The following is a 288,358-nucleotide window of genomic DNA, read 5'->3' on the forward strand; positions in this document are numbered from 1 at the left end:
GGTAGGTACAAGAACGAGCATTAAGCACAGATGTCAGCTGTATTTTGATGCAACCAAGGCTCTGTTTCTCAGATTTACCCTCCTGTACATCAGCCTCACTTGCTTGAAGCTGAAAATATCTTGTAATTAGCCTAGACCTGCAGACTATTAAAATGTGTTTCCTCCTCCTTTTTCTCTGCCATTTGCTCAGTGTCTTTTCCTGATTTAGCTAGCTTTGTGCAGGTATTTACTTTATAAATATATACTTCATAAAGTATATATGTAAATATATACTTTATAAGTATATGTTCCAGAGAGATCTTACAGCAGCCTTCCAGTACTTGAAGGGGGCCTACAGGAAAGGTGGGGAGGGACTCTTTATCAGGGAGTGTAGTGATAGGAGGAGGGGTAATGATTTTAAACTGAGAGAGGGTAGATTTAGATTAGGTGTAAGGAAGAAATTCTTTACTGTGAGGATGGTGAGGCACTGGAACAGGTTTCCCAGAGAAGCTGTGGCTGCCCCCTCGCTGGAAGTGTTCAAGGCCAGGTTGGACGGGGCTTTGAGCAACCTGGTCTAGTGGAAGGTGTCCCTGCCCGTGGCAGGGGGGGTTGGAACTAGATGATCTTTAAAGTCCCTTCCAACACAAACCATTCTATGATTCTATACAACTGAAATTTCTATAAACTTGGGGAGTTTTAAACCTCCTTTTTTTTCCTTCCTCCTTGCCCAGTGCTTTTTGTGGACTCTCTGCCTTTGTTGCTTGTGTTTTTTCTGGCTGTCATTAATTTAGCTGTCCACACTTCCTCCAAATCCATGTCAGGATGTAAACCTGTCAAGTTTAAGCTCTTTGGATTGATCTCAGAATACTCTATATATGGATTTTAAGGAATTTTCTTTGACACATATACAAATATATACACTTTGGAGCTGACAAGGTGATCCTCTCACAGAATAGACTGAAACAGTGCTACTGGCTTGGAAAAGGAGATATCATCTTCCTAGATCTCATTACTTGGTTCAAAAAAAAAATAAATCCCACCAGAAACAATTTTGTCTTTGCTGTTTCTCTGTACTTTTTCTGGAACCACTGTTAGGAATATGTTTTAATTTTACTGGTTAGGAGTAGTGTTATAATAAATCCTGATTTATAATATAGCACATTTTTCCTTATCTTAAATTTAAATACAGTTAAAACCAAATGTTAGTGTCTGGTCCAAGTTAGAAGTTACAGTAAAGGGTGTTAACTAACATCTACTAAAGCATGGCCAGCCTCTCTGTGTGACTGCATGCACCACAGTGAAAAGGTTATGCTCTTGGAAAAAACAGGCTTTGAAATGAAAACTAAGAAAGGAGCATAGGCCTGAGCAACGTGGGAAAAGGCAATGAGCTCAGGAACTGTCTTTAAGAAGCTCTGTGCTCTGGGAAGCTCTTAAAATGGTCCAGCTGAGTGCTTTTAAACATAAAAACTGCAAAATTTACTTTTGGAAAAGGCACTTCTTAGAAAATATGTATGGACCTTGTCCTCACTACTCTCTCCCCTTCTATTTTTTGGCAAAAAAAGAAAAAGAAAACCCACACTTTTTTAAAATGTCAGTTTTGAAGTATCAGTCGTGAAGTTTTAAGCTGTACTCCCTATGGTCTCCTAAGGAATAGCTTTCGAGGTCATGAAATTAGTAAAAAGTCTCCACTTCTCATAATGAAGCTTTTATGCTTGCCTTTCAGATTTAGAAACTGCCCCTCCATGTGTCCGGGATTTGTGGGCTGAAGCTTGATAGCTGCTGTTCTAGACGACAAACAAAGCCTCTATTACAAAAAAACCCCGTGCAGAGTGTGGTCCTGCCTGTCAGTCACCTGTAATTTCTTTTGTTGGCAACCCAAAGAGATAAGAACAGAGCAGCCTTAGCCCAGCAACTGTTCCCAAGCAAAGGACCCTGCAAAAGATGGGTGATGGGAGAAGGTTTGTTGTGACTAATGCAAACTGATAGTCCTTGCAAGGGGATGGCAGCGCCCGAGGGCTGTTCGCCTCCTGTTGTTTCAAGGGAGCCTGTGGAAAGCAGCCGGGGTCAGGAAGAGCTGTTAATATTCCCTCTCTGGAAAAGCAAATGAGTGCTGGCGTTAATGAGCGTGGAAAAATTCTGTGATAGTGCCCCTGTGTATTTAAAAGGCGTAGATCAGGGTTGAAAGTAATCTTTGCTTTTTTAATCTTTTCTTTTTGAATTTAAGGCAGCTAAATAATAAATATGCAGAGATAAGAACTTTTGTATTAGGATGTACAGGGTGTTTTCAGTGACACTGCTTGCTAGAAGGGGCTGAAATAGGGGAAATTTCCCTTTTGGTGTATATTTTTTATATATTCATATTTTTTAAGACGGTTATTTATTTACCACCATCTCCTTTATTTCCCTAGCTTTTCCTGTGACTGGCCCTTGATGTTCCTTCTGACGCATTTTTTTGCTCTCTTTATATTGTTTCTCAAAAAGAACTTATAACGCTGTAAACGAACCATTACCAAACATATTACCTTCTTCTGAATTAAAAAACTCTTTATCAGATGCTGGCCACAGTTTTTGGGTCCTTTGTCCTGCATTGTTTTGAACGCTGTCTTGAGATTCCCAGTTGGGAAGAGAAGACAGAGCTTTTCCTTTGCTTTCTCCCCAGCCCGTTCCTTCTTCTCTGGCTGTCAAATGTCAGATGCGATTATGCTGTCCTAAAGAGAGAGATCTTTGCTCTGGCACCATAAGAAACCATGTAATTGACAGTCATGTGGGGGTAGTGGGAAGCAGGATTGGCCGGTCTTGGGCACGAGTGATAATCTAGCCTGGTTTTACACGCCCAGAGCCCTAGCCAGACTCACAGTTTAAACTGCAAATGATGGTAAGAGGATGATAATAATAATAAGGCATCAGCGTGGGTGATGCCACTCCTGCTGTGAATAGCCAGGAAGCCGGCGGCGCTCCTCGAGGGCCAGGGTGACCTCAGGTGCCCTTCAACGGCAAGATGCTTTGATGGCAAAGCGAAGCCAACTCTTCATGAGCCTGCTAGCACAATTTAGAGAATAGGAGGATGTGTGAGCTTGAGGAGGGAGGGGAGGAAGCTGCAGAGAACCTTTTAGGCTCCTTTTAATGAGGCTTTGCAGGAATAATTATGAATAAGGATGGCTAATAAAAACATGGTACGCAGCATGGGTTTTCAGCAGAGCGGGGAAACTATAGGGTACTGAAATATTTCTGCTGTATTTCGATAACAAACTGGTAATAAACCAAGAGAAAACCTTTATGGAGCCATAATAGGAAACCCACCTCCAATTAAAGTCTCAGCATGATGGATAGCAAGTCCTTGTGCAAAAAGGGGAATTGTGGTTCAAACACGTTTCCCATCATGCAGCAAAACAACTGGATGAAGAAAGGTAGGTGGGTACAGCAGGTTATTGCCAGGTTGGACCTCCTGGCCAGGCAGAAAATGGCCACAGCTGGGGTAGCTGGCACTGCCCGGGGCACAGTGACATTGAGGAGCAGCCTGTGAAAAGGAGCATTGGAGAAATGGGAGAGATGAGATCCAGTGCCCTGTGCCACTGTTCAGCAAGGGGACTTGTGTTGCTGCTGCTGCTTTGCACTTGCTACTGCTATTTCTGTTCAAGTACACAAGTACCTGTGAATGAAGTGGTCTGGGAGTTCAGGCAGTGGTGAAATGGCTGAAATGGCTCTTAAATGGAGGAGTTTGAATTTAGTCAGCCAAATGCATTTATTTAAATGCAAATAAGAAGCCAATATAAATTAAATCTGCAGCCAGAATGGTGGCTGTTGGGAAAATTTTATATAAAAATAATAAATTAACTCTGCAATAAATTTCATATCCTCAATTCCTTCAAAATATAGTCTAGTTTTTCAGAAATTTTTCTCATGAGTGTCGGTAAAATCAGTGGAAGAGGAAGGTACTCCATGCTTTTGGAAATAGATCTGTATGGATATAACAAAAAATAAGTTCAATGAATATTGGTGATTTACATCCTTTGTCATTTTCCTGACTACCTTTGCTGTTCAGAAGTCTTGATTGTTTTGCTTGAAGTGAACAACCCCAAGCCCCATGGGCCTTCATTGCTGCAAGAGAAGCTGACTTGATGATTTGAAAAGCCTGAAATGATGAAATAATAATATGTGGTTAGGAGATAACTAGTCTAGGAGGTACATGTACAGATGTAATAACCTAAGTTAGAATGAAATGTGTATGTAAAGAGATTATTTCTTTAGAGATCTTAGTAAAATAATTCATCAATTAAAATTAGTGGGCAGGGCTAGCTAATGCTTGGCTTTGTTTTAAATCAATTTACTAAATTAGTGAGCATACTGTTTGGAAGCAGGACTTTATGAATGACTGGAAAAAAGATTGCAGATTAAAGGATTTGGGCTAGACAAAGGTATGTAACTGATTACTTCAATGTATAAAACTCAGGAATAGCAACAGCTATTTTATATAAGTGTCTTTAAAAATCTTTCTTTGGTAAATGACTTCAGAGAGAAGCAGTGCTTTTCAGAAACGTGTATCTGAAATTGTCAGTGGAAAAGTTAGATTCTTAGGCAAAAAAAAAAAAGAAAAAAGAAAAAAAGAGAGAGAGCCTAAAATTTAGAGCTTCAGATAATGAGAAGATCTGGCAACGCTGCCATGACACTACCATTATGGCAGACCCATCATCTCTGTGATGAATCACCAGTTTCCTATATTTTCTTTCAAGAAAAGTTTTGCCACTTATTTTTGAATCACACCTACTGATTCTTTTTTTTTAAGATATATAGTTTGGTATTTTGATAAAGAAGTTATTTATCAAAAGTGTTTTGGTAAGACTGTATACATTACAAATGTTAAAAATAATTCAAGTTGATCAAATTATAGAATTATTGCTACCATACTGTAAATGTCACTGTGACAGAATAACAAATTTTAAAATACTGAGCCATAGACATCTGTTAGTTTCTGAACTGTTACCATTATTTTGCTGCAGTGAATATGATTCTCATTTTTCTGTACCATTTTTAGGTTGTTTTTGTGCCATATGGGCATTTTTTGATATTTGGGAAAAACTTAGAATAGAGTCACTTTGATGCACAAAACCTGAATTTGAATGAATTCTTTGTTCTCCCTTTATTCCTAATTTGCATGGAGTATGGTCCATGCATGCAGAGGGAGGACAGAAAGTAGGCAGTGCCTTTGTCTGTTCTATATAAGGCACTGGCTTCTGTTGCACCCTTGTGAAATATTTTTAAGATCTCCCTCCAAATTTCATTCATTTGCAACCTGTCAGTACTGCTGCCTTCAGACATGATAGAGATTGTATTTTGGTGCCAGGTCACAGTCCCTCCTGTAGACTGCCTACCGCTCCTTCAACAGAGGAGAAAAAAGAAATTCCACAAAATAATCAAGAATCTCTGTTGCCCTGGCAGTAGTGCAAAAAGGTCTTTCTCTGAGCTGTACTGCTACAAGGAGTGCTCCTCCTGCTATCGTCATCTCCAGTACCTAGCAGCACACCAGAACAGGTTTAAATAATGTCACTTCTCCTGGTGCCATGAAGTGATGACTAGAAAAAGCTCCTTCTTTCTTGACTGACAGAAAATGTTAGACAAGAAGCTCCCAGCCAGATCCTGGGCTGGTATTAGTCAGCACATATACATCAGCTGAAATATACACATCTTCCTTCTTGTCCTCAGCAATTAGCTCTTCTTATGGAAATACCTTATCATAAATACAAATAGTTGGTTCATTCTCACCTCTGCCATGAAAGAATCAGCAGAAGTTGTGTGTGTGGAGAAATAGAGAAGGATCTTGGACCCCGAGGCGTCTTCTGCAACAATCACTCACACTCGTGTCAGCCCATGTGAACAGGGGGCATCAAACGTTGGGGACTGGTGTCATGGGGATGACCACTGGTTGCCCAGCTCTTGTGAGGAGGTCAAGCCAATGGCCTGATGGTCATGTGTGCTGTGCATTGGTCTTGCCGGGGTTGGAGGGCAAGGGTAGGACTTGTGCACACAGTGCTGCCCAAAACAAGCTCTGGCCCCTCAGTACCATGTCTCAGTTTTTCTCCCCTGCTGTGTGCTTGTTGTGTGTGTCGCACAGGTCAGGCTTACAACTGGAGCGCCATGATCAGAGGTGCATAAGCCACATCATCTAATAGCTACTAAATTGCAGTGTTTACTTTCAAAAATAGTGGTAATGTTCAGGAGTGACTGAAAGGACAATTTGTTCTTCCAAAGACTCAGTGCAACTCTTTGGTTAAATCTAGTTTGTTTTTCTAGAATTTATAGTGTTAAATTCTCAGGAAGACATTTTCTCCTATATTTTAAGCCTAAGCAGAGAGCTCTGGCTTATTTTTTCACACAGAAATGTGCTTGCTAGAATGCTAATTTAATGCACTCAGTTCATCAATGATTTCCAGTTCTCTGATTCATATGATGGAATCAAATTCCACTGGAGTAAGTGAACTGCAAAGCGTAGCCTTCTTCCTACAACATGTATCTCCAGGCATTAGAAATGTACTGATACTGAAACAAAAATAAGTGTAAGCCCATTGTGAATGGGGAAGAAGCCAAGCATGTTTTTGTTCAACTGACAAGCTTGGGAAGTCAAGAGACAACTTAATTGAACAATTGGTTCATCGACTGGATGAAGTCTTAAGTTACATGAATGACAACACTATCAATTATTTTAAAAAAAGTACATGGTATTTCTTGCAGCAGAAACAGCATGTAGTAATTAGGGGTTGGGTTTTCTTGCTTTTACAGCTCAAGAGAAGGACTAGACTCCAATTCCAACTGACACAGCATAAATTAATTGTACTTTCTCATAATGTAGCTTTAGAAATTTTTTGCATTTCACGTGTCACTTTATATTTTTCATAGTTTATAAAGAACAGTTTCAAAAGAATAGCTGTCTTACACCTGACAGAAAAAATATCTCAGTCCTCCCCTCCATCCCCCCTTTCCTCCTTATCTTTCTTCTTTGCTTGGTTTTCTCTATGGCTGGTGGGCAGGTTGCTGGTGAACATATCAGGTAAATCCCGAGCAGAGCTAGCAGACAGCAGCTGAAGTCCAGCAATGGGTTGTTACAAGAGTGATGCTTTCTGAATTCCTATGTGCTGCCTTGAAAAACAAGACTCCCAGACTTTACAGAAAAACCCAGGAAAAGAAGGATTGGGAAGGTACTGAGAAGGAGACTGGAAGTGTGACATATGCTCTCAGCTCTGTCACCGACCTTCTGAGCTTCTGCAAGTTACTGTAGAGCTCCATCCCTCCCATGTGTTTATTTGTCCGTAGTGCTTCTGACAGTTCAAACACCGTAATCCCAGAGATGAGTTTTAAACCAAATGAGAACTTTTCTTTCATTCTGCAGGTTTCTCCTTATCTACCTAAACTTATCTCCTCTGTCTACTCAGTGCTACCACTAGCTATTTTTAAGGGTGAATAGAAATCCTAGCCCTTTATTCTGTCTTTTGATTTATGCTGTACAAGGGCCCTCAAATAGGCCTATTATATTTAGCTTTTTATCCCCTTGATATTTCCCAGTGTTGGGTCAGACTTCATAAAGTAAACACTACTGAAAATAATCCTTTCAGACCCCTTGGCAGCAGTCTTTGAGCTCCCAGGTGTTGGTGGACAGCAAGTTAAGAACCACCAACTATGTTCAGTGAGCTCTTGGTCTTGTTAATGCTATGAGCCCCATGGTAAAGGAAATTCCAACATTTTTCTCTTTAAATCTTGCCATAAATACAGGGAGACCTGTCTCTCATCTCTCGGCATGCTCTGTATTCTGGTGATAATATCTAAAGAAGAGCATTTGCAAGTTTGTGAACATAAATGAGACAGAGCAGAAAAGCATTTTTTTGTGAACAGGAAAAACCTTGAAATTTACAGCAACCTCCCATTTGCTTCCTAGTCTTATATTCTTCTCAGTTTCAAAACTTCACCAGTTGTGGTGGGTTGACCCTGGCGGGACGCCAGGTGCCCACCAAAGCTGCTCTATCACTCCCCTCCCCAGCTAGACAGGGGAGAGAAAATATAATGAAAGGCTCATGGGTTGGGATAAGGACAGGGAGATCACTCAGCAATTACTGTCATGGGCAAAACAGACTTGTCTTGGGGAATTTGGTTTAATTTATTGCCAATCAAATCAGAGTAGGATAATGAGAAATAACCAAAAAAACCCCCAAATCTTGAAACACCTTCCTCCCACCCCTCCCTTCTTCCCGGGATTAACTTCACTCCTGATTTTCTCTACCTCCTCCCCCTGAGAGGTGCAGGGGGATGGGGAATGGGGGGTTGCGGTCAGTTCATCACATATTGTCTCTGCCACTCTTTCCTCCTCAGGGAGAGAACTCCTCACACCCTTCCCCTGCTCCAGCATGGGGTCCCTCCCACAGGAGACAGTCCTCCACAAACTTCCTCCATCATGAGCCCTTCCCACAGGCTGCAGTTCTTCACAAACTGCTCCGGTGTGGTTTGCTTCCACAGGGCGCAGTCCTTCAGGAACAGACTGCTCCAGTGTGGGTCCCGCATGGGGTCACAAGTCCTGCCAGGAACCCGCGCCAGCATGGGCTTCCCATGGGATCACAGCCTCCTTCAAGCATCCACCTGCTCTGGCGTGGGGTCCTCGACAGGCTGCAGGTGGAGATCTGCTCCACCGTTAACCTCCCTGGGCTGCAGGGGCACAGCCTGCCTCACCATGGGCTGCACCATGGGCTGCACCACGGGCTGCAGGGGAATCTCTGCTCTGTCACCTGGAGCGCTGCCTTTCCCTCCTTCTTCACTGACCTTGGTGTCTGCAGAGTTGCTTCTCTCACATATTCTCACTCCTCTCTTCAGCTGCAAATGGTTAGGGCTTTTTTCCCCCTTCGTAAATGTGTTATCCCAGAGGCGTTACCACCATCGCTGGTCGGCCTTGGCCAGTGGAAGGTCCATCTAGAAGCCGGCTGGCATTGGCTCTGTCAGACATAGGGGAAATTTTTAGCAGCTTCTCACAGAAGCCACCCCTGTAGCCTCCCCGCTACCAAAATCTTGTATGCAAACCCAATACACCAGTTATCATGGATTTGGGGAACAGACAGACAGACCAAAGAGAGCACCACATCTTTATCAGTTTACTAGCAAGTAACTTCTGATTCTCTCTTTGGTGAAAAAAAAAAAATTAAATTTAGGATGCAGAGACTATGTAGACAACCACTTTATACAGTGAAGGCAGCTCACCGGTGGGACACCACTAGGACCTCAATATATTCTTAAATTTATGAGAAAATGGAGACAATAGCAGTGATAATGGTTGGAAAAGATACAAAACTATCCAGAATATTCTAAAAAATTTATTATGAAGAACCCCAGCAAGATCTCACAGCAAGAAGTCAGAAAAGGCAGATGAAATTCAGTGCTGACAAGAGCAAAATATGGACATGGGGAAAAGGAAGTTAAACTACATCCATACATCATATTTGCATAACCTACTAGAAAGAGATTTTTGGGGAAGCTGCTGTGATCTTGCAAAGTGTCAGCTCAGGCCTCAGCGGTGATGCAAAAGATAAGAGAGATTATCAGGAATCTTGAAAGTACTATTGAAAGACAGGCTTCTTTCATTATTATTAAGTTGCAGAACTCTGTTTTGTACTGCTGGAGATGCAAATAAAGTGCAGGACATTTGTGTATTCTGAAGCTCAGGAGCTCTGAAATAAGAAGACCAAAGTAAAGCAGTATCATTTTTGCTCTTTGAAATGTTAATAGAAATCTGATTTTGTTGACATACTGACTCTGAAATCTCCAGATAAAATATAATTTTATGTCAAAGTTCTGGGAAATTGTAATACAGAAAAAAAAATTTCTCTTTTTGGAATAAAGAGGTAGGGGCTTTTAGTATTTTAAGTGTTAAGTTCTCAAGAAAGACCGCAGTCCTCTAAAAAAAAGGAAAACGGGGGATTTAAACACTTGAGCTCAGCTGTGAAACCACTTTGTTTTTTTGCTGGTCTTATTGACATCTTTGGGAGTTCTACATCAGCCTTAAAAACAATAAGTCAGTGGAATTAAGAAATAAATACAGTATTTGACATTTTAATTACTGGTAGGAAGTTATGAGACATGAACATAATGTATTACGAAGTGAAAGCTGAATTCAGGATGCACTCCTTGTTTAGGTCAGAGTTGCACTGGTCTGACAGCAAAATATGAACAGAGACACTGTTTCCACATTTTTTAAAGAAACATATTAAGTGTTCTTTTTAGTTGATTAAATTGGTTTCTTTTCAGATGTACAGCCTGCGAGCTAGAAGTCTGTATTTACATTAGAGAATTGCCATCCCTAGACATTCAAAATGCGTGAATCAAAACATTAAAATGACATTTCGAAATACACTAAAATCCTGGATTTTTTTCTTTCCTGGATTTTGAGCTTAAAAATGCCATGTTTTCTGTCTGTTCTTTGTAACCACAAGAGACAAACAACTTTTCTTTTTTTTTTTTAGATGCAATTGAGTGGCTTCAGGAGTTGAATTCTCACTGTCTAGTGTCTAGTCCTAGCAGATATGAATAAAATAGCTGTGAATATGAAATATCCCAAGACCTGCAACAGGAAAATGCTAACTGACAGCTGGATGGTTGACGTATAGGTAGTGCAAAAAAGCTGGAGTCTAAAGCCTTATTCTCAGGGCTGTGCCTGTGAGGTTGATGTGGGGTTTGATGGCTGGATTTCTTCAGCCACCTCCAGGCAAGGTGCAGGGTACCAAGCTCCCAAAGACACAGTGCTGAGCGCTCCATTAGCAGCCATGACCTCAGCACGCTGCCCTAGCCGTTCTCCTACAAGCTTCTCCTAAAAGTTCATATTTAATTCCAGAAAATTGTGCCTACAATAGTAATCAAGGATGAGAATTTGTATTCTAAATGTTGGGTTTGTTTCAACCTCTGCAGTCAGGAGAAACACATGGTTTACATTTTGCTGTGGATGGATGCTTCCAGAGAGATTAACTGTGTTTAAGCACAAACTTATGGGAGAGACGCATCCAGAGTGTTTCACGCCATCCTGAGGAAGGTGGTTTGAATTCTTAGAATGAGTTGTCTGATGGAGAGTCCTCTCTTTTCTCCTTTGTGTCTACGGAAGGACCACTGACACCTCGCTCGGCCATGTTTGCTTGGGCTGTGGTGCCGTGGACAGCTGACCAGACCTGGAGAGGGGAGGAACTGCTTTCCCCCATAAATTCTGTTACTTTTCCTTGAGCCTAAAATAAAGCTGGTCCTGTTCTTCTCTAGTATTTGGGATTCAAAGATGAACACATTGCGCTATCATCAGGAGATTCTGCCTCTCGGAATTAGATTGAGAAAAATCTCCCCTTTCTGTTGAATTGTTCCTATTAGTTTCCAGAAAGCCAGTAATGTAAATACTTTTGTAGAAAGCTGGCAGTGTGCACCTAGAAATCAATCTGACATTAATTTACTTTGCCAAACAATATTCACTCTCTATTCTTTTTTGGTTGATGGGTGTTATTTTTGAGTTATTTCAAGAGAGTTATGAAAATCCTGCAACTCCCTACATATCAGCAAATGATCATGTCTCAGATCATTAAAGTGACCTGTAAATCTGATCACATTGCCATAAAGTGGGGGCATGCCTACATGCTGTCTCACTCAGAGAGTTAATTTGGTTCACCAATGCAATTTTCAAAGCGACTGTGGAAGGTGCTGTAGTAAAATGGGTTGTTTAATGGTTGTGTGCACACTGACAGGCCTGGGGTATGTATGCGTTTTCTCTAGAATGCCTGCTTAGTAGATGTGATTTTTGTAGAGGTTTCTATTCTAGATGTGGAGGTAAATTTCTATTTTAAAACATAGCATTTGTGAAGGAGACTAAAAATATATAGCTTTGAGGAACTGCTTTATTTTGTGGATACACTCTATCTTACTAAAAAAAATTGTACTACTGAAGATGGGCCTAGAAAAGTTTCAGTATAAATACTCAATACAAGTCTGCCAAAGAGGCTAGTTTGCTGATGCCAGTTAGCAACGCTGGCATTGAATTAATTTCTCTGGTACTGTTTTGAGCATGAAAGCATCAGCCTGGCAATACTGGGATTTTGATTCCTCTTGGTTCAGTGATCAACTACTTGTGCCCCCCGGTGTGCCGTTGAACGAGGACTACACATTTTCATCTGGATTGGTCGTAAAGTGACAATGTGCTGCACTTTGTGGGAAGAGCATGCCTGTGATTTGGGTGTACAGAAAGGTTTCACAGTGGGCATTCAGCACCGCCCAGTTATGAGACTGATTCATTCAGATTTCTGCCTTTATTTGTCTATCCCTTATGCCTATCACTTAAATACACCCACTTCCAGAAAGAAATGCATCAACAGATTGAAAGCTCACAGCATCCTACGTAACAGTCTCTGTCAGAAAGCAACAAATATCATATTAAGTCAAAACCACTGCTAGAATATCACTAATGTTACGTACAGAAAAATTTCAGCTAACATGTTTACACTCCATTTTGGGAGCAGCATCATGAGATCTATATTGATGACAACTGTCAGACGTCAGTTAGGAGTGATTGAGACTTTGTGTCTTCAGCATCTGTTCCCCTTTCTTCCTATGAAGTATTTTCATTTAAAATAAGACATGAAGCTCTGAAATATTTCATTAAGTAGTTCGCTTTTTGCATTCTATAGAATAACTCTATGAATATAGAAAGAAAATGTTAAGAAGTTGAAGTCCTTAGGGGAAAATAAATTTCTCAAAGTGCAGGTCCGGAATAAATCTGGATCAACATTTTGCGAAATTTCTCAGTCAGGGTTCTGTCACAAGGTACAGAATAGATAATACATGTGACCTTTCTCTAAGAACCTCCTGTTCACTGTACCATGCAACCTGCTGGCAATGCATCATCCTCAGACAGGCATTGTTTACCCATCTTTAGCACATGCCTGCTTATGAGAATGTATCTAAACCATCTTTCATCTTGGACTGGTCATGGATTTTCTGAAATTTACTCTGCTTTAGTGTTCGCTCCGGTGAATTTGAAGTAATCTCATCTGAAATGTGTGAACATCATGCATTTAGACATTACAAACAGTTTTTTTCCACATAGGACTTTCTGAGCAGGCTGCCTAATGAGGTAGGGGAATTTGCATCCCTGGAGAGGTTTGGGACCAGGCTGAGCAGACGGCCTGAGAGCAGCGTAGGCCCTGCTGGTGCCATGTAGCTGTAGCTGCCAGACAGGGGCATGAACCTCTTGAGCTTACCCCTTGAGATCCTTTGCAAACTGGTTTTCTGTAGGCACCTTGACGGCATGACTTGATGAGCTAAGAGATAGTAGCTTTCCGTTGAACCTGTCCTGGGTTCCTGGCAGAAATCTCCATGTTGCACAGGGTAAAGGCACCTGTGATGGCTGTAAGTCTAATTATGTTTCATGCTAGACTGATTTGAAACAGAGTTCAAACCACAAAACTCATAGTTCTTTAAGATAATAGCATCTACCATGGATGAACCATAACATCAGGAAGAGTTTATCTAGGACCTGGTCATTTCTGTAGCTACAATAAAAATCTGTTATTTAATTCATATAGCAGCACTTTTATTTGCTGCAGCTCAATACATACTACTTCTTAAATAATTAATGCATAGACAGATTGCATTTTTTGAGCTGAGACTGAAGAACACACTAAAATATGTTCAGATTGATTAGCTGACTCTCATTTAGGAGAAGATCACATAGATATTAACTTAGATGTGAATATATGTTTGATGAGATGGTCACTGTCAAAATGATAAGGGGTTTTACATTCATTCAGTCTTAGGATGTACGTGACAGTCAACAGTCAATCAATAGGGAAAGATTTGGTAGGTTTTGAAGGGATTGAAAATTTATGTAGCTGTTGCAGAGTAATTCTTTGCACTTTTTGCTTTCATGGCATAACTTGCTAAATATTATTTTAAAAATGGGCTGATCTCCATTCTCTCTTCTGCTAGCAATGTGAGCTGAGTTATGTGCTTTTTTTCTGCTGAATATATATCTGAAATGGTTTATGCATATCTCATTTTAAATTATGCTGATATGTTGGAAATATTCAGAGACACCAGAAAATAGCTTCTACTTTAATCACTTCTGTAGCCATTGCCAGGACGACTCAAACCTCTTCAGGTATATTTAAAAATCCGGGATGTAGAATATATAATGTGGTCTTTGAATGATAAACTTGGCCCTTTTTTGCATGATAAACTTAGCCCAGTACTTACAGTTCCTTTATGGGTTCAAAAGCTTTTATTGTTAATTTGCAAGTAGGTCTTTTCAGATCTCTTAGGATTCTCTTTTCACAGCTAGATGGAGATTTACTATGAAAAGAAGAGACCATGTCCAATCATATCAACCAGATCAGCTAACGATTCAATTTCTCATCTCAGTAATGGGGATGCAACTTCTCTGAAGTCTTTTGAGATGAAGAATTGGCTTAACAGACCTGCCTGTGGTTTGTTTTTTTTCCTGAACAGTGCTACGCTATGTCTGGCCCTCAGGATGGCTTGAAGTTAACAAGCAGTATCAATAAAGTAATGATAATTGTAATAGTTATTTAAATTCACTAATTATTCCCGGTTCTAGGTAATTATTTTGCTGAATCTATGTAAACCAGAATGTAATTGGACAACGCCAATTATTTTTTTCCTTCCTACTGTAGGCTGTATTGATACTAATGTAATTCCAAGCAACCATGACTCTGGCCAAGCAGAAACAATGGTCAGAACGTACAAGTTGCGAACATACAACTCTGGAATGGATATCCTCTCATCTTGTAGGGCCTAAGGTGGAAGATACTTTTCATGTTCCCACCATGCCTGCACAAGAATTGAATTCAATTCAATTCAAACAGGTCCTCAAATGGGACTAGAGTCTCTTTCTGAGCTGGATGATCACTGACCAGCACCCTCATGGGTGCACCAGGGAAGCTGTCAACAGGGGACCTGCCAGGGACACGTGTCTGCTCCCAGCTGGGAGCTCCTACAGGGTGTTTTGGATATGCTAAGTACATTTTTTCCGGACAGATAAATCTTATGACAAAAATCTCCTACAAGGTTCCATTATTTCTAAGATGGGAAGTTGTGCTTCCAGACCCCTCAGTGGGAACCCTGAGTGCAGAGATTTCAGAACACCAAAGAGCTCAGATGCTAATTGCAATCTGTAATCTTTCCGGTAGAAGAGCTTCTTGGGTTTGGAAACAATGGTGCCCATTTGCTTAGATCACCAGTTTTGCACTCTCCCCTCTCACTGTCTCACGGCTCCATCTGTTTCCCCAATTTCCTGCTTGCGTGCTCTTCTGGGCTGATCACTAGACCTGCCCCAACCATCCCCACTGGGGAGAGCGCCTTCGGATGTTTCTCTAGCTTGGCCTTGCTTTGCAGTAGTGTAGGTTTTGGAGCCATTTCCTGACAGCTTTGCATCCTTCTTGCTCTTGAGGAGTTTCTAAAAGTAGGGTAGACTGACAGTCTGCTAACAAAAACATGAATCCTTTGTTTCTCAACTGGAAAAGAATAAAGTAAAATTACACAGGAAAGAAAAAATTGCATCTCCAAACAGACTCTAAATGATGACAACAAAGAAGACAGTATTATTTACTTGTAAGTTCTATGAGTGAAATATACACTGTACAAAATAAAAGTATAAGTCAGTCCCACTTAGTCCCAGCCCAGGAGTTAAAGTACAAAACAATGTGAATTTCTATCTTTCAGTATTTGTCTTTCTCTTTTTAAAATTTATTTTAGAGCACAAGGGGAAAATTTACTGTTGTTTAGCTGGTTAGTAACAGCTGGTGATACTTTATTTTAGTTGTCCTATCATTATTAATATAGCAGATAGTCACTGTAATAACATTCATCAAAATAAATTCATGAAATGTTCCCATCTTATATGCTTTAACTGGAATTTCATTGTAATTTAGCACAACTGACATGTTCATTTGAGTCAAAGTACTGTTAATACCTGAGTTAAAATAATTCTCTTTACACCTGAACTCTGGGATTTTATTTGCACTGGTTGCTCTAAAGTTGCATGGTCCTGAACTAAATATCCCAAAATGTAGAAGAACTTCAAAGGATCATAATGCTCAAGTAATCCAACAAGTATTAACAGTCTCTCCTCCCTAAAAAGAGAATCATTATGTAACTAATTAATTTGCCATAGTAAATAATCTGCTGACATTTATAATAAGCATCCCTATTGGACGTTGAAATAAATATTAAGTTGCACATAAAACTATAAATAGTAAGAATTTTGATGCCAGGCAGTTTCAAAATACTATGGAAAATAGATGAGTGCTGGCTACGTGAAATAAATTTGTGGGTCTCAGCAACATGAGCATGCAGAGTGCAGCTATCTGTGAAAATAACCACAAACCAGCCCTGCCCAGCACTCTCCTGTCATGCCAGCGGGGGGCATTGGTCAGTATATCCTATGTCTGACTGAAGTGAAGTGTCCCAAGTTTGTTTTTAATAGCTTTAGCTTGTCTCAGCTGCAGGAAGTCTCCGCATGAAGTCTCCATTTAAAGGCTGAAGCACAGTGTGTGTGGGTCGGAGTCTCCCCCTGCACTGCCATGGATGGCATGGACAACCCCTTGGAGGACAGAGACAGAGATGAGTACTTGGGATAGTGTGAGACCTTCTAGGTAGGGGTGTTGTGCAATTTTGGTTGCTGTCACAGCTGCTGATCTTAGCTGGCCTGTGAGGTTGCTGGCCAAAGCTGCCCATCATGGCCCCTTACCTCAGTGGAGGTTACGAAACCCTTTGGCTGGTTCCATTGCACGGATGGCCTTGTTTTGTTAATGTGCTCTGGGTGCTGGAAGCAGCAGCCTCTTCGCTCAGCTGCAGGGGAGGTGGCAGGACTCACAAAGTGGTTGAAAGTGCCAAGTGTCAAAGCTGCAAGCAGAGAGTGTTTCTGAGCGTGGGGGGATGCCGTGCAAACTCCAGCGCTTTGAGGTGTTGAGTAGTATCGTGCCTTGATCACAAATTACTGTAGGCCCTGTGTAAGTCTGGCCAGCCTGTGTTGATGTGCCTCCTGACTTGTGTGTCTTGCACTTTCAAAACACAGCGAGTCCCAGATTTCTGGAGCACCGAGGATGAGCACCATTTCCTGTGTCACACAAGAAACCCTCTGATTGCTCTTTCACCTCGTCCTAATGCAGAATGACACTGTGTGCTGTCTCAATTTCCAGCTGCCACCATAAACCTATTTTTGTTTTGGGCAGAAGATGGGGACTAGGCAGGCCCAAGGCTTGACTTCCACATACCAGATCCTGAGCAGCACATGGACCTAGATGAAGGTCTGCAACAGGGATCCACCTTGACCAAATCTCAACTTGTCATCCTTTTCCTCACAAAAAAAAATAGCATTTTTGTAAGCCTTGTTGCATATTATTTTCTTATGGTTCATAATTATGCCTCATATATACAGATGTAAAGATAAGTGAGAGAGAGCATTATTATACTTATTTTTTTCACAGACTTTTGATGAACATTCCCTGTGATCCCTGTTCTTGGCAGAACGACCAAAGACCAAAATCAGGACATGTAACTGGACTCTGGTCCCACAGAGGTTTGAAAATGGAGCCCTGCAGTCCTGCAGCTCAGAATGGTTTAATCGACCCAGAACGGTTTAATTGACCCAGAATGGTGTCAATTAACAGACTAAAAGGGGAAAGGCAGGAATCAGAAGATGCAGCTAAATCAGCATGATGTAACTGGAGGAGGCTTTGGGGGTACGGGGAGCTAAGCAAGCTGTGTAGTGAGCAGCATGTGTGAAAGGAATGTTTTGGCTGAGAAATGAAAGCTGGAGGCTGACATTAGAATAAGTCAGATCCCTGGGAGGTGTAGCACAGGTCACAAAGGAGAAGGTTGTATCGCAACAGGAAGGGGATAGAGAATAGTTTTGAACATAGTGGTGTTTAATACTGGTCAGCAGTGATAATACTAAGTAAAAAAAGATACTGTAGCTTTGAATGGAAGTGGTACATGGAGTTCCTCTGGGAAGGACCATTTCTATAGGTACTTTGTTAATATACAGGATGATGAAGGATCCCAGGCAGAAGCAGACGCTGACATAGTGTTAGAAAATCAGGATACCGCTTTGAAGTTTCATGTTTGACTACACTGACATTGGCACAGACCCTGTTACTATGAAAAGGTGTAAAATCTGCAAAAGTACCTACTCAGGAATTGATATATCATCAGTATTACATATTTTTAAATGACACAAACATGTAAAAGCTCATGTTCCTCTCCCTTCAGTGAAATATAGGTCCCTTTGCAAATGCTATCCCAAATTTGTTAGCAGAAAGGCTTCTGTTTCTACTTCAAGGATGAGCATCGCAATGTTTACCACAGTGTCTGTCCAGAGTTGTGGATTCTGCAAAGCCCTACTTGAATTCTACTGAATGTTTAGGAGCAGATTTCTTAAGGATTTATTTTCCAAAGGTAGTGAAATAATAAAATTTGAGAGATTTAATTTAATTTCATTGTTTAATCTTGATTGAGATAATCTTTAAGCAAACAAGCTGAAAATGTCATGCATATGTCCCTTCCTCCCCAAAAGAGAGCATTCCTACATTTGGATGAATGTTTGTTTATTCATTTGTTGTGGTAACACTATGATTAAGCAGATGTTAATTACATCCTTAGTGCAATTGAATTAATGTAATAAATGATCATCTATCTTTTTATTAGATTCTAAGTGGTTATTTACACCCTCATCATACTCTGATTTTGTTTACATGGTATGAAAGCTTAAATTTCCTATTATTTCTGGTGAAAACTCTAAATTTGTCAGTGGGAGAAGGTAAGTCACCTAATGTTTTCATCTACATGAACTTTTCATGTGAATGGGTATTCATTTTGAAGTCATATGATCCTGACAAGAATAGTGTCTCTGAAGTCAAGGAGAAACAACGTCTAGCATCTCAGTGTCCTTAAACAAGCTGTACATTTCGGTAAATATGAGAGATTTATTGGTGAGCCAGAGGGAGATGAAGGAAAGGCTAAGGTTAAGACTACCATTTGTAACTTTCAAATCACTAATGAGCAGGATGAAAATTTAGCCCTTTGAAGTCTCCCAGGCTGAATGGTGTGAATGTTTACTATCAACCCCTTCTGCTGCTTCTCTTTGGAGCTGTGCCAGCGAAGCACAGTTTGCACCCATGTCCTAAGTGAAATTTGTCTCTCAGTAGTTAAAAGGAAAATGGGTGTAGAGTGGAACCTCTTGCATATTCAGTAATAAAATGTTACATTTTGCATTGCTGATTCACATTAATTTTAAAGACTAAAAGGTCAAATGTGTGAATCTCTGAAGAATATGGAAAAACTCAGGAAACTGAGGTGAGACAGATAGACCTTAACGTGTCAGGAGGAAATAGGTAGCTCGTGTTTCTGGTCTGGCTTTTCTACTTGTGCCATTCACCCAAAGTCACTAGTCAACATTCTTTCAAAATCAAATAATTTTTCCTTGTAGAAAGCAAATCAGCTTGTAAGAGCTCCTATGTAGCTATAGAGTAACTCTTGTTTACTGCAATTGCATCTTCTACAGTTTATAAAAGGAACTGGTTAATCACTGTTACCACTGAATTAGAATATTAACTTTCTCTCTTATGTGATTTGAATAATGCAACAGAGTTAGGTAAAAATGGGCTCTCTAATGCGGATGCACCATGAGCAGCACCTGTATCTCCCAGGAACAAAGTCTCTTCTTCAGGAAAGACTCAAGTGTCTTCCTTAAGAGACACAGATCACTAAGGATTTAAAGGTCATTCTGGAGCAATGTGTGCCAGACTGCTGCATTAGATCTGATCTTATGCTTGACTTCGATTACTTCTGCCATGGTGAGTATTAAGGTTAGACATACTGGAGTGGCATTTAAGAAAAGCAAGAAGGAACTGTTAAGGGTGGAGGAGAGCAGGGCTTATCCCATTCCTAGTTAAAGCAGCTCTCTAAACAACAGTGGTAGCTCAGGTTTGCAAAATTCATTCATGTTTCATAAATTCTGGAAATAACAGAGTTATATCAAATGGGTTCAAGGATTCCTGTTATGAAAAGTGAATAATACATTTTACTTGTTAGGCTCTGAGCACTGAGAGAAATGCAGGAGGATGCAATCATACAGCCACTATGGACAGCAGAATGACAGTTTTCACATTTTCTTACCCTAGCTTTTCTCAGCTTTTCCTAGTGTCTCCACAGTGTGTATTCCAGAAGTATTTCAGGTCTCCACTGCTGTTATTATTTGGGATAATACCCTATATGTAATTCTACTCATTAAATATGTTAATAAAATAAATATACTGTAAATACATCTGTAACTATCCCCCTTGGAATATTTGATGTGCTCTGAAACAAGCTTGTGTTTAGTCCCCTGATACAATGACAAGGTCTAGAAGAATAGGAAATAACAACACAGCCTGCAAACTCATGTCATGCCAGCTATTTTGTGCCAAATGTTGTTCTCAAGCACCTGGCAAGCACAATTCATTCATTTTCCAAATGTCAGTGGCCAGCCAGCTCCTCAGGACATTCCCTCCCAACACAGGGACACTCGACAGGCGCAATCGGGCAGCTTTTGGCTGCCAGCCTTGTTCTCGAGTCATGTGCGCAAACTGTAAGGACGGAAGCGCCTCTGTTTCTGTTTTTGTCTTGCAAGTGGCAACTTTTTCTGTTATCCTTCCTGCTTATTTTACTCCACCATCATATTCCACAGTATTTCAACAGGGCTTTGATAGACGCGTAGTTGGAATACTGAAAATACCCCATAGGTGCCTAGAGGAAACAACTGGTTTCTGCTGTAATATGCAAAATATTAATGGTATGCTCCAAGCACCTAGCTTTCGGGGGCCGGCACAGCTGTGGGAGTTGGGCACGTGTGGGGATCTGCTGTATGTGCCATTATTCATCACTGCCCTCTCCAGGATACAGCACTCCAGACCCAGCACTGGTGGGGCAAAAGTAGGTGTTAGGAAGCCTCTGCCCACCAGCGGCTGAGCCCAGGGCGCTGCTCCACTACCTCCTGCTTTCCAGCTATAGGTCACATTGCAAGTCCTCTACCCTAAAGCTCGTACCTACAGTCAGCTAGCAGATGTAATGTCATCTGAATAGCAAACTGAAAGCAGCCTTGTCACCACACAGAGGATGTCCTCAGTAGGGTATTCGTGTACAGCCTGACTAGCCAGCCTCTGAGACCCAGGCTTGACTTCAGTGCACACAATCGGACTGTGTACAAATGGTCTTTGAGGTTCTCTGACTCATAAATATAACCTAAAAGCACTTGTCATTTCCATCCAAAATAAATTCAAATACTGTTTCTTCCTATGCCTGAAAATACATTTTCTTCAATGTTTTCAATATCTCTCATTTTATTGTGAAGAATGTGAGATGGATGAACACAGGGTTTTGAAATGTCAACCAATTGGCTAGTAGTCATAAGGCGAATTGAAAATGTTTTTCCTTCTTTTTTTTTCTTCATAAAACAGCATCTCACATATCTAAACACATAGCAGTCCATATCTCTGGTAGCTGAAGCTATCCTTTTATTTTTTGCATCAATCACTACAGACTTGCAATTTAAAGAGCTATTAAAAACACTTTGATGCTTAAAGTAAAAAAATATTCGTAAAAGTGGCCAGAAGCATTAATGATAGACTTTACAGCTAGCTATATGCTCTACACATCCAGTATTTTTACCTATCTGGCAGCAATGGACTATAGAAGTGCTCAGTCTCCTGAGTAAAGGATGAAGCTCACATGTCCACGCTGAGTCTCTGAAATGTCTTTGCTGCCTTCAGGCTGCTCGATCAAGAGAAACGGCCACAGTTACTGGCAGGAAATAGTAAAACTGCTGTTTCTTGCTGTCTGAGAGGAAAGGACACTGTGTGCGTGTGTGTGTGTAAACAAAACCCCAAACCCCAACACTGCTTCCCTCCCTCACCTTCCATGAAGAGGTGGTGATTGGATGAAGCCCTAAATCCTCAAAGGCATGCAGGTGTCCACACAGCCTTTTGGGGACCTGGCATAAACGAATTAGCACTCAGGTAAATCAGAGGAGATTGAGTGAAGTCTTGTTTACTGGAAGGAGTCCCTGGCTAAAAGTTGTCCTCGATCCTGCTTTTGCTCACCTTTAGGGAAAAGCTCATCTTTCCTCTCAGCGTGGTCAGGAGGAGACGGGCTGAAAGGTACATGGTCAGAGAGGGAATGCTGATACTTTGGAGAACTGACATTTGTTTGGAAGGAGGGCTGTATTTATGATCGTGCCTTTTACTGGTCATGTTTTGTAGCCATTCACTCTGTTCATGTTAACATTTGCACTAGTATGTAGCGTGGAGTAGTACTCTGGATGCAATTAAAACCCCATGCAATAGACAGTTTTGATAAAGATGAGGGGGCAGCAGTACCTGACCACCAGCTCATATGGCCATTGGTGCCAATGGAGCATTATAGTTTACTCTCCAGCTGAGTCATCTCCCCCTGAGGAAGTTGCATGAAAATGACACTTAACAAGGGCGATAAAGACTGTAGAGATAAAAGAGTGAAGAATCTGTTAGCAACATTTCTGTAGCAAGCAGATGACTGAATGTATTTCCAAATGTTACGTAATTTCTTGCGTGACTCACAACAACAACCTATAGAGCATATGCAACATTTGGTACAGCAGCGAATCAGTGTAAATACCAACATTTTTGTAGTCTTAGGAGATGCTCACAGAGAAGTAAATCTGAAAATCTGCATTAATGTTCTTTCAAATGGGGAGCTTGTATGTTTATATAGTGGTTTATTTTTTCTTGTTTTATTACATCTTTATTAATAGCAGGAAAATCCCATTGTATAAAGTATTCTTCTTGTTTTATACAAAGTGTCAATAAAATGTACCGCTACCATGTCTGCATTATTGACTTCTTTCAGTGGAACTCAAGTCAGCCTGAGTAACAGCAAGCTGTTGTTTCCTGCAGGTTTTGGACACAGATGTTTTCCTGAACATTTAATAAAAGGAGGCCTCCTGATAACTTCAATTATTCCCACAATTTAAAAATTGTATGAAAATACACTGAATGTCTTCTGCTGAGAAAATGAAGGAGATGGACACCTGTGCTGTCATTTGAAAACCTGATGCTTCCTTGGTGTTGCTGCTTGGGCCTTCTTTGTGCTCCTAAGCCATCTTTGCTGTGCTTCAGTGTGGTGTTCTTGCAGGACTACCTGAAGCTTCCCTGACCACTCTTGCTTGTACTCCTTCCTGTATCACACACCCTCTTCAGTTTAGCATTTATAGATTGTGGCCAATTATCCCTTCCACTCATGTGTGCATTCAGTCAAAATCCTCACATTCTTCTTGATTCTCTATCACTCACGTTTTCTTCTTCCTACCATCTGTCTTGTCCTTACATCCTCCTACCTTATTTTTGCAGTACACCCTCCTTTTAAGTTTCTCTTCCCCCTGTATAATTTATGTGTTCCTGTAAAGAAGGGCTCATTCTCCAGTTCCCCAGCTCTTTCCCCTCACTACCTAACGCCCAGATTCCATCACAATTAGTACAGAATCACATAAAATAGACCACAAGGGACACTCAGCACTCCTTCAATCTGTAACCTTGTCCACAGTAAAAATATACCACATCTGAAATCCTACTGTTTCTGTAGTAATCTAATTCAGATACATCATTCTTTCTATCAGAACATTTTTCTTCATGCCTAACTTGGATCTCAATTTTCATGCAATTTAAGTCCATCTAGTTTTGTCTTAATCCTCATGGTCATGGAAAGCAGCTTTCTAGAGCAGCTGTTTGTGTACTGAGGATGGTCACTTCTCAGTCTTCTACCCTCTTCATATTGCTATTTAACAAACTGCAGTTTCTTCTGTGTTTTATATAATTCATTTTCTTCACATTTCTTCTCTCCATAAATAGCCCTTTTCCCTCTCTTTAACACATATGGATCACCCATGGCTTCTCCTTTCCCCTCACCTTCTTCCCTTTCCCCATACCTCCTACTCTCTTCTGCTTTCAACGTGTCTATACCTCCTTGCTCCTAAATATTAATTCCCAATCCTTCTGACAATGCCTGTTCTGCTGTATATCCTGGGTGCATGTGGAGGCTTGTTGCAATCTATGCCAGGAATGTGTTGCCTTGGTATGGCGGGAATGCATGGAAGCCATCCGCTGTGATGTAAATGTCTTTCAATTACCTTTCCTTTGCAAAATGTCTTTTCTAGTTCTAGCCCCTGTGAAATGCTGCTGGTGCTCTTCTGCCTTCACTGTTTCCATGGTAGCTGATCCTATCCTTTCCTGACTTTCTCATCAGTGGCCTAAACAAAATCTAGAACTGTCATAATTAAAATGGAACGCAGTTTACACCATTTCTGAAGACTGGGTGGTATTACATGATAAAAGTACTTTGCAGCTAAAAATGGGTACGTAATTAAGCACCATTATCTTATAATACTTTCAGAGGTATTCTGTGGAACATGTCGCAAATATAGTAAAATTGCAATGTTAAATACAGTTAATGACACTGTTCCAGAAGTACAGAACGTAATGGTTTAATTAACCCAGAGTTACTGCAGCCTGATTTTAACTAACTTTCCCCCTCCCCTTCCTTAAAAGCATTCCCAGTTCAAGCATTTCAGCTGTGTGCTCTCAGAATCAGACCTGGATTCGGATTCTGACTGAAATTCCTAAATTAGAGCCTGTAGCTGCAATAGCTGATCCAAAATCCAGATCTAAATGCTTTCAACCTTTGGCATATTTGTAGGCCAGATTCAACATTTTCACAGGCTGCAGTTTTCAGTGTAATACCTGATTTCTTCCTGCTTCCCCCCTTCCCCTCCCCGCAAATGTCTTTGAATAATAACTGTGAGGTATGCAGGAGCTGGAAAATTTTTAAATGTAGGTCATTAAGTGTAGAGTAAGAACTTTAAATATAGGCAGCCATTCTCAAAAACCTTGCTCGAGATCTGTCTTTTGTGGTCTAATAGTGTCTCTGCCAAGCTGCCATTCAGTGAACCACAATTTTGAAATTTGAGAAAGACGTCTCCTCTCTCAAATTCATGTATTGATCTCAAAGGAGTTCAGGTACTGTCATGGATTAACACACACATTATTATTGTGAAAGACAACACCTGGAATTCTACCCTTTGACTATATTCTGTATTTTCTTCTAACTTGGATAAATCAGCATTAAAAAAAGCAGAGTTCAAAACCTATGGCTTAAAGCTCAAAATTCACCTGTCATTTATTGCCCTCTACTTAATTCACATTGAAGCCACTTATGAAAGTAAAACCGAGTCCTTGTCTAAATGTGTTGCTCCAATTTCCAGAGAGCTGTCTGATTAATCAGTATAAGACATGGATGGAGACAAATGAAAGCTCAGGTAAGTGAGCAAAACCAAATTTTCAACAGAAGTTGTATTTTATTCCATCTAATAACCCACAGGTTTGTATATCAAGTCCAGAAATCATCCTACCACACTGTCCCAGTAAATCACAACCCTCAGTGGGACTCCTTGGTCTTCTGGGTTGAGAATCAACTTCAGCTGTATGGCCAGTCTTTTTCAGTCTTACTGTGGACATTTGTAGTGGAGTTCATAACCCAGTTGATACCAGATTTTCTTCTCAACGATGACAGCATTATGTTGGTTTCTATGAATTACGAAGAGCCATTAGAAATCTCTGTGTATAGTGTTTTCAGTCTTTTTCTTTTCTCTTCAATTCCCACATACCGTGTTTAAATCACTGTCCTGATACTGGAGACGCTGAGTGTAGATTTGAAATTAAAATACAGTTGCATAAACCAGCATCAATAGTATGCAGAAAACTGGACCAAATGAAAATTGTGACATGACACATGCGGTCTGGTGTAGGACCAACTGCAAGAGAGATGGCTTCCACAGCCATAGAGAGCTAAACTCGCTGCTTAAACAAGTGTGCCCAATAGAAAAAGGATGAGTTACTGGAGTAAGTGGCTGAAATGGGGGGGCAAAGGGCTGTGTGTGGGGAAAAGGAGAGTAAGTTGAATTTGCTAGAGTTGGGGGGTGGGTGGGCAGTGAAGGATAAAAGATCATTAAAAAAATAGTGGAAGCACAGAAAAAATACAACCAAACCCATTTCAAGCTTGATAAGGAAAATCCATTCCATCACTGAAAAAAAATCAAAACCTTCCTCTCAGAGAAATGGCACTCAATATACTGCCAGTTTGCACTTAAGGTCTCCTAGATAACCAGTCCCAAGTGATTGTGAAGAACATTAGCTGAAACAAACACATATTGACATGAAGAAATTTAGATTATCGGGTTAAAAAAAGTTGTTTGTTTCCTGATTTTTTCCCCACTCTTTCTAACAAACAAAAGGAAGAAACATAAGATATTTCAACAAATCCTGTTACCAGTTTCATTTTTGCTATTGGTTTTATGGGGGAGGAGGATTTGTTCAGCTGTTACAGTGATGGTCATAACATAAACTGTTTAGATAGATGAAGTTTTTACTTTTTCCTCCTAGTCTAAAAGCCATTGACATTATAGACAGTTTTGCTTAAAGATATTGTGTATGGAAATTATATTTACCTCCTACAATGGTAGGAGGTGTAATGTCTCTTATTTTGCAGTTTCTGCATCCAGCAGAAAAAAAAATTGGTGGATACTGTAGATGGCTCAGCTACAGCATGTTGGCATACGCAACTTCTTCCTTAGACTTAACATAATTTCTATTTTCTCCTGTTTCTGTGAATATTAAATGAGAGAATGAGAAGACTACTTCATTTGAAAGGCTTATTTAATTTCCCTTCTCTTCATTTGCCTTTATTTACTGAATTACATTTCCATAGGAAAACGGTATGTAGAACTGTCTCCCCTGACTAAACAGTTCAAATGAGCTATGAGTAAAATCATTTAGATAAAAGTCACAGCCACAATTTATTAAAAACAACTAAGAATGTCACTGTAGCTCAATATGTAGTGAATTTCTGCAGGCTCTTATCGTTGCATCCACAGTATCGTCAGAATCTTTTAATATTGTGTAACTGTATCTTAATAGAGCTTTTAATGTAACGTGTCATCAAAATTTATGTAAATAACTATTTCAAGACTTTTAATCAAATGCTCATAAAGAGGCATTTACTCCTTTTAAAGTCGGCACTCAGTTATATTAATGATTTATTTAACATACGTCTGTATCTGAAAGGCAAGTTGTAGTTGTATGTCATGAAATTTCTGCTTTCAAACCGAATCCCCCCTTTTGGAAAGCAAATGCAAAAGATTCCACACTCTTTGTGTTCCTTAGCTTTTCTGATAGTAAGGACTACATATACAAAGTAAAGAAAGGACTAGATACACTAAAAAGCAATTATAACAGATGACGTTTTTTCTTCAGCCTTTGGCACCTCAACATCATTCATTTGCTGTTTTTCTGTGTACACTATATATATTGTTTAATCAGACAAATGGAGTTGCCCAAGAAACCAGATCTCAAATTCAAAGGTGAGAGCTCACTGCCTATTGGCATCTGTGGGCAAACACACAACTGTGCCAGGAGAAACTACTTTGCCTGGGAAAAAATTTCCTTGCACTGAAGTGGGGTAAAATTTTCCATGCCAGAGCAAATCTTGGAGAATTAAGTTGCACTGTGTGTCCATGGGGATTTTTTTCCCTTAGGCATAGCAGATGGCTATTTGTAAACCCATGTGTAAGTTTACAACTGATATAAACAACTGGTAGAAACATCCCAGAGGAAAAATGTCCATCTGCTTTCAGATGCCACAGGAAAAATATTGTTGTATTTCTACATACACATTGACTTTTGAGAATTACGAACACTGATGGGCAGGGAAAGATGTCATATTTCTCAGCTGATTATGAAAACTTTTTTTTTTTTTTTATTTCTGGGCAAATCCCTTGCTTGTTGCTGTTAAGATTTATATATGCTTGACTATATTATCACATTCATAGAACTTAAGAAATATTTCATGTCAACTTTACTTTCATTATTGAAGATATTATACAATTAGATCACAAAATGTCAGAGAAGAGATGCCTCAGTGAACTCTACTTTTAAATTTTCTGGCATTATAGTTATTTCTGTTTATTTTTCTTGAGAATGTATTTTTCTGTGCTTGAAGAGCCCAAACTTTCTTTAGGAACTGGGTTATTGTGTAGAAAATACAAATTCTTAAAGTTATGCTGGTAGAATTATTTTAAAGAATAAGACAGTAACAATTACTTCCTAAAAATATGTTTCTATTGAATAGGAACTATTAAGAAAACCTGTTCTCCTTTTCAACTAAAAATTACAATTTCAGTACAGTTGGCTAGTAATCTGAACTGGAATCACAGAAAATAAAATTCTCAGCTGATTTACTAGTTCAGCAAATGTGGTGACTTTAAGACGGTTCTAATTGTGAATTTTCTCTGTGTAAAATATTAGCTCATAAACTTCATGTTAATTTTGAACCTATGAAGACCTCGAGAAGGAGGGAAGTCTAAAAAAGTTGTTGATTCACTTACAGCTGTTAATGGACCAGTCACTCACTGATTAAAACAAGGCTGATTAAACCATCGCTGTAGTGGGAATATAATTTAAGATACTAAATTTATCAAGATACAAAAATCTTCTATCAGAAGATAAAAGAAGACACATAAGGAAACTTGACTTTTTTTTTTTTTTAAACTTTTAATTGTTTCCCAGAATAATTTTGTTGAAAACTGTAACTCACAATGATTTCAAAGGGGCCAGGACTTCAACCATTTTCCTGCTTCACTCCTCGTTTATTGAATTTGTTAGAAAAATTGTTTCCGGAGAGTGAACAAAGTAATTCATAAACAGGAAAAACTAGTCTGAAACTATTAATAACCAACTTATTTTTATTAGAGCAAATACAGTTGTGAAAACTGTACATTGTACATTTTGGGTCAAGAATTATAAATAGAGAAACTCATAGATAAAGAGTTCATTCTTTGACAGCAAGAAACTTTAAATAGACAAAATGACATTATTAAGTACATTGGCAGGCTCTGTTGTGCTGTCCAAAATGTAGTGTACAGTATAACAACCAATTATAAATAGCCTTTCATGTAAAATACAGCTGTGCACATTTTAGAAAAATACCAACAATTTGTTTGAGCTTTGTTTTAAAAAAGCTTATAAATCATACATATTTATAAATGGTACTAACATGCTTACTTAAATTTATAAACATTTTCATAAGCTTTGTTACCCATTATTTCCAGAGCATAAAGTATTTTAAATAAACATTTAATAGGAATTAAATACGTCAGTTACAAAATTACCTCTCCATGTAAGGAGACAGGGGGTGATTTCACTGTTGGATGGAACGTTTTGTCCATTATGTCAAGGCTTACACAGTAACTTTTAAAATTTTATTCTTATTTAAAAATTACTTTCCTAAATTTAAAACACAATTTAAACTTTTTTAAAAAATAAATATACAAGTTTTATTTTCATTTGCTCTCTTTCTGCTTTCTTCTTTATCCATACTGGTCAATAAACAGGATTCTCAACATACTTCTGTAAAAAACACCACGGTGTTACTGCCCTACTCGGAGCTGCTTCGCTGTACAATATTCAGTCCATACCTACATTACTTTAATATGCTGCATCAAAAGATAGCTAATGTACTTTGTAAGAATGTTGCCCATTAAACCATGCAAACACTTAGAAAGTTTACAAACAGGTTCAAAAACTATACTGTATGAAAGATTTTCTAATAGAGATAAAATAAACCATAATACAAGCCCTTTGCTTTTTATAGCTTTAAATTAAAATATTTACTTGCCAAATGATCACACCACATATTTTCAGTAAATAAGCATGCTTTTGATTAATATAGGGTACAATAATTACAGTATAATGGCACATAAAAAGAAACATGATCACATCATTTGAACAAAGGGCTGTGAAACTACTTAAGACAAAATTTCCAAATGAAAAATTTTGAGGCTTTTTTAATGCTGAGGTAAAATTATAAATGGACTTTAAAGACACTGAAGGCATCAAATCGATAAACAATCACTTAACATCTCTAAATGCTCTACCTGAATGTATTCAACACAAATCTAGTATTTTAAAATTATGATAATTTATTATGAGCATTAGCTAGCTTAACTGTCATTGGTATTAATGTGCACTCAGACAAGACTTTATTTTAACCGCTGGCAAAATACCTCAGTGTTGAAACATAATAATTCAAATCACCAATTACCACAGCACCAGAATAAAAAAAAAAAAAAGGAAAAAAGTTAACATGCAAACCCTGTATCTCGTCTTTCTTGACTTATTCTGATATTCCACATCCTGTTTAGAATGTGCTGATATCAACTTAAGATTCTTAATCTTTTAGTATTAAAAATTTTGCTTGCTATTGGCATAAGCATTTGAGCACTTTTCGGAGTTGCTCAACATCTTTAAATTTTGCAGTCATGGTATGTTACTTACTAAACCTTAAAGCAAAACAGCTCTTCAGGTTTAGGGAAATGAATTTAAGAATTTTGTCTTCGGATCAGAAAAAGAGATTTCATTTTCTGCTTCTGCTGCTAGGCAGAACTGGTAGCTTTCTCCAGGTTGGACTAGACACTATGTTATGGCTATACATCAAATTTCATAAACAACGAATGAACAGAATCATGCACAGGCAAATGAAATTCGATCTCCCAGAACACTGCAGGAGATGTTAAAAGCAGCAGGTAATGGAATAAGACTGGTGACTGATGCTGCTAACTATTTCTTCTAATGAGATAGGAGTGAACGCTGGAATCACTTCCACAGCAACAGAATCCTCTGACCACATTCCTCTGGCAGTCGTTTTCCCATCTCCCCACTAAAAACATCAGACGTAAAATAGTAAGGCAGCTGTTAGCTTCCATCAACAAAAAGTGCAGCTCCGTACATTTCCAGTTTAGTCACACTCTGCTGGAACAGATGGAGAAGCCAACGCACTTCACTGGCGGGGCTGCTTCAGCAGATTATTTTGTTTGTTTTCCAACATGGCTGCTTGCTTCAGCTTTCAGAGGACCCCAAAGCCACGAGCCATCAGCAGAGAAACTGATCTGGGCCCCTGGCTGAATTTTCCAAGTTTCATCTCTCTTGCGTCCCATCCTAATTCCAAGCCTCCTTCCCTGTGTCTGAGTATGACAGGTGCCATTTAAAAGGCTGATGACACAACTGCAGAGAACTGTGGGCTAACACCACTAGTTGTCATGACTTCACTGAAGGGTCAAAACAGTTACATTATTAAATAACTATGTTGAATCACATTCAGGCATAGCTAAAATTAAGTAGGGAACATTAAAAGTATGCAAAGAAATTAAATCTTTATTGTTTGAGGTGGGGAGGATATGGTGATTTTATATGAAAACAAGACCTTTCTTACCTTTCCTAATTCCAATCAAGTTAGAAAATGGACAAAAAGAATGGCTAAACCAATATTCAACAGCATTACCAAGGCGATCATGACTGAGTTAGGGCCCTGAAAATAAAATAAAGATATCAGAATTAATGTAACCTTCCACATAGTGCACAGCAATGAACATGACCCGACTTTATAGTTTCTATTGTTTTTGACCTTGCTCTGAAGGATTACCTAAATATTAAAGATACAGATTCTGCTCCTGAAACGTAGCCATTACCCTTGGTATTCACATGAGCTAAATATCATCTGTGTGAAAATGAGCTGGATAAATACAGGTGAGAGCATATTATTACACTGTTCTCAATCACACTGAGATTAAACCATCTGAAAAATATGACTGCATAAACAATGAAAATAAACCCATCAACACAAAACCAATATCAGCTTAAAATAGAGCAAAACAAAGAACTTGAACTATTTTAGGAAAGCCGGAATGCTGCTCTTCATCCATACAGTAGGTTCCTTCTCTAATTCCAACCCATTTCAAAACAGACATGTTTTATGAAAAGAATAACATTTTTTTGATAACCAAAGGGAGAAAAAGTTACTTACCATTGCACTCACATACCTAGCAATGTTTCCATTACAAATTAAAAAACAATTTTACACCTGCAAAATTAAACTTGTTTTGATTTACATTGACGCTTATCTTACAGAGCGATGTATGGAATAAACGAAAAGTCAAAATACTCCTTCCCTTCCTAGCTAGAGCTTAACTTGGTTAGAAAACTTAATCATTACATAAAGTTAGGATTTCTGTGAACCCAGAGAACAAAGTTTTTAATTCTTTTCAGCTATTGTGGATAAATTTTTTTAAACATGGATGCTTTCTAATGAGCAACTTGAAATAAGGTCCTGATGGAAAGAATTTCCAGATGAAAATTCTCAGTTCTTCTGTTCTCCTCTTAACATATTTGGTTTACTACAACATGTTTTCACAAAAAATTGTATGCCTTATATTTTAAGGTTGCACATTTACTGTAAGTAGAAACAGAAAAACTCTTCACTGAGACAATACCTTACTAAATCACAAAAAACCTCACCAAAAAATCTCTGCAGAAAACTATCTTCTGAGCTACAGAAGGTTCACTGGCTTGCATGAGAAGGTGTATATTTCATTAAAAATGACATTTTTTTTTTTCACTTTTCACATGAGGCATGCCTTGCAGAGTTCATTATGCTTCATATGACAATGCTAACATTAGCTATATAATTTCTGGAATGCTAAGGTGTAAGAGCTTGCTATTATTAATTTGCTGCAGCAGTGTAACTGGGAAGCTATTGAACAATACTTGTGTCATTATATCACATGGTTTCATCCTGAAACAGTCTTATTAAACACTTTTTACCAGAACACACCTTTACACAGTAGTTAAGATGGCAGGCCATCAGTTAGATGTACTCCTTAAATCTCTGGGAAGTCTACTCCCAATCAGCACCTCTATCCATAACAGCCATAAAGTTTCTGTTGCACATATTCAGAGGTATCTGTTCACATGCTGAGGAACTAGGTGTCCAAGTTCAAACAATGACTGAGACTATCAGGATGCTAGTTAAATGTTGCCATAAGGGTAATGGTTATTGGCAGCAACATTAAGCTTTTGTTTGATGTCAGAATGTCTAAAATATTCACTAGGAAATCGAAGATTAGGTTTAAGGTCACCTTAGTTAAAGGTATTTTGAATAACAAGTTCCCACTTACCAGTGGTATGTTTTAACCATAGGGTCACAGAACAGAAGTGGAACCATGTTCCTTCCTTCTTACTGGAAGTGAGCCACTATGTGCCAAAGAATATGAGACACTTGGTGACAGAGAACAGGCATAAAAGGAAAGCATGACTCCAGATATGGTTACGTTTCTGACCACAGCACTGTAAGCAGCCTCGCTGTAGTAGCATGTAACTCAAGGTTAATTTCTTCTTTCTCTTTCTGGCATGGTCACAATTGTGCTAGCTTGGGTACTTCTATGCTTTTCTGCTGTGAAGTAAATCCAAGTTCCCATCAGGATTCCCACCAAACGCATTTGGCAATTGTGAGATTCATGCATGAAAGCCATACTGGAAGACTTTGAGCAATAAAACATATTTTACTGGAAACAACAGCTACTTTGAGAATCTCAGTTTTGTTGTCTTGGAATGTCAGTGACAACACCCTTAGAGTGAACCTTCCATGTAATGAGTTCTTTAGAAAAAAAAAATTCCCAGAATCTCATGGACAAACAAGAATAGTACATACGTACTAATGTTACATATCTCACTACAGGAAATGTGATTACACTATTAATCTCCACTAAGATTTGGATGTAGCATCCTTCTCTCTGGTGCAGAGACACTGGAACAGTTGCCCAGAGAAGTTGTGGATGCCTCATCATTGGAAGTGTTCAAAGTCAGGTTGCATGGGGCTTTGAGCAACCTGCTCTAGTGAAAGATGTCCCTGCCCATGGCAGGGGGAATGGACTAGATGATCTTTAAATGTCCCTTCCAACCCAAACTATTCCATGATTCTATGTTTATAACAGGGACTTCCTGTGTGATCAAAATGAGGTCAATAGTTCCTTTATAGTTTGGGATCCCACCTAAAGATTTTAGAGTTATGTTGCACCAGGAATTGCAAGGGACTGAAGGGATTGTTGGCTAATACCATTAAAATTCACCAGGATTTGTCCGTCTAATACTCTGCATATTTGAAAATAACATCCATGGAAATAAAGTTGATTTACTACTATTGAAGAAAAATTTGGACCTATGGGGACTTCACAGGAGCCAGGAACTCACTCATTACCTGAAATATATCCTGAAACGGCATCCTGATAGCCGCAAGACAGCTTTTGACTGAATGACAAGTTGGGACTGCAGCTCAAACAGCAACTCGGTATTGTCAGTGCATAGTCTTACAGAATTCAGCTTGGTGGAGGGGACTTCTCTATTGATGCATCAGTCAGTCAGGTTAGGTATAACAATCTCACCATCATAACATTAGATAAATTAGGCTAAAAAAAACTAAGGGCTATGGTTTGAATCAAGAAATCTCATCTACAAAGACAGAAGAAAGTGACACCTTAAGAACTGGGTTGTTGATTTTATATGAAGATCAAAGAAAAATGTGTTATCTATTTATGATAATAAGTCTATGCTTTATATAAAGAAGTAAATCTCATCTTCTTTGGTCTGCTGTATGTATTTTGTTTCCTCTTCTGATAACTACAACTTTCAGCCCAAAGAAGAATTTCCTGATATACTAAAAAATGATCGAACAATATTTGTGGAGCACATGGTTATTATGCAATATGCTACCTGTTTCGACTACACCTATGAAATAAGCATTTAATGCTTTAAGACAAATGCCATAAATAAGACTTTAGTGTCCTGCAAGGGCTTAAAATAGCAAAAGCCAAAATTAGCCTGCACAAGCCAAGAGTGACTAGAACAGGTGCACTAAAGAAGCTGTAGTAGAAAAACTCCAGTCCTGCTTAAAAACTGCCCTTTCAGCTTCTACCAAGTCAGAGACTTATGCAGTTAAAAATATAATTATACGATTAGTTTTCATTTGAGGAGGGAAGAAAGTTATTTTCCTAAAATGTAGTGCCAGGAAGTATTAATATTAAGACCAGTCTTGTAATCCCATTGCATCAGGAATGTCCATTAAATTTAGCATAAAGTTCTTGCTCAGAGGTTTTTTTAGGATCAGGCAAATACTGATCTATTTTTCTAACATCATGGTAGTTCTATCCCTTACTAACTGGGTGTTAAGTGAACAAAGAGATTAGAGTAGAAGCACACTGGGTAACATTCAGCAAAACGTAATGATTTTAGATACAGGTAAAAACCAGGCTAAACACTCTGTGTGGCTTAAAACCTACAAAACAAAAAAATTACAATAGAGTAGAACACTTGTGCCTGGGCTTGTACTTGACCTAGGACAACACATGGACACATATCAGGCAAATAAAATGTGTACTGATGAATGTACACTACAATAGTATTTTTTGCAATTCAACCCCACTTTTTACCCAAATCCAAACCAATCTCAAATTAGCTCATATTCAAGGTGGGATAGCAGCATACAAGCTGATATTGGGGCTAGAGGCTGCTAATGAGCAATTAGAAACAACAGTACCGGTTTGTGCTCAAGTGTCTCTGTGCACACTTCACACTTGTGGTAAATACAAGTTACTCTGAAGGTGCCTAATTCTCAGTTGAAAAAGGATGATGTACCTCTCATTTAGGGTAAACGCCTGGAAACAGACAGCTCCTTTGGAGCAGCTGACGAACAATGACTTTGTCATCGTGCTTTATTCATGTTTTCACCTTGATAAAACTGTGACTCTTTCTTATGAGCTCTGAAATGATTTTAAACTTTGATTTTTGAACACTGGAAAATAATTACATAGGGAAACAGATTCATACGTATGGCATAAGAAGTACGTGCTGATATTTTTCAAGTATAATGCCAGAATTGGGTATGTCTAGAGAATCAATACTGTTTCTATAACTAACTTATTGCAGAGATGATATTCAATGGCATTCTTAAGGAGGTGACAGATTCACAGAAAATAAGAAACATGAATTTGATTACTAAAACAGCTGCTGCAGACTCTTCTGTAAATAAAGTTGTTTAAAGTTCTTAATCCAAATTAAAGTTTGTGTTTCATTCAGATGTAAGAAATGGCTTTAATTTAGATACATGGAAGGAAGAACTTAAAATCTTACATTTTGTATCTATGTTCTTAATGCATTATCACTGGAACTTAGAAAAAGCACAGCCTAATTTTATATAGCCCTTTTGAATAATCTAATGAAAGTACTCAATAAATGTTATAGATTCGTTTTTGCATTCCACAACCATGTTTTTTCTTCTCTTTTCATGAGTGTTATTTTCTCTTTATATTCTTTAACAAATATATTTTTAAACTTTTATGAAGTATCTAAAGCAGATTTACTTTCAAATCCCAACAAAAGCATTTGTCAAGATGACTATAAAGCAATTCCAATTACTGACTAAAACAAAATAATTCCCCAATGCAGCCCTAAAATTCTGAAATCTCTCAACAGTGCACTCTTGGGTTAGCCACTGTGTAACTCCAGCACATGACTGAGCTCAGTCCAGGAACACTGCAGAACAGGTTACTGTTTTTCTGAAGTTGAAAGGTGATAGAAAAAATTAAAAAGAAAAGTCTCCGGGCAATGTTAGCAGTCACTCCGTACTAAGTCTCTCCCTCAGTCTGGCAGGCCAGCAGGCTACTCCTTTCTGCTTAAATTTTTTAAGAATTTTTACTCATTTCAGCATTTTAAAGAAATAAGCATGTAGGAATTCTATTTTATAAGGGAAAATTTATAGATATATATGGAAGACATCTTTGAAAAAACACATCTACATATGTATTAAATGCTGTTACATTAAAAATGAGTTCCTAAACTCTACCCTCCTTCCTTATTAAAATGCTGATAATAAGAATAATGCAATTGGATTGCTCCAAATGAAGCAGAGGGACAGTTCCCAGATGACCTGTAATATCAGTAAACAAACAGTAGCTAATGTACAATATCTGATACAATTTGCTGATAACAAGCTATAGGTTCATGGTCCTTATCCTGATTATTCTAGACGGTCAATAAACTGCTGTTTAGGTGCCCTACTTGGTTTCTTAAGGTGAAGACTCCCTCAGCTCCAAACCATTATTTGGTTTGGATGGAATGTAGGAAAAATAAGGACTATTTCTAGCCACTTATTTTCCCCAGAGCTAAACAAAAAAGTCCAATTCAGGCTAAAATTCTGTGCCTGCTCACTCAACATTTACAAGCCTGACAGCTTTGTGCTACCCTACATAGGAGTCATATCTGTGAGATTTGAAAGGTTAAAGGGTTGATATCAGCTGTAATACAGATTTTCAGATTACAAAACCACTGTGAACATCTACTTTGATCCGCACAAAATAGAATATAAACTCCCTGCTGAACTAGAGGATATCATCTTGGCAAAATGCTCATTATTGAACTATCCAGTGACAGCTCCAAAAACTCAGCATCTGAAAACTGATGTTACATTTAATTAATACCATTAAAAGCAACTTAAAACAAGACTTTTATCTAAATCTGTCCATCTGTTGGATCTTCTTACACATTTGCCTGTTAGCTTGGGGAACTATTTTATAAAGTGTACTTACAGTGTACTTACTTAAGTGACTTATTGTGTCAGATTTTTTTGCCTTGAAACTTTGATTGTAAGATATGTTTTAATCATTCTTGCAGCTCTTTGTGCGACTTTCCCTTAAGGTTTTTTTCATTTTAAATCCCTGATTTATGGACGCTGTATTTTATTTCAGAAGTGGTTGCACCAGTGCCAAAAAAAGATAAAACAGACTCCCATGTACTCTTGCTTAATCTTTCCTGTTGATAAATCTAAGGATTACATTAACTTCTCTGAACAACAGCAGGAGACTGGGAGCTTCATGCTCAGTTGCCTCTCTTGCTCCTGATCCACCAACCTTTTCCAGTTCCATTCCTGCATGACCAGGCTCTATTAACTGTTGTTCAATATACAATCTTATATTTTGCTGCTGCACATGGATAATTATACTTGCAAAGTACAAGAAAGATCCTAGCAGGTGATTTGGATCAGCTTGTATTGCTGATCCGTTGTCTTCATTATCAGTTTCCTGATCACTGTGTCTTCTGTAAATTTCATGGGTAATACTTTTATGTCCTCTTCCATGTCATTAATAAGAATGTTAATAAAATAGGGCAGCAGAATTAATCCAAGAATGACCTCACCAGAATAGTACTAAATTACCAATGTTTTTCTAATTACTTTTTGAGAACCAGCAGTCAGTTTTTTAAAAATTATTTTGATGTGACATTTAGCCTTTGCATTACTCTGGCTTCCTTGTCAGAATACATAACTGTGTAAAAGCAAATCAAATGACCTTCTTGATTGAGGATATGATTCCTCTGTCACACCTGAAGATGTCAAACTTGTTTGACAAGATCTTTTACAATGCATGTTAGTTGTAAATTCTTACACCTCTTTATTTTTAAATTCTTTATTAACAAAGTCTGGTTCAATTATTCAACTGTTTTGCCTGAGATCAGTGCTAGGCTATCTGGATCTCATTAAATGGGTCATTCTGTTTATCCCATCAATAATGACACACTGTTTTTTTTCAACTGGAGTATCAGAAACAATTCAAAGAAACAATGCTTATAAAAAAGAAATATTATGACAATTATCTAGATCTCTTCATTCGCTAAAGGTTAACTTTAGGATCTACAACTAACATTTTCCTGAGTTTCTCTTGGCCCAGATATAATTTTATCATCATCATAGATTCTGAATTTGATAACCTGGCTGCTTCTTCTAACATGAAATAGAAATGCTATTAGTCATCTCTCCTTTTCTGCATAACTATTGATAGTTCTATTATTTCTAAATAATAATGAGATACAGATTCACACTGATCTGAATGTATAGTTTTAAAACTCCTTCTCCATTTCCTGACAAAAAAGAAAGTACAAATTTTCACATCACTGTAAAACACAAGCATTGCTAGAAGTATTAATTTTAAAACAGTTAATATTTTTAAGCAAATTGCCTGTTTTTAGAGCCTACCATCAACACAGAGAAGAAAATGAAAATAGGAGGTGGTCTGGACTGGGTCAGACCACAGGCCAGCATCCTGCCTCCAACAGCAGTCAAAAGTAGACCTTGGGGGAAGAGCTAGAGTGTAAGTCCCAGTACTGCCCAATTAGCCACTGAAGTACAACAAACATTGCTTTTTGGAGGGGGGGAATATATATATATGTATATCTGCAAACATGTATCTAAACGCACGTATATATACACATACATACACTAATACACTTTTGTGTTTATGGATGCAATAGCGATTCATGTTTCAGAAGTCTGTCAGTAGCTGGCTATCAACTATCCCTTCCTAGTTTTCAAAAAGGATAATATAAAGGACTGGAATATTTGTTCCTCGCTCCAGTCTGGTGTACTGAGTTCTAGCTAGCAGATTGTATCCAGATGAAGATTTGACAGAAGTGAGCTTTGCGTGTCTTTAGGTTGCAAAACTCAGTACCAGGAGGCAAAAGGGCAGTGAAAGTGAAAAGGTTTCTTGCAGTACTCACCGAGCTGTTTTCTACTTCTTTTTCCACAGCTGAATGTGACTCATTATTAGCTGGGTTCTTTGGTGCAGCAAATTCTGATTTCTTAATTTTTGTGTCAGGTTTGTTTTCTTTGGCATCTGGCTTACCCCCAGATCTAGCAGGACTTGGCTTCTGTGAGGGTGGTATCCGTGCAAGTGTTGACGGTGACGGGTTGACATATTCATCTTCTTCCCTGAGCTCCTGTGGAAGCACTGTTGGATTCATTTTTACATAATAGCCATGGTAGTGACCATGAAGCTCCCCATTCTCTGTGCTGATGGGATTGTGATGGGCTGAAAACTTTGTCTGGTGTTTCACAGCTACTTCCTCCTTCATTGGTGCTTTTGAATATAAAGGCTTGTTAATTGTGGGTGTTATATTCTCACTGGCTAAAAGCTTTTTTTCTTGACTGAGTCTTGCCCCAGAAGTGGAGTTTTGCTTTTTCAGTTGTTTTGAAGGAGAAGGCTCAGAAGAAAGAGGAGGACTATGCCTTGGACTTGCTTCTGGGGTTCGAGGGGGTGTAGTACCTTTTCGATAAAAGTGAGGTGACTCTTTTGGGGTAGTTGGCTTTTCCTGAACTTTTTCTTCAGATTTTTCTTTCACCTCCATTCCTTCTTGAAATTTTTGTTTGATATAATCAGGGCCTGAAAAATAGTGTAATAGAAATATTATGATTAAAACAAAAATAAAACTTCACAGTAAAACTATTGCATTGGGATGCCAGACTGGACTGCCTTGCTAAAATGATGGCAGGGGCTGGTGTTACCAAAAATTCACTGACATCCACAGTGAGTTACTCTAAATCGCTCAGTAGCTGAAGTTACTGTACTTTCTGGTAACTGTTGGGACTACTTACTAATTTGGTTCACTTTATGTCTTCAGCTTTGCAAAGGGTCATAGGACATAAATTGTCTCTGAGTGAAGTCCGAGGGACTGAAGACGGACTTAACTTACATAACCATCATTCTTTCTTTTTCTGAGGCATGTTTTGAGGTATGTTTTGCTTAATTACCCAAATCTGTTTAACTTCAACCCTCATCATCATAGTATCTGTTTGACATGGAAGTAATTAACCATCATAATGAAACGTCTCTTCTGCCCTTATAACCTACAGTAAATAGGGCTTGAATCACTTTTTTTCCCTTTGTGCATGTTAGCTTGTTTTATATACATATATATGTGCCTTGAACTCTCACACACTGGCTTTGTCTTCCTAATCCGATCACTTACCATATGAAGAACCATCTTAACCACTCTAGCCGGTAACACAATTCCTGTTTAGAAGCTAGGGAGACAAATTCACATTCACTAGGGAAATACAGAGCAGCCAGTATGAAGAATATCCTCCCCCCAAATCCTAGCTAAACACCCATGAGCACATTCACCACTAAGACTCACTTATCAAGGCGCATTTCTACGCAGCTGTTTACATAAAGACAAGCCGGCTGAGATGCTTTGCTCCGGGTTTTGGTTGTCTGATTTAACAAATCAATGCTAAGACTTGAGGAAACACTCTGTTGAAGAAACAAAATTGCTGTAAATCTGTATTGTGGGCAGCGTTTTCTATTTTTCTTCCTAAAGGCCACATCCCAGATTCCAGGATCAGGTCCCGTAAGAAGTCAGAAGCTGGGGAGCTCTGTGAACAAAGAACTGTAACGACCTTTCTGTATGTTTAATAATGGCTTCTGCCAAACACATAGCAACTGTTTCTCCACTTCTATCTTTGCTAGCACCACTACTTTCCTTTGATTTTTTAATCTTCTGTAAGTGAGGTTTATCTGCGTTTTATGTCATAGAGAATTTCTGTGCCCAGAGAAGCATGTCTGCACACATTTTTCTGCCTTTGAGTTTAAAGGAGGCTCTAGCTGTGTTAGGCAGATACAGTGTTTTTACAGATGCCAGAAGCATATGCATCACTACACAGCGCTAAGATGAGAGGAAGGAAGAGCAGCATGAAGTTTTTGGAAGTTACTGAGTCATCTGGTAAGTAAGCATTGCTGAGAAGAAGAATTACTGGGCATGCAACATCTTTTGAGCAGGAAAATCACAACATTTTTGGCACATCTGAAAACCAGGGGTGGAAATAGGGAGCTGTTGAGAAAGAAGGCTGGACGCAGACAAGTCAGGATTTGTTCTCAAATGACATTTGAGGAGGAAGCTTTGAGGAGTTAAGCCTGCACAGAAGGAGAGGACTAGAGGCTTGGTTCTTATGGCTTTTTATAATCTTCCTGGTAAAAGGGAAAGGCAGCACAACACAAATTAAAAGTTGCCATATATAAAGTTACAATGATGATCACCATTCACAAAATTGTCTGTCATGTAGGGGATTTCCTTCCATCTTTGCTGAGATGCATAAGGTCATGCTGAGGGTTTTAACATGCATAAACTTCAGTTTTCTTCTCTTTTCACATGGGATACAACTAGGGGTGTAAAAAGAAAAGGATAGCTAAAAGAGCTCTTCCTAACCTTTAAGCCCAAGCCATGGAGCTGTCAAATTGCAGTGACTGTTTATTATGGACACATCCACATTCACATTAGCTTGCTCCTTATGACTGCTGTGGTGAAAGCATCCTGACTGGAATACTATCTCTTCAGCCTTACAATGCTGCTCAAATGGTACCTGACTTGTTCCTCACCTATCTAGAAAATTCACATCCTGTGACAGCTCTCCATTGCCCAATATCTGTAAAGATAATGACTTTTACTACTATCTGATGGCGCTTGACGGACTGAAGGGACTTTCATAAGGAACACATCTGGGCCTCAGAAATGTCACCCTTCTCCACTGTTTCCTGTGATCAACTAAAAGCCTCCCAAGGCTGGCCAGAGGGACTCTCTCTCCTCCCGAGACCTCCAACTGTGTTGGAATTTCTGAAACAAGAGAGAAGCCAGGTCTTGGCTGCCAATGTCTCCATGAGAGACTGGTAGAGTGAAAAACAAAAAACTTAAACCAAAACAAAAGTCTCATCTTTAACTGAAGCTTCCCAAAGAAGTTAAGTGTCAACAGGCTAACAATGCTGTATTTTTATTGGGCATCTGGCAATACTGGATGCTGAGTGACACTGAGACCCACCAGAGAAAGCTGTAGCCATCTGCGTCCAAGTAACATCTGAGAGTGTCTGACCAGACATTCAGCAATTGCCTTTACGTAACACAGCAGCCCTCTGTCCCACCCCCCAGTACATCACATATGGCTATCAGAGATATATCCCTTGCCTCCCATCTTGCCAGGCAGGTCTTTCCAACACTCAAATTCTTGGCTCTACACTGAAATTAGCTTTGGAGATTGTCCAAGGACTTTTTTTACATCTGTTCACTGTATTCAGTACAATCAGATTATGCACCTGTCTGAACCACTGACACCAAGCAGCCAGAACACAGTTCCCACTCCCTTCTGAGGACTAAGAATACTTGTCAGGACTTACCTGTCCCCTTTCTTAAAAGGCATTAACTATCACTACAGACATGGGCAACAGCATCCTTTTTCTTCAACGTAAGAGCACTCTACAGCACAACTTTAAAGGAACCAGGACCACAGGAATTTGGAAAGGGAGTCACTAACATCTGATCCTACAAGATTTCTCAGCTGCCTGATCTTAATGAGGAAGAGAACAGGATTTGAGGGTGGAAAGAAGGTAAAGTGGGACTATCTGTCTAGGAAATAAACACAGAGTCTGTTCTTCAGTTTGTGGTTCAAGCAACCAGTAGATATATTCCTAGACATGATATGTCTGAGTGCTGAAGGAGAACCTGCTCTAGAAAGCAGAACCAAGAAATGTTTTCTAACCAAGTAAAGATAAGTTTTCTTTGAGGATAAACCTGTGTGTTTTCTTATGGTGACATACTGGCCCTGCTACTGTTGGTTCAGAATTGATGTACCTTTGCTGGCTGAAGGTCAGCCATGGGGCGGTTTTGGCTCACACAGCTGTTTTGATGCTAGCAGCTGGATGGCACCATTAAAGTGTGAGTTAGACAGTATCTGGGGGGAATAGCCTCTGAAAGCCAAAGGACTGTGTGGATGTGTGTGATGTCTCATACTGTCTGCTGGTCAGCTTGAACAGCATTTCATTGATGGCTGTGGGGTGAAGGAAGCTTTGGTTTGGTTGCAGACACATTCATAGTTGGTCTAAATCTAGAATTTCTTGTGGAGTTCTTGTGCAACATGTTCTTCCTCCTGGAAGGGCTCCAGTAAGTGACGTGACAGCATGGCCAGTGCTATAAATGAGAAGAGAAGGGTGCCCTGGTTCTGCCACAGCATTTTTAGAGAGGTGACGGCTGCATGCTTTCTCCCATGGCCTAGTGAGGTATACATATTGGCAGCATGGGGCTGTTTCAGGATGGTGACTCAAGCAGTATCTGAAAATGTCATCTTGCAGAACACTGTAAATGCAGCCAGTGTTTCCCAAGAAGGCTAAGAAGAGACCTTGTACCTCATTAACTAAGGATGAAATCTGAAGCTTGAGAAGTATTGCAGAATGCATCTAGGATAGTGAGGAAAAAGGTGGAGATATGTATTTATATACACAATCTTCAGGTCATACTCCTGCCTATTCAATCTAGCCAGTTTCAGGTATTATGGACTCGTTGTGAAAGAGAAAAGATGAGGATATGGGAAAAGGGTGGGACTGAATGAGGATGAGCTCAGGAAGTGCCAAAGGCACTGAGATTCCTTACAGGAGGGCTGGTGATTCTTCGAGGAGCAATTCTGAATTCCACAGTTAATACGCATAACTGAGTAACCTGCAATAAATCTCATTTCCATAATTTAATAAGCTTTTTCCTCATTTTAGTATAACGATTTCTATATTCCCAAAATTATTAAGTTAATACTTCTTTTAACTGGAAAAAAGGACTTCTGTAGTAACACTGATGTTTTGTGGCAGGACTGCAGGAAAATGCATTTTCAAGTAATACAAGAACAATTCTGTAGTATTCTAATATTATTAAGTAACAGTAATTAGTAATTTACACAATTAAAATATACTAGAATATTTAATTAAAAATAGTACTATGTAAACTAAAATATATTCTAGTACATTTTAGTTCTGTATGGCACTATTTTCTTTAAGAGTTAATTCACTGCATCCTACTCTTTTTGCAACTTTCCATGTACTCTTGCATAACCTTGGACATCTTACTTGTTATAACATTATAACTTGTTAAAACTTGTTATAACACGTAAAAAGAAAGTATTCAGTGGACACTCATGTTTAAAAGCTTTTCCCTGAACCAAAATTGTTTAAAACAGGGAATTCTGTTGATATCAACAAACAGTTCCCACAGGGAACATTTTCACAGTGCCAGACACATTCCTTTGTAGAAGGAATGTTGTAAGAAAATCCACTAGGACTCTGCTAGAAACTCCACTCTCTGGGAGCAGCAAAAAAGTTTTGGGAAGGTAGGTTTCTCTGACCTAAGCTTGAGACACAAAGTATTACAGATGAGGGCCTCTCACCATACATGACAGAAAACGCCTATTCTGCAGCCCTGGACTCATATGTGACTGAAGTAGGTTCCTGTAAGACCCTATAGGTAAGCACAGGTTATAGGAATGTAGCAGCCTTGTCACCTGCGTGACTGCGGTTCCCATGATGGATTGGTACGCCCAGTTGTAAACTGGTTGGCTGATGCACAAGAAGTGAGGATCCTCCTTCCCCTTCCCCCCTTCCAATTTGTGAAGGCCCACCCACAACCTTTAAATCAGTTAAAAGTGATTTGGATGGAAGGTGCTGTACATATATACCCTGTGCATAAATGCTAATTTGGGAATTATGTTGCATTACCAATGAGACTGTGCTTAATTAGGTCATCATAACTTGCAAAACTGTATTTAAAACCTAGAAGTTGATGTGTTCTTTACTGTAGAGACCAATTTTGATCTTCAGACATGTCCTCTCTATTTGCTTTTCAGAGGAAGATGAAAAACACAGCAAAACCACCTTCTTAATATATGGAAATGGCATTTAGACTCTTACTCTGTTCAATTTTACAGTAACAAAGAAAAAAAAAAGAAAAAAAAGACAGCTTCTCCTGAAGAAAAAAACCCCAACTTATCAATACTTTTATAAAGATCTTACAATTTCTTCATGATACTTCTTCCACTCTTTTGTCCCCACAGCCTTACCATTCTTACAATTCAGGAAAAAACAAGCACTTCATATTACAATTTTATAGTCTTCTGAAAGCAAATAAAAGATTGCAATGCCACTAATGCAGGCTCTAGAATATAATATTTACAGAACATAATATTTAAAGTACTGTTGATGCTGAAATGATGGGATTCAATTTCAAGGTATATTAGAAGTCATTATTAGGTAATCTTGGGCTTATTTCTGCTTTTAAACTAGAGTACACACTATGTGACGTAACCTATCTATCTTTAGTGCTACATAAAGAGTATATAGTGCTATATAAAGAGTAATCCAGGGAACAAATGACATTATAATTTCATGATTACAAGAAAATTTATGTTGTACTTAATAGACAAATTCCACCCATGAAGCAGATACTTCACTCCCTAGTTTTGTTTACACATATGAATCGTTAGCGGAAAGACTCTCAATCTTCACTGCAAGGTTTGCTGATTGTCTGTGGGGTAATGGTGACACGATCAAAGCTATTTGCTCAGTCAGGACACTGCAGTCTATATGCAAAGCTTCCAAGAACAGAGGCCCCCTTTTCACTAAACTACTGAACTCTTCCATAAAAGAGAGAATTCCTGCTCTGAAAAGTTCACAAGCTCTAAGTACAATACAGAAGACAGCAAAAAGGTTATACCAATAGCCCATTTTACAGATGGGGGAGCTAAACCAAAGGGAAATCATGACCCAAAGCACATGCTTCATCTAAATAATCTCTCTGAATTCAGTAGTCTGTTGTCAATAAAGCACTGTCACGGCCAAAGCTTTGCTAAATCTTTGGTAAAGCGATAGCCTAAAGCTGCACAGGAAGCCTTTGTCAAAACTAGGAATGGAGTACAAGTCTTCTGAGTAATCAAAAGCCAACACAACATTCTAGCCACAAGTTTGTCACATATCTTCATAAATGTCACCTTCCTGGAGAAGCTGAGAACTGTCCATTGAATCAGAATTCAAAAATCGGGAGAAGGAAATAGTAAATAATGAGTAAGTTTCTTACTGCACATTATATCCTAGTACAAATACAGAGCATGATATTGTTGAAGCAAAAGCTGAAGTCTTTTGTGTTTAAATGCACCGTACTAAAAAAAGAAAATAGATAGTTTGGTGTTGGTACTACAGGTTGCTATATACTGTTCGAGAAATGAGCCAGTGAAAACCATCTGGTTTGTTAACTTCTGATGTAATCAATGGCTTTCTGTATCACCGTTGGCAACAATATCTATGCTTTCATAATAAGATTTATTATCAACATTAATAAAACTTGGAAAGCCTGGTGACCCGTTAGAGGATCAATTAATATAGGATCTTTTTTCCTGCAAGCATCAAAACTGCTCTTATGTTAGGATTTCTCAGGATAGGACATCTATTTTATAATAATTCCTCAGCATTCAGGATGGTAACTGTAGGTGAAGGAAATAAAAATAATAATTTATCAGTCTGCTAAAAGAAGTGATTCAATGAGTCATTACGAATGTGCAAATAACTATACTCAGTAAATTTTAGAAAGATAGGGTTTATTATTATTGCTTCATTGTGAAGTTGTGTAGGGGGGGAAGAACTGTAATTAATGTCATTAGTACTTCCTCTGTTTTATTCTTATTTTTCTGAAGGTTACACTGGTAACAGGGAAAAAAGGCTTTTAACTGCTATGCTGCTGGCTTGAATTCAGCCCAAATGAATGGAGGGCTGTGCTATGTCATGTGTAGAATGTGTTGGTGAACTCAGCAGAGCAGAGATATGGGTATGGTTTTAGTAATGTTTGGCAGTCCTGTCTGCCATCTTGGCAGACTGAACTGGGACTGAATAGGGCTGGAAATTAAGGGGTGAGGATTACAGCCATAGAGAAATTGACAGATATAAGGCAAGGTGCTTAAAGAGGCATAGGGCTCTGAGAGATCACTTCTGCGAATAGAATAGAATAGAATAGAATAGAATAGAATAGAATAGAATAGAATAGAATAGAATAGAATAGAATAGAATAGAATATTTCAGTTGGAAGGGACCTACAATGATCATCTTGTCCAACTGTCTGACCGCTTCAGGGCTGACCAAAAGTTAAATCATCTCATCAAGGGCATTGTCCAAATGCCATTTAAGCACTGACAGGCTTGGGCATTGACCACTTTCTAGGAAGCCTGTTCCAGGGTTTCACCACCCTCTTGGTAAAGAAATGCTTCCTAATGGTAGTTTAAGAGGTTATCACCCCAGGTGTCTGAAGTACCCTTCTGATGGATACAGTGCCCCAGCAATAGGGCATGGAACGGTGCAGTTGTTTCATGCCTGGGTCAATGTGCAGCAAGGTATGTAAGATTTCTAACCCCCAGACAGTAAGATGGCACTTCACTTGATCACCAAAGATGGGATTTCCCTAGAAAGAAATGCCCTACTCCTAGTGATGGATATATATGTTATTTAATAATTCCTTAATTCAAAATGAGATATGTAGGCCCTGTTGCCCTGTTTCGGCTGCATTTAAAGTTGGTTACGCCAGCTGGAATAATGGCTCTCCTTAACTGTACTTGAGAATGCTTTAGAGAAAAAAAATCACACATTTACTAAAGTTTAAAAATAAAGTGTGTCACAAAAGAGAGAGAAGAACTGAAATGGAAAGGATTGTTGACACTATCTGGCGAGATGTAAAAGAAACCCAAGTCTGGATGCCTGCTTTAACTTTTAGCCTCTGATGGCAACTGCATTTTGGTGAGGTATGATCAACACATTAAATGCTAGTAATCATCTTCCCTAGCAAGGAGCAAATAAAAAATTTTGTCTGAATTAATCTTTAAATTCCATTTGGCTGCCTTAAAATACTTTCTTTTTTTCTGGACTTAATACTACTAGCATGAAAGTACCATGGCTGCCTAGGAAAGCAAACTATAAGGTAAATAAGAGGGAGAAGAGTGCATATTTTGCATAATTCAAAAATACTCTAAAATGTAATATTTACTACTTGGAATGCTTTGTAATCTTTCTTAATTCACTTTTACTCCCAAATGCTCATTTCCTCCTCTTCCTCTCTTGAAAATACCTTCCCTTTGCTGAAATTTTCTCCAGCTTACACTTCTAGGACTTCTCAATCTGTTGTTAGCATTGCTGCTTCCTTGAGCAGTACTCCTGGTAGTCTTTCTTCTCCTACTGCACCGGAGCTAACACTGAAACTAGCATGTGTCAACAGTTACTCACTCAATAGATCCATGAACATCATGGAGCATGATGCCTACATGTATTTATTTTATGGAACTGTTGTGATCTGATCTGGCAGCCTGCTGTCCTTCAAACCATGTACTACCGACATGACCTAAAAATATTACACAAGGATAGCACATAACGTGATATTATACTATTGCCACAACCTGACAAAGGAACATCATCATTCATCATTCAGTGATGTAAAAGTTAGAATACACAAACCTTCCACCTAGGACTAACTTTAAAAAGTAGCACCCCTGAATACAAGCAGGTTTTAATGCAGCCTTAAACGCAACATTCCCTTCTTGCTAAGTAAAGATAAGCACCTACAATAGGTAATCACTGGTAGAAATGGCTTATTGTTTTGTGGTACTGTCTTCTACAGCCTCTCAACTACTTTCTCTATCTCTGCTCAGGAAGCAGTTTTGTGCAGTATCAGAAACAACTTCCAAGCAGTTTTGCTAGAATACTTACGTACTATCTTTAAAATATCTGCCAGTACTTTATTTTCCTGGTTTTGACGGCGCCTTCTCAAAACCCACATCAAATGCTTCCTGTCATGAACTAGACAAAGATCAAGAGTGCTGAGTTACTTATTTACTAGCCACACATACAGAGACACGCATACACTTTGGTCAAACCCAAGGCTAGTCCTTGTGCCTCTGTGTTTACTCTGCTCTGATGTTTACACAGCACAAGAGAGCTATTGGTGTGGCCTGCAAACTGACTACTTTGCTGCTAGTCTCTCTGCATTTCACACAGGTATTTGTTGAGAAGTATATGGCACTATGTTATCTTACAATGCTTCTTGAAAATATCAAAACATCTACTCAAGCACACAGACTTGAGTTGCTATCAACAGCAATGGCAACAAGAAAGGAAATGGACTTTTACCAGACGATCCAAACCATATGCAACATCACAAACTTGTGAGCTAGCAGTAGGATGACAAAACAGAGGTGTTAATGCAATTCCAATCTGTATGAAACTCAGACTGCCTCTTCTTTCCTTTTTTATTAATTCCTCCAAATCTGAAATTAATTGAGTCATCCTACCATTAACATACCTGAATATAATACATAAACAGTATTTTTGTATTTTGCATTTTTGTATCTCCAATAAATAACTAAAAAATAATTAAGGATAGAAGACTACCTAAAAGTAAGCTTTTCTTCCTCAAAAAGGTTCTAAATGTATCATTACAGAGTAGACATATACACATTGAAAGATCTGAAGGCAGGGAAGAATAGACTAATGAATCTCAAAAACTGCCTGCAGCCAGCACCACGTAAGAACAATGTATTTATTGTTACTGTAAATCCAACTTCTGCTCCATTTCTGTGGCTGATTTAGTAGGTGACTGAAGTAGCTGTGACATTTGCAAAACAGGGCACAAAATTCATAATTGTATTTGCATAGTAGATTACAGTGTGTAGGCCCTTATACTTCTGGATTCAGTACTATCAGACAAATGTAACAGATTTATCCCACCTGACAGCATTATTAGTGCTGTGCAGCTCTCTCTTAACACCTCACTGGGACATCAGCTTATAAACACAGAAATTGCTCATGACCAGCGATCTTAATTATGGCTTCATTTACTTACCCTAACTCTCTGTTGATGAGTACTGACAGAATTTCAAAAAATATTTGACAAGATTGTCAAATATTTTGATATGGTGTTGTATATGGCTCCTGTATATAGGGCAGGCTTAATTTTTCCAGGCTAGCTAATATACAGACATTGTATTTAATGTGAATGCTCCTGGCTAAATAACACATGTACTATAATCCACTTGAATGCTTCTGAGCCTGCAGGCTGCTAATATGAGATAACTGAGAAGGTAAGTTTTCAGCTTTTTCACAGAACATCTAGAGCCTACTTTACTTCAGCTGAGCTGCACTGGGGCATGAGGCAGATGAAGCCTAGCGTCAGCGTATGTTTTACTGCTATTATTAAGAATAGGTAGTGGTTTAACATGAGCCTCTGATCATAGGAACATTGTTCTGAAAACTAGAAAAAAATCCACTAGAAAATTTAGCAGATGTTAACTGCAGCAGTAGTGTTCTTTAGGCTCCTTTATATCTATCATAAAGGATAGGCAGAAGTGAAAGGCTGTAATTCTGTTCTCATCACAACTGCATATCCTCTGAAAAGATTCAATTTATATATATAAAGAGCCTGTTAATGGGGCATAATAGCTGCCTTTACCCAGAAGAATCCACACTTCTTTACATTTCTCCCAGCATGTCCACATCTTTCTGATATGACAATGCCCAAAGTTATACACAGTATTTCAGATTCAGTGTGACTGGGATCATGGAGAGAAAGGACCATTACCCTTCTTCTCCATGACGTGCTTCTTCTGTATATACAGCCTGGAAGAGTATTAGCTGCTTCTCCTGCTGTATCACATTTCAAGTGCATGGCTATCATCCTGCTCCATGGGACTTTGGCAACTGACCTCAACAGGAGCAGGTTCACATGTCATCTCCAAATGGCTGAGTCAGCCCTTAAGGGCTTCTCATAGCACTTTTGAGGAGCATGTCACTGTCTTCAGTTAAATACTAGGTCTGACAATTCTACGAACTAGCTTGATGGGTGATCGCTGCTGTAAATAGTAGCATTCAGTTTCAGCTATATGTGGAATGTTACTGAGAACTTTGTTTTTCATAGAATCACAGAATCATTTAGGTTGGAAAAGACCTTTAAGATCACTGAGTCCAACCATAAACCTAACACTGCCAAGTCGTTCACTAAACCAAGTCCCTAAGCACCACATCTACACATCTATGCATCTACCACATCTACATTTAGTCTTTTAAACACCTCCAGGGATGGTGACTCAACCACTTCCCTGGGGAGCCTGCTTCAGTGCTCGACAACCCTTTCAGTGAATAAATTTTTCCTAATAGCCAAACTAAACCTCCCCTGGTGCAACTTGAGGTCATCTCCTCTCGTCCTATCACTTGTTACAGTTTTTCTGTGCTCCGGCTTCTGTTTGCAACATACCACTTCACTGTTACCTGCTGATTTAAATAATATGCTGTTCATCATATTATACAACTACGCAACATATCACCCAGTTATTAGCGAAGATTCCGGTGCGATGATTACCAATTTCCTTGTCACTTTATCAGGCTTCTCTCTCCCTGCCATTTTTCACTTCCACTTATTATTTATTTTCTCATCAACAACCTCCAGTATTCCTATTGCAATTGGACAGGAAAACTATCTAAATACATTTGATCCTCCTTTTGGAAACATTACAGATTAGTAACTGTCATGTCTTGTCTTTTAGCTAAACAGGAAAATACACTGTATTTGATGAAGTTCAGGATCAAAACTGAAACTAATTTGGCAGCTATGCTTTACATTAAAAACAAAATACTTATGGCTCTTAATACTTATTGTTCTCTTAGTATATTCTCTCCTCTTGCAAAGCAGTCTTGTGTTTACCTTTCTATTCCACATCAAAACTTTCTACATAAGCATCCCAGTTCCCAGGGAGACTCCATTAATAGACTGTAAAGTTGAATTAGATACATTGCCTCTTGGGTCACATGCGATGGCGAAGGAAGCAGTAGGTTTTTCTTCCTTGCATTTGATTGTCTTTGCAGAATTTGATATTCTATACCAAGAACAATTTTAAACAAATTTTCTTACATATATCAACCCTCAAGCTCCTGATCCATCTGTCCATACATGCAAGTTTGTTACACAGATATTAGAAATTACTGAAATTCTAGTAGCTGCTCTGCTGATATGGATCAATCAACTTCAGGTTAAAACTGTGACTACTGCCACAGAGTAAATGTAACAACTGAGTGAAATTTTTGCCCAAACCTCTTCTAACTCTGGGGTCTTTTAAAACCCTTGACAAAGAAACAGTGTCTGCACTGTTTTTCTCTGAACGCCCTTCCACTAAAGAAAAAAGCAGAGCCTAGGATAAGCACCCAGGGCTTGGGTTCTAGATGTCAGCTCTTCTTGTGTCAGTGGAGTATGTGCCAGTAAGGCTCAATACTGGGAAGACATGAAATATATGTATGTCACCAAACAACTGAAATTACATTTGAATGGTTTAGATGGGCAAAGTAACGTGGAAATAACCAGACAGTTTTATACTCCACTGATTCTAATCACAGATTTAGATATGCATTACTGCCTTTACTTAAACTCTAGATAATTCAAAAGGATTCATCATTATATGATAATGCTAGACTTCATTTTTTTAGAAGTTTCTTTTATCCCCTTGTGTTTATAGAAAAAGCACTTGAAATTATGAACCTGAAGGATGCAAAAGCAGGAGTAAAATAAAGAGAACCAAAATTTACTGCTTTTAGAATATATGGCTTTATGAATTTTCTTGGAGGGTAGAGTGTTAATACAGTGCTTTTCAATATTCAGAAACAGTATTCGTTAAGCTGTGTCACATTTCTAGCAAAATTAATTTCTTGTATCTAGCAATGGAATCAATTAAGAAGCTTAAGAGTCTTGAAGTGGGCTAACAGAACTGAGTGCTGCACTGCAAATGTCAGAACTACAGAAATACAACAATCATTTTAATTCTGATGAATCTAGGGCATGTGATCTGCTTAGTCTTCCATCCTATTCTGTCTTCTTTCCCAACATATTCTTGATTTTTTGTATTTTAAGAGAATCCCCAGTCATTCTGCCACCCACCATGCTGACCTCACATGGTGTCATTTCTCCCCCTTCACCTCAGCACTCTAAGCTTTCATTTCCAAATTCTAAGTTTGCAATATCCATTTACTGCTCCTTTTCTCCAAATCTATCTCATACTCTTCACAGTTTGGCAATTCTCCCTGACAAAATACCTTCTGCTCTTCATCTGATACTTTTTGAGGAGCCTCTGCTGATTTCTTAGTCATATCTCAGTATCAGTAGTCTATTCTCATCCTCTTTTGACACAGCTGGCCATTCTCCTCTTTGGAACAATTTTCCTCTGTTAATGCACACGATTCATCCTTTTATTTCCCGCTCATTTTTCTTCCCCTTTTTAACTATACTTTCAAGGAAGATACTCTCAGATTACTCCGTTCTTGGTCACTCTACATGCTCTTTTTACAATGTTCATCCTGTTTAATCTCACCATACCAAAAAAATCAACTACCAATTCCATGCTGGTTGTGTTTCAGTTCCAGGTTTGACTCCTGTTCAGATTATGATCTGAGTGAATAACTGTTAAAGACTAATAGGTAGAAATCTTCATCTCCTCCAAATTCTCAGCATGATCTTCTACATCATACTGAACAATACTATCTTACTTTATGTCACTCAGGTCTATAAGCTGAATAATATCTTTCTTTTTCAGATCTCTCTCTACTTCTACGTAAGTCTTAAGTTCTGCAGACTTTCTTGGAATAAAATGCCATGTATATTAGCCATCTATTTCTCTGGCCTTGACAAACATAGAATGCAGCTGTGATGATTATTTTTCTCTAATGTTCTACCCTTTCCTCTGGTATACATCTCTTGTTCCCCATTTCCTATAAAAACAACAGCAAAAAAGCCCACAGCAAGTGTTAACTGCTTATGGTCAAATAGTACATGGCACTGTAAGCAGCATAATTGTAGAGATGTGCTAATGTAACCCATATTACATGTTAAAAAAACCATGAGAAACCTAACCTTTTCCAACATAAGTTAAGCCTTCACTAGTATAATAAAATCCTTTCAAAATAAATCACCGTACTCTAGTGAAAATTAGCACTGAAAGGAAAGTTCTCACAGTAAAGACCTTGTTAGCTGAACTTCAACGTGGAACAAATAGTTATGACGCAGTTATAAATAGGATTTATAATGGAAATGTTGACACTGTGATAATACTCCCATGTGATAGACCCTACTTCATCTTGTCCTTGGCTGATGGACACTGCGACAGACCAATATAGAAATTTGCTGGAGCAGGCCAACAGTGAGCAGGTTCTGTGTCCTGGAAGGAATGGTTCTTTTTTGGAGCCAATGAATAATTTTGAACAGGCGAAAGGAGGCAATTAAAACTCTAAGGAAACACTGACCTCTTTCTCTCAGATTATACCCGTAATTAACACTCCCATTGTGGCACCTCTGACAGGTATACCTAAACTAGAATTCAAGAAGCTACTTCAAGATAGCAATATAGCAGGGACAACACTGAAGCTAGTCCAGGCTAGCTGCCTGACTACCTAGTTAGCTTCATAGTCAGATCCTGCAGCATTTACTAGGCAACCACAAGTTGTATCTAGATGCAAATTATCTAGCTCAGTACTTAATGGAAGCCTGTGAAAATTACAGTGGTTGTAACAGCTTTATCTCTCTACAGGAAACTGGTTCTCTGTTATTAGTTTTAAAAGTTAATTTGCTCAAAACTAATTATGCTCATTTTTTTCTAAGCAAATCATTTGATTATGTGACTCAAAAGTATCTTAGAGAGATTGAGAAAGCATCCTGAAGAATTAAGGCTACTCCTTTGTAACCTCTCATTCTTTTGCCTTCTTCCAAGCATCCTCTCTTGTCCCAGATGAATGCAGGAACAGTGCAGAGTGGGTTGAGCCAGCATACGTGTATGGCAGTGGGGCAGAACGGGTGCAGACTACCAGCAAGCTGGATGGGCCTCACACTGGGCAAGAGGAAACATGTGGAAGGGTGGAGGCATCTGTACCTAGGGCTTGGTGAGACTGGCGATAAAATTGTCAGTGAAGACTGGTATGACAAGAGTTATAAAAAGAAAGGGGAGAACAAGAATAAAGCTTGAAACTGACACCTTTTCTTTTAATGCACCTTCTTTCTTTGATTACTAGATACAACAGAAGTGTCTTAGGATACTTCTAGAGGCTTTGGCTTCTCCAGAGTTGTCTAGAAAGAGGAAGGAAGCAACAAATTGTAGAGAAAAGATGCCATAGAAAGAATCCCGACAACAGTTGTGTGAGGATGATGAAGCCGTATGTTGAATAATTTCAGAAAACATGCTCTTGTATGACTAAGAATAACTAGTGAGCTTCCATACGCTTTAAGGCACAAACTGATGGCATGGCTGGTAATTCTAATCAGGCAAAATGCTCATTGTAATTGGCTTTTTAAATAAAAATATCTGGTCTGGTCCACATGCATTTAACCAGTACATTCCAGTTAATTAGCATCAGGCAGAAATCTCCCTTTCCTGTCCATATGGAGTTTGTATTTTGTGAACTGGAGGATGTGGAGATGGCAGAGATGAGGAAGATGGGAGGGATGTGTTTTCTTCTGAGGCTACAGACATCCACCACTGGTCAGAAGAGGATGTAAAACACAGTTGCTCTTCAAGGCATTAGAGGCCATTAGAAATTGCCTTACCATAAGCTTAAAATGCTTATATCTGAAACTAGTGATGTTCAGCATGTTAATACTGATGCTGTAACAGCAACCAAACATTACAGGAAAAAATACTGGTAAAACCTGACAAGTTCTTATTCTCTTCATTAGAAACCCTTTGTTCTCCACTCATGTATTTCACCTAAAGAAATTTTGTCCATCTCTTCAGAGAGTATTAATTGATAAATTGTTCCTTGATTTCTCTCATGCCTTGTTTAGGAGGTCAAAGGCTGGATGAATTGTTCTGGTGAGCCACATATGTTCATCCGGCAGCTGGATGGCCTGATAAATAATCTGCCATAAAACAATCCAGATTGGCATTTCCAGACCCTAAAGTGCCCCAACTGCTCTTACTCTGCAGCAAAGTAGTTTTACTCCTCTTTCATTTAATCAAATATTATTCATTCAAACTGAATGAAAGAGCAGTATCCATTTGCTGCAGGATATATATGCACACAGACAATTAAGGCTTAGCTGTCCAGACTGTGCAAGTTCCTACTTTAGTTTACCTCCTGATAGTGTGTTTACAAGACTGTATCCTAGAGACAGCCTGTGGAATTTAGAATGAATGGGTAAGTCAAAGCACCCATTAACCTTGTGCAAGACTAGAACAATATTCCCCCTTTTTACTGGGTGTCAAAAGCCTTTCCTTTCTATTACACCTTTGATACAGCACTCCCATTTTGCCCTTTTCTAGGTTTTAACAATTTGCGCTTCTCTAAGTTTTAACAAGAGGCACAAAACAGCATTTATTGTTTTTCCCTAAGCAAAGACAATCTCAAACTGTCCCTGGATGACTCCCTTGAATGAGGATGTGACTCAGGTTTCATTTGTTTCCTGTCCTGGTATGCTCTCTTTTGACACATCTGCAAGTTCCGTGATTCCTGGAGGAAACAAACAGGTTAGAGCTTGGATTTTCCAAAATTAGTTTTATTTGGTGATAAAAAGACCTGCAAAGGCCTCTATAAAGACTGCAACATTTGTTAAATCTACAAAACGTACAGCCTTGTGGGTAGGGCTCTGCAAAGATATACCACCCTCATAGCTATTAATCACTAGCCAAATCTCTGCTACAGCAAAAGTAGAAGCAGGGTCTTGCCTGAGACTACCGTGAACAAGCTTAGGGAAAACAGCTCCCTGTAACCTTGTAAGTTCTTACACCATGGCACTGACCTTTCCAATCATACTTGCATTCCATATACGCAAATACTAAGGTAATCAATTACTGGGAAAGCTAAATCTCAAGATTTCTATGGTACTTCAATATTCCTGATTCAGACTGACATTATTATTCTTACCTGCTGGATGCTACTTTGCTTCCTACCGCTTTATTCTCCTTTCAATCTCCTTTTAAACTACAGTACAAAGCTAGAACCTCTTGCCAGCTTCTGATGAATGTCTTAATGAACATAAAATTGAAACGTGAGAGAAAGTAATTGGGAAGTAAGAACTGTCACGGTACGATGAGTGATGAATATTCACTGTAATTATAAATTGTGTGTAATACTAGGCTATACGGCCCAGAAGGTTACTTTTTAAGAATTTGAAATTTAAGACTTTTATCAAAAGATTTCAAATATTTAAACGGACTCAGGACACAGGTAATTCACAGATCACTCATTAAGACAGAAAAAATGCTTAACTGTTGTTTACAGAGAGGTATTTGTATTTCACTTATTTCGTCTCTCTTTCAAGAGACTTGTTGATATACTACGCACATTTATTCATTGCTGACAGCATGCTTGCCTACTGTACTAAGCAGTTCAAGTAATGAGAGAAAAATTACACTTTCCCACAATAACTTAGTTTCAAGACAATTTAGCACAATGGAAAGCTTTCTCTTAACTATAGTTTCAGAGACTGAAACACAATACTTATCATTACCTTTTAGTAGCACTAACAGAAACTTACGAAGGTATTGTAAAAATACAAAGCTCAAGCAACAGAAGAAAACGGAGAAGTTGATATCAGAAAGCAATAATGGTTACCTTGTTTTCATTCAAACATTAAAAATGCAATTTAAAAAGCAGATATTTACTGCTGTTTGCGTGAATGAATGTAAATACTTAAAAATACTTTATCTATTTTATTACTATAAATGACAAAAGCTAATGATAACATTGTCCAGTAACTCACAGCATGATACTTAGGAAATACTTAAAGAAGCAAATATGTGTACAGGTAAGTCTCAGGGTTAACTGGTACCACTCAGAAAGAATGTATCTGAAAAAGGCATCATGACCACTTAGGATGAATCTTTGACGTGATAGTATTTGAAAGGATCACAATGATGTAAGAATCTGGTGTTTTGCTGCAGCTTATTTGGAGTAACTGAAATTAAGCTAAGATCTTGGCATCTTGAAGTTACTTAAGCAATAGGAATAGCAATTTTTTTAAAATGTGTACAAATATGCTCTATTTGGCCATCTTGAAAATAATGAAGAAATTTAAAATTTAGACTCCAAAAGAGATATTTGTCTTTTGATAGGTAGCTAGCTAACTGATAGACATTTCCAGACAAAGAATAGAGTAAGTAGACTTTGAGAAATGTTTTGTTACATCACTGTACACATATGCAGCTGCATTTGGGGAAGAGATACAAACTCATCTCTTCTGTAATGGAATAAAAGTTTTAAAGGAGAAGAAAATAAGAATCCCACACCTTCTCTTCCCAAATCTCAGCCAATTTGTTAGCAATGCTACTTCACATCCTGTGGCAGGAAGTAAAAAAAGACACCTAACAAATTCTTGATCTGGGGGATTTCTTGGTGTCAAATTTCACACCATCAGATGTTTGCATTTTCTCTTGAGTACTCTAGCCATTTCTTTATTTCAAGGGTTTGGCAGCTTTGAGATACTTTCATTCCAAATGCTTTAATTCCCTCTTACTTCTATTCTCTATCAAGCTTTCCTTTGACAGGGTCACTGTTATTAGTTCTTTGCATGGCTAAGCTTATGACCTCTTAACTTATGACTGATAAAATGAACTGCTGCTATAAATTGAGAGAGTTCATCAGTTGATGGAAAAATGAAATAATGAAAAAAGAAAATGAGTTGGGTATCATAGGAGTAAGTATGGGCCACTAATATAAGTCCACAGGAGAGGTTGTATTGAGGTCATTTGCAACAGTGAAAGGTACTTACTGATTTTAAAGCTAGTAAAGTTTTACTACTGGAAATAGTTCTGTTGTGCTTTGCCTACAGCTCTGGACTGCCACGTTCAAGAAAGATGAATTTATATCAGGATGTGTACAAAGAAAGTTTGCAAGACTGATAAGGGAAATGGAGATTCTAACCTGCACAAGGTGACCAGCCCTTGACTTATGCACTAAACAAATAAACAAGAGCACCCTAAACCTTCCAACCCCAAAACACACAGATGGCTCTCTACAATCAAATACTTAGGAATAAAGAAAAAAACAAGTATTCTTTAAGCTAACTGACAGTAACAATTTAGTAATGTTATATATAGTGGTCACTTTTACTAAAAATTGAAGAAAGTAAGCAGATTGTTAGAAAATGTTGAAGAATGTTGTTGTTCTTTGATTTTGCGGGTCATGATATTAGCCTGCATTCACCACATCGGTACATTTAAGAATAAACGGGTTTATATCTGAAACGAGGACGTGCAGAAGACAACAGTGAGCGAAAATGAATCTCAGAGCTATAATCTATATTAATGCAAGCAAGTCCTTGAAAATTAATAACAAGATATGACTCGACTCATTTGACAGGTGAAAGAAAGGACAGACTTATGAAAAGACATTAAATTGTCAAATGGAGTTCCATTTTATCTATCTAGTCTTAAGCTAAAGAGCAGTACATAAAAATACTAACCTCATGGAAAGACATCAGAAAAATAAAGCAAAACCCACTTTGCTTCTTTCTATAGCAACTTTCCACACCATGTGACAGGTGAAAATGGGTTGCAATGTTGATATAGGTGACACAGACAACTCTATGGTATCTTGAATATGGGACTAATGTTCCACAGAGCACCACAGGCATAACAGAGGAAGATTCCCTCACAGGTTACATATGTGTAATGGTAAAGCATTCTCCAGAATTCAGGCCTTAGCTAATCAAGACCGTCATGAATTCCCTTGGATAGTAAAAAAGCTAAGGATCTTTCCCCTAATAAACACATTATAGAAATAACCCACATTTCTGTTGATTTATGTTCTCTGAAGTCTGTCTTTGACACTGTCCTGAAGAAGCTATTAATTTGAGGCAGAGTTGTATGCTTGATACTGACTTTCTGACACTCCACTGTTTTTATACAAAGCAATAGTCACCAAATGATTAAAAAATGAAACCAAAATCTCCTTGAGCAATGTACACTCTTCATGATTTACACATTACGGTTGTTTCTGTATAAATGGCAACATTCAAAATGAAATCAACTTTTAAACTTAACACAGAACCTTTTCATTGCAATAAAAAAAAGCCCTAACCACAAAAAAACCCCAATCTATAATTACCTGGTTGGTAGAAATTTGGTGAAAGTTCTCTGGCAACTGCTCTTGCAATATCACATTCCTGGCGAGCAGCCTGAGCAGCCTGATCCGCAGCATCAGCTTTAGCTCTTGCATGTGCAGTTCTGTACAGAGTAGAAAACAGTTTATATGCAGAGGAATCTTTCCTGAGTTGCATCAATAATATGAGAGCAAAAGACTACTGCTCCCAGCTATCACACACTGTACTGTATAGTGCACTCTTATGCTCACTGCAAATCAAAGTATTTCAGAATCAGCACATTATTCCTCTCAGTTCTTCAGTCCTGCTCATCCTTGTATCACATTTCCTTGTAGGTACTAAATTTACAGCCCTATCTCATAATTAAAATTTCCAAATAGAAAAAAAATAGTATCTGACTGAAAGCTGGGATTATGATTTTAATACATGTTACCAGAATCTGTACAGACTGAGCTATCACACTGACCCTTAAACAGGGGTCTGTGAGACCAGGACACACGGTGTTCAAGGGGACTGTGGAATGCTATTACCTTTACAACATTTCAAAGTTAATGCTCAATGTTAGGTGCCATGTAAAATTTTTTGAAGGGCAAAATTGAGGTACGTTGGCCCAAAAAACTGAGAAATGTTTTCCACAATCAGACCCTGCTGAAAAGGAGAGGGATGGAAAATGTGTTTGATGCTTCAGTTTGTATAAATGGGGATCTAACAGTTTTAAATTCTTGTAACTCACTGAACTTCAAATCCAAAACAATCTGAAAAGGCAACTTTTCTGAAGTCAAGACAACAGTCTGGGATACTTTCATAAAGTAATCTGCCCTCTGCTTCCACTTTTTTCCTTCTGCTATTTCTTAAAAGAACAGCTTGTGCAAGTGCCTCTGATTCCAGACTGTGCAAACTGATAGTTGTGTTACTGCAGGATTGCATCACTGTTTGTCCCATCTTCCCTCCCCACTTCATTTTTTAAACAGTCATCTGTTTAAAAATTCCTGATGGCAGTGATCTCTGTGCCTCTACAGCATTAGTACATAGCCTAGAGCTATGAAATGGTTCATTAGAATGGAGGGGAAGCTAAACATGGAAAACTGGCAGAGTTTTTTGAGCCTCCAGAGATTAATAACATTGATATATTAAATTTCATAATCTCAGAAATTTTCTTGTAACATTCTAGTAGAAAAATGACACTTAAGTAGGAAAAAAATTAGTTAAGAGGGCAACAGCAGCAACAACTTTTATCCCATGTGTCTGGTGATACTAATCAACAGCAACCAACTAAATGAAAGCTTTTAACAATTTCACTGTAAAAATTCAGTTTTATTTTCAAGGCATAAAGAAGAGTTCTATGTGTTTTAGACAAACCAAGAATTAAATGTTAGCATTAACCAGAATGAGCACCAAGAGATTAACAGTATGGCAGACTTTGCATTTCTAAAAGGATGTTTAATCCCGTAGGGTACTAGTATAAACACAGACATAAAAAAACACGTAGACAGTTTCATCTGTGGTGCCTGGAGAAGATTTATTTAAGTTACATCCTCCCTAAAATGTGTGCGGGGATAAATGTTGAATGTTATTTCAAAGCTTAGCTTGTCATAATTTATTGGATAAATATCAGCCCATGCTGCCTTCTCGCAGGTCCCTCTAGGTCTCTGAGAAAAAAGATAATGAGCAAATATACAGTAACACCTTCGACTTGTACTCAGGATGGGGGAAAGAAACTGTTAATCAAAACAAATACACTGTATAATCCCATATGTGTGTTCCATGCAGTTCATGAATGGTTGTACGGTATGTGCTTGCTTAGTAACAGTAATCAAACTCGTTCTTTCTCTATAATCATTACTTTCAATTAGATGAGCTATTCTTAGCTCCTGCATAATTATGTCTATGTAGCATAAACTTAATGAAGCAATCCTATCACTGGGACTTTGTTTTGCGAGATAATAATGTAGTCTGCACATAGATAAACTAGACACTGATCATCCTTTTGTGATGAGAGAACAACCAGACTATTCCCATATAAAAATAGTCTAATACTATTGCCACTGTTACAACAGGCATTTTAAAAGCTAATATACTAAATGACCAGCATCAGGAAAACACTGCCAGGATAGTAGTTACTTATTGATGCCCTGTGAATTTTCTATATTGTTATATCCATGAAGCAACTCACATATCCTGTCCTAACATACAGTATCAATTAGTTAAGGAATTAAATGGTGACATGAGTAATAAGCTGGTGAAACTTTGTCACATGAAGCTGGGCAAAGCAAGTCACAGCAGGAAGAAGCCAATGGAACAGAAGGTAAATGAGCACTGCTTTCCTTGGCTGCCTTATCTCACACCTTTTTTTTTTCAGTTCGCACTTCCTGCTATTCTGCCCCTTTTGTACTCACAGTCAGGAGTTCCAGCAGACCAGAACAGGAGCGACTGTTCAGACACAAATGCTGCCAAGGCATGTCTCAGTGACACACTTGAGCAGAGCCTCAGTGCTGTACTGTCACTGAGAGACGACGCAGCAAGAGGAACTAAATAGGCACAGGAGTGTAAGGCACAAGAACAGTGTTTATGCTCCTGAGCAGGCCTTCGACCAGCCAAACATAAGTGTGTGCACATGGCTGTGCTGAGACACTTCCCCAACAGCCTCTTCAGAAGGCATTGTTGATGACATATGGCAAATGTGAAAAGAACAGGAGAAACCAGCAGAGCCAGTGCTTCACCTGTGAACACAGGCTCTTCATTATTTGCATTATTTGTTATTTATCACCTTGACATTTGGATGCTTTACTGGCTAACTTCAGCAATGTGTACTTTATTATCTCAATTTGCAACTGTATATTCAGACATTTCTTTCACTTCCTGCACACTTATTTGCAAGTGTCAGACTCAAATAATTTTTCTGTTGCTGTTTAACTTCGTGGGTTTTTTTATTCTGACTTCCACACTTGATTTGTCTGTATGTTTTCCAAATTACCTGCTTACAGTTACTGCTGCTTGGCACTATATTTTTTTTGTACTTGTTTTATTTTGTCTTACACTGACCCCACACTATCAGAGTGTTATTATCAGAAACTATGGAGAAATATGTTAGTTTTGAATGACAACATTTATAAGGGAGAGTTATCAAAGCAGGGTATCTCCACTGAAATACAATCCATTTGTTCCATTTATGCTTTACAGAGTTTGGGAAAGCCTTCTTTACCTTTTGTTCCTGGAGTAATTTTGCCACTGTAAAGTCTTGAAGTTTTGTTTATTACTCACAGAAATTTAAGTCTATTATATACCAAGCCAAATGACCCACATTTGAATGACCACCATCTACTTGAGAATTGCTTTTTTCCCCAGAGTGCTCTACATCTTTTGCCACAACAAGAAACCTTTATGAGAACTTCTGAAAGAGAAAACTCAAAAAAGTCTCCTTTCGCCTCCCCCAGTCAAGAAGACGGCTGCAGTAGGCTTTGCATGCTGTTCCACACATTCCCCAGGAAGGGTCAATCTTAAGTTTCAGCAGCAAAATAGAAACTATGCATGGAAGTAGGCAGCAATCCACAGACTGCAAAACAGTATGGGAAAATAATGAGTGATCTGCTTTGCAATGCTGCATTCAGGTTTTAAGCCACAGCAAAGGACCTAAAATCGTTAGATTTTTCTTTTAGGTGATCAGGCAGTCCTTTCATTCTCAGCAACTGTACACAATACACATTACTAACTTTTGAACTGCCATGTGTTTTTACATGTCTATCTACTTGAAAGTATCATCCTACCTTTAATATTCCACATGATGTCTCAAACACTGCTTGAAAGCTTTCAAACCAATATAAAAGTATTTAAAACAAAACCAATTCATATTTAGGACAGTCTATCACTTAGCTAATGAGTCCACAGTGGTGGTAAAGGCAATCAAGACAGGGACAAAATTAAATTCTATCTGTAGCAGGAATCAAACTGTACTTACATTAAAAAGGAACTCACAGCTGTAGCTCATGCATAGTGTTGGTACCAGGTGACAGTCTCTGTTGTCAGTGAGTAAGGGCTGGAGGACCGATGGTTAACTGAAAAACTTTGCTATTGTTAGAAATTTTTTTTTGACTCATATCAGGGTCTGATTTGGAAGGAAGTCTAAGCTTTCTAGACTGTGGGACAACTGGTATTCCTACTGACAACTTTCTTTCCTATATTTGCTTGGGTAGGTAAACTTATACACATCATTTTAGCTACACTCAAGAGATTATAAGCAGAGAGTCAGGGGTTTCTCACAAGCGGTCTCCCCTTCCAGCGATACTGCAATCGGATTTCTATCCTCTTATGTCTGAAAATTAACTTGAAGGAGAAGTACTGTGGGCTGAAGACATTAAACAACATTATCTAGCATTCTGCAGCAACAATGCTTACATATAATGCCATGTGTCTGGAATGCATTATGTAATGTTTATCTAAATTTAAACCCATTTAGAACTGTCCATTACCCTCCAGATTATTTTGTATTTCCATGGTATCCTTCAACGCACTTGTAATGCTGCCTCACTCTGAGTCAACTAAAACTGTAAGCAACATATGCTTACTTTGTTTCACTTTTCAGCCTTTATTAAACACAGTGATCGCAGCATAAAGCTTTCCAGGAGCTTGCTTTGTGTATCTCAAAATGATACAAATAATTTTCTGTTTTCTATTTGCCAAATACATGAAACACAATTACGTTCCTATCAAATTATACTAAATTAATAATCTTAACAATGTTATTAACAGATTTCCATATTGTAAAAAAAAAAAAAAAATCAGTAAAGCCTAAACCTAATGAAGTTCTGAGAGATGTATTTAATTATGACAACTACCAGGTTCATCTCAGTAAGATTTCATACTGTGGGTTACTACCCATTTCATTCTTTTTGAAACTGGAATTCTCTAAAAAATAATCCCACCTTCCTAAATTCTAAAATTCAGTGATTTTTCTAGAAAGCAAGAATATTCTGTTGGGTTTTTTTCCAGGTATGAAACTTTCCAACTTTTTCACATTTCTTTCTATCTACTGGAGGCTCAATTCTGCAAAACCAAGCTCTGACAAAATTGCTTCAGAGATCAAGAGCACTTCCAGGAAAAGAGGGGCTGGAGAGGAAGAGGAAAGCTTTAAGGAATTATTCTTTAGTAATTTAATTTTCTTCTTGTCTCCATTTTATTTCCACATTCTTCTGATATTATATATCATTAATGAATGCTAGATAATTATCTAGCATCTATGCATTTTTTAACACCACAAGTGAGAGACTGGCATTTATGAAGTGTGCTAGTCATCCTCCTCAGCTCCTTTCAGTGATAACACTGAGTGAAAAACAATATTCTGCTATGGTAGGATTAAAAATACATATGTGCAGAACTATGTAGAGCTACCTAAAAACTCTTGGCTTCATCTCTCAGCAACTCATTGCTGTAATATACCTCAGAAGTGAGGGTAGGTCACTGAATACCAGCAAGAAATGGGAGTCTCAGAGCAAAATAGACAGAGGAAAAAGACAGACTTACAGATACCGCAATACGAGAGCTTCATGTCAGTGAGAAACTTGGAAGTATTTAATTGACCAAATGAGATATATGTCCTCAATCAAGAATTCTAAACTTAAAAACTCTTCAAGGTGCTTTACTTCATCAATCTGCTTTGTGCTTTGCTAGATTTTAGTTTCAACCATCTGCTCCTTCTTCATGAACTGACTTGACTCAGGAACTGGACTACCTTGCTACTACCTGTAAACTCTCATGTAGTGAAGCATAAGCAGATCTATTACATACACACTGCTGGCACATTGATCTGTATCATCTTACCTAATGGATTTTGTTTCTGAAAACTCCTCCTTCCCAGTCTAAATATATTTCTCAGGCTTTTTTCAGTCCTAACTCATATTAGAACTTCAAAAATACTAACCTTTAGTTAACAACTCCTGAAAAACTGAGGAAATTCCTTGCAATTGGTAAATGGCCAAACTGATTTTGCAAAAAATAACCTGGGGGTAATGACTGGTTAGCCAGATGTCAGTTTTGGGCATAAATAGCAGCATAAATAAACTGGGTCTACATCCATAAAGATTTACAGGCTAATAGTATACTGTGCCAGACATAATGCTTTAACAAAGAGTATTTTGCCAAAGACTTCATACACATGTAAAGATTATGGGTCCTATACCTTATCTAGATTGCCTTGATTTAACATACTTGGATTGTTTTCAAGGTTTCTGATTTTGTACCCTATGGCAACATAATTAAACAGCAGCATAAATTACATGGAATTAATAAGGCACATCAAAATGGATTAAACGCTAACTCTCTGACATATCTCAAAGCTTAATGCAGAAGACATCAAAGAAAAGAGTTGATATGTACATTTTACCTTAGGAATTGTTTTTTGCTCCAGAGTTGTTTAATATTTTACTTTTATAATGTCTCAATACCAGCTAAAACATACTATGGTAGAGTTGGCAGATTACACAACTTCTGGATTCCAAAAAATCCCAAGAGGACAATTTACTGAAACCTACTGTAACCTGAAGTTTACTGTAACTTACAGTTCAATGATAATAATTTCAAAACTCATTACATTTAACTGTACTGAAACAGAACACTGGAAAACAAAAACTCTAGCCAATATGGGAGACCATCATGGAAAGCAGCACAGAAGGAGTATGAGATTACACTGGCTAGTCCCACACACTGCAGCAAAAGGAAGTCTTAATGTAGTCTTCATACATGTAGAGATGAAAATCAAGTATAAATAGGAATTTGTTCTTGCTGTACTACATAATCCAGAATCCATAAAACCCCTAACGGAGCGATGCCCAGTTCATCTGCGTATCAAGAAGGAAAAAGAAATGTCAGGACCACGAAGAAACGAGGTTCTAAAAAGACTAGCTTTTTAACTTAAACTTCTTGAGCCTCATATCTACTCATTGAAGAAACACTGAGAAGCTACTTATCATGGTGTGCAAATGGATATCCGAAAGTAGAAAATGGGGAAGACAAAATGGGGAAGACAAGGGCTTCAGATAAAGACATAACCGATCCAACAATGAGAAGCTGAATTTGGGCATAGTCAACCTTGAAATGTTTTGGGTGTATTTCATAGAGAAAAAGATGGATCTTTCTAAGTCTTCAAAATTATATTAGGCAGTGTACTAAAAGTCCTCTTTAATCCATTTTCTGAGAAAGAAATGACATGGTCTCTTGTTTACAGGAAGTGAGATTAGATGATTTAGGGACTGTTTACATTAGGTATTTCAAACATCTGACATAAGGGCTCCAATCATCTCACTGGAGGCACCCCTCTTACTCCATTAAAAATAAGAAACTTGAACTATTTACAGTTTGGTTCTCTGAACTGCGTGGATGTTAGACTCCTGCAGTGGTCAGCATGAACATGCTCTGCTGTGCCAATGAATATATGAATAGTCTTACAGCAAACACCAATCTGTGTACTTGAGGAATCAGCTGTCTTCTTATGCCAAGATTCAGAAACTGTTTGCATTCGCCTTTAGACCTCTATGGTCCACATCAATAAATTCAGAACTACTCAGCAACTCAGGGGTGCACATTTCTGTAACTTACACTAGTCACATGTGTACTCAGCAGTTCAGAAAGATTTTAGGTGAATAAAGGCTAGCATCCCAAAAAAAGGAGGCATTTCTGAAAATTCACTTTTAACAATTGAGATAAATTAGTTCAATTTCCCTAGTCTGTCTTTCAGGCCCTCACTGTTGCTCATCTGTTTGGAAAAAGACTCACATGCAGATGTCTGAATTTAAAAAGTGGTTTTAAATTGCTGTTAAGCATCACTAGAGAAGTTGCATTTAAACGGTACTTTCCCTAACCTTAGGTGTCCCACTAGCCTGGCATTACTTATGTGCATGACAGATAATCTGCCCCCGGATAATGGAGCTGGCTCTTCATGTGATGTATTTGATTTTATCCATCATTTTGTCAGGAGCTTGAATGAATGAAGTTTTTCTTTCTTATTGATTGTACTTGACCCTAGCACTGGCACAGAAATCTTGAAGATGGCACAATGTCAGCAAGATAAGCAGCATCATTTCAAGCAGAAAGCAAGTTTTCTTGTGGGGAAATTTACACTTTGGGCAAAATATACTTCTGTACATTATGCTCATAGGGGTTTTCCTCCATTTTTGCCAATGGTGATTCACTGCCAATATCTTTTCATGTCACTAAGTGCTAAGTATATCTAGAGAAAAGTATAAATCTTGATGTGCATTTCTCTATCCTACTTTAGAGGATAGGCTATATCCTACCCTACTTTATAGGACAGACTATATCCTATCCCATTTATCACCAACTCTCCTTAGTAAGCAATATTTTCTTCCAGTTCCCTGGCCCCATAATGTTAATTCCTGCAGACAGAAGGTTTTTTTGGAAAGGGGTAAAGGAATATCTGCAAACAATTTGTTGTTTCCGGTCACCAAAGCCAAAATTATATTGGTTGACTGAAGAGAACTTCTGAATCTAGCTGGAAGCATAAAAAAATAGATGCACACTTGAGCTTCAGCTGCTCTTTATGACATAGTTAAGTGAAGAAAAAAAAAAAGAGATAAATGTTTCTCTTGCCTTCATCATAAAATATGAGCTTCAAGGAGAAAGAACCCCACATAATAAGGATTCTGCACAGAGAAGGTGACCCTGCTCAAGGAAATGGGAACACATGGACTGTTGTGATCATCTGCTTAGAGAATTTCTAAGGTACATTTAGTGCATTGCACTTCCCCCCGCCACACTTTTTTTTTTTTTTTTAAACTGTTCTCTACCTGGGACAAATGAAATAAATAGTAAGTATGATGACTGCTATCATCAACACCAATATCTGTCAGCTATTCTAGACTCCGCGTGTAAGAAAGCAACAACAAATCATTATCCCAGGGATACAGCTAGATGAAAAATAAGAACAGCTTACAGGAAGAGACTAGGAATTATTTTTGTATCAAAATGGTCTGGTTTTTTCAATCTAAAACATTATCCTAATATTTTTCAGTGTTCTACTGATTTTTACCACTTTGAGTTACTTGTAAAAATAAAAAAAACCTCCAGAAGATATGAAGCCAAATGTCAATTTTTAGAAAACAACAGATTTTTAATTATTTTTTGTTGGAATAATTGTAGTTAGAAAACTTTTGGAAGCTCTATTTATCAGTAAACTTATTCAGGAAAACCATGTCAAATGTCATCCTTCACAATGTCTTCATTTCTTAATCTCTTCTCTATACAGAGTTGATGCATTGTTTTAAGGATAAGATTTTTTAAATTTTAGGCCAAAGAATTCTAGTCTTAGTAAAGAATACTGAAGCATTAGTAAAGCAAAACACATAATAGAAAAACAGTATCTGATCTCTCTTTGCATCATAATGTATATAACTTGCAACACACTGGTTGCATGAAAATTACATTACAGGAAACTACAGGAAAAATGTGAAAATTTAAAATTCTGTGGGTTTTGCTGGCTTCAAAAAATGAAAATACTTCTAGGAGAGGAGTATGCTTCATGCTTTTCCAAAGAGACTTTGGCAGTCTGTAACTCATTAGATTATAGTCCTAGTAGCTGAATCCAACGACTTCATTACCATGCTTGATGGAGGAAAACATACCAAGAAAAAAGTCACAACTACAGGCTTAGTGGCTTGGTGCTTATTTGTCTTTCTCTCTTCCAAAATCTGTAGCACACACATTTATTTCTGCCATTTTCTCAAAATAATAATAACATGGAATTGAAATCTTCATAACAAATGAGAACAGAAAGGATACACTGACCATGGAATAAAGTTTTAATCTAAAACAGTTTTGGGGAGGCTTAAAAAAGTATCTAGACCATAATGGCAAACAAAATTATTCTTCATGAGATATAATAGTGCAAGTTATGTATTTATAACTAAAAAAAGAATGTGGTGCAATTAAGCATTTTAAATAACAAACATTGACATGAATTCAAATAATCTGTGGCAGCATTAATGTTTTTTTAACATTAGTTTTAATGTCTTTGGACATTAAAATCTAGTGGGGAAACAAAACTGCAGTATTTTCATCCTTTTAAAGGCATTAACTGCATGTGTTTAAATTTAATCTTTGTGTCCTTAGCAGTCTGACAGCCAAAACTGAATTGGGCTTATCTCTCTTTGCATGGTTCATTTCTGTTCCCCTATCAGGTGTCAGATGTCTAGAAAAATAGTATTGATAGAAAAACGTCTAGCAAACCATTCTGGGATTAGTTCTTCCATTTTCAGTTGTTACAAATTCTCTGACACGTTTAAACATAGCTGTTAAAAAAAAATCACAGAAATACTTGAATAGCAGAAAACACAGATAGGTTATATCTGAAGAGCTTAATTAGCGAAAGGCCTAAGCTCTCCACGGAAGACAAGTGCTCAAGCGTATGTGATTTGACTTTTCTCCAGGCTGGCAGATATGAATCAAGCTGCTCGTATTATACATTAAACATAAAGAGACTGAACAGTATAAACAAGCAAAGGAAAGACTTTGATGATGCTTCCATCTGTAAACATGCAATTCCTCTTAACTGAAGAGCACTGCAGATTGATAATAATGTCAGATCATTTCAGACATAGAGCAGGTGACAGCTATTTCACAGGTTTTATCATCTCCAGCATGAAGGAACGCAAAACCTGGGTTTATGACGAACGCAGCTGACAGCTTTTAAATAATCCTCTCTTATATACATACCCCCCCAAAATAAACATATATGTATATATTTACCCTCTGTAGCTACCTACAACACTACCATTAACACACAATTTGAATAAACAACCAGCATGTCCTATCAGCTACCAGAAAAACTGAAAAACCAGGAACGTTCCTCCCTGCTGGTTCCCACAGGGCTGATGATCTTGCCTAGAGGCCCAAAAGGCTTTTGTGGCATCCAGAGACTCCTGAAAGAATGTTCACAGCAGCCTATTTATTCCTGCTTAGAAAGGTCCTTGACTGCTTTGTTCAGCTGAAGTCATGCAGATCTTTACGGTAAGGTTGAGGATTCATCGTTGTATTCTTATATATTTAGCAGTAACCACTTGTGAGAGTAACAATTATTGCAGACTCATGAAGTCTACTGTTTTGAGACCCTCTGAACAGAGCTAGTCATGGTCTATTTGCTCCTTTATTTTCCTTACTACAGTCCTTGTCTGGGAGCCCTGACATTCTCCTCCAGCCTCTTCTAGAAAGCAAGCATTCTCTTTTCTGAGTCACTAATAGCAGAATTTTAGTGTAAATACTACTGCATGCCATGAAGGAGGGAGTAAGTCCCAAAATAATCAGTCCTAATGTCTTGTTGTCCTCGCTTCACACAAACACAGATTTATTAGACTTTCCAGTTCTATCTAAAGGTTGATGGGTTTTACTGACCATCATGACTGTGACACTGAAGAAGCTCTTAAGACAAGAATCTCCTATTAAGCAATATCATGCACATCCCTCTCCCACCAAAAAGCTGTTCCTACTAAGGCCCAATCTTGCAACCTGGTGCCCTGATAGGCAGGCAATTCATGAGCCTCAAAAATTACTCTCCTAATAAAGCATCTTAAATAAGTTACCTTCCTAAACTGCAGATCTCTCAGCTTTTACAAGTATCAGAGAAGAGTCACATGCTGAATACTCTCACTTTTGCATAGCAGGGCTACCATAGCTTGCCCAAAGCACTGGATCTGCTCTGACTGCACTGAATGATGCTGCTGCACACACATGAAGTATTTTCCAGATGTGCTGGACATTACTACATACATACCTGACCAAGTTCTGCACTCTTCATGTCCTCAATAACATGACAGGAGTAACTGCTACTACAGCAGCAATTTATGTTGCTGGCAGCCAGTGGTAACTGCATGGGTCTGAACACCTGCAAGTGACAGGAAAATATTTTTGCCTGCTATTTTTCCTGAGGATGTTAAAGGACCCTCACCATGTAAAGGGCATGTACCATGGCAGGGAAAGTGATCATAAATCCTGGGAGAGGCAGTGTCCTGGAACAAGCCTGTGGGCTGGACAAATTATTTTAGAATCATAGAATGGTTTGGTTTGGAAGGGACCTTAAAGATCATCTAGTTCCAACCCCCCTGCTATGAACAGGGACATCTTTCACATCTTTGATCAGGTTGCTTAAAGCCCCGTCCAACCTGGCCTTGAACACTTCCAGAGAGGGGTCATCCAAAACTTCTCTGGGTCACCTGTTCCAGCAACTCACCACTCTCACAGTAAAGAATTTCTTCCTAATATCTACTGTAAATCTACTCTCTCTGTTTAAAACCATTACCCCTCATCCTATCACTACACTGATAAAGAGTCCCTTGCCATCTCTCCTGTAGGCCTCCTAAAGTACTGGAAGGTTGCTGTAAGGTCTACCTAGAGCCTTCTCTTTTCTGGGCTAAACAACCCCAACAACAACTTATTTTTTCAGGTTGCATATCAAGATAAGATGATCTTTCCTAGAGTCCATACAGATCCATCTTCACCTGAATATGTACCTTATTTTATGAATCCTGTGAGGAAACATGAAAGTCAGCAACAGAGAAGGCCTCAGTCTTGCCTCAGTTCTTCTGCTGAAGCCTACATTGCTGGGGGCTTAAAGGAGGAATGGAGGATATTCTTGAAGAACCACTGGAAGAGCAGGGAAAGTAAACACATGCTTCCTTGAAGAATTTGATAATTCAAGACAATCAGTGCAAGGTAATTCAAATATTATCCCATTTTACTTAATTAGCAAAATAATAACAATAATAAAAATCTCTCCCCCAACAAATGATAGTCAGAATTTCAGCTATATCTATCAATGAACTGTATGTCTACTGAACATGGAATCTGACCTCACATTATGCTTAGCTGACAATATTTAATAAAATGTGAGGGTTTGTTCCATGTAGCAGTCTTGCTGCTTCAAGACGAGCATGCTCTGGCAGCAAGTGGATATATATGGAATATGATGTCTCACTGGAAAGGAGAAGTCACTTGATAACAAGTAGAGACTTACTCTGTAATCCTATTAAATAAATAACATTTTTCACTCTCTGTGAGACAGATGTGCAGTGAAAGGCCTACTGAGACAAAGTTTTGCTACAAAGTACAGTGCTGAAAAGACGGTAATGGGTTAGTTTGCAAGGAATTCTGTGGAGGGCCTTCAACATAAGTTGAAATGTGTTTTTCATAGTTTCTTTTTCCAACTCTTGTACAAGTGAGTCCAGCTTATAAAGTCTTGTAATTCACTCTTTTTCTTGAATGGCTAACCTGTCTAGTAGCAAAGTACTGTTTTGAGTATTCAAATTGTTGTTGAGAAAATAGGATACAAAAGGACCTCTTTTTGAAGGATCAACACGGAAACTAGATATTTCTACCTGACAATCAAGGTGAAATTCCACAGAATGGGCAAAAATACAAAGAAAGCTTTTAGGAGTTCTTAGGTCTAGGATTTTCATGTACTTTAATCAGAGTTCATACGTGCAGAAATTCAACCTCTCTGTAAGTTTGTTAAAAGAGCCATCACTGGGGAGAAGGATGATACCCTTTTCTCATGTTTAATGGGTTTGAATAGCAATTGAAACTGCATGGGTGTTCAGTTCTGTAATACCTGGACAGAAAACATACAGGTCACAACACGAATCACTGCACTACAGTTTTTTCTCATCACCTGGCTGTCCAGGTAATAACAGAAGTGAGTTCCTTATTTTAAACACAACATATATTTATACAGAGTGAGACCATCACAGAAAAGTTCAAGATGCAGCAGTCTTTATTGATAATTTCAGGTACATCATGCATTAGTTCCATAGAAATGCCAGAAACAATGAATCAATCTTATACTTTAAACACGATATGATAAAATCAAGTATTACCAGGCTACAAGTGAGATAGCATGGGGACAATTTTCGATTTTTTTTAGGATGGGAAATAAATGGCCTTTCTTATCTACCTTGAGAAAATACAGTTTCCAGTGCCAAGAAAGCAGGAACCTCATCTATAGAACGTACATGAAGCAAAAAGGTCAATTTTGTTTGAAAAAGGCTTCACAGAGAAAAAAATCTTTGGAGAAGGAAAGGAAATAAAAGCTGTCTGGCATGGAGGATTGAAACTGAATGGGCTGGTCAGGAAAAATTGTATTTAAGGACCCAGCCATCTGAGATCCTAACAATTAGTCTTGAGGGAACAGGGCAAGATAGAATCTGAAGGGTTGTACTTTCTAACATGGGTTAAAAAGAGATCTCTGCTTTCCTGTTAAATCTATGGCGTTATCTCAGAAGCAAGAATACTGTCAAAGAAAAAGGAAGGCTGATTCCCACGGCAGTATCTCAGAAACATTTGGCATAAGACTCTGTGATGCTGGGACAATTTGTTTGGCAATTGCACAGTCTGTGTTAAGAGAGCAGATGTGTCAGTCCCCCACTGCACTGCGTAAGAGGTTCGAGTTCTTTTGGTGAGTATATGCCACCAAATCTACATGCTGAAGACCATAAATAAACTTCTAAAAAGGTTCCACTTTGTCCAGAGCACCTGAAGTTACACAGCTACACACTCCAGGCCATAAATGGTCAGGATATCCAATATGTCCCATTTTTTCCTTAAAAGCTGCTTGGCTAACAGTGGACCCTTTTGTTTCACTAAAATTGAGCTCTCTGTTCTCATGAGAACAAGGTGTCACCCCACCCTATATAAAAAGATGATTCCTTGCCAGCAAGACCTGGCAGTCAGCTAAACACCTGTAGCAAAGCTGAGGTATAGTTTCCTCATGGAAAGGTCAAGTCATTTGGGGTCTTTGTCCTTAGGTGTGCTTTTGCTTGACAGAATACCTCTGTACAACTAATACCACTTATGAGACTCAATTGGAGTCACTGTAAAAATATTCAAGCTCTTGCACTTGCCTCTCTCTATAAATTAGTCACATCTTTCTTTGTCTGGTGTCCACTACAGTGTTTTCATTGAATTTAGCAGTCACTCATTAATGTGGAAGATGACCCTGCATGAATAACAGTCAGTGTTAGGTTAGGTTAATGGTTGGACTAGATTATCTTCAAGGTCTTTTCCAACCTAGGTGATTCTGTGATTAAGAAGCTGACATGACATAACTTCAGATGTTAACATGTGCCTCAGTCTTTTGAATCTCCAGACACACTAACAATGTGCCATGAGACCCAATGCTTCCACATACACACTCCTCAATGGTAAGGCCTCAGATCATGACAGGAAAAAGATTCTCATCTCTCGTTAGTGCAGACCAATATCTAAAAGACAGTGCCTGAAAAAAGTGAGATAGCAGTTGACTGAAAGGCAGTTGAATTGGCCACTCTAAGGCAATTCTGTGTATCACTCACAAGATGCTCCCATAAGATGCCAAATAGACTGGAGTCGGGTAGAACACTGAGCCCAGGGAAACGGCCCCCAGTTCAGTGAGGAGGGGAGAACCAAACCTCTTCCAGGAATGTCGTATAGATATAAAGTGCACTTGATGCTGCAATTTGTATTTAGGCTAAGTGCTATCTCAAAACCAGTGATGGACCTGGTTAAGCGCCTCTATCTCATTATCTGTAACTGGGATCAAAATTGAGACCCATACTGGAGTAACTATGGCTCTGATGTCCATGTTGGGAGAATCAGTGGTGCTGTCATTCTAAAATTTTTATCTTCGCAGGGTGTAAGAGCATCAGTATGTTGCTAACTCTTTATTATTCTGTGACATTTTGCTATGGCAGTTGGGCATTAGTCTGCTCAGTGGTGTACTGAATGGACGCTAATTGCTTACAATAGAAATGCTGGAGCTTACTTTAAGGTTTGATGAAGCCATGAGCTGCTGCAGAAAATAAAGTTTCAGTCATGAATCTCATATATTGTGCATTCTAGCAGATAAGGGTGGGCATATGAAATATGTGAACATACAGTCTCCCTTGCAAAAGAATCATTGACTTTATCTTGTGCACGTAAATTGCAAGGTGGACTAAATTTGAAGCATACAGATTCTTATCTGCTCAGTTTAGGAATCTCTGGGCAGGGGCATCTGAACCAGAGAATACTAGATCAGGACAGAGACAGAATTCTGGATATTCTAGAAGGTTTTGGCAATGTTTGAGCTGAAAGCAAATATTTTCCATACCCACCACATTCTCTCACTGACAGTGAGAGAGAAATAAGGCAGTTCCTTCTATGCTATCCTTCTACATGGAAGCCTTATACATCTTACACCATGCTATCCTCCATGAAAGCGTGAAAAGGCTAAACTAAGTGTAGGTCCAGAAAGTATCCTGCTATTAAAAACAGACAAAACAACCCCCTAGTCTAACCTGCCCGAAGTGTATACACATCTGAAGAAGAAATGCCATCTGGTGAGACTGGAGCATAATGTACTGCAGTGCTGCAACTGAATGTTGCTTCTGTGTGAATGAGATTTTTGCCAGTGTATGTCAGAGCTGAATTTAGCCCTGCTGGAGATGGGATAATTAAGCAAAGAAGAGTCCACCTCCAGCTAATTACTTTTCCTCCTACAATATCTCTGCATTAAAGTGTATGAATTATATCTAACACAAGCTTTAAAAACTTTGACTATGTGAAGTTTGGAATTCAGAAACTTAAATACCCTTATCTTTTAGGGTTTTTTTGTTTATTTGGTATCCGTCTGTCCTCAAAGTAAACTAAAGAAAAAACGGTGTGTTATTTGGGTCAATTAACATGGCATAATATCTAATAATAAATGCAAACGTCACTACTTTTCTCTTAGTACTGACAATGTCACAACTAAAATTACTCAAAAGATTTCTTTGCGGGTTACACCTACTTTCTCTTAAAGTCCTTTCAAGTAAATCAACATATTATCTCTAAACATTTCTACAGTCCAGTGCTCTTCATGGTAACTACAGTACTGATGCTATCGATCTAGCCTCTTCAGTGTTCTCTTTTCCTACACAGGAAAACAATTCCAGAATAAGATTTGTTTTACATGTAAAATCTAAAAGTTAGTTTGGAGTGAACCCACGAAGCCAAACAGCTTCTGCATCAAGCACTTTCAAATCACACTAGGAAAAGGCACTGTTATGCTGAAAGTGCACGAGAGAATTTTCAATAGTTAGCCCAGAATATTTTATATATAGAAAATTTTACACAACTAAAAAGTAATTTAGCTAAGGAGAACAATCTCTACATTGGTGTTGTCTGTTGATTACTACAATCAGATTTTTTTTTTTAAATTAAAACACTTTTTTTTCTCTTATTATAATGCTTTTTAGATGGAGCAAATCATGTTTCTCATAATTTGCTGGGATGAAAGGCTGTGGGACACAGAAGCAGTGTCACTAATCTCAAATGAAAATATTTATGAAAGGTCTGACAGTTTTCCCCTCTATTATCCTTCAGATGGCATTTTTTCAGAGTGCTTAAGAGGAACAAAGCACATGTTGTTTAAGTAAGTTCCCTGAACAATGGTATTGCCTCTTAACAGTGTCAGGCTTATGCCAGAGAACAGAAATGTTAAAAGGCAAGAAGCCAAACAGGTTAATAAGAAAATAAAATATGCTCAGCAGCAATTAAGCTGTGAAAGCAGCTAGCTGCTACACAGTAGAAAGAGAGAAAAATTAAAGAATTTGAGAGTATCTGTAGAGAAACTGAGTCATGGTGAAGAAAATAAAATTACAAACAGGAAAAATGTATCTTCAGATAAATTTAAAAATAAATCTAAAAACCAAACAATACAACTTATAAAATTCCTTGGTACCCATATGATCTTTTATATGGGCCATTTTTGTCTTTTTCCTTGTGAATGATGAGGTCAAGAAAAGCATTAAGGATAGTCTCTGAATTCAGGGATGGAACTACATTCACTCAGACAAAACATTACACCCTTGTCACTTATGGTACAAGACAGAATTTCAGTTCTTGACCAGGTCCAGAGGAACCCAGAGAGAAAGAGGTTTTTTGTTTGGTTTTTTTTGTTTGTTTGTTTTGTTTGTTTGTTTGTTTTGATTTGGTTTTGTTTTTAAAGCAGTATTTATTATTTCTAGCTTAAATTGTTTTTTACGCTATATGTTTCAATCTATAGCAACACATATTCTCTGTCAGCTTCTTTGTCTATCTTTCCTTATATGAGTGGTAATGAGGGAACACTGTCTCCTTCCCAGCACATTCATACTTCAGATGATTGAAACTGTAAATTATTTTTTAATTTGTATTTTTGCACAAATAATAAATTAAAATATGGAACCTGTTCATCATTGTAGCTGTATTTTCTAATCTGCTTCAACACCACAAATAACAGAATTATTATTTTTTACATATCATAGCCACAAAGTCTGTTTACCACTACATGCAGAAGAAGTTAGACTAGTTAGTCAAATTAATGGATGGTAAACAGAATACTGGCTACAGAAAACAAGTAGAATTTAGCAAGATTAAACAGGGCAACCTGTGCACACTTTCACATGTTCAGGTGGAATGAAGAACAGTTATCTTACAGACTTTTATGTGGGAAATGTGACTTTGGTTTTATTTTAGGTTTGTGTTTTATTGAACTATTTTTGTATTATATAAATGGCCTCAGAAACAATAGCAACTGAAGCATTAAAAAAACCCCAACAATTACTATAAAGGGAAATAATACATAAAGAAATAGCAGATCCCATGTGCACAGTCCTACTGTTCAGAGGATTCTCTTCTCTGGCTGGCATTTAGCCTGAATACATTTTTTCCAGGTCATCAAATTCCCGATTAACCTCATACAATAAAGGAACACACTAGATCCCTTCAAGGGGCTGTGGGACAAAAAATCCAGGTAAAGCAAGGCTATGTTTAAATCTGAGGAAGAGCACAGTTGAAAGGAACCATCTCCTCTTCCCTCAGTCTCTGCCAGTCAGTCCTGCACTCAGATCAGTCCTTGTCACATGTTTGCAGCTGATTCCTGGTACTGGTTTATTGGTACTGCAGGCTCAAAAACCGTATTTGAAACTACAGGCTTCAGGAAAGACGTAAGGAAGTGAGAAGGTTGAGTAAATAAAGAGCTCAGTATAAAGACTACTCAACTATTTTTTTGGCACTGGGGATTACTGAGCCTTGGGTCACTCTGCTCTTGTTCAGAGGAATTATTTCTGGTTTTGTAGGAAATGTTACTCAGGAAAATGTGACAATAAAACATGGAGCAGCTGCTTCTCTTTCACAAACAGTTTTTGCTCCAAATGCTGGAATTGTTTGTAGCCCTCTGCCAACAAAAAAGGATCAGTATGTGATAACAAAGTCTTTCTGTGGTCTATTCTCGTGATTGTGAAACGCGTGCAAGGACTTTGTGCCTTGCATGGTTTGGTATATTCTTTTGCAGGTGCTCAATTCATACTATCATACAGATTCGGTGAGGGGCAATTATGCAATGTCTCATTAGCTCATGAAACTAAGATGAGCAGATTTGCAAACTAAAATACCATACCTGAAGAAGTTAGGCAAAGCAAACAGATACTACAAGAACACTGTAATGGTTGCTTTAGCTCAGGCAACATTACAATACGCTTTCTCAGCAATTTACTTCTCACCCTCTGCAGCTAGAAGGAACTATGGCATTCCTCACTTTCATGGAGTACTTTCTGTCAGGCTACCCAGTGAACTGTGTTTTGGCCAAAAGGATTAATCCTTTGGTAGTCATGCAGTAACTACTTCCAAAAGATCTAAGCAATTCAGTAATTCAAGATGACTTCCTCTATACTTAAAAAGTGCAATGATATCCTTCTTACCTGAAATATCAATCCAATTCTTAGTTTGCCTCCAGAGGTAATGCACTTATGTTTGTACTATAACTCTCACCATATCCTTTAAGAGACTGCTCTACTGAGAGATGATCTTTGACATTATTTAGCAAAACATCCCTCACTGAAAATACAGGTCAGGAACGTCTAATGGGAAATCTGCCTATGGCAGCACAATATTTTGAGACATGAAAAATACTGTTTCATATACAGAACCCGAAAAGACTACTAACAAAGAAATCAAGATTCTTATTTACATTTTCATATATGATAATTAGGATGCTTTTATATGAAATGGTAGACTTGAGTGCAGTCTTTGAGAACATTTCTCTATTGTGCAGGTCCTCTTGTGGACCATAAAACAGCTAATAAATAGAAAACTTAATTTGAGACAGCTATGATCTTGCTCCTTTATTAATCATGACACACAATTTAAAACAGGCACAAGTAATGCAGATAAAATGTAGGGGAAAAAGTTCCCTACCAAAAAAAATATTTTTAAATATACTGGAACATGACTAAAATCAGAAACAGAGAGTTGCTCATATGCTGTCTACTAATGCAGGACACAACTTAATATGGCTACATTTTTAAATGCTTCAAACCTTACATGAAAAGGAAAAACTGATTGTAATGAACAATACATAAATGAGTTTAGACAAATACTATATTTTAAAAGCATCAATTTAAGTTAAAAGAGGTTATTTAAAAATTCATGTTTATTGTGCTATACCACAGTGTCCCACCTATGGCTCCAAGGCTTGCCATAACATCTGGCCCATTTCCTGAGAAACCCTGTGGTGGTGCTGAGAGAGGGTATCTCTAGCTACAGGGCAGTATTTTGATGCCCACATGCTCATTTTGCCATTTTTCTTGACACAAATCTGTTGTGTATATGCATAGGACCACATCCAGACCATATTCATCTGTTTTGCCCTTTGGTGACCCTACAACAGGTCACCTAGCTTACTCTCACCACAGTGCAGGCACCTCTCTGCATCTGAACCATGCATACCAATTTACACTGCAAGAAAATAAAGCTGTCCTGTGAAATTTTACTACAACTATCCTGTTTTCATCACGTTAGCTAACAAACAACAAATTGCTTAACAGAGACCTTATTCAGAGATTTACCAAGTTTTTGACATATTTACTACAAGAGCTTATAGTCTTTCAAACAATGAAAAAAAATATCAACTCTACACACTAAAAATAAGATTCCTTTAAGAAATCCACTTAAAGTTCTTGGCAGCTACATGATGATTGTTTTAATGAGTGCACAGATTTACGTACTACAAAATTAGAACTATCTTGCTTACATTCACTGCATCTTGATGCTGACATTAAGTCCCAAGACAATAACTATGTAGCAAAGCAATATTAACGAATATAAAAAAAATTAATAAAGATCATGCTTTGCTTGCAGCTATTCACTTGATGTGGAAAACCAGGTTATAGCTGATGAGATGGAAAGAACGATCACCATAGCAACAATTTACCACTTAACAATGAAGGGGGAAGGGTGCATCATCTCTTCCTACTTGCACATGTAAACAGTATTAGTGCAAAATTCTCAAGTTCAGCTACGTATTCTGTTCTTTCAGCAAGATATGCGGTGAAAAAATAGTATTAGCACTACAGCATTAGATTCAGCATCATATGTTAGTCCTATTGGCAATGACAAGAAATTCAGGACCAGTAAAAGAAAATAATGGTATTTTAAATTAAAAATCCTCCTTAGTAGCATAACCCATCGTGGAAAAACTTCTCTTGCTGAGAAATAAAATATCCCAGTGACATGGTAATGAATCAAAAATATAAATTTCTTGTTTTTAGCAACATAATTCATGTACTAAAACCTAAATGGTATTATCAAGTTACTTTAAAATAAATCTTTTGGTTAAAAGAAATAAAGATTAGGTATGCATCAACACAACATTATCTATTACTTCTCTGGCTAATTTAAAAATATGATTAAGTGTGCTTTCCTAATCTTTTTTGGAATTGTCATGTGTCATAGAAAGGATGTGTATAATAAAAATACACTTTAACTGTTTTTCCTGTGTCTGCTTCCCCCTCCTCCTCCTCCCTGTGCACACAAGAACACCTCAACATCCGTAACTTGCATCACTTTGAAGTTTACTTCAACCATCTTCAGTATTGTCCATACTGTTCAGAAACATCAAGATGAAGAGAGCTCAGGGAACTAACTGTTCAGCAGCCACTGAAGTAAACTGAATGACAGTGGAGTCTTCATTAGCTGTTTTGGGTACTCAGCCTTTGAGGCAGGCACTAAGCTCATCGACCCACACATTATTTTACAGGGATACTTTTACCCCATCTCTGCAGCACGTACACTTTATCCTCAAAGTGCCTTGGTAAAATAGGGAAATTTAAATTGCTCACATTTTACATTACATGGGGATCAGGAGCAAAGCATTATGAAGCTCAGCAATGCTGTGTTTAGGTATGAGGAGTGAAAATCCTAATGCTTAGAAATAATGCTTAGATCATCTCATAGTGAATGGGAGAGAATCTGATGTACACATTAGGTACTGGACAGCACGTTAAACACCAGGAAGCTTAAACTTGCCTAAAGGAAATGCTCAGAGACATATTCAAAATACATTCTCTCATCTGCACTTAAGTGACTCTGTAATAATGAGTTTCAGGTCATAAAAATTTTCAAGAATGTAAGCTCTAAATTCATGCATTTAAATACGGATGAGTGGCTTATGGTCAGTATTCAGAAAACATTGCCAAAGGCAGAATGTGCAGTACTGCACATCCTTTGTGACTCTGTTGGTAATTAGGACACTGAATTGGGAAGTGTGAAACCTGAATGGAGGGTGCCTGTTCCCAGTCTGAATCTGTACTACCTACATACCAGGAGACCGACTTAAGCTGCCAAACTGTCAACTACCTTTTTGGTTGAAGGTGGGCCACTCTGCTGCCAGGACTGTAAAAACAGTTGGTCCAAAAAGAAAGGAAGAAAGAAGGGAATGTGACTTGACTTTACATTAATGTACATAACTTGGGAGAAAAACAGACAAACGAAACAAGTAAAAAAAAAAAAAAAAAACAACCCAATGCTGCAACAGAAATACGCAGCATCTACACAAAGCAACACTGTGGGGCACTAACAACTATATGAGATCACTTACGCTTTTTTTCCCCAGCAAATTTTTACTGCACCACATACTATATCTAGGACATGTGACTAAACTGAGCAGTGAAAGAAACATTCCCAACACTGTGCTTAAAATATTGTGCTGCAACAGAATGAATGGTTTTAGGTAAATCACCAGCATAAGAGAGATTTCAGAGGAAGTGTGCAGAACAGTAGAGCTTTTGACAGAAAGTTATTCATGATAGTTATACCTAAAAATGATTCAAAACCAGTAAAAAAGTCTTTTAACATTACGTATGATACACAGGGAGTACAACTTGAAATTCAGTTACAAGAGAATATAAATCTGCGTAGAGCTGGTTAATTACTCCGGAGACAGCTCAAAAGAGTCAGAAATGATGCACCCAAGTACAGCAAAAATGGTAAAGGAATTCTTAAAGCAATTTCCCTACAAGAAGGAGGTGCCAGACTAGTCCTGCTGATCAAAGGCCTTAAGAAGAGGGGAAAAAAAAAAAGCTAGCTAGCAGTACTATGACAGGAACATAAAGAGGATTTTCATGTACAGAGGATTTAATCACTTTCAGAAGCTAAACAAAACACTACAGAAAAGAGACAACATAAAGCACTCATGAGTGTCCCTAGCATGGCTGCATGAAAGTGCCCCAGGGGAAAAGAGATCAATGGTGCCCATGTTGCCACACGAAAACTGCATGCGAATAAGTCATTATCTGTCACAGCACTCATATCCAGAACACCACAGATATGGCTACAGCGTAACAGGGGAGATCTTCCAGAATAAGCACAGTCACATTAGCTATGCTGGAAGCCCATTCTTCCTTTCAGGCAGATCTGCCCAGCTGCAGGAAGGCACAGCACTGCACCTGGCCAAAGGACACAGCAGGGCCTCCTCTACCTATGCAGACGTGGTTCCTTCGGGCCTGGCAACAACCTGCTGCCCATCACTTGATATTCAGGAAGACGGGGAATGGAAAGGCGGAGGAAAATGCTTCTCCTACAGCTGCTAAGTGACCGTCTCTGCCATAGAGTAATGGTGTCTAAATGCTCCGTCGTGGCAGGGCAGGGATCATGTCACCAAGGCACCTGGCAGTAGTGGCCCCTCACTTCACTAGTCCACTGGATACACAGAGGTAGACAGTGCACAACACACACGCTCATCCCGTCTGATGTTTCCCGTCTGCATTATTTCCATCCAGTAAATCCCTACCCACTCTCAGCTGTGTTTGAGAATCCTCAGGAGTCAGGAGTGGGCTGCTGTCAGCAAGACAATCCATCCAGCCTACTCCCAAGCCCTCCTGTTCAAGGACACTGAGGAGCCAGCTGCAGACGGGCTGAATGGTCACCCCCACTCCCAAGTATGTTCTTAACAACTTCTAGGTTTTGCATCGCCAAGACTTCAGCACATGATCTTACAGTGACAAAGGTAAAAACTTGAAAGTGAAATACAACCCCGAAAGAGAAATTCCTGTGGCAGATCTTCTTTCCCTCACCCCTTCTCACCCTTCGTTTTCATGAAAGGACAAGATGCAAAAGAGGAGAAAGATTTAGAGGAACAGGTGCACATCACAGTACCAATCCTACTCAGGGTCTACAAATAAGCTAACAGAAATAGTGACAGAAACAGAATGACAATGCAACAAATCATTCAAAATGAACAAATTTAGGACAGTGTAAGCAAGCATCTCCCCAGTTCCCTTGGTTATTTAAAACCTCTACAGTAGAGACAACTTGCAAAATAGCCAGCTGCCACCCACCAAGGCTGGACAGGACTACAGCAGACAGGTGAGGAAGTATGGCTCCATAAAGGAAATGTCACTCTCAAAAATATTACCTTATAGAAAAAGCACTGGATTAAACATGGAAAAGAAATAATTAGAAACTGTTGCATGTGTGTGAAATGCCAGGACAGAGCAGCAAAAAACCCTGCAATAGTTTGTCATACACTTAGCAAAGCCCAGCAGCAACTAACACAGCCACAAGCATAATTACTAGATGGTGCTGCAGCTGTTTAAGTGCTAAAAAATTGCTCAGAGACACAGGGAAAGAAACAGAGCCGAGGAGCAGATTATGAATCTAATGCTCCTACTCAGCAGAAACATCAGTACCTTTAATTGTGGCTTATTCGTTGGGGATGGGAGCAAAGAGGGAATGTACTGTGTTGGTATACAATGAGGCAATGGTGAGAGGAGCAGGAAGCAACTAAGCTTCCTAATAACCCAGGATGTGTCAAGTGCAGTTGCTGACATTGCACGGCCTCTGAAATAAATATTTGCTTAGTATATTGTAACTTGAGCATAGGAGAGAAAAAGTATCCCTCTGTATTAGCACACTATAGACAACCATCACAAACGTCACGTACTTTTCATGGCACAAGAGAGAAGAATATTGGTCTTTCTCTTAGGAGGAATAGGTTCTCCATAGCGAATACCTCTCCTGTATACATTTAAAAGAACTACCCAAGTTTCTTAAAAATTTTCCCTCACAGTCCCTACAAAAAATACCAGGAGGTTCACCTCACAACAAGAACTACTCCAAGGAAGCCAGTATTTACATAAGTTTATGGTTTTTATCACAAAAGCAATGAAATTCCTTCCAGTAAATTCAGCATTACCAGAAACAGAGGATATATTTCAAATTAAGACAGTTTATATGAGAAAATGAGGACAAATCACCATAGAACTGGAGTAATTTCATCTTCAGAAAAGTACAGATTTGCACAAAGAAAACAGTCCTTGGCCTTTTTATTACACAGGCTATACACTCAGGACCTGTCCCTCTCATTTACAAGAAGATGTAGTTTGCAATATATGCAGCAAAATATTCCACTTCCAGGTCTTAGGCCTAGTTACACAAAGTAGCAGTTGGGTATCTATAAGAAATGCTTTGGTGCCCAAAAGCAGAATTTATATTTACAACCTGAAAACTGCATTCACCAAGCTTGAAAGTTTCATCAGAGACAATAAGGTACTTGAGCAGGTGGTAAAACGTGTTGAAAGAGATTCTTTTCCATCAAATTTATTTTAGTTGTTCTATGCAAAAGATAAAAGAACATGAACTACAGTTTTGGAAGTAAAAATCTATTTTTAAAATAGATTTTAGTATGAAAGCTTTCAAATTGTTTGATTTTAAGAAGATGAAGTCACATCTGCATATCACATATTCTCTGCTTCTGGAGTTGCAGAATGAGCAGTAAACATTGGAGCCTGATGAAGCAAATTCTGAACGGATGAACTACCACACATATGGGATGTCACTTCATTACATATAATATGATCCAAAAGATAAATCATAGCTAATGAACAGTAATGTTAAAATCACCTAAGAAAAGTTTGAATTTAGAAGTGATTATAAGCATGAACTGCATAAAAGTACAGAATAAATTTAATGAGGTGCTGAAAACACAGTCTCGTCATAGCAAAGTTAGGTTTTTCATCTCAGCATAAAAACGTCTTCCCACGATTAACAACTGCCATTGTTTCTTATTATGGGTATCATACTCTGCCAATAACTTTCAAATTCTAATCGTCCCAGCAGAGGGACTGAAAGTTGGGGTTTTTTTGAAAATTAAATCATTCTTGGATATTTCCAAATATACTTTGGCTTTTTAGCCAAAGCATTTATATTTAATTCTGAAGTGATTATTAAAAAGAAAATAAAATAGTGTGGGTGGGGTCAGGTAGATCATCTTAGATGACTAAACCTCCTTCTCAGAAGCATTTATTTTTTAGTTACTGTTCAATACAAAATGAGTGAATACATCTCTAAACCACATTAAAGTTAAGCTCTTTTTTTATCAGTCCTTGATGTATGCTAAACACATCTGCCACAAAATGCACTGAAAGTTGACACAGGATGAAAATTTGTAACTAAGTACAGCTTCTAACCCAAGAAAATGTTTTTCTTAAACTTCAGCATAGACATGATTAACCAAACTTCTACAAAAACTAATCATGTTGTCTCATTTAGCAATTAAAAAGACAGCTATTGAATGGGCTATTCTTTAAAGTTCAAGTATTATTGATTAAGGTTTAGTTTCTATGATAAATTAATAGTATATAATATAATAATATAGCTTGCCAAACTCTTGCTGTTATATATGAACAGCTGTTCAGGTGCTACAAGGCATGTTTTGCAGAGCCCTGAACTGCTTCAAACTTTTGCTTTTTTTTGTTTGTTTGTTTTTTGAAGTGAGACAGCCTTCAGTACAGAGTCAGTAAATTTTTGCAGTGTGAAAACAACATGATAAAATATTTATAAAGACTACAATATCTTTAAAATAACCAGAAAATCTGAAATTATAAGTCTACATAATTAATATGGTTACAACAATTAAAGTATTAAAAAACTTATTTTCAGAAATTAAAAAGATAAAATTCATTCATAAAATTCCTTGAAATAAAGCATCCCTGAATGACTAAAGAATTTTAATGGCTTTACCGTTCTTTCCAGCATAGTCACTGCACTTAAAATTCAGGGCTATACAGTTTCTGTATCTCTATGGACATATCACACTGCTTTCCGTGCAGATCGCGCAGGTGTACGATATTGCATCCAGCTCAATACTGGGGGTTTGCATACACAGTCTAGAACAGAGTTAGTTATCTGCTGGCCTGACAAGTAGTCACAAGAGGTATGCTGCCTTCCAGGAGCTAAGGTCCAAGATGCTGCCGAGAGGGTGCCACAACTTGTCAAGAGCACAGACTACTATCCATTGATACTCTTTCTTTTACTGGAGGAAGGTTAATGTCACCCCCACTACAAGGGCTTAAAGGAGGATCCAGGAAATTATAGGCCCATCAGTCATACTTCAGTCCCTGGGAAAATTATGGAACAAATCCTCCTGGGGGCTATCACAAGTCAAATGAAGCACCTGATTGGGAAAAGCCAGCATGGATTCACTAAGGGCAAATTGTGCTTAACAGACCTGTAGAAAACCTTCTACAACAAAGTAACCTGCTCAGTTGATGTGGGGCAAGCAGTGGATGTTGTCTACCTGGATTCCTCTAAGGCTTTTGATACAGATTCCCACAGACTCCTCCTAAAGAAACTGATGCATTACTGTCTAGACAAGTGGTCTGTGCTGTGGGTGGGGAACTGGCTGACAGGCTGCACCCAGAGGATGGTGCTAAATAGCTCCTTTTCAAACTGGCAGCCTGTCACAAGTGGGGTCCCCCAGGGATCGATATTGGGCCCAGTGCTGTTTAATATCTTCACAGGTGATCTGGTTGATGGGATCAAGTGTACCCTGATGAAGTTTGCCAATGATACCAAATTGAGTGGGGAAGTGGACGCTTCTGAAGGGAGAGACACCCTGCAGCCACCTGGATAGGCTGGAAGAGTGGGCTAACAAGAACATTATGAAGTTCAACAAGGACAAGTACAACATCTTGTACCTGGGAAAACATAATCCAGGAGTGCAGCACAGGCTGGGATCTACCCAGCTGGGGAGTAGCTCTGTGGAAAGGGACCTGGGGGTCCTGGTGAACAACAAGCTCAATATGAGTGAACAGTGTGCTGCAGTGGCAAAGAAAGCCAACAGGATGCTGGGTTGCATCAACAAGGGCATCACCAGCAGAGATAAAGAAGTCATTATCCCACTCTACTCAGTGCTTGTCAGGCCATGCCTGGAATACTGTGTTCAGTTTTGGTCCCCATTATACAAAAAAGATGCGAACAGGCTGGAGAAGGTCCAGAGAAGGGCCACAAAGATGATCACGGGACTGGGAAGCCTCCCATATGAGGAAAGGCTGAGGGAACTGGGTTTGTTCAGCCTTGAGAAGAGGCTTAGGGGAGAGACCTTATCACCATGTCCCAGTATTTAAAGGGTGGCTACAAAGAAGATTGGAGATTCCCTTTTTACAAGGAGTAACATGGAAAAGATGAGGGGTAATGGGTATCTCCTGGGGAGATTCTGATTGGACACAAGGAAAATTTTTCACAATGAGAACAATCAGCCATTGGAATAATCTCCCCAGGGAAGTGGTGGATTCCTCAACTTTGGACATATTTAAGATTCAGCTGGACAGGGTGCTTTTGCCAAGAAAGGTTGGACCAGATGATCCTTGAGGTCCCTTCCAACCTCGTATTCTATGACTCTATTTTGGGCACAACAGAAGAGTGTCAAAACGGCAGCATGAATGTGTCCTTAGACTGTGCATCTACCACACATGCTCTAACGGCAAGTTGATTGAGAATCAACTGCTTATTCTTTCAGTACCATTATCAGAGATGGATTCAGAGGACAGAAAGACATCTCTGTTAAATATATTGCATACAACAATGCTACTGAATTGTGAATTCACATTAGGACATTTAAGACAGGCTACTGAATTGAAGAAGATGGATCTCTTAAGTAAAATTGCAGGGTTTGTTTTTTTTAAGCACTGCATTGGGTATGATGAAAAGTCACTTTGAAAACAACCAACTTTGGAAAAAGCAAATAGCGCTTGCAGGGCTAATATGCATCACTCCCAATCAGGAATTGGTGTATTTTATTCTTTTGTGACATTAAGTGGTGCATGAGAAACTAACACCTCCACCAAATACCCAGTTAGAGTGTACACAGGTAAGCATTCTTTCCACCACAGAGATTCAAGTCCGTTCTTTGTCCTGACAGGAAAGTAATTTTTGAAGGAAAGAAACCTGACTCTTCTTTCTAAACTTAGGGAAGAAAAAGGAAAAAAACAAATCAAAAGAAAAAGCCTCACTGTGGTTTTTTTCAGATTTATCTGTTCTGCTTCCCTAGGACTATGACTGATCCAAATCAGAAGACTCTTCCCTAATAGAAGTTCTAGTCTTTCTCTGTACCATTTTGCATACAGTATAATGAACAACTTCTACAAAATGTGAGGTTCACATATAACAATCTTTGAACTTTCTGAATGCTCTCAGAAGGATGCCAAGCACTCTCCATTCCTCAGCTACCTTCCAGTACAGAAGAGGACAAGGGGCAGGGGTGAACACTGACAAATGCTGTTGTGAGAACAGGAAGACAGTAATGATGGAATATGGAAGACTAAATAAGCAAGATACTGACTTGCCAGAGTACTGGGTGGCAGAAAGTATATACAATGTATGGTGAAAAGGCAGAAGTACACTGAATTATATGGAGAAGTTGATAATGTCTACTTTGCATTTACAGAATAACTGTAAATTTATCAAGACTACTTCTAGCTGCATGTGTAAAAAATCAATTTGGGGTACACATCTGAGCTCAAGACAGATGTAAAAGGATTAATATGAAAAGACTAAAGTCAGGGCAACAAATTAAAAAAGGAAAAAGGTACATCATCCATCCATTTATCTGTCCATCCCTGCCTTCCTCCCTCCCTGACTTGAGAAGATAGTAGAGAAAGACAGTCAAGAGGAACAAGAAATGAAAGGCATGCTATAGAGGAGTGAAGGGCATTTTTTGCTATTGTCTTAAATTCCCACTCAGTGTAAAAGGTATTTATCACTTTGGGTAACAGAAACTTTTGCCAATAATTCAACATCCTTGGCCTTGCAGTTTAATAACTTGAACTCACAAGAAAAGGAGGGATTCCAAAATCATGATTTGTCTTCATAAGAAGGAATAATAAGAATTTAATGTCTGATATTTTTCAGAAATCCCTTAAAAAAGGCCATATATGCACAGACATTTACATTCATTCCCAGTATCAAAAAATCTTTGCAGGTCACCAGTTTGACTGTTTTGGGACATTCTGTAGCAGGCCAGGTGCTGCTGCATCAGATCTTAAAGATTATTTATTGACCTAATAACTTTATTCATAAAAATCTTCAAAAATCTGACAATGAAACTCAGTTTAACAGGAAAACCGATACTGTAACAATGCTAAGGGTATTTTACTCTCGATTTTTTTAAAAGCACCTACAAACATGCAAAGTGTAACACTATTCCCAGAAAGGTCACTGGGAGCTTTGCCACTCATTTGAGGTGTATCTGACCCTCAGAGTAAGGAAGGCAAAAACACTCAGGACTTGCTTTCATAATGTTATGGACACTTTTTACAAGCATTTTTTAGTGCACAGCAGTACCATAAGGGCACGCATATGCATGAGGTTTCCTGGTTTTTTTTTATTATCAAACAATATTCACTCACTCTAGACTACTTGGTGGGAGAAGAAACAGAAGGGACAGTACACTTCTCTAAACTTTGGAAGCTGATGACTCCACATACATTTTTACATAAATACAAATATAAATAAATTTGGCTTTCTGAGGGTTTCAGCTCACTTGTATAACTTCTGGCATAAACTAACTGAAAAGGTGAAAGACTAAGTTTTGAGCATAATCAGCAACTGAGCAGACAATAAACATACATCTCTGTGCAGCGTAGAGAGCCGATGATAGCACAGAAAAGATGGGCTACTGTATCAGCTGTTAGCAGACTATATTCCTGTCAAACGCTGATAAGCTCTACTCATGCATTGCCTTATTTAGTCAGACTTCTCTGCTGACACACCAATGCACAGTAAGAAGTGCGTATGATGTTTCCAATACACAAAGGCTTCAGCTCCTTCTTTTACTAAAAGCATAACAAATATTAAATGGCTCAGTGTCATTTTCTAAGGCGTACTGAAAAAGTCTGATTTGCTCATTTAAGAACACACTGCCAGTAATGAAACTGCATTCTTAATAGTACTTACTGTTGAAACACAATGTAGCCCAAAAAAACCTGGTCATAAAAAAATTGTAGACTTTTTAATAATGGAGATATTTACTATCTATTTTGAAGACTAAGGAATTTACTGGAACATATGAGAAGATGTTCAATGAGCCTGTAGTTTGGGCATCACTGTTTCAAGAATGAGCATAAGTTAGCAGTTTGGTGCTCTAGAAGTAATTCAACCTAAAGATAAAACTTTTCATACACTTTTCACCTACATATATACCTGCATACTACTACTGTGCTAGTCAGGATAACTTTTTCCGAAGAACCTTTAGCTACATTTATTCTATGAAAAGACACATATGAGAAAAGAACATTCTTACTAATGCTAAAAAACATCTGTTACCTTCAGAACCACTTCACTGGTCTCACACTCTCATAACTAGTAGATTCACCCTGTTTCCTTGAAGATATTTAATAATAGGCTGCTGTACTGCAGTGTCATTTCAAGAAATCATCATTGCTTTCATTAATGATACTACTCTCCATTAACTCATATATTGCAAATATATTTACAGCTAAACTGCTACTATCTAACTGTTACAGTGTGCTTCTCTGAAGTTTTGTCATCATGTTTCACTTACTCGCTAAGTTGTAAAATCAAGTAATCAGTGATGGGTCTCAAGTCATTAGCATGAATTAACAAGATTCTGCTGTATATTATTTCATAGCTTCTGCCAAAAGGTCAGCTCTTGAATACAGGAGGTCCAATGAATGTCACACACTTAGTTTCCTTTGGAACTATGATAATATATTCTATTAAAGCTCACTCTGTATTGCACAATGCCATTAATCATGTTAGCTTAAGCACCCCGTTCATATCCTACTTTTTTTAGTAGAGGCTATATAGACTTCACTGATGCAGATGTATACCAGTATTCATCAGATTTTATCCTTAGTCCAGACCAGCTAGATTAGGCAGTACTTTTCTTTGTACACATGGAGATTCTGCTCACAAGCTTGACTGAAGAATATATACAACATACAATGAAACGCTGAACAGGTCTGCTCCAGAGCTGGAAGTGGTACAGTTGTATCAGCAGAGTACTGGGCCTGAGCTAGCTACCTCGGCTGCTAAGAGCTGGGAGAAGTAAGGATGGTTTTCTACAATACAGTGAAAGTGCGACAGGGTCACAGCCTTGGACAGAACCTGAGCTTCTATGCTCGCTGTCTATCCCTGTTCTCAGAGAGACCTAACAGAGTACTCGTTGCCAGGTCACATATCTCTAGCATGGTGCCTCACCATAACTAATTTGCTGAAAGGTCACACTGAAGGCATGCCTGGAAAGTAAACTCACATAATCAAGTTCTGCTGTGCACCAGATCCATTGGACAAATGTCCAGCCTGTGGCCTCAGAGAATACGCAGCTCACTAGGCCAATTCACCAAACCCTGGGCTGGCTCTTGGCTGGACAAATACCTGGGGAAGAGCAGCACACAGGCAGATTGCTGACTGAATTATTCTGGAAGTAATAGCAGCCCTCTCCTGATCACTGCCTTTCCCAGAGCTGCTGCCTCTATCACAAGGCTGTCTGGCTGCCACTACCAGAATTTCACAGCACATTCCATGCCCGCTCCTAAAGATCCTTTGGGAAAAAGCACAGACGGGAGCCAGCTGTCTGAATGGCTCCAGCACCCTCTTTTCCTTGGAAGCCTCTGTCGTATCGCACATGCAATAAGCCACCTAGCATTCCCTGCCACTAGGTAAGTGGCACATGCACCTAGCCAGGGAAGTTTGGCACCATGATCTAGATGACCTTCCAGAAACATGTGCCAAACAAGCAAAGCTGAGGAAAAAAAATCATGCTTGAGAAAATGCTTTTATCTGGTTAACTAGTACACTGAGGACCTTTGCAATACAAATGCAGCTGCACTGCAAGATGAAGTAAGAAGCAGCAACCTGTATAATCAGCTATTTCCACTGCAAACCCATGTAATCTGTTAATAATTTTTCTCACATATGTGTAAATCCAGAAACCAGATTCTCTACTAAAGCAATAAAACACACCAGATTCTTACTAAAGTAATAAAACACAAAACTGCATCTTCAGTTAAGCTTTTCAAAGCACACCCCCCCCCCCGCCCCCCCCCCCCCCCCCCCGATTTCCAGAAATATGGATATCCTCAGCAACAGAGCTGACCTATCTTTCTAGAATAAATTCTGTCTGTCACTCTTACTCATATTGAGATCTGTACCATATTCAAATCTCGGAGTTTTTTGGGACACTGTGTAGAATGGCACAGCTTTCAGCATGAGCAACAGCAGACAGAAAGTGACATATGGATTCATTACAGAAGCTTCATTGTTTGCAAAGGGAAAGAACTAAATCTCAGAAAGTTCTATTCGTTCCTTCGCAATAAGACCAGAATGTTAGTTTTTCTGGGAATTATGAAGAATGGACACCTAACAGCATATTGAGAACCTGAAGGTTTCCTTCAGTGGTAACTGGACTGTCTCTGTACTTGATTATCCCTTATGGTCCGGCTGGGAACTTCTAGTATCTTGGCTTTGGCCTTTTAACTGCCTGTGACTCCCACAAAACACGCAACTCACAAAGAACACTGTTCCATCACTGGTATCCTGCTATCACTGGAACCAGTGGGAGTTTTGCTGTTGCTGTCAGCATGGCCAACATTTAATAATTCACCAATGGATTGTGTGAAGAATAAATTAAAAACCTCCCACGTTCAGCTCACACTTTTATCCTCCAAAGCTACAGGGTAAATGGACTATAAGCCATTTATCTGTTCTTTGATTAAAACTTTGTCTGCTCCTAAAGAGAGTAACAGGAAGTATGAGAGTAACATCAGAGGAAGTATTTTAATAATAAGATGATTTTTTTTAAAAACTCTTGACCAACTTTTTTCCCCTTCATCTGCTGAGCAGCAAGCTGTATGCTCCTCTCCAGCTTCCCTTCACCTCAGAATTAGCCAAGTAACAGCAATGATGAGTTGCTGATCAGAGTATGTAAAGTCAGCTCATTCCTTCAGCATGAAAGGTACAATAAAAAGCAGCAAAACAAGCACCTTACATTACTACCATAGCCTCATTATAATTTTTTGCATAATTGACATCTAGGATTAATAAAGTACATTTTAAGGTGTCCTTCAGGGTCATGAAAGGGCAGGTTATTTCAAATTATAATATGGAAGCATTTGAGTCTTTTCATATTAAAATTCCACAAAATTGTCTCTATTCTGATTGTAATGTTTAGATAAATTTAATAAGAAAAGAATTTTCTCATATTAATAATATTAATGCACTTCTATGCATGACAAGGATCCCCCCCATTGAAACTCCCCTGCTTTCACTTAAAAATACCGAAATCTGAATCACACCAATCTTTCCTTGTTCTTGCTATTGAAGAATGTAGGCCTTCCATTTTAAAATGCTTGTGATTGAACTCACTGCTTTATTCACTAAGTTCAACATAATGGTCTTATCTATTTATTTTTTTTTTAATTATAAAAATACGTGACTATTTTCTTTGGCATAAAAATTAAGCCATATTTCAGCAGTAGAAAGGCAGAATAGAAAGCCATAATGCCTTGATACTATTCTCTCTAGTGGCTAACAACAATTGCATGCACCCCAACATCCACAGGCAGAGATTAATTATTTCCTTTTGAGAAGAAACTAGAAACTTGAAGACTAGAAGTCTGTGATTTCTTTCCTGGTAAGTCACAGGGAAAAGAGTGAGTGAAAAAAACTTGTTTATTCTTACCAGCACAGTGCTTTTGGAGATGATATTCTTGGATTTAAACATAACAACAGAGTTCTAAAAAACCCCCACAGGAAATCATCTTCTCATTGCTCCTGTTGTTATTAGTGCATATATTTGTTAACGCTTGCATAATGACAAGTAGACTAGGTTCTACTATTTCAGTCATTTAAAACATATATAATGAACAGGCCCCAGAGTCCGTACAACTTAAATGATGAGATGAAACATGTGGAGACAAATATTCCAGACAGAATGGAGTGAGAGCGAATAGAAGAGCAATAGTAAGTTGTTCAATCAGAAACAAATAGTAGCAACTTCAGCTCTCTACTCGTACTCTACAAGACACATGACTGCAGAGATGAACTCTGAGAAGGGTCTGAAAAAAGCATAGGCTTCTCCCACTCACTTGTAAAGAACATCATGGGTGAAAGCACAAAAAAGCTTGCTGAGGAAAGTTTAAACTCTTTGTGTACATACTCCTCCAGAAGTAGTACATAAACAACAGTAGCTTTAAAGATGATGCAGTATACTACAATAACTGCATTTTTTGGCACTGAGTAAAGGGAGAAACGCCTAGTATTGTGCCTCTGTCTATAGGCATTGTTTCTGAGCAACAGTGAACAAGTTAATGGGATGTATCAGAGCATTTCTACAAAAGGTGCCCAATTACCTTTCAGGATGTTCTCATGCCCTTTAGTCAGCTGATTATACGTAGAGTCTTTTCCCTTACATGCAAAGTGATTGCTCAGATGGCATCGTTTCCTTTTTTCATGCATTCAGTTTTTTCTTTTTCATTACAGCTACACAATAGAAAAACAAACAGCAGGAAAGTATTTAACTGCAGACTAAGGTGACACTTGGTTGACCTTAGGATACAAGCAGACTTGTCTTGTCACATTTGCAAAAACCAAAATCTTGCAGCCCTATCGCAGGGAACCCAACCACAGGCAAGAGTTCCGTTGGAATACAACATGATCTTTTTGCCATAAAGAAATTAAAAAAAGGCATCAGTCTACAGAGTTATCTCATCACAAACATTTTTGATGAGCATGTCAGTCTTCATCTACATGCTTAAATTGAGCCTCTTTCTTCTTCATTCACCAATGCAAAGAGAATTTGAGTTATAGCATCAATTTACTACTAGGTCTGTTTATACAGTCAAGTACTGGAATAGTGTACTGAGAGATAAAGCACTCTAGAACTTTAAGATAGAGAAATATCTTGAAATTACAAAGATTTAATTAATCGAAGGGAAGATTAACAATTTTCCTCTTGCTCTCTCCTTACAGAGGTCTCTGGAATAGATTAACAAGAAAATCCTTTATTTCAAATGATACAGAGAGTGTAGAAAAAAAGATGACGCTTAGCTCCTCAACTGGTCATTGTGACCAAATCTGCTCTTGCATATATAAAGAGCTTTTCAGAAAAATTACTTATCTTATTTCAAAGTACCATGGCCCTCAGCAGTGGATCAGATCCAAATTAGTATTCATTAAAAAATACCTCCCTACCAAAACAAACAACAAACCCAAAGACAAACCCAAAGAAAACATCAGACATACTGCCCCAGAGTGAGGAAAAAAGGAATATATTGTATAAAAGCAGCAGCATTTTCAAATTTTGAAGGTGACAATAGTTATCAGAAGCTTTCAGTAAATCCTACTTTTAACCTTTTGAATGAAAAATGATAAAAAAATAAAAGATATATTTGAAACTCTGAAAGAAGATCTGATGTAAACCAAAAACTTTTTTCAACTGATGTGCTGTAAAATGCAGATTTCTAAAATGCACCACAGCATGTGACCAGCAGCCAACAGAAATCGGATGGTTATATAATTTGATGGTTAAGCAAAGATATTTTTAGTGCTTTGCTAATCCATCTAATGCATTTCTTTCGAAGAGAAGAAAATGCATTACGCTGATAGCAATAACAGGGTCAAACATGGGGATACTGACAAGGAATTTACATTTTCTAGAAAATAAAAAAGTATCTGAAATTATTCTTAACAGTGTCCATTCCTAAGCAAGGCTTATCAGTGATAGGGAATAAATGACAATACATAAAGAACTGAACCGAAGAGCTAAAACAAAGAAGGAAAACTTTCACAAAAACGCTTCAAACAGCAATCCCATAACGCAAAACAAGCTGATGACACCTCAAGATAACCACACAAATAGAAAATTAAATGTGTATGCAATTTTTCAGTGGCATATGAAGTTTATACTACATGGGAATCCTGAAGCAATTTCTACTGTTTCGAAAAAAATTCAGTACTTTTTGGAAAATGGACAGTAAAGCAACCATAAAGAGATACTAATATAATTTTATAATACCTTTAAAATTCAAGACTTCCATTTTTTCTTTCAGCTCCTTTTTACTACAGTGTTGCTGCATTAATGTTAAATGCTTATTATGTTAAGTAATAAATTCTTGATACCATATTTAAAATATTTCACAGAAAAATATGACTATGAAAACTAAGAAAAAGTGGGTTTACAATGCTTTCTATTGGGGATATTAACAGAACCTTTCTATTAATTTCCCCTTATATTCTACTTCATATTAACCTTGGAAGGAACAAAACATATTTAAACTGAAATCATGGGAATATGAGGGGCAAACCACACCAGAAGTATTTTTTAAACTGGTCCAAAATGTCCTATATCGAAAGGATTTCAGTCTGGCTTTATCCTTGGTGGAAAACAGCAAAAATCTAGGTGTACAACAAAGTGTCAGAGATTTCTGACAGCCTACATATTTGTACTGTATTCCAAGTTTCTTGAAAGAGACATCAGCTCTTTCATACTGTCCACTCACCACTAAGGTCCACAGCCAAAGTTCATCATGTTATGCAGGGACTATATCCGTCAGCAGTTCACTCACAATTTAACTATTATACAGACCTCAAGACCACTTCTACAGCTTTTTAATCATCATAAGTGCAAGGAGCAGATGAATTTAAATCTCAAGTATCCATTGTATCTTGAAGTTGGAACTTACGAGTGAACTGTTAAAAGCCATTTAGAGCATATTCTGATCAACTAAAATTTGATGAAAATATCAAATCATATTTAGCACAAACTCCTTGGTGAACTTATTCAGAACCATAATTGTGACTAATTGCTCTCTGCATTCATTGTCCACAGACCCAGCAAAGCTAAAAGCTAAGTGTTACTCACTTTTCTAATCCTTCTGCTAATAAATGTTCATCCCAGGAGATTAAATAAGCAGTTTCTCCATCAGAAATGCATTGCATCTGTGCATATCACAGTTACAGACTTTGATGTGAAAATGCTCTGTGTCTTTTCTTCATAACAAGTAGTAGTACAGAAAATTGTAATTTTTATAAAGTTCAGTTATGAACAAGTAATATGACTAGATTCTTTTGCAGGTGATGTAAATTTTGAGCATATAAAATATAAACTAATTTTTATTTGTCCTATTTCGGTCTTTAAACAAAACCTATTTCTGAAACGGGCATAAACTCTACATTAGAAAAACCCCAGACTCTTCACTGATATGGCATACCCTAACAAACATCGCTTGGGATTGTAAAACATCCAGTATGATTTTTTTCTGATAATTCATTATCAATTGCGAATATAACCCAATCAATATTCCTACTTGTATACTGCACCATTAAGAAACTCTGAATGCCTGGCAACATTAGATCTGCCAACATGAATTAGTTTTGGAGAAGGAATCTAGCCACCATAAGAAAGGCAAATCCCCTTCACCAGAAACTATCAACTATTTCTTCAACAGATCCATACAAGTCAAACATTTTTGAATATCAGAAAAGGTCACCAGCTGATCTATTCTGTTGATATTTATAGAACTGATAAATGCCATTCCTATCTTTGTTGCTTATCTGTAATTTCCAGAAACATACTGTTCTCTGAAGCACAAAACAATGCTATGAGTGGTGATACATTTACAAATGTTCCAGAATGCCCATAACTACCAGATTTTTAGTAAAACCAAAATTAAGCCCTTGGTCAAGATATGTTAAGGTAAAAGCAGGACTCCAGGTAGCAAATTTAAGAAAAAGACACCTAAATGCTTCAGGTGGTTCACCACTGCATCTGCACAAAGCATTCTGACAACTGGCATCTGCTGACTCACACTCTTAACTTTTGGTTCCCTTATTATTCCTGAAATACATTTTGTATCTTACTGCTTGGCAATATGTTGTCCTCAAGGTATTCCTAAAATGCTTATACAATTGACATCATAAATTCCTATAAGTGATGGAGCTTAAAAAGTGAACTTGGGCTGAATACACACACAGAGCCAGTTCCTATGAAGTCACTTTAGCTTAGTCATAACTAAGATTTCTTGGTGTTAGTTCTTTTCCCTATGGAAATCGAGTTTCTAACCATGATGTATGTCCGCATCAGCCAAAAGACCACCTCTACAATGGAAATCTTTGAGTCTTGCTTGTTTCCACATTTGGATTTTAAGTCCTTCTGAGTAGCTGTAATATTGACATAATCCAACAGATTTATTTATGAAGTGGTCTGAAAATTCAGAAAAGAAAGATCTTTGAAATTACTCACCCCAAAACCCGAAACCAAAGTAAAAGCAGCAATAAAATGACCTCTCCAACATCTTATATATGCCAGTAAACTCAGGCAAGCACAAAGTGGAGGTGATGCATTATAGCAGTAAGGTAACTAAATAGGACTTAGTAGCCGCCTACCAGATTCAGAGTGGTAAGAGAAAAGAGAAATATATGCCTTTCTTCTTAAACTCCCAGAACAAAAGAGCTGAGAACTTGCATTTAACTGATTTCATATTGGCCAGATGCTAATAAGGAAATTTCTGGCTTTCAAGTCGAAAACAGTAATACCATATTTTCCCATCAATCCCTGCTTTTAATGTAGTAGGACCAAAGTGTAGCATTCGTCACCAGAAACTCTTTGGAAACTAAGTGGAGAAAATTAAGATAAAAAAGAGAAGAAATGCTTAAAGTGAATAAAAAATTAGTTCAGAAACAGAATATAATGGGATAGATTATTTTTTTTCCCAACTGAGAAGGTTCACTGCTGGATATCCACAAGGCTCACAGCTGAGAACCCATGACACTCATAAAGGTTGGAGAAAAGGTGTGAACAGTTAAGTGGCAGAACTTGTGAATGTCAGTGTTACAGAAGTCTGAGGGACAACTGCAAAGAAGTGCTGCATAAAACTCACTGATCACTCTTAAACGGAAAATGAAGTTCAATTTAAGTGTAAGAGTGATGTGCAACCCTAACTTCATAAATAAAGTAAGTGGCTTTCAGGTGACCTCAGAAATAAGTTCTTCGTTGTTTCATCTGATTGTTGTTTCAGATGTTAAACGCTCACATGGGCTTGAGGGGAGAGAAGCTTATAAGAAGAAACTGGATACTAGCCACAAAGAGACTGTGCCGCTGCCTCCCTAGACAATGAGAGCAGAGAATTGTGGAAGAATAAAGTAATAAAAGAGGAAAAGCATAGTGAGGTAGGCAAAAGCAAGCAAGTCAGTGTATGTAAATATGTACCAACGTCTATTAGATGTATAAAACAGAAAAATGTATTAATCACCAGAAAAATGAACTGAAATTCTATGTATCACTGATCAATCAGTATTCAAACAAACAGCATCACTCATTGAACTACACCAGTTTTCAGAAAACTAATCAATTATTATTTGGAAAATACACAATTAGATCAACATAGGAGGAATTAACTAAATCATTTAAATGACTATGTTTCTGCTGTAGCTGTTCACTGGAAAACATCCTACATCCTAAATGTAGAATACTCATCATCAATGTTACAGTTAGATGACAGCACATTTCCTTATTTCTTTGAAGAAAGAAACTGGGAAGATTCTGTATTAATTGGTTAAATCTTTGAGCAAAACACCAAGTAAATTATTCAGGCCCTGAGTAGTGCTACTAGCCATATGTATGTAGTTGTACTAAATACAGTGGAAATATAAAATTTTTTGGTTTTTGAGAATATTTTTATAACAATCAATAAGTCCAATAGTTTTACACTAAGGTTCATATGTGACTAACCAGTACAAACAATCCAGATCGTTTTTGAAATGGAGATTTATTTCCATCTCAGAAACTCTCCTGAAAGTCAGCAGAGACAGATGTTGTTTGTGGCTTAGCTTTTGAACAATTGTTGTAATACAGATCAAAAAGGAGATATTGTGTAAAAACTAAGGCAAGAATCTGCATAACAGCTCATCTTCTTTGACTACAAAAAAAAATATTAGTCTTTTGCTGGTGTATCTTAGTATCATCCAAAAAAAGCATTAGCGTTTTCACATACATCTGCTGGGCTGCCACTGTAAAGATTCAGCTCCTAAAAACTGGGCAAAAAATCCTTACTCATCTGAACATTTCAAAAAGGTTTGCATATTAAAAAAAGGCTTTCTTAGATAGTTATTTAAAAAGCAGTGGTACAGTGTTGGTTCATTTATGTTTTGAAAGCAGAGAATATTTTCGATCTTATATTAGCTATCTCCAACAAGTTAGAAAAGCAACTCTGGGATAACAATTCTATGTCTAATACAAACGCAAAGTAAGATTGGCTATACTCCAGAACTACCTTTTTTTAAAAAAAAAAAAAAATATCCCTGTTCAGACTTACAGCTGTAGGTAGGTGTATCTGGATATAGGTAATTTGATGAAAAAGTTAAATATTTGAGGCTTTCTTAATTTCCAGCTGAGGGATAGTACAGGAGTAATTTTGCATATTTTCAGCCACGTAATCTTACTGCATTAAATACTAAGAAATCAAATCTGTGTAGCAATGTTTATAGTATTTGTATATTTCAAACAGATGTACTATTCATTCCCCAGAAAATAACAGAGGAAGAGTCCAAGACTATATTCTTTTACCAAGAAGTTGTTTGTGAAATCTGAGTGAAAATGTGCCCCACTGAAGTTGGTGGTATAACTCCCACAGCATTCAAGGAACATATGGTTTCCTCTAAAGAATGCAAAATTAACATTAAAATTACTATCCATAGTAGCTGAAGACTTATTTTAAGTTTTACCACAGCATTTTATTTGTTATCTTCAAATAGACTATGTAGTAAAATGATTAAAACGGCTTTTGTTTTGAACCTAAGGCAGCAGTTTGTATTAAAGCAAGCAGTCTTATATAAATACCTTTGGTATTTGTTGGATCCTATTCCTAAACACAATGTTCATATTTCAGCTATAATAAGTAAAGCATCTCAAAGACGTGTGAAGCACTAGTCTTGCAAGTGTCCAGTTTAGTTTCTTGAGTGAAGCGAGATTGGTAGAGTCAGCTAAATCCATCATGGAAAGCTGTATGTGGTGCACAGAATTTAGTGCCATTTGGAATGATTGACAGCTGCCATCTAGTGTGGACACAAACTATACTACCACATGGATATAATTCCAGCTCTCCCTAGAAATCACAGTTTGCTCAGGTCAAGCTGAGAGCACTGGTCACAGAAGGCAATGAACGCAACTAAGCAACTGGCTACTAAACCATTCAGTACTCCTTCCTGACCATGCCACACACTCCACGTAAACCCACCAAATGCAGCACAGCACAGTGAAATTCACTCTGAATTAAGGTTATGAAAAAATATAAGCACTGGTTTCTTATCTATACGCTGTACTGTGAACACTCATGCCCTGGGGCGGACACTGGAACTGTGCTGCTCAGAAGCAGGTGCTGCCCAGTGACTTGAAGCCAACGCTAAGCACCCAGGCCCAGACTGGGGCAGCGCCAGGCCCGTCCTCAGGGTAAATCAGAGCACTCTAAATCATCCTCAGTGTCGAACATTACACAAGCCAGCTACTGGTTCCAGGAGGCCACTATGACAGTGAGGGAGAGCAGGGACCCAAGAAAGTCCAGGGTGTGGTAGCGGACTCCCAAATGAAATCAAAATTGTTATACTGGGTCACCGCTACCAAGTCAATCCTCCTGCACTTTCCTCCTGCGGCCCCTTCACAAACTCGAGGCTCCTTCGCAACTGTGCAGAACAAAGCAGGCTGCTCATGACACAGGATCACAACCAGAGTTTCGGTAGTTTCTACTAAAAAAAAAAAAAAGGCTGAAGCTAAGCCATAGCGTCTGTGGACTTGGACACAAATGTTTAATATAAAATTGAGCTGTCTAAAAAAGCTACTCTGAAAAGGAAACGGCTGCAGAAAAGACACCAGTTAATCTCCCTTCAGCGCTCCCCTTAAAAGGTCTTCCTGACTAGAAGCTTGCGAGTCACTGTTATCTCAGCACAGACAGCTAATTAACAAGAAGGAACTGCTTTATGTTATTAGTTGCAAGATATTAATTTTACTGTTATCTTGATCTTGGGTCCTTTCAATCTGTTGCCAGTTTCTTTCCATTTGTTGGGTACTGCCATTTTCCCAGGCTGCAAGGTCTCTAGACAGGGTAATTTGTTTGTGCAGTGCCTAACACAAAGGCACCATTATCCTTCACCAAACCTCAGGTGCTCATGTAATGAAAACTCATTGTTTTTAAGGTGGTCAAAAATTCTCACAGCATATTATGACAGTATACCTTTCTTAAAACTCACTCACAACTTCGGAGTAATGAAAATTATTTAGCTTCTGTGGAAAAGAGAATAAAAAAAGAAGATACAATTCTTTAACTTGCTTGTTTTATGACCTGAAAGATCAGTGGAGTATAAGGAGAATATCAACAAGGAAATATTTTTTCTTTTGATTACTTGTTCCCTTTTCCTCCACACACTATCTTCTGATAATATTTCTTACTCTTACTATACTTTTATCTTGTCCCTCTGTGTCCTTACAAAGTTTTTTTCCTCAGTCAAGACTTAAAGGAGAATTTCTAGTTGAGCATTAGCTAGAAAAAATCTGAAGGGAGAAAAACAAAAAAGGCCTAGCTCCAAGAGCTCAATTCTGAACCCATAATATTGACTTTTCTACAAAGAACCTGGTATATGCAGCTTTGTAGCTAAACAAACATCACTCCTTCTGCTTCCATTGCTACATATTTACTTACAGGACTGATACATTTAAAAACACCCAGTGATACTGAGTATTAGAAGCTAAGTTTATGTTCAAACTCTGAATATTCATTCCAAAAATGTTACAGTTTATACCATAGTAAGTATTGATGGAGGCAAAGTTAATATAATAAACAGATCCTCTAATAAGAGCTTAAGTGATTTTCATACTAGGAAAGAAGTGCTCTAATTCCAGTTCATATTGAACTGCAGAGGGATACCTCCTTTGAGTAAGACATGACAGCGATGAAGAGAGGTTCAAAATCCCTACAGTGACAATTATTTGATATCCTCAAAACAAGCTTCTATTTGACTCTTGGTTGAATAGACATTTGAGGCTTTTTAACATCTTCCAAAAGGCTCTTCCAAATGTACATCTTCTAGCATTTGCGGCATTGCATATGTGCTTGAAGTAACATAGAAAAGAACTGATTACAAATTTCTGGAAGGCAGCTTTTCCTTTTAGACACCAAGACCCAAAAAAGGCATATAGAGTAAACCTGACTGCTTTTAGCACAAATGGGTTAAAGACTAATTTGACCTAATTACTGCCTAAAATAATGATTAAAAAAAACTCCCAACCTTTTAATATTTTAAAAAGGAAAAACATTGAACATTTTTCTCAAATTCCTCAAGTTCTGTGATTTTTATATTTATGCCTTAATATTTTGTCTTAAATACAGCTAGTAAAACTACAATACACAATCAAGACTGTTAAGCTGTGCTATCATTTTAAGAGCATTTTTATTCACTGTTGATTTATAATCTGTTTTGGATATATATCTGTGTAGCAGAGGCCGGTAACTATTTCCCTGATACAGCAACTTTCATATACATCACATGGTTTTGTGATCTGACATATTTTGAGAAATGCTATCTAAAACACCTCAATACAAACGCCTCAAAAACCCAAAGGCTGAGTCAGGTGAGACAATGTAAATTCAGGTTCAGAGAAGCACTATTAACCCCAGCTTTTAGATTTTTCTTTGTACATCAAACTGTCATTTTAGATAAAGGAAGACTACACAGATTATTAAGGCGGGCTTTTAGACATAAAAAGACATCGGGAATATAAAGTAAAACAGTGGTTGGTCTTGCTGATGACTGTGTGGACATCTGTCACAGGTCAAACCATCAGCCAAACCTGTCATGACCAGCAGGGAGCTATGAAGAGGAGTATGGTCTGGTTTCATTTGGCTGAGCAAACGTTTTGGGAATAAGCAATACAGGAAGAACAGCATACAACTCAAAGCTGTGTTGAAAAGGAAGGTATCTGGCTGAGAGTCACGGTTTGTAGCTCTCTGGAATGGAAACCTAGATATTTGATGCTTTTTGGGGTAAGAAAAGGTCTATCTAGAGAATTCTTCCATTAATGGAATGGAAATCTACAGTAAGCCCACACTGTTGTTGACATCTACCAGGTCTGAAACACAGACGGTTTTACGGGCCACTGTGCGGTGAGGTTATGCCACATGGGCAGAACCATCTTTGTATTGCACACTAGAGAAATGGCAAAAGGCACTCCTTCGGGACTTTTTTGTGTAGTAGTGATTGTTAGGAAATGGACAAGACCACCATCCTCACATTCATCTAAGACACTGCAGGAATGCCATTGTCTGAAGGATTAATATATTATTAATATATCAGTTTGGCAAAAAAGTAGTCACAAACCAGTACTGGTCCTCAAGTTTCAGTGGGACAGAAGCAAGTTCTTTCGTCCTGAAACCGTACCAATCTGGTCAGCCTAGAATTTAGCAGCTGTTTGAAGTGGAAGTTTCTTCCTCGACGCTCTTCTAGATGATCTGGCTCTTACAGAGTCAGCACTACTGACTCTGTCAGTATGACAGTCCCTTAGTTCACATAATGCCATGGCCTTGCTCCTACTGGTTGAGACTAAAGGCAGTTCTGAAAACTTGAGAGATAGGAAGGGTCGTGTCATCCTTACTAGGTGAGTCCAACACGCACTCACAAGTGAAGTCAATGTAATCTTTATGTCTGATGTTGCCTGACTAGGTGTCAGGTCTCATTGCCTTTGACTCAGTGCCAGTACAGTTAGTGCCCAGGCTACTAAAAGAAAGGAAACATGAATTTGAAGTGTTGCTATCCATACTGGTAGTCATGGGACTGTTTCAGAGAGATTCTCAGCTGAAAAACCAAAGGAATGGCCCACAGTCACAGCCACACTGCAACTGATGCCTTCTGTTGTTGCACTTTCAAAAACATTTTTTCAAGAAATAAACATTGTTTTCATGGACTGTTCCAAAAGAAGCAATTTGAACTCTGTCCTTCACCTAAAATTGAAGGGAAGGAACAGCAAACAAAACACTTCAGAGAGATATTCCTTCTTAAAGAGGAAGTGTGTACACTCTGCCTTGTAACCTAATGGTCTCTGACTACAGATTTTAATAGCTTTATACGGACTCAAAATGGTGACTCCTATCCACACATCCCATCACCTCAATTTTTTCCGAACTAGGGTGTATTATGTACTGACAGAACATGAAAGGGATCCAGTAATTTCTTAAAGCTAGCTATTACTGATCTGCTTTGCTAATATGGTATGCTGTCATATAATGCCTTACATATATTTATAGAATTGAGTATATGCTAACCTCTAGTTACTTAGGTGACCAGTGCTCAGAAACATTCTTTAACAGTATGCTAAATTCTTTATGTTTGTGTCTCAACTACTTTTCAGTATGAGCCATCCACGTATTCGAGCTTTCCCACTTACGCAGTTTTCGGTCTTTTCTGTATTCTTTATGACTGCCAGAAAAAGGATAGTCACTGAGCACACACTAGTGACCACACTAAATCAGGAATCAGTTGTTCAGCTCTAAGTGTAATGTGACATCCTCTTTCTAAAATAGCATGAAGATTTTCTTTCATGCACATTTCTGGGCTCTTTTCTGGTCCACAGCGTATTTCAAGAAAAGCCTGCCTGAGGAAACAAACTAAAAGCAACAACAGAGAAACTGCCACAGAAACTTATTGGAAGGCATTAAAAATTAAATAGCTTTTTAAAGAGCTCTCAGACTTAATAGTAAAACCTATTAAAATTGTCTATACTGATTTAATTTGTAAAATTCCATTTCAAACAACTCTGCTTTGTTGGTGGTTAGGAATTCAAAATGAAAATGACATTTTTTCCCTGCTACTAATACCCATACACTTCTCGCCCATCTTGAACACATGGTGGGGGGGGGGGGAGGGGAGGGGGGAGAGGACAACCACCACAATTTGAAGTGGTAATCATAAGATCCAGATGAATTCACACTGCAGAAGTATGCTCCAAAACGAAGGAGTCCTCCTACAGAACTCTTTTCGCAGATATTGTTCTGGCTACCGAATCAACAGCCTCTAAGCACAAGAGCCTTGACCATTATTCTTATGCTGTTCATATCACAGTCTCTCAGATAAACAGATGAATCTTAAGATGCTCAGTGTCAAACTGGCAACTTCAGTGTGCCTCAGATGCTGCCCCAAAAATCAACACGTTAAGCGTAACTAGAGCATGCTTATGGGAAGACATTCAATCCTCACCTCGCATCCCCCAAACCAGTCTCTACATTTCCTTGCTCGTTTTATATTTCAAACAGTTTTAAAGGCATAATGTAGCAGCTCGAGTGAAAATAGAAATGTATGAGGATGGAAGTTTACTGTCACAGTATATTATGGAACATAATATGAACATCTTTACTCAAATGAGCAGAAGTTCTAAGTTTCCTATGTGTAATGCCACTAAGGTCAGTGGAGTTACAGATGTGAAACTGAAAGGTAAGTACTCACTAAAGACAACATTTACACCCTTGCACTTTCTGAGTCTTTAGTCAACAATAAGAGCTCACACACAGTGTAACACACTTTTGTTTCTGAAAACTCAGTGATGAACAAATATATTTTGCAATAACGTACCTTGAAGTTGCAATTTCCACTTTGGTTCTTGCCATGGCAGCTGCTCGCTGTGCACCCTCTATTGCTCTATCCACCTTTTCTCTAGTTTTTGTGTTTCGTATTGGTATAAGTTGCTTTCTTATTCCACGGACCAAAACGTTATTTTTATATTTTCCCTCTTCTTTGGTGCCATCTGGAAACATGGTACATCCATATCCATGCCTCCTGTTATTTAGCCATTCTCCTTCATATTTCATACCATTTGAACGCTCACTAATACCAAACCCACTGCGCTTGTCATTCTTCCATTCACCCATATATGTTTCTGTAGTGGTGGCATCAACATGGTCTTCCATAGGGCAATAATCACAGTCACCGTCTCCAAAACTAATTGTAGAGTTGGCATCGCTAGAACTAATTCTGCTCATAGCAGCATCACTCCTGACGGAGCTCCGTTTGCTAGATATCGATGACCTAGATTCAGATTTTCTAAGTTTTATACTACCAAGAAGGGATCCTCTTCTGAACAAGCCTCCTTTTTTCTTAATGCCCATGGCTTCTGGATCACTGTGAAAATTGAGCACAAAACCTCCTCTTGTTCCAGCTGGACTGTCTGAAGTGACGTCATGCAGAACAGTGCCGTTGCTCTGCTCACTTCGAAGAGAAGCTAGAGACGTTCGGAGGGGTGAACGGATCACGGTTGCCATGCCATAGGGTACACTCTGACGTACACCATATCCATGTCGCATCCCTCCTGTCCATTGCCCCTGGTATGTACCTTTTAAAGTAATAAGGAGAAATTAAATTTAGGAAGCTGTAGAAGACCTAGCACTCTTCATTCAGTATGCTACAGGCAACACTATGTTGTCAGCTCTGTCTGGTAAACAGAAATGAAGAAAAAAAAAAAAAAAATCACAGTCCATGACACAGTAGACAACTACTTCTGTTACTTGTTTTTCTTATAAATTATTTTTCTGCTTAACAAATCCTTCACTTTCCCAGCCGAAATAATTTATTTTCGCAACTAAATCACAGTAGCTATAATTGCAAGCATTTTTTTAATGGATCTGTCCAGAGAAAAAATTTCAAGAGAAATTTCTAAAGCAGGACTCTGTCAACATTTTTTTTAAGGTGGAGAGGTCAGCAGAAGCAGAGCCCCATTATATGTAGTAAGCTGAGGAGGGAGACAGGGATGGAGAGGAGAGAGGGAACAGGACACTCACGGCTCTTGCCTCCAGCTGCTCATAGAAAGAGCATGTAGGAGCAGTATATGTCCCATTATCCTGGGTTTAAGGTGACTACAGATCTCTCCTTGTCATGACATATTTGACAATCCACTAAATTGTCTTATCTTCAGATGGGCCTTGGATCCACTGTTATAAACCTCTATTGTAAAATTAAATATTTTAAAGTTTTTGCATGCACTTGAATGGAAGAACGAAACCTCGGTGTATCTTAGTCTTTATGAACTCTTGATATCAACACTTTTTGGTATCCCCAGTATTGTAAACATGGCACTGCATTCTGCATTACGTTGTGACAGAAACACCAGAAACATGAATCCTTTAGCACTTTTTTTGCCTTTCGTTTGTTCTACAGTATGTGAGAAAGACAAGGCAGTAATAAACAGAATATTGCACACCATTCTATCATAAACACATTACATTGTTGCAATCATAACTATTTTTGCTTTTTTTTTTTTTTTAAACAGCAATCTAAGGAAGAGCAACATGGTATTTAATATGAGAAGTCATGGACATCTATGCAAAGCTGTATCTAAGCCACAAATCAGCAGTATCAGATTATTACCGCAGATAGTTTTTTTCACGTATTCTTGAAAGGCATTTGCTTTTTGACCAGATACGTACTGCAGCGTCTGGTCTCCGAGAGCCATTTGTACCAGATATTCCAAAGGAAGGTGCCAGGAACCCCACAACTGGCAAATATAAGATAATCTGCTTTTTAAGTTCATTTCACTCTAATTCCCATTGAACTGCTTTAAGCTCCTCAAAATTAAGTTTCTCGCCCACCTAGCGCTGCTTCTTTTTTTTAAAAAAAGCTATTTTGAGTCTGAATATTCTTACAGAGGGATGAATAAGCAATCTTTAAAATACCTTTCTTTGATTTTGATCTGCTTTAATTGGAGCACCTATTAAAAACTATTCTTCAGAGAACTAAATATCAAATGTCAAATTCAGTGACTGACTAAATTTCTGTGAAAATATTTGTGAAACACCTGCAGTTTCAGATGTAGCTTACAGCTTCATTTGCTTTGAGATTTGATCTCCTTTGTATAAGCATACTATTTTGGTCACATACGTGTCAATTATCTATCAATTACTGCTTTACTGTATTACCTCTTCTGCTAAGTTATATTTCAATGTTTACATGCAATTAAATTTGCCAAGTGTGCTTTCTTTATTATATAATACTAGATAGGTTCCATAACATAACTATTCTGTATTGGTAGAAAATTCTACCAAGTGGAAGGTTTTTCTTTTAACAGATGGCTGCTGACACAAACAAACAACTTTCTTAGTTTCTTTCTCATTCTCTGTATCCTGGATACCTACCGCTGCACTGGTTGTAAGGGTGCTGAATCTAGAAACATGATTATTTTAAAAAACTCAGCATATGGAGAAGAACAAATAGAAACATGAGCACAAAGCACTGGTACGACGTATTCCATAAATACTGCAAAAATACAACCACATTGTAATTTTTCTCTTTATTAAACAGACATTTCCCAGAAATATATTAATATTTTATGAGCTTAAATAACTACATTTTGTCCATAGTTATATCTGGGATCCCCCTAGTATCGTAATGATATGCTAGAGCTAAGAATCTGGCTACGTATACTTACTGCTACATACAACAATCTGTCTAACATTCTGAACCAGTTAATCTCATTTAAAAATAATAAATCTAATTCTGATTATACCACAATATTATATTAGAGCAGCAACTCATAATTATGCTATTTGAGTGGCAGACTCAAAGCAGAATCAACTTATTTCAGTATGGAATATTATAAAAGTACACAAGGTCAGCCTCTTTTCTTACCAATATTTTGTTTTAATTAATAAACATGGAAAGCTCAAAAATACTTAACTCATTTAGGACTTGTGTTTTTCACTGCTCTCTAGAAAGAATTGGAAGTGGTCACTGTTGCCCATACAGGCACTAAAACAAGGACAACTGATGTGCTGCCTACTCACTTGTCTGATTTTTCTTTCTACTGGGGAAATACAACCAATGCCAGCTTCTTCTAAAGAGAAAACAGTCAATGAGAAAATGGAAGATTCATACTGAATTGGTCCTTAGAAAGTATCAAAGATGTTTAGTTGGAATTTTGTGCAGTCTTGCTGGTAACAACTATCTCTTCTGTCATTACAAATCCATTAAGGGAAGGGCTTCTGATATAAGTGCTAGAAAGCTGACTCATTTTCTTTGATTTTTCAACTTACATTTTAAAGGAAAAATATTTTAATGGCATATGGAGGGAGGTGTCCAGAATGCAGATACAAGAGACTTGTACAGTAATTTGACTGATGATATCAGTCTTAACTGTATCATCTTCTTCAACAAAAGAAATTTTAGAAAACTTTAAATGAGCAAGATAAGGTATGTTAATATTGCAATATAATTAAATACTACAGCATAAGACATGATAAAAAAGCTTTTCCCATATAGGAAGATACAAATGTATGCAGTATTTACCTATCTCTCTATATAGATATAAATATGAATGATATATCAATAAGCACACCTTGTCCTGCCTCACGTTATACTATAGGTGACTGTTCAAAGCAGTTCCTGCAAGGGTCAGCTGTTAAAATTTTAATTAAGACTGTAATTACCAAGCTAATTTAAAACTGTATTTGGCCATAAACCAATAACATTGTTCAGCATTAATTTTCCAAAAGCTAGGGTTGGTATCTTTTGTAACTGAAGAAGCATTCAGCCACAACTTCTACTGACCGTCCATCTGGTGTTTAATTGGTTTCCTTGAAAAGGCGTCCATATTTTGAACTGAGAGCTATTAGAAAGTATATTTTTCCCTTTTGATTTTGTTGGCAACTTGCTGTAAGGTATACTTTCATAACCTGTCTCCTTAGAGTTACATTGTGCTATCCCTCCCAAAAAACCCTCAGTATATCTTACAGCTCTAAATGTCATTGCCTACTTGTGGCTAAAATATTAAACTATGCTGGGTGAAAAAACGGAGAGGCCAAGGACCTATTTAACTACTCCACTTGCTCTTATCCTTTACTCACACCTTCTGTGGCTTAACAAATTAGTTGTTACATCACGATTTTTGCATGCTTTTCAGACTCAAGTGTGAGATAAGCACACACCTAGAAAGAAGACTACTTAGAAATCAACAAACATATGTACTAGAGATGACCTTTGCTTAGGATGCATTTGCCACTGACCTCTGTGGAATAACAATGCACAACCTTACAGCACGATGCCTGTTATTGCTATTGTTGGCAGGACTGTAAGGTGCTAACTAATTTACACATACTGAAGTTTCAAATCTGGCCTTAGTACCTCCATAAAAAATGCTCTGGTAGGCTTGCAGATTCACACAGATTCAACAAAATCTAGGGAGTTTAAAGGAGGCACCAAAGTCCAGATTGTTGTAGGGAACAATCTGACAGGCAACTTGAAGGCCCAGCATAAGCACGTGCAATGAATGGAGGATCGTGGTTTATAATTCACGATGTTTTCCTCAGAGATTTGACTGAGTGACAATTTCAAGCATTTAAACACAGCATGACATATTACTCATGTCGTGCAAAGTGTTGTTTGCAGAAACCCCGAGGAACACTGTCAAGGCTTATGTTCCTTTTCCCTCTCTCAACTACATCTCCTAATACCACCGATACATTTTAAAACAACATATTGGGGAAAGAAAAAAAAGAAGAAAAAAAATAGCAGCAAAGAGGCCTGGTGTTTAGCGAGTTTGAAAACAAACTGGCAGTTGGCATAGTCTAAACAGTTATTTCCCTATGCTGGTATTCTCAGGTCATAATAAAGGAAGAGCTTTCCTTCAAATATTTCACAGTATGTTAAAGACACATATGTAAATCTGGTTTCCTTGTAAAAACATTTCAGACATTCTTCTGGTGTACAAATACGGCTATTGTTCCCAGGGCACGAAAACAAAAACACATCTGCAAACATCTATGACGTACTGCTTTGCTTCATTCATGAGTACTTTCATGAAAATCAATGGGACTTCACACCCTCTGTTCATATGAACTGCAACACGTAGAAGACTGGGGCCATGGTAACAGATCTCAGTTACTAGGGCTAAAAATCTTGCAGCGTGAACTGCGCACTTCATATGCTGTTTTGGACAAAGGATTTCCTGTGGGGTCTAAGTCTCAAAATTTAGAGAATTTACCTCCAAGTATCAATATTATATTGAGATTTTTTAAATTCCACAAGAACCCTAAAGAAAAAAGATAAAAGGAACTTCAGTCTGAGAAAATCACTTCTAGAAAATCTATTGGAATGGCAATTAGGAAGGAAGGAAGGAAGGAAGGAAGGAAGGAAGGAAGGAAGGAAGGAAGGAAGGAAGGAAGGCACTACAAATTCAGCTATTCTTCAGCTTCTAATTTACTAGCCAAAACAAATATAATAAAAATTGAAAAGTCTATTGTGTGGTGAAACTAAAATTCTGATCTCTTTCACATTTTGTTTTTTCATTTTTTAAATACCCAAACACATACTTTGGCTGACTTTGAGCATCAGAACTTTCCACACCAGGAACCAATTTTCAGTCAGCTACAAATATGTATAAACAAGGGGATTAAAAGAGTTCAAGGTACAAAAACCACAGTACATTTCATTTTCTGAAGGAAATTAATCTTCCCCAACTCACTACATTCTGTATTTCAGATGGGGAAAAAAAAGGACCCCAACTGTAAAGGTGTCTTCTGCTTAATACAAAAATACCTATTCTCTGACATGATTCTTAAAAGTTTGACCACAAATCTCTTACTAAAATTCCTTGAAGAAACCAGCAACAGCATCAATCAAGATATCTGATATATGGGTTAGTCCTTTAGTCGCATCATGTGAACACTACCTCTGATTTTGGTATATTCTATTTCTTGCATGTTACCTAAGCATGTTGCTCATAGCTGAAGCAAGCGGCATTTCTGTAAAAAAACCCCAGCAACTCTCTAGCCCTAAAAGTGAGACCAGTTTTTCCCATTACAATGGAGCAAACCAGGCTGAAGAGCAACTCTGCAGAAGTTGCAGGTGGCACAACCATCACTTCCACTAATGCCAATGACATTACAGCAGCAAAGAATGAATTAAAGAAGTATCAGGCTTATTTGTCATGCAGAGCACGAAATGACAGAGATATAATAGCTGTAACTGACCAAATAAGCTCCAGCCCTAAGTGACCTTACTGAACCTTGACTTCTTGACTGCTCCTAACTTAAAGAGGAGGGCAGACTGCCCAGTCCCCTGAACACGCCTACCGGAGCTCAGCCCTAGGAACATTTGCTTTTCTGCGGTGAAAGGTGTGAGAGGCAGGCCTGTGTAATTTCACAACTCAGCTTGTACTTAGAGCAGCGTGTTTAATTGTACACCATATTTTAATAAAATATGAGTTATGACGTGAGGGCGGACCTAAGTTTCATTGATTTTATGGAAGTTGTGTACCCACTTCATTACCTTCAGTGTCCTGTTTACAAGCCGAGCGTATCGAGTGTATAACGCTACCCTGCTAGCAAAGTAACACGGCACAAGGGCTCGCTTATTAAGTTCTTGCCGTTTCGCCAGGAAAACAGTGCCAAGGGAGGGGGGGACGGCGAGCGAGCTCGCCTGCTCTCTCTCTCTCTCCGAGACAAGCGCTGCCGGCCCCGGCTATCGTTATCGCGGGCGGGGAGCCCGGCAGCCGCCTCAGCAGAGAGAAAGGAACGCTGTCTGCAGGCGGTCGTAATGCGGATTTCTACCAGCTGGCCGCGAGAAAGCGCCGAGCCCGGCCCGCGTCCCGCCGCGGCCGTTCCCGCTGGCCCGGGGCCGGGCGGCTCCTCGCGGAGCCGGGGCGGGGCGGGCGCCGGGCACCTGTGGCGCTCCCCGACCGCCAGCGGGGCCTGCGGGGCGGCGAGGCCGACCGCTGGGGACCGCGCTCCGCGCCCGAGCGCGGCGCAGGGACCCGGGCAGCGGAGAGAGGGAAGACCCCCGCCGCGCTGCGGGGCCGCGGGGCCCGGGCCCGGTGTGAGGGCGGTGGCTGGGCTGGGGGGTGCGGGGCGGGGGGGAGGGGCCCTGCCCGCGGCGCGCGCGCCCACGCAGGCGCGCCCCCCGCCCGCCCCCCGGCGCCGCCGCGCGCGGGGCGCCCCCCGCCGGCGCCCACCTCCGTCCCCGTAGGTCTCGACGCCGTATCCGTCCTGCAGCCCGTTGCTCCAGGTGCCCTCGTAGCGGGCCGGCGTGCTGAGGCTCTGCCGCACCCCGTAGCGCCCCTTGAAGCCGTGGGACCACTCGCCGCGGTACATCCACCTGCCCTTCGTCTCCACGCCCAGCCCGTGGCGCTTGCCCTGCGCCCAGTAGCCCTGGTAGGTGTTGCCGCTGGGCCAGGTGTAGCCGCCCGCCACCTCGAAGCCGTGGGACCAGGAGCCGGCGTACTCGCCCTGCCCCTTGGGCCCGGTGCAGATGCCGTGCCCGTGGGCTTTCCCGTCCTCCCAGCCGCCGCAGTAGGTGCCGCCATCGTCGAAGTCGAACCGGCCGCCCGTCATCCAGGGCAGCGGGGCGAGCGCGGCGCCGCCGCCGCCGCCTGCCTCCCGCCCGCCTGCCTGCCTTCCCTGCCCTGCCCTGCCCTGCCTTCCCTTCCCGCCCGCCCCGGCGCTCCCCGCCCGCCCCGGCGCTCCCCGCGACTGCGAGCGCTCCGCCGGCCGCCCGCCCGCGCCCAGCCCAGCCGCAGCCCCGCGGCGGCAAGCGGCGCCCGCCCCCCGCTCCTCCCTGCCCGCCCCTCCGCCCCCCGCCCGGCACCGGCACCGCCCCCGGCCGGGGCCGCCGCTGCCGCGGGGGGCCGGTGCGCGCCCCGTGGGCCGGCTGGGGGCTGCGCCCGCCATCGCGCGCGGGCGGGCTCTGTCCCCGGGAGCGGCCGGGAGCGGGCGGGCGCCCCCCGGGGAGAGTCTCCGTGTGTGCCCCCCGCGCTCGGGGACGCGCGTGTCTCGGGGCGGGGCAAGGCCGGGGCGCGCGCAAACCGCGCCGGGGTCCCCGCGGCGTGTGTGGGACCCGCGGGGCGGCGGGGCCCGGCCCGGGCGGGCGGCTCCGCGCTCCGGCCGTGCCGTGCCGTGGCTCAGCGCTGCCCGTGCCCTGTGTGCCCGGACGGGCGGCGGCGCCTGCACCTGCCAGCCCGTGCAACAAGTAGGCGAAAAGAGAGTGCTTTCAGGCGGTTCCTGCCGATTTTTTAATTTTAGTTTTTTGTTTTCGCTTTCTCTGAGCTTTAAAACCGGTTTTAAGCTGGAGTTGCTGCCGCAGGGCACGCCCGAGTTGTGTTTTGTCCCGTTTCCAAGCCGTGATCGGAGCCCACCTCCCCGGAGGGGCAGTCCCACGGTGGAGAAACGGGGGGGCACCAGGAAGGTGAGTGGTATCAGGGCCCTTCAAGGACAGCGGTGCTGGGAACTCGGTGAGGAGCCTCTCACTGTGCCTTCGGCCCCATGGCCGTTGGGTGACTTGAATGGTTCTAAATCCTGCCAAGTACTCCTTTGCCAGATATTTGATAATCAGATAAAAATATAAGGGCAAATGACAGGAGAAACACGGAGGCGTAGGAATAGCAGGGAGAATAGTGGAGAAGGGATTGAAAGCTGTAGTCATAGGGCATCTTAGCTTTTTGTTCTTACGCAGCTGTAGACCACGACTGGAAGAAATTCTCAAAGAAAATGTTCCTCTTCAATGGGGATTTTGTTAAGAGCATAAATCATACTTATTAATCGTGAGGAGTGGTACTATCTGGACACAGTTGATTTGGAAAAGTGGGGAAATAGCAATGGCTATGTTGATAGCAGTGAGTAACAGCAGAAACTTAATTGCAAGTGAAAGATTTGAACACAAACCGTGAGAAGTTGAAACAGTTAAGCTTCAGAAATTTATGCCAAATTCACCCTAGTTATAAGCAGTTTTGACCTAAACCTAAACAAAAGTGAAATACTGCATATACTAAACATACCCATTTAACTTGGATAAATTTTCATGTTTTGTGCTTCACAGGCCACTGTTCTATGTACATTTTTATGCCATGTTCACACAGTTCAGTGCCAAAGTATCTGTTCTTTCCAGAAGAGAGTTAAGCGCCACATAACTGATACATGCCCCTGTTGTCTCCTCTCTTACCAGAGGAAATGTGCGCTATAAAGCCTTGTTCCTGTTCCGGTAAGGGGCTTTGGGATTTCTAGTTCTGCCTGAGCACGTGTAGGTAGAAGACTCTGCACACATTTGGACACATGCATCCAAAGAGAAAAAGACAAGATCAAAGACTTGTGCCTTGTCCATGAGAAGACGGGGAAGCTTTCGATGACCCTTGGTGCTCTGGGAATTTTGTTCCATGGTTTTGGAGTGTAGAAAACCAGACCAGAATGTTGCTTGTGTAGCACAGACGTTATGCAGTCTTTCACGATTCTTTGGACAAGGCTGTATAGTGCACTGAAGTTAAGGACTTGAGACCTCCACTGTCATGTGAGCTTTTGTGGAAAGCCGTTGTCAAGAATGGAGGAGAAGTCGGAAAAGGGTGTCGTAGCTGGGACTGCTGAAGAAGGTGTGGTTCAGTATCCTCTGAGTATTTCTTGAGCCGATCAGGTTTTATGCCCTACACATCCTGAATTTCTGAAGAAAAAGATGGGAAACAATAGTGATGATGGCACGTGTGCTTTGAGGAGTTTGCTATTTTCACTCTTGTCAGTCTCTCTTTTCCGTTTTCTTTCCTCTGACGCAAGATAAAGCCCTGTTATGTTTTAACAGAATTTCAGAAGAGTGAAATGGTTTATATGGGTGTGGGGAACTACCAGTTGGAAGTCAGCATGCCTATAGCTGATATTGGTATACAATTAAACTAGTAATTGAGGCCCCTGCTTACAATTGCGTGTTATTCTATGAGCAGGTTTTTATGCAGTACATGAGTTGTCGTGGTTGAACTGGAGATGCTGAGCATTGGTTTAATCTGTTGCGGGGCTAGTATTGCCTTTCATGGTGTTTCCAGGTGCTCTGTGCACAATGGAGGTGTAAGGCCTTACATGACACTTCTGTGCCCCGTGCACACCAGGGACAGGGCTGGCACAGAGGGGAGCAGAGGTGGGGTGGGGTGACTGGTTAGCAAGTCCAGACAGTGCTTCCATGACTCAGCAATGGAAGAGGTGGGTCTGATGAGGGAGCGTGAGATTCCCCCAGCCCCTCCGTGAGTCTGAGCTGCTCCTCTGAAGAAGCAGCCGTGCCCTGCTGCATGACGGCCTGGCTGATAACCACGGTTGTGCAAGTCCTTGCCTGCCCTGGGTATTATGCTTGGCTCAGTATTGGTGAATTACTGGATTTGCTGTCATTTCCACCCGAGTAATTGTACTACTGAATAACTGGATTTGCCGTAGTAATGACCTGGGTAATTGCGCTACTGACGTATATGTGTTACTGTACTGTTACTTGGAGATATCCCTTTAGGGAGTTTATCCCTAATGCTGTTGATCTGGTGTCTGTTATTGTATCCCAAACCTGTAACTAATTGGGGCTGCCTTAAGTTCTTGCATCTGTACACTAGAAGATGTTGTACCATTGCATTAATAAAATAAGTATCTGCCTGTTAGTCCTTTGTTTTGCCCCTTTGATTTAAATTTTACATATTTTAATATTAGCCCAGATGAACCCACAAGACTGGGTGGGCCAGATGAAAATTTTAGGAAGAAATCGTATAAATTCTCTTCTGTTACTACAAGTGTGTCAGTGGGGTTTAGTGACCTGCAAATGATGCTAAAATGAATGGTAATTTTGCATGTGGTTTATATTTCCAGGTGTATTCATTTAATGAAGTAATCAATTTAAATGAAGTTGACGTTTGATGACAAGATGAATTCATCACTGCCAGCCTTCTTTTATTATGTTTTCAGCAGGGGATAAATTTTGATAGATGTGAGGGTAGAAGTGCTTTGCAGAGAACTCTTAGCATCACTCAGACAGGTCTTGATGATGTAAGAAGTCAGAAGTGTCTCATTGCTGATCAGGTTGTAGATGTCTTTTTTTTTTCTTCTGCCAGATGTTGCATTGACAAGCCTCAACTTTAGTTCATGCCACTTTGTGTTTGCTTCTGGTCAGGGTGTAGCTAATGATCATACACAATGTGTAGCATGTATGTGTTAAGTACCTTAGATGCACAGATTTTGTTTCCTTGGACTCTTCTGCCCAGTATCAAGTTAAAATTTGTTCTAAAATTCCACAGATGCAAGAAGTAAGCAGTTATAGGTAGATGAATGAGTTTGCCTGTTTTGTCCAAAATAAATGTAATTACTTCCACTATTTTTAAAATCTGCCTTACAAGAAGTCTCTTTTGAAGTCTTTGATACATGTAATATTCAGAAAGTACAAGGTCCAGGTGCAGTTTGTTTATCATTTACAAAAAAGTGTGATTTTTGATGTGTATTGGCCAAATAGAGAAAGTTTACCTTGAGTAGTTCTGTTGCTGTGTAAGTCATCACAGCACTAGGTCTGATGATGCTGTATGTATGCAAATCATGAGTGCCTAATGACACTGTATGTATGCAAAAAATGTGCTGCAGTGTTATATTTAAAAAGGTCCTTGGTGCAGGGATGGTAGATGCAGCAGGTGAAGATATTAAACTCCAGAAATTTAATATTAACTAGATACAAAACTGCTGAGTTTAAACTATCAGGCTATAGATATCTGATGCATGAATAAAAATTAGGCACATTTATTCTTACCGTTAAAAGCCTGATTCAGCAGGGAATTACTTTAAGTACTTTAGTAATCCCATTTATTTCAGTGGGACTACACATGAGCTATAAATTAAACATCTGCAAGATATCTGTGCTCAAATAAAGCAAAGCTCCCAAGAATGTTCTCAAGTGCTTTGCAGAACAGAGGCAGGATGCTTAACTGATGAGCTCCATGAGCTGCACACATTGTATTGGATGAGTTCGCACACAGGATTGCTGTGTGGGAGGCAGAAACAGAGGAGTGAAGGTAGTACGAAAGCCACAGTGTAGAAATTTGAAAGGCAAGTAGGTCTTTCCTGGCTCCATATGAACAGCCATAACTTTTATGCCAATTTTTATGCCTTGAGTCTAAATTAACATTTATAAACATCGGTCTGTATAACTTTAACATAAATTATGTTGTCTGACTTCTAGAACAGGAACATACCACTTTTTCTTACTATACTGTAAATTCACATAAGTTACTGTGAATGCTGGAACGGTAATTGTACAGAATTTTTTGAAAAAAATGTTGCTATAATATTTGAGAAACATTGTGTTATCAAACTACTCTCCTAGCTGCATTGGTGTCAGTTCTACCTTGCACTTGAAGATGGGACCTAGCCAGTAAGATAGTATATTTAATTCCAGAGATGTTATGCTTACTCTGTGAATACAGTTATTATTTTCTTTGCAAAAATGCTGATAAAGCTTATAAAAACAAAAATACAGATTCTTTTCTAACTTGAAAACAAGATGAGTATGTTCTGTACCAGGACGTCTATTTTCAGCGTTGTTCTCAGCAACTGAATTAGATTTTTAAATAAAAATGAAGGTTTTTTTTTTTTTTTTTAAAAAAGAAATACAGCATTTATGTTGATCTTCTTTGTTTCTGAAGTGATTTAACAGCAACAGAACTGTCCATACAAGTAAGATACAGCGTGTTGGAATTACATATATATTTTTAAAATGTATAAAGATATTCGGTTATCTTATAATGATGGTATGCAATAGTGTTATGGTTATAAGTACCTACAAATTATGGAAAAAATAGGAAATATTGTTTCTGGGTCTTGTCAACATGTAGTGGTTTTGTTGTGGGTTTGTTAAGTTTTGGGGTTTTTTTTTTTAACATGTCTGCAGAGAAAAAATGAGTGTATCACTATACCTTAATCCACTTAAAAAATATTAACTTCAAATGTGTTCACTTTTATAATTCTTGATTTCAAGAGAAGTGTAACATCATAATGATTATCCTAAACTACCACCCAAATCATATCGGTGGAGAAGATGTACAAAATCAGATTTATCCCTAGCAAGTTTTTCCTAAATGGTGATCTTAATCCTGCAACTGCTGCAGTTCAAGTCTTGTTTCCTCTGGAAAGATGGAAATGGGTTTATTTCTTTCCTCTCTGCAGCAAATTCATAAGTGAAGATGGCTTGTCATGTCTTGCTTTAGCCCTTTTCTTTAGCCTAAGCAGGCTGTATCTTTCCATTATTTCTCCTAGAGCTTGTGATTGTCACTGTTGCTGTTGTCTGGACTTTCTCCAATTATGTTAGGTATTTGTTAAAGACTGACTTTGAAAACAAAACACATTATTTGGCTAATATTGTGCCATATTAAAGTAGCATAATTCCGTGTGACTCCAAGACAGTCCTATTCTTTTACACTGGTGCCAGGAATAAATGGTGTGATGAGTCCTTCCCCCTTCCCCCCCCCCCAAAAAAAAACCCAAACCAACAAGATGATGTGTAACAACTCCTCTTCAATGTGTGATTTGCTGTTGTCCTAATCCTCTTCCACAGAATATTGTGTAGCTAGTTGCTTCCCACTTCGTATTAGTGACGTTGAGTTTCACTCAGCAGGTATTCCCTTGCACGCTTTTTCTTCCCCTTAAGATTACTTCCTCGGGTTAAGTTCATTTTGAATTTTAATCTCATATTGCAGTTCCTTTCCTAGTTTCTAACAGTTTGCACATTTGCACATGCAATAACAGAACTCTTCCAAGATCAAAGTTATTAATGAATGTATTGAATGTTAAAGGATTTGGTACAGATTTAGCATTTGATACATCCTTCAGCCTTGGGACTTAATAATTAATAATTAGTAACTGTAAACAGTGTGTACTCTCTTACCACAACTTTGCCTAGATCACCTTTACCTAACATCAGCAGCTTTGCTGAAGTCAAAATACACAGTATCTCTTCTAGGGAAGGCTGAAAAGTGTTTAAGGTACTGGTTTATTTCAGTGGTGCATCTGACAGCTTTCCCTCCCCACTGAGCAGTGGCACAGCCATTCCCTTCGTCCTCCTCCTCCTCCTATGGGGCTGTCTCATTTCCTTTTCTGTTTCTTCCTAACCAGGTTTCAATCTGTGATTTGGCCTTTCTGATTTTGCCCCTACATACTTGCAGTCTTCCCTAATATTCTTCCTTTAGTAATTTGACCTACTTTCTACTTGCGTATACTTCCTTCTAGTGTTTCAGGATCATTGAAGAGCTCTAGATTTAGTCAAGTTTGTCTTGTGATACTCATCTTATTTTCCAATCACATTGAGGTAGTTTGCGTTTATGTTCTTCACATTATTTCTTTAAGGAAACAGATTTCTCTTTTTGGAGTTTATAATAAAATAAAGCCTAGTAGAGTGCAAATCTAAGTTTGTGGTTTTTACAAGGCAGTCTTGGCCAACACTGGCTTGAGATATTCTTGTGCCCCCAGCCGTCCATGCTGCCAGCACAACTGTTTCTTCAGTGAGCTGTGATTTGGATCAGGGAACCAGTCCAGTTTAAAAATAATCCAGCAAAAAGATTTATTTTTATTTTGCTTTTAAAACTGAATCATTTGCTCTGTTTGCAGAGCATCTATACAAACAATGCAATTGAAAGCATCCAGAAAAGTTGGCAGCTTTACAGTTTACCTCATTTGTTTTAATTCCATTGTCTTTTTCATAGGAAATACAAATAGTATTTTCCCATAATCTTTCAACCAAGTTGCCTGGAGTCTTGCATTTTCAGTTTATCCCTCGTTGGTTAAAAGGAAAAGTATTCGAGATTTACTGCTGAGTAAAAAAACTTTTCCCTGTAACATGGTGCTGTAATTGCGCTGTAGTACCTTCCCAGCAGGTCCCTCTGTTGTTGAAGTCCCCCATCTTCACCATGTTCTGTGCTTTGAAGAACTAGCAGCAGTACCCAAAGCTCTCGAGTCCTGCTCAGTACTGCTGTACAGATTTTCCAGGTGCCTGAGGAGGTGCAAGACCTGATGGAGCTTTTCTTACTGTTTGGAGGGTTTGTATTAGCTCTCACATCAGGTAAGAACTGGGATTGTTTCATGTTTTTTAGGGATGTGCAAAGCATCTCTCCCTCCTACCTGGATATGCATTTTGTTGCCTGGCTTTGTTCTAACTTGTAGAAATGTCATACCTTCGAGATCTTAATTCCTCTGGTAATTTTCATGTAAATTAGAGAAGGAGTTAAATAATTTTCATACATGTTGCTTTAATACTGTAGGGGAAAAAAAGTTCAGCAGCCTTACTCACTGCTCACTGAGCTGCCATTTTTCTGAATACCTCTATTGAGAGCCATGTACATCTTCCCAGAGATCTAGGCCTTTTGCCATGCTTTAGGCCACCTATTCATTGAAAATCCTCCTTCATTAGTTAGCAATTTCATCACCAGTGATTACAGACTTCACAGAGGTTTTGGTAAAAGAGAATTTCTTCATCAGACAGGCGGTTCCTGCTCTGCAGTTTGCATCTCCTGCAGCATGACTCTGGTGAAGGAGACCAGAGTTCTGTGGGTCATGCCAGGCCACATCTGCAACAGTGAGTGCACCTCGAGAAGGCACCCATCCCAACTTCTGTAGGGATTGCACCTCTCCAGCTGCTCCCAGGGCCTTACAGTTCCGTATGATCTGCCTGGATTTTATCTGGCAGATTTTATCAGACATAGGGATGAGGTCTGTCTGCATTCATACCTAATTCTGTCTTAACATGGGGTCTTTCTTGTGAATTTCTTTGGTTTTTCTTCTTATAAAAATTGAAGTGCCTTTTTTTTTTTTTTTCTTTAAAGAGGGGTAAGTTAATGTTAAAGTGGCAATTAGATATTTCTAATTTTAAAAGACATGTTGATGGCCACATCTACTAGCATGCACTCTGGGTGCCAGAGCAGAACAAAACCTTTGTTGCATTTCACCAATGAACTAGTGTTGGTGCTGCTTATACCTTGGATAGTTGATTAACTTCATGTAAAAATCTGTTCTGAGTGAATCCATTTGTGAAATGGATTCAAAGTCATTGTCATTCTGAGTTACAGGTACAAACTTGGTAGTTTTCGTTTTGGGTTTTTTTTCAGATGATGGAGAAAACAAGGCAAATACTACTGAGCTTTTAGCTCTTTGATGATGAATCTAATATGGATATTTTTATGCAGCATGTAGTCTCTTTTGAGATTTGTTTTTATTAACGAAGTCCTCAATAAAGGAACTGAGCTTTAGAGGATGCTACCAAGGGGCTAAGCAGGCTGCACTGCAGAGGCCTTTAATAGAAAGCCATTCCCTCAATCTGCTTAAACTTTGGTGAGGATAATACGGCTTACTCTAACTGATTTTTGATAAAACAGTAAAAGACAAACAGATGCTTATTATGCCTTAGCTGATAAATGCATCCTATTGCTAAGTTTCTTGTGCTTATTGAGGAATATTTGCCCTGGAAGAAAAAATTGTTCTCACCACAGCTAACATGAAACTTAAACAACTAAACATATCCTGATGTTTAATTTTACGTGAAAAAATACAGCAAGGGTTAGTGCATCTTAATCAGCTTAACCAATGAATTAAAACGCCCAGCTGATACAAGATTTCATTTATTCTTGATTTGCTTCTATTCTGTTGGCTTTTTTGAATGCTGGTAACATAATATCATGATGGTTTTGTATGATGAAGAAACCTGTTCACCATGTGGATTACAATATTAGCCTGTTTTTCAACCTGAAAACCAGCTTTCTTAGCAAAGACACTTAATGTAATATTGCATAATAGTTTTCTATTTGTCTGCTGAAATTGCAGCTTAAATATTAGATTCTGCTGTTTGGAAGACATAACTACCAAAGCAGAATTTTGGATGGTGCTCTGTATTCTGCAGGTGCAGTACAGTTTTTATGCTCTTCTTTTGGTGAAGTCACATGAATTTACATTTGCAGTTCTACATGTGAATACATTATATATATCTATGCTTCTGGAAAGTATGAGATGGACATTGGACAGATTAGTATTTGCATTATTTTTTTTTCTAAAGACAAACTGTATGATTTGGGAAGGTTTTGAGCCTTTTTTTTTCCAGTAGAAAATACCTCATGTTAGGTGTAGTCTAAATCAGATTTCCTAATGTTTATCAAAGCATCATCCTTTGGTAACTGCAGTCGTTATAGTAAACAAAATCCTTTTATGTAAAAGTTTATAATCTTGTTGCAATAGGTTCTTTATGAAAAAGTAGCCATTATTTGAGTTTTTGTAACCAAAATATACTGCATATTCAGCATGTAACATGAAATTTAAGCTGTTTCATACATAATATAAAAATACCCCTTCTCTGATGATGTCTGCTCTAACCATGAAATGTATATCTTCCTAATAATGCAGTGTGTTTGAAAAAAAATTACATGATGTTCTATTATGCATCATGTCTGAATGCATAATAAATGTATTTGATTTATAGAAGAATCATAGAAAAGTTGGCTTTCTGGGCTCTGAGCGTACATTAGCTGGCTCATAGTCAGTTTTCCATCCACTAATACCCCCCCAACTCCTTCTCCACAGGGCTGCTCTCAATCCACTCATTGCCCAGCCTTTGTGCATAGGATTGCCTTGACCCATGTGCAGGACCTTGCACTTGGCCTTGTTGAATTTCATGAGGTTTGCATGGTCCCACCTCTCAAGCCTGTCAAGGTCCCTCTGGATGGAATCCCTTCTCTCCAGTTTATTGACTGCATCACACAGATTGGTGTCGTCGGCAAACTTGCCAAGGGTGCACTCAATCCCACTGTCCGTGTCGCCAACAAAGATGTTAAACATCACTGGCCCCAACACTGACCCCTGAGGAACACCACTTGTCACTGCTCTCCACTTGGGCGTCAAGCTGTTGAGACCGCAACTCTTTGAGTGAGACCATCCAGCCAATTCCTTATCCACCGAGTGGTCCATCCATCAAATCCATGTCTCTCCAATGCAGAGACAAGGATGTCGTGTGGGACAGTGTCAAAAGCTTTGCACAAGTCCAGGTAGATGATATCAGTTGCTCCTCCTTTATTCACAAACACTGTAAGAAGGCCACCAAATTTGTCAGGCACGATTTACCCTTAGTGAATTCACGTTGGCTGTCACTAATCACCTCCTTATTTTCCATGTGCCCTAGCATGGTTTCCAGGAGGATTCACTCCATGATCTTGCTGGGCACAGAGGTGAGACTGACTGGCCTGTAGTTCCCTGGGTCTTCCTTTTTTCCCTTTTCAAAAATGGGAGTTTTGCTTCCCCTTTTCGAGTCAGCAGGAACTTTGCCTGATTGCCACAAGTTCTCAATATGATGGATACTGGCTTTGCCACTTCATCCACCAGTTCCCTCAGGACCTGCAGATGCATCTCATCAACTATATTCAGCTAGGCATGTCAATCTTTCACTTGTAGGTATGCCTAAAACCAGATGTGCTATGAAGTCAGTGGTAGCGATCACCTTAGTTCATGTTTTAGTTTATTATAAATTTTAAAATTTGACAATGTCATTAACCTGCATGATATTTCAGTACGTTAGGTACAAAGTTTATTTCAGTTGATTTAGGAACTAAAATTAATTTTGAAATTCACTTGTTTCATATGACAACATTGCAAAATTTTGTTAATTCACCCATTGTTAAATAAGTGGTATTTTTGCTCATGTGAGGTTCTGTCATTAAAATAAAAAATGTGATAGAGCTGGAGGACTGCAGTTCTGTCATATGGCATGGTAAAGTTAGAAGTAGGGGGTTGCAGGTTTTTTTCATGTATAAAGGGATATGGTTTTGGTTTTGTGTAAGTTTGAGACTGCAGTTTTTGTCTAATGAAACTTTTAATGAGATTTGTTTTTTAACAGCCGGTTGCTCAGTATATTTGGAAAATTGAGACCAATAAAATATTTAAGAAATGTCAGCCATTTTTGAAAATTCATGATATCAGGATTTTTCCTATGCAAAATTTCAGTATCCAGAAGTGAATAAATTGGGCCCTATGCAACTTTGTGATTCTCCAGTTTTAGTGCTGAAAATTTATTTGTACAGGTTTAAGAGAAGAAAAAAAATGGTGATCTTTTCTGTGCCATATGGTGTCAGTGGTATGTTTCTAGATTTTTTTTTTTTTTTAAATATATTAATATTGGCAAAATGATAACATTTGAAGTGTGAAAAGTGTGTGTGTCATTTTAATATGAAATTTTGTTGTTTTTTTTTTTTTCCTCCTCTCTGTTACAAAGTGTAGTACAGATCTTGTGCTAAGTTGAGTTTAATCAGTTACTGGGAGTGCTTGGCTCATTCTGCTGGCTACTGAGTGAGTTTCGGCTTGTATACTTAAACTACTTGCCTTATTTTGGAAGAGGTGATCCAGTGTGCATGATTGCTTCAAGAAATGCAGTATTTCCCCCCCCTATTTTCTCAGTTTTTGGGAAACACAGCTGCTGTCCACATTTGGAAGTGGTGTGCAGAGCTGGAGCTACTGTGTTACGACCAACCTGAGTTAAGATTTAATTTATGGGGACAAATAGGCTTGTGCCTCCATACTAATTTGAATTGTTTTATATAGTGATACTTTATCTTCTTACGGTTTGATTTTTTAAAAAATGTAACCTAAATGTCTAATCTACCTAGACAACAAAATGTTTAACATGATTATTGAAATAAGCATATGTGTGTGTATTGATGAAGTTGTTAAAATGGAAATCTTCAATATGCAAGTAAGCTTGCTACTAGTAAATTTTATTTTATTTCATCCTGTCATGCTTGGAGTGAGTGTTGAAAGACGAACGGGCAAGCATTGCTCAGCCAGAGGGGAGAAGCACGTCATACAGCCCCCAGAATAGCATCAGCAGTAAATATGGTCATGCTGTTCTTCCCCAAGATAGACCCAGAGCACATTCGTAGCACCCACCAGGTCTGCTGGTTACCAGACGTTCAGGACCTTTGATGAAACATTTACAAATGCAGCTGCAGTTTGGAGGGATCTTCTGCCAGCAGTGAAGAAGCTGACATCAAGAAAATGGGAGGAAACAGGATCACAAGCCAGGGAGTTCAAACAAAGCACAATTTAGGGGGAATATAAATTTAATCACAGTATTAAAACACTGCTCCAAGATATGAACTGTGTTCTTGTTAGACTCCCTTTTTCATGTTAACTTGATTATGTTTTCCAGTGACTCAGAACCACTAAAGTGTGAAGCTTTTGTAGAGGAGGAAAGGTGGACTGAAAAATAGCTCTTTGTTCAACTGTCTTAAATCATACACAGTGTCAAAACTGGAATTAGAATGTATTATAAAGTGAAGTTAGAGGCTGAGGTTAAAGTTTTTTCCAGTTTTTTCTCACTTTGTGCAATATATTGAAATAAACTAAGATAGCCCTGAAGGAAGTAAGATAGCCCTGCTAGATAGGCAGTGTCCTATCTAGCATGTTAGAGGGAAAATTCTAATTATGCAAGGTCAAGAAGAAACCCTGTTAATTTCTTCATGTTGAAAAGATAGATTATCCCCTCTGGGCCAAAATGATGTTCTCAATTCCTTGTCCCAGAGCTCTGTTCATGTTGACTCTTCTATTAATAATAGCTTTTGTATTTTTTTAATGTTTGTATTTTGCTCCGAGGACTGTAACACACAAGTCAAATTCTACCTTTGTGTTCTGGCCACTGGACTTGATAGGACATTACAGGAATCAAGACGAGGCATTGTGTCTTCCTCCACCCCCCCGCCAGTTTATCTATCTCTGTAAAATTTGAAAAGCTCGCTTCAGCTTCTGCAGCTTCTCTCCTCTGGCTTTGCCTCCGCACCCGGTGCATTAGCTGGGGTGTTAGTGGAAAGGGTTTGTTATTTCAGACACATACCATCGCCTGCTGCACTCGCTTCTCCCCTGCACTTGCACAGGGCACGGTGACAACTTCATACTTTCATTTGTATCAGTTACACACACAGGATTTAAATTCATCCCTTTCTCTGTATAGCCTTTTTATTTTTTGGGTCAGATAACCCAGTAAATGCTAAAAAGCAAGTATTCCTGCCTTCAGCTGGCACTAATATACTACATCTGTTTTTCTTAAGAAAATTTCATTGAGCTAAACGTGATGAGGGAAGTGTGTTTTCAGAGCAGTAGCTCTGGTATTTGTTCTCTATTCGTGAGTGACGTTATGCAGTTGAGAAAAAATTATGCCAGCATGTTTCAGTTAGTGCCAAAAGAACATAGACAGCGATTCAGTGCCCAGATCTATTGCTGCCCAAAACTGTATCTTGTCCTATTTATACTTTCACAAACGAGGGTCTTGCTTACAAGAGGAGTTAGGTGAATATTGTGTTTGTGTGCTATTTGATAATGAATTTGTCCATCTGTTTTACATTCTGCTGTTGAAAATTTAAGGTTTTAAGTGGCACAGATAGTTTGTAACAGTCAAGTCAAAGAATCCCAGTTTCTTAAATTAACGTTACTTGTGTTGGAGTTAACTTCACTGAAAATACCTGGGTATCACAAAATACCTTTGTCTACAAAGCGAGTTGACCATTTCTTGCTGAAACACAAATATTGGTTACTAAACTCTTAAACTATGTTTAAGGTTACTAAACTCTTACACTATGTTTAAGAAATAAGGCTCATCTACAGATTAAAAGAATAATATAAATTAAAGTGCAATCATTTTGGTTCAGGACTCAAGTTTGGAGTTTACTAATTGGTATCAACTAACAGTCCAATTCTTTTGTGTTTTTTCATCAACACTTGCCAAGGGGCTGAAAAAGAGCAATTATCAATCAAATGTGGAGTAGCAGTTTCGTCAGAGAAAACAGGAGAAGAAATTTAAATCTATCTGAAGGCCTAACAAAATAGTATCCTGATGTCTGACCAGGGAGAGTGGAAGTTGTGTAACGGGAACGCTGAGACACCCTTTGTCAAGTGCAGAAATGAGAGGTGGTACTGGAAGTCATGCACATGGAGGGCCCTCCACTGGGAAACAGCAGGAATAAAAATTCTAGTTGGCTAATATGAATGGAACTTAAGGAAAATTTCTTCAGCTTTCAAAATTCAGTAAATATAAGAAGTTGATATATCAAAATTGACCACTACAGTTTCCTTTGTGTTTCTGCCATACTATAATTTGAGAAAACACTGCAATACTGGTGCATAATTTACATGATTTAGATTGGAAAATAAGAATGTTACTCAGGAAGAGAAAATACTGTGCCCATGCTTATGTCCCTCACCTCTCCACAAGCAATCATGAGCCAGGTCACCCAGCCAGCCCTGATGACTTTCCTTTGGTGGCGTGGAGCCCACGGATGGCACAGGGCAGAACAGACTTCATCCCTGTTGCTGTGCTGGCGCAGGGTGCTCTGGAACAGAGAGTGACCTAAGCTTTTGAAAGCACTTTTTCGTACTTCCATCTAACGTGGATGTCTGATTATGTCATGAAGTGAGATTTCAAGGAGGTTAATTGAAATATTTTGCCTGATACTGTTTGGTTTTTAGTCCAGGCTTGCACAAAGGTAATGAGCAAACAGCAAGAATTGAGGCTGAAGAAATAAAAATTTCCTAAGTTAAATGAGAACTATGTTTTTGTGTTGTCTTAATGAATAATGTTAAAAGTAATGGCTCTTCCTCAGTGACAGCTATTTTTTTACTTGTCAATGAAAATGTTCGGAAGTACCAGATAACCCTTTAAAGTATTTCAAAACTATTTTTGTGAGCAGTTGGCTGAAAAAGACCAAATGTTTAGTTTAAACTCATTTACAAATTAACTTATAAAAGTTTTCACAACATTGTCAATAAAAAGTGTAACGTAAGATTTTCAGAATTTTTGAAAATGGTTAAACTTTGGGCTCGTTTCAGGGATGGAAAGAATGTGATTTCTGTAATTTTTCAGGAAAGATATTTTAAAATTATTTTCCAGTCAAATAAAATACTGCATGAGACTTCAACGGACATTTTACAAAATTGTATTTAACCCCTTAGATTTCCTTAAGGCTTTCTGTGCTTGGTTGTTATCCTAGTTACTGGATTTTTATATTTTGCAGTGTGATTGTAGTAGAATTTGAACAGGTTTAAGACCTGATACATGACCCATTGAAGTCAGTACAAATCACCCACTGATTTTGGTGGACTGTTTCAGCATCTAAATAATTTATTTTGCTAGCTCAAAGTTGCACGGTTGTTTTTTGGCCACAGGCAATAGCTGGAAGATACTATGTTTTACATTCATTGTTTGTGCTGTGGTAATATGTGAATTTTAATCTTCAGCCAAAACCAAATGTGCTAGACAGTGCTGTGCAAACAGGTAACATGATGGCAGTCTTTGCTCAACAAAATGTCATCACTGTTAGATTAAAACCAGTACAAAAATCAACACCTGGATGTTGTGCACAGAGGTGCAGAGCCCAGGAGAACTTTTTAATAGAATTTTTACTCATGTGAGTTACACATCTAAGTTAATGTGAGGGAAGATAAGCATGTTAAGGGATGATACAGAATTGTTCCTGATAGCTCATCAATGATCAAGTTCCTTAGCACATTATACATATGCACAGAGACAACAAACACAGGCAAGTACATAAAAACATGTTTTAGATCTTTTAAATTTGGCTGATACATTAGATTTTATAATTTGAAGGTGTTGTTTGTGTAAAAGCTTGAGGAGTGATAGACTGGATAAAGCTGTAATGATAATACCTAGATTTTAAGGTTTATAGCTAAGAAATTGTCCTTTGTGCACCTTATGTAAATATATTAAATGCATTTCTATGCTTGATTACAAAGCCTGATATTTCAGGAATATCTATTCCAATCATCAAAACTATTGAAGTTTTTATAGCATTAGAACAATGAATATTTTTGTTATATCTCAAGAACTAGAAATGTATGTAATCACTACTATTTTGAAATAGACTTACTACAAAACTACTAAGAATAATTTTATATAGAAAAATTATTAAGCAATATTTATGAAGTATTGACATATGAAACTCCTTCTGCACAGAACGGGTTGGACTATGGTATTTAGGGAAAATTTTGGCAGAGTTTTGTGGTGAAATCCCTGAAGAAAACCTAGTATAATATGATAAGTAACTTTGAAAGTGACTAAATAAGTTCTATTAATAGGTGGATTTTGTTGGATGTAAACCGCTAACTCAGTAATTATATTTCTTGAGAATATGCATCAGCTATCTAGAATTACTTAGGTTGGCATCCCTCCATGGTTTTATACACAGATAAATTAGGGCATAGATAGTCTCAGCTGTGACTGTCAAGATGTAACTTTGCTCTTGCTGTTTCTGAAGCATTGCATATCTAATTCATCAGTCATATTAAAGACAGTTCCTGTGTCGATATTAAATCTCACCTGTGTATCTGAATTCAATGCTGTGGGTTTTTTTTGACTCGTGTCATTCATTGCAAGTAGTGCACTGTCTGCAACTGGAATTTAGCCAATAACGATTGATGACAGAATGTCCAGAATAGAACCTGTCTTGCTTTCTGAATCAGTAATAACTCCTGCACCACTCTCAGTTAGGCTAGTTCTGCACTTGGAACTGAACCAGTGCATCTGTTAATGATGCATACAAACAATTCAGCTAATTTTCAGCTATAATGGCTCTGGCTGCATAGAAAAAAAGCAAAAGATTATTTTTCCCCTGTAATCGAATCAAACTTGGTTTTAAATATGCACAAAGAATTGATCTGCTAAGAAAGAAATTGTCATTTTTTACTTGCAGCTTCTATGACACATAAATGTTTCCTGACAATATCATGGAGTGGTGAAGTAAGGAAGAAAACCATCAGAATAGTGATTTCCAGATCTTCGACTGAATTTATACATCAGCTTATTAAGTTGATTTGGTACTGCTTATCTATTAGTAATACCTGTAAATGTTATTTTCTTTCCATGATGTAAAAATACGTGCATTAAAAAACCACTAGCTTGTAGAGGGGTGTATATATATATATTTGTAAACATGTACAGGATGCTAAAAAAGGTCCAAGAGAGGCCATGTAGATAAACAGAGCAAGAATATCAGTATGCTAAGAAAAGTGGTTTATCAGACAGGGCTAGGAGTCTGCTTGCTATGGCAACATGTCACCATGCTGGTCAGATTTGCAGTTGTGTGGCTTTGTGCCTTGCACTGTTTTTGTATTCGTGACATCTACACATTATAAAGTACCTTTACAGAGACTAACTTTAATTTCAGTTTTGTAAAGCTTCATGTAAATGCATTTGGAACAAGGTTTTCCAGGATGCAGTTAGCTTTTTCTGGCCCTTTTGCTTGCTTTTCTTCATGTATGAGAAGGTAGAGGGGCTCGGGAGCAAACAGAGGTGGCTGGCTAAGTGCTCGTCCTGAAGAAAAAGGCATTAGCCCCTTTTTTTCAGCATTTCTGGAGGGAGAAGGTACTTCGCATCGTATTTCTGGAAAAGGGGGGCCTCGTGTGGTCAGCCGGGAGAACAGCTGCCCGTCGGGCTGGGGGGAGCCCCCGTTTCAGCGGAGCTGCTGTTAGGCCAGCCAGGCTGGTAAACATGGCCATGCTGATGGTGTTTCATAGCAATACTGATGACTAGATTAAAGGAAGAAGAAGCACCCGAGTATGATTGCAGCTGATCTGTTATCGAACAGGTCTGAAGTAGGAAATACGATTCTCACTGATCCTTTTTTCCTTATTGTATTAGAAGATTTCATTGCTTTTCTAGGCATCTAAAACAAGTAACAAAATGTAACTCAAACTCAGAAGTCTATGTGTGATATTAAATTAATTAGTTGAACAAGAGAATGGAAGTGGAGCTGTGGTCTGTCAGGTAACTGACCAAATGACAACATTTTGATTCAAGCGCAAAATTAAGAAAAAATCCCCAAAACCTGAAAAAGTGTCTAGTACATGTACCTTTAAGATGATAATGTCTGAGGTATCCAATGCTCAGTTCTTTGCCTTGAGAGGTTGTAATATCTAGCTGTGAGGAACTGCACAGCAACCCAGGTAGAGGCCTCTGAGAATTCCCGTGTATCAGCCATGCGTAGGTTAAAGCCCTAGTGCACGAGAGGGTACTCTAGCACTCTTACCTTAGATACATATCTTGGAGAGAAATAAGTCCAGTTGTAATGTATTTATCTCATTCCATTGACTACATTCTTATTCTCCATTCTAAGCACATTCTCCAACTTCCTGAAGAATTACAATTCCCAAAAATATAGGATTTACCATCAGTAACACACTGACTGCTATCAGCTGGGATTTGTGAGAAGCCTCTCATCGTGCCTGCCCTTCTGCAGAGATTACTTCTGTTTGTGACTTTAGCTGGGAGTAGTCTCTGGGGAAGGCATGGGGCTGCCCTTGTGCCCACACATGTGAACAGTGACGGGCTGGAAACTGGCTCTTTGTTTGTTCCTGTTTGATTTGTAACATTTGTCCATTGTCTTGTCTTTTTCAGTGACTTAAATCCATTCCCTTGCTTAACATTAGTCAAAATTTCCCTTAAAATCAAATGTACTTGTGGTTTGGATGTAGCTCTCAACATACTAGGTTCAGGTCTTCAGGATACTAATGGTGGGATTCATCTGCTACATAGAAATTGCATGTGGGAGTGGGTTATATCAGGTTCACCTCAAGCAGCCACCTTTATTGCACATTGAGCAGTCAGGGTGAAGAGAACAGTATTCTGGACTCTGTAATCTCACCATGGTTTTTTAGTTTGCTTATCTCCCCGATGCAGCAGATAGTGTCTAATGGATGTACTATCAGCAATTGCATCTTCTAAACTATCTCCAGGGTGAGATGCAGAGGAAGCATTCTCTGATGATGGAAGCTAGTGTTTATTATCAAATGCTTTCCAAGACCTTACTTCCCACAGGGAAAAAAACCCTGCAAAACTGTTCAATTTTCTAATTTTGTCTACAAAAAAACTAATTGAGAAGTGTTGCCTCTTGAGATTGAAAGAACACATGTGGAGGCAAAAGAAGTGTGTATTATTCTAAAGCTTTATTTTTTTCTTGCTACAACTGAAGTGCATTTTGCAATAGAATATTTATACCCATAGGGTCCAATTCAGGATGTCTTCTGGTAATATTTATCGTTTTTTCCCAAGAGCGTGATGCCAATGTCTCTGAAATTCATAGTGGAAGTGCTTGTTCAAGGGGAAAAAAACACAGAAAAACCAGGGGAAATCCTGCCATGTGACCTTTTTACCTGCGCATCCATCTTCTGCGCCTCCCTAGGGGATGCTGTAGATGGCCTTGCAGGCGGTTTCCCGGTAGGAAGGGCCGTCCTCTGAGCAGTGCGGGGCAGGAAGAAGGGGGCGTTCGCCGCTCCCCCGGGTACCCCCTTCTTTTCATTGCCAGGAGCAGGCCGCGGCGGGGCGGGCACAGCCGCCGCTGCGCGCCCGCGCAAGGCCGCCTGTTCCGCCCGGCGCCGCTCCCCGCCGTGCCGTGCCGTGCCGTGCCGTGCCGCTCCCCGCCGTGCCGCCGGGCATGGCGCCGCTGGTGCTGTACCACTGGACGCAGTCCTTCTCCTCGCAGAAGGTGAGGGGGGCGGCGGGGGCGCGGCGCGGCGGCCTGCAGGCCCCGGAGTGCCTCCTCCCGGCGTGCCGGCAGCCCCTGCCTGCCCGCGGCGGGCGCCGGGCGGGGGCCGGGGCGGCGGCGGCGGCGGCCTGCACCCGCGGCGGGGCCCGGCGGGGAGCGGGCCCGGGCCGGGGCGGCTCGGCAGAGCGGAGAGCGGTGCCCCGGGAGTGCTTCCCCTGGGGTAACCCGGGTGCTGCCGTTGCAGGTGCGCCTGGCGATAGCCGAAAAAGCCCTGAAGTGCGAAGAGCACGATGTAAACCTGCCGCTGAGCGAGCACAACGAACCGTGGTTCATGCGCTTAAATTCCTCTGGAGAAGTGCCGGTCCTGATCCACGGGGAAAACATCATTTGTGAGGCAACGCAGATTATCGACTACCTTGAAGCAACGTTTGTAGACGGTAATCCCACTGGCGTTTTGGTGTGAAATCCTTCCCCCCGCACCCCCAGCAGTGGTGGGGTTAAGCTCCCTGTCACCACACATTGGTTTGTTCAGGACCCGAAAATGTTTAAAGCCTCACAAGTAAATGGGCTCCCCTAATAGTTGGTGGTATGGCGTAAAAACACGTTCCTTTAAAATGAACTGAAGGCCTTCCAGCACCTTTACAAGGAGCTGTAAGTAAAAACCTACCACTGCCTCCTTACCCCCTCAGGAAAGGCAGAGAAGTCAGTAAAGGCAGCACTGCGCTGAGCTAACCCGGAGCTGAGGCAGCCGCCACAAGTAGCGCGTTGGACGGAGAGCTCCACCGCTGCTGTGTCGGTCAGGCAGGTCCTGCTTCCCTGCAAGAAAAAGAGATGCTTAATTCCAGAATAATCTTGGGCGGAAAAGGGAAGTAAAATGAGTAAATTGGTTTCGGAGTCAAAATGGAGTGAAGAGTTTAAAAAGTAGGAAGAAGAAACTCAGAAGTGATCACGTGCAGGCTTTTGAATTCTTTGTATCACCAAAAAAGACGGCCTCAATTTTTGAAGGAAATGCAGAGTTGTCTTTTTTTAGGTGTGAAGAGGCAGCATTTTGTGTTTCAGGGGTTTAGTGCGGTGATTTCTAAGGCATGAAGAAAACTTAATTGTTGAGTGAACATAATATGTATTTAATGCTGGCGTTTTCACTGAATGAGGAGTCAGGGCCCAGGTGGATTGAGGGCAGAGTAGAACTCAGTGGTGTACAGGAATACTTCTGATCATGCATTGAGTAGGATTCCAGTACTGTAACTTTTACGCATTGCAGCTGTAGTAATGTTTCAGCCGTAACAATTTACTAGAACCTCAGTTGTGCCCTGCTGTGAGAGGGCTGAAGAGTTGTCTGCCATGGTTGCCCAAGTACAAAATAGATGCTGAATCCAGTTTTTGGATTTGAAGGCCTCTTAAACACATGTTTATGTGGGCTGCTGCATAGTAATTGGAATTATTCAAATGTTTTAAAATGAAGTATGTGTATATATGTTTCTCTGAGCTGTGATAACACTATTGAGTTATGGTGGGGAACCAGTGAAGCTTTCTTAACTGTGGCTGTGTCATCTGTGCTGGTTGGACATAACCAAAGTAACTTTGGAAATACCGCTCTTCGTCAATTATATGGTTCTACTTTTCTTAACTTTAACTTTTATTGCAGAGGAAGTACCAAGATTAATGCCAGAAGAAGGGAGCATGTATTATCCAAGGGTACAACACTATAGAGAGCTTTTAGACTCCTTGCCTATGGATGCCTACACGCACGGCTGCATCCTGCACCCCGAGTTAACAGTGGACTCCATGATTCCAGCCTATGCTACCAGCAGAATTCGTAGTATGTACTGGTATAGCTCTGAATGCCTATCAGTTGATAGGATGATGCATTACGTTCACCTCGTGTCTTCAGTGCACCTTAAGCAGAATATATTGATCACAGATTTCCAATTTTAGTTGCAGTCCTTGATAATTTGTGCATATACTTTTTATTTATTGTGTAGTCTGTTATGATTTGAAAACAGGAAAGAGGTGTCTGTGGAATTAATTTTCCTAATGATCGAAAATGTGCTTCTTGTGCATAACAGAAAATGGCAGCTGTGACAGCTGTGAGTATTTTATCTTCTGATTTGCTGTTTATGCTTATAAAGCAATTTCTAGGGAACAGCTCTATTACTGCTCACACCAAACCACTACACTGAAGGAAACGCATTTTTTTTTGTGATTGTAAACTTGTAATAAGTTCACCTATTAAATAAAAGTAATTGCTTTCCTCTCAAAGTGCTACAAATGCAGATGAGCCTCAATGAAACAGAGTCCGTTTATCTAATAGAATCATCAGACCCTTTTTGTCTGAGGAGTGGTGTCAGCTTGGTACCGGGGTTAGGAAGGAAAAAAAAAAAGTGTAAAGAAGCGAGTAGCTTGGGTTCATCAGACCGATGGAAATTGTTAAAGCACAATTTAAATCAAAATCCTGGGTGCAAATGATGCAACAATATAGGATCAGGATAAAGGATGAACTGGTGGTCTGATAGAATGAATGGTAAAATGTCCTTTGACTTCCTTGGGATTGGTATTTTACCTGGTGGACTTCTATATACATCCCAGTTTCCCATGAAAAAATATGTTAAGGGTAGAGGAAATAACTGTAGATTATGTTGCCCGGTCCCCTTTATAACTAAGAGTCTCCTGAAATGAACTCCTGTTTCAAATCCAATAGTTTGCAGAAATAGTTAGTTTAAACAACGTTCAGTGATATTCAGAAAAATCCTTGGGAAATAATCTTTCAGTTCGTAGCTCTTTTTTTTTCTTTTTTTTTTTTTTTTTTCCTGGGATGCCAGAACTGGACAGCAGATTCTGTTCACTTTGGTATCAGATAGGGAGATACATATTTAATTCTTTATTCTTGTTTTTTCATTGTATGCATGTTCAAGGACTCCAGCGTTACTTTCAGCCACAGAACTGCACTGGGAATCCTTGTTCAGCTGGTCATGGATCATGACCTCAGTCTGTCTATCCAGAATTGCTTGCAAACTTACAGCCCTTACAGCCAAGAAACATGGCCTGTATCTTTTGCTTCAGTTTATATTTTACATTGGACTGTGTTGAAACATAGATTGGTTGCTTAGGCCCAGTTTATCAACCAGTCCAGACCACTGTGTATCCGTGCCACCTTTTTTCTTGATTTATGTCTCTTCTAGTCTTTGTATCATGGCAAACTTTAATTAATGCTTTTATGTTTCCTTCTAAGTATTATGAAAGAACTAAATAGTTCTAGGACAAGGATCAAATCCCAAGAACACAACTGGATGATGATTCTCTGTTTACAGTTATGTTCTGAGATCTCTGATTTTTTTTTGGTCAATGTCAGTGCTTTATATCGTGTTGATTTTTTTGGTATGATATTTTAGAATGCTCTATAGAAGAAAGTCAAATACTGTGACTATACTATTACCAAATTCATAACATCATAAAAGATGATACTGTGTTATTTTGAGAAGTTCAAGACACTCTGTTATCATCCTCCTTAAAATTTTTGGCAAGTCGATTCTCTTATTAGTCACACCATTACGTTGTCAGAAGTGAAGTCAGGCAGTTAGTTTTTCTTACAGTTGCATGACTTATCCTTTCTTTCTGTCTGCTGGAAACTTCTTGAGCATTGCAAAGTATTTAGAAGTCAGTGTTGCTGGTCCAATGATCAATTGTTATTTAAAAATAAATTTGTTATAAAAAGTATCTGGAGAGATTTAGAATGGGTAATTTCAGCAAGAGTAATTAGCATTTTTTTTTTTTACTGAAGTAACAAATTATTGTCTATATCATTGTACTTCTTTTTTTAAATATCAGTGTACTTTGTTATATCAGTATATTTTGGTTTTGTTTTCCCCAAATGTGGATGCTAACTGTTACTGAACAATTGTACTTTACTCATAGGCATTACTGATAGTTTTTCTGTTTTCGCATGGTAATAGTCAGTGCTTTTATTACGGTTCACTTTACAATGTTGTCTTGCATTCTGCTGACCGTATGTATTCTCCCCCTCTAGCTTCTAGTTGGTATAGATTGTTGTCAGTTTACACACATGTTCATATTGGTAGAGCTAAAATTACTACTTGTCTAAACTGGGATGTTTTCTTTTTATACTTAAAGCATAGCCCGCTTTCTTGATTTGAGGCATTTTTTTGAATAGCTTGTGAATGTTCCTAAAAAATTCCTTTGCTTGTTCAAACTTCTGGATGGTTTAGTTTTCAGCTTTGAAAAGCTGATCTTTTTCAGAGTGCTAGATATAATAAGCCAGCAGCCAGTTATATATCATGTTTATGTATACCAAATCCAATTAAGTAATTAATTGCATATGTAAGATTTTAGTTGTGGGATTACATCCTTCAATCTCTTCATATACTATATTGAAAGATGGCTTTCCTAGTCATGTCAGGTTGAAACAAAGAATACATAAAACAGTGAGTTCATTATTCTCTAGCAAGAATTTTTTATTAGTTTAATATATAAGGCTTAATTGGAACTAATCTTAATTATCAAGTACAAGTGAGAGGTGATTCATGCCCTATAATTACTCTTTTGTTTTCAGTTTATTACTAGAAATACTTATTTTTGGAAGATAACTTGTTCACTGTCTTCTGATATTCTAGGTCTGTAAGTATGGCATTTTCAAGCAAAATCCCTTTTTAAGGAGAGAAAAGGCTATACACGTGTAGTAGAAGTCAGTAAAATTATCTTAATTTTTTCACTTAATTCCTTAAGTCATGCAGTGAATGTTTTTCTGGAACATCCATACACAACATTTCCAAAAGGGATCACAGATTTTGGTGTCACATTTTAGCTAACTCAAAACACCTTGGTACCATATTCAGTGGTATTTAGGCTTTTGCTGTGGAATTATGCACGTGACCTACAGAAAATCTCAGTATGGGCCTATCAGCACTTTCACAGCATGGGAAGTGTGCTCGGAACCTGGGAACTGAAGTACAAAAACATCAGAGACCTAAGGTATTTGTAGTAGAATTTCATGGATTTAGCACAGTTTTGGGCAGCAAAATCGTTTTATCTGAAGAAGATAAAAATATTAATAAGAATTCCTATTTCTTGCCTGGCAGATCACCACTTTGTAGAGTTCATTGCAAACTGATAGGCAGAAGGTGTGGTGGGGTCAATTTATGCAGAAGTCAAGTTTTGCAGAACATGATTTTGAATCCTAACTTGATGGTGATGCTTCATCGAAGTACCACTTGCCATTTCTTTGGTGTGTTGATTGCATGATGGGTATATTTGGGTATCTAATGTCATTCCTTTGGGTTTTTTTGTATCAGGTCAAATAAGTAACACAGAATCAGAGTTGAAGAAACTTGCGGAAGAAAATCCAGACCTTCAGGATGCCTACATAGCAAAACAGAAGCGCCTTAAAGTAAGCAAACTCTTTGTATTCCCCCCCTTTATTATGAGCTTGTTAGTGTCAGATTTTTTCTGTCACGATGTAAACATTTGTTTCACCTGTCATTACCAGTAATGTCATGCAGTGGTTTAACCCTACAAGGCATGAAGCAGTCTGTCCCCCAGATCAGCTACACACTTCACGTGTGTGCTGAAGTGTTGGATTGGTCCCACTGACTTCAAAGGTAAGTACACATCAGTGCTAGTGTTGGGCTGTTGAGCACCCTGCAGGGTGAGGCAAACCTCAATATCTAGCATCTCTAATGCTTTTCTTCTGTTATCTGAATTGTCACCAGTGTCCAAATGGTATTCAGCTATGTGGAGAAAATAATCGCGTTTTATGAACAAGCACTGTAGTATCTCAGTAAAAGTTTCTCTGATAAAAGTATAAACTCTGTACAATGATTAAAACACTAACCTGTATCTATATTTAGTCTAAACTGCTGGATCATGATAATATAAAATACCTAAAGAAAATACTGGATGAACTGGAAAAAGTTTTGGATCAGGTTGAGACTGAATTGCAGCGGCGAAATGAGGAAACGCCGGGTAAGGAATTATTCTTGCTAAATGCTGTTGATGCTTATGTTTTGGGAGACTGAGTAAACTTGTTGACAGCACCATTATAGAGCTGGTTTTAATGTATCTGATTTGATACTTTTGGCATATACTGATCTGGCATCGCAGAAGAGATCAGTGTTGTTTTAAATACTAGCTTAGTTTACTGCTGCTGTCAGTGAGTTCTCACTGTCTTATGAGAGTGCTTGATCATATTTTCAGCATAGCGAGTATAATTCGCTGCACAATTTTGCAGTATTTTATCAAGAAAATAAGAAAAACCTTAACTACAGGTTGTTATTCTTGATGTTGTAGTTGTAGGCCTCAGTTCACTATAATGATCATTACCTTAATGGTTAACACAGGTTTATTACAATCTTGTGTAAATGCTGTGCTGATATTTGTGATATATGCAGAATTAGCAATCTGGATAAGTGCTCTTGATCACTAATCAACCCCTCTCCTCCACCCTCCTGGAAAGCAGTGGTGTTTACCTGCTGTCCACCCAAATGAAGGTCAAATTCTGTTTAAATGGGATTAGTATTGTGCATATTCAGAGTCTGGTCCAGCTCCCAGTGGTGCTAATAGGAATCCTTCTTCTGACTTCACTGGGAGCTGCATGAAGCATCAGTCAATATCAACTGCATCTGCTCAAATCAGTAACTCTTTGCATTTGGCTCTATAAATAGCTGTTGTAATAATTATCGGTTATTATGAAGACAGTAGATTTGAACCAGTGATTGAAAATCTAGGCTAAATTTTCTACTGACTCAACAGCCAAAGAGTCACAGAAAATGTTTTAACTTGCAAAGGATGGTAGGATTTTGTTTGGCAGACTTAAGTCTGTCACCATTTCCAGCAGCCGCTTTGCTTTCTCTGCTAAATTGATACAGTGTTGATGAGCTTATGAAAACTGCCAGGATCACAGGATTTAGTAAAACACATGGCTATTACCTGCCTCTTGGAATTTTGTCTGACATATTCACGTTTTTGAGGTTTGTGAACAGTGCTTCTCTAGGTCCTGGTTAACCAGCTTCTGCTTCTCTTATTACTGCTCAAATTCCGCATTCACTTACTGCTGCTGCTACTGCAGTCATCTTTCTTTCACACACGTTAGCTTCTTTGGTCTTCCTTTCCATCATCTTACTTAATTAATGCACTGGATGAATCCCCAGGTATTGTTTCAGCAACATAGGGTACCCTCGTTCCTGTAGAGGCTGTTCTTCCAGACCTGCATAACCAGTCGACATAGACTGGTACCAGCGGTGTGCCAAACTGTTGCTTCCTTCTGGTGGCAGATGAGTTGAAAGGGACATTGCAGAATTTTGCTGTTTCCACAGAGGTGCTGCTGAACGTTCATGCCAACGTTTTTGCGTGCCTGTTGTATGGGAAGAACTGCAGAAGGTTGCAAATGAGGAGGGAACAGCATAGACCTGTTTGAGATCTAGGCTAGAGCAGAGTACTCATGCTGGCAGCTGCGCTGACTACCAAATTACATATCCTGGGTTTTCTGAAACTCGGTGTAGTCGATACTGGTCAGCCCTTTCAGGTGGTGGTGGTTCTGAAGGTAGAGGTGTGATGCTGCCTGGCAGTGTATGCTCTGAGCCATCCCAGGAAGATTCACCTCTTTCCTTTGGCTGGAGAGGGAGCCTGGGGTCTTCATCTGTGCTCCTGATTAATGGTGGGCAGTGTGAATATCCATCGCTTCTCAAACTTCTCAGTGTAAAAACCCCATGGTTTGAGGTCTAGGAGGTAGAAAGGAAGGACGGGTAGACAAACTGTCTTCTTGCTGAGCTGGTGTGTTTGCTACAGGTTAGTCATCTGATCTGTTTCTTTTTGACTTGAAAGTCTCCAGCAAATTAGCAGTTCTTGAGTAAATGCCATAGAGCTGATTGACACAGGCAAGATGATAAATTCTTCAGGCAAGTGGTAGCTTTTCTGTAAAAGCTAAACTGCTTTCGCCTTTTCACTGCTGTGTAATTTAATCCAGATTTGAGAAATGTAGTTGAGGAAAATGTTTACTGTGGATTTTAATTTATGAATCTGAAATGTGGCTCTTTTTTCCTTAACAAATGTAGGCCAGGCTGCTGAGCCTAAGACTTTACAATATTGTGTGAAGAATGAACAGGGATTAGTAAAGTGTTCATTGATTAAAGTCATATTTTACCTGAGGTGTTGGTGGTGTTCATTAGACAGCATTGTGAAATAGCACTAAACTAAATCTAAGCCCATGGAGGCTTCTACGTGTGCTTGTATTCCATTAGCTCCTAATTCTTTATGTTTTATCTCTGCTTAGAAGATGAAAATCAACCTTGGCTCTGTGGTGATTTCTTCAGTCTGGCAGATGTATCACTTGCTGTCACTTTACATCGCCTGAAGTTTCTGGGATTAGCAAGAAGAAACTGGGGAAACGGAAAGCGGCCCAACTTGGAAGCCTATTATGAGCGTGTCCTGAAGAGAAAAGCGTTTTACAAAGTTTTAGGACACGTCAACAATATATTAATCTCTGCTGTTCTGCCAACAGCATTCCGTGTGGCCAAGAAAAGGGCTCCCAGGGTTCTCGGCACCACCCTGCTGGTCAGCATGCTGGCGGGAATGGGTTATCTTGTTTTCACGTGTTTTCGGAAGAGGTTTGCCAACATGATGTTATCAATTAGAACCAGGCAAAATTATTTTTAGACCCGTCTGTCCCTGGTGGTGAGTGGAGGGCATCTCTACCCCCCAAGAAAATATCCCCAATAAAATATAAACGTAGAAGAAAGGTTATATCTGTGAATTAGAACATAGTCACACAGTAATCGTCTCCTGCTGTTGTATAATTGGATTGGCAATGCCGAAATATTTGTGGAAAATATATGTTGGGGGGACAACAAAGGAAAGAAGAGACTTTTTTTTTTCAGACGAGGACCTATAAGGGATGTGACAGTGCTTTGTTAAGGTGGTTATTGTCTCCTTTACCCAGTAGCTGACCTAATTATAATGCTTTTATTTAATAGATATGCAGCAATGTGACAGCTTTTCACTGTGGGTGAAATCCATTACTGTGCAGAAACCAGCATTGTTGAAATACTGAAAATAGCACTTCAAATTCTCAGAGTAGGATTGAAGTGGAACATAGGCCCTGTGCCTGTTGTGTACAGGAGTGTCTCTGTGCTGATTAACGTCTACTGTTTTGCAGTTGGACCTTTAGGAATGTGTTAAAAAGTAGTCTTGTGGAGCCACTATTGTCACTGTATGTTCATGCAGCAGTACAGGAAGAGACCTGAAACACATATGAACATCGGTGATTTGTGGGCCACACGAGTGAAATTCTCCAGAGGCATCAGCGGTCAACAGATGCTAGACTTCTGCTGAAATACAAATGGGAGTGAAAAACCTGGCACTTGTCTTCTGAAAGCCTTTTGGGTAGCCTTTGGCCCAGCCAGGTGTCCAGCTCAGCTGTAAGCCCTGGCTGAGTCAAACCAAACTATCTCAGTGCACATTTCCTGCTTTCATCGAGGTGGCTTGATACAGTTGTCTCCATATTAGTGTCCCATGTACCCTTTCTTGTTTCCACTCTGAGCACTGGCTATCTTTTGCACACTACTTGGCTACATTAGCAATTGCATGTGCCTCTGAAATGTTTGCCCACAGCAGCCAACTAGGAAATGTATGCACAGCAATGCGTTTTGTAAAAGTGATTTAAAATAATTCGCTATATTTCAATCTGGTTACGTAGCCTAGATTGAAGGTGAAACTGTAATATAGCAATCTGTTTACTTATTGGTGGTAAGTGAAAAATATAGGCCAGTTTGAAGACACATGATTTGTACTGCAGATTTTTTGCAGAGCTGCACTCTTGTAGCATGTAGGAAAGGTGTAGAAAAACACTGTGATTACTTCCTACTACTCAGCAGATGCTGAGAGTTTTATTAGATTTGAACTGAGCTCCTGTTTCGATGAGAAATAAACAGTTACCTGAAAGGAGACTTTGCAGCAAGAAAGCAATTGGGAAGGGCTGAAAATTCTCATGACAGTTTAGTAAGATTTTTGTATTCTTGATGAATGTCTGAAAGCCTCAGAGTTTTGTTTACAAGCTATAGATAACTACAACAAGCAAAACATAGCTTTAAATGTTTGCCTATCACAACCAGTGCTAACAAGCCTAAGTACGTTTTTAGATCCAGTGCTGGTGGCTGTGGTCTCTCTGCGCAGTTGCTTTTGAGCACTAAGAAGATCTGCCCTCAAGTTTGCTGGAGAGAACTGAGGCAGTCTCACCGTCTAGGAGATATCAAAATGGATACAACTGTTGAATACTGCTTATAATTTAATATGTAGTAGTTGTCTAGCAAAAGAAGATCTAAATCTCATTGCTCCTTTTCAGAAATAAGAAACATCTTACCTAGGAAACAATGCTTTTTTTTTATTTGTCAAAAATACAATTTTACATAATTCTATTTCATGACCCAGTTCTCAAGAACTAGTTGAATTAAATGTGCTCTATTTAGAAAGGCTTTATTATCTTTAGAGTACGTTTAATCCAACAATACTATTAATGTGCTGGCAGCTTTAACTGAGTTTGTTTGTATATTGCAGTTCATCTGCATTTACTTGTAACCAACAAATTCCACTAAGCTAATAAACACAGAGTAGGGGCTGCAACTTAATGCCTCTCTGGCGTGTATTTCTGTCAGGCCATCTGTAAAACATAATCCGATCAAGTCATGGTAGAATTCAATATATATGATTTAGCTTTCTTTAGAATTAGTTTATATTTTACTTTTTCCTTTCTCTTTTTTTTTTTTTAATGTGTTCATTCCAGGTAAGACCACTTATGTTCCCAGAGGTGTGTCCGTTTAGTTCACAGTAGTAGCCCAGCGGGCTCTGATACGGTGGCTAATTATTGAGGAAGCAGTTTTACTTTCCCCCAGACCTCGCTTCAGCCTGTGCTCGTCGCCTGCCAGGAGCTGCCTGTACTGTTGGGAAGGACTGAAGTGACCACCAGATGTCAGTGGTCCTCCAGGGCTGCACTTCGACATGCCTCTGAGATGTGCAGGAAAAGTTTTTACAAACTAGTTTTCACAAACAAAACGTTTGTGATCTCAGCATATTATGGATGTGAGCATCCTTATCAGACTAGCAGTCTCTCAGGAGCTCTTGAAACAACTGCTTTGGTCTACTGCAGGTTGGTTCTCTGATACCTATCATTTGTGCTTATGTGTAGTTTCTACACTGGATAAATAAGTGGGCAAAGTTGAAATAATATTTCACGTTAATTGCTGTTCAGTAACATTCATTTTAAATTTACCATCTGCAGGAATGAATGTGGATAAAACTTTTACTGCAGAAAAGTTTGGATCCCTAGTTTAATTCATGTCTGTTAATTCAACTATTTGATAGCCAGTTATTTTCACTACCCTGAAGTACTCTGTGCAACACTGATTTCTGTACAGGTGGCAGCAAAAGGCTTATTCATGATTAAATTCCTCAAAATAGGATGAGATTTAGAAGCACATATGTATATGGCTCTTTGTGCAGGATAGCTTTTGTGTGGTGCTTGTAAAGTTTCTTTTCAGCCTGGCTTATTTTCTTTGTTCTGGTACCTCTGGACCCTATATAGATTAGAAACACAAGCAATCTTCTGGTTTTCATTTACTATTTGCTCTCATATCACACATCAGGTATATTTCATATGATACCTTTGTATGTGAGGCCTGCTCAATAAACATTGATTCTAAGATCACTTTCTAAACTGGTTTATGTCTTCTGTGTCAGTAAAACAAAGCACATTTGAGGATCACACAGTATTGCTGTAAAGAGTCTGATGCTGTTCAATGAGAGAAGCCTCTGGTATTTCAGTTTAGAAGGTGTTCAGCAGATTATCTTGCATGTATCTGGAAACAGCAGTTACAATGATAGTTTTCTTTGGTTGTCTGTCCGAGCTGTATATGCATGAGGCATGACAGAAGCCATTTAATGATGTTAAAAACCCATGTAAGGAAGGAGAGCAAGCAGGTTTTGTGTTTTCAATTAATCCATACCAAAAAAAAGCTTCCCTCCTGAGTGTGACTGTTTCTTTTTTTACGTTGTTGAGCTGCAGAAGCTGGGACTCCTTTCTGTAAGGTGCATGACAAGCACATAAGCTCTGTCCACACTGATGATTAATGAGACCAAACAAAGTCTGTATTGGACTTCCTTTTAAGCAGAGGAAGAGAAAACACTACTTGAGGCTTGCATGCATTTCCTCTCAGTATTCTTAAGTCAGCAGAGCTGCTAGGATCAGATAGACAGCTGGTAGGGTTTGAGTTTCAGGAGATCATGACACCTATGGTCTGTGGACCAACTCTGAGGTGGCACTGATGTTTAGTATTAATCGGAAGTATACACAGAGACCTTGCTGTGAAAAGCTTATGTCTAAATACAAGAGGAGCGAGAGTGAATGGGAAGGTAAGTATGATTCACATAGCCACACATCTGCTTTTCTATATCAGATTTTTAAAGTTGTTTTTTTAATAAAGTCTTAATTTTATGAGAACAAGGATCTACTAAGTGTGGCATGCCCTAATTCGTGAGGATTAGAGATAGCAGGAGACAGTAGGTGAAAAGTAGTGGATCTAGCTAACTGGAGCACGCTGTGCTCTGCAGTAAGGCATATGACATTATTCTTTATGGAGGCCTCCTTAATAAGTTTATCTCTCTGTTTAGCTGACGTTAGACAAAGAGGTGTAAGGCTGTGCTTAGGCAATTTATAAGATGTGCTAAGGAAGTCAAAAGCATGTAGAAAAATCCCAAACAAAATATGTTTTTTTTCCTCTCCTTTCTTAAAAAAGAAATTTTTACTTTTGGTGGAGAACCAAGACAAAAAGTCAGGCACTCAAACCTCAGGAAATTCCAGAAGCTCGATACTATTAACTCACACAGTACTTCAGTAGCATTTTTATTTCTATTTTTAAGTTACAATCATGGTGCTTTATTTAATGTGAAGTTAAAAATGTTGCACTGTAAAATAGTTAAGCTGTGGATAAGCTTAGTGTTGTGGGAGGAATCTGTTGGAATTTGCAGAGTTGAAGTCCTAGCTATTTCCATCTTAGATTTACAGCAGCTTTTATTGTTATTACAGTTTAAAATACTCATAAATAATTATATACAAGTGTACTGTTTAACCTAATACATAGTAGCATTTATGAGTATTATTCTACTTTATTAATATATACTAACCTCCATTTTATATATTCTATATAATACCTCTATTTATCCCTTCCATATTTCTTCTGCTAAAAATGGCTGATTGACAATAAATATAAGTAATATTACTATATTATTTATATTTATAAAATCCAGCTTTAAAGCTAAAATTGTGAAAATTTGGTAGATTTATTTCAAATTAACACAATGAGAATCATCCTTTATGGTTCAAATTCAGTGCTTTACTATGTGCAATTTTCGAGATCCTTTGTAGGACTGAAGACATTGTTTAAATCCCGCTGTGAAGGCAGGTATAGTCCCTGCCAGCATCCTGTAAGGGAGCAAAGAAGAGGTTCTTCGTGTGCCTGGCTATGGCTAAAAAACCAAAGAGAAACAGCTTCTCTAAAGGAAATTGCTTTTCAGCCAGAACTGGAGAGCACGTGGAGAGGGAACGAGTCAGACTGTTTGTAACACCGGCATATTTTTGCGTGGGGATGTGTTCCCCTGCAGTGTTTCTACATGAAACAGCAGCTGCTGTCTGTCCTTATTTACTTTGATAGCATTATAGTAGTATTTGATAACATCAGTAACATCATGAATGTAGGGACTTGAGAATATACATTAATGTATTTGGTGCTTCTTGTTAGTTGATCATCCAGATCAGAAGCTGAATGCTACTGCATTTGGACTGGACTATAGACTTAGCTATTGAGAAACAGTTGCCATCCTGAAAATTTCTCATTTAAGGATTGTTTCAGAAAGCTTACCTAACTTCAAGCACTTAAGCAGGTGGTGCCTGTGTTTTCTTATGTATCAGAAAATAGAGCATTCGTGGGGCCAGAGCAGGCGTGAGGAGATCACTGGTGCTGTCAGCTGCTGGCTGAGGCATTCACCTTACAGAAAGTGAAGTCCTTCTCCCCAACTTGGTATTGAAGTTGGTAAAACTCAGAGAAAAAAACTTCCCCCTCGTAGATATGTGCCCGATGCAGTAGGTTGCAGAGTCAGGCTCCCTCTTTATCAGTCCAAAACATACCAGTCTGCAGAAATCAGAGGCACTTTCTTTGACAAAAGGTAGTTTGAACACGTGGAGGGCCGAGACTGCCCGTCACCCAGCAACTTTATGGAGAGCAGGGCCTGCCACACAGCATCCTCTGCCAGCTCTGTTTAAAAGCCAGCAGTTAGCAAACGCTGACCTCTTGGGAAGAATATATTTAGATGTGTAACACAGATTTGGTGAAATTTCAGGGGCTGGAGCCCAAATGAACCAGAGAAGAAAGTGTCCAGAGAAGCTCCATCACTGTTTCTTCTGGTCCAGCTCTGGGTGGCTCTTCTGAGGATGGAGAGAGGCTTTTGGATTGTCACTTTACAGGACGTATTTGTTCTATCTCACTTCAACTATTTAATTTATATCAGTGGAGGGAAACACTATGAAGGAATATCTGTCTGTGTTGAATGCATGGTGAAGCCAGCTTCCTAATACAGATGTTTGAGTTGGACCACTGTTCAGAAAGGTACTGTGAAAACACATGCTTTGAACTGTGTAATGCCCCCCAGGCACCTTGTCACAAGGCTAGACACCAAACTAGAGGTCTGGATTGCACTCCAGAGCCAGGGCTGGTAAAAGTAGAAGGACCTATTGCTTAGATTTTCAGATCTTTTAATAGAAAGAGCTCCAGAGACAAAGATCTCAGAGGAAGTCTGTACCAGATGGGGCCAGATGCAGTTTGTCCAAATCTGGTGCCTTAAGAAGTTGTACACCCTTCCATTGTGCTGAATTTTAGACAGCTCTAAAACTCAGAGGTAGAAGCCACTAAAAGTTACAGAGGAAAAAAAATTGGCCGATGTTGCAGTAACGGAGATACCAAGATTTCAGTTTCTAACAAAGAGCCGGATTCAGATCTGCTATGAGTCACTGTTACAAAAAAATTAGTGGTGCATCTACTTACATCGTATCTGAATTTGATTTTAAAGTCATTATGCCATGAATCATATTTTAAGACTTTGCCTTGAAAAGTTTTGTTTTAATCAACCTATTTGTTACAGAGACAATGAAAGCTGCACAATACCTTTCTGAAACAAAGGATATATGCAGAGCTTAAGCTTTTAAAAGCTATTTAAGCTTTTAATATGGGCAGCACATACTGAATCAAAAATTTTGGAATATGGAGTTATTTCTAGAATAAAGAATTCTTTTAAAACAAGTCCAAGAATGTATGTTTAGGACTGATTCCAGAACAGCATCATAAATTTTTTATTCTTTGGATTTGAAAGAGAACCAAAAAGCTATAGCTGACTTCATTTTTCTGTAGTTAACAGCGAATTGTGACCACAGTACAAGGAAGCTCCAGCAAATAGAAAGATAACAGATTTCTCTTTTATGTGTATATATATTTAAAAAAAAAAAAAAGTAAAAATAACTGTGCTTAGTTAATTTTCCTAGGAATATCGTACTGGGTAAGAGTTCTGCCCATTCTTGCATGTTATAAGAAATTCTCCGGATCGTTTTGTGCAAAGGGAAAGATGCAAATATTCCCAAAATGGCTGGCAGAACAGCAACATGAGCAACATCAGCTGAGGCTGTGGTTCCACATCTGTAGCAGCACATGAAGGTGGAAGTTCAGCAGCAACTGAAAGAAGTTCATTGCCATCCACCAGCCTTGTATGACGTGGGAGGAGAAACAAAGCAAGCTTCGAACCCAGCACAAGTGGCAGTGCTTAAAGTCAAAAATCCCTCAAGCTGGTTGCACAGCTAGATGCCCAATGAGTCCCTAACATCTCTATCTAATTTGGAATGAGAGGATACCTGGGTGTTTACACAGACTGTATTGTCAGTGGCTGTATCAGTTATCAGTCCAGGGAAGCTCAGGTGAAGGCCTACATATGGAGACCTGGAATCAGGAAAAAGTTTGTATGTTGTGCTTATATTTGTGTAGAGAATGGCTTGAAGATGTGTTTATGAAGAAAAGCGTATTCATATCTTTTAAAGACAGAAAGAAAAAAGGATGTTCATGATTTTAGAGCCAGTGTTGTAAGTTTATGTTTGAAATTCTCAAGGCAGCCCAAAGACAGCCTCTGCAGAGCAAGGGCAACAGGGACAAGATGCTGGTCAGATCAACCATGAAGTTTCTTTCATGCATCTTTAAGTAAAGAAGGAGGTACTATTATTTAAAGACTGGAGATCTCTCTTCTCCTCAGTCTAACTATCTTGAAGAAAGACTGGAAACCTTTTGTTAGGTGTTGAAAGTGTGGGAAAAGCAAAACAATGAAAAATCTGCAAAACACACATTTCCTTGACACAGGATGGGATGAAGATCCAGTGATTTGTGTTTGCTGTGACAGCAAGGAAGAATGAGAAGCGAGGTGGAGGCTGTGCGGTCCCATTCTTTCACTTATGTCCTCTCAAGGACTGTTTTGCAGTAGTCTGACACCTTGTTTCTCACCCTTCCTCTTCTCCCACAAAAAACAGCGCACCCCTCACACCAAGGAATGTGCTGTGTCATTATTCAAGAGATAATGGCTTGACCACAGTCACACCCACTCACACGTACATGCTGTGATAAATACTACCCCAAGTTTGTTCCTAACTGGGGAGGGGAGGACAATAATCTGACACCAAATCGGAGGGACAGATCGATGGGTTTGTGCTCTTGCCCCGCCCCCCCCCCCCCGAAGGGATGCCTTTTGGTCAGATTCCCTCGGCTATGCCGAGTGAACTAAGTGCGTGTGTGATTGCAATCGTTTTCCTTTTTGTGTGTAGTGTTATATAACCAACCTGCAGTTTGTGCTTTTATTGCAGGCAATCTTAAAGAATCCATAAATGCTGCATAAAAAATAAACCGTACTATTCGTGAACCTGACTGCTTGCCTTGAATGCAACCAGACCTACAGCATACAGGCTGTTTGTGCATCTGGTGTCAGGCCTATAGTCACAGCCCCAATGGGCATACCTATTAAGAGATAAATCCAGCCGCCCCTAGCCCCTCTAATCTCTGAGGATCGGCTAGAACGCAAGGGGATTAATCTCTTACCAAATTTATCCTCACCTTAAACGCAACACCTTTCCTTGGTCTTCCAAACTGTAAAAGGTCTTTTGGTCCTTACAGAAGATTATGTTGCATAAAAGAAACACCAAAAGAGCTTTCTCTGGAAGACAGGCAGTAAAAGAGTGGCAAAAGTCTTACCTTAGCAAGAATTAGTTCTGAAATGCAGGCTTTAGCTTAACATTTCACACTGACATGCTTCAGCATCATTTTGTTATGGGAGAGAAAAGGGATGGGGAAGAGAATAATGGAGACTCAGAAAGAAGACCTGAAATGGTAAGTTATATTAGCAGGCTGATAACCCAAAGGTTTATGCTGTTTGTATTTTGTTTTGTTTTGGTTTGTTTTTTTTAATGAAGAATAAATCCACACCTGATCGAGTGCTACACCGCAGTGTGTGCAATACTGTTGTGAGGGAGATGCAATCACAGGGTGTAGTCTGTTGATGAATGGTAGAAACTTTGCTTACGGTGTGTGAGAGCTTATCTGAACACCTCTTTGTTGAGGGTTCAACGTGCAAGGAAACAAGTAGTATTATTACAGGGTTCATTGCCTCATTTGATAATTATTCTGTTTGATGAAATACCCTGTATTTCACCCACAGTTTAAAACACTAATTCAAGATAGCAGTAATTAATTTCTCTGCTTACCGCCATTAATGATTTATTAGGTATTAACAAATTTTATGTTTTTGCATGTATTATAATTAATCTCACCACAGGACCTTGCCTCAAAAGTAGTTTTGTTCTGCTACACTGCAGTCTTTCATCTTGTATTTGTTTGTACAGGACGGGTTCTAATCTGGGCTGTTTGCCCTGTAACCTGCAGTTCCCCAGGCTCCTGCTGGCTGTGGGCACTTTGTGTAATGTTGCATCTTGTTGACATTCAACCACAGAATTGGATTTTGGAGCAGGAGGCTGACATTGTCTAATGTTACTGTGTGACAATTATATGTTGTACTTCTATAGTGCTGGGTATTTGGCAGCCTGAAGGTGCTTAACAAAAGTAAATGAGATGATAGATACACTAACACAGTAATAGTGTAATATTACAATAGTGTTATGTTAATAACTAGTGTCACAAATAGGAAAAACATACCCAGAATGCTTTCTTATTTTAACAATTTTACCAGAACTGGTGGAGTCCCAGCTTTGACTATGGGAATAGGGAAAATGGGAGGGGGTTGGTGTCCCTTTAAGAAAAGAATAAGGGGCAAAACCTTAGGCAGACTTCTATTTTTTAATGAAATAATTATCTATTTTAGTGTTGCCTATTATATCAGTGCTGCCACAAATTGTATTTACAGTGCTTTGTGCGAGGACATTTGGCATTGCACATACTGACACTGGCTGCCAAAATGGTTTAATTTAAAGGAATTGCTTGCTGAGCTTAAGAAAGCAAGGAATTTATCAAGCTTTATATGCTCTGAAGCAATGTTCTTGGTAATAATAGCTGCTTGGCATTAGCTGTAATTGATATGACAGATACTTTTGGTATTTCCTAGCTTTCCATGAGGAAAATACATACATATTTCTAACTTTACCTTTCTTCAACACTCTGTGCTCCGTTTCCATCACTTATAAATATAACTGAAAGTTTCTTGCAGTAATCTGCAAGGGAGAATGCCAGTTCTCCAGACCTTAAATGACAGAGATCCATTTAATACTGTGAATACTTCATCTGTAACACAATCATCTTTTCGTGACTGCCGGTGAGAATATATCAGTTCAATTCTCAAAGATACTGGGAATTTACAGCTCCCATCTAACTCAGTAAGACCATGGGCAGTTAGGGCCTCTGAAATCAGGCCCACAGTTGATATCCATGTTATCACATATAATGAGGTTCATATGAGAGAAACGTATGCAGGTAAGGTTGAGAAACAGGTCCTTTTCACATGTAAAATTCCCTAAATTGATTGCATGTAATGGGAATATCTGAGAGAGGATGGTGTGATGGTGATCAGTCTGATGGATTGGCAATTTACCCAAAAGCAGAAGTTTCACTTTACAAAAGTTTGTGGAAACTTTTCTTTCTTTTATAGTTGCACTAACATTTTCTGTGTTTTATCTTTTGAGACTCATATTCAGATAATCTAAAAATTAGATTGAACTTTTGACAGACAATTCACTGGGTGCCAATTGTAAATTCACTGAGTTTACTCATGGCAGTGGCCTGATTAGGTTCATTCAGTGAGACTTCTGAAGTATTTTAAAATACTTGGTAATAGTTTTGCAATCTGACTGCCACTGTTCCAGAACATCACCAGGTGGAAAGCTCAACAGAAGTGCAAGTGCTTATTTCTGTAGTTTGTACATTAAGACTTTTAATTTCTGTGCTTACAAAGAAATATTGAACACAGGAGAGATTTAAAAAAAAAAAAAAAAGAGCTAGTTAGCTGTTTGGGAACATGGATTGCCTCATTCCAAACTGGAGAAAAGGCCAGTAAGTACCTACATGTATTATTTAATCAGCTGTCTTAATCTTCTCTGTGCTACATGGGAGACAGCTAGATTTCAGATGAGTGCAAATGGTGGAATTTTCCTTTCTAGCCCAGCTGTGCCAAACGTTTATGGGGTTTACATGCCTACACTTCAATTTTTGCTGATGAAGTGTAGCCACTGTGCTTCATCGAAAGGAGCTCAGTACAAGTACATGGTTTATGGTCAGCAGTGTTTGGGTAAGACATTTGCATAATTTTCTCAAGTGGCAATGACTCCACACTGTCTGCTCAAGTAGCTTTAAGAAAACACTAGATAGTTTTCCAGATGGTAGTACCTCTCTTTGAATATGAACCTTGATGGCCGTGTTTAAAACAGGGAGTTTTTATATGTGATAAATTATTTTTCCTTTAGTCTCTGGAGTCTGTCTGATATGGTGTATGTAGGAAGGATGAGGACATATGATTTCTGAAAAACTCTTCTCCAGATCTATAACAGAAGAGGCGCAACAGAGAATGCTGAATAAATAGTCTCTGATTCATATTTCAGCTAACACCATCTTCTGATAACATTTGACATAATGCAAGCAAGAGACATTTTATTCTGAAGTGGGCCTATATCCTTAAGCTATTAATTAATACTGGTAGTAATTTGGCTTTATTCAGGTGCTTTCTTGTATTTTGAGGATACTAGAGAGGTTTTAATCTGCCTAGAGAGATCTTGATACGTTTTCTTTCTTCTTCCTCATTGCAATAGTTGATATCCTTAGCATAGACTATTTAAGAAACTGTCAGCTCTTTTGAACTCCTCTTTTTCCTATGTTAATTTCCAGGGAAAATATAATATACACTATGAAGGTCCTGAAATGTGCTTCCTTAAATTCCCAGCTTTGTGTTTTCCTTTCTTCTTTTCCTAAGAAACATGAACCTTCATTTTTATTGTTTAGCCTTACTGAAATTGCTAATTCATGTTCACCATTTAATGATCGGTTGTAACCAAGTGTAAGAGAGCATCCTTATTGTTGCTTACTTCACTCTCTGGAGTAAAAAATACATCCTAAAAACTTGCCTGAATTTGTTCTGCTTTGAGATGTATCTGAGAAGCCTTCTCTCAGATTGTGCCACAGTTGATTTGCAAAAAGCCCAGTCTTTCTGATCTTCTGGATTTAGAGATCTATAAAGAGACCCTGAGTTTCAGAGCACCGCTTCCCCTGTTTATCATTACAACAAGAATTTCAACAAGTCTGTTTCTGTTTCCCCTCCTCACCTAAGACATAGTGCAAAGTGAACATAATTAACAGCAGGTTCATCATTAACAAGGCACATTTTATCAAGTACTTTGTTGCTTTTCCAGTTTTTTAACTTACATTTCTTGTCTGCCCTGAAACTTCTCTGTTTCCCTCTCCTTTACACAAGTCTTTGAACCAGTGCTTTTAAAATGTCCATTTCAAGGTCATCCCCAAGTTCTCATTTGGGTGCGGAGATCAAGGGCTTGAAGACAGAGCCTCCTAGTTCATACTCAGAACAGTCCTGGCCCTTTTAACCACATGTTGTGCTTCTTTAAACTGTAAACTACTACCATGGAAAAACCCCATTTCATTCATCATGTAAAACCGTGCCTTCTTCTTCAAGATACCTCTTCTATTTGTCAAACTTTTCTATCAGTTTGTGTCTTAAAATAAGTTTGGTTTTTTTCCTCCCCATCATTGCAAAGCTAGAGCAGAACCTCAGTTCTCCGATGGTTAAAATTTCTAACCTAAGCTTATTTCCAGCTGTCATAGCTCAGTCATACCCAAGTGTCCTTGTACCAGTAATGTCATTACAACTTAAGCAGGTTTTCTTTCTTCCTGGGATATATACCCATAATGTATCTAATGTGCAATAATCAGTCTATAAAAAAAATAGCAGAACAAAATAGTAGAGTAGAACTATTATACTGGTGTATTTTACAGAAGGAGAAAAGAAAATTTCCACAGGATGCCTTACCCCATAAAATTTCTCCAAAAGGTAAGATTATAAGCAAATATCAGTACTCGGAACCCTTATTTTCACAGCGTTTTTGCTAGCTAAAAGTGTCTTACACTGAAGGAGACAACAAGTGAGAGCAGTATTCAGTGCAAAGCCAGTATTTTCAGCAACATGGTAATAAAGTTAAAATGCTTGCAAAAAAACCCCAACACAAAACAAAATAAAACCAACCCGCAAAACCCTTAAAAACCCTTTTGGAAAATCAGTTCAGTCCAAATGAATTCTGTTAGTACTGATAAATAAATAGTGATTTCATGACACTGTTTATTTACTGTCATTGAGATTTTATCTTGGAGCAAAGTATGTAAACAAATACACAACTCCAACAGTTTTGGAATTAAATACAGGACTGGTATTAAAATTATAATTCCCGTTGATTCAGAGTACAGTCCAGCCAGAATCTTAAATTAAGGTCGAATCACAAGTCATCTGCACTCTATAAACAACCTTGCTGTATGCAAAAACCCAGTCACAAAAGAATACTCCTTGTTCAATACTGGTTTTTGTTAGAAAAGCACATTTATTCATCCCACTTATTGGACATTGTTTTAATTACACCAACAATGTTATCAATCAAAAAGGCATTCTCGACCATGAAGAAAACTGTGATGAATTATTAAAATAAAAATTGTCATTTCAGAGTCTACTTCAAAACACTTCCCTCTTGCCAAGAAGTTGACATCATATGACACTGGCAGCTTTGGAATATTGTACATCAGCCATGACCAAATAGTTTCTGTCCTAGTTTAAGAATAACTATTAGTAATATGTAATTACTTTCTAGGTTTCCAGATTATCAAAAAACATTAACAAATCCTCATAGCAACCTCTCCTGAGGCTGTGGGTCATCAGCTGGGACCACTGAATAAGCCTGAGCTGCTCAGGGTGCTTGGAGCACAGGCTGTGGAGAGTCCCTCCAAAAACAAAGCAGGAGCTGGGCGACCACAGGAGAACCAGGAGCACTGGCTCACGAGTCCACCCCGACTCGTGTCCTTTTGCTTGAGCCCTCCATTAAGAAAACTGTGATTTTTCTTTTGCTCTTCAATTCAGCCATTTGACAGGGGCTTTGCTGGCCATGAGCATCAGGGTCTGGGCAGCAGGAGACTGCGGGGATAACAGGAGCAGGAGGTGGCTATGGACCACCCTGTGCTGTCCGCAGATGGTTCCCAACAGCTGTGGCACCAGCATGAGTACCCCAGTGTGCGCCAGAACTTTGGACAGTTGGAGGACCCCACAGGCCCCTCAGCAAATGCATTTAGGAAACAGGTTTGGGTGCTGCTGAGGGTCTGTGGCTGTGGACTACCCAGGCTGGGGCAGGGCCACCCCTGAGGAACTGCCATCAGCACAACGGAGCTCTGCAGGAGACGGCCATAGCTGCATTTCTCTCTGGTGAGGGGATTTCTGTTTCCACAGTCGTGCAGGTGCTGTGCCCAATGACTCCGGTGTGCATGTCCCCCGCAGCCAGCACACCAGTTGAGGATCACTTTGTCCCAGTCTCCACTGGCCTGGCATTGTGTGTGCTGACAGGGGAACTAGCCATGGCACAAGTTGCTTGCTTTGACAGAGAGCACTGTTTAGGCCAGTGGATCAGAAATGCTGCCTTTCAAGCAAACAAAGCAAACCACAATATATTGATGCACGTGCCTATGAGCTTTGCAGTGAAGTTACTGCAGTGGGTTAAAAAATATAGGTCAGACACACAAGAAGAGAGGTGGCTGGCAGGGAGCTGGTAGTAAGAAAATGGTTATCACTGTTAAGTGTATGGATGAATAGCAAATTAGACAGTGCTGCCCCACTTCTTTTGTGGTGCCAAACAGTTGCCTCTTGACTGTATAGAGGAAAAATGCTTTTCCCTAAAAAATACTTTCAGAGTGACAAATATACACAGCACAGCTTCATCTCTGATGTAAATGAATGTTTTCACTGATCTATGCCATTCTGTCTCTAATTTTACTTCTTTATTGTGCTAACTCTTTAAATTTCCATTCTCATTTTCTTCTTTTGCAGCTCTGACAACCAGGCTTTTCTCCAGGTCTCCACCCACCTTTATATAGTTCCTTTTTTTCCTCACCAACAGTTTGATTCACACTGGTTTTCTCTCCTATTTTGTGTAGCTTGTCTCCCTACGTTCCCATTTTTTTTTCACTTTTCACTTTTCACCACGAAAATAGTATATATTTATAGTGTATATATATAGTGGATGAAATATTCTACAGGCATTTAGGAGAAATCTCACGATCGCTTGCCCTTGTTCTTGTGGGAGACTTTAACTTCCTAGACATCTGCTGGAAATACAACACAGCAGAGCGGGACCAGTCCCGGAGATTCCTGGAATGTGTGGGAGACAACTTCCTGACGCAGCTGGTGAGAGAACCAACCAGAGAAGGTGCCCTGCTGGATCTCCTCTTTGTGATCAGAGAAGGACTGGTGGATGATGTGGTGGTTGGAGGCCGACTAGGGCACAGCGATCATGAAATAATAGAGTTCTCTATTCTTAGAGAGGTCAGGATTGGGGACCGCAGAACTGCCATCCTGGACTTCCAAAGGGCTGACTTTGTCTTGTTTAGATCCCTTGAGAGATGATCCTGAAGGGTATAGGGGTCCAGGAATGCTGGGCACTCTTTAAGAAGGAAGTCTTAATGGCTCAGGAGCAGGCTGTCCCCAGGTGCTGTAAGAGAAGCCGGCGTCAGAGAAGACCACCATGGCTGAACAGGGAGCTTTGGCTGCAACTCAGGGAGAAAAGGAGAGTTTACAGCCTTTGGAAGAAGGGGCTAGCGACTCACAATGGATTACAAAGAGGCTGTGAGGCTATGCAGGGCAGAAATCAGGAGGTCTAAAGCCCAGCTGGAAATTAATCTGGCTTCAGCAATCAAGGATAACAAGAAATGTTTCTATAAGTATGTGAGCAGCAAAAGAAAGACCAGGGAGAAACTCCATCCCCTGCTAGATGCAGGAGGAAACATGGTAACAAGTGATGAGGAAAAGGCTGAGGTGCTTAATGCCTTCTTTGCCTCAGTCTTTAATAGCAAGACTAGTTGTATTGAGGGAATCCAGCCTCCTCTGCCAGAAGACAGAGACTGGGAGAACGACCCCCCACATTCCAGGAGGAGATAGTCAGTGACCTACTGCATCACATAGACATACACAAGTCTATGGGACCAGACAGGATACACCCGAGGGTGCTGAAGGAGCTGGCTGGGGTGCTCGCCAAGCCGCTTTCCATCATTTACCAGCAGTCCTGGCTGACCGGGGAGGTCCCGACAGATTGGAAGTTGGCCAATGTGATGCCCATATATAAGAAGGGTCGGAAGGGTGATCCGAGAAATTACAGGCCTGTCAAGCTTGACTTCGGTGCCCGGAAAGCTGATGGAGCAGCTCATCCTGAGTACCATCACACAACACATGCGGGACAACCAGATGATCAGGCCCAGTCAGCATGGGTTTATGAAAGGCATAGCCAGCTGAACATGAGCCAGCAGTGTGCCCAGGTGGCCAAGAAGGCCAATGGTATCCTGGCTTGCATCAGAAATAGCGTGGCCAGCAGGGACAGGGAAGGGATCTTACCCCTGTACTCGGCACTGGTGAGGCCGCCCCTCGATTACTGTGTTCAGTTTTGGGCCCCTCACTACAAAAAGGACATGGAATTACTCGAGCGTGTCCAGAGAAGGGCAACGAAGCTGGTGAAGGGTCTGGAGCACATGTTGTACGAGGAGCAGCTGAGGGAACTGGGGTTGTTTAGTCTGGAGAAGAGGAGGCTGAGGGGAGGGGTTGTTTAGTCTGGAGAAGAGGAGGCTGAGGGGAGACCTCATCGCCCTCTACAACTACCTGAAAGGAGGTTGCAGAGAGCTGGGGATGAGTCTCTTTAACCAGGTAATAAGTGATAGAACAAGAAGGAATGGCCTCAAGTTGCACCAGGGAAGGTTTAGACTAGATATTAGGAAGCATTTCTTTACAGAATGGGTTGTTAGGCTTTGGAATGGGCTGCCCAGGGAGGTGGTGGAGTCCTCATCCCTGGAGGTGTTTAAGAGTCAACATAGCACTTAGGGATATGGTGTAGTCAGGAACTGTCAGTGTTAGGTTAATGGTTGGACTAGATGATCTTCAAGGTCTTTTCCAACCTAGGTGTTTTCTGGTTATAATTTTTCTAGCTATAATTTTGTTTCTCTCTCTTCAACATGTTTTCTCTTTCTCTCTTCTTTCCCACTATACTTTATTTGCTTCTTTATTGTTTAATCTCTTTGACCCAGTCTCTCCAGGTTTATCTCTAGTTACTCTTTCCATTTCTTTGACATTTATATTATTCTTGAAAATGCTAAATATTCCTGCTAGATGCTGAACAGGCTCCAAATTCAGCTGAGTTCAGTGGATGGTGGATGGCATTTCCCATCTCACAGAGAGTGACTCTCTCTGTGTTGCTCTCCTGCATCTGTCCTCGTGCTTTCCATCACACATTTTTCCTTTATTTTTTTGAGTTGTTTGCTACTCAGCCTTCTTCATTCTCCCTAGGTAATTTTTTCTTTTCCTCCTCCTCCCCAGCCTCCATTTCTTTCTTCACCTTTACTCTTCTATTGCTCATCCTTCATGAATCTTTGTGGTAATTAATTTAATTTGCCTGACACTTAAGTAGGCCCAATTTAATTTGATGCCCACCTTGTACAACGTGTGAGGCAATGCAGTCCGTGGTGGGTCCATTCCTTCAATGTATCTCTGCTAGTTTACCGCAGCTGAGCATCTGGCCCCAGGTATGTACTTCCCCTCCATCAGATCTGGATTCCTTTGTCTACCCACACTATACACTGCGCTTGATAAATGTTTTCAGATTATTTCCTTCCAAATGTTTTGTGTCAATTTATTCTATTGTATGTTTTATCCTTCGTAATTTTGCCATTACATTTCATAAATAATATGAGTTTAAGAATACTGATAATAATTAATTTAATAAAATATAAATATATTTTGTAACAAATTATAATAACAGGTATGTATCATATATAAGAAAATAAACACAATGTTATGAGTTATTTTTTATATAAGGTATTAAATACAATGTTTAAGGTTTAATAAAATACAGTCTGTACAACATTACAGAGTAGGTATAAATATCTTTTTCAATATATGAATGTTTTGGAATACCTGCCACTGAATTAGATTGCACTTCAAAGCCTATTCTAATTAAATATTTTCAGCAATGGAGATTGTGGAATATTTTTATTTTCACTGTTTTAGAAAAATTTATCATATATTTAACAGTAGAACGTAAGAAAATAGTCTTTGGGTTGGCTTTGATAAGTGTCTTAATTTTATTTCCTTTTTGGTTTCTAGAACTGTAGCCATACATGTAATCCTTCTCTTCAGAAAGAAAACTAATATTTCATTGTAGCGATATATAATTAAATCCTGTAACCTACTATTAAAACCCAATTTATGTCTTTATTTCCATTATGCACTATTTATTACTGCATATTGTGCCATTTTCTCTGCATTTCATGCAGAGGTAGGTTGCTGCTGCTTTTCACTAGCTGTGAAAATGTTCATGACAACACCCAAATCTTCCTTTACTTGAAAGAATTGTTTTGCTTTGGGCCTCCCAAAATAAGTTTGAAAGCATCCTGGAAGTGCAGCAAGAGTGATAAGTAGCGTGCCAAAACTTTCCTGCTGTTGCACCATTGACTTCTTAGAGAGTAGTTACAGAGAAATGGCTTCTCTGAAGACATGCAACTATCCTAACATTTAACCCAAATACAACGGTTACTTATAGTCACCCCTGGAAGATCTCTAATGCTTTGAGAATGGAAATGCTGTTGAAAGGGATAAGTAGCATATTAAAACTTCTTTATCATTGAACTTTATCATTGAACTCTGAATCATACTAGTTTTGCTGTCTGACAGCTAAAAAGTAGGAAAAGTCTGAAAGTGTAACATGTCAAATGGATTCTGTCTCAGTCCTGTAGGTTCAGAGACCTATAGTAGCTATGTGGTAAATCTGATCTATTGTAGAGGTGGAGCATGAGGGAAGCCTACAGCACTTTTTGTCTATTTATGTACAAATCACAGCAAAGATTTGACTTCTGAAATTCTGGTGGATATAAAGTAGTTATTGTGATCTATTGCTTCTTCTTGAGAGGGTTATAAATTTTGAAGTGGAGTATGTAAATTGTAACTTAAAGATAAAAGTTACCCGAGAATATTTGCAGTCTATATGTAATACTCTACTATGAAGCAGGAAAGAGAGGTGTGTAGGTAGTTGTTTGTTTAGTTCTTGCACTAAAAAAATCCAGTTAAGAAAATCCAATCAAAAGTAGTCACGTGTATTTGAAAGTGAATTCAGAGTTTATAAAAGGTTCTGCCATGACAGTAACAAGGACTGAAGTCTTTGACTTGACCTCAGCAGTTTACAGCAGGCATAGAAAAATATTTTATTCTTTGTTCGGTAACAAGCTTCCTCCTACTCTAAATGTTAAAACACAGTCCTTCTGTTTTCCTGCAGCTGAACTATTAATTCTGCAAACTGGTGTATAGGCAATCCTTTGAGATTAATTCTTCTACCATCCAAAGAATTGCCAAGTTGTATGATCTTCCATGCACCTTATGGATTTGAAACACGCATGGGAAGGAAAAGGTAGGCAAAGAGGGTAAGAAAAGACATGACACCTCCCCATAGAATCTAGAGATAAAAGTTTTTTTATCCCCTGTGACTTTTAAGTCTTACTCTTCAAATCCTTCTGCTACTTGGCACATGACTTGCCTCTTTCCCTGAGTCCTGGGTGCCTGGATGACACCAGACCCTGGGATACGGAGCTGTGTCCCTGGGCCCTCTCAGTTCAGTGCAGTGTTAGTTCTAGTTCTGCTATGGCTGGAGCAGTCCCCTTGCTGAGGAAGGATGATCTGCCTCCTCATGCAAAAATTTAAGAACAAGTATTGAAGAGTGTTGCAGCTGCAAAATCACTTACAGTAAAAATACAAAAATGTGGCTTTTCATTGTAAGCATTTCAAAACTGTATTTGACAACAGCAATTACAGAAAACTCCACAATGCAAGGAAAATATAAACAGTTGGAACCCCCCCCGTCATTACATGAGGAATTATCTCCAGCATTGCAGTTATTTTATTAGACTTGACAGGTAGTGAAGAGGGATTTTGTTGTAAAAAAATACATCTATAATAAGATGTATTGTTTCTGAGATCAAGTATGGTTACAGCTGCTGCTTGAAAATGCATAAACACTGAAGTGTTTGAATCAAGAACTACAGGGCAAGTAAATGTCAAATTATTGGAAAATATTTAAAAACATCATTATGGAAAATGAAAAAGAAATATCTTTGGAGTCATGTATAAAAGGTAGACCAGACACTATGTAAATGATGAATCTATTATCAGAGCAGTTATTTAACAGGAGATTAAAAAGAACTGTGAAGAAGATAAGTAAAAGCAAAATGGAAATCTAGAGGAAGAAATCATATCTCCTCTCTTATTTCACAGTTGGTTTTACCAATTTATGTAATCTGATGGCATTTTTAACAACTTTTATGAATGATACAAGTCATCATGTTTAATATGGAATCACTAGATGAATGCTCCACTGGAACAAGGCTTTAAAATCAGGGAGACTTTCATACACCAGAAAGTATCATTTTGATATCACCTATAGCATAACAGAAAGTATCAACTTTCTTACCCTCTTCATCACTTTCCTCCAAGTCAGACTTCGGTCTCATTGAATAACATGTTTGAGTAAACTATACCTGTCACCGTACCTGTCTACCCTGGCATAAAATTTCCAGGAAACAGACAGTCCCTTACTTCCTTTGTTAGCCTGTTTCAGGAGTTAATTGCATTTCTTGTTAAAAATGAAGACCTGAATCAATGTATTTGAAGTGTGTTTCAGATTATATCTGTCCACATTTTAATAAGCCCAGCTGTGCTTATCATCACTTCAAGTTAACTCAGTTGAATGAACATTAAACCAAACAGATGCTTGTCCTTAAAGACAATGGCTTCCATGTCCAGGTCAGGCTCTAATATCCACAGTGATGGATGAGGAACTGCTAAAATAGTTAATGAATACATTATGTTGACATGACCGTTGGGTTGTCTGTTGGACTATTTATTTAGTTAAACACTGGGCTGTAAGAAAAGCAAACGAGAAGAATAGTCAGAGATAAGCTATATCTTGGTAAACACTTAAGGACAGTTACACAACCAAGGCAGAACCAGGGCTTGACCTCTCATTTAGCTCCTTCTAAGAAAAGAAAAGCCCAGAAACTGAAAAGAGGCTGGGCTTAGAAGGTATCTCACTTGATCTACAGACTTGGTAAGTCTTGGGGAGGGGGAAGAACCAGGGCATGACATAAGCATCTGTTCCAGTATTTGTTGTTTTAAAGCCCATTTTATACTTTGCATATGAAAACAAGGCAATGAGCATCACAGAAGAGAGACTGTATTAGATCACTCTTGTCTTGAACAATGGCCTGAAGCAAATGCTTAGGAAAGAAGATAAGGTTAGAGGAATCATACAATGACAATTCTTCTGAGAAAAGTCTCAGCTGACAGTGGTTTGTGGCACAGGGACTTCCTGAGGTAGAAATGGTTTCTGTGTGTTTAGGACCCCCTGTGTATTTCTTTTCAATGTATTTGTCAGTGTCTTTCTAAACCTGTATACACTTTTAGCAGTCACAATCCTGTGTCAAGGAGTTTCATAACTTGTACAGTATGTATAAAAACTGTGTCTTTTTGTTTGTTTAGAATGTCCAACTTGCTGGTTTTGAATGCCCTTCACACTTGCATGGAAAAAAGCAGTGAAAAAATATTTCAACATCTATTGACAGTCACTTCAAATACTGAAAATAACTTTAAAGAAGTGTTTCTGTCCTTCTGAGGGCCTCCAGGCACTATGCAGGTACACAGACAAAAGACAGAGCTGCAGCTTTTGTATCAAGTGAGACCTGCTGATTAAACTTAATTGATACATAAAATACTGTAATTTTGGGCTACTCACAGACCTGCAAATTTCTTTTCCAGGGTCAGTAAAGACCTGAGACCTGGCACACAAAGAGATACCCACTGAGAGATCCTCAAGAAACAGAGGCTTTGAGAACCATTTTGAGAACCAATATTTAAGAAGCATTTGGATTGGAGTTCTTCAACGAATGACATTTATTGATTTATTTATAAATTTATTTTTTAAATTTAAATTAAGTTAAATTTAATTGAGTACTTTAATGAACCCCATCATGATATCATCACCTGTAGATAAAAACCAAATCCATCGTTAACATTGGCAAAGGAGAGAGAATTCTCAATATTTACTGTTTGTTTCTATTGCTAAAGTTAAATTTTAACCTAGTCTTTGGTATCAGTTGAAGCCCATGGTTTAGGTGTAGGGGAGAACTTTGTAGAGTAGGGCTGATGGTTGGACTTGATGATCCCAAGGGTCTTTTCCAACCTGAATGATTCTGTGATTCTGTTTATGGTGTCAGTGACTGATAAAAATAACAGGCTGCTCTCCTTCTTATGACGTGCCCTCTAACTCAGGTAGGCAGCCAGTGGCTCTTGGGTATGCAAGTATAACTTTACAAAACTCTGTGAAATTAGCCCAGATTTCTGCTAATAAAACTGAATTGGTATCGCCAGTTGTCTTTGCTCATATTCTTTTACTCTAGTGTCAAGGCATCACCTTATCTTAAACTTTAATTAGAGACAGGATTTTCCAACAGCTCTTTTCAAACTGTGGAATCATTTAACAGGCTGGTTAATCAGGTATTCAGACAGCAGCTGCCACTTCCATTTGCAGTAAAGATCTGACATCCCTTTATGCTAGTTTTAGTCTAAGTTCCTAAACTCTCTAATGTCACCTACAGCTGCAGCAATCAAGTCCTGTGCTGATTATAAGGAAACGGCTCCTTGTTTATTTTGTGGGTGATACCTTTAGCCCTTATATGTTTTTTTTTTTTTTTCCCATGACAGCTTAAATGAGTCAATGTAACCTATAATAATTTCACTGAATTGTGTTTCTCCATGCCTGAATATTAACATTATAACAAACAAAAGCCAAAATATACTTTATTAAGTGCAATTTCCTCCATCCTGGGGAAAATATGCTAGTGTGGCATGATACTGTTTTATGAGCATGTGTTGCCTTTATCCTGTTTTCTGCCAGTGCTTATGAATTGAATGATAGTTGGATTTTCAGTAGAAATTTAAGAATATATACCCTATTGTCAGTCACTAAGGCTTGTGTTCCCACTGTATTCTGGCACCAGAAAAATATAATCACAGTGCTTTAGTAATTATTTCTGCCATGACATGTAAGAATAACACTACTTTATAATTCTTGCTCTTCTCCCTTTCTCAAAAGGGTGATGTGGATCTTTTGTTTTATTTTTCTCATTAACTTACATCCTATTTAAAGGGAAAGAAAGATATAATTCTTGTTCTTTTGCCATTCTGGAATGAGTTCATCAGCACTTGATTCCCCTCAGTCAACCTGATAGCAAGTAACACTGACAATTGGCAATAAACGTGAGTATGTCTATTTCCTTGGAGATAGTTAATGATAGACTTAACTGCAGGTGAGAGTAAGGCTCATTAATGCTCAACTCATGCTGTTAAATTAAAAACGACATCACCTGTACTTTCTGCACCTTTTTTTTTTTTTGTGGGGGTGTGTACATTTTGAAGCATATCAAGAGTCTAAGGTGACATGGGAAAAAGATAGTTTGCTATTGATGGGGGTGACTGCAAACAGTTCTTTCACCTGCCTTCTTGTTTCTTTGTTTTCAGTCTAAAGAATCCCTTTTCTACCTCTGATCAACCAAAGAATGAGGCAAACAAGTGAAAGTGCAAGTGATGCATTTATTTTAAGAATTCTTTTAAAGAATTCCTTTTCTTAAGCTGGACATTGACTGTTTCTGAGCTGAAACCAGGGTGTGTAATCAAAAGAAAGGATCATGCTGCGAATGAAATAGCCTTGCTCAATACTGCAAGTTCAGCAATACACATTAAAAAAGATACATTTTTTTCAGAATTGTTACAATGTCACTGAGTTCCCTTTCAAGCTGCAGGTATCCCATGGACAGTAAATGTTTTCTGTCTTCACTTCTTCAGCTTTAAGATGTTTCCCTCACAGAAAGGGAAAATTTAAGTAAGCTTAAATGTTCTAAGGTCTGAGATCCTGACCTGAAAGATGCTATGAGAAGGTATAGAACACTTATCTTTGCAGTGCAATCTTTGTCAGCTTAGATCATGTTTTTGAATTGAAGTTATCCTTGATGAAACAAAGCTTTGGTTTAGAAAAACATATTTTCAGAGCAGAGAGTAGGAACATGTGGTGTTCGAAAGCAGTCAAGTTCTCTGATACTTATCAACAGCTACAGTTTCTTGGAGAGAAACATGATAAATGAAAATTCTTCACTGCCTTCCAGGAAGGGTTCAGCTCCTCCAAAGAGGAACACAAGTTGAGAAGGAATCACTGATGAGCCAAGGGAAACAGCTGTGGTTAGTTAACACAGTAAGGATTAAACAGAATAATTGCAAGATGATGATAGTACAACTAAATGATTTAAAACCTGCATTTTAATGAAATTCATTATAGCAAAAGACTTGCAACTTTATAATCTTGCAATGTGTAAGAAAACAAAGGTGAAAAAGAAAGAAAGAACAGATGAGGGATTTTCTCAGTTAATTTCTTTGTTCATTATTGACACATTTGAAGTTTGTACGTACATACATAGTAACTAAAGGCCAATGTACTGGAGATACAAGTTTCCTAAAATCTCTCCCTAGAAGGACTAATGTGTAGTTCAGCATTTTGTACACCCAGCCCACTATAATCCTGTCTAAGGGCTCATCTTTTGTTCCATTTAAATCATGTATCTAATGCACAAAAAACTTTACCCCTGGGAAAAGTATTTTTCTTTTTATTCCCTATTTTGTTGTTGTCCATCTCAGTCTCCATTCTTGGCAGCTAAGCAAATTCAGTGTTCTGGTGTTTGTAGAGCAGAAACTCTGGACAAATTGTGATATATTTTTGAAGACAATGCCAGGAAACATAAATGCCATATTTATAATACCTATTATGGTAGGAATTTGGCAAAGAATGTTCTGCAGAACTGTTCTAGTTAGTGCTATCGAGTTGCAGGAATATCTCTGTAGCCAGTGTTTTTAGTAGCCAGACATTCTAAAGGGCCTTTTGGTCATGATGACATCTTAATTGATATGGCATCAATGTCTGCAGTAGACCTTGCTGAAAACTTGCACTTAAATGTCACAAATCCTGCATGTAAATTTAACAACTTAGTAAAAATCTTAGCGAAAACAGAGACATCAAACTTGTTTGGATGTAAACAGTCATGACCTTGAGTTGGAGGCAGAGCTAAAAATCAAAAGAATGCTTAGGCTAATGTGATATAAGACATGAAAAGTATTGCAGAATGGTTTACCTCATGTGCTCTGGTTAGTTGTAAATACTAGCACTTCTTAATTCTGCATTTAAATTCCAACTATTTGCAAACAACTCCATTTCCTTCATAAGTCATATTTTTTCCATGCAGTGAAATAACATGAGGTGTGAATTTAAAGCACAGCATTCTTCCATGCTCGATATGCTCTTCTATGCCTTTTTTTATAAAACACTACCAGAGTAGGTTAAAAGGCATCAGTGTCAAAGGGAACAAACATATCTGAGCTTCCTCTGCCTTGTGATTTGGTTTGGAAGATGAGTAGCCACACTAAGTGTCAGCAAATATATGTCCCCTATTTTATGCTTCAGCAGAAGGGAGGGTGGGCAACAGAAACATAGACAGAAACAGGGGAAAAAGGGTTAAAAGGGAAGGCAACAATAAACCTGTGATTATCACTTTGAAGCTTTCATGACTTCATCTCCTCAAACATCATTAACTTTGTAGCCACTGAGGCTCACCCAGGTTCGTTTCCTTCATTTTGACAGCTTCCCTGGAGAGAGACAAGCCCACCTGTGTGCACAGATGCAGCCTGCTTCCCGGTTCCTCATACTCTGCTTTACTTCACTCAGCTGCACCTGCTGGTGCTCTGTGCCTGTCCCCCTCCTGATAGTTTGTACCCACATGGCTTCCCACCCTATGGACTTTCACCTGGCATATGCTCTCCAAGGAGGCTGGAGGAGATGCAGGGTGGTGGTGGGGAGAAAATATGGAAGAAAATACTCTAGGGATGGAGGGAGCATAGCTGTGGGAACAGCATCACTTCTGCCTCAGTGTGCTCTTGTTACTCCCATAATGCTCCCTTGTGATGCCCAGGATACATTCTGAATACCTCCTCAACTTTGAGAGGAAAAAACCCACCCAATAAACAGTAAAATAGCAACTGTTCTGTGTTTTGTTACTCATTTCAGGCAGTTTAGGCTTTTCTGGCTTTTGGTATGCTCAGAGAATGGCACTTCTGCTGCAGCTAGGGAGACAAAATACTGAACTTGAAGTGTGGTAATTTTTGCTGCTGGAAATGGTTGAATGATTGAAAGCAGAGTTGAAACCATCTATATTAAGAAGATTTATGTTCTGATAAATATTTTCAGAATTTTCAAAAAGCGGTGTCTTCCTTTATGCTAGCTTTTCAGTACTTATTTTGAAAGGAAATTGAACATTCGTATTTATCAGTGTTTCTGTCTTAAAAATGAGGCAGACTTTGCTGAACTGCAAGCACTAGGTCAAAATGACAAGTGCCTTATACATAATGAAAAAAATTGTGTAGCCCTTAACACCCAAGTATCTGAGAGGTCAGATAATAAACAAAGATTAATTTAATAATAAATATTCTTTCTTGACTTGGGTTAGTTTGGTGGTGTTATGTTGGGTATTTTTTTAAGCATACTGTCCCTTCTACTCTTTCTTTATAGAATCTATTCCTCTTTCACAAGATTTGGGATTGAAGTATTTTCCTAATGGCTTCATTTGGGCTAGATTTTAGCCCTCTTTTGTACCCTCCCCCAGTTAAATCATCAAAAATTCCAATTTGTACCATATAACTGATGGGATGTTTTGGGATTTATCCATCTGCAAATAGGCTGACTCATACCAGTTACAGACATGCAATTTGTATTATTTCTGAATTTTCCCCAAGTGTGAGCAAAGATTGCACAGCAGGTCACTGATGGGAGTGGGAGTGAGCACTAGAAGACTTGGCTCTCCACACTCTCTCTAATCTCTGGCTAACTCTGTATTCTTTTAAGAGGAAACACCTTTCTGTACTCAAAGTTCAGAAATATTGCCACTAGTTTGGCATACTTAATCTGAGATGTGGAAGTGGCAATCTCCTTGGGATGTTACTGTACAAGAGCTAAATGTAACTTCTTCTGTGTACAGGGGTTTTTTTGCTTGTCATACTCTTGCTTTACATACATATTGATCTTTCCTCTAGTTTTGTCTGCTCTTTTTAATTCTCCTTTCCTATATCCTTCAAGTTCAACAATCATGGTTTGCTGGGGTTTTTGCAAACAGTTGAGTGATGGTTCATGTCCCAGAGCATCCAGGACTCAAGATGGATGGAGTTACATTTGCTTGCATCAGCAGAATGGTGATAACCATTTGGGGGAATGCTCCTAGCCCATTGCAAATGCGAAGTAAAAAATGCTGTCAGACTGCGATGAAAGGTGTTCAAGTGCACACATTTTAGTTGTTACAAGATAGAGTTTGAAAGTTGTTCCTGGCTTGTTCCTGCAGCTCAGCTGAGGCACTGTATTTCATTGATTGGTGGTAACTGAACTTGGTGTTTGAATCTTATGACAAAGAAAGTGAGACTCAGATGGAATAAGAATAGTCCATCTGTTTCTCCAGCAGACTTTCTTACTTGTCAAACCACAGTACCTAATATGAGGGTGAGCTGAGGACATTTCTGAATAGTGCATTTGTCAATTCACATAGTGTTTGCATCAGAATTCCCATTTGTTCATCCTTCTCAGAGAATCCTTGAAAGTTCTGTTATTTTCTTATCATTTAATGGAAGGCTGTGCAGTACTGCATGTCCCTGTGTGTCCTTCACTTTGATAAAACTATCATGCTGGCAATGGCAAATTTTCTCAACAGATCATCAGTAACAGATAAAGGTCTCCTAGGAGGAAATACAATTTGGGTGTAGCATAACTGCAATTACATCAGTCTTTTTTTGGTTCATGCATTTGGATGGTACTAAAAGACATGGTTTACAGGACAGATGTAAACACTCATTTGAACTTGCCCATAACATGGCTGTTGTGCATTTTCTGATGAACATGCTTGTGGACAATGGAAGTGGATTCCTCATTTATTTGTGCATAACATTAACTTGTTATGTGATTTTTTTTATAGTAATTGACTTATTTGTGACAGCTTTGAATTTCATTCCTTTGAGTATTGCTGTTTGTTAAGTCATCCCTTTGTTAGAAATCTTGTGAGGGAACACAACATTCAGGAAAGAACTAACTAGCTAAAAGACTCAGTCTTGTCTTTGTTGACTATTGGGCCTAAGTTTGTGCTGCACTACTGAATGAAATAAATACTTGAAATACTCAGCCTGCTACTTTGAGGTACTGTATGCAGCTCAGGCGAGTAAAATCTAGTACCTTTCATGTGGCAGATGCCATCTAAATGCCTTATTCTTAAGGACAAGGGGGCTGTCAGAGTGTGATTCTATGTCCCTTGCTATGTGGCTGCATTTAGGTATGTAGTTTTGAATTGTTGTCTGTTCTCTGATACATCCATGTGATTTTTGATACTGAGATACTACATTAAAAGGAGTGTGAATATGGATGCAATGAATATAAAGCACAATAGTGTTACCTGAAAAATTAGTGAAGTGACTGTATAGATCTGGAGAAGCATGAATCTATCATTCGATGAAGGACAGGAAAAGCAAATCCAACCTCTCTTTTCCATCCAATGTTACATGAAAGCATGAGAATCCCAGAACAGGTCTGCATTCCTATTGTTTTAAAAACCAACAATTTCTGTTGCTCCTGTGCTCTTCCTCTAACCATCTCTGCATCCTTGGCTGTGGCCCTGAGCATGTAGCTCAAGGTTATGGAGCATGCAGGGAAGGTTATGGAACAGATCATCTTGAGCGCCATCACACGGCACGTACAGGACAACCAGGTGATCAGGTCCAGCCAACATGACTTTATGAAAGGCAGGTTTTTCTTGACTAACCTGATCTCCTTCTATGACAAGGTGACCTGCTTAGCGGATGAGGGAAAGGCTGTGGGTGTTGTCTACCTGGATTTTAATAAAGCCTTTGACACTGTTTCCCACAGCATTCTCCTGGAGAAACTGACTGCTCATGGCTTGGACAAGCATACTGAGTGAAAAACTGGTTAGGTGGCTGGGCCCAAAGAGTTGTGGGGAATGGAGTTAGTTCTAGTTGGCTGCCAATCACAAGTGGTGTTATCCAGGGCTCATTACTGGGTCCAGTTCTGTTTAATACCTTTATTAATGAACTGGATGAGGGGATCGAGTGTACCCTCAGTGAGTTTGCAGGCAACACCAAGTTGGGCAGGAGTGTTGATCTGCTTGAGAGGGTAGGAAAGCCATACAGAGGGATCTGGACAGGCTGGATTGATGGGCAGAGGACAATTGTAAGAAGATCAACAAGGCTAAGCGCCAGGTCTTGCACTTGGGTCACAACAACACCATGCAACATTACAGGTCTGGGGAAGAACGGCTGGAAAGCTGCCCAGTGGAAAAGAACCTGGGCGTGTTGATCAACAGCTGGCTGAATATGAGCCAGCAGTGTGCCCAGGTGGCCAAGAAGGCCAATAGAATACTGAGGCTTGTATCAGAAATAGTGTGGCCTGCAGGACTAGGGACATGACTGTCTCCCTGTGCTTGGCACTGCTGAGGCTGCACTTCAAATACTGTGTTCAGTTTGGGGTCCCTCACTACAAGAAAGACATTGAGGTACTGGAGCGTGTCAAAGAAGAACAAAGAAGATGGTGAACTGTGCCAAGCAGCACTAGCTGGGATGTTGAATGGGCCAGATGTGACCATATTCATAGCTGGCTCCAGAACAAGCTCAGGTATTTTTGCACTGCACTCTGAAGACTTTATTTGTAGTTATGAATATAACACTCATACTGAAATAAATTATTGCATTTAATTTATGTATGTATTTTGAAAAAAAAATACCTGAAGGCTTGAGAACAAATCTCAGTAATGTACTGATATTATTGATATTTGTACTCCAGGAGTATGAAAACCAGAATCTTTGATGCAAGCAGTGCAGCTAGTTGCCTACTGATGACCTGCCCCTAATCACTGCAAGGTAATGATTCTTGTTTAGCTTCACTTGTTAATCTGTATATATAATTAAATATTAAGATGACCAAGATTTATTTTTATGCCAACATCTAATCAATTTATTTTGCTTTGTTCTATTTGTAGCTCCTCATGTGAAAAATAATTCCAGATAGAAGTGAAAGAAACTGCATTTTGTGTCAAAGAAAATAGAAGACCAAGTAATGCTGACAATCCTGGCCAGGCCAGGATAGTCTTTGGCACTTGATGGTTGAGTTTAATTCAGCTAATCCATTATTAAACTTTCATTAACCCACAAGGAATACATAGATTTGCAGGGGAAACTGCAATTTTTCTGTCATTTTATTAAATTTGTAGGTTCTGATAAGTGTGGTATTTTTTGCTATTACATTTGTTGCTCTGCTTCTGGTGCAACATAGTTGTATGCAATGCTATCAAGAATTGAGACAAATGACTTCTTTCCTTTCACATTTCCTCCTATACTTGCGCATGAAGTCTATTTTGATCTGCTCCCCACAACTGATGAGAACTAAACTCGGGTGAGAGTGGTTGGAAGTGCTCAAAGCAATCTGGAAAAAGCAGATGACCCTGAGGGTCAACAGGGGTTTTCTAAGCTTTGTTGTATCTCTCCTTCTTTCTATTCTGCAGCACTCCTTTCTTCTCTAATCTTCCCTGTGGTGACTGTGACAGTAAGGTCCTGTCTTTAACAGGAAACCAAGACACACATCATTTGTGGTCTTATGGATGAAATAAGGCCTAAGAGTCAAAGCAGAGAACTGAGAGTAAAGGCTCTGAAGGCAAGTATGGCCTAATGCCACAAACATGAATGTTTATGGCCATTTGAGATCCTATTGGGTAATTTGTCTCATCCACCTTCAGCTTCAGAAAGGAATGGATCTTCTCTAGACCCCATAGTCCCCCAGGGACATGTTGAGCAAGTGGCCAACTCTAGGGCACCCTTAATGGCACTAAGGTCCAACTGAATCCCACTCTATCCTCTGACAAGGGGGGGCAAAACTTGGTCTCTGAAATCTTGTCTAGAGGTGTAAAGTGTTATATTTGAGTTTTAGACTATGCTAATTTGTTATTATATCTATTTTCTATCCAAGGTTTTCTGAAAAGAACTGCCTTTCTTGTTTTTTAAAAAGATCTATTTATTCTCTCTGTTATGGCACAAAACACTCAAGTAAAACCATGAAATCAGTGCACAAATGTTTTATCAGATCTCATAGCAATGTCTACTTTAGTGATTATTGTAGATAAAACAAATCTTTGGCCTAATATGGTTAAGATGACAGTAGCCATCTTGCATTAGTGTACTTGCTTCAGTGTGGCAGGTCCACCTACCTGATGAAAATAGGGCTTCTTGGCTGCTGAAGTGTAGCAGCTATTGATTTCCTTTTTCCATGCCCTTGTTCTCAGGACTTTACAGCATTTGGAGGCTTTGGCCAATGGGAGCCACTATTGACCACAGATCATATTTGGCTGGGTATAAATGGAGTCCCCTGGGGGAGACATTTTGATCTAGTCTCTCCCTGGAGCAACACGCTGCAGTCAAGGACTCTCCCCTTGGGTTGGGATGCCACCCAAGGAAACTCCTTGAGGTTCCTATGGGTCGGGATGCTGCCTGAGAAGGTCCTCGAGGTTGAGAGTCCTCATTTTTTAGGTGAGTGATAGAGCGTTTTGGGTTGTTGTTAAACCCTAGGAAGTGGTGTTTTGTTCTCTTCTCATGGGCATTCAAATCTGATGTTGAATGGTTGTGGAGGGCCAGTTAGTTGTGTTGATAATAAATTTTTAGTTTTCGGTTGTTGTTTGTTTATTTGAAAGCCTCCATAACATATTAATCAACGTAGTCGGCAGGATGTTGATGGAGGAGTTATTACAGAAGTATAGTTATGTCCCTTCTCCCCCAGATGTACAGTGGGTGAAGAAGTGGTTTGATCTGGTGACAGTTGTGAGAAAGTTGGAACAGAGCCACAGGAGCTTTTGGAATGATGGAAGTGAAGGAAAAATATGTGCTATTTTAGGTGCCTGTTTGATTCAGGTGCAGGATTACTTTGTAGTAGTGAAGAAAAATAATTTGGAGAAGAGACTGGAAATTGATTGGTTGAAGACAGAATTGTTACAAGAAGGAGAGAAAAGGTGGTTACTGGAAAAAAAACCAACTATATTGGCACAAGCAAAAAAACCTAGTATTGTTCAGATTTGAAAGTTAATTATGAGTATAGATTTTGAGGAGTGAGATGGGGACATCTGGGGAGAGTCTGATGAAAGTAGTTTGAAGAAAATGGAGGAATTGGAGGAAAGAAGTGTGCAACCTCTCATTAAAACAGAAAAGCATATAGGTCCACAAGGTGGGAACCCCTGAAACACCATCTGTATGACCCCCTGGACAGGACCCAAGCTTATGGAACTTCAGGTTAAGTTTTCACATAAGCCTGGTGAAACTGAAACTGAGTATTTGTGGAGGGTTTCTTTAATGGGAGGGGGATCGAATTCTGTTGTATGGTGTTGAGGCAGGAGGGTTCTGTGGTCCCAGAGTGTTTTTAAATGATGGACTGGTGGATAACCAGTTGATAACATCTCGAGTGGCTTACTGGGCTGGGAGAGTGGACCCTAAGGAGAAGGCGGAACCTGTTACCATTAAGGTGAAGGGATTGTTGAAATTGACAGAGGGAGTACAAAAGGTGGCTTGCATTCAGGCGATGTATGAGATGGGGCGGTATGGAATACCAACTGCCGCGCCAGTGGATCCCAGCCACCTTAGACCTCTTATTAGAGAACTGCCAGATGCCTTAAAGATACATGTCCAGTCCCTTAGAGAAAGGGTGCAAAGAGCTATTGAATGCAACCAGCAAAACTCCCCTGCCCCTCATGTGCACTTGTTAACGTGGGCAGAAGTGTCACATGATCTGGTTGTTTATGGGCATGAGATGGTATGGACTGACCTGGGTAGTGGCATGGAAGGAAATTGGAAGGTTTGGCAAGTTAGCTGGAAACTCCACCCTGAGCAGCCTCCTCTTAGAGAGTTTGAACCATCCCAGAATAGGTCAGGTTGATCTTATAATTCAGGAAGGAATGATCTTTGGTGGAAGGTGTTGGCACTGGAGGCACCCAAATTGACTATAGATTCAGATACACAAGGAGTGTCATTCACTGATGCACCTGCCTGTCAAGTGGAATTAAAATGGCAATATAAAGAAGTAGCTTTGGAAATTGATCCTGGTAAAACGATTATAGAGGAGGGAGAAGGTAGTGTGCAGGTGGGAGTGTTGCCTGCTCTTTTGCTAACAGCAGAGAATGGTGCCACCGTGATTTATTTGCGTGACTCCTACACAACTTATAAGGGTGCTACAGAGTGGATATGCCAATGGGAATCCAATCAGTGGCAGGTGGGCCATTCAAAAGTTTGGAGACCTGAGGACTGGCAATGATTTTTAGAAATAAGTAGATCGTGATCCCTAAAGGTGGGGTGGGTAAAGAACCATACCAGAGATGGGACCCCTGCTGCGAGATGGAATCAGTGGGTAGATCATTTGAACCAAATTAGGGTAGCTGACAGTGATAAAGAAGATCAGGATTGCTTGGCCAAGTGGCTACATATTAAGTGAGGTCACTCAGGGAAAACAGAACTTTGTTGTAAGTGTTGGTCCCAGAGATGGCACGGGTCGATGAAGATGTGTGAAGTAGTTCTTATGACTTGTCCACAATGTTGAATGAGGCTTAAGGTTAACTATCCAAATCAAGCCTCAGCCAAGCATATTAAACAAGGTAAGGTGCTCTGGAGCACCTGACAAGTTGATTATATGGGTCATTTTAAGCCATCTTATGGAAGGAGATATATCTTGTTAGTAGAAGTGTTATGAAGGTTAATCATGGTTAAAGCTGTTAGCACAGCTACTGGAGACCAAACAATCCGAGTCTTGTGAGGATGGTTTAGTATCTGTTGTGGTTTGAACTCAACTGGTAGCAAATGCCACGTGGCCAGTTTTTTACTTCCCAGTCCCCCGCCCCCACCCCCCCACCCCCAGGGAAATAGGGGAGGGACAAAAGAAGAAATTTGTAGGTTGAATAAAAAAAAAATTTAGTAATACTAGCAAAAACAGCAGTACCAATAGTAAGTCCAAAACAAGTAAAATGCAGTAGTGGCTCACCGAGCGGCGACCGGTACACAGCCTGTCCCAGCAGCGATCCAAACGCACCGGAGAATCCCATCCCGCCAATCCGGAAGCCGAAAACAAAGAACAGGCGTGAGAGAGCACGCGCCCGCCTATATGCTGAGCTTGACATCACATGACATGGAATGTTCCAATGATTGATCAAGACTCGGCCCTTCAGCTGTGCTCCCTCTCAGCCCAAGGAAAGTTAACTCTATCCTGGCCGAAACCAGGACAGTATCTTGCCCATCCCTGAATGTATTCAAAGTGATAGTGGATCACATTTCACAGCCACAATGGTGCAAGACTGGGCATGAGGAGAAGGTATCAAGTGAGTGTTTCATACACCGTATTATCCTCAGGCTAATGGCACAGTCAAATGAATTAATGGTTTGATCAAGAGACATGCCAGTGACTCATGACCTAACTAGGACATATGGCTATCACAAGCAGTTTTTATTTTTAATAAGCTCTGGGGAAATTATGGGAACCCAAAGATACAAGCATTTTGCCCTGTGGGGTTATTGGTTGGTGATACTCCTATATTTGATAATCATAAGGGCCAGTTCCTATTGAAAATATATGTGGGCAAACCTGTCATGGTGAAGTTACTTTTGACTGGCATTATGCCTATGACCTTAGTAAAACGTGCGGGTTTACGTGCTCAAGAGGCCTTAGATAAAGTGGAAAAGCTCACCGTATTAGTGCTCAATGAATACTCCCTGACTTTTAACTTGATGCCTGGGTTCTAATCTGAGGCCTAGTTCTGTTTTTTTAGGACCTTGGAGAAACAGATGGCTTCAACATCCTGTTTGGCAATGGTGATAGCGATCCGTAAGGACAATCGAGACTTGGATGACAGTGTGGTGGTGAATGAATCTCATGAACTTAGCACCTTTCAGAAGAATATGATTGAACTTGGTTTATTTGAGAGCCTCTGTAGCTAAATTCAGCTCAGAAAATTTAATCATAAACACATATTTATATCACACCCATTGTGTGTGTGCAATGTGATAAACATCAGCGTCCCTATTGACAATAAGGAAATTGGTGGGCAAAACACCTCAGAGTGGAAATCTAGATGTCTCAAGTGTTAACCCTTCCAGAATAGTTCCTAAGCTTTAATACATATGTTCAAAGATAGATGCCATAGCTATCTAATATGAAAGTCAAACATTTGAGTGCCTTTTTGTGGCCTGTACCATAAGGAAACACAGAGCCCTTCTAGCAAACCTTTATTCTCAAGCTCTTTTTTCTTCAGAAGTTTAGGTGGTCATCAGCATAGTGAGATAGAAGTTTAATCATATAGCCTGTAGCTGGATCTGCATACAATATTGATACTCTGCTTATAAAATAATGTATTGAATGTGTATACAGCTTTCTAGGTTTGTGGTTTGGGTTTTTTTTTTAGTTTTGTGTTTTTTTTTTTTTTTTCTGTGGATACTATAGTGCTGCATAGGGCTGTCTGAAAAACAAGAAAACTATTTCTTGGAAAAATAGTACAATTTCAAAGAAAAAAAAATATTTAGGTGTGGTATTAAACAGATCTTTAAAATTTATTATTGAAAAAATGGAGAAGACCTTTTTCTCTGCTCAAGACTGCTCAGGTGCACTCCTGTGAGTGATATCCTAAAAGCCTTTTCTGAACTGAGTCAGACTTGGACTTGTTCAGTGGGAAACCGTGATTAGCTCACAGTTGGAGTGCATTAGAGTGGATCTCTCACATTAGAAATTCCATCCTGGACATTCAAGGTCTTCCTGATTCTTCCTTTCTTTCTTTCTTTAAATAGATAATTTGAAACCACTGTGTCTCACCATCTTGTTTTATGCAGATGTGTGTTTTATGACTCTCCTTCACAAAAAAAACTCCAAACAACAACAAAAAAGTAATGTTTCCTAAGCTGCCTAGAACTGACTGCATGCACAGGTCTGCTTTAATTTCTTCACAATAGCGTGCTGACCTCCTAGGCAATGCTGATGGAGTAATTCTTCTTCTTCTTCTTGGGTGGTTCAAGTTCATTGACTAAATTTTATAATACCACCTGAGGCATACAGTAATCATACCAACATGCACTGTCTGGAGTGTATTATTCCTTGATTGCTGTATTTTTGTTGTATAGCTGGAAAATCAACAAATCAGAATCTGTTCCAAAGAATTATAACTCATCTTGAAATGTTTTTTTTAATTATTTTTAATTTTTGAAGGTAATGAAGTCCTGGGTCTTACTAGTGAGAACACTTTTGTTATGAAAAATATTTTTTATTCTTAGTCCCTGCAAGGACTAGTAATATTAAAATATCATACAGTAACAGCAACAGTCATTTGGGAATACAAACCTCAACATGGCACTTGGAATAAAATCCACAAATAACTGTAGAATAATAGATTTATTTTTGAGTGTTTGTTGTGTCTGAAGGGACACAGTGATGTTTTTAAACTTCGTTGAAGCTCTGAGATAGAAAATCTGAGAATAGAGAAATTAGAAATAAGTTTTTATTGTGCTAGGATTCTAGTGTCTAGTGAAATATGTGCTTTTATGAGTTTAATGTGACTTTAATGGAGAAGAGGGTACTGGAATGCACATTATGTTTTCATAGCATGAGGTATTCCTGAACAGCCCTGTAGATCAGCAGTCATCTCTAGTGAGACCTGGATGAAGGCTGGGCTGATAGGCTCATGCTATGCATCCTACAGTGAATGAAAAATAAATGAAGCAGTGTAGGAGAATTTTGTGGTATGCCTGTAGAGGGGCAGAGAATAGGAAAAACAGTAACAGCACCTGGGAGAGATTATAAGAGGGGGAAACCAGCTCATTTAGCCGGAAGGTCTGTCTAGTTGTGAATATAATTTTATTTTAAAGATACAATTTCAAATGGAAACTTTGAATTTGGAGGAGGCAGTTGATTTTGTGGTAGGGGCTTGGTTGAAAGTGTTTTTCATAAAACTGGCAGTGTTTTCATTCAATAAGTGGCTGTTACAGAGCAACAAACTTTTACACTGAAGCTTAGATGAGGAGGAACTTCTTAGGCTGAACACATAGTGAAAAGATCAGAGGAAAATTTGAAAGTCAAGTTTCTTCTCTGAGGAAGGGTCTGAAAACCTGAAGAAAAATAAGAGAGACACAGGCATTATTAAAATCTTGTTCAGATCTTTGTCTCTGAAGCCTGCAAGAGTAAATTTGGAACTGTTAAATTTAGGGGGGAGAGCCATTAGAAGGCAGAATGGTGAACTGTGAGTTCCTTCTATGTTCTCCTTGTTGACTTTCAAGTGCTTTTTCCCCAGTAAGTTTCTAACAGAATTGAAAGATGATTGGTTGAAAATTGGAAATAATGAGAAACACCCCACCTCAGATCTCGTTAGTAAAATTCTGTTTATATAAAATGTCCAAAAAGAATACAGGATCTGTTAATGCCAGCTTCTGTGCTCACTGCTGAGCTAAAACTCCATAGGTTAAATGCTATAAATCCTCATGGTTTAGAGAAGCAAATGCTAACTGGGGGAAAAAAAATTCTCTAGAGGAGGATTATGTCATGAATACCGTTAGGAGTCTTTACATTGCAGTGTATAGTACTGACCACTGACAGAGATAAGCTGGAGGAAAAGTAGTTCCTTCTGTGGTCTAAGTCAGTCCCATCCCAAGGCTTTCAAGGCTACTCGTGAAAATTCTCTTTGCCTTAAAAATTTGCTAGCCGCCACTTCCTTGGAAAATTATATAATTTGATCCAGTAGTCTCTAAGGATGAGCTTGTGCGGATATTACATCTGCAGATGAGTTTTTTCTTTCACTTTGCTGTAGAGCATCTCCCCATAGGCTCTGACTGCTATTACATTTTTATTTGCGGTACAGATGAGACAAACTCTTTGTAAAAAGAACCTCATAAAGCACAACAAAAAAAGAAATAATCCTGATTCTGTACCCTGAAAACTCCTGGGAGGATCTCCAAAGAGACTGAATTACAAAGATGGGACTTTCCACTCATGCATTGCACCTCATAATTTCCAGAGCAACCAAGCCAAGCCTTTATGTTGACCTGCTTACTTTCTTCAGGTGATTTGTTACTGAAACAGCCCAGTACAAAATTCTTGCTCATTTTCTAAAATGAAATAAGTCTAACAGACTCTTTTGTGTACAATAAAGTATTGTATCCAAAATGTTAAACCAATAATATTGCAGCGTCAACCCACACAAATTAAAACAGTTTGTTCAGCCTTCATTTGCCTCTTGTGTGTATGGACAAAATAATCTTTATTAATTTAATCATGTAAGCTCCCAACCAGGAAGCCCTATCCTGATTCCACAGCAGCTTTCGACTCTCTTCTGCCAAAGTATCAGAGAGGCAGCACATGGCAGTTGTATTATCACCAGAAAATCTGATGACTATTGCAAAGTAGAGTATTATCAGCTTCACAAGAATAATAATGATAATTATTCTTGATAATCATGCGAGACAGCACTGAAGGCAAATACAGCCCTCGCAGATACACCGGTTTGTGCTCACAGTTACGCCCAACCTAAGCCTCCACTCTTTGAGTAGAGCTGGCTTTGAGTCTGTCTTGGAGCTCCCTCTAGTGCTTCAATGGTCTAGTGCAATTAATATTTAAAGTAACGGGAGATGTCAAGAGGAGTTAGAGTCTCAGTAAATAGAGGTAACTACAACAAAAAGACTTTGCGTCCTCAGATTTCAGTTATTTTACGTGAAAGCTATGTTAAAAATTAAAATAAAAAGCGTCTTTTAAAAAAAATTTTGCTTGGCAACCACCTGTTATTTTCAGGTAAAACAATGAAACTTTTAATCTTGAACTGTAGTATTGGTAGCTGAAGCTATACTAGAACAGTTTCAACTTGGACCTGATAGTTATAGTACTGAAGACAAACATTCATCTTTTAAGTTGTGTTCAGTTTTATGTCCCTCACTACAAGGAAGATATTGAGGTGCTGGAGTGGGTCAAAGAAAATCAATGAAGCTGCTGAAAGGTCTAGAGCACAAGTCTTATGAGGAGCATCTGTGGGCAATAGGGTTGTTCAGCCTGGAGAAAAGGAGGCTCAGGGGAGACCTTATCGCTCTCTACAACTACCAGAAAGGAGGTTGTAGTGAGGTGGGTGTTGGTCTCTTTTCCCCAAGTAACAAGTGAAAAAACAAGAGGAAGAGCCTCAAGTTGCATGAGGGGAGGTTTAGATTGTATATTAGGAAAAATTTTTTCACTGAGAGGGTTATCAAGCATTGGAAGAGGCTCCCCAGGGAAGTGGTTGCATCACAATCCCTGGAGTTATTTAAAAGATTTGTAGATGTGGTGCTTAGAGATGTGGTTAAACAGTGGACTTGGCAGTGTTAGGTTAATGGTTGGACTTGATGATCTTAAGGGTCTTTTCCGACTAAATGATTCTATGATTCTGTGATTAGAAGAAGAAATATTTAAAATAAATTATTGGGATTGCTTTGCTCTACTTTCATGGTTTCTTCTCTTTGTACTCTTCTTGTACTTCTTTGTTGATTCCATAAAACTGCTGAATTCTGAAAGGCTCTTGTTTGATACAGATGGCTATGGGATAACTGCAAAGCCATCCTCTGTAAGGAGCCACATTGTAGAAAGTCTGAGGACACTAAGCAAGATATTTCAAACTGCATTAACCTGAGATCAGCTGGTCTTCAGTTAGGCATTAAGATGTCTTTTGATTTCTCTTTGTGTACCATAATCTGCATTCAATCAGTGTCGCAAATCATCTGGCTTTGTTGATAGACAAGGACAGGCTTCTATGAAGAGTGCAGAAGCTTGCTTTTTATTTGCTTTTTGCCTCTTGGAAACTGTCCAGTTTTTCCAGTTTGATGTTAAAGAAAGAGATCATTTGCAACCTTTCCAGCCGAATATGCCACCATTTGATGGATGAAAAAAGAATTTTGCTGCATGTTATGGGACTAAACACTTTATGCAAGCATCAGTTGACTCAAATGGGACCATGTATTGTGAACTGATGTTTGGAGCAAAACTCATTTGTACTTATTTGTTTATTTTCTTTGGGAACATTAAACATAAAGTATCTGTTGGTTCAGACTTTGGCTGCACGTGTTAGTGATAGTTGGAAAATTGAAAATCTCTTGCCAAGGTAAATAGTTTTCACCAAAGTGAATTGTTATCCAGGAATCTGAACCAGCAAATTCTTTGTGCTAGCATTCTAGCATTCTTGGGGAACAACAGTGAAACCTGCATGCTGAAGGAAAACAAAAAAGAAAAAAAAATATGAGCACGATGCTTTTGGCACTTCAGTTTGTAATTTATTATTCTCTTGCCAGCTTGAACCTGTAGATATTCCTGTCAGCATGCTGGTATGGGGCTCCACATTCAGTCTGTCAAGTCTCCTGTATTTCAACAACAGCTTTCATAGTGCTGACCATATGTTTGGATCCCACCTGCAAAACTTCAGTTAAATAAAGAATGGTCTCTTGAGAGATAATTGTCTGCCACATGAGTTATTATGAATGTTAAGCCAAATACAGTGTAACTCCATTGTATTTGCAATACAATCTTATGCTATAATATTAAGTATAAGACATGCTGTAACTCATGTTATTATTGAGGAAATAATGCATTTTGAATAATCCTGAATTTTAACAATAAAATACCCATATAAAACTTTTCCTGCTATATATTACCGTGGACCAAACAAATGTAATGAATTGATCACAAGACAGGGTAACTTCTGTGTCCTCCCTCCCATGCTAATTCTACTCCATCAGAAGGGCTGTGAGAAGGACAAAAACCTCTTTGTCTGCATAATCATTTTGTCTGGTCTTCATTGCTGACGTATAAGTGTGCTTGCCCCCTCTGCATCAGAGAGTCTTGTAGCTCACCAAGCAGACAATCTACAATGTTTTTTGCAGAGTTACAACAGGTATCTTTACTTGTAGATTTCAGCTGCTGGTTGGAAGTAGACTTCTGCTTTTTCTATCTTGCCAACTGAATGGGGAAGCCACAGAATAGCTCAGGTGTTAAAAAAAGTAAAATAAAACTAATCTGAAACAGTTCCTACTAGAGAGGAAAAAAAGTAACATGCCTTGAAACGAAGGCTGGCAGAAATCTGGAACCCTGCTGCCAGAGCTGGAAAGGGTACAAGCCTGCTCTGGGAGGGAAGTATGGAAGCTGGGGTTGAGGCTGAATTCGGATGTTTCTGAGGAGCCTTGCTTGGAACTGAGAGGTAAATACTTTGCTGCTGGCAGAATAGCAGTCTTATCCTGTAGGGTGCAGAATGCAGCGTGCAGCATTTGGGAATGATCAGATTGCAAATCCATCCATGGACTGACCAGTCATTTTCTTTATATGCAGTATTTTTTGTTTGTGACTTTCTTAACATATTTCTGCGTCACTGTTAGGTGAGTGGAAGCGTACAAGTTGCTAATTAAGGCAAGTCTGACTTGCAGTAACTTTTCAAGCTGACATTTTGAATTATATCCAGTAAAATTATATTCATGAAATCTTTTTCTCATGTTTTGGCTTCTATGCTGACCATAGGCTAGCAAGAATTGTCATGTTGTTTGTCCTGATCTGCTGTTTCAAATTTTATGTATCTGTAAAGTAAAAACTGGAACATGGTAAAGTTCATTATGGGGAACTTTAAGAAAACAATTGAATAATGCTTCCATTTGATGCCTACTGCATTCTTTCTTGACTATTAAATATTTCTGGTTCAAGTTCTTCTGAAAGGAAAGACTTCTGTCTTTATCAGATGTTGCTGAAAAGAATTACAATTATAATTGAAATTGTAATAGCTTTATTGGACATGGTTGCAAGAAAATGGTTGTATTTCAAGAATTTAATGACATCATCTGTCACACAAGATGCTATCCTGTCTTGTAATGTTTCAAGCTTGTTCTAAAGATTGTTCTCCTTCCTATTACCTGTAAGATTTCCTATTTCCTTTTCACATAATGGAGAGAAGTGGGCACTTTTGGTATGTAACTCCTCTGACCTATTTCAGATCTTTATTTTAGGGTAAGATGAGCATGCCATTGCTTCTGATTGCTTAGAGTCCATTCACTTTGTTGAGTGTTACATTAAATAACATAGAATCACAGAATGGTTTGGGTCTGAAGTGACCTTAAAGATCATCTAGTTCCAATCTCTCTGCCATGGGCAGAGACACCTTCCACTAGATTGGGTTGCTCAGAGCCCCATCCAACCTGGCATCTATAATGTCTCCCCAGAGCCTTCTCTTCTCCAGGCTGAACAGCTCTAACTCTCTCAGCCTGTCCTCATAAGGAAGGTGCTCAAGCCCCTTGCTCATTTTTGTGGCCTCCTCTGGACCCCCTCAAGCATGTCCATGTCCTTCTGATGTTAGGGGCCTGACCGTTGGGCACAGAACTCCAGGTGGGGTCTCATGAGAGCAGAGTAGAGGGGAGAATCACCTCCCTTGACCTGCTGCCCATACTTCTCTTGATGTGGCCCAGGATATGGTTGGCTTTCTGGGCTGCAAGCACACATTGCTGGCTCATAGTCAGTTTTCCATTCACTACTACCCCAAGCCCTTCTCCACAGGGCTGCTCTCAATCCACTCATCACCCAGCCTGTCTTTGTGCTTGGGATTGCCTCAACCCATCTGCAGGACCTTGCACTTGGCTTGTTGAGCTTCATGAGTTTTTAATGGGCCCACCTCTCAAGCCTGTCCAGGTCCCTCTGGATGGCATCTCTTCCCTCCAGCAGGTCAAGCGCACCACACAGCTTGGTGTCATTGGCAAACTTGTCGAGGGTGCACTCAATCTCACTGCCCATGCCTTCACAAAGATGCTAGACAGCACCAGTCCCGACACTAACCCCTGAGGAACTCCACTCATCACTGGTCTCCACCTGTACATTGAGCCATTGACCACAACTCTTTGAGTGTGACCATCCAGCCAATTCCTTATCCACCGAGTGGTCCATCCATCAAATCCATGTCTCTCCAGTTTAGAGACAAGGGTGTCTTGTGGGACAGTGTCAAAAGCTTTGCACAAGTCCAGGTAGATGATGTCAGCTGCTTTTCCCTTATCCACCAATGTTGTAACCCCACAATAGAAGGCCACCAAATTCATCAGGCACAATCTGTGTGTCCAGTATAAATTAGCAATACAAAACACATTAGCTGTACCCAAACACATTATAGGACCCACTGAATTCAAGTTTGTCTAGGACTTTTATCTGGAATAAATTTTATTTTAGGCTCAACATCAATATTTCAGTAGTATGTCTCCATCTCATCTTTATTGCTCTTAAGCAGTTTGCATTTTTAAATAGTGGAATGCAGTTTGTGTAGTGACATTGAAGGACAACTTTCCATGGTTGTGTACTATACATTTTTTGTCTAATTACTTAGAATTTAAAGGAGATGTTTGCATTTTGGTTCTTTGGAATAGTTTTGCTTCACATGCGTGTTCCTAACATTGTTTACAAATGTTATATTGAGACGGGCTAGAATATGGGAATGCACCTCTCCCAAATTTCCTAAACAAGTGTGTAAAACCATGTTTTCTGTTGCTTCTTCTCTTTCTGACCTTGTGAATCTTGAGGTTTGCCTGTTGTATAGTCTAAATGCAATGGAAGAGTTGGGAACAACTTCTTGTAAAACACTGTATGTAGTCTGATTTTCATCAAGACAACATTGTAAATAGTAATGACATTGGGTAATAATTCATGTTGTTTTATTCCCCCCCCCCCCGAGCAGTGATGGCAGTAATGGTAATTTCCATGATAACTATGTTATCCCATGATAACATGTATACAGAACATTTTGAGATGATATGTCAGGTGCTAAAGTTGATGTTTCTAGTGCTTAGCCAGCAAGGACGACTAGAGAAAGGATGTTGAAAGTTATCCTTTTCTTAAGCAGTAAAGGGAAGTAGTGGCACAAGGGACATTTTAATCTCTTATTGCCAGCAATGTGCCCCTGCAGCAAAGAAGACCAACAACCATTCCAACCTCAATGATTCTGTGATTCATTCAGATCATCTATAACAGATATCGTTTTGGTTGTATTGCAATGGGTTGTTAGGCATTGGAGTGGGCTGCCCAGGGAGGTGGTGGAGTCCCCATCCCTGGAGGTGTTTAAGAGTAGGGTCGACATAGCGCTGAGGGATATGGTGTAGTTGGGAACTGTCAGTGTTGGATTAATGGTTGGACTAGAAGATCTTCAAGGTCCTTTCCAACCTAGATGATTCTGTGATTCTCTATGATATATGCATCATTTACCTTTAAGCACAGATACAGACAATGGCAAACATATACAACTATATGTGTATGAATGAAGAAATAATCACACAGATGCATACAAGCTGGTCAGATTTACTTCAGGAAATTATTTTGGAATAGCAGAAAAGCTTTCAAATCATAAAACATCCCCAAAAATCCAACAACTCCAAAAACAAAGTATAAACTGACTCTTTCCACAGTGACTTAGATCTCAGATTTAAAAACAAATTATCCAAAGTGAAAACTTATAAATGGAATAAAGGCTAAAGAAGAAGTTTAACTGGGGGTAAAAGAGACAGTCAGCTGGGGGTTGTTCAGTCTTTCAGAATAACAGACCATCAGCCACATTTTCTGTGTGTATGAGATGCAAGGAAAGATAGTTTTAATGCCTCAGTCTACTTATTGACCAAGCTGTTTATTATTACTTATCTTAAACTTTTGCTTCTGGGATTTCCTTAACCTCTGTTAGCAAATATAATCCAGAATTAATCATTTGTACATCATTGTCTCAGAGAACGCCTCAGGATAGTGATCATGTATCTGTAATCACAGCAAGGGCGGATGGGGCTGTGTGTACACACACCAAGTAGTCTCTGCAGCTGTGTATTTCTTTTCCTGTGGCTGGAACTGTGATAGATTTTTAATCCCATAATAGATTTATGTGTGGTTAAATGCCAACTAATCATTAAGCACAGTATGTGCTTCCTCCTTGATTGCCAAGTAGTGCATTTCCTTTGAAACACACCCTCATGATGCACATATTATTCATGTACAATGGTGCAGGACAGAACAAGTCAAAAGCTGAAAGAGAATAAGGAGTTTTTTTAGCAACAGACTTAGCAGAGCTGAGCAGAAAACCCAAGGCTTTCCACAGCTGTTGTAAGTGTCCCACTCTTTCTGGGCTAAAAATATGGAAGTAGGGAGTCATAGTAATGCAGGCTAGCAAGGCTTCTTGTGATCCAGTAACTGTCACTTACAGTGACACAGAAAACACTATCATATAAATCCTTTCATGATCACAAGTATGACAGAGGAATTGCCATAGAACTGGGAAATGAAAGAGCTTTGTCAAATCTGTGGGCTTTAAATCTGAGAAAATATTTTTGCTGCTTTCCACTCTCTCTGATTTTAATGTGACATTTTGTGGACAAAGGTGTATACGATCTATAGGAACCTTTTCTCCAAAGCAAATTAAGACACTTTAAACCAGTTATCCCATGGCTTAAATGCCAAGGATTTCTGGAATGCAATGCTTGAATAAATAAATTCAGAAAACTGGAAATAATTTGGAGATATTTGAAATGTAACCATAGCTTCTGAGCAAAAGGTCAGCAAGGTGGTGAGAATTCTTCCTAAGTCCATGAAACTGCCCGATCTTATCCATAAAGCTGATCCTGCTTGCTTAGCATATTAAATAACTTCAAACAAACCACCCCTGTCAACCTAGATTGACCATGACCAACAAGGATTGAACTAAGTTTTCAATTTAAGAAAAATTACTAATGCGTGTGATAGGATATCCCCTCAGAGTACTTCACTACAGCCCACAATATTCAAGACAAGGCAGTTCAGCCAAGGTACCTGCATGACAGCCCTGCTTGGGGGAATGCTTATTAGCAGATGGTTGAATGGTATTAGCAAATGGACAGATAAGCACTTTCTCCTCTTTAATAAATGCTGTGAGAGTGCTATCAATCAATATTTAAGCAGCAGTAGCTTTGAGCTTTCCTTCTTATCTATCCATTCCTGATCTATAGGCCAGATATCTGTAGACTTGCTTTATGTGAAAAATGAAACCTCCTGAGACTCTGAAATGCTGCCCTTGGTCTTGACCAAAATTGTCAGCGTTCTAATAAGCCCTAAATGAACAGTCAGCTAATTACTGAATTACATCAAATTTCAGTTGTGTCTGGTCAAAACATTAGATACAGCCACATAAGTAACATGGAAGGTTTTGGAATCTGCAAAACATAGATTTGGAGAGGGACAAAATGCAAGGTTTGAAACCATCCCTCTGAAATATATGTAAAGTTCAGTTGAATCTCAGATTCATTTTTAGGCAATCTGTTGCTTGCCAGTTTCTTCCTCCCTTGCCTTTCATTGTTTAAAATTCTTAAGAAAGAAAAATACCTGTCTCAGTATTAAAATGCTTCCTGTGTTAGAAGGGAGCTAAAGGGACTTTAACGGATTTCAGAAATACCTGAAAATAAGACAGCAGCTCTTGAACTGTATTGGAGCTAGTCCATCTGCAGTTGGATGCAATATGCTGTTATATGGATGCCAAAAAAAGGCAAAAGTTCCCAACATAAACCAGAGGTGAGTGCCAATATTCCAAAATGAAGCAAGCTGCATGAAACATTTAAAGTGCATTTTTTGAGACATGGTGTCAAAGGGAGATCTCATTTCAAACGAGGATAGGCAAACAAAAGAGGCTCAGTTTCATTCGGTAAAGGCAAAATATTTACAAGCAAACACTCTGCCATTGTGAAATGTGGAGCTCGTAATGATTTCAATATCTTTCTGCTTTATAGCAATATTTCCCTTAAATTTCAGATTGAAAAACTGAATGTTTACAGGAAAATATCTCATTCACCAGAGGCTTATATCACATAAAATTCATCCTGTGTGGTAGGACAATTGCTGGCATAGATAATGGGTGTAGTCAGGAAGACTGGAGAAGACATCAAGCCTGGGAAAGTCACGGGAAAACAAATGGATCAATGACCTGTCTGTCTAATATTTACAGTGTGGACTTTTTTTACCTTAACACAGTAGGAGATCTGGCCCATTACCAATGGATACAGATATCAGTGGGCCTTCACTGTGATCCATTGTACTCTCTGTTAATTTTCTTAGTACAGAAAGAATCTCTGAGTGCTACTAAGCTTTAAGTTACAGATCTCCTGCTGTCAAGTAGAATGGAAAAGGAAGGAAATATGTCCATGGTTACACTTGTTTGGTTGCTGATTATTTGGGTTGGATTTTGAAGTAGCAGAGACATGGTTTGGATCAGTCCTAAACCTCAGCTCAATACTTGGGATCATAATCAGTTCCTCCTGACATATAACAGAGCTGAAAAGCTACAAAGGTGATATTTACCTACATATCCTGGACTTTGAACTAAATAGCTTGGCTGGGCCTGAGAAATGAGTGGAAGGCTGGAGACGCAAGCAGGTGCTGAATGATGAAGGGCTGTTTGAGTAAGGATTAGGATCTTAAACTTTCTCCATGATCTTAAAAGCCAAATAACAAACAGGCAATCCTTAACATAGAGAAGGAAAACCTTACAACAGTGTTTAAAGCAGGTATAAGCTGTCCAAACCCCATCTCCACAATGCATGGTAAAATGAGTGCAAAAATATTTTGATAATTGCAGAAAGGGGCAAACGAAATTTGCCAAAGAATAAAAAAGAAATCAATACTTTAGACAGCAAGATGAGTCACAATATCTATAAGCATTTCTTTTTTTTTCTGAAAGGAAAGGAAGGACAAAGTTCTGAAATATAAAGTGAGGTAAGACTAGGTTGGATCACTACTTGCAAGTGAAGAACTAGGGCTGAGAAAAAGGGAGAATGCCATGGAAAATACAAGGAGTAATTTTGTTGACTATTGTATCACAGAGAGTTTCCACTAATAAGCCTTGATGGATAGGCTTTGGGAAGAGAAAGTGTCCATGATCAATATTTGAGAATACAGTGTAGGTAGGTATTTGTGCCAGAAAGGATTGGGGAACATAAAAATTTTAGAGCAGAATATTTTATATATTTGTTGGGTTTATAAACTTCTAACTTCATTTGTTAAGAAGGCTCAGTGAGGCAAAGTTAAATTTTCAAGATCCTTGCAGCTCTCCAAAACCATATTCTACTGTCTACTAAAAATTTTGGGCTGAGTTTGGTTGTCCAAGCAGAATCATCTAGTGCTATTAAAATATGCTGTCTGGCTCCCAGCTGTTGGTTTGGATCTCCTGTGTCTTCTATGTGTTATAATTTTGTGAAGATGTCCCAGACACTTTAGGGAGTATCAAACGGTTGTAGATAACTCTTTAGGTAAACTAACTGAACTGTTCCTCTTTCACACCCTTTTTGGTCTTTCCTTGGCATTCTCCTCCATGTTAAACTTGTTTGCCACTGTTCTGCCTGTTTCTCATTTCCCCAGTTTCTCAGTCTTATGGTGTATTCCTAAATGCTGTCTTTCTTTAAAATTTGTCTTCTTTTAGTTGCATCTTCTATTCTGCTGCACTTGGAAAGTCTCTCACTCTGTGGGCATCACCATGTTACATCGTCAATGTCCAACCACTGAGATGCTGCTTCTGCAAAGTCTTCTGGTGAAAATGCCCCTAAATATCTAGTCCATATCCCGTCATTGTGTTGATGTTGTGTTTGGCACCTAGTCGCCCTGCTTCTACTCCGTCCTGCAACAAATGGTCAGTATTGTAATTAAATGGGTTTGGATACATAATTCTCAACAAACAGTGCTGTTAAATAAGTTCTCAAGAAATAAAGTAACTCCCAGCCGATTCTGGAAACTTTAAGAGCAGCTGAGGATGGTGTCAAATCATGCACAGGCATGCATAAAAAAAACCCCAGAGACATTCTTCAGAGTTTTTAAGACTCATTATATTTGAGTTTTCCCTCGAGAGAAATATACCACTTTGTTTATACAATGGATATACACTAGAATGACTTATATACATTTGTATTGACACAGTGTCCTAATACCTTAGCAGTCACTAGTATGAACTCTTAAATTTTAACAATAAAAGCAACATATAATAATTACCACTCTGTTAGATGGACACACTGTGAGTTTCTAGGGAAATGATGAAGGAGAACCTACAGAAACAAGTCATGCACACACATCATCCCTTTAATGTCTGAATCTTTTGTTTACATTTGGCATGTGACTATAGTTTGCATTTTGTAGACAGGTTGCTATAATTTCTGCATAGTACTGAATCTGGCCATTAGAGTAATTGCCCTGTACTGGAAAAATTCATACAGGATATGGTAATAGCTATACCTGCCATGGAATTATTCAATATTTCAAAGTGCATTTAAAATGGGAAGTGAAGGTTACCAAATATTCTTTAAATATACACAGTTTGACTGTTAAGCGGAAAGAGAAGGTCAGTCTGAGGAGTGGACAACACCTTCCCAGATCCTTGCTAACCTCTCCCTATTTATAAAATGGTCTTATGGAGAGAAAATAATTCTGTGTTTTTAATATCTTACCCAAAGGGCAACACTTGTAGCAGTGTAGTGCCCCTAAGCAATTGATGTGTAGTGGGTATTTTATCTAAATGGGAAATTACCACTTCTAGGATAATCCAAATGACCTCCTACAAGTTTAGACATTTCCCTAGGATTTTACTTTCCCTCATTTGCCAAGCTAATAAAATGACAGCTTGAGGAGACTGTTAACTTGCCATACGTACTCCTAGACTATTTCTTGCATATTTATTTTATTTCTACATTTGAGAATGAAAAAATAGGCCAATAAATCATTCTAATGTACACAGATGTGACTAAGATTACATCCCCTTCTTTACTATTTCTTTGAATACTCTGATCTGGAATTATTTGGACTGGAATTTTTACTTATTGCAAGTGGTTTAGGGGAAAGTCCATGTCCTCACATGTGTTTGTGTGGTTCCTAGAACAACAGAACTCTAAATGTGAATAGAGCCTTAGGGCACTTTTGCAGACTAACTATGGACTTCTCCAGTCAAACTAATGTACTTTGAAAAAATGGGTAAGCAGTGAAGAAGGGGTTAACGTTTGGGGTGCTATTTTCAAAAAATAAACAAGAAACAATCCCCTCCCCCCCCAAAAATTAGCATGAAAAAGATACCAAGAGGAGGATTTTTCTCTGTGTAAGCAAATCCATTGGAAGCAATTCTGCCTGGATTGTTCTGTGGAGAAATTAGGTCACATTTGGCTAACATCACTTTACTGTCAGGGTAACCTGCTCCTTTGGCCCCTCCCGCTTAGAAGCATGTGTGTGTGTTTGTGTGTACTTTCTCACAAAGCCTCACTAACAGCCTATGTTGAGAATCCTGCAAAGGAGCTGACTTTTATTTTTGTCTTCCTATATCACTGCAGGCACTTTAGAAAGATATGGGCCAAAAGGTTACTGAATGTTTAAGCTTCTTTGATCTTGGCATTCATTTTGGTTTCTTTTTCAAGAAAACCTATTTCCAGTATAAAAGGTTGAGAACTGCTAGGCTGTTTTGCAGACTCTGAAGTCTGTAGAAAACAGCTTTCCAATAATAATAACTGTACAAAGTAATTTCAAAGTAACCTCCTATTATCTAGTCAATAAGGAACAAAGAACAAGACCATTTGTTTTGTTTTTTGTTTCTTATATCTGAAAGAAATTCTGAATTTAAGAGCTCTTTGGCCTTATCAGGAACAACAAGTTCACATGTGATTTAGTCATATGGCTGCCATAAAGTTGTGGTAGTGTGCTTTCTTAAGAGCTCTGTTACCAGTCTGATATTAAAAATATCGAAGCTAATGTTGTAGTGTTATGTATTATTCCAAGATCTACACACAGCTTCAGAGGATGTCAATTTTTCCTATATACTCACACTTGTATGAGTGCTGTCAACTTACAATTATTTGTGATTTTAAAATAGTGAGAAATGTAATGCTCTCAACCAACCCAAGATGTGTTACACACCAGAGGTTTGCAATTTTCTGAATAAACAATCCCAGTTACACATTTATAAACAGCAAGTATGGTCCCACACAGTGAGCTGTATAACTTCACAAAACAAAATCACTCTGAACTGGCTCTGTGGTTGCATGGTCCTGGGGCCAGCAGGGACTGGACCAGACTCACCACGATTTGTGAAACAAGGAGTCTCTGCTTTTAATAAAGGCAGTGATGATGAACATGGGTCCGAATGCAGACTAGCTAAGTCTGAAAGGGCACAAGTGGAAATTAAGGCACTTGAGATGGAAGAAAAACTTGTTGAGCTTAAGTTCTAGCCTCAACTGTGAAAGTAATAGCATTTCAAAACCAATTAACAAGGATAGTCAATAAGTTGACCTGATCAGTAGTATTGTGCAAATGAAGAACAGAAAAGAGGGGAAAAAAGTTCTGGGTACTAACAAACATATTAGCACAGCCTGAACTGTATAATAAGACCAAGAACTAATTTTAAAGGAAAAATAATTAAGCACATGGAAGTAAAAGGAAAATAGGATAAAATGCAATATAAGGTTACAAGAGAAGTTTAGTCCAATATTTTTCTTTAATAAAAATGGATTTTTAGACTAGAGAAATACAGTAGATCTATCTGGATTTCAGTAAAGTGTTTGATATGCTGCCACGTAGGAAATTACTAGTTAAACTGAAATAAATGGGAATTAGAAGAAAAATTGCAAGGTGAGTAAGGAGCTGCCTAAAAGAATATTTCATGGGTTTTGCGTAAAAGGGAACTCTGAGGCTAACAGGAAGTTACTAGAGGTATTCATAAATGATCTATGTGGGCCAATCTTACTTAATACTTTCAGTAGAAATCATTGACAGAGAAAGATAACAATGTTCTGAGAGCACCTGTTGATGACCCAGAATTGTGATTCTCCATGCTTGAGGGTCACATACTGTCTTTCAGGAAAAACAGTCTGGCTTGCAACCAGCTCTTACTAGACTACCTTTCCCAAGGAAAGTCTGGCACATGCAAGACGGCTGTAGGCTTGCATGTTTTTTCAGTGGAGGCAGCAGCCACCTTCCATCTGACTGGGATGTGCTGGCTCCTCCCCTGCCCATCACTGGGTACATGTTTAGCAGGTCTGAAGCTCCTGGCAGGGTATCGTCTGGGGTAGTCTCATTGCAAATCATCAGTTCTATAGAGCAGCATTAGCACTAAGCTGTGTCCAAGAAAACATGCCCAGCCTCTCTGCAGGGCATATCAACTCTGGCACAGTGCTATGTGAAGGTTTTCACATGGCTCCTGGGTCAGACCTGGCTTGCAGCTGCCCAGCTTGGCACTGGTACTCAGATGTAGACAAACTCTAAGATAGCTTGGCTTGTTTAGCCTACCAAAATGAAGGCTGAGAAGAAATTGGATTATATGGTAATTGCAGGAAGGGAATTATAGTAAATTATTTCCTTAAGTAAGAGAAAACTGGATTTGATGCTCCTTCCAGTCTTATGTCCTAAGTTTTTAAGTTATGCCGAACTGACTGTGTCGCTCTTTCGGTGACAAAGTTTTGTCAGGATGGGCAAAAGGTTGTATAGCTAATTAATTCTTAAAGATAGCTGGAGATGGAGTTTTCTACCATCTTTCTGCAACTTTGTGCTGTTGGAGAAGTCTCCAGGAGGAGAATTAAACTGTTTGTGGTCCAGATGGAATAGGCAGTAAGAAACGTTGCCAAAAGTTAAGCACAACTCACTGAGAGCAGTACAAGAAACAGTGAGGGAGTGGAAACTCTGGCTGAAAGAGGGTACAGACTTTTTCAAGGAGACAGGGAATCAGCACTTCGGTATAGAGGCCACATGCCTCTATTGGAGAAATAGAGAGGCATGTATTGAGTTTGCGTGTCGAGATTTTGGTAGCGGGGGGCTACAGGGGTGGCTTCTGTGAGAAGCTGCTAGAAATTTCTCCTATGTCTGATAGATCCAATGCCAGCCAGCTCCAAGACACACCCACCGCTGGCCAAGGCCAAGCCCATCAGCAACAGTGGTAGCACCTCTGTGAGAACATGTTTAAGAAGGGGAAAAGGTTAGTGCACAACAGCAACTTCAGCCAGAGAGGGGTGTGAATATGTGAGAGAAGCAACTCTGCAGACACCAAGGTCGGTGAAGAAGGAGGGAAAGGCAGCGCTCCAGGTACTGGAGCAGAGATTCCCCTGCAGCCCGTGGTGCAGCCCATGGTGAGGCAGGCTGTGCCCCTGCAGCCCAGGGAGGTTAACGGTGGAGCAGATCTCCACCTGCAGCCTGTGGATGACCCCACACTGGATCAGGTGGATGCCTGGAGGAGGCTGTGACTCCGTGGGACACCCATGCTGGAGCAGTCTGTTCCTGAAGGACTGCACCCTATGGAAGGGACCCACGTTGGAGCAGTTTGCGAAGAACTGCGGCCTGTGGGAAAGACTCACGTTGGAGAAGTTCATGGAGGACTGTCTCCCATGGGAGGGAGCCCACACTGGAGTAGAGGAAGAGTGTGAGGAGTCCTTCCTCTGAGGAGGAAGGAGCATCAGAGACAACATGTGATGAACTGACTGCAGCCCCATTCCCTGTTCCCCTGTGCTGCTGGGAGGGAGGAAGAAGAGAAAATTGAGAATAAAGTTAAGCTGAGAAGAAGGGAAGGGTGGGGGGAAGGTGTTTTAAGGTTTGCTTTTATTTCTCATTTCCCTACTCTTATTTGATTGGTAATAAATTAAACTGATTTTCCCAAGTTGAGTCTGTTTTGCCCTTGACAGTAATTGCTGAGTGATCTTCCTGTTCTTATCTCAACTCATGAGATCGTTATGTCTCCCCTGTCCAGATGAGGAGGGAAGTGATAGGCTTTGTTGGGCACCTGGCATCCAGCCAGGGTCAACCCATCACAAGGCAACAGAAGGAGGTGGTCAGGCTCGTGTTTTGGGGAAAATCAAGGCTTCTAATATGGAAAGCCACAGTCTGCCCTTATAACCATGCTGTGTGGTCTGCCCAGAAAACTTCCATCTTATGCTTATACATGATAATGGAGCTGACACGTTACCTCCTCTGTCTTTCACAGAATCAGGGCTTCTTTGAAATGGCCAGTCACTCAGATTTTAGGTTCAGCAGTGAGTCTGTCCTCTTCACAGAGCGAGAAAAAGAAAAGCAAGGTTGGGACTGATTGACCCACAGATACCAAAGGGGTGATCCATGAATATTGGGTTTTGCTTTTTTTTTTTTGAGATGTTACAGGCAGTAGTGAGGCTGTCATCTTGACAGAGGATAAAGAGTCTAATGGTGTAGAGATCAGCTGACCCATTGGTAAAGTTAAAAAAGGAAAACAGAATAGGTTCTTTGGTAAGAATAGAATTTGCTGTTGTTTATTTTGTAAAGAAAGATATGTGACGTTTCTGGTTTCATGTTGTAGACTTCAAAGTGTTTGGGTCACATAAGGTTTTATTTCTGCAGAGCAGTGTTGCACGAACGGGTGCTCTAAAGTAGCATCCTTTCCAAAGCAACCGGAGCAGGCTGCCAGAGCAAATGAACTGCACACATCCATGGTGCAGTGTTTCCTACATTTCTAGTACAGAGAGTGGCAAAGAGAGTGGGGAAACAGCTGGCCAGACCTTTCCTACAGCCTGGTGGATGACTGGTAGGATCTGAATTTTAAATGCTGGGCACGCTTCAGTTAGAAACTTGCCAGTTTTCCTAGTCAGTCTCTTTCCTGCCTCCTTGGCAAGCATCTAAAGCATAGACCAAGGACTGGGGAGCCCCAGGGTTTCCAGGTAGCTAGAGAAACTGTCCATCCTGAGAGCAGGGATCTCCATGTCTGGGGATGGCAACTCTGTTGAGTTTCCAAGTGACATGTCTCTGAACCAGCTCTACTGCATGAATGACCTCAGGTTGAAGGTCCCAGGCCCTCTGAGTCCTACAGCTTTGGACCCTTACTGTTTGAGCTGCTCTGTGGTTGGGGTCAGAGGAATCCTGGCCATTGCAGCCTACAATTGACACAATAATGACATGTGGTTATGCAGAAGCCCACCACTAACCCGTTTTAGACTAGTATTCAGTAACGCACAGCTGTTACTGTTACTATTAACAATAACTGTGTTCGATCCAGTAGGTGACTGCCAGGGATCTTAGGAAACACATTTCATTTTGGAAACACCTTGTTTTTAAGAGTTTCTGAAACTAAATATGGCTGGACTTCAGTTCTGTGAAAATTTTCCAGTGTTTGGCTTTTCCTCCCAAAGCAGGATGAAAAATATTCTGGTAATTTGGAAATTATCACAGAATGGAAATTCATTTCACTGGCCAGCTCTATTTATGAACACATTAATTCAAGAACTTGTCTACCAACAAAAGGCTTCCTAGCCTTTAATTAAATTGGAAGTCTGTACTTTAGTGTTGTCCCTCTGGTTTTCTTTCCACAACCTATTTGAGATTCTTCCTACCTTCCCTTACTGTTGGCTATGATGGCACTTGGAATCCATTAAGAAACTGTAAGAATGCCAAGGAGTTCATTTTCTTCTGAGATTATATATGACACTTGAAGAATAACATTTCAGTTATCAATCCCTTCTCTCCTGTGAGACCACTTACTTTTGACTGAATTATTAAATAAAAAAGAGTAATAGTAAAACTGAATGCCTCTTGTTTAGAACTTCCTCATAAATATGGTCTTACTCTCAGAATGTCTGATACGGTGATGCAGACCAGGATGACTCCATTCAATGCTTAATTTTGGGCCTCCAGATTTGAAAGCTTGGCCTCTAGTCATGAGTATTCATTCTTTGTGCACCTTTCAGAAGACAAGTCTGATTGTCTGTCTTTGTTTTTGAGTCATTATTCTCTGTGCTTTGTTTTTGCCAAATGTCAAAATATAGCTCTTTCTGTGTTTCAAGGATATATTACACTAAGTGCACTGGAAAAAAAAAATTGGCAAATGATATAATACTCTGGAAAAGAGAAAGAGATTTGGATGGTGCTGGGGGGAAAAAAAAAAAAAAAGAAAAAATAGAAAAAAAAAGAAAAAAAAATTAAAAAAAAAAAAAGTGACCTTGCATCATACAGCTGGCAAATTTTGCCAAGCCAACAGCCAGCCAGAGTTAATATGGCTTTACTCTCAACAAACCTGCAGCAATGCTATTATAGTTTCACTACACTGTTTATGAAAAGTTGAGCTAGTCTGGAAAGCATTACATGAAAGACAATTCTAGGAAAAAGAGAAAAAACCCTGTAATCATTGACAGTGCTCGCGTCTGAAACCTGGTTTTTGAATGTACATTAGAATCCATAAAAGTAAATACTGAGGAATGGAGAGAATGTGTTACTTCCTGATTTTAAAACAATAATATGCTTTCTACTATAGCAACTACTAAATTTAGTGACTATCGTCTCATCTGTGTATCTATACAGAAGGAGAGAGCAAGGATGCTTAGGATACATGTGCCTTTGCACATGTTCCATTTCAAAAGCTGCTCAGGACTGGCGTGCATAGTCTGAAGTAATCAGTTGTTCCCTGTTCCAGAATAAGATTATCAAGGCAGTCTGCTTCTGTACTGCAGCCATGCTGTGGCCATACCTACTCTTTGCAACTATGAATACAGCATCCCTGCCACCTTCATGCATAGGATTTAGGTGGAGAAGTAGCAACGGTCAAGGTGAGATCTTTGCATACGTTTACACACATGTACACACACACACACACACTTTCACTGAGGATATACTTGCCCTCTCATGCCTGGGTTTTGCATGTGTGGATAACAGTGTTTCATCTACACTTTTTCCCCTCTTGCTGCATATTCTGTCCTCTCCTGTTGTGGTGCCAGCATAGCCCTGCAGGACATTTGGTCTTTGGGCACACCTAGACTTTCTTGTGGAGTACATCTTAGGATAGCATGGTCACTGAGCCTGCTGTGAGCTGGAAACAAGGTTGGTACCCCCAGGGATGCTGAGTATCAGTTGCCACTGTGTACTGCTTCTGACACAGGTGACTGTCTTTACAGAGGGCTTGTGAGCTCAGGTGTCTTTGCACTGTATGCAACTGCACTGTGTACACATACCTCAGAATAAATGGACACTTTTGTGTCTCAAAGCTATTTTTCAGAGCTTACCACTCTAAATGCTTAGATGTTAGTAGGCCTGTAAGCACCCTCTTGCAACTACATGTCATAAAAATCTACTGTTTCTAAACATCCTCCTACTGAAATGGAAGTGAAGGGGTCAGCATAGAAAATAATTTCTAAAATAGAGAGTTACCATCCAGAACACTTGGAAGAAGAAAATGCCACTTGGAATGTCTCTAGGTGTGTATCTGCCATCATGTCTCATGATCAAACTCAAAGGCTTTTGAGATCTTTAAATTTAGGGTAAAGTAAAACCTTTTTTTTTTTTTTTTTTTGGTTGTCTGAGAACTGCAACTTCCTATCTACTTATGACGTTTAAATGCAAAGTATCTAAAATGACATAAACAGTAGCATAGCCTTCTGGGATTTTTGCCATTTCTCCTCCAGTTCACTACTTGTGATTAAGATTCACAAAAGACTAACATTTTTGTAATCTTTAACGTGTCTGAACTGCATTTTTGAAAGCTTCTAATCATATAAAAGCTTAAAGTTCACTGTTTTTCAGTTAAATTTGGATGCCTAAAGTTGGGGTTTAGACTCTTAAATCCCACAATTACTTTCTAGACTAGAACTCTGGCCCTGCTTTTGCTGCATGCCCATAAGAAACACACATCAGGTCACTGTTGGTTGTCCCAGCTTGAGGCCTTGGAAGCACTGGGCTTGCAGGAATGCAAAGGGACTTTAATCATTAGACATTTTTTGAAAGGCTCCAGTGTGACCTTTTTTACTGGCTGATGAGGTGATGGGAGGAGTCCATTAGATTTTCCCTGTGCTGGCTGAACTGAGCTACCACATCATAGTATTGATGTGGAATTATCATGTAAGCATAGGGTGAACCAAAGCTGGGTTTGCTTAAAGACACATGGACACATCTGGGGTTTTGTTCAAGCCCTACCTCATTGTTCTACTTGTAACAATTGCTTGTTAAAGTTGTCATGTGCCCAGTGTAAAGCATCATAGTTGCTTCTGGGATCTTGCTGTTCTAAGGGACTCTTAGTCTTTTGCTGGGACAGTAGGACAAATCACAGAAAATCAGGACTGTCCCAGTTGTATTTGTCTGGCAACCATTAAGGGCTCTAGAGGCAAAGCAGTTCAAACACATGGACGAGTGCCTTCAGGACAAAAAAAAAAAAAAAAAAAAAAAGTGTGAATTTAGACCATTAGTGTCTTTGAAAATCTACTCCTTTTAGCTGCAGCCTTTTCTGCAAGATTTGTGAACAATTTTGTCCAGCTGTTGGTTATGAGCATTCACTCTGTAAACAAAAGAATCCCCCATGCCATCTTGTACAATGTGCTCTGGCCAGGATTGTGCTTTGGGACAGGCTCAGGGTGTAAGGTAAGATGTCAGTGAGGAAACCTGCCCTGTGCTCAACTCTTCTATGGGAATATTTGAATCACACAACTTGGAGTATTGGAAAGAGAAACACCCTAAAGCAGAGGATGTATTTTATGACATCTGGTTTGGCCACTGGAGGTCAGTGTTTTGGAGCAAAATAGACATAATTTTCCCTGTCTGGTAATCCTCTGCTATGGCCATAAAGACAGGAAGCACTGTACCAGACCTTTCCATGCGTCATTGTGGTGTTTAGTATGTGTCATCTTGGCTTGACATGGGAATATGAGTACATTCGGCAGCAGTCAAGGGGTTATATTTTTGAATAGTGTGAGAACAGCTGCAGAGAACATAGTTATTACTCACAGATTATGTAATTAAGTTGCATGTTGCAGAGTGCAATCGTGGTTTAGTGTGCTATATACACTTTACTGACGTCACTGCATAATGTGACACTAGGGCAAAACATCAGCAAAGCCAATAGGAATAATTGCCTAATAGTACATAATGCTTAATCTAGAGTTTTGAGACCAGCTCTAGCAGCTTTGGGTCTTCTGCTTGCATGGCTCTCACTGGCCTCTCCCTGCCCCTCAGCCCCCTTCCCTCCTGCTGGTGCTGAGAACATGGGGTAGGTGGGAAAGGAGGTGCATGTACATACTCTCTCCATGTTACTTTCTTTTCTTCCATGTTGCTGGGATTGGGAGGGTCTCCAAACAAAAGTCAGTAACTAGTAGTGTACCCCACCAGTGGCCAGTAACTAGCAGTATATCCAAGGGGTCAATACTGGGTCCAAGCCTGTTTAACATCTTCATTAATGATCTAGATGATGGAGCAGAGTGCACTTCAGCAGGTTTGCAGATGATACAAATATGTGAGAGGTGGCTGGTATGTCAGAGGGTCATGCTGCAATTCAGAGGGACCCCAACAGGATGGAGAAATGGGGTGAAAGGAACTTCATGAAGTTCAACAAAGGAAAGTGCAAAGTCTTGCAGCTGGGGAGGAACAACCCTATGCACTACTACATGCTGGGGAGCACTCAGCTGGAAAGCTGTTTAGCAGAGTAGGGCCTGGGAATCCTGGTGGACACCAAGTTGAACATGAGCCAGCAGTGTGCCCTTGAGGCAAAGAAGACTAATGGTATCCCAGGCTGCATTAGGAGGAATGTTGCCAGCAGGTTGAGGGATGTGGTTCTTCCCATCTCTGCAACAGTGGTGAGGCCACACCTCAGGGGCTGGGACCAGTTCTGGGCTCCTCAGTTTGATAGAGATATGGACATACTGGAGAGAGTGCAGTGAAGGGCCATGGAGATGATTAAGGGACTGGAGCATCTCTCCTATGATGAAAGGCTGAGAGAGCTGGGACTGTTCAGCTTGGAGAAGAGAAGGCTCAGGGGGGGTCTCATTGATGTATACAAATACCTGAAGGGAGAGTCAAAGAGGACAGAGTCAGGCTTTTTTCACTGGTGCCCAGTACCAGGACCAGAGGCAGTGGGCACACACTAAAACACAGGAGGTTCCCTCCAAACATCAGGAAACACTTCTTCCCTGTGAGGGTGACCAAGCACTGATACAAGTTGCCCAGGGAGGCTGTGGAGTCTCTCTCCTTGGAGACATTCAAAAGCCATCTGGACACAGTACTGGGAAACTGGCTTTAGGTGGACCTGTTTGAGCAGGGGGTTGGACCAGATGACTTCCAGAGGTCACTTCCAACCTCATCCACTCTGTGATTGTGTGATTTTGTGAAAAGGCCTCACTTCTCTTCTCCTGTCCTCCTCTCTTAATTTCTTCTTCTGTCTCCTGAACAGACTTATGCTCTCCATGTTTGTGGGGAGAGAGGTAAAGTCTGGGACTGCTGTGAGGGGCTGAGTAGACAGGACTGCTGCATCTCTCACATAGCAGAGCAAAACTGACTGCACTCAGATATTTGGTCCAGAGTCCTACCTGTCCTCCTACTACTTATGGAGGTAGATTCTTATGGCAGCAGGTCGTCTTGACTCCTTGCCCTCTCAAGAGATGTCAGACTGGCTGGAAGCAGGGTGGGGCTGAAGAAGCAAATAGAGCTGAGAGCGAGCCTCAACCTCTAGTTCCTTGCAGACGTCTCCCAGCCCATCTATGTCACCATTATTCTCTGCCTTGCTCTGACTGGCACTTTGTTAATCTTTCCCAGCCTGTCCTTCTGCTCCACTCAAAAACTTATTTTGTCATTCCCGCAAAATGCTATCACTGCCAACTATGAAGAAAAATAGATAATTTTGTCCCTCTCTGTCAGGGCAGCACAATTCATGTCTAGAAAGTCTTCATCTGGCTTTTTTCATCATTACCATGTTACCAATGTAGTCATAAATAAAGCCACACCTGAGACATGCAGCCAAATTCTACTCAGATTTTCACTGGTTCAAATCTGGAATATGTGATAAATTGAATGAACTAATTCCTGATTCACTGTGTCTTAGAAGAGAAAAGAACTTGGCTTGTTTGTAATGTTTATCAGTCAAATACATTGTCTATCAAATACAGAGATAGGTACAAGGAATGGAAAAGCATGCTAGTGGAAAACAGCCAGCCTATTCCTGACTGTATTTTTACTTATAGGAATAGATGTGCCAATCTCCTTTTTTTTTTTTTTTTTTGGTTTTCAGATGGAATGGTTATGGTTAGAAGTATGTGTGGTTTGTCTCACCATTTTCAATTTCTTAAGAAAAAGAATTTTGCCTTCCAAAACTTAATTTCTGGTAGCTGAAAAGCACAGATAATTTTGTTGTTGTTGTTTTAAAGGAGTGACAAAATCCAAAATATCTTGTGGAAAGTCAGATTTGTGGCAGATCTTCTTTCCTGCTGAAAGATTTTCATGGAAAGAAAAAAGGTCACTCACAAAACTTCCCAACTTGCCCCTCTTTGAACATGGGGATATTTTGAAGGGCTTCTGAAAAAATGAATATTTAGTTCCAGCTTGCTTCACAAAGGTGACTTCTGTGATACATTTATCCACAGAAGAGTCAAAGGTCTCAGAGCTGAGGAGGGTTAGGCTTCATCATGTCTCACTGTTATGCTACCTCTTTAGGGGCATAAGTACATGACCACCTCGATCCTGGAATATACTTTAAATTAATAAATGGCAGATTCTTGCAGTGCAATTGCAAACACCCTCTCCTGAAAGCATCCTGTCCAGGAAGTGCTCACTTTCTCTCTTTTTTTTTTTTTTTTTTTTTTCCCAGGTGAAATTTTTAGTAATTCTCTTGATGTTTGCTTGACCTTTTTGTTGGTCTCGCTCACAATGGCTTCAATTTCTTTCTATATTTCATGTACTTCATTAAATAACACCCACTGAAACATCCTATGATTCATTAGATTATTGTGTCATGGGTCTTGCAAGTGGGCTGTGTTTAGGTGGTGGCTCCTACAGTTTACTGTTCTGAACTTCAGTAGGAACTTCACATCTGTCCTCATTGAAAGATGACTGACAGCATCAACAAAATTTCCCCCAAAACACATCACAACAGCACCTTGCTACTGGTGACAGATGATAATGGAGGCCCTTGAAGACTCACATATTCATTTTAGCAGACCTCCGAAGCTTTCTTGATCCTTGCCCTCAGAAAGTAACAAACATTTCTGGTGAGAGACAATTACAAGTATGGGTTAATTGGACAGGAAAACTGGTGGTACCAATGATGGCAGGATAAGAGGAAAGGTCTAATTCTCTCATCATGGTAAAAAGCTGTCCGTGATATCATATGATCTCATACACAAACTTCTGCAATGTCATGCTGGGGGTGTCACGCATGCAGTGCAGTCTTTGAAGAAAAATAACTTGAAGCAGAGTATGGGATAGTATAAAAAGCAAGATAGCAGTGTGACAGCAGTTAAGGCTCTGTCACATGGGGGTACATAAAGAAGATCAAAATTATTCCAAGTTATTTATATACACTTAATTTGAAGGCCATTTGAGATGCAACTAAAGGAAACTCGTGATGAGAAAGGGGAGATTGAATATTTTATAAGCTTTCTCTGACTAAATAGAATGAAGCACAACATTATGTTGGAGCTGAATTGAGCATGTCTTCTGGCATGACCTCAGGTCTGTAGTATAGTGCAAATGCATCTGAGTGCCATGGCCTTCCTTTCCTCTGTTGGTCCTGGCACAGGACAACAGATCATAGGGTGAGCTAACAAGTTACCTCTGCCACAGAAATTCCCACAGAGGCTGTACCTATGGGTTTGGGATGTAAGAATTTCCTTGGAACATGAATGGGAAGTGGAGAAAGAGGAGACAAAGGAGTGAATCTCCTGCTGAACGGATGAGCTGTGATGAAACTGCAGCCATGGCCACCAGCAGAAGGCAACTGCTCATCTGTTGTACAAAGTTGTGCAAAGAAAAGTAACATGAAACTGAAAGCCACATTCAGTGCAGGAAATGACAATTGCCACATTTTGCTCATTATAACCCTCTAACTTGTGACTAGGTGCCAGATTCCTCAGCTGAAATGTTTATTGAAGCTTTAGTTACTTGTGCTTTTGACTGTTTCAGTTTCTTTTTTCCTCTCTCCATTTAAATACCTGCTCTCTAAAGTACAGGATGTCCAGAATGGTGTAGTTAGACTTTTCTTCAGGAATTACATCACCTCTGTCCTGTGTCACCTTCACTTACTTCCTTTCCACCATCAAATTCAGATCTAAATTTCATTCCCGAGGGCTGATTCTTTCTTCACCACATCAGTTTTAGACATGTTTAGCTCACCAGCTTTCTTAGCATTAACTGTGATTTAAAAAAAGGGAATCAGACCCCCTGTTTTTTATAGCTAACCATAGATTTGGTCCATCCTGCTTATCATCTTGTACTCATGGTAACATTAACACATTGAGTCTGCATATGCTTCCATAGTCTGGGTCTCTTTTCTGGCTCTTTCCCATAAATGGGTCTTTGCTTCATTTGCCATCGTATCAGACAATCTTTTCCATTTGAATCACTATCTTGCCTTCAATATGCCATTATAAAAAATTCCTTTAAAGCTTCTGCTTGAACCTATGCACAACCTTTGCAGATGAAATGTCAAAAAAAAGAGTGTCTCCAAGAAAGGGGAAGTTTCACTTGATTCTTCACACCCTACATTGGTAGGAGCTGAAGGCCTTCAGTCCTAGGGGACTAGATTATTTCTAATGCTGGGTTATACAGAAACAAATTGTTTGCATTATGGAAAGCTATCTGGCTAAATTACTAATTATCAGATTAAATAGGATTAGGCATGGGACTTTCCAGTTGATTCCAGGCAATCAAAACAAATGAATCAACAAGGAAAGAAATAAATTCTCTTCCAAGGATACTTGCATAGAAATGGCACTGTGGGGTAATAGTCTGCATGCAATAGCTGTTTCCAGCTTTGGAAAACATACTGTTTCCATGCACAGCTTCTGGTGCAGTCAGTGCCAACAAGCATAAGCTCTGTGTGGAAGCTGACAGCATTTCTACCTCAGGGTATGACTTTGTGTGTAGTTGCATCTGCTGAGAAAGACTGTGGAGAAAGCAGACAGCTAACAAAAAAGTTGTGAAAGAAATGGGTAGTGTTGATGTGAAAGAGTATTTACACTCTTCTACTTAACTGAATGCCTCTGGATAGAGCTCTCAGAGCTAAATCCCCCAAAGATCTGGAGTTTAATTCATCTAACCCCCACAGTAGATGTCCAAGTGCAAAGTCCTGATCCTCAAATTCCTCTTGAGCAGATTCCAGTCTGTAGGCAGCTGAAGTCTGCAAGCACCAGTCTTCAACATTTACATGTTTGTGTTTCTTTTATGAACTGCAGTCAGCAAGGCCTTAGCTTTGAGTGTCATCAGTAGTGGGGTGCCTGTCTCACAGTGAAGCATTTTGAGGATCCACAAATTAGATATTCCTCTGCCTCTGTAGCCTGAGAAAATCAAAATGCTGGGTGCAGCATCCACACACCAAATGCCACTAGCTTCTTCATCAAATAGGCACTGGTGGTGGTAATGACTCAGTGAGTATCACCTCTTTTTTTTTTGTTTTGTTTTGGTTTGTTTTTTTTAATACAGTGCTCAGTGGCTCTTCTAGGCTCTGAAAGACATAGATTTACTTCCTTTCCCTGGTTTACATACCATGCTTACATTTGTTGCTGGCTGAGTGAGATATTCTCCCTCATGCACTGTCTGTTCACTACTATCTGGAAGTATCTAACTCATTATGTAACAAGCTTACACTTTTAGCTTATGGTTGATGATCCTCCCCACCAGTGAGGATATGTATTATAGTGCTTAAGTAGTGCTTAAGTTACTTTGTCAATCTAGCTCTTGAACATCCATCCAAGGGCTTTGGTCCCTTAGCTATAAAAATGGGAATGAATGGGTGGGAAAAGATTTAAGAGATTTTTGTCCAAAAGAGTGTAATTTACCTGAAGAAAAAATCAGATTTTGACTCACTTGAAAGTATTTTAATGACAAAGTATAAGGGGACCATTAGAACAGTTGCAGCTATTTTGTGTGAAATGGCTCAGTTACAGTAAGAACTACATGAACTTTTACCCTGAACTCAAACCAAGATCTTTCTCTCTTTCCTTTTTTTTTTTTTTTTTTTTTTTTTCCTGATGTACTAAGTTGTTTAGTTAAACTTTTGGTTTGTTTCTTTTCCTGTTCATATGCCTCTTTAGTCCTTATTTCAGCTGGGACTAGTACTCAGCTACCACCAGGAAGGCTGATTTGTAAGACTCACAGCCAGCTCTGTTCTGTGTTGGCCAAATTTGTCCCTGTTGCAGCAATAATAGAGTTACGCCAGCCTTCCTAATGTTTTCCATTTGTAAACCATTACTAGGTTTTGATACCAGAAAAAGGTGGTGAGCATCTTTGTCTTACTGTCAAAGTTCCTGTCCAAAATGAAGATTCTCCCTAAAAAGAGCTCTTCACAGTTGTTGCATCAAGCTTTTCCCAGCTTTTAAAATATATTGCATCAATCCTGAAGACCCCTTTGGCCTCTTCACATCTCTCCCTTCCCTGTGTTACTCTTTTGTGCTCATGGTCAACATGGCTGAATCATTCTAAAAACCACTGAGTCTGCTGCATAGCTCTTCGCAGTTTCTTTTCAGCCTGCTCCCCTCCTTATTCCTTGCTACTGGCTCTCCCCATCTCCTCTGTCTCCTTTTTAAAAACATCTATTGCTCACCTTCTCTGTTCTTCATCCTTTGTTTCCTAATTCCTTCCTCTGAAGTCTCTGAATTTTCCTAAGCACCAAACCCTGCTCGGCCAACTCACACAGAAATTCCCACTGGTAAATCAGAAGAAAGCAGGTGGAGGTGGGCTGCAAGCACTGCTGCGATGGAATCTTACTGATACCCTGTTCATTTTCATTGGAAGACCTGAAATGTACACAGTTCAGTCAATCATGGAGCAGCAGGGATAGTGAATTTGAAGAAGAAACGATAATGGAGAAAAAATACCCTAAAGACAGGGTAGAGATGAACAAAAAACCACAGATCAGGGGTTCATGTTCAATATACAACAGCCTTGCCCATGTACAGCATTCTTGTAGTGTGGTGTAAAGGCATAGCTTGCTAATAAGCACCTCTCATTCACACTGGTCATCAGCACTATGTGAAATAGTCTGCTAGAGAAGGAACAGAAATGATCATATCAGGATTGTGGCAGTTAGTAGAGGTTCTCTCTTTTGGTATTGAGGAACCAGAAGAGAAGAGCTACATCAAGAGACTCTTATTTTTTGAAGTCATAAAGCAGTTGTGGACAGGGAGGGATGGGCAGGAAGGACAGAGAAAGCAACCACTGTACTTTCAGCTGTCCAATATTTTTTTTTTTTTTTCCAGCAAGGAACAAAGCTACTTCAGCTCTGTGGCTGGAACTTGGCAGCTCTTCTTTGAGTTCCTTAAAAAGAAATAAAATTGTTCTACCATCTGGGAGACCCACTTGTCCTTTCCCTTTCATTGCACATATGCTCACTGTTACGTTACCAGTTGAATATAGCAACATATGCATGCAAAGCTTTCCAGCTGAGATACGTAGAAATGCTTTTACAATTACCAGAATGGAGTCAGCTGTGCAGAAGAACTGTTCTGCCCCAATTGCTTAACCCGTTATTGATTCAGAGGAAGTGAAATAAGGAATGACAATAGAATTTTACATAGGCAGAATGTGGTGACCGTGATTCAGGCTGGAATATGGCCAGTGCATGATGATTTGAGACCCCAGTCCAGCAAAGTGCTTAATTATGCACTTCATTGGAAGCAGGAATATAGTCTCACTGACTGCTCATGTTCTGAAAAGTATCTAGGGCTTGAATGTTTTACTGGGCTGGGACCTTACATCCCCATTCCATAAAAACACTGTAGGATCATGGATAACTGGGTATGTGTCTTTGTATGCTGTGGAGAAATGTAATTTTATTCTACCTGCACTCCAAAGTGGTGGGACAAGAACTAACTCTGATCCAGAAAAGGTAACTCCCATTAATGTAATGCTGAATACACTGTACCTCACTGTGTGGCTTAGGCCCATGGACGCAGTACTGCTATCACATGGTTGATGACCTGCTCCAAGAAAGGACAAAGCTTGCAGCTGCCTGCTCAAAACACAACCTTCTGACATACTCTACTGTGGCTTTACATTCAATTGTCAGGAGGAACCTTCCTCCAGTCTACGGTATTTACTAGTATGGGGCTGGAGAATGAATTTGGAAAGGTCAGTGGCAACACTGATGTTTTTGTAACTCCCCATCAAAACTCATAGGAATTTTGGCTTTTCCTTTTGGGATCAGCTTTCTACACTTGTGAAGGGATTCACTAAGATATAGAATAAAAAGCAAGCTTTGCCTACAAGAATATAAATTCCTTAAGACATACTCCATTTGTGCACAGGCTGGCATGACCTGTTTTTGAGGGGGGTGGTAAATTTCACACAGAGTGAATATCATCCTTTTTTCACATACTAAAGAGCCAAAGAAAGACCAAGAAAAATTGTTTTCATTCTCTTCTAACATAAAGGGGGCCAGATCCCCAGCTGGTCTATATTAGTACAGTTTCTTGAACTCTTTGGAGTGATGCTGATTAGAAACATCTGAAGACCCTGTCTGGGATGTCTTGCTATTTTTATGAAACTGTATAAAATGGATCTACTCAACTCTCAGTAGCTATGAAAAGAAGCTATACTACAGGGTGCATTTTAACAATTAGAAGCAGGACAGAAAGAATATGTATAGGGCAAAATTTTTTGACATGGAAGGTAGCAAACACGTGGAAAAAATTACCAAACAACTGACATATTTAAAGACTTTAAGGCTATGGTTTGGAAGCACTAATGAATTTAGGTCTGACATTGACAGTGTTCATTTTTTTCAAAGTGGGTGTTTTGATTCAGCATTATTAATGAACCATTTGCTCAGCCTTTTGTTTTACCAGATAAATGTCGATCATAAGAATCTCTGCTGGATGGCTTTTTTTAATGAACTATGTGAAAAAAAAAAGTCTTGGCAGGGCAAAAAAACATATTAAGCACCTTTCATAGGAACATTGCAAGTAGCTATAATAAAATGCTCCCAGACAAATGAATGAAAAATTTTGACCTCCTTGCCTATTAAAATAAGAACTTTTGATTTACCTGTTACAATTTTGAGGCCCACCATACCTAACAGGGATAGGAAGAGTTCTCCATTGCTTGAGCATGAAACAGAATTCCCAACTCTGGCAAAATCAGTGCAAAACCATCATGTTTCCAAAGGACAGGCAAAAAGTAAAACAGCAGGGCCCAATTTTGAGGTCCAGGTTGAATTTCTATTCAGCTTATATTCAGACAAAACTGTCACTAAAGATAATTTCTCAGCAAGGTCTGAGTAAAAATGCCAAGCACCTGAAGGTCTCAAGATGTATTTGCCTATTCAATCCTTTAGATTTCTAAAATGTTGGGGGTTTTTGTTTATTTATTAGCAAATACATCTATTTCTGCTGGCAGAAATTGTTTTTAAAAAATGTCATAAAGGCAACATTTAGCAGATCTGACATACAATATTAAGCTTCCTAAGTTTTATGATGCAGCTTACTGGGGTGTCAGCTCTTGCACTGATCTCATTGTTTTTTGGGGAAAGCCTCAAAGTTTATAAAAGCTATTTTTCAGACTTTATGCTTTCACTATACCAGTAGTCTCCAGACTGAAACTTCCCTGAATTTTATGTAGGCCCTTCTCCCTTCTAATATATGGCCTTAAAATTGTACTTCTATGACTTTTAAATTTAAGTAAATTTCTCACATTTCTCTTTGTTTTTAATTCTGAATTCTTGTATTGTAATTTTTTTTTGTATCCAGGTAGTTTTCTGAGATTCCTTGGAGATGAATAAAGACATTTATTGTGACAATGAGGTTGAGGTTGCTCTTGTACATTCCTGCGAGGAAGTAGATTAATATTATTGTAATGTCCCACAGTGATTGTCTGCAGTGACATTTTTTCTCTGTCTGTGTCAAAAATGCGTTTGGTTACAGTACACCCAGAAAAATCATGATCAGTTTTATTTCTGTGATATCTGCCTTTGTGTTCATTGCATTGAACATTATACAATTTATGAATGGGAAAATAATAATATAATAAATACCATTCAACTTCTGTATTATCCAAAGACTTAACATTTCAGTTGATCTGGGAAAACACAGTGTAAAGTTACTTTGCATTCAGAGCTACACAGTAATATGGAGTTTATCTGTTCTTTACAGAAAGAATTGGCTTCAGGTCTTTATGTATTATATCCCAACATGGCAGCAACACATTTTGATATCCTAGCATCACCACAGTTCTTCTGTTATGTGCCAGCAGTGGCAGTGGCATTAGCAGAGGAAGAAAGAGCAAATAAAAAGTTTTAGTTTCTGTGATGCTGATAGGGACCTGACATGGGCAGTATGGTTGTGCCTGTATCAGGACTGAGTCAGGTAGGGGGGGCTGACTAATGCTTTCTGAATGCAAGCAATAACAAATCCTGGGAGCCTCTCCTCCTGGGAGAGGCTTTTGTAGTACTTATGGAGAGCACAACACAAAATAGGATATTGAATGGAATGTTTTTCATGCTACTACATGCTTACCTGGGTGAAATAGAGGTTTGTCAGTTCTTAGCTAAGAAACTGCAGGAAAATGATCATGAATAATATTCGAGTAGCTTTAAATAAGAATACTGAGTGGAATTATAGTCTTAAGTATAGCCACCAGGGAAGGAACTCCTTTCTTTTTGCTCTCTAAGTGTTCTCTTCAAATGAAGACCCATTACAACTGTGTAATTTAGCTGTGAAACTGCCAACTGGTTAGAACAACAGCTTAAACTAAAATAATCAGATAGATAAAGATATGGTTTGTGTGGGAGAACAATCTTACAGTTTATATAAGAGCTCTAGTGTTGCCCATGGTACCTGGTCGTGCACAAGCACAAAGACTGTGTCCCCAGAAAGGGTTATTATCTGTATGATTGACTATGTGGAAGAACAAGTTGTGTGAGAAAAAAATCTGGAAACTGAATTGAAAAAAGACATCTGGGTGAAAGCCCACTAGGGTCCCCAGGTCACTTCTGAGTGACTGAAGTACCGTCCAAGGTAGATGGAAACTGAGGGATCACTTAAGCAAACTGCACATAAGTAAGTATCTGGGCTCAGGTGGTGTCTATCTGATGGGGCCTGAAGGAGTTGGCTGTTTTAATAAAGAAGTTCACCTATCATCTTTGAAAAGGCATGGAATTGTGGGAACCTCCTGACAAGTGGGAAAAGGCAGAAGAAGGGCAAGAAGGGTCTTGTCAGCCCAGTCTCAGTCCCTGGGAAGGTTATGGGCTGTATCCTCCTGTATGTCAATTCCAGCCCCATGAAGGACAAGAAGGTGCTTGGGAACTACCAGGATGGATTTTCCAGGAAAAAATCATGTCTGACCAACAAGATTGCCTTCCATAAGGAGATGACTGTCTTAGATAATGAAAGAAGAGTAGAGGATATTTCCTTCTTGACTTTTCTAAAGCCTTCAACATGGTCTCCCATAACATCTGTGTAGCCAGAGATATGAGAGATATGGACATGATAGTTGGACTATGGGGCAAGAGGATCACTGGGTCAGCAGTTTGAAATTCAGTTGAGGAGTGGTTATGGGTACTATTCTTCAGGGTTCAATACTGGGATCACTACTGTTCAAAGTCTTCATTAATGTCTGCGTGTTGGAATGAAATGCATCCTCATCCTTTACTGACAAGACCAATGATGTGTTGTAATTAATACACTGCAGGGCGTGGTTGCCATTCAGAAGGCTTGATAACTGTGCTAATGAAAACTTTATGAAGTTCAGCAAAGGAAAGCACAGGGTCCTGCACCTGAAATATGATAAACTCATGCAAAAAGGTCTGAGTGCTGGCTGGATAGAAAGGAACTTTGCAGAAAAGGTCCAGGCAGGTCTAGGCAGACAAGTTGCATGAATGTGAGTCAAAATGTGCCCTTGCAGCAGTGAAGGACAGGTGCATACTGAACTGTATCAGTAAAAGGAGAGCCAGGAGACTGAGGTATTCTTCTTTATTTGTCACTTGTGACACATCTGGAGTACTGTGTCAAGTATTGAACTGGACGAAAACAAGACAAGAAATATATAGACATACAGAAGAAAGTCCAGTGGAGACCCACCAGAATGGTTGAGGTCTGAAGCACAAGCTGTATGACATGCTGAGGGAGCTGTGTTTTGCCAAAGAATCATAGAATGGTTTGGGTTGGAGGAACCTTAAAGATCATCTGGTTCCAATCCTCCTGCCAGGGGTAGGGACACCTTTCACTAGATCAGGTTACTCAAAACCCCATCCGACCTGGCCTTGAAAGCTTCCAGGGAGGGGGCATACAAAACCTCTTTGGGCAACCTGTTCCAGTGTCTCACCACCCTCACAGTAAAAAATTTCCTCCTTATATGTAATCTAAATACATCCTCTTCCAGTTTAAAACTTTTACACCTCATCTTATCTCTACACTCCCTGATAAAGAGTCCCTCCTCTTCTTTCTTTTAGGCCCCCTTTAAGCACTGGAAAGCCACTATAAGGTCTCCCCAGAGCCTTCTCTCTTCTCTTCTCTTCTCTTCTCTTCTCTTCTCTTCTCTTCTCTTCTCTTCTCTTCTCTTCTCTTCTCTTCTCTTCTCTTCTCTTCTCTTCTCTTCTCTTCTCTTCTCTTCTCTTCTCTTCTCTTCTCTTCTCTTCTCTTCTCTTCTCTTCTCTTCTCTTCTCTTCTCTTCTCTTCTCTTCTCTTCTCTTCTCTTCTCTCTCTTCTCTTCTCCCTCTCCTCTCCTCTCCTCTCCTCTCCTCTCCTCTCCTCTCCTCTCCTCTCCTCTCCTCTCCTCTCCTCTCCTCTCCTCTCCTCTCCTCTCCTCTCCTCTCCTCTCCTCTCCTCTCCTCTCCTCTCCTCTCCTCTCCTCTCCTCTCCTCTCCTCTCCTCTCCTCTCCTCTCCTCTCCTCTCCTCTCCTCTCCTCTCCTCTCCTCTCCTCTCCTCTCCTCTCCTCTCCTCTCCTCTCCTCTCCTCTCCTCTCCTCTCCTCTCCTCTCCTCTCCTCTCCTCTCCTCTCCTTTTCGCTGAAAAACCCTAACTCTCTCAGCCTGTCCTCATAGGGAAGGTGCTCCAGCCCCCTGATCATTTTTGTGGCCTCCTCAGGACCTGCTTGAGCATGTCCATGTCCTTCTTATGCTGGGGACCCCAGAGCTGGACACAGGGTCTCATTAGAGCAGAGGGGGACAAGCACCTCCCTTGACCTGCTGGCCACACTTCTCTTGATGTGGCCCAGGATATGTTTGGCTTTCTGGGCTACGAGTGCACACTGTTGACTCATAGTCAGTTTTCCATCCACTACTAGCTCCAGGTCTTTCTCCACAGGGCTGCTCTCTTCCCTCCAGTGTATCGACCACAAGCTACAGCTTGGTGTCGTTGTCAGACTTGTCAAGGGTGCACTCAATCTCACTGTCCATGTCACCAACAGAGATGTCAAACATCACTGTCCCCAACACTGACCCCTGAGGAACACCACTCACCACTTTTCTCCATTTGGACCTTCAGCTGTTGACCGCAACTCTTTGAGTGCGACCATCCAGCCAATTCCTTATCCACCGAGTGGTCCATCCATCAAATCCATGTCTCTCCAATGTAGAGACAAGGATCTTGTGCAGGACAATGTCAAATGCTTTACACAAGTCCAGGTAGATGATGTCAATTGCTCTTCACTTATCCACCAACACTGTAATCCCATTGTAGAAGGCCACCAGATTTGTCAGGCATGATTTGCCCTTAGTGAATTCATGTTGGCTGTCACCAGTCACCTCCTTATTTTTCCATGTGCCCTAGTATGGTTTCCAGGAGGATTTGCTCCATGATATTGCCGGGCACAGAGATGAGACTGACTGGCCTGTAGTTCCCCGGGCCGTACTTTTTTCCCTTTTTAAAAATGGGCGTTATGTTTCCCCTTTTCCAGTCAGTGGGAACTTCACTGAACTGCCACAACTTCTCAAATAGGATGGATAGTGGCTTAACCACTTCATCTGTCAGTTCCCTCAGGACCCATGGATGTATATCATCAGGTCCCATGCACTTGTGCTCCTTCAGGTTCCTTAGATTGTCTCAAACCTGATCTCCTACAGTGGGAAAAGAAGATTAATCATTGCCCTTGCCTACCTAATGAGCAATTGCTTGTAGAAAAGATGAAGGTAGACTCTGCTCAGAGGGTTGCAGTGAAAGGAAGAGAACCAGTGGACATAAATAGCCGCAAGGGAAATGACAGTATTTTGAGTGCAGTAATATGCCTTAACAACCCTGTCCAGCTTTACTGAGCCCTCCACCCCCACAATCTGGCTGGGGATTTCATTTTAGGTCAGGTCTGTACCCTCAGGCTTTGCCTGAGCTATGTTGTAGGTACAGTACTGTCTCCTGCTGTCCCAGCTTATTGACTGGTTCTCCAAGATGGACTCCAAACCTACATTGTAAGTAGATTTGTCTCCTGTGTTGTCTTCTGTTGATCCCATAGGGACCCTGGAAGAGACACTATCTTGCCTTGTATGACACTGTCAATTGCACAGTCCTGCTCTTCCCGTTTTGCCTTTTCTTGAGGAGTAGTCCTGTTTTTGCTGTTCCTAGACAGGAAATTGAAGTTAGATAGAAAGAAAAAATTCTGCCCAGTGAGGGTGGTGGGATGATGGAACAGGTTGTCAAAGCAGCTCATTGACTCTCCATCCTTGGAGCTCAACTGTTTAGATCTGGTCCTGCCTTGGATGGCAGTTTGGATCAGTTGATGTTCTAAGGTCCCTTCCAGTCACAGTTGTTCTCTGACTCTGTGGTTCTAAGAGGAGGAAAAGCTCAACAACAGAAGCACAAGGAGGTCTCCTTTAATTTAACACTGTTGCTCCTGTTCTTTATAAATGGCTCAGATTATAGAATTTGAAGATTGTGTTTCTTTTTTAGTAGACAGATCAAGTCCAGATCAAACAAAAGAATTTCATAGTCTAGAAGATCTAGGCTCAGGTGTTACAGATCAGTGTCATTACAGAGGGAGGCAACATTTCTGGGTGGAAGTGAAAAACAAAGTGATAGAGCTAGTTTGGTGTATATATATGCACAGCTGAACACAGAACAAATAGGCTGGAAAGCAATAGAGTAACGTCATGGTGAACCATAGTAAAAGGTCAAATAATTATTAATTCTACATTCTTTATTGCCCTTAAAAGTACAGTGGGGAAGAGTTCTGCACTGGCAGAGACAGACAAGATGACCAAATAGCCAGTGGGCCTTTTCCAGTTTTAATTTCTGTGATTTTATGACTTATATTCATCATTATAGTAAAACATCCTTGTTTCCTCTTATATTTGTCTTAGCTTTTTCCCTTGTTCCAGTGAAGTTAAAAAAAAAAAAAAAAAAGAAAAAAGAAAAAAGAGTAAGTATGGCTATTAAAAATTGGTGCCAGTAAAATTAAAGCAAGATCCCACTCCTAGTGTTGGGGATAACCCGGAGATGCAGGTGGAGATTCTGGATTTGCTGGAGAGCCAAAAGAAAGACTCAGAGACTGGGCAGATAGCTGGAAAGGTCTGTTAGTGCAGCTGTGAGCTGTGGGAAGACAGAGCCTGTAAAGGACAAACAGCTGTTAGAGTCAGACAGGAAAGCCTCTGAAAAAAAGAAGGGTGAGGGAGGAGGAAAAGAAGTTTGATCATGGCTGGGTAAAAGGCCAGAGAAAGAGCTTTGTATCAGAAGATCAGAATCTGAGTCTCATGTTGTAATATCTCTCTGTAGGATAGAAAAGTCAGCAGTCTGCTTGGTAAGTTTAGAGGAGTGAAGGAAGACACTGTTTTTTATCTATTTTATCATCAAGATTGCCATCAAATATCCTGTCATATCACGACTCTGTCCTGTGAACGATCCAACAAGCAGAAGAAATATCAAAACTTACCCTGTTACTAAATGTCTTTTTAGTTGCCTGGGACAGCTGTTCAGGGAGCAACTAGTTTTAGGGAGACAGTCTTGTTTCTTACAAGGCTGGTAATACAAGGAGTTCATCTGTAAGTCTAGATAAAGTTTTCTGGAGCAGATGTTGTTTTATCACTCTTTTGAGGTTGAAAATATTCTTTTTCTTGAGAAGACTGCACATGTCAGCAGCAAAAGCTAGTGTAAGGACTGGTTATAACTTCTCAGGACTTGGCATTTGAAAATGATATAAAATGGGTCAAACCAGCTTGAAAGAGTGGGTTAGCTTTTATTTTTATCTCCCTACTGGGAAATGAATGTTAAATATAATCCTCAGATGAATTAGCTGTTCTCTCCCATGTCGCCTTTGTTCTAGTGTGAGTACTTTTAATCCTAATGCATTCGGTGAGAATCTGATTCCCTGCTTTGTTTTCAGGAGCAGAGACACTGTTTGTAACTACATTGTGGAGACTGAAGTAACAATTTTTTAATCTGTAAATGCCAAACAAGGTGTGATTTCTTTTTGTTTTAATAGAAGGATTTTTTTTTCTCACAGGAGAAATGAGTATTTAGTAAATTTTCCTACACAGAAATTAGTAGAAATTACAGTTTAATGTGGGATAGGTTTTCCCTTTCTTCCCTTTCCCTCACTGGTCTTGTGATTTATTAAGTGTTTTTGGGTACTGAACTGAACTGGGAATTTCAAAGGGTTCAGAATTACTTAAAGTCTCAACTCCCGTTGACTTTCGGTGGGAGCTCTCTTCCCATCCTGCTCTCTGCCCCCTCCTTTGTAAAACAAAGCCTTTAGTTTTGTCCCAGATGAGCACTCACATTTCCCCAACAGCCTAGAGGCATTGCTCTGCTTTTTGGAAATTATTGTGTAATGCATGGAGCTTGGTGTAAAGGCTCATGTTTTCAGTTCTAGAAGAGAGTAAATTTTTTTTTTTCTGGTTCAGAGGACCTGGAGGAATATTAAGGAATAATATTAGGGGAAGCTCACATAGCTTTTCAGGTTGTGTGAACAACATCTTTTAAACACAGGTTCTAGCTTGCCCCTGAACTGACCCTTTTCAGGAATTTTTTTACAAGCAGGAGTATTTACATGGGAGTAGACATCACGTGAAACACCAGAGCCCTTCCAACGTGAGAGCTTGCTCCTTTGAACAGAGCCATCCCTGGTGGGGTCTGAACCGGGCAAGCATGGCAGCATGGGGTCATGTACCCCCCGTGGTGTATTTCTGCTGGAATTCAGTGCTATTCAGCGTATGGACCAACTGCGTTGGACCAAAGCGATAGCTAGGTGTAGGGGTGAAAATCACATTTCATGGGAGATGGCGTATATAAGCGTATAAGCGGTGTGTAGCTTTGGCATGTTTAGTGTTGGCTGAGGCCTCCTAAGCTGCCTTCTTGCTGGTGGCATTTAGGGTTTGCCTGGGGAGATTTGTCTCTTCAGAGACTGCAGATTTCTTTTCAGCCTGCATAAACTTCCCAGAAGATGAGTAAGGCCCCGGTGCCCTCTGCAGCAGATATGACTATGCTTGCTTACATTTAGAAACTCATATGATTCACTGGCTGCCTTTATTCTGGTAAATAAAATGGGGAAAGACCCATTCTCTGCCTCTGAGCACAAGAGGCAGGACAAGGCTGTCATCAGACAACCATGCACTCTTCCTCCACAGAACAAGACAGCCTCATCTCTGCTGCCCGCTGGAACTGGTCTTTGGTTCACACTATTCCACAAACCACACTCGAGCCATGGTTGGGAGTCTGCTGTTCCTTCTGGCACGAGCTAAAGCTGTGTTAATGGGCTGGACATAGTGAACAGCTATGCAGTATGGACAATTGTGTACTTGTGCACAGGCTTGTGCCCAGGCTTGTGCCCTGAGTTAATTTGCCTTACAAGTTTAGGGCTACACATTGGAATTACTGATCTTACACCGGAAATAGGAATTTTTACAAGTGTTACATGAATGAATTTAACATAAAAGAACAGGAAAGAAAATACATTTATTTTAGAAAAAGAAAAACTGGAATCAATTGTCTTTCAATAAAAAGTATACAGAGGGCTACAAATTCCAGGAATAAGTTTAAAATTAGCAAAGCACCTGGAGCTCATATTTAAAATACTGGAAAACCTTCAGCAAAACTTCATTCTGATGATAAACTCTTGGAAATGTGATATTCTTATAATGGACAACTTGTATTTATGATCACAGGTATTCTGTCTTCATGTATTGAAGGCATTCTTTTTGTAAAGATCTCATTTAAGATTCCTAGTAGGTGAACTGTTAAAATTTTACAGAAAACTGGAAAAATCCCAAAGCTTTATCTATTTCCAAAGGAAACAGCTTGCAATGACATTCTTTTACGGAGTGGTTTCTGTATGTTTTTGTTGCTGTTGTTGCCTTTCTGGCATAGTGGTAGGGACAGAACTGTACTCAATTATGAAAGAGTGAAATCAACATTATAAAATGCAAAGGCACATAGCATATGTGTGGTTAAAGAAGAAAAAGATCTGTGAAAACACCCATTCTTAGAGTTATAGAATTAATTACGCAAAAACTGTGTAGTGAACTTAAAAAATAAGACTCCCATTTATTTGCTAATGTGTTTAACATTGCTTTGATATCAATGTTATTGAGCCAAAACTAAGAATTTGTACATAAAACTTGTGTATTAGTGCACAGCCAAGAGCCACTAAGAATCCTGATGACACACATAAAGCTTTGTTGCTGGTGGTAGTTCTATGATTGAGTTTATGTTGGTAGAAAACAGCTTGTCTGGGCATTTATTCCAGTCCCTAGGACAAACTATCTGAATTCTGAACTTCCAGAAGTAGAGCTTTTGAAAACTGGATTTGAAATAAGGAAAAACAAAGTAATTCTCAAAATATAATTTAAATATAAATTAAAGTTGTATATAGTCCACTTATTACTAATGAAGGTGTTTCTGTTGATATAACCAAATGAGTCTGTATAGAGTCTCAACATTTATTAGTGATGTGATAGTACTGTTCAAAATGGTAATAATTGTTTTGCTTTCTGTGCTTGGATTTTGTGACCCATGAATGCCAGTAAATTTTCCATCTGTTTGGAAACTATTAACTGCATTTCTCTTTCTTTAGCTAGTAAGACACCACCCTGTGATTTATTGTAGATGAAAAGTAGAAGAGTCAGAGACTCTAAGGATGTAAACCCTCTGGAACAATCTGGTTCAAAGCAATTGTTATTAGGGTAATTTGGGGTCAGCAGCCTGGCTGGGGAAGAAATGCATTTCTTTGTCTCACCTCACAACCTTCTGTCTAAACCAGGACACCTTCTTATTCTAATATTTGTAAACCTTCCTGTTTTTAAAGACTGATCATAGCTGTAATTCCAACAGACGGTTTTCACTAATCATCACTCAGGCACCATAAAACCAAGCCATCTTGTAAATGTTGATGACGTGGAACCAAACTCCAGAACCTTTCCTGTCTCAAAATCCAGAAAGTGAAAATTTGTATATTTCTCTGCAGTTTTGCTCTGTTTTCTTCACAGGCTACTGAGTGTGTGTGAAAGAGTATTAGTTGCAAATGCACTCACAAAACTGGAAGAATCAAAGTGAAATCCATGTGGTATTGTAATTATTTGCTGCTGTATATGGCCACAATGGGTCTATGTACTAATGTCTTTTGAAATATCTTTGTCTGATTAACTTGGGAAAAAGCCAAATGAAATTTTGTCTGAGTTCTGAGTCTAGTCACTGTTATTTATGCCTGTGTTTCATGAATACATTTGAAATAACCCTGATACAAGTCCAGGATTGAACCAGAGGAGAAGATATGGTGCAAACTTGTAGTAAATGATGAATAAAGCACTTGGAAATTCTAAAGACTCTTTTTTTCCCCCTTACACTATATTGTTCCTTGTGCTTTCTTTTTCATATTTACTAAGAATTTTGTTCCTGTCTTCCTTCAGAAGGAATGATATAAATGTTTTTATGTATTCTTGCCAAGAAAGTATTTTGGTAATTAAAGGGCCATGTTTTCAAGTGCTAAAAGTCCCATAAAAGGTGTAGAATACAGTGAATTCTGAATTAAGCCTCATATTTAGTTGACAAGCTGTTACCTTTTTCTCCTTAAAAATACTAATCATCTAAAGATTTCCTAACAAGGGACACAGCATTTTGGTTTCTTAACAGAAGCAATAGCTTGAAAGCCCCGAAGACTGACACTTCAGGAGATGACCTGTCAGCTGAGTGTATACCTTCAAGAAAAAGCATGTGCTGGTCTCCTACACCAGGGATTTTTGGGGTCTCAACAAGTTTTTGTCTCTGTGAAGTGAGGAAGTGGTGTTTACACACTGTGCCTCTGATCTTCAACAGATCTGCTATGCCTTCTTCAAGGAAAAATCTATCCTTTGCTTGCAGCAAATATACTTCTCCTTGTTAATGACATCTAGTACACAAAAATCATCACAGTAGAGTTGTTTCTTTCTGAATGAGGAGTAAACAGAGACATTTCGATAGGCTCCAAAGTAAGGTTAAATTTTGCAGAAGTATAACTATAAAGGAGACACCAGAGTTGGGTTTTAACTTAGTATGACCTTCTGATCATTTACAGTGAAGTCATGGAGTGTAAGTATGCCAGCAACACTGTAATGCTCACTATTTATAGCCAAGTTGTTAAGCCTAGCTTGACTTAGGTAATAAAGTTCCATTTATCTCATTAAATTAGTTAACAATAGGGATTATTTTCCAATTCATACTGGCAATACACAGAGCTCAATATTCCTTCGGCAAGTGAAGGGATTCCCTTTTCAAACATCCTGATGTATTAGGAGAATGAGAGAGAATACTGTCCCTGAGATTTGCTTGCCATTTTCATAGTTTTTGAAATGCAAGAGTTAGTTGAAGTGTTACCAATAAGGAAAAGAGATTGCAAAGGAAGATATGCCATTATTAACTTTGAAAGCTACTTTGATTGGCCATGATTCTGTATTCACAGAGAAATTATACAGGAGAAGGCAAAAAACCAAACTCAAAGTGCCATTATTTTCTTAAAAAAAAAAAAAAAAAAGAGTTAATTTCAGAATGTAGCATCTATCTTTTATAATTTTGTATTAGGAGTAAGGTTTTTGTGCCTCAATTGTTACTGCCTGGGTGAGATGTCATGGCTGTGGGGAAAACTCTTAGTGATTTTAGTGCAAATGCAGGCCAAGTTCAGAAGGAACTGAGAGTAACAGTGCAGCAAGACTCATGGAAAAATGACGAAGGAAAAGTTTAACAACATCATGGTTTAGAATGATTAAAAGTGTGCTTTAAAATTCTTTATTTTCATGAATGCTTAATATGATTGAAGAGTTTGACTGTGAAGACCTGGGAAGAAGTAATGAGACAGTTACAAGACTTTATAGAGGGATTCTGTTTCAAGAGGAAGAAGTATGTATTTGAAGAGGGTTTTTAAAGATTATTTTCATAGCTAAGAGCAGTAAGCAATTTAGACAGCAGTCAAAACCTTTGGCTGCAGAATATCAAGCCAAATCACTCTCTCTTGGGGAGAAACCCAAGGGAGGGAATTGGTAGAATAAGAAAATGTCATGAGACACCTTTTCTAGACTCCTGTAAATAATTTTCTCTATGGGATATTTTTAAGAACTACACATTTACTGATGTTAAGGTTACCTTTCCCTTCAGTTATATAAGTTCCCAGTATTCCTGGGCAGAATGTCCATCTCACTTCTATAAGAGGCATGGGGCTACAAGAGGCCTCTGTATAAGAGGCATTTTCATGGGCAAACTCATTTTTTCACCGTGGCATTGGGGCCCTTTGCCAGTAGGTTCTAGCCAGGGGCTAAATGTGAATATCTAACTCTTCCCTGAGACTGTCTCAGATCCTACAGAGTATGGGCAGATTATCTGCCTACGCTTTTCCAAAGGCTACCCATTGCAGGGCTTGTGCTCTTTATAGAACATATTATTTTCATGCGTATACTGAGGGGATGATTTTGCTATAATTTCCTGAGTTGTACATGGAATAAAGAGAGGAGATAAATGGTATCGACTGGATGACTTCTTGAACTCTCTTTCAGTTCTATTTTTCTATGATACCAATGTCACAAAAGCATCAGTGGGAAGCATCAAAGGCACAAAGGATGCAATGAGTTCTGCTCTTCATAGAGAATTTACGTGGGCTTTGAAAAATATTTAGGTATACATTAGCTAAGGCTTTGTATTGGCAATGCTGCAGGGATTCTCTGTTCTAGGAGACTAAGAGCTGCTGGGAGTTCTGTCAGAGGAGTCGAACAATCATCACAAATTCAGATTCTGCAAAGTGATACAAATATGCAAGAACATGGTTTGATAGTTCAGCAGAGCAGAGTCGAAAGCACTAAACATGTTTGCCTACTATGGATGTGACTCTGTCAGGTGGAGAGCATTTTGAAACCAAGTATTGGACACCACTAACTCCCAGAGCTAAGTTGACATAACACTTAGCAGGTTCATGCCCCAGAGTAGTGCAGGATAATAAGGAGGAGAATTAAACCACATAGAGGAACCTCAAAATGACCTCCAAAAAAGAATTGCTTTTGCTCTGAAACTATATCTTACTCCTGCAGTTTATTCCAACTCTATGTTATTTTGCTCTAGGCTTCTTTACACGGTACATTTACTTGTGGCTGTTGTGTGATCACATTCTCTTAGTTTTCTCTACATTTGCATTTATTTTTCACTCTCCCCAGCTGCTATGGCTCATTAACCCCTTTAGGCAAGACCATATTTGTGGTCAGTAGCTTCTCTTTGCTGGTCTTTTCTCTCTATCCACTGGTGAGCTTCTGCTATTCATGATAAAAACCTAAACCTGATATTTCCTCTGGAAATATGGGAAAAAATGAAAGCTTGTTGCTGTCAACTGTAAATAGACTACTCTAAAGAACCTCTTGGACAGAAGAGGCAAAATTATGTTACAAACACTGGGCATTTAATTAATTCTACTATTTTTGGGTTCTGGAAATGCTCCATTTTTCTAGAACAATGAACAAGTTCAAGACAGTGTTCCAGCACCAAACTTTTTACGGACTATTGACCTACTTTTCTATCCTTAGAAGTAAGTAGAAAAATGGTTATTTAGAGGTGAAGTGCAACAAAGATTTTCAATGGGAGTCAAGTGCCTACCCATGTAATTTGTTTCCATTGGTAAAGGATGTGCTGAAAGCTGGGCAGAATATATGAAAGTTAAGTATTGGTTTGAACCAAAACTTTGGGTTCAAAGAGTTCAAACTGAATCATTCTGAAACTAAAAGCAGAGTAAATTTTACAGTTACTTTACTCCATCTCTTCAGAAAGGATCAAACTGAGAAAGTCAACTCTCCCATACATGAAAAGTCCATAACTGGATTTTAGTGTTTGAACCCTAATCCACCAGAGAAAAAATTATTAAAAATGTGCAAATGATGCAATGTGGTGTATGTGTTGCCTAAAATTTGCACATGAGTAGCAGCAGACTTAGTTTAGTCACAGGAGGGTCTGTGTTTTAGAGTAAAGGTCACAGTCCCACACATTCCGTGTGTTTGAGAATGCAGTATTAATGCAATGCTTCCCGGCTTTTAGCAGTCTGTGCCATGAACGTTTACGAAGTCTTTAAATTGCAAGATTTAGCCTATTAAAAAAAAAAGGCTTATAATCTTTTTTTAAAAGAGAAAAAGTATTGACTGGTTGCTGTTAGCTGCTAAAAAAGACTGAAGATTCCATGAGTCATGGAAATCTTGGACTTTTTGTTTTTACAGAAGGGAAATATCATGTTTCCCTCTCTGCATCTAGCTGTGATTAGAATTAATATATCTTTATTAGTTCAGCCTTTTTTGGAGCACATTTCAAAATGCAGTCATTGAGTATTCAGTCATGATTTTGTAGAAACAACCACTTGCACCTGCAGAGAATGCATGACATATTTAAATGAGATACACTGGATCCAATCTTCTGAATATTTTTTTGTGACTTCAGAGGGGCTACCCTAATTTACACTGCCTCCACAACTGCTCATTCACAGCTTGCATGCTTTCTGCATGTGGAACCCAACAAGTTCATCGAGAGATCTACATATATCCTGGATTGTGATGATGGATATTTATGTAAGTGAACATCGTTTGCAAACACAGAGGATTAACTATCGGGTGTTATAAATTGGTACAACTGCAAAGGCATTATACCTATGCACATCTTTTAAAGATCTAGTAGGTTTTATGGCTTGTTGACTGAATGGATGAATTTGCTTAACAAATTTAAAGGCCTTTCTGAATATGTGGTTGTCTTATTTTAATTTCCATTGTCTCTGTTTGTTGCCATTGGGCCCTTTTGATATCAAAATAAGAGGATAAAACAAAACAGCAGTTTAGCACACACTGAAATGGAAAATACGAAAAGGCTTAATAAATGCACTGTCTGTGTAACTGACAACATCTGGAATAGCTTTGTAGCCAAGTGCCTTGAAACCACCTCTTAAATACAGTCTTCAGTAATCAAATCTAAATGCATGCTAATTCAGAAAGCTCTAAGATGTTTCATTGAAAACATTTTTAGAAAGAACTTCCTTTCCTTCATCAGTTGAAGTTCCCATTTACTTTTGCTGCATGTTTAAGATTACTACTTTCTGTCAGTCTGCTGGATGATTTACTGATATAAACAGTATAAAATATTGGTAGGTAACTAGCCAAACTGATGCACTGTATTTCTGAAAGTCAGTCAATCATTCCTTAAAATATACATATCATTATGAAATTCTTTACAAGTTTAGTAAGAATGCTTTAAATTCTTTAAAATTAAAGAATGAAGAGATTTTTACTTTTGAAAGAAAAAAGTAACAAAAACAAAAACCATCTTCCGAACAAAAAATTATTCTAGTGGTGTTAGTCAAGAAATTTGAGTTGCTGGCCCTTTCCAGAACATTATCAAATGCGGAAAGGACTGATAATCAGGACAACAGAGGGCTGGCTGGTCTTGGGTCTGTATCTGTAAGCCATGGTCAGTGTTCCCAGTATGACCTATACTTTAGCCTGCTCTTGAGCCGTACTCCACCAGGCAGAGTGGGCACAGCCTTTGGGATCACATCTGCATGCACTGCACTCTCTGAGGAAGCATGAGCATATAACTCTCCTACAGGTCTTCACAAACTAGTTCAACATTTCAGTGGTACCTAAAGAGAGACACACACATTGATTGCATGTTTGGGGTCAGTAGGTCACATTAATTTCAGCTGGCAGCCAGTTGTTGGAAGAGAGAACCGAGAGATAAGGAAAAAAACATTTGAAGAAGAGACAGGACTAATAGGAGAGTGGAATACAGAATTAAGGCCAAAATGAAATAAGTGGCTGAAAGAAGAAAGAATCTCATTAATAGAAAACATTTCAATGTTTGTCTTTTTAAGAGCCAATTAAGGATTGATTCATTTACTCACATAACATCTGAGATCCCCTGTGGTACCTCGGACATCCAAATGGCACTGGCTGATATGATATAGGACCCATAGGAGACACATATCCTTTCCAGTTGAAGCTGGATGCTGGGTGAGACAGACTGGGCATCTCAAATGACTGTAGACACTTGAGAGTGAGCTATATAATTTATCCTTTAGCCTGTGATGGATGCAAGAAAATAAGAGCATCTGCCTTTGAGATTGCACACTGAAAGTTATAAGAGGTCCGTATGCAATACCATACTCATTTCCTAGACTCTGTTGTCAGAGTGTTTTTAAGATAAGAGTTGTGCCACTGTAATTATGGAAAAACAAAAAACACTTAGTGTAGCAAAAGAGTTACAGGCACGGTGGCATTTAGATTTCCTGTGCATGTATACTGTGAGATAATATGTTGTATTAATTGTGCCAGTAATATGACTTCCATGAGCAGCTGTCAGTACAGTGTTCCTAGTTGTCTAGCAAGGAGCCTAGTGGTCTGACAACCAAGGTGCTTTGGGAAAAGAATGAAGTTTATGATATTTCTACTTTAGCCACTTTAGCGGCAAATTATATCAGTTCAGGTAGCTTTTGTGGAAAGAGATGGTGTAATTGTGAGACCTCAGGGTCTTTAAGAAGGTCAGAAAACAACAAACACTTCCTTCTCTCAGTAGCACTCTGAACTATGACCACTGGAAACCACAGAAGCTTTACTTCCTTCTGTTTCTCTTTTTACTCATTTCACAATTTCTTATGTTACTGGCAGCTGTTTATTGCATTTGGCTCACTGGTCTTTCATCACCCTATGCTCATTTGGCCATTACTGCTTTAACTCATAGCTTTCATGAGAAGTCTGGAGGAGGTCCTGAATTTGGCCCTTTTGAGAACCTTACACTGTTTCTTCTTGGCTTGTGAGGTAAAGCCATCGATGTGGCCTCTTTGGTGGACCCATTTCCTTGATGACTGACAAGGGTGCATTTCTCTGATTTTTTCAATCCTCACTGAGAGAAGGAAGAAGATGAAAGAGCAGCACAAAGAATAATAAATATTTATATAGTCAAGACAAGTAGGGTCTGTACTGTAACATGCCTGGTACATCAGGCTCCTGTTCACAACACTGAGACACATCTCAAGTAATACTTGCAGCTGCTGATGTTGGCTCACCAGTTTATTCTGACAATAAACACACGCACAAAGTTAAGGAAAAGGGAAAATACCTTCATCAGACCTTCCTCATAATTTCTTTCCTGACAGACAAAGAAGATTAGCATAGCTACATTGGGCCTGTATTTTTGCAAATATTATTTATTTCAGATTCCTAGTCTGAGGTGTATATACAGAAATAAATTCATTGTTCTTCAGCCCCCTCAAAATATTTGATACAGTAAGAATCAACTGGACAAAGTACTCGGGTATTTATCAGTGGTGGACTTGCTTTTAATGTTGCTCTTTGCTAGAAACCTAACAGATAAGCTATCCTGTTACTAGACAGTTATTTAATAATGCACTCCTATGGGTGGGAGTAGTAAACATACCCACTCAGGGAGAATGGTTTTTTTAAAAAAAGATCTCAGAGCTGTGAAAATTATCACCCATAGAAGTCAGTGGATCTGACATGTGGCTGAATGGAAAATGCATATGCATTATTGTTCAGTGCCCTAGTTTTTTCCCTCCGCCTTACACCAACAATTTACATTTTGAATTCCTTGGAGATTTGATTTTCTTTATTAGAGAATAGCCTACATCTCTCTGCCTTTAAAAACAAAGCATATTGGTACAGGAACAAATGAACCATTCTTTTCATAGTGAAAATGGATCATTTAGGAGAATAGAAATAAAGATATTGTATTCAATTTTTTTCCTGAAAATGCCATGACCTTCTTTTTATGCTTGATTCTTTTGAGGTGCTAAACCCCCTGCTATGACTGGAAATTGAAGAAGCTCAGTATTTTATGGGAACCGGGTTCTCATTTTGTTTTAGTCAGAAAAATATTGTGCCCTTTTTGTTCATTATAGTGTAGTAGATTATGAAACAAATGAGAGCAGCAACACTCTGGAAAAAGAAATCCTCTTTTTATTTCACCATGTCATTACAAAAACAGGGGAAGCTTTTCAAGGTTATATTTTATAAACAAAAGACATGCCAAATTGCCTAGATCTGACAAAACTTTACTTAAGTAAGGACATCATTTACAAATCATTTTCACAAGATTTTTGCTAGGCATGCAAAAACAAAAGCTTCATCTTCTTTTTTTTTTTTTTTTTTTTTAATTTAAAGATGTATCCATGAGTGATCCCTTATTCTGGAAAAAGTAGATCTGAAATGCTGACTTGCTGTGTTTTTTAGCAAGTGCCACTGCACTCCTCAGTAACTTGTTAACCAGGCATGTGTTCTCAGTACAGCAAACCAGCATGCGGTCATGGTATTTTCAGAAAAAAAATGAGCTCTGCATAAAGATTCCCAACCTCCTAAGTGGTTCATTTTCACAATGAACAGAAGTGAAACAGCAACGTCTTAGAAAATAATATATACCAAAACACCACATTAAAATAACAATATTAACATTACAAGTCAAGCATTTATAAATTATGAAGTCTGAGAATTACAAGTTCCCCATGACACCTTAATTCAGTCTCCTTGTGAGTGTTCATTATGATAAATTATGTACTTGCTTACCCTTCTTTGCACAGGATCTGTGCTCCATGGACTCTTGCCCAGTCAGTCTCGGTATCACATCTTTTCTCACTCCTTGTCTCAATGCTTTTTAATCAAAATTCTTGGAAATCTCTTTCTTGGAAGTGACTGAAGTGCCTTAGCTGACACTTTCCTCAGCAAGAGTCTCTGAGCTATACCACAGCAGGGAATGCTTCAAATGTGCAAATGGTTAAAACTTAGCAAAGCTATAAGCGGTTTGGAATGTGTTCTTATATGGTGATATTAAACTATAGAAAGCACAAACTACTTTTACTTTTACTTAGCAATATGACGTTCTGTGTTGAAGGTAGGGTGTCTGGGGCCCAACAAAAGATAAGATGTTAAAATAACCCATGTTCACAGTTACAGCATAAACAGTGAAGCATGGCCTGGGGTTTCAAGTTATCGCTGGCAAGCTCCCACTGTAATATCCAGCATTTCAAATCTATCCTTTGATTACACACCCAGAAAAATGGAAAATGGTTAAATTGCTTGAAATATTGAGTAAAACTTGCAGTTAAACATTATCTGTCTCCATTTTAGCTGTAGGGAGTTTTTACAGGGAAATTCCCTTTTTTGACTGTCTTTTAGATTATATTAGAAACAGTAATAGTTCTTCTGGGATAAAAAGAGAAGATAGTTGATATGGTTTGGACTTCCTAGATTTTCTGTTGCTACTGACTCTTATCCTGTTTCCTGGAGGACAAAAAAAGACAAATGTTCAAAGAACAGGTCAGGAAAGAGAAACAAGCCAGAAAATGTAACTTCTGTGTGAGGTGCTGACACAGACATTCATGAGTGGAGGACCTCAAGCACAGACTATGTTCTGATCCGTCAGCTAGAGATGTGGAAGAGTTATGCCAGCATTGATTGGTGTGCTTACTTTCAGCTATCTTTTGCTGGTTTTACATCAGTTGCAAAAGATGCAATGTGTATGAGAAAAAGAGAGGGAAAAAGAGCAAGAAAGGAAGAATCAAATAGGAAAGCTTCCTTCACCCTCCTCCATGCCCTCATTTTTCCCTCCAAATCCCAGGTGATTGACAGAAGGACCATAGGCTTTCTGATGGAAGTAGAGTTCATATGATCAGGTTGACTTGTTCAGCCTAGCCTTAGCTGGGGTTTTCACAGTGAGTCCATTCACTCCACATGATATGGCATTGATTCAGCTGTAAACATTTCCTCTATGTCTCAAGTCTTTCAGCTTGTGGTAACCTGTGGCTTCACTGCAAGCCTTGAAATTCTGTTATTGCAACTAAGCATCAACTCAGCTCTCTTGAATTTATTGTTTTGTAATACAAAGTATACAGGCACCATAGAGACAGACATGCAAAAGTTAGAAGAGGAATAGGACAAACTGAACAGTTCATTGTTTATCTTAGTCTTACACAACAGCCAACAGATCAAATAAAACCATTCTTCACTCAAGTCTCAAACTTGTTCATGAAATTCTTAGTAAGATTAGGGAAAAAAGTATAAACTTGACATTATAAAAGGATGGTAAATGTTAATGGCAATTCCATTCCCAGTACTTGAGCATATATTGTTCTTTTTCTCACTGTTATTCTACCAGTTATCTTACAAGTCTTACTCCTCAGGGAGTTGTGCTTAAAAGATTTGCAGCTCTGAGCAAACTCTGGATGGGAACATACACAGACTTCCTGGCATTAATCAGAGAAGCCTCCAGATCCATGGCAGCATTTAAAGATTTGTCACTGTCATTTTTCACCTTTTTTTTTTTTTTTTCCTATCAATCCTGCCCTTGCAACTGCCTTTCCTTGATTTGGTTATTTGGTGCAGTTAGAGGTTTTTAAGAAAGTTTTTTTTCCATAGGCTCATGATTGTATGTTATTCTGATATACTGTTAGACTGATGTAGTGTGTGCTCCTTTTCTCTTGGCATAGACCTCACATTGTAGACAGAGAAAGCTGAACTGCCGTATTGGAACTAGTATGTATACACAGCAACCTTGTTTTTTCTCATCTTGGATGGTTTTTCTAAATCTGGTCTGAATAAATAAGATTGGGGCTCCACTGTGTCAAACATGGTCTTGTATGTCACAGCTGACGGTGAGATAGTCCTTGCTACAACTAGTTTCCAATCTAAGTTGATAAGACAGGAGAAAAGGATATGTAATACAGTCACAGTGTGTAACCAAGGGTATTCAATTTTATATATGTGTCTACGTGTGCCTATTATTTTTCCTTTTATTTTGGGTAGGAAACTGCTGATGTAATCTGTTTGTGTAGTTGCACTGTTTCTGCAACATATAGAGCATTTTAGCTTGGTGTCTGTAGTAAGTCCAGCAGTCTGTTACTGAAATGTAAGGAACCGTGGTAGAAAATCAAGTGCTCCATTAAAATATTATTTGATACCTTTGATAACTAACATTAGTATGTATTTTAATAATAGCGTTTTATGACTTACACTGTTTAGCTTTTATCTTTTAGTCAGATTCTAGAATTAACCTGGACTGATTACTCATTCCTTCAACAGCCAGTTTTATTTTATCTTTATATAATTTTTCTCTTTGTCTGGGAAAGGTATGAATTAATTCCTCTATTCTTCTTTTTAACAGCATAGGTAGAAAAAGAAAAGGTAGAGGGAGAGCAAAGTGAAGAGGGAGAGGAGGGAAGAAGAGGGGAAGAAAGACAGAAGATCTGGTGATACTTGCTCTTCTAATGCTCACATGATTCGTTTGGAAAAAAGCCAACAACTAAACATATTCGAGACTGAACATTTGGTATGCTGGTTTTAAAAATTTGGAAGCACACTTTGGATAATTCTTATGTATAAAGAAGCCTTGGAAGGTCAGCCCAATGAGCCTGGCAGATGCTATTTTGTTTCAAATGATTCATTGCTGCCCCAAGAAAACATATATGATTACAGTGTCCCTTATGAATACAGTGTCCAGGACTGGCCAAACTTGTGGAGTGGTTACAGTTGGAGTCGATGTGATCAGGTATATGTTCTTATTCAGTCACGTGATTCTACTTTTTTTGTAATAAAAGCTTCTGCCAAGCAGAGGGGAAAAAGTCCACTAGATTCTCTTACCTCTTTTTCTAATATCTGTAGTGCAAAATAATATTAAAATATTCAATAGAAATACATTGTAAAAATCAGAAACCTGTTATTATAACATCTGCATTGGTTGTAGTTGATCATACAGCTCGCATTTTTTAAGGAACAATGCAGCAGTACCTTCAGCAGCCAGAGGAAAGGCATGGAGGAGCGGAAAATATTAAATCATGCTGATGGACAAGATGCTGCTTGTACGAATGGGATGAGGAGCTTAAGATGGGGATTGATGTGGAAGGGAGAAAAACTCTATTATTGGCTGACCAAAGAGATCAATGAACGTGGTTTACCTCATTTTCATGACATTTTTGTTTTGGGTTTTTTTCTTATTCTTGCAATAACTGTGATTTGTATGTTATTTTAAGATTTATATATAGATTATATAAATATATATAGTTTATACAGATTTTTTCTCAGAGAGTAAGTGTATGAGAGGTTTGAATTACGTTTGAGGGGGAAAACTTAGTTTTTTGTGGCCTTCAGACCTGAACATCTGATGTACTTTAAAATAAGCTGATGCTGCAGTGTAAAAATGTTGGGGTTTTGTTGATGCTTGGTTTTGCTTTAAAAAAAATTACTTTCTGCTACTGAAGGCTCATTAACTAGAAGATTTGCACTGTAAAGGTTGTAATGTAAGAGAGGGCTCTAAAGCAACAAGCCAAGACTTGTTAACTTTTGTTAAATTTGTGTTATTTCATTCTGCTTTCTCGGCCTCCCCAGGTTCCTTTTACGTGTGTATTTTACTTAGCTGTTTAATACTGACTGTAAGTCTTATTGGGAAGATGTTATTACCTTCACTTATTGGTTCAATGCCTAACATGATGGAATTTTGGTCCTGGATTGGTTTTTATGAGATTTGTCATAAACCAGATATTTGTTCAGTGTTGAACTGACTAAATTTGTCAGGTCACTTTAAAAACTTAATCATGAAACTGTTAGATCCCTCAAATACCAAGAAAATCATAGAGAAATTTCTGAATCAAACATTTTGAAAAGTTTTGCTTGCTAGAAATTTGTATTTCACCTTTCATCCAGGTCTGAGATAGAATTGTTTAAGTTTTGATTGTTGAATAGTTGGAGTTGAGTAGACTGACAGATACTTGAGGAAAAACATCAAAGTTTTGCAGGACCTCTGAGGTATTGTTTAAACCAGTCAACATCTTGGATTAATCCTTCAGACCAAGTGATTTTTTATTACTGCTTTTTTCCAGACTTGAAACAGGATACTTGAATATTGTGAATGTTATCAACTGTTGTAAGGCAAACACGGAATTCCCTGACAAACAGCTAAACCAAGACACTGTGAACTGCTTTTTTTGGCTGCTGTGCCCTCAGCTGGGGAAACAGAACCCTTAACTTGGGAAAGATGAATTGAAAACCTTTTCCTTCATTTGTCTTCTGAGGCCATGTTTAGAGAAATTTGGGTGGGTGGTCTCTGCAAAACACTTTGTTCATTTACATGTACTGTTTACTATTTTTTCATCTTGAAACTAGGGATTTGTGTGTGTAGATATGTAGTTAGGCTGCCATAGTTGTTCACATGCATTAAAACCTAGTTGTCTAAATACAATTATAGCTTCCTATATTTTATTTCTTCAGAGAGAAAGTTTAGTTATAAGTTGCTTTGAATATCAATGTTAGAAAAGCCTGAACAGTCTGAATTCAGCAGCAGGAACCAAATTTCAATTTGTACAAAATATCAAACTGTGACAAAAGCGCAAATCCTAAATGGTTTTTTTGCCCAACTGTTTCCTGGGATCCCAGAACATTACCTTTCCTTCCGGCCCCATGTTAAATGTGATTACAAACAGAATTTGGCCCTTCAGAACTCACATTTCTCTGTATAACATTGAGTGCAATACTAGTGTTGTAATGTTAGTGTTTGATGACAGGACTAATTCTCAGAAAGCGCCTTTTACATGGCCCTGCCATATTTTAATTTGATTAAAAGAAATCTGCATGGTTTTGAAGTATTTAAAAAAGAGACAAAAGAATGATGACTTTGAACTGGAAGCTGGGAGCAAAATTAAGTTAGATTTTCTATGCCAGCTTTGAATCTAATACCAAGACACATCAGAGTCTCAGTTCAACAGGGCTTGGGAAGCTTAAACAAGAGTCTGTCTCTGTTCTTATTAGCTCAGTTTAACTTCAATCACTTAACTTGAATTAGCTTTAATTCAGGGTCTCAGCCAAAATAGAATTTAAGCATGTCTTTAATTTTAAATTCATGATCAGTGGGACTACTGATATACCTCAAAGTAAGCACATGCTTATGGAATTTGCTGAATTAGAGGCTTATGATGTCAGAAATAAGAAAAAAAAAGAGTTTTATTCAAGTCATATTTTAACCATACCAGTTTAAAATCAGACAAGCCAAAATAATAATCCCTTTCTCACTCTTTAGATAGGGCCTAGTAGTAACTGTAGTGAAAACTTAAATTCTCAAGATAGCTTGGAAAATATCAGCTTCCCTGTATATTGTTAGATTTTTTACTAGTGGGTATTTCTTTCTTATGGGCCAAGCACATTGTTGGAGGCATACCTTTTGGAAGAGCCCAATATTTTTAAAAATCTCATTTTCACTATAAAATACTTGTCATATAATTAGGAATATTTCAGGAAAATCTGGCTGAATTAAGTTCCAAAAGTTTGGAAGACATATATTCACAAGCTGAATGGCATATCCTATTCATTACCAGTGCATGCTAGAGAAATACATGCCTTTGAAAAGCTTACCTTTGATATCATATGAAAAGACGTCCCTCTTACACAACAGCCTTTATTAACTCATTTTGGCTATCTATTCCCAAAACATTGTCTTTTTGTTCCTGCCTTCTCAGACCAGTTTAGTGCTTACCAAGGCTGCTTTACAGTTTAATGGTTATGTTTTATAGCAGGCTTTCCTTTCTAGTGTAGCTTCTCTGATTCTGATGGTTCTCAGAATTGTATGCTGCTGCCTAGACTGGGGTTATCATTTTGCACTGTTTTGTGCTGAACTGTGCTCATTCTGCAACTCCTCACCTTGCATGGCAGCCATACAGTTACTCTTTCAGTGAGCACTGCACATTATAGATGCAGTTCTTCAGCCTGGGATTCAAGTGTCTTTTCACCTCTTTTGCAGAGACGGTCCTTAATAAATTTATGTCATAAATTTGTTAAATGTTAAAAACCATGATATTAACCAGCAAAATCTAGTAAATGAGATTTCATGTTGCTGGAACTTTTGTCCATGGAAGTGAACTGTGAAATGGTCTTAAATAATTATTTTACATGATTTATTATATTAACTGCAATACAGTTAACAGAATTATAATTAATTGTAGTGTGGAATTATATCTGAGAAAATCTGTTCCCAGTCAGCTGCTTGCATTCAGCCCTCATTCTGCTTGCAGGCTTCTCATCAGTGGATACTAGGATCACCCAATATTTGTCATTTTAAGACTTAGATTTCATTACTGACCTCATGGAGGTGGTGATTAATTCTTTTTACTCTCAGAAGAGGAGATCTGAACAAGTATGGTAATTTTATATGGTTGGCAGGCTAACCACATCTCTCTTTTGAATACAGATGCTTTTCAAATCCTATTAGGTGTCACAGATACAATTTCTTTTGATTGCAAAGGGTAATAGATCTCAGTAAGATTTATCAAAAAAGTTCTTTAAAGTTTCTTTCTGGATAAATAACAGAAATATTAGATACTTACACTAAAAATGTATTTGACATAGTTTAATTGAATCTTTGCGTGTAACTGAGGACAGAAAAAAAATTTCTCAACTTCAACTGGGAAAACACAAAACTTGCAGTATAACTCAAAATGTTCTCATTTTCTGCATAAATCCCTTTGCAAAGTAACTCTTTATTACTAAAAGCAGATTATATGTGATATTTAAATCCAAAAGTGCCCATTCACTGTCTTTCAATAGCTACACAAGTCATGTGTAATTGTATTACGCCTTGACTGGTTGATGTGTGAACCTTACTTATAAATTAAGTTTTCCAGTTAAAAATAGGATAGAATTTTCAGTTCTGGGAAACACACATAAAGTGTGAGTTTTTAGCTGAGGTAAACGCATTAGCACTAATGTAATTGCAGTATGAATTACAGACAATTTGATAATACAGATTAATATTTCCTCCTTAGAATAAATTAACAGAAAAAAATCTGCTTTTTGTTTGAAGTCTAGAAATTAGTACTACAGGTCGGTCTTTAAACTCCAGACAAAAAGGAATTAGACATGATTTTAAAATTGTACATTTATATTCATGGAAGCCTGACTTGAACAATTTTCAAATTATCAGAGCAGAATTTTTTGCATTAAGCTGGGGAAACTGTGGTACAATGTTTATAAGTAGAAAGTATGCGATTTACTTTTGACCAAATACTTACCAAAGAGAGGAAAAGAATAAACCTGGACTGAGTTATCTTTCTCATTAGAACGTATCCCAAGGCTGTCCAAACTTTTATGATTATTGACCCAGGAACAATTGTGAATTCTCTTTTTTGTAGCTATATGCTTGTTCTAATATGAGAAAGTTTTACCACATTTCAAAAGGTAAACCTACTAAACCAAATCAAGATACAGCGTTCTTAAACAACTCACCACTTCATAATCTTCTTGGCAGGGACATCACTCAAAGTATCAGAGCCTGAAAAGCATTAGGCCAATTTAAACAAAATAATATTTTGGCAGATTTTCTAACTAGTATTATGCCAGGTCTCTTTCCCATGCAAAGTCATTTGGTGTCATTTTGCTTTTCTACCTATAACGTGCAATATATGCACAAAAATGAGAGGACTTTTAGTATTTGCAATGTTTGCTAGCCACAATACTTCAGGTGTCTTGCTTGGATGTGGATGCCATTTCCATTGTAATGAGACAGGCAGACAAACTAATTTTCAGTAACTGACTGAATCTGGAAAAGTGTGGCTTGCAACCATTAATTTCTATGTGTGGGGTAATTAGCCATTGTTAGCAATCCTGTCATTTACATGTGCTGAATTAAATAGGTAAAATAATTCATAGCAACAGTTATGTTTAGACTAGTAACGAGATGAGTCTGGAAGAGATGGAGAGACATCTTTGAATGGCCTATGCATGGGGGAAGCGTGAACTGGAGTTTGAACTTTATCAGACACCAGACAAACCCACTCGTCAGTCAAAATTGTTCTCTACTAGACAACCTTGTTATAGTTTAGCAATGCATTCAGCTAGCCACATGACACAAAGCCACTGGAAACCAAATATTAGTTCTGATGGTCATGGAACGGCTTTAATTTTGTGTAATTAACCTCAAATGGGAAACATGTGCACTTTCCTTCTGTAAGCTTTTGCAGAATGATTGGTTGTTTAAGGGATAATAGCTCCACAAGAGGTAGGTCATGCTGGAGCTGCTAAGTTGCTTTCTAAGGCCTGCTTGGTTTTTTTCTATTTCTTGTTTATTTAGAAAATGTACTAATGAACATAAGTAAACTGATCTGGAGAGACATATTAAATAAACACATGTTCTTGCATAAGTTCCTCCTAATCGTTCCTTTTGTGAGCCTGCTTTTGCCATATCTTTGTTTCTGTTTGTCTCATTTTTCTGCTAAAGAGGTCAAGAAATTGCAGTTCTGGTGGGTGTAGCTACAAAACTGGTATTTTCATAAATATAACTTGCTGATTATCCTCTCTCCTTCCACCTCTTCAAGAGCAGTACAGGTTTTCTGTGTGAGGCACAGTGAAGAAGGTGTACTGCAGAGGCACCTTCCTAACCTAGTTTTCCTTTGAATTTGTTCCCTCTGTGGCTGTTGTCCCTCATGTCTAGGATATTGCCTGGCCCCTACCTTCACATTACCTGAAAATTTATTTTTTAATACCAATATTTGATGCTGGTACTACAGGAGTGTTAGTGATCATATCTAAGTGGTATACAGATGAAGATACACCGTTGTTTCAGTCACACATGATAACTGTGGCAGTGCCTGTTCTCCTCAGTTACATGATGTGACTTGGCAGGAGTTTGCTCAGGGCACAGTTCATGTCTTTTGTTTTGCAAATCTTCTTTTTATATGTGACCCCAAAGCACTGATGTAATCCAGGTGCCAAGGGTTTCTGCCAGACGGCATGTTCCTAGACTTTTCTTTTATTTACTTATCCATTTCATCTGTAAAGAACATTCTACTGAGTGACATGTTAATACGTACTGTTGCTGGTTCCCTGACAACTCTAGTTGTTATCTTAAATACAGTTGCCTGAGTTTTAAACACTTCTTTTTAAATGCTTCAGAAGTTTGATTTATAAGCTAAGTAGGCAAAACACATCAGTCATTCAAAGGAAGGACAATGTCTTTGAGACGTAAGACATTTTTTGTATTACATATTAAACTATGAGTTATCGTGAAATAGAGGTTTGGCTGAAGGGGCAATTGGGAAAGAGCATAAGATACTCCATCGAAGTACTTGATCAAAAAGTTTTGCATTTTACAAGTTCAGATTTTAAGCTACACTTACCTAGTTTTTATCTGAATTTTTCTCGAGATGCAGTGCTTGTCAGAATGACGTACTGAATCAAACCAAAGTTCTGCCTGACCCCATGTCTCACCTCTGACTGTTGCTGATGGAAGACCATAAGACCAACTTATAAAAACATCTCACTTGGTATAACCTTCCAGTTTCTGAAAATCTTGGTCACAGGGACTGATTAAGATAGATATGGTGTCATTGTTTTTAACCACCTTTGTGGGTATTTTCTTCATAAATTTGTGTGATCACTTTTTGGACCCTGAAAAATATTCAGCATCCACAAAGTCTGTGGCAAACCAAAAGTCTGTTTTCACCAAACGTCTGTTGGGAGGACTGTTCCTTTCCCACTTAATACAACACTTGGAAAAAAACAGAACAAAAGCTGTTTATAGATATAGTGGAGTCCTTCTGAAAAGGATCAAAATAGTTTGATAAAGTGATTTTAAAGCTGGTACTAGAATTGTTTTTATAATTTTTATGTAACTGTTGATGACAGCAAACTACCTTTTCATAAACTATAATATGAATGGTGGCAATTATTGCTGTTGTTTTTAATTTAATACAAAATTTTATACAGTATGCAAGAAATCAGGAATTTTGTTTCCCATCTTTTTTGAGTATTTGCCTCTTGGCAGGAGTCTTGTATGACAGGCACTTTCCACTTTAGAGCATGTATTTTTGGATGTGACTATCCAGTACTATTATTTAGATAGAAATAACATCTTTCCAGTTACTATAGAGGTATAAAGTCAAGACTGCTGAACTAAAGAGATCAAAATGAATATAACTCATTCTGTGGGCTCTGTAGCTTTTAAGACTTTGTAGTGAGTTGTACATTTGTCTGCTTGGTGAGTGTTCTCAGGACTTGCAACCCCCCTGTGAGAAGAACTGCAGGGATGAGATTGGTCCAACACCTGACTTGGGAGCTCAAAGCTTAAGCTCTTATTTAGGGGAGAAAGTACTTTAAAGAGCTGCTTTTGAAATAATTTAAATGAAAACAGAAACCACAGAATAAGCAAATGAATAGAAATAATTTAATACAGATACTGTGTGAAAGAAGTGAATAACTGGTAAAGATTTAACTTCTAAAGAATTTTCCAAAATGGGCTACAGTAAGCCTTTTAGCATTACTTCATCCCCTCTAGCATTCTCTGTATATCTTTGCTACCTGCTCTTTAGATTTGGAGCAGCCTTTTTCCTCTCTGTTGGAACAATATGTAGAGTTTGGGTGCCTGACCTAGGAACTTGAGTATTGCTAAATGTCTATAATGGGAAGGATTAACAGGACATCTGTGCAGAGGTAGAATAGGGTCTTGAGAGGAGATAAATAATTCCTTCCACTAAAAGAAAATTTAGGAGACTGCCTGCAAATTAAAGGGCTGTCTTACATAACAAGCGGTAAAGCTGTGAGATAAACAAAAAATGACTAAAAAATGAGACTTGGGGCCAGTGCCTGCTTTCCTTTTTCTGTGGCAATCACACTGAAGACAGCAGGATTTCCCTAGTCTAATTGCGAGCAGAATTTGGCCCTCAAATGAAACAAACATCTGGAACAATAATAAGTTTATTTACATAGCCACCAACTTCCAACCCCTCCAAGGCGCTCAAGGCAATGCTCAAGAAAGCAAATCACAATAATAAATAAAATAGATAAAAAGTAAATTAAAGCATCCTAGGACACAGAAAATATCTTGGAAGAAAATTATTTTTTCCAAGAACAACTTCAATTAAGTTGAACTAGACAATGAAGACCAAGTGTTTTAGTATACAGCTGTGTTTAAAAGACTGCAATGGGTGTGTAGAGAAAAAATATAAAAGCCAGGCAGGACATTGGAGTGTGAATTACCTTGGAGATTAAAATATGGCAAGGGGGGAGAAGGAAAGTCATTTCAGAGTCAGGGAGAGGACATTCCGATTGTCTGAAGGTTTTACTCTAATTAAGAAGTTTAGATAAAAATTTGACAGGCTAATTGCATCTGAAATCTGAATGTAGTACCTAAAATGGAAAACTCTCACTGTAGCTTGCTGACAGCATTGGAACAACAATCTATTTATCTTCTTTTTTTTTTTAAAAAAACCTCTTATTAATTAATGAAGATACATTAAAACCAAAAAGCTCTCTGCTTCTGGGTGCATACATTAATCTGCCTGTGCAAGAGACCAGTAAGCCTGTGTGATCACCTATGCTCGGTTCCAGTGGACTTCTCCAGTATTGCTTAACCAATTTTTGTGAGATGTGAGTTGAAGTCTTATGCTCAGAAATTAATTTTTTTCTCAGACAAAAATCTAAAAAGTCTTGACAGTTTGATATGACAGGGCCTAATTTCACTGCAACTTCTCATAGGTAATAAGAGTGAAGAGCAGTAAGAGTGTGTTGTTGCTGTGTCCTGCACAGCTCCCTCACTAATGTATTCATAGCCATTTATTTCCTCCTACCATCTAGATGAGGTTATCCAAGGATATTTTGCCCCTGTGATCACATAATACGTAGTTACAGAATTTTATTGTTTCCTTGCTTCAAACATATAACCTTTCACTTTCCTTTGCCAGTACATCAGACAGAAGTGAGTGTTTTTAAACAGATAGGAGGCTGAAGGGTCTCCATAGCTATAGACTTTAGCATCCCATCAAGAGTTCACATACAGTGTTTACCCTGGGCTCTAGTAAGTCACAGAAGTCAGATCTTAAAATTGACATATTTTCATTCAAATAAAAATAAAGATTTTGTTTGATATTCATGTTTCTAAGGATCAAAGTTGCCTTTCCTTCATTTAAAAAAAGTTATGAGAAGGAAAGACACAAAATAGAGTACCTATAAAAAAACAAAATAAATTGAACTGTCTAAACCATTTCTAAAGTATGTGATAGAGACAAAACACACCATGGTATTTTCTGGCTTAGAGTCTGTCTTGGCATGATGTTTTTAAATCAGTTGTGGCTTTGCCACTTGTAGGTAATGTAGTCACATCACACTTTTGCCAATAAAAACTTTCCTAGCATTATAGACCATCATGCATTTACTTAAGATCTGTGTGGGAAGGGTAAATCCTTTTATAAACCCAGAAATGTCTTCAATAGTTAGCTATAGCATCATATGTGCACACAGCTATGTATATTCTAGCCCAGCTGATAACAGTACCTATTATTAAGGTTGTCTGACACTTTCTCATAAATAGCTGAAGGCTGTTTCATAATGACTTTGCCAAAGTTTGACCATTTGGGATGAAATTTTCCATGCTGTGTTTCTGCTTCAGCTGGAAGCTTTTTTGGAAACTTTCTGCCAAAAATGGCCAGCAACTTCCAAGAATTGTGTTAAGAAAAAATGTTTTCAGCTTTTAAAATTATTTTGATCATCTTCTCTTAGAAAAGTTCTAGCACGGTTTGCTCTGAAGGAGTGATTTGAGATTTGGAAGAATGATGGCCCTTGTGTCAAGAATGTGTTTTTAAGTTTACCTATGAAAATCCACCCATCGTTAGTCTATTTACAAGTCTTTGCAGAGGCACAGTTTACACAATCTCAGCAGATAGCTGTTAGAGTTCGGAAGCTAAAAGTTCCCAGACATTTTTCCCTCAGAGGTCAGGTCTGTTCCCTTCACACCCGCTGTGACTAGGCTGTGAGTAGTTAATTCTTTCAGGGAAGCACTGGGCTGCATATGTATTTGACAAGAGAAGAAATGACACACTGGGATTTTGGGGTCTGTTTCAGGCTCAATTTCAGAAAAGTCTGACATTGCCCTGGTGTTTTCCACAGTTTAACCCTCCTGCACCATCCTCAAACAATCCAAGTCACTCATACACTTTTTTTTGATTATAATCTGCTTGGCTAATCTCAGTTCTGTCCTCAGTCTGGGTCACCTGTTGCCTCATTTAGCAGAACCTGTTTCTCCTGCATAGGCTTCTCTTTCATTCTCTTCATGGTTTTGCCTAGGCTTCAATCTCATTGTAGTTTAACCTCCGCAAAAGTTGCCTGAACAGTAGTCTCATTCACTGTTGAATTGATTCAGCTCAGAACAGGTACATCTTGTACAGTGATTTTTTTTTCCCCTTTCCCTTTTGCCTTTTTTCTTTCCTCTTTCTTTTCTTCTCTTTCTTTTTTTTTTTTTAATTTTTAAATTTTTTTGGTACTTTATGGAAAGATAGTTTGCCACAGTTTGTAACAAAGGTCTGTTTTATGATACCTCAGGTTTCATGTGTGGAATGCTAGGATGACATGGGACACCAAAATGGGTGAGTTAAGATACTGTGTGGTATATTATTTCTGTATTCAAGGTAGTAACTATATAGAATTTTTTAAAAATACTTTGTGTTTCATATCGTGAAGGAAGACTTAACTAAGATGTCAGTAAAAAGAAAAAATATGAATAGCTACATTAGTCTGTCTTCCATTTCTGTACAGCATACTTCTCATCTTACATAAGAGTAATGTTGGTGTTCTGTTTAAGCTTCAGATTTATAGATTCAGGGACACTGTACCATTTTCTCTCTTTGGCCCACCACATTTGTGGAAAATTAGGAAAAACCACTTTAGGACCAGAAGAAACTAATCTTACCATAAAACCATCCATGGTTTATAAGGATAAGCTTGTTAGCAAAGATTAACACCTAGATATTCTACCAATATTTGTTGACCTGTCATCAAATACACGGTGCTGAAATATTCTATTAATCAATGAGCTAGTTTGGAGCACCTAGTTGGCTTGTTCTTTTACTGCTGAACTAGATGGCACTGGGTGAGATAGTTTCTGGAAGCAGTGAGGAAAGGATAACTAGTAACCAGACATAATTTTCAACTACCCAGATATTCTGCCCAAAATACATGGCTGGAAGAAGGAAGCAATTATCTTTAAAGCAGGATTTAACGTACACTATTTTGAGAGCACCTTGGGCCACTCAACAAGTTAGTAGGTGAACAAATTGGTGTATCCATCATTTCACTTTGAACAGTGAAGAAGGGTGCAATGTTATTAAGAGGAGCAAGGGATGAATACCACTGTCCTAGATGAATTGCCAGTGCCTTATTGTTACAGAGGCTCTCAAATAAACAACCAACCACCAAAATTTAAAAATTTATTGTCAACACAATTAACCAGCCCTCTGCAACTATTCAATTACAGGTTCTAATGTCCGTGAGAGAACAGAACAACTTCCTAGGGTCTAACAACAACCCAAAACACAGAATAAAGCACCACTTTCTACGGTTTAACGACAACCCAAAACACTCTATCACTCACCTAACAAGTGAGGGCTCTCAACCTCGAGGACATTCTCAGGGCAGCATCTCAACCCAAGTCACCTTAAGGAGTTTCCTTGGGCAGTGTCCTGACCCAAGGGGAGAGTCTTCAATCACAGCGTGTTGCTCCAGGGGACAAGCTCAAAATGGTTGCCCCAGGGGACCCCATTTATACCCAGGCTGAATCTGATCTGTGGTCAATAGCAGCTCCTATTGGCCAAAGGTCCCAACTACCGTGAAGCCCCAAGAGCAAAGGCAACAAGCTGTTACATTTCAGCAGCCAAGAAGCCCTATTTTCATTGGATGGGTGCACCTGCCACACTTAAACAGATCATAAGCTTGTGTAACTGTGTACAGGATGCCGACAACACCATGATTGGCCAGTAGTTTGTTGAGGCAATGAAGTTGGCACTAGTTTGGCTGGGGAAGGAGCATAAAGTAACTAGGAGGGCTCTGACCTTTTTGAATGGCACAGGAAAAGGGAGATTTCATGTCTTACTTTGCCCTCATGATAACACTTTCTTAATCCTGTCCAAAGGTGGCTACTGTAGATTTCCCAAGCATTGTGGACACTACAAAGTAGACTGGGTCCATAATAATGTAGCCAGCTCTTTAGATAAGTCAGTACTAAGCTGTATAATATTATGTGGCATGCTTATTCTGCAGTTGTTAATGGGTGAATATAGCCATTTTATCCTGTTTTTTCATCTGAGTAGAAACACTTTGTTGGTCTGTACTGATCTCTGAACAGGGAAAGGATATATATTTAATATGTAGCATGATCGAAGTTGGGATTGTTGTGCTTATGAAATGATGATCTTGGCAGGGAGTCATTTATCCAGCCAGAAAGACTGTCAAAGAATGGAGCTTCCAATTTTACCAGGGTGTTTTTGGAAACTGGTTGTGCCATGAGCATCCAGTTAAGTCAGATAAACTGGAGTGAGTTTTTCAAGGAGCAGGACCTTCACTGCATGTAAGGATCAATTATTGATGTCCCTGTGGCATTAGGATTAGGTCAGGCAGCTGGTAAGCACTAGTTCTGTGGATGAGCTAGTTGCTAGATCTCCTATGGTATCCAGAGGGGAAAAAAAAATATGATGGGCTCTGAGAAGACCTGCCACCATTGTAAACTAAGGAAGACAGGAATATTCAAAAGACTGAGCTGAATCAACTACCTGAAAAAATTTATACTGAGTTAGGGGTAACATTTAGGAGGTCTGTGGCCTTCTACTAGACTGACTTAAATGGCTAATAAAGTTGAGTGCCCGTTTGCATTCACCTTTATCTTTTATCATAAGCTTGCATCTTCTTATAGAGCATGGGAAAGCCAACTCAGTGGCACAGGTACCTGTAATCTTGGCATTCTTCATTTCTGGGAACTCAAATTTTGTCTGAAATATCAACACCAGGGACTAAGTGAGAAAGAGAAGCAAGAAGCAAGATCATCAGGACTGTGATCAAGGAAAGAGATGAAAGAGGGAGAGATAAATAGCAGCTTCCCTGGCACAGAGGAGAGCCCCATCTGATAAATCAGTGGGAAAGTCCTCCTACCCTTCCTCTTATATATATTTTTTTCTCCACTTTTCTGAAGTAATGACAGGAAATTCAAGGTCAGTTTTTCTCTAAGGGCTGACATCAAGGAGAGAAAGAATATGATTTAGTATGTAGACTCATGAACTTTAAACCATTAATCTTGTGAAGGGGACAGAGTTCATGTTATTTCAACGGTTATTAGGCAGGACTGTTTTCTGTTTTTTCTTATTGACCACAATCCCCATTTCTATGTCTTTCAGAGCTGCCTGGGAAAAAGGAAGGTGTCAAATGATCCCACTTCCAGGCAGAGCTCATCAATCTGTTACTGATCTTTCCCCTCCTGAGATATTTCCCATGACTTCTACAGCAGAAAGTTCTCCTTTGAGTAACTTTGAGCAACTCAGTGGTTCGGGAATGCCACTAGCCACCAGTTTCCAGGGTTAATTTACATATGGGAGTAAAATTCAGTTCTTCAACACCAAGAAATGGAAACTGATATGCTAAAACTTTGTTCTAAAATAGCTACACTTTTAATATAAGACATGATATAAGATACGTCATGCATGTATCAAGGAGATGAGACAGTGAGCCACCAAACAGGATATACCTTCTACTTTTCTTCTTGTATTAGTTCTACATAACACAAGCCAGAGAAGATAAACCGTAGCCCCCATCAGAGTGCAAAAATTCAGACAACACTTTACCAATATTCCTGGTGAAACATCAAAGACATCAGAAATACCAAGTGCTGCTTGAAAGTGAAAGAAATACTAAAGGTTTGTTACACTTACAACTTTTTAACAGCTTTTAGTCTTAAATTTGGGACTAGATGCCTTCTGATAGGCTATGTTAGAGTTTAATCAGAAATGGGCTTTATGCTTACACTTGCTGGCTGGCTTTCTTTGCCCTTGTCCTTTCTGTGTTGATCAATAAGAAAAGAATCAGCTCAGACATTGGGAGGATGAGACAAATTTGTAGTTAACCTCATGCGTTTGGAAATACAGTGACAAGAGATGTGGGCCTGTGTTTCAAATTAGGATGCATAATGATAGATGTTTTCATGACTTCACTTTGCACCTTATAGGATGAAATTTTGTTCCATCACACCTTAACACTGGGGTGGGAGGAAATGTTACATTAGCCAGAGAAACTGAATCTTGTTCTTAGCATTCTCCATGTTTAAAGTAAATTTCCTCTGTAGCTAAATACACTTTGCTCTTATGAGGTTCAGATTGGTACCTGGAAAGATTATTTTCTGCTGCAGATGTGTGTAATGGGGATAAGACATGATCTGTCATAACTTAACAAATTATGAGGCATCCCATCACCACTTTGTAACAATAAAGAAATGTCCTTTGTGTAATGTCTTATTGTGTAACAATAAAGAAATAAAGAAATGTAACAATAAAGAAAAATATCTGAGCTGACATGGGGTTGTAGCGTGGAAACTGGATGGTCTTTCAGCTTGTTTCTGTCATCACTTTATACAGTAAGAAGTTTTACTGAGGGATACTGAATAAACCACTTGAGTAGGCAGCAGGACCAAAGCAAACTCTGAACAAAATCAAGGATATCAATGAAGAGGGAATGAGAATGCAGAGGGAAAGAGGAGACATGAGAAAGGAAAAGTGTCACCAGCAAATTCAGGATACTTATTAACCAAGAATTCTGAGTGAATTACAAACATTCTGTGAATTAATTCTGGCAGCAGATACAACTTTTTCCAATCTTTTCTGCAGCTAAAAGTATTTCAGAATCTTTTTAAACTACTAGTTTTACCAAAAATAAAAAAAAAAAAGAAAAAAGAAAAAAAAAGAATTCTAATAACTCCCATCTTGTATAAGCTAGTCTGATTCCACAAAAATGCACAGCATTCTCCTGGGGCTGGACTGCTTCAGACTTTGGCTTTTAGCAGAACCTTTCTCGATATTTGCGGATTATTACATAAAAATCCCATTTATTATAGACATCCAGAGAAATAGCCTTTGACCACAACATAGTCTAGTAATTGCATACATGGAAATATGCATATTGGTATATACATATCTATGCACGAAAGCAAAACCTCCAATTCCCTGTGAATTTCATTGTTGAAAGGAACAAAGACTGCAATTTAGGGATAGTGCCAAGTCATTTCCTTTCAAGGTTGTAACCTAGTGTAAATATGCAAAAAAATCCACTTCTTTTCTGATGCTCTAATAACGTAACAGCGAATCTAGCAAATTAAGGTAGATTTATTCAAAGCATTGTTGGATTATTAACTCAGTCCCAGTCAAGACATCAAATGAATACACTCATAATCAAATCAAAAGGTTATCAGACTATTCATTCTTAAAAATACTAAGCTTGAGACATCACATTTTTTAAAAGATCTTGCTCAAAGAAGAGAATAAAATTGGTCAAGTGTTTTAGAAGAAAAATAATTTCATGTGGAACAATATTTATATGCTGTTGTACCTACATATTGCTTATTGTTGTGGGTTATACAGAAACACCTAAATGTTGGCTCCTTAATTATAGCCTTTGTAATACATAAAGGATAGAGTGTTTCTCCAAAAGTAAACATGACACTTGCACAATTCATATATGATTTAATGTTCACCTACCCAAAGCAGTACCATCCATGCATCCTTTCATTCAAGGTCACACACAGTCACAATTCCACCTGAACAGTGGTAAAAGAAAGGAGTATGGGAGAGAAAAAGGTAAGTAATTTCACCCAATTAAAAAAAAGAAACAAAAGGTGTTTTTTAAAAAGCAACCTTTCAGCTTAAAAGGCCTCTCTAATCCTGTAGTGTCAAACCCCACATTGCTGATCAATGGCCATCTTGATGGTGAAGGTTTTCCCTCTGAATATTTGACTGGCCAGACTAGTAGTAGCTGCTTAGCCAAGAAAAATGCCTCTTTTGTAATTCAATAAATCAATCTGCTTATTTCACCTCATCATGCCTGCCTAGAAATCCACACAGTAAATAGTAGATCCTAGACTCTAGTAATGTGTTCCAGTCTTTGTCAAAATAAGATAAGATTCAGTGTTAGTGAAGCCTGAAAAGTCCTTCTCAAATCAAAGATTCTTACAATATTAAGTATACAATTAACAAACAAAATGACTACCAGAAAATGAAAAAAAACCCAAAACAGTGAAAATCCAGCATGGAAACATACAGGTGTTTGACACTTATTTCAATATCAGCTGCAAGCATTTGCTGATCAGAAGTGTTATCATTGGTACAAGACTCACAAACTACCAAGACGCATGCAGATTTTTTTGCCTCAGTAGACTGCCAAGCTACTTACTGGCAGGTCAATTCAGGAGAAGGAAAATGATATGCTTGGAAGTTGCATTTTTGAATCCAAAACAAAAAAAAAAAAAAAAAGAAAAAAAAAGATTTTATAGTTGAACCATAAATTTCTGTAGCTGTTGTAATCTTATTACAGTGACTGTGACAATTTGTTGAAACATAAATGTCAGCTGTAATATTTAAGGCACTGTCCAGTAGCATGTTGGACTCAAACAGCAGATTGGCCTACTAGAAAATAACCACTGCTGTAGGTGATCATAAACAGTTAATCTAAACCCCAAAGTTATTTGAAATATAGTCATACAGACACCAAAACCATGAAGTACACATCTGGCCATGGAATTTTTTTTTTTTTTTTTTTTTAAATCTATTGGTTTGTCACTGTGGAAAAACCGGTAATAGTTAATTTAGTTGATCGATTGATTTTCTGATCAGGATAGCTACAATGTCTGGCAATTTGATGTTGACCTGGTGACATCAGTGATTGCTACTCTACAGCCAAGATGTTTTAATTACAAACTAGCTGTTCAGTAGCCAAGTTGAATGACTTGGTCAGGTTTGTTCCTACGAAGAGTATACACATTCTCAAATTGCAAAACACATTATTCTTGCAAATATTCTTGTAATAAGGCACAAATAAAATGGGAATCTGAACCATACTTTTATTTGAAGTTAAGGATTGAGACATAAAGAAAAAGCTGAAGTACGGGGAAGCCTAACAGCTGTGTCTTTTCATTGGTAGAGGAATTTGTGTACATTCAAATAACTCTGACATTCAGAGAAGTAAGTTTTCTCATGAAGGAAATAAAAGTGAAAAATGGAATACTATAATGCGTTGTTATGTTGTGCCAGACTCCTGTAAATTCAACACTGTTATAGTATGTTATACAAAGTAATTACATCACTTAATAAAGTGTGTAAGTTCAGAGGTCATCACTTGCAGTCCCAGCACCCTAACTAACATTATTATTAACATAACCTGACATTATGTTTACAATAAATTAGAAAAATTCACTATAAGCACAGGCATAGGAACTAGGGAGATTTCAGGTGAAACCATGTGACAACATTTCTAGGTTTTACTAAAGCAGAAACCAGTTGTTTTCATCTGTAAATCTCCATTGCAAGCTGAAGTGAAAGAAAATATAAATTTCATAGAATACCAAGTGCAGTAGATCAGTGGAAAATAGCTCAGAACTGTGTTGAGCCCTCAAACAACACTCCAAAGGAGCCCTTGGTGGCCAGCCAAAGGATCTAGTTTTCAATCTGTCATATTTCCCACTGATTTTCAGCTGGTCTTACACAGTTTCTCTCTCCTGCCCCATCACATTTCTTTTAGTTTTTTCTAATGCTTGTTGTACTTCCCAGAAATAGATGTAGACCAGTTAGTGCATCAATCTACTTTATGAAGACAAGAGGTGAGGTCAGGCTGTGCTTTATAGAGCACCCATTTATGGATCAACAAGGAACAGGGCATCTTTTTTATTTTTTCCTCTGATAGCATTCTTCCACTTTTCAAGCACCTACACTTCTTTCCCCCATGAAAAGCCAATAAATTTTCAGAACCAACCTGTTTGGATGGACTAGATTCTAAACATCATTGGTTTAAAGCAAGTAATAGACATACACTTTCTTCAGAGGCCTCCTGTCTACCCATAGTCAACAGCAGCCTTAGCAATACTCCTGTAGTCTGCTTTTTTTTTTGTTGTTTTTCTGTAACTGTGACACAGTATCTGTGGCTGACACAGCACAGCTGTGTTCACTTCAGGGCTCTGATCTCTCAAAAAAACCTCTCTGTAAGTATCTGATAGCTTTATAACTGCATTTAATACTTCCATTAAGCAACATTATGAAACCACTTGAAGCATCAAATTTAGAGGTTCATACCAGAAAGCCATCCATCCTTATTATTTCAGGCAGCACCCTTTCAGCATTACACTCACAATTTTCATACTAGAGGTCAGTGCCAGGAAAGGAGTAAGTGTTGCCTCTTCACTCTAAGACAGATTTTGCTTTTTTAATTTTAAAGCAAAACCAGGTGACCTAAATTTTAAGCAAACCTAAATTCTGCAGAAGCTTGAGATGCTCTGTTTCCCTTTCCCTCTGAAAACTTCTCTGACTGCTAAGAACTCCTGGTGCAGTCTGAGACAAAGCTTATTGACCAAGTACAGCCAGGACCTCTGTCATAACTTCTGGTCCACAGCTATCTTGTCCCTGTGGAAGCAGCTCTTACAGCAATCCTTCACCATTCAGAGGCTCCTTGTACGCCTACATACTTTTGTCTCCACCACTGTTGACACCTCTGCTTCACAGCAAACTTGACAAGCAGCATTATTGACTCCAGGTTTTCTGAATTCATCTTGTATCGAGAAGTTTGTGGCAGCATTGCTTTCTATCAGGTGAAGTTGCTGTCAAAGGTGTTTGTCATCTCTATTCTTTTCTGTATATTTGTCTGTGATGTGAAATACTAGCAGAAAAACCCTCAAAAAGCTTTAAGAGAATAATAGTATTTCATTCTACCTAATCACAGCAAAGCAAAAAGATCAGTAACAGGTTTAGAGGTGACAGATCCTATCTTCTATATAACACAAAAAGTACAGTTTATTGAGATGGAGTTAGGCTTTCAGATTCTCTATGTATGTTCAAGGCACTATTATTATTACCAATAAACTCTATGTTCTGTGAGCATCGTCTTTTGAAGACCACTCGGAATGTCTACTCCAAAACACACATTAAATGAGGAGAAATGAAGGTGTTGCTGGTAGTTTCCAACTGAAGAAAAAAATCCACTAGCCTGTTTTTGATGAATAACCTACCTAACAATTTGGTGACCTAAGCAAAGCAAGAATTACAGCATTCTCACATTGTTCATAAGCTTCTGTTTGCTTGTTCCTAGAAAAAGACAATACAAAAATCCTTCAGAGACTTCACCACTGTTGTGCTTCATTATCATGAAGTTTGATAACACTCTGAAGGTGTTATCGCGGTGTTATAATCTTGGATGACAGATTGGAACCTCTGTTCTAAAATATGCATTTCCCAGCTATACCTCTTTGCAGTGACAGAGCTCTGGTGTTTAGTTTAGGAAAAAAATACAAAAAAACCCCAAAGCCAAAAACCCAAACCGCAAAGCTTTACCTGGTTAGTAACATCATTCTTGTATATCCTTCTTTTCTGGTCCATGACATCAAAACTATGATCCTGAAAACTCTACCAGTTTTCAGAAACACCAAAGTTGGTAATTTAAAGTACTAAATTGTTTGACAGTAATCTGATCAAACCTCTACTCATCTTTTAGATGGTTAAACCTGAGAGATGAGTGTATGCATATGCCTACTGAGCTTCATTCAGCACTGTTTTCAGACGTGTAAACAAGCACATGCTGTTACTTTGGTCTTAAGTATCTGAAGAACACATATGAGAATCATGTCTTCAAACACTAGACATTCTCAAGAGAATAGAGTTGGATGAAATGATGCAATCAGCTGGGAGCAACATTTTACCACTGAATTACTTCTTGAAACCACATTGATGGATTCCTTACAGAAATCTTTGGAAAGCATGGGTGAAAAGCAGTCGTAAGCTACTGTGCACTTAGTAATCACTGTGGCTTCTCAAGCAAAAACAAAGGTGAAAGATAAAACTGCATGCTTTGTTGCTTTAGTAAGTACAAGGATTATGTGCTAACATATGGTAATTGTACTTAAATAGAAGTCTTTTGTAGTCAGTTAATAAAATGTAGTTAATAAAATGCAGTATCTATAAAATTGTCTGGACACCCAAATTGAACTCATACTGTGTTTTCTCTAGAACATCATGTTTAAAATATTATATGCAATAAAGGTCTCATCTATTCTTCTTATGGATCTGTTTTCCCTTTTATGTAGTCTACTGCTGAATGGCTTTTGTGTCATACAAATGAAAAGATAGTCCAGGCTCGGTGAACAGCTAATGCATGTTACCAAGATCTTGGAAGGTCTAAAGTACTTTGCAATTGCAGATCTTCTCTAATGGGTCTCCAAAATATATGATGCAGTAAGAGAAGCAAAGCCTTTTGGAGGGATATTTTATGGTCCTCTGGACGATAGCTTCTGAGAAAATTAGTTCTGAATAACAGGAAGCCTCCAGTCAGTCTTCCAGCAAGAGCTCTGGGTTTGTTCCTGCTCTCTCCATGGCACTCAGAAGGTTTGCAAGATGCTTCTGGAAAGGAATTCCTGGCCTTTGGCTCACCTGCCAGCTGTATGTCCTTCTGCTTTATTTTGTAGTTCCAGTAAGGATAACAGTATCTGAATAGATGGTTTTACCCATTTACAAAATGCCAGGAAATACTAGGGAGTTGTAAGGATGAATAAAGTTTTGTTCCTGCAATTGCTTTTTTTTTTTTTTTTTTTTTTAAATAGTACTATATTAAATGGTATTATCACACAAGAAAGGGTTTAAGGGTTTCACCCTCTGGAGGAATACAACATATTTCTGAAATAAGAACTGCTTTTAAAAAAAGACAGCACTTCAAATCTAGGTTTTTGCCTCCAACAGTGTGCAAAATTTGGTGTCTTGGAGGGAGATATGCAGCCATTAGAAGGAACAGCTTCATAATGACATGCCAGGGGCATGTTTCTTCATAACAGGAAATATATGGTGAATAACCTTATGAAAATGCTATTATTGTAATTGTATTTGAATTTTCTATAAAACAATATCATTACTGTCAAGCAGAGAGATCTCACTGGAATTTAATAAACATCTTATTTTCAAGGCCCTCTACTTTCACCACTGGATGCAAAAGTATTAAGAAAACCAATTTTTTTTACTATGTGTTATCTGTTACTTGTGGTTGCAGAGAAGATAGTGAATCCCAGAGATTAATACCTTTCTGCAGGGATTCACATAAAGGAGCTGTTAATCAGAACACAGTGTGGTCCTGATGCCTGTAGATTAATGGAGAAAAGCTCTGAAAACATAGGGAATCATGATCCACAAATGAGTTGCTTCTACAGCCAGGTCTTAATCTAGATTGTAAATCACTCTCAAAGTAATTATTAAAAAGCACCCTATGTCATATGTATTTCTGGGAACAAAGATTAAAAAAAAAAAAGAGTGACATTAAGAACAACCTGGTTAAACCACAGGTAACTCTGCTCATAAGGCAAAACCTTTTCTATCAATGATGTATAGAGTGATCATGCACCTCTTTCTCTCACTGTTTTCCTAGAGGTAATAACTTTACCTCTGAATTAAATTTCATCTGAAATTATTTCATCCTGGGTTTTATTGCCCTTTTCAATGGAATATTAAAAAATGCTGGAAAGGTGAATAAAATCAGCCAGATAAACACATTTTTCTGTGGAGAAACTGTCATGGTAATGACCCAGAAACTGTCTTATTTGTGGAGTTATTTAAAACAAAGTTGTGATTTAGGGAACTGTGAAAGAACTGGAAATCAAGGCAGAGTTTAACTGAGACTGAACCACACACAAAGGGTTTTTTAATCCTTTACTTTTTTTTATTAATCCTCATAGTTAAAAAAGCAGAATTTTTCAGGGTTGTTGAATATTTATATAACAAGAAATGTTTCTATAAGTACGTCAGCAGCAAAAGAAAGACCAGGGAGAGCATCCATCCCCTGCTAGACGCAGGAGAAAACATGATAACAAGTGATGAGAAGGCTGAGGTGCTTAATGCCTTCTTAGCCTCAGTCTTTAATATCAAGACTAGTTGTATTGAGGGAATCCAGCCTCCTCAGCCAGAAGACAGAGACTGGGAGAATGACCCCTCCTCATTCCAGGAGGAGACAGTCAGTGACCTACTGCATCACATAGACACACACAAGTCTATGGGACCAGATGGGATACACCCAAGGGTGCTGAAGGAGCTGGCTGGGGTGCTCGCCAAGCCACTTTCCATTATTTACCAGCAGTCCTGGCTGACCGGGGAGGTCCCGACAGATTGGAAATTGGCCAATGTGACGCCCATATATAAGAAGGGTCGGAAGGATGATCCGGGAAATTACAGGCCTGTCAGCTTGACTTCGGTGCCCGGGAAGCTGATGGAGCAGCTCATCCTGAGTATCATCACACAACACATGTGGGACAACCAGATGATCAGGCCCAGTCAGCATGGGTTTATGAAAGGCAGGTCCTGCTTGACAAACCTGATCTCCTTCTATGACAGGGCGATCTGTTTATTGGATGAGGGAAAGGCTGTGGATGTTGCTTACATTGACTTTAGTAAGGTCTTTGACATCGTTTCCCACAGCATTCTCCTGGCAAAACTGGCTTCTTGCAGCTTGGATGGGCACATGCTTCACTGGGTAAAAATCTGTCTGGATGACCAGGCCCAAAGAGTTGTGGTGAACGGAGTTAAATCCAGTTGGCGGCCGGTCACGAGTGGTGTCCCCCAGGGCTCGGTTTTGGGGCCACTCCTGTTTAACATCTTTATTGATGATCTAGATGAGGGGATCGAGTGCACCCTCAGTAAGTTTGCAGATGACACCAAGTTGGGTGGGAGTGTTGATCTGCTTGAGGGTAGGGAGGCTCTACAGAGAGACCTGGACAGGCTGGAGCGATGGGCTAAGGCCAACTGTAGGAGTTTCAATAAGGCCAAATGCCGGGTGCTGCACTTGGGCCACAACAACCCCCAGCAGCACTACAGGCTTGGGGAGGAGTGGCTGGAGAGCTGCCAGTCAGAGAGGGACCTGGGGGTGTTGATTGACAGCCGGCTGAACATGAGCCAGCAGTGTGCCCAGGTGGCCAAGAAGGCCAATGGCATCCTGGCTTGCATCAGAAATAGCGTGGCCAGCAGGGACAGGGAAGTGATCTTACCCCTGTACTTGGCACTGGTAAGGCCGCACCTCGATTACTGTGTTCAGTTTTGGGCCCCTCACTACAAAAAGGACATTGAATTGCTTGAGCGTGTCCAAAGAAGGGCAATGAAGCTGGTGAAGGGTCTGGAGCACATGTCGTACGAGGAGCGGCTGAGGGAACTGGGGTTGTTTAGTCTGGAGAAGAGGAGGCTGAGGGGAGACCTCATCGCCCTCTACAGCTACCTGAAAGGAGGTTGCAGAGAGATGGGGATGAGCCTCTTTAATGAAGTAACAAGTGATAGGACAAAAGGGAATGTCTTCAAGTTGCACCAGGGAAGGTTTAGACTAGATATTAGGACGCATTTCTTTACAGAACGGGTTGTTAGGTGTTGGAATGGGCTGCCCAGGGAGGTGGTGGAGTCCCCATTCCTGGAGGTATTTAAGAGTCGGGTTGACATAGCACTTAGCGATATGGTGTAGTTGAGAACAGTCAGTGTTAGGTTAATGGTTGAACTAGATGATCTTCAAGGTCTTTTCCAACCTAGATCATTCTGTGATTCTGTGATTTTGCCCAATATCACTATCAGACCAAATCATGGATATTTAGTACTGTTTCTGCAGAAAGAGTCAATCTGGAAAAAGTACAAAGAAGGGTGACAGGAATGATCAGAGCTAAGATTAAATAGATTAAGGTTTCTTCATCTTGAAGAAAGAGAAACTAGAGGAGTATATCATCTCAATGTCTCTAAATCTTGAATGACAAGGAGAAAGTAAATTCATTATGTTTTACAAATTAAAAACTAAAGAACATCCAGTAAAATTACCATTGAAATGGATTCATACAAATTGAGCTACATGTTCACACGGAATTGTGGAAGAGATTGCTATGGAGCTCAAGTATCCCTTCTAGAAGGGATTAGGCAAATTGCTGAGTGTTGGATCTGGCATAGGCCGATAAACCTTTAGCAAACACACAATGTCTGTCTTCAGACATGTAAGTCTTCAGTCCACTGATTTTTGGAAAATGCCTGTCTATGAGGACAACACTCATCCTGTTCACAGTCTGTTCTTATTCTCTTTCCTAGTTGTTGATGGAGATACGATAATGGAGAAGATGAACCAATGGTGTGACCCAATATGGCTGTTTCTGAGTTTGGATGTTTTTAAGGTCTCATGGAGTACACAGATTAGTGAAGAAGCGAGTGGCCACATAAAGTAGATGAGCATGGATAATTGGTAAAGCGGTTTTGTCATAGATTCTTTCTTCATGGTGGTATAATTTTCACAACTCTGTTGAAAGTTGCCAAAGTGTGTGTGTGAGGAAAAAGCGGAGGGAGGACGAAATGCTATCCAAAGTAGATTTCCAAGGTGCCCTGAATTGTCCCTGTTTTCTCTATTGATCATATATGGACCCAAATCACAGAATCACAGAATCCAGATTCTCTGAATCAGGCCAAAAGGAAATGTCTAAATTATCTTAACATAATTGGTGTAAATATTCCCCCAACAGGCTATGTTTGGATGTCCCAAGTACTACTAGCTAGGACCATTGTTTTGTATGTTTTCTGGGCAAGTTACTTCTTCTGTCAATACTGCTTCCAAGAAATAAGATCACAGTAGGTTTTTCCTTCATATCAAGTATACGCATCTCTTCTTTTAATGCTTTTCTCAACATTTCTACATGGCGATGTGAAGCAAAGTCCTGTGATATTTGCTGCCAGACTAACAGACGCAGAGTGCTGACATTGATAACAAGAATCGCTATTCCCTTCATATGAAAACTAGGTGCCTGCCCATAGTCAAATGGATTAAGTAGTCTTTGACATAAATTTTCTTGTCAAGTCAGTGTCTGAAGGCACAAATAGGCAAGTGGGATGTCTAGTTTGGCTTGTCATAAGCAAATACCTCCTACTGTCAATCCCGAGAAAAATAACACATACTGCTAAGGGCTTCCAATCATGGACTATGATGCCAGACAAATACAAATTTATCAAAATATTGTACCTCATTCAAATAAAAGCATTTCAAACAGTGAAGATGAGCCTTTGGTTCAAAGTTATGGGCAATAAAAAACTGCTTTATCAACTATGGTCTCCCCCCTACACCTCTCCCCTGAATGACATCTTTCTATTGATGGCAAAAGATTGGTGTAAATGTATGAAAAATGGGTTGAACAGGAAAATAATGTATTTTCAGTAAAAAAAAAAATCCATGTACCAGAAGTAGAACTGAACATCAAACAAACTACAGTAATCCAATGCATAACAAAGAAACATGAGACTCTTTATCAAATAATTTCCTCTGACAACTCCACTGAAGCTAACATTATTTTAAGTGTTTGAAAGAAATTCCAGCATGAATTTAGTAGAGAAAATTAACATTTAAACACAGGATATCCACTAAAGTCAGGATATATAGATAGAGCCATAAAAATGAGTGATTATCCAAAGCCAAGCTGCTCCATTTTAATAATCTCAGAATCCACTGCATGTGTGCAAGTCCTGCTTTGGAGTTCACCGTGTTAGCAGAGAGATTGCTGGCTTCAAGATTAGTTTGCATGTGATTTTTCCAGGAAAAAGAAACAACACTGTTCAGTCACTGTAGTCTGCAGAGTTAAGTCCAGCTCCTCATGTGTAGCAGACCAATGCCAGGTGCATCAAAGACAGAGTGGCATATTTAGTTGTCTGCCATTTTGCACCTTCTGGCTCTAGAGGATTCCAGTCTTTTAGAGTAAAATATCTCAGTCTTAGTACTTGAGCAAAGTGGCTTTTTAGGGAACTATTTGGCTGATGAACATCACCACAGTTTAATACCTCTTTCTTTGTTTTTTCACCTCTGCAATGCAAAAATATTTAATTTACCGTTATGCAATGTAGAGTTAATTTTGTTCTGAGTTCAGTATTGCTTTGAATATTGCCTTTAGGAGTAAGACAATTGTTATATCTGCTTCAGTTTCCCTAAAAGTATAAAATATTTGCCTTATTAGCATTGCTGATGTCTATGCAGAAAAAGCTGTGTAAGTGTTTTGCTGCTTCTTACCCAAGCTCATTACATTAATTTGAAAGCTTTTATGGTGTATTTCAGAAGAAGAGCAGATGAAAATATAAGGAACCTACCCGCTTGGTGCTAAATACTAACTGAAAACTTTTGTTTGTAAAATATGTGTTCAACCATGCCTTATGAGCATGGGATATATAATTTTAATGTAACTATGGGACTGAGTGGCCAAAAAAAAGTGGGCTGCAGAGAAGGGCTGGGAATAAGAGTGTGACAAAAACTTTCCCTCCCCTTTGTGACCCTGCCAGCAGGCAGACTGTGCAGCACTGGTCCTGAGGCAGCAGCACTATTCTTTTCAAAGCCTTCAAGAAAAAAGGCTATTAGCGTGATCTCAGCTGGATGAGCCAACCTGCCTAGCAAGGGTACAGTGAGAAACTCGTGCCTCATTTGTGGCAAGAGCACTGAAGCGACTGATGCAGCCTGCAAACCTTTGCTCCAGTGGAAATGTGAAGGTCTTAATAAATGGGAGTTAGAAAGACAGAATCTGGTCCTAAGTAAATATTGTTGCCTCACCTATTTGTTTTCCAACCCAAAGGAACACAAATTTCAAAGCTGTGTTATTAGGACGTAATCTGTAAGTCAGATCCTCTGAGGCATTTTCTGTACCAGCTGCTATCCCCTCCATTCCAAACAACAGATATTACAAATAAAAAATATTTATTTTGTTTGGGGCTTTCCCACAGACTATTTTTAAATAATGACTTTTGAAGAACTGTGCTGGCAGTATTACAACTGCTCTCAAGTTAAAGCCATGAGGATTCTTGTTTTAAGCTCTTTACTTCTCAGCAAGGAAGTAAGAATGTCTGGGCAAGTTTTGTGCTTAGCTGCCCAAGAGAAGAAAATGAATATAAATCCCACTGCCACCCCCTTACACTACTTTGAAGCATCTAATAGTCCGTGGGTCATGTAAACACAGTCATTACAATATTATACTCTCAGTTCATGTCTAGTTACAGGGCAAAATGGAGAGTATCTGCATGTTTGACAAGTAGAAGGCAAATAGGCTATTTTAAGTAGTTTCACAGGCAGTGGGGACCATCCCTTATCACACAAGAAGCAGATGACAGATGTGGTGATAAAGATTTGGTACTGGGCTGATTCATATTCCTCCTCCCCTTCTTTCCTCCATTATGGAAGGCAGGAGCTACGGCTCTGGTGTGTGTTGCAGACTCACTGTCATTTCCCAGCTCCATCTGGGAAACTGTAGTTAGCACAGCCTGGACAGTGACCTTCTAGTAAGGCAATGTGTCACATATGATATCTTAACGCATAACAGACTGTAGGCTTACTTCTGAGCTGAAACCTAAAAATACTTAGAAGTGACCCTACATCTCAGAAGTGTAAGGACATGAGGTTTGCAGTAAGCCTGGACTTTGGGAAAGTGTACAAGATGTTTTGTCACAAAAAGAGCTGTCAGATACCTTTGCCTCAAAGGTATTGCCAGAACTCATCTCACATTGTTGGAAGGAACAACTCACAACTGGTTTTCCCATGGTTCCATTCTGTAGAGCATCTGCACACATGCATATGAGACCTAGTATTTAAAAGGCTTCTGACTCCAGACTCTGTAGAATTTGACAGCTGGAACTAGGATTCTTTTGTCTAAAATGTTAATTAAGTCTTGGCTGCTGTTGGTATATTTTTGATAACAAAAGATTTGAACATGAATTTGGAAGAAGATAGAGATAATAGGAACATAATCAGTGATTGATGGCATGCGATATAAGGCCATGTAATAGAAAACATGGTAAAGGTCCCACAGGATAGTAAATACAATGATAAGGACAGTAATCCAAAATGTTAATAATATTTTTTTTAACTTACGGAGCAGGAGATGGAAATACAGTCACATTCTGCACAACTTCAGGAATTTTGGAGAAGAGTAATTGCTAGATTTAATTTAATATTGAAGCTGGCCTTTCCAACAGACTCCACAGTTTTTACACAGGAGATAACACAAGTCTTTCAAAAGCTATGGGGCACAACAAAATATTTTGTTAAGAGTGATTTAGTGTCTACAAGATTAATGCTTCAGAAATAAAAACCATCTGTATCTCTGAGTATTGTTGAGTTGTAAATTGGTTTGACAGACCTGGCTAATCTGTTTGTGATGCATCTTTATGCAACTTTTAGATATGGAAGTTACATCTATATTTTCAGAGTTGTGAGTTCATCTTAGTGATTTATGTGTATTATTTTATAGTTACTTAAGGTACAATGTGCGTTCATTTTCAACAAAATAATATCCCTAAACACCACTGTATCATGTAATCTTTGGTAAGTGAGGAATATTCTGTTGGAACATGACCTACATGAATGGTTTGGATTTCTTTCTGTAATTGTAGTAACTCTTTTATTGTTGGTTAACATTATGGATGATATCTCCATGGCATCACATTTGATAGCAATGCTTTCACTGTCTTAAAAGGATCTTTGGTTTCAGTCCATCTCTTTAATGGGTCACCAGTTCCAGGTATCATTTACCCATGTGGTGTTGTTATTTGTTTCATTTCTTTGTAGCTATATTAGTTCCTAGTAGCACAGTCACTGATTGAAACTCATTTTATTAGAGGCTGTGCAAATCAAGAGCAAAGCCATGATGTCTACCCAAAACATCTTAAATAACTTAGATAACAATCTAAAAACTCAGTCTTGATTTGGAATTGATGGAATATCCCACCATGCTTTAGATGAAGACAGAAAAGCAAGGGGGAAAATCCAATGTAGGTCAAACATCATACTTCTGGCCAAGAACCTTTCTGTTAGTTTTTCCTGTTGGACCAGAAAAATAATTTGTTGGACATGGGTATTGTCTGGGTTCTGTCATTGCCATCGTTTTTGCTGCTTGAAATTTTTCTGGTCTGGAACCCAATTTCTGTTGTCTCGTACAGTGGAAAAAGAGAGGAAAAGGGCCTCAGACTCTGGATTTCAAACAAACTGCACTGAAGAAGCTTGTTTTGGAAAGCTGAAAATATGCTGGTACACACTGCTTCTGAGGCCTATTTACATACAATATACACAGGAGAAGGTAAGCTTGACTAACCTGTAAATTAACATATTAACTTGGTATTTTGCAAGCCATTAACCAACACTGCTGTCTAGCTGTCCAGCATATTTTTGGGTGTTTGACTTATCTCATGTTTTTATTACTTTCTTCATTTTTGGAAGAAGTCAGCTTTCGGTTTGCTTAAAAGCCAGGGTTTAGCTGAGCATTACATCAGATGGCTTCCAAACCCTTGGGAAATGGCCAATGCATATGGACATACGAACAAGCACAGCCAAAGGATGAGAGATATAACATCTACTGAGAAAGTCAGTTCAAATGTTAGTAATTTTATTTCCCATTTTATTTTTCTCATTAAACAAAACTCTTATACATGCCACATGTCTGAAGAATAGAGATTTGAGGTAGGGCTGTCTGGATCTGATGCTTCCTTCTACTACATGTGGTTGGTCTGAAATATTCTCTGTTGTCTTTACATCTGGCACTGAAAGTTGATGTATGCCATAACTAGTCATCTTAATATCTGCTGTGTGATTCAGAGAGATGGTAGTATCTCCATTTTACATCTGGGGCATTGAAACACAGAAATGAATTGATCAATGACAAGTATTTGAGCCACGAAGTCAAAGAAACACATACAGAAATTATTTCTGTATACAAATTCTGGAGGTCTGCCTGATGGGAAAGATGGGTTTAATTTTGAAGTGGGAGGAAAGGGAACAAACTAACTAGAGGTCTTCTGGGGCATGTTTGTGGTGGTGTTGTCTTGACTTTAGGGTGTGGTACAATATTTCTGGCTCCCCTTCTGATTTTTAACAAGCAGGCTGACTGCCCACAGCATACAGTGATATCAAAATGTGCATCATACTTCAAGGATGTGCATCACAATAGTACCTTGGCAGGCCTATTTCTATATTGTGAAGACAATTAACATGATTTATTTTCACAACGGAATTCAGAAGCTCCAATGATACCCAGCTGTGGTATATCCTTTCCTGATGCTGACATCTGTAATATACTACAACTGTGACATTGCCTTTAGCGCAGAAAATAGGTGGGGTAACTTTTTCTAGCAGTTATTCACTGTAGATTAGAGTGAGTACTGATCCATAGCATGATGTAGCTTAGCCAGAGGCCATAGTGGAACTATAAACTAATTGAATAAACCATGTCATTCTAATGTGTCACACACTTGTTTGCATTGTAAATTACAAACATCTTTCCAGCCACTCTCAGAGTGAATGAAAAAAGTAATAACAAAAGCAAAGAGTCAGAACCTGCATTAAGCAACTCTTGTCCAGGCAGCTAATGTAAGAGTTGAGTTATAATACAGTACCTGCTCTAATGTTCTTTCCTCTATCCTGTCCTACCATCTGTTATGCATTTATAGCATAACAAATTAGGTTAATGGTTGGACTAAATGATCTTCAAGGTCTTTTCCAACCTAGATGATTCTGTGATTCTATAGGGGCTACATTGCTATTGTGAAGGAAATATAGATGCTGTAGGTAATCCTTGAACAATGTTGGAGAAAGCTAAGAGATACTGTGAAGAGGGGGATCAAGACTAAGACACTTTGGGAGGCATTGTCCTATTTAGTCACTAAAAATACCAGCTGAAGCTAAGGGACAGCTTGTTTAGTTATAAAAAGGAATAACTTTTTTCAGAAACTCCCCTAAGTGTTGTATGTTCCTGTCCATTCTGAATTTCACTGTCAGGAACCAGTCAAAGATTTAAGTGGCAACTGTAGTTGAAAACACTGATGTTACTTTTGTTGGTTTATTTATTAATACTTCAGTACTCCTTAGAGGTTTCAATAAGAGCTAACACATGGAAGGAACCACTGGACGACTCTACCCAAGAATGTAGACAGAGGATTATAAGGATACTCAGAGGATTAACAGAAATTACCACAAATGAATTTCAGTGTTATACAGAAGTAAAGGCACAGCATAAAGGGTAATAGTAAAGATAATTTTGCTAGTGTAAGATAGTAGTCTTGGAGGGTATTCACAAAGATTTTCTTTAGTTAAGTGAGACTTTTTATTCTTTCTCTGTAGTCTGTGACAAGAAAGGAGCTACGTTAATCTCACTGTAAGTCACCCTTTATAGGAATGTTCGCTTTATTAGCTATAGAGGGAGCCTGCTTGGGTTTGGATCCCACCAATACTGAACATTCATTTACTACAGGGTGCTATGCATCCTTTTTTTACTATGTTGAATTCTAGCTCATTTTTTCCCCCCTAATTTTTCAAAATGCCAGATGACCTTACAGAGATAAAAAGCCAGTTTTCAGTCCCTGACGCACATGAATATTTCATTCAGAATCGGTTGTCATTGCTGATTTCCCATTGCAGTTTGTTACTAAGTTTCACTGGTAGTCTAAAGAATTTTTGACTCCCTTTCTCTTTTCATTAAATGAGTTATATTTGGCCATAGCTACCTCTGAAGTTTCAACTGTCTGCATTACTGCCTGAAACAGTAATAATATAAGCTCAATATACTCTGAATAGCTCAACTGTTTGGACTAAGATTTATGTAGAGGAACTGATATGCATGATTGTATTACCATTTTTGTGGTTTACATAAATATTTTATACTTTAACATTCATAACTGTTACTGATCTGTTTGTATAAACACGTTTCTTATTAGTTACTCTTAAAATATTTTGTTGAAACAATGCAAAGGAAAATGATGATCTTCTACAGAGGGAAAGAATAGCATGATTCAGGGATAAACAACTTAGCCTTTTTCAAATTCCTTTTCATTACCGCACAGAGGATTGCATTACAGAACTTGTCAGGATATATGTAGTCACCTTCATTAGAGGTCATGAAAAGAGCTCACTTTTTGTAATTCTTGGATGTTATTGTCCCTTCAATCTTTCAGTTATGAAGAACCATACGTATCAATATGGATCTCAAATAAGCCTCTGCCATAAAGGATGGAGTAATACTTCCACATACTTTCCAGTAAACATTGTATCCAGTAATATTTACACGTAATACTTTCCAGTAAACATTGTACTACACTGCAACTAACAGTGCTGAAATACATTAACAGCACCCAATCTGTCAAAAATCAGATAACCGTGAACCTATGTGAAAAACAACCAAGCTTTCTCTCTATGGAAGACTACTGCTTGTTCATGCTGTTCTTATTTTAGGTAACTATGGCTTCTGTAAAGATGCATCTGAGTTTATTTTTGCCAAGAAAAGTATGAATGCTATATATCGGCTCATCTTCACCATGTGAACTGATATTCTGTATTTTCACAAGGTTTTTTCTTGGCAGATCCCTAAGACCAGCTAAAACAGTAATCTTCTATGATCAACAGCAGGCAAATGGAATGAAGCAAGTCTGTCTGAAAATAAGAAAATTACACAGATTAATTAGGTTACACAGGAAGCCTGTGGCAAGACTAACATCATGTGCTTCTATCTCACTGTTGGACAACCCTATATGAATGAGTCAGGTGAATGAAAGAAAATTTTATTTTGGGAGCTGCAGCTGCAATGTGATAGTAGGAACTATGCAGTGACGAGCCTGGTGTCATATTATGTGAGTAGAGGCATTATTGCACCACTCAGTCCTACAAAGAGGGGAGAGATGGCTACATCTGGTTAGTGTAAAGCTGTAATCCAAGTGCTAGCAAGTACACTTCTTTGAATGAATATAAACTAATTATAAAACTCATGGTGACAGAGTTCGAAACTAGTAGAGGGAGAACATTACAGAGCTTTTCAGATACCAGAGTTAGAGAATGATTAACAGGGACCACGGTGCCATGATCTCACTGAGACCTACTGTATATTTTGGGACCAGAACTGAAATCCTACCAAACCAAAGATACATCAGACAATGTTGGGAGGGTGGATTTGAGATATTACTGTATAAACTGTTAAATTTACAAACTATTAATTCTATGCTTTTCTTTCACCTCATCCTTTATTCTCCTCCATTGACACCCATGTCTAATATGTCTGATGTAACAGCAGACACTTCTGGAACATCTCAAGTTGCCTGAGATGCAGGAAACAGTCATAGCTACAATAATGGCAACAGCTATAGTAGCAGCACTTGTGCCAGGAACAGCAGCCCCAGCAGACACATGCCAGATATACACAGCTGCAGATGAGCCACTGCTGATCCATGCAGTATGCTGGTTCATTTACTTAGTATGTGTTAGGAAGTAGTTCAACAGATGCAAAAAATTCACAGCTTAGTTAAGTGTTCTCCCCTTCTCATTTTCAGCCTTTTCCTGTCTCATGCAGTATATGTTTTCATTAGCCTATGTCCATGTGTAAATACTATGCCACTGAGCTTCCGCAGAATCACAGTCCACTTATGCTTAGCCAATTTTATCTGACTAATACAAGTTCAGAATAGTTTGTGCTATATTTTTAAAACATACAAGGAAAAGATGCTATGAGAATACTTGCAAAAGCCAGGAGAAAAAGAAAAAAACTAGGAAATATAAGAAATAAGGCTCTGCCTATGTAATTAAAATGTATATTAAAAAAGGGGCTGAATCATTAATTTACATGTTCATTTTTCTCTAATTCCTGCACCCATAGAATTGCCTGTTGGCAACAAACTTTTCACAACCCCAGCATGATGGTCAGCCTGATTCATCTCTTACATTAACTGCCTGGCCATAGGGAGAACATCTAAACTCTTGAGCAGATCTCACTATTTTCAGTTCCTCTATCCATCACCAGAGGGTCTCCCTTTCCAGAAAAAGGAAAGATCAGGAAAGCTCTGGTGTTTGGAGTATGCAGAGTACACTGAGATCTTTAGAGCATTTAGCTGCCAGACTCTAACAGAAGGTAGCTAACTGAAGGTGGGCTAACTGCTATGGTTAATGGCTTATAACACTGAAACTTCACATAAAACTTCCTCAATAAAGTGAAAAATTATATAGGTCTGCAATTCATATGAACCTGAAAGTATAAGTTTCAGATGGGTCAACCTCAAAATGACAAAGCTTTTAGAATTAGATCCCATTTCTTATTTTAAATGGAGGTGAAAGATCTAAGGAAGAATTTGTTGTCACATACTCTCTAGAATGGATTCCCTTACGACTAACTGTGAGGATTGATGTAACTCATCTAAGCAAGCATCCATCCCCATGTTCACAGTGTGTGGTACTGTGTTCAGTTTTTTTATATGAAGCTCAAACTGGAGTGAATGTTATGAGTCCACCAAGACAGCTGATTCTCAAAATACAAGATTTGTGAAGTTTTACTGCTATGGCTTTAGGAGGTTGTAACACATAGATAAGAAGATGTGCTCTTACAATCAAAAACATAATGCTAATTAAGATACCTTGAGAAGAAAAAGAGAAGAAAAGACTTATTGTCCGTGCTACTGTGAGATGTCCTACCAACCTACCAATCTGTCACTGAGAGTGATTCTGCAGGGGGTAGTTAAACACAAAAGTGGATATTCTGACTTCAGTAGGTACATATACAGAAGTAAAAAGCTTTTTATTCTCCTGGGATGAGGAGGGGAAGAAAAGGAAAGAGCTAATAGAAGGAGCAGACAAGGATTTCTAAGAAGTTTCCAGGGCATGCCGGCCATGATGGGAAAGGTCTTGGATGTTTGTGATGCAGCTAAGAAAGATCTTGGTTACAAAGTATAGTCCTGATTTTATTTTTGCTTTATTTTTGTTCTTTCTTCAGTACCTTTTGTCATTTACCAAGTACTTTAATCTTCACTTATAAAAATATATAATTTTTTTTTTGGTCTTTACATTTTCTAATAGCTAATCTGGCTTTGAGCAACTTAAGTATCACTCCATTCCTTATTAAATTCTAGACATATGGTCACCCCTCTTGTTCTGAGTGCTCCCGCACACCCCCCACAGTTTAGGGTCTTCAAGAGTCTGAGAACCATGTTTCCACTGAAATTCAAGAGCCCATAGTTAAGTAGTACCATATATTTGTGAAGAAAGTGTCTGGCAGCAAGTACTGGCCCACAACTTTTTTGGAAAGCATCAGGAATGTAGAAGGAAATTTTGAAATGTGGTAGTCACACAAAACCTAGAGTTTTTGCCAGTGCAAGGGATTTTCAAGTGGGTTTTTTTGTCAAGTTTTTGGCAATTTTTTCTGTGAAAAGAGTATTTTAATTATTTTTGCTTTGATTTTGAAATTATGTGGAAGTGAGATCTTTGAAGTGCAATTTTTTAAAAAAATGAGTTTACTTGAGTGTTTTAAGAAATTGTGTTTCTACTCCATAACTTCCTGTTTTCCATTTTCCTCTTAATTTAGAAAAATCCATACTTTGATCCCTCAGACATTCTCTCAGGACAAAATTCTAAAACATGCACTTCATAGATTGTGCTCCTATTCAGATACGTCAAACATTTCTGCACACCTTTTAGAATGCTTTCTGTTTTTCCTTTTAGTGGCAATTACATTAATGCCGGTAATATTTTATTACAGAAAATATGGTTAAAGCACTTCTCAGACACAGGGCAAAGTATGTCACTGAATTCTGAGGGGCATCCAGGCTGGCTATAATTTTAACTGAATTTGAATATGAGGTTAGAAGGTAGAATAACATTTTTAATTAGTGCCCTGTTTCTGTCTAAGAAATCAAATACACTTTTTGTCTGATGTTCAGGGCGCCATGTTTCCACGTCTTTGTGAAAGTTGTGACTTTTTCAGGAATTGTCCATTTCTAGAGAAGTCTGTCTTCTGATAAAAAAAAATAAATCTGTATGTTTTTAAAATTTTAGTATCACTAGGGATATTTTCTTTGGGTTATATGATACAGATTCATAGCTGTCTCAGGACATTCTTTTTAGTTGTTTAGTTGCTTTTCCTGTCACAATAACATCTCTTTTTTGGCCCTAGTTCTGATCAGATCACCTTTTCACAGTGCCTCCATCCAAACTGTGAAATCAGTTACAAACTGCCCTTTTCTAAGGTTTTTGTGTGCATGCCTCTTAAACTCTGGATGCACTCAGTTCATTACTTCCGAACTACGATAACTACCCTACCTTGTACTTGCACTTTGGAACCCATATTAGGTTATAGCGTTACATTTTCTTTGGAGCTAGTGTAGCTGGAGTGCTTTTGGGCAGATTAAAGATTTATGAATTCCCCATACAAACTTTCATAGGAAATAAAAATTTTAGGGGTCATGTAAATGTGGTCAAACGTCTACACATACTTGAAAATATTGATGTTGAATACTTCTTTTTTTAAAAAAATTATATTTTTTGAAAAAATAAGGAACATAAAGGCAAGAAATAAAGAGTAATGCTTGGACATATTTGATTAAGCTCTAATAAAAACAGGCTTGAAATGGATATTCCTCTGGAAAGCTTTGCCCAATATGCTTTCTGCTTGGATAGTGAGTTAGTTATATTGGTGCTGTCAGGAAAAGAGAAGAAACAAAACTATGTCTTTGACTAGAAAGAATCTTAACTCTCCTGAGCCTTGGTGGTTTCTCTAAATTAGTATCTGAATCATGCACATAACTAGTTTTAATTTAGATTTTATAAATTGAAACACTTTCATAAAAATTCTCTCGAACTGTTGAGATTCAAAGAAGGAACAAGCCTTAGAGCTTAGTTTTGAATAACTGATGCTATCCATCTCAGGCTTCAGTAATTGTCAGTTGAACTTCACCCACTTACAGTCTAACTCTGCTGAAATAAATAATATCACAGTAGTGATGAATCTGGGTATATATAACTTCTTAAGATTTAATTGTATAGGAAATACATGTACTATAAGATCTGAGATCCACATCATCAGCTGATATCATTAATATTAAGTGTTGTGTGTTTGTATTTCAAAAATGCCAAAAGTACTGTAAGTGTGAAGTGTGTGAGTGAGAAAGTGGCATAGGATCAGTAATTACTATAAGAAAGGGAGAAGGGAAGGGTAGTGGAGCTTAAAATGTGATTAACTCTGTTACCAAGGAACCTCAATTTTTAAGAGAAATTACTTTTAATTATTTCTTATACTCCTTCTCAAATGATCTGATTTACCTATGAAATCAGCATGATCAGGGCATCAGGTTTGGGCAGGCACTTTCATTGCATTCACACTTACCTTGTCTTTCCATCTGACCCAGTGTGTTCCAGCTTTTATTGCCTTTGTTTGTCTGCATCACTTTTCACTGAGAAGGTGATCATTTATGAAAACTTATTTTTCATAATGTTCTAGAAAATACAAGGGTAGTTTAATATTTACCATGAAAAATTTACTTTGTATGACATTTTAGATGAGTGTTAATTCTTCTTGAAGGTTGTAAGGAAACTGAGAATAGAAGGCACATTATGTGACTGTCAGACATGCTGGTTACACTTAAGGTTGGCAATGGTTTCCTGAATTTCCCCAGAGATTCCAGAGCTCCAGATAGAAAGGGATGTTTGTCAGCACTTCTGGCTGGCTGTTCTCTTTCATATACAGACCTTCCTTTAGAGCTTTATACCTGCTTCACTTACAGATTGGATATTGCAATGCATATGATGATGCATATATTTTATACTATCTGAAAAAAAGTAAATTATGCAGAAAGACCAATTTAGGAGGGAGATCCTCTTTGCATCTCTGTTCTGGACTCTAGTGTCTATCAGGATGAAACTGATGTATTGATTTTGACACACAAAGTGTTTCAATACTAAACTGCCTGAATCATAAAAATACAGGTGATCTGAAGCAGAACAAGAAAGTATATAGGAAGTGAGGACTGAATGAAATTATGAAAGAAAGACAATACCAACATAACACTAGGACAAAGAGATGAAGTACTATATGCCAAGAGACATTCAGAGGAACAAGAAATCAAGAGACATTCAAAGACATTCAAAGACATTCAGAGAATGAGAAGAATGCTTGAGTACATCCTACTTACTAAATATTCTTTGTATTCTGTCTTGAACACAGAATATGTAAGTCAGCATAGCCTACTTACCATCATCCTGTAGTTCTGAAAGAACTCTCAGAAATAAAGTGAACTACAATTACTCAGGAATAATGAACAAATTACATACTGCATTGAGAACCTGGCAGGAAAATAGGTCTTTAGGAAGCAGTCTGAGGGATGGAGTGGATCACATGCTAATCAAATGTCTACAATGACATGCAGATGAAAAAAAATACTGAGATGATAACAAAAAAGATCAGAACCTGAAAGTTACCTAAAGTGACCCCCAAGATCAACTTTGCGCTAGAAAGCCTTGGCTGGGATTGTGTATCAAGTTTAGGGTACTGCAACCTAGAAAAGACTCAATTGAGTTTGAGACAGTCTGGTAGAGTGTAAGAGACAAGACAGGACTCAAGAAGGTATGATGTGAGGCACAAATTAAAAAACAAGGCTTGCAACCTAGGGAAGAAAAAGCTGAAAGGGGACATGATTATAGTCTTGCAACATTTTCAAAGAAGGGAAACCAGTGTTCTTCAGAGTTACAGTGGATACCTTATAAGTCAAATTTCAGAAAAACAGCCTAGACATTAGAAAACATTAACATGGAGGTTAGCCAAGCCCTGGAACAGATTTCCTGGGGAGATTGTGAAATACATAATTGGAGGCCTTCAAAAGAACAAAAAACTACAACTGACAGGCAGAAGCATCTGAAGTCATCTCCAGTTTTAATGTTTCTGTGATACTATGGTTTACATCCTTTCTATCTCACAGATCCCATTGTAGCCTATGAAAAAATCTACCATGGAAGATGAAAAGAGCAGACATTTAGTTATGTGTTGATTATTTAAATGGGAGATATGAAGATACTTTTATTCTAAAACTGCTTCCCTTTTGACTTAAAACATCTTGATTATAATATCTATGAGTCCTCTTTACAAATGCCTTGCCTTCTCCCTGATATTTTCATATATATTAAGCTGACTGTAATTTGTATCTTGGCTCATATTGTCAGTTTGGGTGATCTGCAACACAGTTATAACCCATTGTGTGTCTAGAGCTCTGTTTGAACTTGTATAAATAGATCCAAATAACTGTAAATAATAAATCCAAAATGTTCTATCCAGTTGCATTCTATATCCATCATTAGTGGGTACCTTGGAAAAACAGACAGTGAAAGTCTGAATTTTTAAAATTTCTAAATTTTTACTGATATCACTAGATATGTGCCATATAAAGATGTGATATAGTATTTGAAACATAATTTTGGCAAATATTTTATGTACAGACTACAAAGATTCAAGGACAAGCAATACAAATAAACCAAAGCCACTCTGAAACTATCACTATACCAAAATTAAGAACAAGGCATAAGTAGTTGAGGGTTTTTTTGTTCTAATGGTCAAATCTATTTTCAGTCCACTCTCCCCATAATATGCTTAACTTATTTTGGCTCTATGTCATATGAAACAATAGAAGTGGTGATGTTTTGAAGCAGAAACTATAAGGTGAGAAAGTAAAATCTTTTTCTAAACTTATGTAGCCTTTTGGGCTTGGTTTTATGTTATAATTGGCTATCCAAATACTATAATGAAAACCTTATTTCTGATTTCAAAGAAAGCCAATAGGTTGGGTTGGAAATAATGAATGTACAGTTCAAGAAGTTGTATGAGATGTTAAATAAGAAGTTTAACTGTGAATAAGTTTTCGCATTTTTTTATAAAGGAATATGAGAAAATGTTAAAGACATAAACATTTTTAACCCAAATTTAAAACCATTTATACCAAATAATTCCTTTTTAAAAAAGGAACATCAAAACAATTAAAAAGCGTATATTATTATTTTAAGAAATTCATACTAGTGGAAGCATTAGATGAAATGCAAAGAACAGTTTTAGACATTGTCACTGGTTTCATAGACTTCTCCCTTTGATAGAATTAACCAGTCACTCTTGTGACTGTAAAGGTCTGATTCTCATAGTGAATCACTACTACTGTTTTAATTGTATTTGAAAACTCATTATATGGTGATAACTTCAGTGACGTAAACCATCTGAAATCCAGGTATTGAAGACATACACACCAGTGTAATAAACATCTGCTGTCTTTGCAAGATGACTCAATTTGCTTTTAGCACAGACAGCAATTCTTTGAAGATAGTGTATATCACCTAGAAGAATACATTACGACAGCTACAGTCCCAAAATTATCACCATCTCTTTGACAGGGAAAAAACCTTCCCATTTTCATACAGCACTAACTCCATGTATTCTGAGACTTCTCAGAAACAACCTTTCATTTGCCATTTACAGGTTCCCTCTATGTTAAACCTCTTCACTTGTATAGCCTTCAGAAATGGTTACCTAAATACCTTGCGGTACAAGGGAAGGTTTTCCCTTTTTTATGTATGTATGTACATACATAACATACAAAATGTATGTATGTACGTATGTACAGTAAAACTTAGAGATGTTCTTTCAATTTATGCAAGCATAACATCACCCCTGTATAAAGTGTTTAAGCAGAGGACTTACGTCTGCTACTATACCTCATTTATTCATGACCTGTAAAACTGATTTCCTGGGCAAGCATACACAAAGACTAGCTCTAAGGAGAGAGGCTACGTCAAAATAATACCACCCTCTCCCAGTCTCCCTATCTTACTGCATCCACCTCCATTGCTGGTATGCATCAGGCAAGACAGCAGAGAAAAGGAAGACTGGTCAGCAGAGAACGTCACTAATGTCACTGCTGCCCTGAAGATGAGTTAAAATGGAAGAGTTACAAGGCTGAAGTTCATGTTGAAAAAAGAGCAGCTGATGGAAAGTTAAACAGCAAAAACCAGCTAGTCTCATCATTTTATAAGTTCACAGTTTTTGATTACATTGGGGATTTCTCAAGATCTAGGGAATTACATTAATTTCTGATGTTAAAAACATATAATTTTTATATGGTGGTCATGCAACTATTGTTTAATATTATAGAGGATGGATTTTCAGTAAGAGGTTTGAAGCATAAATATTCTTTGGATACAATTTATCACATATCTCCATGCACATAGGCTTTTCAGTGAATAGAAAATCTGGGACTGATTTAAACAAGAGTAGGCATCATATCCTTATGTTACATGTTCTACGATGTTCTATGGTAACACCAAAGTTCAAGACAGTTCTACATCATATAGAAGGTGTACGGGGGTTTATCAAGAGGCAATAAGCTGGCTGACTTTCAGAAAATCCCTTTGCCAAGCTTAGTGATGCAGCACAATTTTACCCTTGCTCCAGAGGTAAATTTAAGAGTAAGTAATTTTTGCTGGCTTAGCTGTACTATGTGTGTAAATGAAGTGGCACCAGGAATCTGGTACTTCTGAGCCAATGGTCAATAAAATATCCTGGTAAGGTAAAAAGGAACAGGAAGTTTACTACTATTTTCAGAACTTTGGGAAATCATGTTAACTTTGGTGGAACTGCAACAGCCAAATAATGGTAATCACAAACTAAAATCCAAGCTAGAAATTAAGAGATTCTTACTTAGGAAAAGAAATTTAACAACTTCAGTTAATGACAGGCTGTTTACTAAGAAGCAGCATCTGCTAGCCTTTTCAGCAGTCACATATGTTTAAATATAATATTTGAAATGCTGTCTTTGTACAGTGTCTCCATAAAATCTGAAAGCAGCTTGAAAAATGTTTGAAACCAACCTGAGAGCAATGACAACATTGCTCACATGAGACTGTTGCCATTTCCCTAAAACAGCAGAATACGCAAATGTTAACTTGTACCCTTTATGAAACATGAGAATCTATATTTTTAGTAGAGTTCTGGCAGAAGCCAGTATTATGTAAGTTCTAAACCAAAGATTGGTTGCCTTACAGAACTGAAGTTCACAAATTTAATTGTTCAAATTTTAGCTGAGAAAATGAAGCTGGCTTGAAATAGAGGACTAGTACACTATAATATATTTTTTAGGATTTGAGCTTTCATTTGACATGTACCATATTTTGTGTGTTTCTCAGCAATGAGATATGATGAAAACTGTCCAAAACATACAACACCCATTAGCACAACTTAAATTTGTGCTTTGCTCCTATGTAACTGTTGGCTGAAAGTAGAGAGGTAATCTGTCTTCCTACTTAGTGTAAAGTCCCTTGTCATCTGCTGATTGACTGGCATAAATCATTATTAAATTTTGGAGCTCATAATATCCTATTTATTTATATAAAGTCAGAAGGCTTATAATTTGTTTTGGTTTTAACTTACAACATATTGTGTCAAGCTAATGTCTACTGGAGTTTCCAGATTCTACAGTTGTTTAATCAAGAAACAATAATTTATTCTTTCAGTAAATCTCCACGTAGAACTCATATGGCAAATCTGGCCAGAATTCTTTCAGAAAGAGATTTCTTTTTTTCTTACTTCTCCTTCTCCTTCTCCTTCTCCTTCTCCTTCTCCTTCTCCTTCTCCTTCTCCTTCTCTTCCCCTTCCTTCCTTCCTTCCTTCCTTCCTTCCTTCCTTCCTTCCTTCCTTCCTTCCTTCCTTCCTTCCTTCCTTCCTTCCTTCCTTCCTTCCTTCCTTCCTTCCTTCCTTCCTTCCTTCCTTCCTTCCTTCCTTCCTTCCTTCCTTCCTTCCTCCCTTCCTCCCTTCCTCCCTTCCTCCCTTCCTCCCTTCCTCCCTTCCCTCCTCTTTGTTCCTTGTTCCCTCCATTATTCCCTCCTTCCCCCTTTTCTTATTGCCCCCTTCCTTCCCTTTCCCTCTTTCCTCCCTTCTTTCCTCCCTCCCTCCTTTTCTTTCTTTGAAAGGAGCAATCATTATTAATGATCATGTTATTTAGAAAACTATTAATGAGTTCCCTCATCAAGAAAAACAAGCACTTTTTGTCCTCATATTAACTTTTACAATACTTCTGTGGTCCCTGATCCAGAGAGGTGGAGTGGTCTATGGTGGCACAGGCTACCCTAAGGATTACAGTGGTCCTGACTGCAGTGGCTTGTGTGTTTCTGGCTGACCAATGTCTTGCTGGAACTCCTAATGCCAGCTTGCTGTTTTGCCTTCAGCTGCTAAACTTCTTAAAAGCACAGCTGTAGTAGATGCAGTATTTCTGTCACGCTCACTCTCTTACAGATTTCATCCAAAAGAAGTAAGATTATGAAGAGTGGAAAGAAGGGTTAATGTTCAGAAATATTAAGAGATTAAAACGACAGGAAATAATACAGGGATGTCAAAATACACAGTATTGTAGGAAATACACTCTGGCCATTATAACCATGGCTTTTAGGATTAACATTTACAAAATGGGGGTTACTAGCTGCTGCAGTCTGTAGAGATGATTCAAAAATTGCAGTTTATACTTTTTACTCTTAAGCCTAAACACAGGCCACATGATGTTCTGATTTTTATTAAGAGGTTAAAGACAAAAATCTATAGATAGACTGTTTGGTATTTGAAGAAAGTAAAAAACCAAAACAAATAACCCTCTCTCAAAACTATACCATTCCTGCCAAGCATTCACCTAGACCAGGGTCTTTACAAAGCAGTGCCAAAGATCTGTACGTCTTTCAGCAGGCATGTCCTCATATAATCTAATATGCCATTAAAATCCCAAATTTATTTCTACTAAAACAACATACTCCAGATTCATTGCAAAACAAACCCCACTGTAAAATACTGACTCCTTTGTTTTCTATCGTTAAGTTATTAGTTACTTTAAAAGGTAGAGCTGTACTGTCAGATATCACATATCTTTTCTTTATAGTTGTTTGGACATGTGGTAACAGTCCCATGGAATTTTCTTTTGGTTTTATTTTTTAGTACTTAAAAAAAAATGCTTTTCTTTGTTGCCATCTTTAGATTGTCCATTTTTAGCTCTAAGCGTTTTCCTACAGGGTGAATTTTGTTCATCATTTTCTTAGACACATGTTTTATTTTATCTTGTGCCATGTGATTCTTTGCTACCAGGCTATGTACCCTTCCATATTTCTTCTTCCCAACTTCTGTTTTCTTGGTAAAGTTGAATTTTTATGCCTGAACTGCTCAAATCCACCCCGATATTGTTAATTTCAAGCATGTGCCTCATTGTTTTTCTCTCTACTCCACTTAGCAGGTTTAAAACAAAAATACCCAAAGCCCCATTGAGACAATGTAGTTACAAGCTCCTGATCTGTGCAGAATACGTTGGCATGTCCTGCTCTAGGCTTTAAGAACATGATCACATAATAAAATCCTTGTTTCTCCCAACACCTGATTCCATTCAACTTTGTTATTTATTGCTTTGTATCTGATATAGTCACATGGAACCACGCTGCTCATTTTCATGGAAGACTCGAAGATGAAGGACAACGTCCTAGGGGCCAGGGGAATCATTTGGGGAATTTTTTCATCTCCACAGATAACCTGCAGAGGTTCAGGCAAGGCTGGAGAACAGGGGCAGCTTCGTCATCAACTACAGCATGTGTTTGGCAGGACTGTGAGGAGAAGGAAAGTAGTGGACCAAACTGCATTAACTGTGTGAACTCCTGTTATATACTTGGTTGCTGTAACATGCATCCTGCCAGGGGTGGAAGATTGCCTCCCAGAATACCTCCCTGAGCAATGCAAGAACACCTTCACTCAGCCTGGTTCTGTTTAGAGATATTCTGTATGTCTTTACAGTCATCACATTCTTCCCTCAAAGATCATTAAACTTTAACCTATCAGTTTTTTGGTTTTTTTTTAAAAAATCCTAGAACAGTCTGTAAATCTTTATTTTACCTGAAAAGAAATTGGCATTTTCCCAACATTTAAGGTTAGGGCTAATTTCAAACTTTTCCTAAGTTTTGCCACAGGAATTCTTGCAAGACTGGATTAATAACATAGATTTAAATGGATTCAAGATAAATTAAGGGAGGTTGTGTGGTGCACTGTGGCCAGACACACAATGTAGTAGTGGCTGCACTCCTCTGTGGACCATGTAGCTATAAACAGCCTTAATTTTTGCACCACTTATGTCTTTCCCATCTATGCTTGAGAAATGTTACACAACATGATTTCTGCAGAAACAGATCTTGTAGTGAAAATTAATTCCTAAACAAAAGTGAGGGTTGTGATGCAGATGACTTATTTTCTGCTTTAAGAGCTGGTAAATATTAGGTCATCCAAACAGATAACAACCTCTGTCTGAACAGACAGACAGTCCAGTAAACACAATAGTAAATATTAGTTACTGGAAACAACAGTTGCAGTGAGCAGGGTTTGAGCGATCCATAGGCTGCAGTGTCTCCTTACAAAAAGGTCTTGGACAAATTCCAAGAGTGGACAAATTTGTCAAGGTTACATATGAGTGAAATTTGCCCAGCAAATGGTTCCCCTGAGCTTGCTTAACTAGATGAATTTCTTGCTTGTTCATGGAGCAGGCAAACATGCCACTTGTCTGAGTTCTCTGAGTTTTTTGTGGATATTTTCCAGTTCCAGGGGTTTTACTGTGGTAGGGGAGGATTTGGCCCAACATATATGTGTTTTTTTTGTGTTACATAAAATTGTAGGAGGATAGCTCTGCCAAAGGGCACAAGTCATTTTTTTTTTGTTCTTAACAGCACAGAGTTTTGTTGATCATTTTTCCCAAACAGGATGTCTGTGCAGAGGGGAAACATTCTTTTATTTAGTTTATTATTTCTGCTATGATTTTTAAAAAATTCATCAGATTTTTTTTTTCAATACTATACTGTAAGGATAAAAATATTCATTGAATCCATACATTATAATATAGTCATGAAATAGTATAACAAATAATTGGCTTGCCTGTTGGTAGTGTGAGGCAGATTAATCTTGCCTGAATGAGATATTATGACAGGACATGACAGGTTTAATCACTAGCTCTCAGGGGACAAAATCTTTACCCCTCAGGAGAAACAACACTTCTCTTTCAATGTTCAGCCTAGCAGAGTTCTAGTCCATGTAATGGTCTTGTTAGCGTAGCATGAATATTTATTGCTTCTAAAAGGAATGATGCTTTAGCAAGAATGAAGACTTCTTTAAGTACTAAAAGCCAAAATTTAATAGCAGACACAAATATTACATGACAGTCCTTCGAGAAGAATTGCCGGGTGAAACCTTGGCTCAGATTAGAGTCTCAAACAGATTTTCTGTAATGTATTTGCTATCAATGTCAATGGTCGTTTACACTGGTGATCTGTTATATCATCTTCAGTCACATTTTGTCTCCAGTCTTCTGAAACTACACCAGGATTATCAGATTTCTTTAAAATCTGCATTCACAGTTTCTGAAAGAAAAAATAACAATGTATGTAGAATAAGGTCAATGATTATAGCTGTTGTGCAACTGTTTGCAACTTTTTCATTGACACCTCCAGGCTTCACTTATCTGTATTCCATAATTGTTCATATAGACCTATTATAAAATATTCCATTTCAGATTTATTACAGATTGAAAATTCACAACTGTTACAATGTCAGTTCTGAAAAAAGGCTTCTTTTTTTCTTTAAATTAAGGTAAACTGCCTTCATGAATGGAGAACTGCAATGTTTCAAGATAATTTCATTTGCTTCCAAATGTTGTAATTTAAAATTTACCTCTGAATCATTTTTTGGTTTTAGAACTGGCCTTTATAAAGCACACTGCCTGTGTGCATATGTATATATTTGTGTACTAAAGGAAGTGTGTGGAGGTAAAAAGGTGGAAGAGCCTATTCGCACAGAATACATTTTACTAGTTCATATTCATTGCTTCTAGGCAATCCTAAACACTGAGTTCAATAATCAATCTGTTCTTTTTATCCTTGGATTTTTGGTGTTTCATGTTGCATTCCTAAAGGTTTTGTTATAGGGGGCTTTTTGTTTGTTTTGGGGTTTTATTCTCCTTATTTTTCTTTGTCACATATCATGAATATTACAGGTTAAACAGAGGATATCACTTACCTTGTCTTCAGCAAGGCTTTCAGCATGGATTCCTACAGTAACCTTGTAGCAAACTGGAGAGTTATAAACCAGATGGGTTGATTAACGAGGTGGCTGGTCTGTTGAGCAAAAAGGGTTGCAATAACAGATGGTTTGTGAAGTCCAACTGGCGATTCATTACTAGTGGCATTCCTTGGGTGTCAGTGCTGGGGCTTATACTATTTAACATCGTCATTAATGATGTGGACAGTGCAATGGAATGCACCTTCAGTGATTTCATGGATGACACACAGTTGGGAGGGTGGTCAGCATGCTGGAGTATAGGACTGCCATTCAGAGGGGACCTCAGCTGGCTGGAGAAACAAGTAGGCAGAAATCTCACCAAGTTCAGCAAAGGCATATGCAGTGTCCTGCACCTGATATGATATGATAACCTCATGCAGAAGTATAGACCGGACACTGACTGTTAGAGAGATCTGCAAGAAAGGACCTGAGAGTTCTGGTGGACAAGTTGAGTATGATGCAGCAGTGTGCCCTTACGCTGGCTTTCTAGGCTCTGTTAACCAAGGGTACGTAGAGCAGGTTGATTATAGTCAGCCAGTTGATTATTTTCTTCTATTTGTTATTTGTGAGACTATAACTGGAATATTGCGTTCAGTTTTGGTTCCTAATACAAAAAAGACATTGCCATACTGTCAGGAGGTGCAAGCAAAAGGAAGACACTGCCTTTTCAGGCACTGCTTGAAAAGATATAAGTAATGTCAGCAAAGGCCAAAGTCCCTCACCTCTACATTTCTGGGACCTCCAGCAGTCTTTGATTTAAAGAGTTGCTGATATACCTGCACTTAAAGCTGGATTTATGCTAACACCAGTGTGGAACTAGGACTCAGAAGATGCTTGGCCTCTCAGGAACATGGTCACAAGCTACTGTCAAGGATAACCTTTTACACTGGGACAGTGGTATTCCAAGACTGGATGAATAATGACTAGCTGAGACTGAAGAATGAGGACAGTGCAGGTGATCTTCAGTGTTGTTTGCCTATCGAATGGAAAGAAAAGGGCATAGCAGATAATAAAAATCAATATATCTCAATGATTGCTCTATGTAATGTTTATTAATTTCTCACACAAGCCTAGCAAGTGAGCTGGACCAGTTTTACTTATCATTTTATGCTGAGGCAGGTAGAAATGACTTGTAGGGAAAATCTCCAGGTCTAATTTCATAATAATCTCAAAAAGGATATTAGGAACAAGCAGACACTCTACAAAAATGGGAAAAAATAAGACTGGTTAGCCAAGAAACTTTGTCTTAAAGGTCAGGAAGGATAAAGTAGGATTGCCAAAAGTCAAGCTGCGTTAACACTTGTAAGAGATATTCACACAAACAGAAAAGGTTTCTTCCAATACAGAAATAAAGAAGGAAATTGATGCTTGTGCGCTGTGGTAAGAGCCGAGATTGGAAGTAAATGAAATATGTTCCAAGAAACTAAGTTAATTATTTGCTTCAGCTGAGATAGAAAGAAAATGAAATGCTTAAAATAATCCAATTTCAAGGCCTGGAGAATATCTGTTTCCAGAATTCTCAAAACAAGCATATGAAACCATATATCAAATAACTAAAATGGCTAATAAATATATCAGCAAGGGATTAGGACAATGTAAGTAGAAAATAGCAAAAGAGTTTCCTAAGCTATAAAGAAAGAAAATGATCTGGTAAGTCCATTTATATTAATATGTCTTCAATAGTATTCAATACTATGAGAAGAGATTTTAAAGGTATGAGTAATTACCATGATGCAAGTAAAAAGGGATTGGGGTCATATACAACATGTATTTACCCCATCTAGATTATGCCAGACTGAACAAATGGGTAAGAAAACAGAAATTCTAGACAAAGGAAAGGATGTAGAGATAGCCCACCTTGATTTCAGTGAAAAAAAAAGAATATAGTATTACTGAGGAAATTATCCACACATCTGGAGAAATTGAAGATTAGAAGAGGAGACATCAATGTGTCATGAAAAGGGATGCAATAAGATGTAGTGGTGAAATGAAAATGTCTTGCTGGAAGAGGTTTTCAGTAGAGATTCTAAAGAACTGCACTTCAATAATTTATATTTTTTAAGAACATATATTATATGAGCTAAAAAACCGGTAAGAGTTCTTTAAAAACTCGCTGTGTGTTATTTTCATTAATGTCCTTGGAACAAATAGTGTGTGCTGAAGAAACATCTAATCAGGCAAAGCAAGGAAGCACTGCCTCTGCGCGCAAACTAAGTTTGTGAAAGAGCTGGATGTCCTTGCAGACTTGAGCAATGGAAGTGATCTGAAATTCTGCAGTATACAATGCATGGTTCTATGTTTAGGCATTACTGAAGAACTCATGCTTTAAATTCAGCAGTAGGAAACAAATTTGAAAACAAAGGTGGAGCTTGACATCCTGGACAACTAAAAGCTAGCTAGATAATGCAAGGTGTGAAAAAAGGCAAATGTGATTTGAGAATTTGCTAAGTGAGGCATTTTAAATGAAGTTTGGAAAATATTTCAGTTGTGTTGCTGTTAATGTAATAAATGTTATTTGGGATTTAAACTGCAGTATAAATAAAGAACAACCACTTGTATGATCAAGGGAATGGATAGCTTGTCATATAAACAGGCATAATTTAATGTGTATCAAAGCAAATATAAAACTTTTATCACTGTAAAGGAGTAACGCTGTGTTGTCCTTTATGCTTAATCATGCTTTTCTGCCTCCTCTTCTAGCAACTGCAGTGGAAGTTCACAAACTTATCGAAGAGGCTATGTAACAGGGCTCCTGACCATGGCATTGACCTTTAGTCGTTGAACTAGCCAGCTTAATTTTTCTAGGTTCTATTTAACAAATTTATTCCTGCAATTTCACATGACTTCCCTTATCTTATATAATTTAAAGTGTACTATTCCCTTCTCTACTCCCTTTTCTTCAAATCACTTCCTCACCATTTCTTATGTTTATAATTATTTTTCTTTTACTATCTTTGCACTACACATATTTTTTACTATTCCTTTTGAGACATTTCAGTTACTTGCCCACATACATAGATTATATGCATAGGACAGTTCTTTGTGTACTGACTAATACTTATATATAGGTTTCTTATGAGCAATGTTTATAAACTCATCACTTCTGGATAGCTATTATTCACATATGGTTCTACCATGTCCTACTAAAGTTTATTAAATACTTATACATCATATGCTGTATATTTATATGCTACAGGAATATGTGCTTTTATAAATTTCATTTTTTGATGTACATACAAGCTATGGAGGCTGAAATCATGTGTTTTTAATTGATGGCACCAAACAAAACAGATCCTTTCAACCTGGTGATTTAACGTCACAGAGCTTGACTTAATGAAACACCTAGACTCCCAGATCCCCCAAACCATACTCCATCTCCTGGAGGTAAAGTCACCGGTCTGCTGCTGTAGGTCAGTATATCTCCACTGAGTTCAATAGAATTACATCAGATTATGCTGGTTAAGGGTCTAGCCAGCAGAATTTAGCACTCTGAATTGCTTTAGTTTGCACATCCATAGACAGTATCCCGCCTCTTTGGCATAAGGTTTAAAGCAGCTTTTAGAGAAATACTGTCCTGCCTTTTTGTCCCAGTCCAGCTATTCCCTCTGCATCTCAGTTTGCCTGTCTACAGTGTGGATGGTGAACTCCACTCTTCCCAAAGCTTTTTTGTAGGGCTGTATCTAACTGAAGTTGGCAAACAAACTGCAGAAACTCAGGTCGTATACCTCTATCATGAATGTTTCCTTGTTCCTACCTCGATTTGACTCCCTGCAATTCTCAAATGGCCAAATTTAATTTTTTTTACGTTTTATTTCAGTGCTTCATCCCAAAGGCAATTGGAGGGGTAAGGAACATTGTAAAATAATTATTCTATTGAAAATATTACTGCAGTCAAATGTAAAAATTTCAGTCTACGTTCTATATACTCTTACTCTTCAAGCCTGAACGTATTTTTGCAGCATCATACCCAAATGTATTACACAGACTTACTTTTAATATTACTGATTTATTTTTAGCTTGATTTCTAAAGGGAAAGGATTTTTCTGTGTTTATGTCTGTCCAGCTCTCCTTCTCAGTAACATCTGAACGCACTGTCTAATTTCAACCAACTTAGTCATAGCAAAATAATATTAAGTTCCCATAAAGATTTTTATTTTTTAAATATGTGTTAGATAAAGAAGATACACTATTAATGATTACAATAAGGAAATGATAAAAGTCTTCCTTCTTAGGACTTTGGAGGAAACCACCAGGATGCTTGTTACAGCTCAGGAAACCAGGTATTTATTCTTCATATTTAAACACAATAGACTTATGGAAGGGGAAAAAAAACACTTTGGAGGGGGTGGTTGTGTCCTGTTATTCTTGTCTGGTTAAAGACTGAAAATCCTAAACATAATCAGTGTAAAGTGAAAATGACCAACATCTCTTCCTTGCCCTCTGCAACTTGTAGAATCAGATGTTCCTTCCCTAATTTCATCATTCTGAAGTGCCTAATTGTAAAGCCAACATGCTCTGACATTTTGTTGAGCTCAGGTGTCCTCCAAAGAATTAAGAGATGGAGATTGCAACATTCTGTAACTGTGGAACAGAACGACATGTTCCTGCAGATAAACTGGGCATTTAACCAAGCAAAATTCACAGAACTTTTTATCTTAAAGTATGGGCTTCCAGTATGAGAAAACTGCTGTGTAGTCATTCCTGTTGTAGCATATGACATTGCCTTTACACAGTGACCGTGACCAGATTAAGATAAACAAACACAAGCCAATAGAAATCATAGGTACTTAATAATATGAATCTGCATTTGCTAGAAATCACTGTGTTCTGTAACAATTTGACATTTATATAAAGCAGAACTGTAGGAACAATAGCATCTTACTTGTGCTTCAAGCTATAATTGAGATCTGGCCTTGCTGTGTTAGTTACCAAAGAGAAGCCTGTCTTTTCCATAACCTGACTGCAATATGAAGGATGGAAGAAATAAGGTATTAGCTCTCTTTTGCAGATGAAGACCTTCAACATGTAAATATCAGGACTCTTGTAAAAGGTCAATGGAAATTTTGAAATATTACCAAGCATTTCACCCCCAGCTGTCAGAATCCCAGGCCAATATCTTAATCATATTAACAGTCTTCATCTTTATATCTTTTTGAGATTATCTCTGAAATTAAATTTATGGGATCTCAGTTTGTGCAGATCTCAGGAACTTGTCAGGCCAAGTGGATTAAATCTTAACATTTTCCTTAGGAAAAAGACTGTTCTCTCTCTCAAAAAATATCCTTAGCTTGAGAAAAACACATGGTCACTGCCCTCAAGTGCATGAAAAGGTGCAAGAATAAGAGAATTAGCCCTCTGCCGAATAGTTACTGAGATGATAAGAAGTGTGTGCTTTACATCAATCAGGAAGTTAGTATAGAAAACCAGCACTTCTCTATTCATTAAGATATTC

At 38.8% G+C, this 288,358-nt stretch overlaps 2 protein-coding genes across 6 annotated transcripts; one reads left to right on the forward strand and one right to left on the reverse strand.

Annotated features, from left to right (window-relative positions):
• Nucleotides 1-25,391: 25,391 nt before the first annotated feature.
• Nucleotides 25,392-116,747, reverse strand: JPH1 (junctophilin 1). 3 transcript variants are annotated; one of them, XM_074883081.1, is made up of 6 exons: nucleotides 116,296-116,747; nucleotides 108,933-109,689; nucleotides 60,725-60,843; nucleotides 39,543-40,204; nucleotides 31,378-31,473; nucleotides 25,392-25,640 (listed from the first exon to the last, which is right to left on the reverse strand). In XM_074883081.1, exons 1-5 carry the CDS (start codon nucleotides 116,672-116,674, stop codon nucleotides 31,393-31,395), a joined length of 1,998 nt encoding a protein of 665 aa, XP_074739182.1. In that variant the 5' UTR covers nucleotides 116,675-116,747; the 3' UTR covers nucleotides 25,392-25,640; nucleotides 31,378-31,392. The 3 variants fall into 3 exon arrangements, with proteins under 3 accessions (XP_074739182.1, XP_074739172.1, XP_074739163.1); XM_074883071.1 differs by having other exon boundaries at nucleotides 25,392-29,516; XM_074883062.1 differs by having other exon boundaries at nucleotides 25,392-31,213.
• Nucleotides 116,748-117,090: 343 nt separating this feature from the next.
• Nucleotides 117,091-148,336, forward strand: GDAP1 (ganglioside induced differentiation associated protein 1). Of its 3 annotated transcripts, XR_012630779.1 has the most exons (7): nucleotides 136,363-136,620; nucleotides 136,865-137,057; nucleotides 138,266-138,439; nucleotides 141,927-142,021; nucleotides 142,482-142,596; nucleotides 144,902-145,543; nucleotides 147,407-148,336. XR_012630779.1 is itself a non-coding variant. In XM_074883107.1 (6 exons), the coding sequence occupies exons 2-6, from the start codon at nucleotides 136,952-136,954 to the stop codon at nucleotides 145,282-145,284; spliced, it is 873 nt and encodes a 290-aa protein (XP_074739208.1). In that variant the 5' UTR covers nucleotides 117,091-117,524; nucleotides 136,865-136,951; the 3' UTR covers nucleotides 145,285-148,336. The 3 variants fall into 3 exon arrangements, 2 of the variants coding, with proteins under 2 accessions (XP_074739208.1, XP_074739194.1); XM_074883107.1 differs by lacking the exon at nucleotides 136,363-136,620 and adding an exon at nucleotides 117,091-117,524 and having other exon boundaries at nucleotides 144,902-148,336; XM_074883093.1 differs by having other exon boundaries at nucleotides 144,902-148,336.
• The last annotated feature ends 140,022 nt before the right edge of the window (nucleotides 148,337-288,358 follow it).

The sequence above is a fragment of the Strix uralensis genome, chromosome 1 (assembly GCF_047716275.1).
Source record: "Strix uralensis isolate ZFMK-TIS-50842 chromosome 1, bStrUra1, whole genome shotgun sequence".
NCBI lineage: Eukaryota > Metazoa > Chordata > Aves > Strigiformes > Strigidae > Strix > Strix uralensis.

Coding starts and splice junctions, on each gene's coding strand:
- GDAP1 (XM_074883093.1), top strand. CDS start 136,570: ATGGCGCCGCTGGTGCTGTACCACTGGACGCAGTCCTTCTCCTCGCAG. Junction 136,621..136,864: donor AGTCCTTCTCCTCGCAGAAG/GTGAGGGGGGCG, acceptor CTGCCGTTGCAG/GTGCGCCTGGCGATAGCCGA. Junction 137,058..138,265: donor TGAAGCAACGTTTGTAGACG/GTAATCCCACTG, acceptor CTTTTATTGCAG/AGGAAGTACCAAGATTAATG.
- JPH1 (XM_074883081.1), bottom strand. CDS start 116,674: ATGACGGGCGGCCGGTTCGACTTCGACGATGGCGGCACCTACTGCGGC. Junction 60,844..108,932: donor GTGGAAATTGCAACTTCAAG/GTACGTTATTGC, acceptor TACTCTGTACAG/AACTGCACATGCAAGAGCTA. Junction 31,474..39,542: donor AAGAAGTAGAAAACAGCTCG/GTGAGTACTGCA, acceptor TTTTATTTTCAG/GGCCCTAACTCAGTCATGAT.